This window comes from Stomoxys calcitrans, chromosome 4 (genome assembly GCF_963082655.1).
Source record: "Stomoxys calcitrans chromosome 4, idStoCalc2.1, whole genome shotgun sequence".
Taxonomy (NCBI): domain Eukaryota; kingdom Metazoa; phylum Arthropoda; class Insecta; order Diptera; family Muscidae; genus Stomoxys; species Stomoxys calcitrans.
The window spans coordinates 24,481,821-24,734,549 of NC_081555.1; the positions used below are offsets into that span (position 1 = coordinate 24,481,821).

General features: G+C 37.5%; 9 protein-coding genes across 12 annotated transcripts in view; 3 read left to right on the forward strand and 6 right to left on the reverse strand.

The window, feature by feature from the left end:
• Nucleotides 1–93,605: 93,605 nt before the first annotated feature.
• On the reverse strand, nucleotides 93,606–106,358 carry LOC106086548 (high mobility group protein 20A). Its single transcript, XM_059367509.1, has 5 exons — nucleotides 106,274–106,358; nucleotides 105,798–106,193; nucleotides 105,357–105,720; nucleotides 105,122–105,281; nucleotides 93,606–94,852 (listed from the first exon to the last, which is right to left on the reverse strand). The coding sequence occupies exons 2-5, from the start codon at nucleotides 106,017–106,019 to the stop codon at nucleotides 94,027–94,029; spliced, it is 1,572 nt and encodes a 523-aa protein (XP_059223492.1). The 5' UTR covers nucleotides 106,020–106,193; nucleotides 106,274–106,358; the 3' UTR covers nucleotides 93,606–94,026.
• On the reverse strand, nucleotides 98,560–99,997 carry LOC106086549 (uncharacterized). Its single transcript, XM_013251274.2, has 2 exons — nucleotides 99,389–99,997; nucleotides 98,560–99,315 (listed from the first exon to the last, which is right to left on the reverse strand). The coding sequence occupies exons 1-2, from the start codon at nucleotides 99,555–99,557 to the stop codon at nucleotides 98,600–98,602; spliced, it is 885 nt and encodes a 294-aa protein (XP_013106728.1). The 5' UTR covers nucleotides 99,558–99,997; the 3' UTR covers nucleotides 98,560–98,599.
• Nucleotides 106,359–112,556: 6,198 nt separating the features above from the next.
• LOC106086550 (protein aubergine) lies at nucleotides 112,557–120,901 on the forward strand. Its single transcript, XM_013251277.2, has 10 exons — nucleotides 112,557–112,606; nucleotides 112,837–113,117; nucleotides 113,810–114,062; nucleotides 115,584–116,080; nucleotides 116,139–116,331; nucleotides 116,400–116,527; nucleotides 116,596–116,750; nucleotides 117,002–117,391; nucleotides 117,455–117,565; nucleotides 119,721–120,901. The coding sequence occupies exons 2-10, from the start codon at nucleotides 113,019–113,021 to the stop codon at nucleotides 120,619–120,621; spliced, it is 2,727 nt and encodes a 908-aa protein (XP_013106731.2). The 5' UTR covers nucleotides 112,557–112,606; nucleotides 112,837–113,018; the 3' UTR covers nucleotides 120,622–120,901.
• Nucleotides 120,902–123,735: 2,834 nt separating this feature from the next.
• Nucleotides 123,736–163,684, forward strand: LOC106086547 (multivesicular body subunit 12A). The gene is made up of 6 exons (XM_013251272.2): nucleotides 123,736–123,976; nucleotides 143,066–143,464; nucleotides 146,434–146,592; nucleotides 158,950–159,144; nucleotides 159,214–159,598; nucleotides 159,667–163,684. The coding sequence occupies exons 2-6, from the start codon at nucleotides 143,271–143,273 to the stop codon at nucleotides 159,790–159,792; spliced, it is 1,059 nt and encodes a 352-aa protein (XP_013106726.2). The 5' UTR covers nucleotides 123,736–123,976; nucleotides 143,066–143,270; the 3' UTR covers nucleotides 159,793–163,684.
• A 2,912-nt stretch (nucleotides 163,685–166,596) lies between these two features.
• LOC106086543 (transmembrane protein 177) lies at nucleotides 166,597–167,707 on the reverse strand. Its single transcript, XM_013251269.2, has one exon. The coding sequence runs from the start codon at nucleotides 167,594–167,596 to the stop codon at nucleotides 166,685–166,687; it is 912 nt and encodes a 303-aa protein (XP_013106723.2). The 5' UTR covers nucleotides 167,597–167,707; the 3' UTR covers nucleotides 166,597–166,684.
• Nucleotides 167,708–176,651: 8,944 nt separating this feature from the next.
• Nucleotides 176,652–179,320, reverse strand: LOC106086544 (uncharacterized protein CG3556-like). The gene is made up of 4 exons (XM_013251270.2): nucleotides 179,043–179,320; nucleotides 178,894–178,971; nucleotides 177,096–177,178; nucleotides 176,652–176,853 (listed from the first exon to the last, which is right to left on the reverse strand). Exons 1-4 carry the CDS (start codon nucleotides 179,276–179,278, stop codon nucleotides 176,771–176,773), a joined length of 480 nt encoding a protein of 159 aa, XP_013106724.2. The 5' UTR covers nucleotides 179,279–179,320; the 3' UTR covers nucleotides 176,652–176,770.
• Nucleotides 179,321–182,295: 2,975 nt separating this feature from the next.
• Nucleotides 182,296–218,818, forward strand: LOC106086545 (filaggrin). 4 transcript variants are annotated; one of them, XM_059368320.1, is made up of 7 exons: nucleotides 182,296–182,926; nucleotides 188,565–189,519; nucleotides 194,260–194,434; nucleotides 194,656–201,545; nucleotides 201,621–201,725; nucleotides 205,741–206,287; nucleotides 217,116–218,818. In XM_059368320.1, the coding sequence occupies exons 2-7, from the start codon at nucleotides 189,430–189,432 to the stop codon at nucleotides 217,127–217,129; spliced, it is 7,821 nt and encodes a 2,606-aa protein (XP_059224303.1). In that variant the 5' UTR covers nucleotides 182,296–182,926; nucleotides 188,565–189,429; the 3' UTR covers nucleotides 217,130–218,818. The 4 variants fall into 4 exon arrangements, with proteins under 4 accessions (XP_059224303.1, XP_013106725.2, XP_059224301.1 ...); XM_013251271.2 differs by having other exon boundaries at nucleotides 217,210–218,818; XM_059368318.1 differs by lacking the exon at nucleotides 182,296–182,926 and adding an exon at nucleotides 183,584–184,281 and having other exon boundaries at nucleotides 217,210–218,818.
• An 18,184-nt stretch (nucleotides 218,819–237,002) lies between these two features.
• LOC106082907 (uncharacterized) lies at nucleotides 237,003–237,683 on the reverse strand. Its single transcript, XM_013245661.2, has 3 exons — nucleotides 237,601–237,683; nucleotides 237,428–237,516; nucleotides 237,003–237,359 (listed from the first exon to the last, which is right to left on the reverse strand). The coding sequence occupies exons 2-3, from the start codon at nucleotides 237,494–237,496 to the stop codon at nucleotides 237,288–237,290; spliced, it is 141 nt and encodes a 46-aa protein (XP_013101115.1). The 5' UTR covers nucleotides 237,497–237,516; nucleotides 237,601–237,683; the 3' UTR covers nucleotides 237,003–237,287.
• A 7,060-nt stretch (nucleotides 237,684–244,743) lies between these two features.
• Nucleotides 244,744–252,729, reverse strand: part of LOC106082926 (homeobox protein Hmx) — a 71,800-nt gene continuing 63,814 nt past the window's right edge. Inside the window, exon 3 of the mRNA XM_013245686.2 lies at nucleotides 244,744–248,859. Within this exon, the coding sequence (XP_013101140.2) occupies nucleotides 247,981–248,859 (879 nt within the window). The 3' untranslated portion in view covers nucleotides 244,744–247,980. The remainder of the gene's footprint in view (nucleotides 248,860–252,729) is intronic.

The following is a 252,729-nucleotide window of genomic DNA, read 5'->3' on the forward strand; positions in this document are numbered from 1 at the left end:
ATAAAAGACACTAAGTAAATGTTGAATGAACTTTGGCAAAACCTTTGCAAAAACTGATGAGAAAGAAAGCGTTGTTTGGTTTATAATCCAAGAAAGTGTTTACAACAGAGTCATAACATATATCCAACTCTTATTTGGGAGTTTTGTTACAATGTTCATAAATCTAGATGTCCGATGATTTTTAAAGTGGAAGCAGTCACACGCCTTGATCCAGGAGTCTTAATAGAAATCTTAATAAATCTTTGATTGTGTTTAACTTCAGCATATATAACAACTTTTGGGCTTTAATCTTCCCTGTCACAATAAAAACACATACTAAATAAATGTCTTGATTCAAAATATCGAAAGACAAATAAAAATGGGAATATGGTAAAGAAATAAATCACAGCTATCAGATAAATTTTAAATCTAAATTTTGTTTGTCTCTAAGGAAAACATTTAAAATAAATGTTATGGGAATTGATACCAAATGGCAATAATATCAGGTCATATAACTTTTTTCCAGTATCCGTTTAACCCTTCCCACCTTATATCCGTTCGTTTTTCTATATCTTTTTTCTAACATTTCACTAATTATGCTCTTCTTCTTCTAATATTCCATATTCACAGTATGAATATTTCATCCACACATGTCATAGCATGTGGTCTCTTAATTAGATGGGATTCTGTCTATTTCCAGACACTAAATCCCCAATCTCTTTCACTCAAAAAAAAAAAGAAAGAATTTCAACTAGAAGTCCCCTTCAAGCAAAAGCAAGCATTGTGAGTAGGAACTCTAATTGGTAAGATTTTGATTTTTCTTTTCCCAATAAAAACGACGAAGACCACAAAACAAAATCAGCTACAAAATCAAACTACAAATCAACTTAAAATCAGCTACAAATTGAAATTCTTCAAAACTTGAAATGGAAAGAATCGAAGAAGTTCAATCGTTTGGTTTTGAAGACAAAAGCAAACGCAAATATATCTCCTTCAATTTCCTTTTAAGAATATTGTCACGGTTATCATTTAGTGTTGGCATGGACACGTTGTCTTACTTTTGGGGGGACTTCTTCACTTAACACACCAAACTTTCAAAGAACCGTGGACTAGTGTTTGAAAAATTTTTTTTCTTATTTTGTTCTTGTTTGTAGAACTTTGTTTTTGGTATCTAAAATATACAAATAAACATGGTGGAGCATGGATATTAGGGTGTACCAAAGGATTTTTTTAAGAAAATCTTTTATTAGTTTTTTATTGCCATCTTATTTTGTAAATTGTACAAATTTTGAGACTACTATAAATATTTGAAAAAAAAAACTCTCTGAATTGAAAAAACTTGCCATAAAAATAAAATTTTGCATGAAATAAAATTTTGACAAAACTTTGTAAAAAAAAAATTTACCGAAAACTTTTTCATTGCTTTATTTTTATAGAAAATTTTGTCAACATTTTTTTTACAAATTTTTCTCATTAACAAATTTTTATGGAAATTTTTGTTAAAATTTAATTATCATAGAAAATTTTGCCAAAATTTAATAATCATAGAAAATTTTATCACAATTTTATATATTTATTTTATTATCACAGAAAATTTTATCACAATTTTATATTTGTCTAATTTTTTTTATAGAAATTTTTTATTTCTGATTAAAATTTATCTTAACTTCATTTTAACAAATTTTTTTTTAAAATTTTAGTTTTTTAAAAAATTTTGTAAAATTTTAATTTTATAAAAAATTTAGTATAAATTTTATTATTGTAGAAAAATTTGGTAAAAAATTTATTTTTATAGAAAAACTAGCCGAACTGGGCCTACTCCGCTGCGCCTTCTTTAACTCTCTAATACCTCTTAAGGGTGTGGACACTTCTGGATATCGAATTCTTGCCATTGTAGCCTAGTTGAAGCGGTGTTTATCCCCTCTTAATGTTGGCGACATTTGCGAGGTACATTTAAAAAAAATTTAAAAATGGCACCTCAGACATTTCGACTCAAATATGGATATCAAACCCCATATTGCCATGGCCGGTAAATATGAATCGATTGGAGGTTATTTTGGGGCTGGGGCGGCCACCGCACTTTACACTGAAAATAGATATCAAATTCGTTCTTTATTCCTTATGGATATGAAGTTCAAGTTAGGGGGTGCTTAAGGGCGTACCTCAAAACACTTGGCTCCAAAATTGGATATCAAATTCGTTTTCTACTCTCAAATACCTTTCATTTGAGTCCCATATTGTCATAATGGGTCAAATAACCCATTTGACGTATCTTTAGGGTTGCTCCCTTGAGATATCAAAAAAACTATAGCCTCTTGCTCCTTCAACACTCGTAATCTCCTTCAACACTCGTAATATTGTCATTATCGTCCAAAATGGCTATTTGAGGGAGTTTTGGAGTCGGGGCGACGCCCTAGATATCTGGACTCAATTTTTAATATGAAGTTAGTACTCTACTCTCCAATACCTTTCAATTGAGCCACATACTGTCCCGATCGGTCTATGTTTATTTTTGGTGGTGCTTTTGGGGTAAGGGGGAGGGTCCGCCTTCATTCCGATATCAACAAATTCTATAGCCTAATCCTCCTTCCAGACCACATTCGTAATCTACTCTCTAATGCCTTTCATTGAGTCCCATATTATGCCGTAAGGGTAAGGGGGAGGGTCCGCCCCCATTCCGATATCAAAAAATTGTATATTCTATTATTCTTTCCTGGCCAAACTACACAATCTGTGGACATTTCAAAGAAATCGGTTAAGCTGTTTTCGAGTGTATTCGGAACAAACACACTTTGAGTTCTGTATAATAGTTTTTTTTTTAACTTTATTTTCTGTATAATAGATTTTTTAAAAATTTTATTTTTATAGAAAATTTTATCAAAATTTTACTTTAATAGAAAATTTTGTCAGCATTTTGTTTTGTATAAAAAATTTTGTCAGAATTTTATTTCTACAGAAAATTTTTTCAAAATTTAATTTTTATAGAAAATTTTTATTTTTAAAGAAAATTGTTTGAAATTTTTTTTATAAAAAATTTTGTAAAAATTTTATTCTTATAGAAATTTTGTTAACATATTATTTATTTGTAAATTCAAAAACAATCTTAGTTTTTAGCGAGTTTAGTCAAAATTTAATTTTTATAGAAAATTTTGTCAAAATGTTTTTTTAAGGAAAGTTTTGTGAAAATGTTAGTTTTAAAGAAAATTTTGTCAAAATTTTATTTTTATAGAAAATTTTGTCAAAATTTTATTTTTATAGAAAATATTGTCAAAATTTCATTTTTATAGAAAATTTTGTCTAAATTTTATTTTTATAGAAAATTTTGTCAAAATTTTATTTTTATAGAAAATTTTGTCAAAATTTTATTTTTATAGAAAATTTTGGCAAAATTTTATTTTTTTAGAAAATTTTGTCCAAATTTTATTTTTATAGAAAATTTTGTCAAAATTTTATTTTTATAGAAAATTTTGTCAAAATTTTATTTGTATAGAAAATTTTGTCAAAATTTTATTTGTATAGAAAATTTTGTCAAAATTTTATTTTTATAGAAAATTTTGTCAAAATTTTATTTTTATAGAAAATTTTGTCAAAATTTTATTTTTATAGAAATTTTTGTCAAAATTTTATTTTTATAGAAAATTTTGTCAAAATTTTATTTTTATAGAAAATTTTGTCAAAATTTTATTTTTATAGAAAATTTTGTCAAAACTTTAGTTTTATAGAAAATTTTGTCAAAATTTTATTTTATAGAAAATTTTGTCAAAATTTTATTTTTATAGAAAATTTTGTCAAAATTTTCTTTTTATAGAAAATTTTGTCAAAATTTTATTTTTATAGAAAATTTTGTCCAAATTTTATTTTTATAGAAAATTTTGTCCAAATTTTATTTTTATAGAAAATTTTGTCAAAATTTTATTTTTATAGAAAATTTTGTCCAAATTTTATTTTTATAGAAAATTTTGTCCAAATTTTATTTTTATAGAAAATTTTGTCAAAATTTTATTTTTATAGAAAATTTTGTCCAAATTTTATTTTTATAGAAAATTTTGTCCAAATTTTATTTTTATAGAAAATTTTGTCAAAATTTTATTTTTATAAATTTTATCAAAATTTTATTTTTATAGAAAACTTTTTCAAAACTTTATTTTTATAGAAAATTTTGTCAAAATTTTATTTTTATAGAAAATTTTGTCAAAATTTTATTTTTATAGAAAATTTTGTCAAAATTTTATTTTTATAGAAAATTTTGTCAAAATTTTATTTTTATAGAAAATTTTGTCAAAATTTTATTTTTATAGAAAATTTTGTCAAAATTTTATTTTTATAGAAAATTTTGTCAAAATTTTATTTTTATAGAAAATTTTGTCAAAATTTTATTTTTATAGAAAATTTTGTCAAAATTTTATTTTTATAGAAAATTTTGTCAAAATTTTATTTTTATAGAAAATTTTGTCAAAATTTTATTTTTATAGAAAATTTTGTCAAAATTTTATTTTTATAGAAAATTTTGTCAAAATTTTCTTTTTATAGAAAATTTTGTCAAAATTTTCTTTTTATAGAAAATTCTGTCATTTTTTTGTAAGGGGAGGGTTCTTTAATCAACATTCCAAACTTAATGAACAGCACATAACAGTTCTCCGAACATATCGAATTGGCAATTTCACATCCATATCAAATCGTTTATCCATACCTAATTTCTCAGTAAATGCAATCAAAATGAATAATGCAACTCGCTTTCCTATCATTGAATCTATTTCCTCCCCAATCAACCCTAAATATTCGATTTCCCAAAAGTCAAAAAGATAATATTTTTGTATTTTCCTTGCGTTATTGTCAACATACGTTACTTGTAGCCTACTCTTAACATGATTCTCCACCCTTATGTTCATTAATGTATATTAGTTTTCGTTTTTGCTTGCTCGTCCAACTTTATTTTGCAACCCAAATATTCACTTCCTTTGAAATTGAAACCGTGCCGATGATGTCCTCCCCCCCCCCCCCCCCCCCCCCCCCTCTGTCTCTCACATTCTAATGCTTAACATACGTAACACAGTAGTTTCTAATAAACAAATCACATTTGTCCCCTTCTATTGTTGCCTTTTAATGTTGGAACTGGGTAGAGAACCACGAAAACAAATCCCGAAAACCAGGTCATAATTCATTATGACGTCATTGACATCATAAATGGTTTTGACACAATTAAGAGGATATTTATAACAAAGACATAAATGCACCATAGTGAAAAATGTTCAAATGGCATATTGGTTGTGCGGTATCTCTGTAGTGGGGAGTATGAAATATTTAGCTAAGGGGGATGTCGTTATCATTTGTTAAAGTAAAAGGAAAAAAAGCATTTTGTACGTACATTCATAAGGATCCATTAAGTAGTCAATTTATACAAAAACTTACCTGAAAAGAAAAGAGAACATTTATATTAAAACGATTTTTAGGTCAAGGGTTCTAAAGCTACATGTTCCTTTGGGAAATGGTACTAAACCTACACTTTCCTTGGGGAAAGGAAACTAAAACTTATCTTTCCTTAGGTAAAGGGAACTAAAACTTGAATTTTTTAAGGGAAAGGATACTAAAACTGCACTTTACCTGGAGAAGGATACTAAACTACCCTTTCCTTTAGAAAAGCGTACTTATAGTGGGCATTCCTTTGAGAAAGGGTACTAAACCTACTACTTCCCTTGGGAAAGGGTAACAAAAGTACACTTATCTTAGGGAAAAGGTACTAAAATTATACTTTTCTTAGGGAAAGGGCATTAAATAGTCAATTCCCTTAGGGAAAGGGTACTAAAACTACCCTTTCCTCGGGGGAAAAGTACAAAATCATTCGTTTTCTCAGAGAAATGGTACCAAAGCTACACTTTCCTTTGGAAAAGGGTACTAAGACTACTCTTTCCTTTGGAAGAGGGTACTAAAATTATCCTTCTCTTTGGGAAAGCTTACTGACACTGCCCTATCCTTAGAGAAAGGGCACAAAAACTACTCTTTCCTTAGCGAAACAGTACTAAAACTAGCCTTTCCTTAGGGAAAAGATACTAAATCATCCATTTCCTCGGGAAATGGGTACTAAATCAACCATTTCCTTACGGATGCAAATGCAAAAGGCAAATTTGCCCATGAACATTCCATTAAGGAGCGGGGGCAAACTTATCACATATCAATGAGTGTTGCCGGATTCAAGTTTAAGTTCTGTGATAATGGGCCTCTTTTTTATAGCCGAGTCCGAACGGCCTCTTCGTGGAAGATGTTTTTACATGACTGCCATACCAAACGGTACAGTACCTCCCAAATGTCGCCAGCATTAGGAGCTGGCGACATTTCCTTAGGGAAAGCGCATTAAAACTATCCTTTCTTTAGGGAAATGGTACTTAATGGTACCTTTGCTTAGGGAGAATGTGCTAAAAATACCCTTTCCTTAGGGAAAGGGTACTTTAACTACCCCTTCTTTAGGGAAAGGGACTGAAACTACCATTTCCTTACAGAAAGGGTATTAAAACTACCTTTTGTTTAGGGAAAGGGTTCAGAAACTACCCTTTTCTTAGGAGAAGAGTAATTTTCTCAGGGAAAGGATACTAAAACTACCCTTCCATTAAAGAAAGGAAACTAAAACTGTATTGTGCTTTGGGAAAATTGCCCTTTGCCTTGAGACAGGGTACTAAAGCTACTCTTTGCCTTGGGAAAGGGTACTAAAACTGATCTTTGCCTGAGAATGAGTACTAAAACTACTCTTTGCCTTGGGAAAGAGTACTAAAACCAATCTTTGGCTTGGGAAAAGGTACTAAAACTGCACTTTGCTTTGGGAAAAGGTACTTAAACTACCTTTTCTTAGAGAAAGGGTTCTAAAGCCACCCTTCCTTAGGGAAAGGCTACTAAAACTACGATTTTTTAGGAAAAGGGTACTTTTGTCAGGGAAAGGGTACTAAAAGTACCCTATCCTGAGAGAAAGGAAACTAAAAATGGTCTACGCTTTGGAAAAAACAACCCTAGGCCTTGGAAAAGGGTGCTAAAACAACTTTTTGCCTTGGGAAAGTTTAGTAAAACAACACTTTGCCCTGAGAATGAGAAGTAAAACTACTTTTTGTCGCGGAAAAGGATACTAAAACTACATTTAGTCTGGGATAACTAACCTTTCCCTAGGGCAGGGTTAAAAAAACGACCCTTTATCAAAATCGTAATCTATTAAAAAATTCTAAGAAGTTTTGACAAAAAATCCATGGGTTTTAAATCAAAGTGGAGCTTCCGGCAAAATCGGAAGTTTGTGGGCATGGGAAATTATAACAGGGTGTGTTTGGTTGACCGTCTAAGTTTTATTGTAGACCGATGGATTTTCTTGGGTACAACTTCTTAAAATTTGTCGTAGATTACTATTTTGTTTTGACCTTAGGCACTTAAGCGTGTTCATTAGGGCGAGCCGTTTGATTCCCTACTCTTTCCTTTTTATACCCTCCACCACAGAATGGGGGCGTATCTATTTCGTCATTCCGTTTGTAACACCTCGAAATACTCGTTTAAGACCTCATAACGTACATATATATTTTTGATCGTCATGACATATTAAGTCAATCTAGCCATGTCTGTCTGTCGAAAGCACGCTCACCTTCGAACGAGTCAAGCTAGGCGCATGAAATTTTGTACAAATGTTTATTATTAGTGTAGATCGGTTGAGATTACAAATGGGACAAATCGGTCCATGTTTTGATATAGCTGCCATAGTAAGCGATCTTGGGTCTTGACTCCCTGAGCTTCTTGAGGGCGCAATTCGTATCCAAATTGGCTGCAATTATAACTTCCAACAACTGTGCTAAGTATGGTCTAAATCAGTCCATAACCTGATGTAGCTGCCATATAAACTGATCTTGGGTCTTGACTTCTTGAGCTTCTAGAGGGCGCAATTCTAATCCGATTTGGCTGAAATTTGGTACATATTGTTTCAGTATGACTTCCAACAACTGCGCAAAGTATGATCTAAATCTGTCTATAACCTGATAAAGCCGCCATATAAACCGATCTCCCGATTAGACTTATTGAGCTTTTAGAGGGCGCTATTCTTATCCGATTTGGCTTGCGTTAGGTGTTTTTTATGTCTTCCAACGACTGTGCCAATTATGGTCTTAATCAGTCTATAACCTAATATAGCTGCCATATATTCTTGAGCTTCTTGAGGGCGCAATTATTACTGAATTTGCTTGACATTTTCGAGATTATGTGTTTCTATGATTTTACGGCATGACAAGTACGGTCTATATCGGTCAATAGCATGATATAGCTCATATATATTTGGAAAAGTAATTCAATCAGCTTGGCAAATGCGATCCGTGGAGAAGGGAAAAAATATTCGGCCCGGCCGAACTTAGCACGCTTTTACTTGTGCTGCTTATATGGCTTCATAACCCTTTTTTTTTTGGTTTGATCTGGGGACTCATATTTTTTCTTTACTTTTCTCGCTTTCTTTATCGCTGGGGCCAAAAGAAGGCCAGACTGGCATCCTAGTGTACTCTATGTCATGATGGGCTAACCATTCAACCTTACCAATGTAAAATTAAAACTGGCGCCCAACGTGGTGAACCAGCAACTTCTGATATTTAGTGATAAAATTGATGAGAAATCCGCAATTTCGAAATTTTTTTAGACCTTAGAAGTTGTTCCTTCCTGCTGAGCCTAAACGTTCAATGTACCAGTACTCCAACAAATCTAACTGGCGCCCAACGTGGTGCATACTCGATTTTGTCGAATTATTTGTCAATAAAAGGTGATAGGCTCTTTTATTCTCCGTTTTGTACGTTAACTAACCATTCAAACCAACCTATGTAAAATTAAAACTGGCGCCCAACGTGATGTACCAGCAACATTTGATATTTAATAAAAATTTGATGAGATAATCCGCAATTTTGAAATTTTTTAGCCCTAAGAAGTTTCTCATTCTTGCTGAGCCTTAACTTTCAATGTACCAGTACTCCAAAAAATCTAACTGGCGCCCAACATGGTGCATACTCCAGTTTGGCGAATTATTTTTCATTAAAAGGTGATAGGCTTTTTTATTCTCATTTTAGTCCTTTTTTACATTGTATATGCAAATTGGCGCCTAATTAGGGATACTCATTATCAAAAGCTCAACGGTTTTACCCCATTAAAACTTTCTCTTTCTTGTCTAGCCTTAACCAACGTTGTCGATAGTTTTTCAGAAAAATTAAAACTGGCGCCCAACCTGGTGGAAATTTTACTTTAATTATTAAAAGGTACTGTTCTTTCTTTTTTTACATTTTATATAATACTTCATACAAATTTGGCGCCTAATGAGTGGTAATAATGGTTCCGAGTATTTGAAAAATCTTGGACATAATATCCATAGTTTTTAATCAAATTTTCTATGGAAAATGGAAACATTTTCATTACAAATAAATATGGACAAAATTTTATTTAATTTTTTTTTTGTCTTTACCCTAAAACCCTTTTAGAAGTTTAATTTCGTTTTAACCAAAAAGCTTTTCTCCTTTCGAGCCAACATAAATCTTAACTAAAAGCGAAATAAGTTTAACTTTTACTAATTAATTATAATTCCAGTATTTCTAAACATTCCATACAACAACAACAATATCTAACTAGTACATTCTATTATAAAATATGCAATTGTGAAAGAAGAAACCGGTATGTAAAACCACAAAATGTTGAAAAACCAGAGACATTGTGGCAACTAACTGGTGTTACCACCGCAAGCAAAACATCAAAGGGCAGGCAGTCGTAGTATGGGGTGTTAGGTGTATTTAAAAACAAAAAGAAAAAACGATGACAACAAGTTGAAGGGAAAATATATGTCAAGTTGTCTTAATGGATGTGGGGGCAGGGAAGACCTATATATTCACCATAAATACTTTGGTGTTTAAATTATATGTCAGCATGGCGGAAAACCCCTGGGGGATTTTCAATACGGTCGTAAAAGCAAAAGTCACCGAAAGCTAGAAGTGGGAGGGTGTTATAAGGTAACAATTACATAAAAAATGGATTAAAATTGAGTGACAACTAGAAAATGGGCTTGAAAAAGGCATTTAAAAAAATAAAGATTTTTTTAAACGATATAAGAAATTTTATGATATTGCCTTAACATTCTCTTTATTTGCAATTTAGGCTTAACCCACACACACAATTTTTGAAATAAATCCCCAGTTTGAGGGGAAAGGCACAAAAAACTAGGCTAGTTGGCCTCAAGTTGTCAAACTCTCATGCTTTGAAAAAAGGTTATGAAATTTCATTTCAATTGTTACATGTCGTAGCTAACATGATTTTTTTAAATTTTATTTCATTAAGTTTTTTAATGTTTTTTTGATTTATGACCATTAAAAATTGGTGTGAGATTTCTTATTTTTTTTTTTACATTTTCTAAATTGCCAGCCATCTTTAGTAAGTCAGTCATCAACAGTAAGTCACGTTATTTGTATGTTAATTTTTTGTTTTGTTATTTTACATTTCAAGCATTAGCCCTAGCTTTCAATTCATTTTAATCGAGTAGAGAGAAAAATTAAGACAATAATAAAACAAAAATATCAGATAAGCCAACAAGTGAAGCCATGATTTTACTTTGGGTGGGAGTTTATTAAAAAGTCGAAGACGAGAAGTGTCTTGAAGTGGGGTCTTTATTGAATCATTAAATCTCTGACATGAATATTTTTCCGCCATGCTTTTGAGAAAGACTCTGAACTGAACTCTTTTGTTTGGCCACTTTAAGTTATAATGAGAAAAAACACACGACTCTTGTTGTTATGAATAAATTAAAGCCTTAATGTAAATGTGAGTGATTATGAAAAACGTCATGTTGCCGTCGACTCTGGTACAACATTGGTGAGTAATTTTTATTAAATTACTAAGAAAATGGTAATTTTTATTACATCATTTAGCTAAATATATGAAGATAGGAGTTTTAATAATGGTGGCAAATTGCAAAGCTTCTGTCTCCAATGACTAAAGCGGAGGCTTACAATACAACAACATTTTATATTTTTTTTAAAAGATATGCTAAGTGGTAATTATCCTCTCGAGGAGCAACCACATTTCATGGCAAGAAAAGCTCCTTATAAAACTCCTCGCTAAGAATAGTCAAAACATTGAATAAAATCACATTCTGTACATGCATACATACACAAGAGCTGCTAGTGTCTCACGTTGGGCGCCAATTCCAAAAATGAAGAAAAGAAAACGAAAGATAGTAGCCAACATATTGGGCGCCAGCAACAAATATTTCGGGCATAACAGCTTTTAAAAATCCAAAGAGTTAAACCCAAAAACAATAGTCTCTTACGTTGGGCGCCAATTACAAAAATTATCAGTTTCGAGATAAAAAACTATGATTTTCTTATAAAAAAGGAGAATAATACGAAAAATGTTTCAGATATTTCACTTTAACATTGGTTAAGAATTAGTTAAAATTATTAGCCCCCGCGTTGGGCGCCAATTAGAAATATTTTCCGGATAGAAACTGTCCTATATAAGCCACTGGGAGGAATAAAAAAGAAGGTTTACCAAATTTAAATAAACAACTTATAAATCGTGAAAAAAAAACAGTTAAAATAGTAAAGGTTTAGGTAGCCACCACATTGGGCGCCAGGGAAAATCGAATTTATATTTACAACTATTCTTAAATGACCGAAAATAAAAGGAAACTAAAGGAACAAAATATACACCGATATATTTCCATTTTGAAGGCCATCAAAGCATTAAAATATCAATAACACAAAAACAATATCTCTTATGTTGGGTGCCAATTACAAAAATTATAATTTACGAGGTAAAAAATTTTTATTGATGTTTTTTATAAAAAAGAAGAATAAAAAGAGAGATTTTTCAGAAAAGTATATTCATTTTGACAATGGCTAGGTTAGGTTAGGTTTAAGTGGCAGTCTGCCATCAGTCACACTTAGACGTTTTCGTCCATAGTGATACAACAGAAACAGAAGAAGGAAGCTGCCTTCTAGTTCCTACCGTTGAACCATCCAGATCGCTTTAGAAAGCCCAACAACTTGCCAATGTTCACATCCGCTAAATCAGACAGGTTCTCAAAGAAATGAGAACCTAAAGTGAAACTACTTTTAACCGCTAGTGCGGGACAGACGCACAGAAGGTGTGTCTCTTCTTCGATGTCCTCACAGCATCTGCAAAAGTCGTTGCTGGCAATATACAGTCTGTCAGCATGTTTTCCGATTAGACAGTGACCTGTCATGACGGACACAAGAGAGCAAAGCAGTAGACCTCTTCAAGTCTAGATTAGGCCACATAGTTTTGGAATGCTCACAGCCCCCTCTTTGTGACCATCTATCATTCGTTGTCCATCGGGCCTGGTCCTGAAAACTTAGCTCATATGTCGCTAGAGGCATGACCACAGATTCCAGGGTCCCTGGATTGTGTAGGGTAGTTCCTAGTCTCGCAAGCTCGTCTGCTTTAGAATCTGTGGCCCGACACCCAGAACAGCTAAATTGAATTGAAAATGGCTAAGAATCGGTTAAAACTATAAGCCCCCGTATTGGCGCAATTAAGAAATATATTACGGATAGAAACTATATTATAAAAGCCACAAGGAAGAAAATATTGCAATTTTTAAGCCCATCAAAGCATTAAAATATCAAAAACACAAAACCAAAAGTATTTTATGTTGGGCGCCAATTGCAAAAATTCATAGTTTTCGATAAAAAAAATATAATTTTTTTATTGAAAATGGAGATCACTTTAACAATGGATAAGAATCTTGTAAAATGATTAGCGTTTAACAATGGATAAGAATCTGGTAAAATGATTAGCGTTGGGCGCAAGTATGAAATATGGATAGAAACTATCCTACATGAGCCACTAGGAAAAATTGCACAAGATTTACCAGATTAAAATACTCACCTTATCGCCTTAAGATAATGCAGCCAAATATCAGATTGCAATAACAAAGCATTAGAATAATCACCAACACAAATTTATTGCAATTGTTTCAGAAAGAAAACGACTTTTTCAGATTTCACTTTTCAAAGCAGTGGTAATCCCTCACGATGGGTGTTACGTGTGCCTTACGCAGCAGGAAATTAGCTATGCTTCGGCCAGCTCGAACCGGTCTCTCTGGGAAGGTCCCAACCCGCTATTTCCGCCCGAGGCCCGTATCAATAAAAAAAAATGTAACTTAGCAACGTTATCAGCTTCAAACAAAAAACCCCAGGTTCGCCTAAGTGGGAGGAAGATGTTGCCCTCCAGCCGCCCTGCCCTACCGTGGTCATGAAGGTGTCCCTTCTTTCTATACATGACCCCACAAAAAAAAACTCACTCACACTTACCTGCCTTACTCACATCAAAACCCCCCTCAGATTCAAATTAGCACATCATTCTCTTTTCATCTTATACCTTCATATTACAAAAAGCACATTTTTATTAATATAAATGAAATCGAACCAGTTAGATTTTTTCAAAAAAAAAAAACGAGCCAAATTGACAAAAAAAAAAAAACTTAAACATGTAAGACGAAAATTTAAATAAACATTTAATATTTGAGTAAAAAAAAACAAAGGGAGAATTTGCAAATATTATAGATAGCAAACAACTTATAAAATTTAATGTACCGCTCTTCCTTGCCCCTACCTAACTAACTGAGCTCAATTAATGGTATTAGAAGCCTAAAGGAAGTTCCACACAATTCGGTGGTCAAGTAAAACGATAAGAAACCCTTTGCAAATTCCCTAACAAACCTCATAAAGAATACGCAAACTAAAAGAAACAAATTTTAAGAAAGGCAATTAGTTAGGTAAAAAAAAAAATAATAAAAAAAAATAAAACATACTACAAGACATAAATAAATAATAAAAATTGACTAAGTAAATAAATAAATTAAAATACTAGATTTAGCATAATCTCATTATTCTATTTATTATAATTCGGTGGGCCCAAAACAGCCTTAGCGCTGGAGATAATTTCCGCCAGGCAGATAATATTATCTTCTTATTGTTGTCTGTGCTAGTTGTAGAATTTCTGAAGTCTTTATCTGAACAAAGATGCACAATGATTTGTTGATTGCTTTTAGGAGCTAATTAAGGATTTGCCAATCCTGGTAAGACGTTACATTGGCATGAAAATAAACCAACACTAGGTTCCATTCATAGATGGAGCATAACCTCAATCGGAACCGGGTGACACGTTAGAACGACACTTGTCCCACGGTTGGAGGATTTATCATCGCTCCGGTATGATCTCCTTTTTGCACGACTCGATGGTTTACAAAAAAGAAGTAGACGGCATACCTTTATGTGTCCTTGACTATGGCTACCTTGACTTTAAATCCTGGATGTCGATGTCGCTGGCTCAAATAAACGTAACACAAAATCAGGCAAACACTTTTCCAAGCCAGTCTCCAAAGGAAATAAAAAGCCCCCTTACGTCTAGGAGGGTTTTCCTTTTTTTGCCTTTTTAATGTAGACGAAATAATAAAAAGAATTGTAATAATAACGTCCAATCTAGCCGGACACACAAACAAATATATCTTCAGCCAACCCGTTCAAAAATTGAAATTAACCTTGGCCACTACTTTACGTTAGATGCGCACAACTTAAGCCAAACTTCTTTTTTTTCTGTTTTCCACAAACACCCCCTTTTATAGGCTTTTTCTCTACTTCAATTTCCAACGAGGCCATCTTTACTTTGGGAAGACATAGTTATTACATTCTGTCCCTTTCCATCTTCCCCATTTTTCTTTTAATCGTCAAGTTTTTCTCTTAACTCTGGCCTCATTTAAATTATCCACATACGTTTCATGAATGAACGGCTCTATCTACTTTACTACGGCAACAACAATTTCGTACGGTGTATTCTTCATGAGAAAGAGTTGGCAACGCCGCTCCCTGCCAGACGTCACTTCAGGAGCAGCTGATTTCAATTCTCGCCACACACATCAGCCCAATAGCAGCAAATTATCAGAAATGGGCCAATTAATAAATTACACACTTCCCGGGGCAAATCTGGCATAAATGAATGTATCACAAGATGCTGCTGCTGACCTCATCCCTATTTTCTTGCCTTTGGGCTCAAAATTTGTGATGAAGCCCACGGCTACACCATGTGGTACCTTCATCCATGCCAGCAAATGGAATTAATTTGGGTTCGGGAGAGCTGCGGTACAACCCAACCGCAAGGGGAAAGCCTCTCCCGCTAAAACCTGAAAAAAGGAAATACGGCAGAAGACATAGATGCCTGCCAGCCAACATCAGCAATCGGCCACCAAACCACACACACAATTGGCCGCAACGATACATAACCACAACTGGGGCACGGCAGACCGCCGGATAACCTAATAATGTGGCTACCGTCTCGCGGGTATCAGGAGCTCCCTCCAACCCCTCAAGCAAGTTCTCCCGCCGGGGGTTGGCGATCACGTGGTTGTGGAGGCCTCCACGTAGGACCTGTGGCCTCACTCGCTGGAAGTACCACGCAGAAATTTTTCTCGTGTCCGTCCGACAGTGCGATTAAGTGGGGCACGCAACAAAACATCAGGTCTTTCAAGAAATCGCCGAAAGAACTGATGTGCGGGCAAATATGACGTCAAAAATCTGGATGTGTGTACCAACGTGGGGAACTCCCACACCCTGAGTCAAGAGCCGGGCATATGGAATCCGCATTAGGGAAGTATAAGTCGTGTATAGCTTATTCTGGACGATTTACTTTGTGCATTTCCGCTATCTTTCTAGGGGCTATCATACCATAGACGTATCGCAGAGCGGTCAAAAAAAAAACACAAATGAACATGCGGGTGAAACACGTCTATGATACTAAGTCAATACATATTCTGTGTTGCAAAACACCATCGACATCACTGTGTACAAACACAAGAAGATATCTCATTGCTGGACCATGGTCCCAGCAATATCCGTAAATGAGTAAGTGGGCCCGCTTATTGCAAAGTATCATAATGTCACCTGGGAGGTTCAAGCCCCCCAGAGTAGCCTACAAATCAGAGCCAATGTCGCGATCACAATAATCAAAGTCGTTAGCCACTTAGGTCTATATCACAGTCGAGAAATTAAAATATTGCACTACAGATTAAAGTTTGATTAAATATTAGGACGAATACACAACATTTAACTATAATTACCACCAATAATTTGTCTTATCCTGATATTGCACAATTAAAAAAAGTATAAATATCAGGACAAATACAAACATGTAGATAAGATAATTACAAAGAAAAAAAAATCAGTACTAACCTAATATTGCACAGTCTTATCTCAAATTGAAATCTGCAATGCCTTATACCTGAATGTCTTTCACATGATATATCCCTATGGGCCTGCCTTGTAAGTCTTCGAGTTCGTACATGTTGTTTCCGATTGGCTTTACTATACGGCATTTCAAAAACTTCCTGCAAAACTTCGCATTCCGGTCCTTCGCAAAATCGGACAGTACTGTATTCCGTCGATAAACTTCCTGACCCGGAAGGAATCTAACGACACGGGCTCGCCTGTTGTACCGCGCGGAACTTCGTTCGTATGCCTCGTGCATCTTCCTCTTGACTTTCTCGCGGATCAATTCGAGTTTTTCAGCGTTTTGAAGACCCTGAATTTCGTGATCGGACATGGACTTAAGTTTCCTAGCCAATTTATAATCCAGTCCACTGGAAAACATGTGGTAGCCAAATAAACAAAAAAACGGGGTAACTCCAGTCGACGAATGAACGGAGGTGCGAAGGGCGCATTCAATCTCAGACAAATAGAGATCCCAATCTCTATGGTCCTCATCCAAATAGGATCTTATCGCTGCCAAAACGGATTGATTAACCCTTTCAGAAGCGTTCGATTGGGGAGAGTATACCGCGGTCCGCATGTGGCTAATCTTATAAGTGTCCATAAGATCCTGGAAACTCTTCGATGTAAACTGAGCCCCATTATCGCTGTGGATCACTTCAGGCACCCCAAATTTATGAAAGACCTCCTGAATCAGGAACTGCACTACGTTACTCGTAGTGGCCTCCCGCATTGCCTTCAAAAACGTAAATTTGGTGAAGTGATCCACAACAATGAAGATATAGGCATTCCCGCTTTTCGACCGCGGATACTTTCCCAAGAAGTCAATATACAACTTCTGAAAGGGCCGGTCGGTGACAACCTCTTCTCCCATCTCAGGTCTTAGGGTCTTATTGCACGGCTTCACCTCTCTACAGACTTGACAGCTTGAGACATATTGCCGTATCTGGCTTGTCATCTTCGGCCAGTAGAAGAAACGCTTAACCCTCTCGGTGGTCTTGGTCACACCGCCATGACCCATAGTAAGAGAGTCATGGGCCTTTTTGATCACCTCCTGGGTAACCCCAGATGGAATCCACAACTTCCAGCTGTACTCATCCTCGAGGTCATGGTCGAATCCGGTCCTTTTGAAAACCAAACCGTCTTGGACCTTGAGGTCTGGCAGGGAGCGGCGTTGCCAACTCTTTCTCATGAAGAATACACCGTACGAAATTGTTGTTGCCGTAGTAAAGTAGATAGAGCCGTTCATTCATGAAACGTATGTGGATAATTTAAATGAGGCCAGAGTTAAGAGAAAAACTTGACGATTAAAAGAAAAATGGGGAAGATGGAAAGGGACAGAATGTAATAACTATGTCTTCCCAAAGTAAAGATGGCCTCGTTGGAAATTGAAGTAGAGAAAAAGCCTATAAAAGGGGGTGTTTGTGGAAAACAGAAAAAAAAGAAGTTTGGCTTAAGTTGTGCGCATCTAACGTAAAGTAGTGGCCAAGGTTAATTTCAATTTTTGAACGGGTTGGCTGAAGATATATTTGTTTGTGTGTCCGGCTAGATTGGACGTTATTATTACAATTCTTTTTATTATTTCGTCTACATTAAAAAGGCAAAAAAAGGAAAACCCTCCTAGACGTAAGGGGGCTTTTTATTTCCTTTGGAGACTGGCTTGGAAAAGTGTTTGCCTGATTTTGTGTTACGTTTATTTGAGCCAGCGACATCGACATCCAGGATTTAAAGTCAAGGTAGCCATAGTCAAGGACACATAAAGGTATGCCGTCTACTTCTTTTTTGTAAACCATCGAGTCGTGCAAAAAGGAGATCATACCGGAGCGATGATAAATCCTCCAACCGTGGGACAAGTGTCGTTCTAACGTGTCACCCGGTTCCGATTGAGGTTATGCTCCATCTATGAATGGAACCTAGTGTTGGTTTATTTTCATGCCAATGTAACGTCTTACCAGGATTGGCAAATCCTTAATTAGCTCCTAAAAGCAATCAACAAATCATTGTGCATCTTTGTTCAGATAAAGACTTCAGAAATTCTACAACTAGCACAGACAACAATAAGAAGATAATATTATCTGCCTGGCGGAAATTATCTCCAGCGCTAAGGCTGTTTTGGGCCCACCGAATTATAATAAATAGAATAATGAGATTATGCTAAATCTAGTATTTTAATTTATTTATTTACTTAGTCAATTTTTATTATTTATTTATGTCTTGTAGTATGTTTTATTTTTTTTTATTATTTTTTTTTTTACCTAACTAATTGCCTTTCTTAAAATTTGTTTCTTTTAGTTTGCGTATTCTTTATGAGGTTTGTTAGGGAATTTGCAAAGGGTTTCTTATCGTTTTACTTGACCACCGAATTGTGTGGAACTTCCTTTAGGCTTCTAATACCATTAATTGAGCTCAGTTAGTTAGGTAGGGGCAAGGAAGAGCGGTACATTAAATTTTATAAGTTGTTTGCTATCTATAATATTTGCAAATTCTCCCTTTGTTTTTTTTACTCAAATATTAAATGTTTATTTAAATTTTCGTCTTACATGTTTAAGTTTTTTTTTTTTTGTCAATTTGGCTCGTTTTTTTTTTTTGAAAAAATCTAACTGGTTCGATTTCATTTATATTAATAAAAATGTGCTTTTTGTAATATGAAGGTATAAGATGAAAAGAGAATGATGTGCTAATTTGAATCTGAGGGGGGTTTTGATGTGAGTAAGGCAGGTAAGTGTGAGTGAGTTTTTTTTTGTGGGGTCATGTATAGAAAGAAGGGACACCTTCATGACCACGGTAGGGCAGGGCGGCTGGAGGGCAACATCTTCCTCCCACTTAGGCGAACCTGGGGTTTTTTGTTTGAAGCTGATAACGTTGCTAAGTTACATTTTTTTTTATTGATACGGGCCTCGGGCGGAAATAGCGGGTTGGGACCTTCCCAGAGAGACCGGTTCGAGCTGGCCGAAGCATAGCTAATTTCCTGCTGCGTAAGGCACACGTAACAATATGGCGCCCAATATGAAAAGCTTCCGGCCTCTTTTGTGCCGTGATAGTAAGAAGTGTATGTCATCGAAACACACGCAATAGACAACTAATTTAGTAGAAAAATAGCCCAAAATGGATTTTGAATTTGAAGACTTTGTAATTGAGAATCTTTTTAGCCCTTCTTGGAGACATTCAGGAGAAAGTGATGGGAAGATTCGAGATTATGTAGTTATTGAAGGATAATGACATTACCAGTTCTTAACAGGAAGGTGCCGTGACATACGAAATCCGTAGGATTAAAGTATTAGCACGTATCGTACTGTGTTTGTTGTATATGGTAGAATCAGCTATACATAGATGGGGTCCTGATTCTTATGGTCCTAATAGCCGCCTTGGAGAAATGCCAGGGGATCGTTGTATTAGGGAGAAAGTATCTGAAGCTGAAGGAGGTGACTTTCATTGTTCTTCAGTGTCCCCAAAATTCATTTGTTCGTAGAATAGAAAGTTGAGTGAACCAGGTTCGGAAAGTGCTCTTAGGAGAGTCAGAAATAATAAAAAAAAAAAAAAAAAAACCGCTCACACACAAACTCACAAAAAAACCCCTAATAAGTATATGGTATAGAAACTTGAAATTGAGCATATTGGTGTTGAAGTGTCCAATATTGAGGTGTTCGAGACGTTAAGCATTCTGAGAATTGTAGATCCAGGTGATGAGTATATTGACAAGATCACGATCTAAGAAGAGAAGCAGACCAGGGAATTTTGATTTGAACAGATCCATAGTTGCCGAAGAGAAGAGGTTGAGAACCGATTCTGCCAGCTCCGAGATGCAAGGGGAGATCGATCAGAACTCTGGGCAAATCACAGATTTGTCCCAAACTATAAGCTCAGGATCGAATAACCCCAATACGAGGTTCCTACCGAATGGTTCGGGGACAGGCCAAGATGATCAAAGGGGGCCATCAACGATGGTCCCAGGTGAGATATGGAGACAGCATAGGGCTCTGGAAAATAATGTCCAATTGGTGCAGAATGAAATGGGGGACCTTAGGAGAACTATAGGTCAGTTATCAGACGCCATTAGGAATTTGACTGATCTTACCTTGAGTCAAACGAGGACAACGTCCATATCCGATGCGAGTTCCTCAGGAAACAGCCAAGGGAGTGCGGGAACAGGTTCACACCCAGACAACAACAATTCCGGTCGAGGTAATGCAAGGACAAATGATATATTTGACCGTGGCAGAGATAATAATCGAGTTAGGATCGATAAACTAGGCCTGAAATTCGATGGTAGCTCCCAGAATCTAGGGGTGGAGGAATTCGTATACCGACTAGAATATTATCAGCAACAATATAGTATTCCATGGGAGGAGATTCTTCGAGACTTCCCACTTATTGTATCGGGGCCAGCTGAGTCTTGGTTCTGGTTATCGCAGAAGACAAATAAATACCGCGATTGGCCTCAGTTGAAGCACTGTTTGTTGGGCCAATACCAATCATCAAGGTCAAACTTCGAGATTCTTACTGACTTGGTTCAAAGAAAGCAACAGCCAAATGAGACAATAGACATGTTCTTTCAGAATATGGGTCAAATTAGAGCCAAGTTGGTACAACCAATCTCCGAGTATGACATGATAAAAATCATGAAGAAGAACATTAAAGATGGCATTGGTAGGATTGTTTACCCGATCCAAGTCTCCTCAGTAGAGCAGTTAAGATTAGAATGCAATGAGGCGGAAAGAAACTTTCCCAGACGTGAAATCAGGAATATGCCACCACCATCTAGGCCAATGAGAGCAGTAAGCGAGGTATATGTTGAATGTCCGTCCGATGGCGAATACGAAATCGCGGACTATGAAGAAGTATCAGCGATCCAATATAATCGCCAATCCAAACCACCTCTGAAGTGCTGGAACTGCCAAAAGTTAGGACATGGTTTTCGCGAATGCGATTCTACAACTAGAGCTCTGTTTTGTTACAGATGCGGAAAGCCCGGCACAACATCACCTAAATGTCCGTCCTGTTTACAGGGAAACCTGAACAAGGGCGTGGACAATGTGGGGGGCACACGTCCTTCTCAGAACCCCTCCACGTCCGACAAATAATGGGGACAAATACCTTAAGAAAATCTAAGCAAGATATTATAAACAACTTTTTGAAAACGAAAGGAATTGAAGGTGAATATAATCCCGCATTTAGGCACTATTTGCCACTAGAGGTCCGTCAAGAAAATTATAACCGAATTAGATCTAGAATTCTCGAAACAAAAAAGAGCCCACGGGAGGTAAGGTGTTTTCTGGGGACCGCCGGCTGGTACAGGAGGTTTATAAAGGACTTCGCCACAATCGCAGCGCCATTGACCGACACATTGAAGAAGGCGAAGCGCTTTGAGATGACGGGGCCGGCAATAAAGGCCTTTGAGGATTTGAAGAAGGCCCTCACCTCTGCTCCTGTACTACGCCACCCAGATTTCTCAAAGAGGTTCTTTATTCAATGCGATGCCTCCGAGTATGGTATAGGCGCGGTACTATACCAAATGAATGGTGATAATGAGAACCCCATAGCTTTCTACTCCCAGAAGCTCAATGCATGTCAACGCAACTATAGAAAAAAAAAAATATTGTTACGTGTGCCTTACGCAGCAGGAAATTAGCTATGCTTCGGCCAGCTCGAACCGGTCTCTCTGGGAAGGTCCCAACCCGCTATTTCCGCCCGAGGCCCGTATCAATAAAAAAAAATGTAACTTAGCAACGTTATCAGCTTCAAACAAAAAACCCCAGGTTCGCCTAAGTGGGAGGAAGATGTTGCCCTCCAGCCGCCCTGCCCTACCGTGGTCATGAAGGTGTCCCTTCTTTCTATACATGACCCCACAAAAAAAAACTCACTCACACTTACCTGCCTTACTCACATCAAAACCCCCCTCAGATTCAAATTAGCACATCATTCTCTTTTCATCTTATACCTTCATATTACAAAAAGCACATTTTTATTAATATAAATGAAATCGAACCAGTTAGATTTTTTCAAAAAAAAAAAACGAGCCAAATTGACAAAAAAAAAAAAACTTAAACATGTAAGACGAAAATTTAAATAAACATTTAATATTTGAGTAAAAAAAAACAAAGGGAGAATTTGCAAATATTATAGATAGCAAACAACTTATAAAATTTAATGTACCGCTCTTCCTTGCCCCTACCTAACTAACTGAGCTCAATTAATGGTATTAGAAGCCTAAAGGAAGTTCCACACAATTCGGTGGTCAAGTAAAACGATAAGAAACCCTTTGCAAATTCCCTAACAAACCTCATAAAGAATACGCAAACTAAAAGAAACAAATTTTAAGAAAGGCAATTAGTTAGGTAAAAAAAAAAATAATAAAAAAAAATAAAACATACTACAAGACATAAATAAATAATAAAAATTGACTAAGTAAATAAATAAATTAAAATACTAGATTTAGCATAATCTCATTATTCTATTTATTATAATTCGGTGGGCCCAAAACAGCCTTAGCGCTGGAGATAATTTCCGCCAGGCAGATAATATTATCTTCTTATTGTTGTCTGTGCTAGTTGTAGAATTTCTGAAGTCTTTATCTGAACAAAGATGCACAATGATTTGTTGATTGCTTTTAGGAGCTAATTAAGGATTTGCCAATCCTGGTAAGACGTTACATTGGCATGAAAATAAACCAACACTAGGTTCCATTCATAGATGGAGCATAACCTCAATCGGAACCGGGTGACACGTTAGAACGACACTTGTCCCACGGTTGGAGGATTTATCATCGCTCCGGTATGATCTCCTTTTTGCACGACTCGATGGTTTACAAAAAAGAAGTAGACGGCATACCTTTATGTGTCCTTGACTATGGCTACCTTGACTTTAAATCCTGGATGTCGATGTCGCTGGCTCAAATAAACGTAACACAAAATCAGGCAAACACTTTTCCAAGCCAGTCTCCAAAGGAAATAAAAAGCCCCCTTACGTCTAGGAGGGTTTTCCTTTTTTTGCCTTTTTAATGTAGACGAAATAATAAAAAGAATTGTAATAATAACGTCCAATCTAGCCGGACACACAAACAAATATATCTTCAGCCAACCCGTTCAAAAATTGAAATTAACCTTGGCCACTACTTTACGTTAGATGCGCACAACTTAAGCCAAACTTCTTTTTTTTCTGTTTTCCACAAACACCCCCTTTTATAGGCTTTTTCTCTACTTCAATTTCCAACGAGGCCATCTTTACTTTGGGAAGACATAGTTATTACATTCTGTCCCTTTCCATCTTCCCCATTTTTCTTTTAATCGTCAAGTTTTTCTCTTAACTCTGGCCTCATTTAAATTATCCACATACGTTTCATGAATGAACGGCTCTATCTACTTTACTACGGCAACAACAATTTCGTACGGTGTATTCTTCATGAGAAAGAGTTGGCAACGCCGCTCCCTGCCAGACGTCACTTCAGGAGCAGCTGATTTCAATTCTCGCCACACACATCAGCCCAATAGCAGCAAATTATCAGAAATGGGCCAATTAATAAATTACACACTTCCCGGGGCAAATCTGGCATAAATGAATGTATCACAAGATGCTGCTGCTGACCTCATCCCTATTTTCTTGCCTTTGGGCTCAAAATTTGTGATGAAGCCCACGGCTACACCATGTGGTACCTTCATCCATGCCAGCAAATGGAATTAATTTGGGTTCGGGAGAGCTGCGGTACAACCCAACCGCAAGGGGAAAGCCTCTCCCGCTAAAACCTGAAAAAAGGAAATACGGCAGAAGACATAGATGCCTGCCAGCCAACATCAGCAATCGGCCACCAAACCACACACACAATTGGCCGCAACGATACATAACCACAACTGGGGCACGGCAGACCGCCGGATAACCTAATAATGTGGCTACCGTCTCGCGGGTATCAGGAGCTCCCTCCAACCCCTCAAGCAAGTTCTCCCGCCGGGGGTTGGCGATCACGTGGTTGTGGAGGCCTCCACGTAGGACCTGTGGCCTCACTCGCTGGAAGTACCACGCAGAAATTTTTCTCGTGTCCGTCCGACAGTGCGATTAAGTGGGGCACGCAACATGGGCGCTAATAATAAAAGTTATTATTACAGCAATCAAAAAAGAAAAAGTCATGCAGTATAAATAGAAAATCGTTTAGATCACCGATAATAGCATAAATCGCATCGTATAGAATGGCCATCATGTTGGGCGCCAATTTCCAATTATTGCGAGATTAACATTTTCGGGTTAAACATACAAGAAGCAATTGAAGGACTTTTAGCAGTGGTTACCTCATCAATGATAGGAGGCCACCGTAGCGCAGTGTTTAGCATGTCCTCTTATGACGCTGAACGCTTGGGTTCGAATCCTGACGAGAACATCCGAAAAAAATTTCAGCAGTGGTTATCCCCTCCTAATAATGGCGACATTTATGAGGTACTATGCCATGTAAAAGCTTCTCCCCAAAGTAGTTTCACACTGTGGCACGCCTCTCGCTCTTGGCTATAAAAAGGAGGCCCCTTATCATTGAGCTTGGAACTTTAATCGGACAGCACTCATTGATATGTGAGAAGTTTGCCCCTTTGTTTGTTTGTTTCTTAATGGAATGTTCATGAGCAAATTTGCGATTTTACCTCACCAATGATAAAGATTCCAATAAAGAGAGGTAGCCAACACGTTGGGCGCCAGTTGCAAATTCGTAAAATCAAACAGATTTTGATGTGTTAAAATACCCGAACATAAATACAAAACAACCGCCAGTTCTACGCGTTATATGCCAAATGCAAAATTTACTATTAGAGCCAAAAAAGGAAGGAAGAAGACAACCTTAGAAAGGAGAGAAGTCTAGTCTAGATTACGTAGAAGCAGATTACGATTACAGCATTGGTATGGTAGAAAATCAATAGAAAAAGCATTGGGCGATAGTTATAAAATCGTAAATCCAAAAAATTTAATTGTTCTTAATTATCCGAAAATAAAAACAAAAGAGCATGCTAAGTTCGGCCGGGCTGAATCTTAGGAGCCTACCATCATAGATTCTGCTAAAAATGTATACAAACACATTTAGTTCAAGGACATAATTATATTTTACATACCGACTTCTGCCAAACCAACAAAAAATAAAGCTTCTAAGAACCGAACAACGATTATCAAGAGATCGGTTGTACGGTCCAAATCAGTCTATCAGATTATAGACTGATATGGACCGTATTTGGCACAGTTATTGGTAGTCGTAACAGAACACCAAATGCAAAATTTCAGCCAAATTGGACAAAAATTGCGGCTTGTAAGAACTCAAGAAGTCAACTCGGAAGATCGGTTTATGTGGTAGCTATATCATGTTAGAGACGAATTTGGACAGTCCCTGGCACGTTTGTTGAAAGTCATAACAAAACGCTACGACAGGGGCTCAAGAAGTCAAATCGGGAGATAGATTTATATGGGAGCTATATCAGGTTATGAACCAATTTAGACCGTACTTGGCACAGTTGTTGGAAGTCATAACAAAACATAACACATACAGCCAAATCGGACAAAAAATGCCGCTTGTAAGGGCTCAAGAAGTCAAATCGGGAGATCAATTTATATGGGAGCTATATACGGTTATAGAGCGATGTTGACCATACTTGGCACAGTTATTGGAAGTCATAACAGAATACTACGTGCATCAGCCAAATCTGACAACAATTGGGGTTCCAGGGACTCAAGAATTCAAATCGGGAGATCGGTTTATATGGGAGCTAACCTAACCTAACCTTACATAAATATTAAGTATCTGTGCAAAATGTCAAGCAAAATGTCATCTGTGCTTTACGCCTTCGACCGCTATCGTGATTTCGACAGACAGACGGACGGACGGACAAGTCTAGATCGAATCAGGACGTCGAGACGATCAGGAATATATATACTTTATGGGATTTTAGACGAATATTTCGAGGTTTTACAAACGGTGTTATTAAATAAAAGAAACCAAAAAATTGTTTTTGTAGAACTGGGATATTCACTTTAGCAATGATTATAATTTAAGTCAAACAAAGCAAGGTAGCCAAATGTTTCTTAAATTTCCAAACAACGCAAGAAAATGTGATTCTGTTATAAAAAAATATTTTGCTTATTATAAAAATTCGTCTCAGCAACTATTCCGAACCCAAAAAAAGTCTTGGTATTACAAAAACAACCTCATTTAAGTCATATTCGCTCACCTTCTCCACCATTCTAACCAAATTCATTTCCCAACATAACCTTTACCTCTTTTTTTCTTCAAAATGACTCATTTGCCTTGTCCAAGACTTAGATGTTAACTAAAAACACTCTCTATCACAAACAAATGTCAATGTACAAGTCAGCTAGTTATCAACCTAAAGTTTTTCCCATGAAGTTATGGACTTGTCAAAACAAATGACATTCGAGACAAAAATACCATGTTTTAGTTAACTAAAATAAAAGTCATATTTCACGGCACAAAAAAAAAACAAGCAAAAAGTAACCTGACACCTTACCACATAAAGAACTGTAAATTTTCGTCTTTGAAATTTATTAAACCAAAATCAAGAGCACATCGAATAACCCAGTAATGAACTAAATCACCCATGCGCCAATTAACAACCAACTGAGACATTTATACAAATCGATAATTTATTAAGCAGAGTTTTTTTGAGGTTTTAGCCAAAATTAATGCTAACAGCGGCAGCGTCATTAGGATTCCCACTTCAGTGTAAATTGAGACGAATTAAGCCCCTATGTGAAAATATGATGGCACCATTGGTTACAAAATTATCGGACCATTATTTCTTTGACGAGTAATTAGAAGGTCTCTGCTGACATCAAGATAGAGTGAGGAAAAGAGGTATGAGAGGGTACAACAACTGTAACACCAATGGTACCACACGCCAACTATGTGCCATCAGATGGACGGTCCATTTAACTAAATTTGCATAATGTCAAATGTCAAGAGAACAAAATTATGAGTTTGTTAGAATTTATCTGAAGCAGAAAACCATGAAATGATGCAACTACGGGCGCTTTTGAAGGTTTAGGGGGCCTTGATGGAGCAAACAGACAAACAAAAAAGGTTTCATAGAAAGAAAAAAACAAAAAATATATCCATTGAAAAATATGTTCTCGCAGGGCAAAAATGGCGTCCAATGTTATGTTAAAACTTATAGTAAAGATGAAGATGGGCAGCTAATGTTGGGCTTTAATTCAAGCATTAATTTTTCCCTTTCCCCACACTTACGTTGGGCGCCAATTACAAAAATTGTGAATTTTCAAACTACTTATTAACTTAATTTTGTGAATTATCCTTGGTAAAACAAAAAAGTTTAAAAATTTTAAGTACCCCTTACGTTGGGCGCTATTCACAAAATTCTATATTTCAGTGGTTAAAGCCTATTTCAAAATTTTTTTAACGGGAAGCCTGTTTTGACTTTAGTGAGGCAAAGTATATATTTTTAAAACAAATTTTAACAACCTTTTGATTCCTTTAAGTATCAAATCGATATATCAGTTTATAAGACTTGTTTCAGAAATTTTCTAGAAATGTTATACCACTTTTCACATGAGCGCCATTAACTATATATATATAAAAAAAATAGTTTATAGGCTTTTTTATGTATTGGTTACAAAAGTTTCATCACTTTCTCGAACCACTTAAGTTGGGCACCATTTGTAAAAATTGCTATGTAAAACTTTTACGTTGGGCGCCAGTAACATCAATCGTTATATCAGTTGATAGGACTGGTTTCTATTTACTTGAGCGACATCAATTATATATGGATAAAACAAGTTTGAATGCTCTCTTTATACCCTCCACCATAGGGTGGGGGTATACTAATTTCGTCATTCTGTTTGTAAAACCTCGAAATATTCCTCTGATACCCCATAAAGTATATATATTCTTGATCGTCATGTCATGTTAAGTCGATCTAGCCATGTCCGTCCGTCTGTCTGTCGAAAGTACGCTAACTTCGAAGGAGTAAAGCTAGACGCTTGGAATTTCGCACGAATACTGCTTCAATTCTTATCCGATTTGGCTTAAATTTTGCATGAGTTGTTGAATGTTTTGTTATGATTCCCAACAACTGTTTTAAGTTTGGTTCAAATTGGTCCATAACCTAATATAGCTGTCGTATAAACCGATCTGGGATCTTGACTTCTTCTGCCTTTATAGGGCGCAATTCTAATCCGACTTGGCTCAAATTTTGCATGAGGTGTTTTGTTATAAGTTCCAAGAACTGTGCTAAGTACGGTTCAAATCAGTCCATAACTTAATATAGCTGCGATATAAACCGATCTTGAATCTTGACTTTTTGAGCCCCTAGAGAGCGAAATTATTATCCGGATTGGCTGAAATTTTATACACTTATAAATATGTGTCAATTATAGTCTGAATCGGTCTATAGCCTGATACAGCTCCCATATAAACCGATCTCCCTATTTTACTTCTTGAGCCCATTATGGGCGCAATTTTAATTCGAATAGCTGCAATATCATAGCAAGTCTTTTCTTTTATCATATGTTTGCCTACAAAGGGATACCGGGAAAATATCTCGACAAATGCGATCCATGGTGAAGGGAATATAAAATTCGTCCCGGCCGCTTTTACTTCGTCCCGGCCGCTTTTACTTGTTTATATTAATAAAATAAGTTGTAGCACTTTTTTTGTAGCACTTTTGTGTATTACATATCATCAAAACAGTTTTAAACATTTTGCGAATCTCTTTCGTTGGGCGCCAGTTTAAGATATCATTGTTTCAGTTGAATTCCGCATTGTCTTAAAATTTTAAACAACTTTATACTTTAGAGCTGTCAATTATCCATGGATAAAGACAGATTTAACAGTTTAGCGAACCACTTACGTTGGGCGCCAGTTACAAAAATTGTTATATTATTTATCGGTGACCGGTCATAATGCCTAACGGACATATTCGAGGATTGTGACCTCCTTGCAGGCGGCCATAACGCCTAATAACAAAGATGACAGAAAGCCCAAAAAAATTAGGCGTTGTGAATTTTTATAAAAATATTAGAAATTGGTATTATTATTTTAAATACAAAAAAGGGTCTTTATGACCTTTTTTGTATTTGGCGGTCAGAACGCCAATGGGCGGCCATAATGCCCAAACTAATATTGGGCGTTAAAACAGCATCTGGGTAGGTCCTAAACCCCAAAAATGTTTTAGGGCTTAATGTTCCCTGGACATTATGACCGGTCACTTGATTTAACCGCATTTCTGAATTTTCTATTAGTTTTAAAGCACTTTTTACCATAGTGATTTGAATTGTATATGGTCGAAACAAGTTTTGACATCTTTGCGATCCCTTTACGTTGGGCGCCAGTTGCAAAAATCCCTATATCGGTGTAAAGCACTAGTCTCTCCATTTGTCTGGAAAAGTCATATCAATTGCCACTTTAGCCACGTCTATTTTATATGCTTAAAACAAGTTTTTTTCAAACCCCTTCGGTAGGGCGCCAGTTATAAACACTTTTTTTAATACTCGAAGTTTTGAAATTTTCTGTGAATTTTGAACCAGTTTATACCTTAGTGATAGAAATTATCTACGGTTAAAACAAAGTTCAAAAAGTTTACGCACCCTTTATATTGGGCGCCATTTAAAGAAATCACTTTTTAAGAGTATAACCTAACTTCGCCCCTATAAACAACTATACAACTTTTAATATATTGCTTTAACATCATTTAAAAATACTTAAAAAGGCCCCTCCTTGTTTTAAGTCTCTAAAATATTAATAACATGACATAATTTCTAGGCAAGCATATACAACATTTTTTAAACATCCTCCTACCACTGCATAAAATGTCACCAAATGACCTTGACACAAGCACAAAAGTAAAAAAAAAACTACAAATACTAACTAAGAGTCGAACAACACCCCCAAATGGGTGATGGTTGAAGGTGGGAAAATGGTAGATTTTTCTATTTGTGGGTCATTCGTTCGTTGTTTGGTCATGAATCAACCAAACAGCACAAAATGCAATTTTTGTATGAAATATGAAATATACAAATGACTTGTCATAAGACCTAGACATGCTCTAAATGTTAATACCAACATTTCTTTGAAGTTGTGGCGTTGTTTTTCCCTTTTCTTTGTGCTCTAATAGGAAATTTGCACGCGATTTAAAGGCTACACAGAAGTCAGTCAACACGAAAACAAAGGACAATGCCAATTTGAGGCAAAGGCGAAGGAAGCTAGAGAGAGAGAGAGAGAGAGAGAAGGGGAGCCAGAGAACATTGTTAAATAAGCAACCTGCGAACAAGTCCATAAACTACCATTGACGTCAATGTATTAATAATGGCTTTAATTCCATTAGAAATGGGAGTATATACAGAGAAATTATAACTCATATTGAAATTTGCCAAATAAAAAGAAGATGACAAAGTAGAAAAGGTCAACGATATTTAGAAAATCGTTTTAGGTGTTAACCACTTAATGGTATAACAAATTACTGACGAAAATTATATCGTACCCTAAGGTATAATGAATTAAATACCGATGGCAATGCGATTTTATCATTTACTTCACATTACGCCAATTTATAATTCAAATTAATGGCAAAAACTGAAAAAGGCGTTTAGGCATTTATTATAAGTACTAATATTTGTAATTTGTACTAATGGTAATAGGCACTATTTTGCTTGAAATATGGTTAGAATTAGTGATATAATGAACATTTTATAGCTCGAAATATATTGAATGGAATTGGCGCCCAACGTATAGAAGTCTAAGATTAAAATCTTCAAAACAAAATTCTTTAATACAAGATCTAGTTGATTTTTTAAATTTTTCAAATAAATAAATATGATTCCCAGTACACACTTTTCCTTTGTTGTCAAACCCGAAAAAAAAATAATTTAATTTTCAAATGTTTCATCTGTTAACGTCGTCATTTTTAGAATGTCATTATTTGTTCTTCCCTATTCGGGTCTGTCATTTCGTTGATGTCGAAAAAAACTATAATTGAACCTTGACCGGATCTAGACATCCCTTGAATTGACTTTATGAATTGGCGCCCAACGTGTGACAATTAATGTCCATACCTAAAAAAAAACCCTTGCGTAGTAGGGCGCCAGTTACAAAACCTACTTTCAGTGGACAACCCTACTTTCTGACTGATTGTTTTAAGTTCTCAACCATTTTTACGTCAATGCTGTCAATTATCGTAACTAAAAGGTTTACCAATTTTGAAAAGCTTTTTTTCTAGTTTTCTTTAGCAATATTTATTATCTACATTTACAACAGTTTTTTTCAAACTTTTTCCACGCCATTACGTTGGGCGCCAGTTACAGATATCATTGATAAAATGGATATCCCAAATTTCTTTTTTAATTTCAAAGCATTTTTTGCCTTGGATGTATGAACTTTCTGTCATGTGACTATGTTTGTGTCATGTTACTATGTACGTTGGGCGCCAGTTACTAAAATCGTTGCTTCAGTCGATATCCCAAGTATCTAATTTTTCAACATTTTGCCCCATTGAGCCAATTTTATATGGTTAAAAAAATTTAATAATTTTGCAAACCCGTTATGTTGGGCGCCAGTTACAAATATCACTATTTTAGTAGATAACCCAATTTTGGGAATTGTCCTTAAATTTCAAAAAATTTTGTAATTTAGTAAGGTGTATTATCTACATTTACAACAAAGTTTCAAAATATCTCCAGCTCATTACGTTGGGCGCCAGTTATAGAAATCTTCGATTCAATAGATAACCCAAGTTTCACATACGGTTGCAAAAGGCCTTAGTTTCTGACTTTTCTTAAAATTTTAAGCTATTTTTTACCTTAGAGATGTGCATTTTCTATAGTCTAAACAGGTTTAATAACTTTGCGACTCATTTACGTTGGGCGCCAGCAACGAACATTTTTGTTTAATTGGCTAATTCAAGTTTATGAATTTTCTTGAAATTTCAACCATTTTAAAATGTTATTTATTTATTATATTTTTAAGACAAATGTTTGAACAAATCAGCAAACTCTATCGTTGGACGCCAGTTGCAAAAAATGCTAGTTTAATGCATAACCCAATTTTCCTATTTCTTTTTGTATTGTAAAACCGAGTTTTACTTAAGTAATGTTAATTGTATATGGTTCAAGTAAGATTCGATAATGTTTCGAGCACCTTACGTTGGGCGCCAGTTACGAAAACAACGCTTTAATATATTTGAACAATGTTTCGAGCACGAAATTTTACGACTCGATTACGCTGGGCGCCAGTAGCAAAATTTTCTGTTTTAGTGGATAAACAAAGTTTCTGAGTTTTCTCAAACCACTTTTAACTTCTGTAATATAAAATTTCAATGAAAAGATATTAAAAATTTTCTATAACAATGACTCGTATTCAGTTGTTTCATCTGTTGACGCCGCACAGTGGGCCAAATGGCAAAAAAATTGGAAATAAGTCTACAACTTTTTATCTGTTGATTTTAGCCATACAAAATGTTCTAGACATTTGTAGAGGAGGACATAGGCTTTCAGAAAAGTGCTGTTGTTGGTCCATATCTTTAATACAGGGTGAGCTACAGGGTGTCAAAGTTGACCACTTTTGACTTCTCCAAGCTTCTGGGGGCCATAACTTTTGATCTACTCAACCGATTTACATGATTTAGGACTCTAGAGAAAGAGCTTGACAAGATCTAAAAAACTTATGCATAAAGTACCATGCCATCGTGTACTGTTAAGGAGTTATGAATTGTTTAATTTTAAAATATGAAAATTTGGCCTTGGTTTTTTTCAGTGTTTTTTAAATAACTCCGTCAATTTTAAAGCTATAGACTTCATACTTCACACAAATTATGCCAGCATATGTGTGCATAAAATACAAAAGGAATCACGTGAATATCTTTGGCGGTTTAAAAATGGCATCGTTTTCAATATGAAAAATATTTTTTTTGTCAAAAAATTGCAAAATTTTTCAAAAAAGATACTCCCATTTCCTTTAAGTTTTCGCAAACTTTGGCCATCAAAGCATTATCATTTCTTTCCATTTTCACAAAGTCGAGGTATTAAGAAAAGTTTTAAGTGCTAATTTGGCTAATTTCGATATCAAACAACACCGTTATCTTAAGACCAAAATGGCCAATTTTTTTACTAAACTTCAAAAGTTTCTCACTGGAAAAAAAGTTCCACGGGGATTTTTTCGCTTTTTTTGAACTTAAATGAAAGCTTAAAATGTTCCCAACATTTTAAGGTATGTCTCGCCATATCCTAGCCATAAATGAGATCGTAGCGATCAAAATACTGAAAAAAGTCAATTTTCAAGTAGTGCTATATTCATTGCTAAAAAACAAGTATTACGTCACATTTTATTGCAAAGATGTTAAATAAACTTTTATTTGGTAACACTTCTTCTACAAAACACAAAAAGAATCATGGAAATATCTCTATTCTATTCCATTTTATGGAACCGGCAATAAAAAAGTCAATTTTTCAAAAAAGTCGAATTTCCCAAATTTTGTTTTTGTTGTCCTAATTGCACATGACACACTATAGCCATATTTACGCAACATACCTTATCGTAAAGGAAATTTTCATACCTTTCCAACGATGTATAAAACATTTCTCAACTCGGATTCTATCTACTCTAAAATTCATTTACACTTCATTAAACTCTATATAAAAATGTCTATTTGTGAAATGGAACCTTATATGGGGCCTACACTAAAACATTGATAGATTTGCCCAGGGTTTACAATACAAATGTGTTAGAATAAAAAAAGGTCTCCTGCCAAAGTTTAAAAAAATTGGAATAAAAATATGTGTTTTAGAGCGAAAACACTTCGCATCGGCGTGCGTTTATATGTATATTAGCTACTCCCAAAATAAAAAAGCATTTTAGTTTTGTATTATTTGATTTTATTCTCTACCAAATAATCTAAGGTATCAAAATTTAAAAGCTCTTTAATTTGAATGGCATCGGGATCGTCCTTATCTATATCGTCACATATTTTTGGTAGCCATTTAGTTCTGATGCTGTATAGTACCGGATCAGACGATAACAATAAATATTGAAGTAAATCATAATTTTGGTTAAATTTGGTGCTCTTTCGGGTATTGAAAAGCCGGAACTGTTTAACATCTCTATTACGGGATTCCTGAGCTTCTTCTGTAAGTTCTCCTAACGGAAGTATGTTGTATTCCACAATTTCCTTGCCATGATGTAAGACTTTATGTACTGTCGGTGTTAAAGCTTTCCACGAATATAAATCAGATAAAATGTTTTTTGTGTCATTACTATAAGCTTCAAATTTGGTTGAATTTATCATCTTTTTGCTATTGATTACAGCCAAAATCACTTTGAATCGTCTTAGCAAGTGTTCATCAAGACCGGTTATTTTAGATGTCGATACGGGGTCCTCAAAAAACCGCCTTGCCGAGTTGCCATCATTTGTGCTTCCGTATCCGTAAAGAGAACTTACAGAAGAAGCTCAGGAATCCCGTAATAGAGATGTTAAACAGTTCCGGCTTTTCAATACCCGAAAGAGCACCAAATTTAACCAAAATTATGATTTACTTCAATATTTATTGTTATCGTCTGATCCGGTACTATACAGCATCAGAACTAAATGGCTACCAAAAATATGTGACGATATAGATAAGGACGATCCCGATGCCATTCAAATTAAAGAGCTTTTAAATTTTGATACCTTAGATTATTTGGTAGAGAATAAAATCAAATAATACAAAACTAAAATGCTTTTTTATTTTGGGAGTAGCTAATATACATATAAACGCACGCCGATGCGAAGTGTTTTCGCTCTAAAACACATATTTTTATTCCAATTTTTTTAAACTTTGGCAGGAGACCTTTTTTTATTCTAACACATTTGTATTGTAAACCCTGGGCAAATCTATCAATGTTTTAGTGTAGGCCCCATATAAGGTTCCATTTCACAAATAGACATTTTTATATAGAGTTTAATGAAGTGTAAATGAATTTTAGAGTAGATAGAATCCGAGTTGAGAAATGTTTTATACATCGTTGGAAAGGTATGAAAATTTCCTTTACGATAAGGTATGTTGCGTAAATATGGCTATAGTGTGTCATGTGCAATTAGGACAACAAAAACAAAATTTGGGAAATTCGACTTTTTTGAAAAATTGACTTTTTTATTGCCGGTTCCATAAAATGGAATAGAATAGAGATATTTCCATGATTCTTTTTGTGTTTTGTAGAAGAAGTGTTACCAAATAAAAGTTTATTTAACATCTTTGCAATAAAATGTGACGTAATACTTGTTTTTTAGCAATGAATATAGCACTACTTGAAAATTGACTTTTTTCAGTATTTTGATCGCTACGATCTCATTTATGGCTAGGATATGGCGAGACATACCTTAAAATGTTGGGAACATTTTAAGCTTTCATTTAAGTTCAAAAAAAGCGAAAAAATCCCCGTGGAACTTTTTTTCCAGTGAGAAACTTTTGAAGTTTAGTAAAAAAATTGGCCATTTTGGTCTTAAGATAACGGTGTTGTTTGATATCGAAATTAGCCAAATTAGCACTTAAAACTTTTCTTAATACCTCGACTTTGTGAAAATGGAAAGAAATGATAATGCTTTGATGGCCAAAGTTTGCGAAAACTTAAAGGAAATGGGAGTATCTTTTTTGAAAAATTTTGCAATTTTTTGACAAAAAAAATATTTTTCATATTGAAAACGATGCCATTTTTAAACCGCCAAAGATATTCACGTGATTCCTTTTGTATTTTATGCACACATATGCTGGCATAATTTGTGTGAAGTATGAAGTTTATAGCTTTAAAATTGACGGAGTTATTTAAAAAACACTGAAAAAAACCAAGGCCAAATTTTCATATTTTAAAATTAAACAATTCATAACTCCTTAACAGTACACGATGGCATGGTACTTTATGCATAAGTTTTTTAGATCTTGTCAAGCTCTTTCTCTAGAGTCCTAAATCATGTAAATCGGTTGAGTAGATCAAAAGTTATGGCCCCCAGAAGCTTGGAGAAGTCAAAAGTGGTCAACTTTGACACCCTGTAGCTCACCCTGTATTAAAGATATGGACCAACAACAGCACTTTTCTGAAAGCCTATGTCCTCCTCTACAAATGTCTAGAACATTTTGTATGGCTAAAATCAACAGATAAAAAGTTGTAGACTTATTTCCAATTTTTTTGCCATTTGGCCCACTGTGCGCCGCCACTTTGAAATGACATTATTTGTCCTTCGCTATCAGGGTCTGTCATTTCGTTGAAGAAAACAACAGTTATGAAAACTTGTCACCATCCTATCAAGGAATGACTTAATGAATTGGCGCCCAACGTGTGAGTATTAAAGTTCAGGCTCCTGCCATGGGAAATTTTGTAACTTTCAATAAAAAATTCTCTCTCTTCTTTCTTGGTTCAACTTTTTTACATATATTTGATTGATTTGCCCCAATTAAAAAAAAACCTGAATTCCTCTATTATTATATTAATATATAACCCAATTAATTTGTTAACCAAGTCACTGTAATTTAAAAACATAAAAACAAGTCAAAAACAACTTGGTAAACACTTCTTCTTCTTTTTTTCCTGTTGGCAAAACAAAAACATAATTAATACCAACTCAACTCAGAAGTTCAAAAACTTTCGCAAAACCTCTACAAAAAAAAAGATGAGACACAAACAAGCGGCCAGACATAGCCAAGAAACCAGATTGTCTTAAGGTTAAACATAACATGCCAATTTTTTGCGCAATTTTAAAGTTTTACTTTTATTAAAAAGCTGATTTCAGCCATAGCTCAACTGATTTGCATGGCAAACACAAAACGCTGAAGAAAACAAAAAAAAACCAAGACAGAGTTGCATGCTTTTCCTGTGTTTAAATTTTTGATAAATCAAAGGGAAAAAGACAAACAAACCCAGAAAAACGTTGTTTTTGCAAACTTTTTTGTTTTTGTAAAAGACGGACAACAAGAGGAAAGGTAACCCACCAAAAAAATATCTGCCAAGTGGAAATGAAGTAAACAAAAGACTGAGTAAGCCAACAATTCAACCACTCCAATAGCTACAACGTCCACCAAGTATTGTCGAAACATTTCAATAACAAAAACCCAACCCAATAACCGGCAAATTTTAAAATTTTATGACTAATTTAACATAGATTTTTTTCATAAGTTTTTACTCTTTCTTTCTTTGCTTTTCTTTAAGGATTGTTGTGTTTTGTGCTATTTTTTTGGTGGTATAAACATATGGCGGGATTTCTTAAATGGGTTTTGCTTTTGATTGTTTTGCTTTTTTTGTTTTGCTTTTGATAAAAAATTTATGAATAGTGTCTTATATTCAAGCAATAGTTATGAGACATAAAGTTTATGACAGTACATTAGAATTTTAAGTACATAATTTAGTTGAATGTATTTTTCTAGTGTATGAGGCAAGGCTGGACTTTAATGGCCCAAAACAAGTTGAATGCTTATGCAAAATTTTAATGTTTACCAATTTTATGTATGGAGCACGAAGCTGTTAAGAATTTTATTTGTTTTGTTTCTTTGTCATTATGAGAACCAAATTTGTAAAAAAAAAGCAGATAACAAGAGATATAGTTGGTAAGTTAAGACAAGAACTTAAAGTCCACTTAGAATCTCTTTGGGAATGGGTATCTCTTCTAGGCTAGCAATCTCTTTATACTTTCCAATTTCAAAGTTTTACCACAGCTATGTTTATTTAGCCACAACAAACAAATGTTCGGCATGCAAGTGCTTAAACTATACATTTTTACATTGTCTTCACGTTGGGCGCCAGTTAACAAATATTTACTCTGAAGTCAACAATGTCTTGCATAATAAAATCTTTCAGCCTATGTAAGAATATGCTGATACTCATTTCAATTGGGAATTAAAAAAAATTCAATGTCGTTTGTAAAAAAAAACGGTATATTTTGTATTTGTATCTTTTGTTTCATCTGTTGACGCTATCATTATTCACGTTTATAATTTCGCAGAAGTTTAACAAATAAGCTCCTATACTCTTTTTATGCTTTCCTTAAATACAATGATGAGTTTTTGCGAAATGAAAAAAACACGTGGGCAATAGTTTATTTTATTATCTTGTGGTTTCATCTGTTGACGCCGTTATTTGAAATTATAATCCCTAGACGATTCCTTTCAGAATTTTCCATTTACCAAAAAAAATCATTGATATTCATTGAGAGCATAAATAATTTGGTGAGGGTTGGTTGAAAAAGAAGCTAACAGTTTATGGTTCTGTTGTTTCATCTGTTGACGCTATCAATATGCAGTGTCATAATATCACAGAAGTTTAAACAAATAAGCTCTTTTCATGCTATAAATATCATGATGCTTGTTGCGCTAAGTAAAAAAAAAACAAGTGGATAATATTTTAGTTTAATATTCTGTGGTTTCATCTGTTGACGCCGTCTTTTTAAAGTGTCATCTGTAGGCGCAGCCTTATAGAATTTTCTTTCACAAAAAAAATTACTCATATTAATTGAGAGCACAAATAATTTGGTCAGTTTTGGTTAAAAACAAGGTAACAGGTATTTTGTTGTTTCATCTGTTGACGCCGATATTTTAAAGTGTCACATTTCCGAGAGGTTTAAGCAAACAAACTACTATATTTCCGGCAGTATAAGTTTGAAAACTCAATTTTGACGCCATCATTTGGAAGTGTAACATTCAGATATTCCCTTTCAGAATTTTCGTTAGGCAAGAGAAATTGGCTCGTACTCATTAGGAGTATAAATAATATGGCACAGTTTGGCTAAAAATGTTGGTAACTGTTTATTATTTTGTATTACTATGTGATGTTTATAACCATATTTTTGACACAAGGGTACCCATGGAACATGTGAAACATTTTGGGCGCCCAACGCGGAGTTTTTTAATGAAAAAATCAAGGATTATCCCTTTTTATATCTATTGTTGTAGTAATTAGTTGGCCTATTGGTTATCAAAGGGTCTCCCGGGTCAACACAAAGGGCGACTACATTTTCGGACCGTATTGCGCTGATGAAACACCAAAACACCAGACAGAAGGAGACCGGACTACGTCCGTCTTTAATAGCAACATTGGAAACACCGAGATCCTCGGTGTCCACCGTGGGGGCGACACTGTCACAGATAAGGCTGATGAGCCGTGCAGATAGCCTCGGCAGGAGTTCATATTGAGGATGAGGTTCCCCGAAGGCCAAGCACTAGCAAAGTCCAAAAAGGCTCTAAGAAGTATGAGTCAGGCCAAGGTACATAGAGGTACAGCAGCAAGGGCGTCCAAAACGGAATCTCTGAACTAGAGAATTGGAAGACAGATGAGTCGGAAAGAGGAGCTAGCAGGGTAAATTTTATTCATTCTTCATTTCAAAAATTTTATTCATTTGCAAGTCATCCAGACCCTAATAAGTATATGTAATCTTGATCAGCGTAAAAATCTAAGACGATCTAGCCATGTCCTTCCGCCTTTCTGTTGAAATCACGCTACTGTCTTTAAAAATAGAGATATTGAGCTGAAACTTTGCACATACATATATATCGGACTATATCTTCATATAGCCCCCATATAGACCGATCCGCCGACTTAGGGTCTTAGGCCTATTATAGCCACATTTATTATCCAATTTTGCTGAAGTTTGGGACAGTGAGTTATGTAAGGCCCTTCGACATCTTTCTTTAATTTGGCCCAGATCGGTCTAGATTTGGATATAAAGGGTGATTTTCTGAGGTTAGGATTTTCATGCATTAGTATTTGACAGATCACGTGGGATTTCAGACATGGTGTCAAAGAGAAAGATGCTCAGTATGCTTTGACATTTCATCATGAATAGACTTACTAACGAGCAACGCTTGCAAATCATTGAATTTTATTACCAAAATCAGTGTTCGGTTCGAAATGTGTTCATTCACCGTAACGTTGCGTCCAACAGCATCTTTGAAAAAATACGGTCCAATGATTCCACCAGCGTACAAACCACACCAAACAGTGCATTTTTCGGGATGCATGGGCAGTTCTTGAACGGCTTCTGGTTGCTCTTCACTCCAAATGCGGCAATTTTGCTTATTTACGTAGCCATTCAACCAGAAATGAGCCTCATCGCTGAACAAAATTTGTCAAAATTTGAACACATTTCGAACCGAACACTGATTTTGGTAATAAAATTCAATGATTTGCAAGCGTTGCTCGTTAGTAAGTCTATTCATGATGAAATGTCAAAGCATACTGAGCATCTTTCTCTTTGACACCATGTCCGAAATCCCACGTGATCTGTCAAATACTAATGCATGAAAATCCTAACCTCAAAAAAATCACCCTTTAGCTGCCATATAGACCGATCTCTCCATTTAAGGTCTTCCGCCCATAAAAGAAGCATTTATTGTCCCATTTTGCCAAAATTTGGGACAGTAAGTTGTGTTATACCCTTCGACATTCTTCTTCAATTTGACCCAGATCGGTTCAGATTTGGATAAAGCTACCATATAGACCGATCTCTCGATGTAAGGCTTTGGGCCCATAAAAGGCGCATTTATTGTCCGTTATCGCCGAAATTTGGGACAGTGAGTTAAATTAAGCCCCTCGACATACTTCTGCAATATGCCACAGATCGGTCCAAATTTGGATATAGCTGCCACAAAGACCGATCTCTCGATTTAAGGTTTTGATCCCATAAAAGGCGTATTTATTGCCCGATGTCGCCGAAATTTGGGACAGAGAGTTGTGTAAGGACCTTCGACATCCTTCTTCAATTTGGCCCAGATCGGTCTAGATTTGGATATAGCTGCCATATAGACCGGTCTCTGGATTTAAGGCTTTGGTCCCATAAAAGGCGCATTTATTGTTCGATGTCGCCGAAATTTAGGACAGTGAGTTTAGTTAAGCCCCTCGACATATTTCTGCAATTTGGCCTGGATCGATCAAGATTTGCATATAGCTGCCATATAGACCGATCTCTCGATTTAAGGTTTTGAGCCCATAAAAGCCGCACTTATTGTCCGATTTTGCCAAAATTTGGGACAGTGAGTTGTGTTGAACCCTTCGACATTTTTCTTCAATTTGGCTCAGATCGGTCCAGATTTGTATATCGCTGCCATATAGACCGTTCTCTCGGTTTAAGGTTTTGGGGCCATAAAAGGCGCATTTATTTTCCGATTTCGCCGAAATTTGGGACAGTGAGTTGTGTTAGATTCTTCGACACTTTTCTTTAATTTGGCTCAGATCGGTATATATTTGGATATAGCTGACATATAGACCCATCTCTCGATTTAAGGTTTTAGGGCCATAAAAGGCGCATTTATTGTCCGATGTCGCCGAAATTTGGGACAGTGAGTTTTGTTAGGACCTTCGACATCCTTCTTCAATTTGGCTCAGATCGGTCCAGATTTGTATATAGCTGCCATATAGACCGTTCTCTCGATTTAAGGTTTTGGGGCCATAAAAGGCGCAATTATAATCCAATTCCACTAAAATTTGGTTCAGATCGGTTTATTTTTAGATATAGCTACTAAAAAGATCAAGATTATACACAATTGAACTTGTATTAATTAGTATTTGGTCCAAATCAGAACATATTTCGATATAGCTGCTATGGGGCATAAGGTATGCAGTTTTCACCGGATTTTGACGAAAGGTGGTTTACATATATACCCGACGTGGTGGGTATCCAAAGTTCGGCCCGGCCGAACTTAATGCCTTTTTACTTGTTTTGTATTTAATTTGGAATAAAAATGGGCTTAAAATTTCTTACCACCTTTCTTGCGTTCACAGTTTTTCCCTCTTTCACTTGATTGTGTTGTGGAATTTTGTCTTCTCCATTGTCACCATCACAATTTCACACCATAAATCAACTAATTTGTCATAGTTTAAATAAATAATTGTCATATGTACAATGTTAACCTCAAAATACTTGGGGAACATCTGCCTTTTGCAAAAGGAATTTCAACTATAAGAAATGATGATCATAGTAATTTCAACACATAGTTTTCCCAGCTTCAAAACCCTAAGACAACATCTAAGTCATGCTGAGGGAATGGATAATGACTGGCAGTGAAATAACTTCCTGTTCCGTTCAGCATCAAAGGGGAAATGATGCAGCACTTTAAAAACTTTATGTACAACTAACGGAATGTTCAATGACAAACTATGACAAGAACAGATGACAGCATGTCTTTTTTTTTTTGATTTGGTTGACCAAAAATGGTTAATAAACAAAATCTTTGGTATTTATTTTTAGCAAAATCAAATTGAAAAAAATTATGTTGTGATTTAAGTTTGTCCATTCAATAAACAAAATCAAGTTTATGCTATTGGTATGCTAATGAAGCCGGCGTGATGCGGCTTTTAACTGATTGATCTTGGGCTACGGTGCTTACAGTTGCTGCCGCTGTTGTTTATGAAATACTCCTTCACCTTAGGATCGTAAAAGAAATCTGGGTGTTGTTTTGAAAATTTGCCAAAAGTAGCTGGCGATGAGAGTTCGAAACCATAGCAGCAGCAGCAACTACCGCCATCAGCACTATCACCAATTGTGAAGTTTAAACAGGTTGTAAACTAGGTTGGAGCTTCTGCCTGTTTAAAGCAGATCAGCGACGTCATCTCAATGACTGACTGACTGAATGACTGCCTGCCAAGCTAAGCGCAACCACACCTAAATAAACATACCGCAGCAGCATCAGCTCCACAACAAATGTGAACTCTTCTTTTCTTTGAATTTCTTTTGTTTTCCCTCCCCAACAAAGATTGTGGTCCATGTTGTATCTGCCCCAACCGTAGAGCAGTAGGCAGGCATAGACTGAAGTGTGTCTGCATGTGTATAGTTTGCAGCAAACAAGTGGCCCACCAGCCTCATGCAGCTGTTCCACTTTTGTACTTTTAACCATTGCCCCATAGACAGTGGGTGAAATAATCTCTTTATAATAAGGGAAACAAATCAATTGGTAATACCTTATTACAAAGCGTGCGAGTACTTGCAGAGGAGTTAGGCAGTTGGGCAATCATTTACCTCAAAGAGGTTAACAATTTTATGATTGATTCAATTTTGTAATCAAATGATTTAGTTATTCATGCTTTCAGCAATAAACGCACAAATAATTAAGGGTTCAAAAACATGATATATGCAGTCACATTAGCCATGTAGCCGCACAATATGATCAGCTTTTATGTTCCACCACAAGACCTCAATGCATAATGGCCAAGAGTTTAGTGGCCATGCTTATTGGGTCAAAAGCCTTTTCAAATTTTAAGGGCATTAAAACCTAATACAAATGTGGATTCAAAAAAAATACGAGAAATAATGAAGTTCCTTGTTGAATTTTAGGTGGGCAAACCTTTATTTCAACGAAATGCGACACTTCTACGACCCCATAAAGTCTATATAGTCTTGTCATCATAAAATTTTAATTGATCTAGTGACGACCGTCTGTCCGTCTGCCTGTCGTTCCGTCCGTCCCCCTCCGTTCCTTCCTCCTGTCCGTCCCACCTTCTGTCCGTCCCTCCCTCTGTTTATCTCTCCCTCTGTCCGTCCCTCCCTCTGTCCTTCCCTCCCTCTGTCCGTACATTAGAATTCTGCGCTCTAGGTTTAGTTGCCAGAAGACATAGAAGAAACAGCCGTTCATAATCCCACCAAATCGGATAAGAATTATGCCCACTAGCCGTAAAATCAGGAGTTTGGAAATATATGTTCATCCAAAATACTACGTATTCTAGCCGAAATCGCAGATCAATGATACAAAACATGGTCGACAAACTCCAACTCTCATTACCATAAATCCGAAAAAGTTCGCCTCCCTCTGTGCCCAGCTCGATATCAAAGACCACACGTTGCAATGATGCCTCTCAATCCAAGGTCAACCGTAGGTCTGTAAAAGTCGGTCCCCGGCACGGTATAACTATAAGCACCACACGGCCTGGAACTTTGAGCTCCAATCTGTTTGGTGTTCTTCGTTATCATGAGAAGCTGGGAGCTACCGGGCGCGTCCACTGGTTGCGGATAGTGAAATACTTCATACTGAGAAGATATAACTGCAGCCGCGGAAAATCTGGGATATCGAGTAGAGTCTCAGTAAGACGCCGGGTGGCACCGGCTCATGCTTAAATACTGAGTGCCTATGATGCTCGATACGACATGGCGACATATTGGCGCCTTTAAATAGCCAATGGCCATCATGTTCCCGCTGCGATCGGTCGTATAGAAGGGAGCGAGCATGCTCACTTATAAGAGCTTGATGAGGTTCGTCACCGAAAGCCGGAGCGAAAGCCGGAGCGAAAGCCGGAGCGAAAGCCGGAGCGAAAGCCGGAGCGAAAGCCGGAGCGAAAGCCGGAGCGAAAGCCGGAGCGAAAGCCGGAGCGAAAGCCGGAGCGAAAGCCGGAGCGAAAGCCGGAGCGAAAGCCGGAGCGAAAGCCGGAGCGAAAGCCGGAGCGAAAGCCGGAGCGAAAGCCGGAGCGAAAGCCGGAGCGAAAGCCGGAGCGAAAGCCGGAGCGAAAGCCGGAGCGAAAGCCGGAGCGAAAGCCGGAGCGAAAGCCGGAGCGAAAGCCGGAGCGAAAGCCGGAGCGAAAGCCGGAGCGAAAGCCGGAGCGAAAGCCGGAGCGAAAGCCGGAGCGAAAGCCGGAGCGAAAGCCGGAGCGAAAGCCGGAGCGAAAGCCGGAGCGAAAGCCGGAGCGAAAGCCGGAGCGAAAGCCGGAGCGAAAGCCGGAGCGAAAGCCGGAGCGAAAGCCGGAGCGAAAGCCGGAGCGAAAGCCGGAGCGAAAGCCGGAGCGAAAGCCGGAGCGAAAGCCGGAGCGAAAGCCGGAGCGAAAGCCGGAGCGAAAGCCGAAGCGAAAGCCGGAGCGAAGGCCGGAGCGAAAGCCGGAGCGAAAGCCGGAGCGGAGTAGCCTTGTTTTTGTCAGAGTGGAAGCGGAAATTTAAAACCTGGAACGGAAGCCAGAGTGGGAGACGGAACGAAAGCCGGATCGAAATTCCAAGTGTTTTTGCCTTATTTTTTAAGCCGGAGCGGCCCTGTTTTTGCAAAAGTGGTGTCGCAATTTTTTTACAGCAAAGGGCGGAACGATTTGTAAAAATTCGCGCTGTAAAAAATTCGATTTGTAAAAATACGCTTACGTTTGCTCCGAATTTTTGCATGGTAGATTGTGTCTATCCAACCGAAAGCCGGAGTGGAAGCCCAAGCTAGAACCAGAGTGGAAACCCAATTTTGCCTCGCTTTTACCAGAATAGGAGGGTAAATTGTTCACACCCCAGAGCAACTCGGGTTGTAAAAAGCCGCTTCACGCAGATAGGTTCTCTGCATCGCAGATAGGTTCTATCTTACCGAAAGTCGAAGCAGAAGCCACAGTGATAACCAGACGCTCTGTTTTTGCCATAGTGAGAGCGGAATTTTACAACCCGCCCTGGTCCGCTACGAATCCTACCGAATGCCGGAGCGGAGCGGCCCTGTTTTTGTCATAGTGGGAGCAAAATGTTTACAAACCGTAACGGAGCGATTTGTAAAAACCTGATTCATCTTCCAGCTCTACACCGCTCTTGGCGATAAATCGATAGCGTATATCTAATCAAAAAGCTCCCACAGGGAGAGTTCACTGTTTGAGTAGCCAGATCGCCTTATACCCTGCCAACCCTTTAAGAGTCTTCCCCATGTTTCGAAAATGCTGCTGATTGACCACGTATATAATGATTGTTAGGTTGGACAGCCGCGAAGGCCGAAGTAAGAGCCGGAATCGAACGGCCCTTTTTTTGCGGTGTAAGAGACGATATTTTACAACCCCGAATGAAAAAAGAGCCGATGCGAAAACTGGAGCGAAGGCCAGAGGGAAAGTCAAAGCGAAAGCCGGATTGAAAGCCGGAGCGGAAGTCATGTCGGAACAGAAACCGAAGGCCAGATTGGGAGACGAAGCGGAATCCGAAGTGGGAGCGGGAGAGAAGCGGACTGTTATGTCAGAGTGCAAGCGGAATTTTTATAACCCAGAGCGGAAGCTAGAGTGGGGCCTGAACGGTGCGGCTTTTACAACCCGTAGAGGAATTTTTACATCTCGGAGTGGAACGGAGCCAGAGCGAAGCGTCTCTGTTTTTAGGAGCGCAATTTTAACAACTCGAAGAGGAACAGATTGTAAAAACTTGATACACCTCCCCGCTCTGCTCCGCTTTAGTCGATAGACAGATAGCGTCTATCCTATCAAGTAGGCCGCAGCGGAGCACAAGCCAGAAACAGAGTGGCCGATGAAGCGAAAGTCGAAGCTGAATTTTTGCACCCAGAGTGAAAGGTAGAATGAGACCCGGAACATTGCGGCTTCTACAACCCGTAGCGGAATTTTTCCAACCTGAAGCGGAACGTAGCCAAAGCGGCCCTGCTTTTGCCTGATATTGCTCCCATATAAACCTATCTCCAGATTTAACATCTTGAGCCCCTGTGAGCCACAATTGTAATCCAATTTGACTGGAATTCTGCACCTAGTATTCTGCTATGTCGCCTTCTCGCTAAGTTTGGTTTAAATCAATCATGGTGTTGTAGTCTGGTGGACGGCGCTTCAAAAGATTACATACTGTTCAAAACTCAATCAGACCCAAAGGATGGCTTGCTTTCTCTTTGGCCATACGGCACCTACGGACACTGTGTTATCCCTGATACAATGTCCAATGTGTTATCCCTTTTACAATGTGTGGATTACACCCTACCCGATCCGCTTTTTGATAAAAAGTACTGTACCACTAGTCCTGATTTTGGATTGGAACTACGATATCCCTGGAATAGAAGTTTTATAGACTTCTATACGGATGGTTCCATAGTAGACCACCAGGTGTGCTTTGGGGTGTACTCTAAAGAAGAATTGGTCATACCCGACCATTGCAGTGTGTTTCAAGGGGAGATCCTTGCAATTAAGGTAGTGGTGGAATGACTTAGATGTAATGTGATTAGGACGGCCAGGCAGCCATTAAATTCCTGGAGAATGTATTTCTGAACACAAAAACCGCCCTCGACTGTCGCAACGAGATGGTTGAACAGTTCAAAATTCACCTGTTCTGGGTGCCGGGCCACAGAGATAACCCAGGGAATTGTAAAACGGACGAGCTTGCGAGTCTATCAACTACCTTACACATTCCATGGATACTGGAATCTGTGGGTATGCATCTAGTGACTTGTAAGCTAAGTTTTCAGGACCAGGCCCAAAGGACAACGAATGATAGATGGTCACAAAGAGGGGGCTGTGAGCATTCCAAAACTATGTAACCTAATCTAGATTTGAAGAGGTCTACCACATTGCTGTCACTGGTTAGAACAGACGTCTCAGTCATTGTGTCTGTCATGACAGGTCACGGAAAACATGTTGACAGACTGAAGGTTGCCAGAAATTTGGTACGTAAAGTACACGTATGGCCTTCATCTAAGTTTAAGTGAGTTACTAAGATTCGGCACTGGCGATCTTAGCACATTTTTATACCCTTTAACATACTAATTTCGTCATTCCGTTTGTAACACCTCGAAATATGCGTCTAAGACCCCATAAAGTATATATGTTCTAGATCGTCATGACATTTTAAGTCGATCAAGCCATGTCCGACCGTCTGTCTGTCGAAAGCACGTTAACTTTCGAAGGAGTACAGCTAGCCGCTTGAAATTTTGCATAAATATATCTTATTAGTGTACGTCGGTTGGGATTGTAAATGAGCCTAATCGGTCTATGTTTTGGTATAGCTGCCATATAAACCGATCTTGGGTCTTGACTTCTTAAGCATCTAGAGTGCGCAATTTTTATACGATTTGGCCGAAAATTTGCACGTGGTATTTTGGTTTTCACTTCCAACAACTGCGCTCAGTATGGTTCAAAGCGGTTCACAACCTGAATTAGCTGCCATATAAAACGATATCGGGTCTTGACTTCTTGAGCATATAGAGGGCGCAATTATTATCCGATTTGGCTGAAAATTTGCATGTGGTATTTTGGTATCACTTCCAACAACTGCGCTTAGTATGGTTCAAAGCGGTCCATATCTTGATTTAGCTGCCATATAAAACGATCTCGGGTCTTGACTTCTTGAGCATATAGAGGGCGCAATTCTTATCCGACTTGGCTAAAAATTTGCACGTGGTGATTTAGTATCACCACCAACCACTGCGCTAAGTATGGCTTAAATCGGTTCATAACCTGATATAGCTGCCATATATACCGATCTTGGATCTTGACTTCTTGAGCCAACAGAGGGCGCAATTCTTATTCGATTTGGCTGAAATTTTGCATGAAGTGGTTTGATATGACATCTACCAACTGCGCTAAGCATGGTTTAAATCGGTTCATAACCTAATATGGCTGCCATATAAACCGATCTTGGATCTTAACTTCTTGAGCCACTAGAGGACGCAATACTTATCCGATTTTGCTGAAATTTTGTACAACGGCTTTTCCCATGACCTTCAACATACATGTCCAATATGGTCTTCATTGATCTATGGCCTGATACAGCTCACATATAAACTGATCTCCCGATTATGCATCTTGAGCCCCTACAAGGCACAATTCTTATCCGAATGGACTAAAATATTATCCAATGACTTCTACCATGGTGTTCAACATTCAATTCACTTATGGTTCGAATGTGCCAAACAGTTCTAATCCATTATTCTTTGTTTGCCTTAAAAAGAGATACCGCGCAAAGAACTCGACAAATGCGAACCATGGTGGAGGGTATATAAGATACGGCCCGGCCGAACATAGCACGCTCTTACTTGTTTCTTGTTCATGTCATTCTTCTTGTAGACAATATTGGTTTTTTTTTAACGAATTTTCTTTCTAATAATCTTTTCCCCCAATGTGCCTTATATCGCGGCACATGCGTGCGCTTTTCTTTTATTTCTTTTTCTTGTCAAAGTGTCACTTTTCCTTTGTCTTACGTTCTAACACAAGAAAATGACAGGCCATAAAATAGAAGATGAAGCCAAAGAAACGAAATAAACCAAAGAAAGATCGTTGACTGAGACTGAGCGTAGACTTCATAAATCGTTATGGAAGAGCAAGGCATTCATTTTACCACAATAGACTTATGCTGTATGCAGTAGACAGTAGTAGTTTATCTAGCTCAATATCTTGTCAGGTAGGTGGTGGTGGTGGCGGTGTAGCCGGTATTATGGAAAGATCAGCCAGCAACAGGTAGGTGGTGATGGTGGCGGTGGAGGTATAGGTCACTAACAATTTCATTGTTAACCAAGAAGCAATTGTCCATTCCAAATTCATTCAAGTCTGACCACCATATATAAATTAAAAAAAATTGAATTGTGTTGACTGCAATGAAATTTAAAACTCATGAAGATAGTCAAAGAAAGCCTTCAGCCATGGGTTTCTTCTTTTTTTCACAATTTTTCTATAAGACTTTTGAAAAACGTGTTCCCTGCCACTCATTTACAAGTTTTATGTCTTCATTCATGTTTATGGCGGGCAGGCACATTCGTTCTTTCATTCATACCAAATGGTAAGGCATTCCGGACATTTGTCTGTCGGCCTCTCCGCCTAGGCCATCTAGGCATATGTAAAGAAAAGTTAACGGAAGTTAGAGTATGTGGAAATCTTGGAGATTTGCCTTTTCCCGTCTTTTTGTGTTTGTAAAGTTGTCTATCACTCTATGGTGATAGTTTGGTAACACGCTGATTTTATCGATTTTTAATGGGCCTTTCTAAATTTCAATTAATTTTCTTTGCTTTTTTCTTCTGTTATGCCATAGGCGATGATGTTATCTACAAGGGAAGCATAGAATTTTCAATGTTATGGGAATGGGGAATTTTTTAAAACAAAAACTATTTCTTTTTTTCTTTAGTCCATAATACAAGTAAGTCAAAGACCTTTCTTTTGCTTTGAAGGAAAGGAAAACTTTTGATATCTGACCTTTACAAGTTTAATTCAGATATGCCATTACCAGCCCACGCTCACCTTAGCTAAAAACACATGGCTAAAATTTTAATATCCCCCTCAAGTCTTCATGGGAATGTCATGTCTTTCTAATAGGAAAGTTTTTATGGCGCCTTGAACATTTTATTGCATTTCTAACAATTTTGTTCTATTTTATTTACCATTAATCCCACGCATTGAAAGTGAAGATATTGTGTTTGGCATTTTCCTTTTGGTAAGAGATACATATTAGTTTTAGTGTCACAAAGCCTTAGTATGTTAATTTAATGTACCGACTAAACACTTAAACACTACAACATCATAAAAGAGTCATTCATAGAGTTCTACACACTTTGGCAAACTTTTGGACGAGAAAATAGTTCATATAGAAGGTAAAACGAGCCGAGCAATGGCAAATTCATCATTGATGAACTAAAGAGAAAATTATTCATGATGCAGTTTAAGTGCAGTAGTGTGATATTTGTCTGGAAAATAACCATCGGCTATTGTTGGCGAACTGAAATATTTCAAAGTGAACAAAATGTTTGTGTAACGCATTATTCGTTATACATAGCAGATATATCCAAACATGATCCGATCTAGGCCAAATTAGCCCAAAAATGTCAAAATATCCAATATATCTCGGTGTTTTAAATTTCAGCAAATTCCATAGTAACATAATAATAAAAACTTCTCAAAGGCTATCAAGTGAAGATAACATAAGATTCGGCACGGTTGAACCACAGTCACAAGTTTCGACAAAAAACTAAAAAAAAGGTTCATCCCTAACTAACCAATATCTTCAATGAATCTTTAATTCGTTTACAACCACAACATAGCTAATCTCAATTTTTACCGCATGCCAAGACCTTCGAAGGCACACACCCACCAAGGCTATTTAAAATTTGAACTAGTTCCCATATATAAACAATTCCAACTGGTTTTTTTTTTAATGGCATACAAACCAATTTAAATCTTTAAAACCAAAAACCAACAAGAAAAATTGTAACAATTTTCAAACATTTGAGGTTTTGTTGTTATTTTACATTTTGATATGTTCTTCTTAATTTAAGCCGTTTCCAATATATACAAAAAAAAAGTTTTAATTAAAAACTTTGATATACGGCAAGCTGACGCACATGCACGCATTTCATACAGTTTAAACACCGCACTGCAAACCATTCAGACCGTTCAATTGTCGCACATCCACATCCACTACTCCATAAGTACTACTTGGAGTAAATGGCACAAATGACATTTTGTGGTTTTGACCATATATGGCCGATTTGATGGCGATTAAATGATGTGGTCAGATGGATGTCATTTCAAATGAATTGAAAGCAAAGCCAAACCACAAAAAAAAACCAAACGTGAACATGATTTAATGAAAATGCAGATATCAAGCTAGCTGACAATAATTGGCTGGGAGTGTATGCTGTGCAAGAGCATTTGTAGGACAATTTGTTTTGGTGGGCTTAAAGGATAATTGAGCTTATTTCTATAATTGCCTCTCATTAGGATACAATGAAACTAATTATAAATGAAGATAAAGTTGTTTAAATGCCTAGGAAGCTAAAATTAAGTCACTTTAGATAATAATCATTTTATGGAAAAATTGGATAGAGTAGGGTATAGGACATATTTCGTTAGTTTATCAGATTGGAATTTGGAAATCTATGTTGCTTTCAAGTTTGGAATAATTTCCAGCAGCAAAAATGATGAAGACGAAAATTGTACATACCCTCCTATTGTCAGAGTATCAGCAAAACTTACCTAAAAAGAGAGAAAAAAATAAATCATTAAATAAATGGCAACAAAAATAATGTTTTAAAAAATTTGAAAACAATAAAAAAAATTAATTAAAACAAAAATTTTGCCAAATTATATATTTTAAGAATTTTGACAGTTAAAAAATTTTAATTTAATTAGTACAAAAAATTTTGACAAAATTTAATTTTTATGGGAAATTTTGTCAAAATTTTATGTTTTTGTCAAACCTTTTTTATAGAACATTTTGTCAAAAATTTTTTTCATAGAAAATTTCGTAAATTTTTTTATCGAAAATTTTGCCAATTTTTTTTTTCAAAATGTTGCTTTTATAGAAAATTTTGTCAAAATTTTATTTTTATAGAAAATTTTGTCAAAATTTTATTTTTATAGAAAATTTTGTGAAAATTTTATTTTTATTGAATTTTTTGTCAAAATTTTATTTTTATTGAATTTTTTGTCAAAATTTTATTTTTATAGAAAATTTTGTCAAAATTTTTTCAAAATTTTATTTTTATAGAAAATTTTGTCAAAATTTTATTTTTTATAAAAATTGTCAAAATTTTACTTTTATAGAAAATTTTGTCAAAATTTTATTTTTATAGAAAATTTTGTCAAAATTTTATTTTTATAGAAAATTTTGTCAAAATTTTATTTTTATAGAAAATTTTGTCAAAATTTTATTTTTATAGAAAATTTTGTCAAAATTTTATTTTTATAGAAAATTTTGTCAAAATTTTATTTTTATCGAAAATTTTGACAAAACTTTATTTTTATAGAAAATTTTTTAAAATTTCATTTTTATAGAAAATTTTGTCAAAATTTTATTTTTATAGAAAATTTTGTCAAAATTTTATTTTTATAGAAAATTTAGTCAAAATTTTATTTTTATAGAAAATTTTGTCAAAATTTTAATTTTATAGAAAATTTTGTCAAAATTTTTTTTTATAGAAAATTTTGTCAAAATTTTATTTTTATAGAAAATTTTGTCAAAATTTTATTTTTATAGAAAATTTTGTCAAAATTTTATTTTTATAGAAAATTTTGTCAAAATTTTATTTTTATAGAAAATTTTGTCAAAATTTTATTTTTATAGAAAATTTTGTCAAAATTTTATTTTTATAGAAAATTTTGTCAAAATTTTATTTTTATAGAAATTTATTTTTTTTTTTAAATTTTATTTTTCGACATTTAAAGAGCTTTTAGTGAAATACCATGCTACGAAAATAGTATTGGTATGTATTTAGCTTGGCTAACTGTTAAACAATTTAAATGCCTTTATCTGAATGCCATATGATCTTTACTGATTAATGAATTCGCTCAAAGGGTTTAGGGTCATTTGAGTTTGAGTATTAGATATACCCCATTCTTTAAAGACTTCTATATGGATACTGGGAAGGACCCCATGGTGGAAGTTGGTGGTTTAAGGGGTGGCGTGGACCCTCAGAAACATGGTCCCGAAAATGGGTACGAATTTCGTGCTCTACTCCCAAATACCTTTCATTTGAGCTCCATATTTCCATGGTTGGAAATTTTTCTCCAATTATGTTCAATTTAGGGGTGTTTTCTGGGGTGAGGAGGTCCATTGGTTTAAGGAAAGTTTATGGAATGAAGCTTCCCCCAAACACTTGGCCCCAAAATTGGTTATCAATTCTTTTTCTAATCTCAAATACCTTTGATTTGACCCACATATTGTCATGGTCGGTAAATTTGTACTCTTGGGGGTGTTTTGGAGAAGAGTCTGTGCCCCAAATACCTGGCCCCCATTTGATGGATTGGATTTCGGGCTCTAATCCCCAATTTCGTGCTCTGAACCCCACAATGACGTGGTCGGTTAATATGTCCAACTTAAGGGTGTTTTGGGACAAAACACAAACGCTTAGCCCCGAAAAACATCAGCATCGTGCTCTACTCTCAAATATCATTGGCCTTATAATAGGATATCAAATTCTTTTTCTAATCTCTAATTGCCGGGCTTGGGTATAAACACCACCCTTGCCTCCTGCCAGGCTTTCGGAGTATTTGAATGTGCTATGCACGCTGTGAAAATTTTGGCTGTCTGGAGCCTCGTCTGCCCAAAATTTTCACAGCGTGCATAGAACTTTCATATACTCCGAAAGCCTGGCAGGTGGCAAGGGTGGTGTTTATACACAAGCCCGGCAAGGCAAGTTATGCGACACCAAAGGCCTACAGACCCATAAGCCTTACGTCCTTTCTACTCAAAACCATGGCACGTATTGTGGACACCATGATAAAGAGTATGACATCCAGCGAACTGCTCAGATACAAACAGCATGGGCCAAATTAACGCACCACGTTTCCTCAATAAGACGTTTCGATATCTGACAAAGTCAAATACTTAGGTGTGATCTTGGGCGGGAAACTAAATTAGAAGTGTCACATTCAAGAGCATACTGAGAAGGCTCACAGATGTTGGGCATTATGTAAACAGGCCGTAGACTCGAAATGGGGCCTGAATCCGAGGATAGTCCACTGGCTCTACAGGAGCGTGATGAGACAAATACTTACTTACGCCTCAGTAGTTCAGTGGACTGCTATGGAGAAAAAGTGCAAGATAAGGGCCATACAACAGGTTCAGAGAACATGTTGTCTTGGCATAGGCGGAGCCATGAGGACCACGCCCACTAGCGCACTGGAGACTATTCTAGATATCCGACCCATTGACATACAGATTAAGTGTGAGGCAGCCACTGTGGCTATGAGACTTAAGGCGATGGGAGATCGCGGTTAATCGAGGCGTCAATAGGAAACCTGGGAGGAAGGGAAGTGGTTTCCGATCGGATACCTGAGATGAACCTTGAACCTTGCCCACTAGCGCACTGGAGACTATTCTAGATATCCGACCCATTGACATACAGATTAAGTGTGGGGCAGCCACTGTGGCTATGAGACTTAAGGCGATGGGAGATCGCGGTTAATCGAGGCGTCAATAGGAAACCTGGGAGGAAGGGAAGTGGTTTCCGATCGGATACCTGAGATGAACCTTGAGGTCGAATCCCAGGCACTGCTGTCATCGGCATAGTCTTGGATTGACGGAACCCTAGTATTGCCATCTGGAAGATCATTTTACACGGATGGATCAAAGCTAGATGACAAAGTAGGCCTTGGTGGTCTACATTTAGAACCCAGGGACTGAGATCTGTTTTAGACTGCTAACGCGAGGATGTCGAGTGTGAACTTCTTTACCGACAGTAAAATTGCCATAAGGGCAATAACTACCAGGACGGTAAGGTCACGAACAGTCTTGCAGTGTAGGAAGGAGATTAACGCCTTCTCAGAGGATGGCAAAATCCGCATGGTTTGGGTGCCAGGCCATAACGGAGTAAGGAGAAATGAAAGGGCAGAAGATTTGGCGGTGAAGGCCAGAGGACTGCCGTCAATAAACTTGGTTAAAGCGAAGCCTTTCGGGTCGACGCAGTCCGAGTTAAGGGAGTGGGCGACAAATGCGCATGCAACATTGTGGAACAGCAAAATGGTCGGTAGGACGTCGAAAATCCTATGGGGCGAGGCTTTTACTGAAAGGAGGCAAGAAGGAGATCAGCAAAGCTTTTGGTATGATAACGGGACACATAGGACTACGAGCTCACTTATGTAAAATTGGTGCGACAAGTGATAGCATGTGTAGGGAATGCGGGGAAGATAATGAGACGTTGGAGCATTTCCTTTATCATTGCCTGCCTTTAGCGTCTAACAGATACCGGCACTTAGGTGGAGGCACAATACCAGACATGAAACAACTTGGGTGATATGGAAAACACTTAACTTAAAATTTTCTTTTTAGAGGTTACTTTATAGATTTTAGAGCGCACAACAAGCCGCTTACTGGCTTAGGTGTATGTCCATAGTGGCATGGGGCGGATTAATATATGCACCCCCTTTTCAATCTAACCTAACCTAGCCTACTCTACTTTTAAATGTCCGTTCGGGTGGGTTTTGGGATGGGGCGTACCCCCAGGTTATTTGACATCAAAATTTTATACAAATTTTGTGTTTTTGGGGTACCATAAGGTGGCATACAAAATTTTTGCTTAAATCGGTGCACCCATCTCCGAGATCTGACGTTTTTTCCATTTTTTTAAGCAAATATCTTTCAACCTTTCTTCCTTGATGTAATTCCTTTCCTGTTTTGTCACCCTATTACAACTTCTCACAGTGACAAGTGTTCACTTTTTTCTTTTTCCTGCCAGCTACCGTTTTGTAATTTTTCCTTAAGTCATCATAATTTCCATTAATTAACCTCATTTCTGTACAAACTTCCTTCCTTTCCTTTGTTTCAATGGGTTTTTCCAGGGCTTTTGACTTCTTGGCTTGAAAGTAACCAACAGAAAAAACAAAAAAACATTGCGTGTCACCTAGACATAATTATTTCTCAATAAGTACCATATCCAATGAAGGTGATGATGACGGTGAGGATTTCCAAAATATGGGCTACCAACACGACATTTCCACCCGTTGCAATGAGTCGCCGCTTTGATTGTTCGAAAACAAACTGTGAAACCAAAAATCAACTTCATTCAAACTCAATCAAGCGTAAATTTTTTGGACTGGAAAAGAAAATGTTGAACAATGGGTTGAGACAAAAAAAATTTGCCTCATCCCAAAAAAAAAAACGCGAGACAGGTAAAAATATGGGCTACGTTTTATATTCGGAGTTGGAACGCACAGTGAGATGATACAAAAGCCTTCATTAATGAACGTTTAGAGATAACATGCTCTATGAGATTTGGTATGCATAGTCATCCCAGATCCACCAAATTTAAAGTTCATTAGAAAATTTCTATTCATTCATAAACGCCAGACTTTTTCATATTTTTACTACTTCATCCCACTGTGTCTTGCTGCTCCCTTTTTGTTTTGAAGTGGCATAATTCTTTTACCTGTCTCACGTTTTTTGTTTCGGGATGTGTGTTTTTGTTTATCTGATTTCCATTAGCCAGCCAGCCTTTGGTTAATTGTTTGCTCGAAGTGTTTTTGGAAAGTGTGCTGCAATGTTTGTGTCACGGCTGGATTTCTTGGCAAAAGTTTCGAAGCAAATATTTACCCATATGTCTTTGGGTAATAAACTCCTCCACAGCATTATGAGCAAAAACCACCACCATCAGCACCTGTGTAAAGGTTAGTAGGGATAGGCCAGACAATATTTGGTGGTAAGGTTTACTTCCTTAAGGTTGTAGTTTTCCCTTTTTGCTTGGTGATAATTAAAGGCCACTTAATAAGCAATTAACTTTAAGGGTGATTTTAACTTTCCATCGATTTGTGGCGGTATTAATTTTCAAACAAATCAATACGTCGCAATGTCCCTTTATCTAATGGTATAAATCTTTGTTATAGGTAGCTGAAGGTCTTTTGTGACTTTTACCGCCAGAGTGTTTTGACAAATACTGAGAAATATTTTTTATCTTTGAGCTTGGACGGACCCCATACCCTGATTTTCAGAAACGCGTGGTGCGATTTAAGCGAAATTTTGTGTGCTCGCTTTTAGTAACCTAAAAACAAAAATTTGGTATCCAATTTTCGGATGGGGTACCTATGGGGACCGCCCCAGCCCTAAATATTTAGACCAATGAGACTGAAATGGAAGATATTTAGAATAAAAAACCGTATCTGATATCTAATTGTCGGACCAAGTGTGAAGCGGGGGGCGAACCCTCCCCTTTATCCGAATTTTCAGAAACGCCAGATCTCGAAGATGCGTGGTGCGAAATTTTGTGTCCACTCTTATAGTAAACTAAGAACAAAAATTTGGTATCCAAATTTCGGATGGGATACCAATTGCCGGACAAACCCCCAAAACACCCCTAAATCGTACATATTTATCGACCATGGCAATATGGGACTCAAATGAAAGGTATTTGCGAGTATAATACGAATCCGATATTAAATGTGGGACCAAGTGTTTGTGGGGCAGCCTCTCCCCAAAAACACTCCCAAGAGGACAAATTTACGACCATACCAATATGGGTCTGAAATGAAAGTTCTTTGGTAGTAAAGCACGAATCTGATATAAATATTCGAGAAAAGTGCCTATGGGGCCACCTCACCCCCATTACACCACCCAAATAGGACGTATTTGCCGACCATTGCAATATGGGGCTCAAATAAGAAGTATTTTATAGTATAACGAGAATCTGAGATTTATTTTCAGGGCCAAGTCAATGAGTGGCCGCCCCATCCACCAAAACACCCTCCAAACCGGACATGTTTGCCGACTATGGAAATATGGGGCTCAAACGAAAAATATTTGGGAGTAGACCATGAATGTGATTTCAACATTCGGGACCAACTGTCTAAGGGACGTTCCACCCCCGTAACAACCCCCAAATAGGACGCATTTGCTCACCATGACAATTTGGTTCTTAAAGAGAGTGGAGCTTGATATTGATAGTTTTTAGGGCCAATACCCAAAACCGGACATATTTGTTGACTTTTGCGATAAGGGGTTTAGATGAAAGATATTTGAGATTAAAAAAGGAATATGATATCCAATTTTGAGGCCAATGGCAATATGGGGTTCAAATAAATTATATTTGAAAGTAGAGCATGATGCTGATTTATTTTCAAGGCTAAGAGTACAAATTTACCGACCATGGCCATATGTGTCTCAAATATAAGGTACTGGAGATTAGAAAACGAATTTGATAACCAATTTTTCGGCCAAGTGCTTGGAGGCGCCTCATCCCATAAACTTTTCTTAAACCTATGGCAATGTGAGTTTCAAATAAATGGTATTTGGGAGTAGAGCACGAGCTAAGTGCCTGAGGGACCACCTCACTCCCGAAAATACCCCCCAAATTGGACATCATGAGAATATCGGGCTCAAAAAAAGCCTTTTAAGAGTAGAGCACATCTAACATCCAAACTAAAACACGGCGAGCGAATTCATACACCTATAAAGATCACATAGGATTCAGATAACGGCATTTATATTATTCTACTGTTAGTCAAGCGTAGCATGGTATTCACTTAAAACTCTTGAATTGTCAAAAATAAATATTCAAAGGATAATTTTGTTCCATATAAAGTAAATGAAGGCCCAGCGGGCCCGGTTCAGCTAGTGTTGATATAAGGATTCAAGAATCTGGGTCACGTCCAGCCGTTCTGCCGTTGAGCAGGACATGTATATCGCGACAATAATGGCGAACGAGTATATATTATACTCAAATGAATGTATGTATCAGAGTGCAATCCTCCTCTCCCCATCCTACCCAAAAAAGAGGAATTATTAATAATATATGAAGGCCGATCCGGATAGAATAGGACAGCAATAAAAGGTATTTGGTAGTAGAGTACACTTTTTACCCTCAAGTTGGAATAGACACAAGAGGACCTACGGATCTTTAAAAAGGTTTTTTTTCCAAATGTTAGATGTGAAATATGATTTTGGAAGTAGATAACCAAAACAAAAAAAAAAAAACAAGTAAAAAGGCGTTAAGTTCGGCCGGGCCGAACTTTGGATACCCACCACCTCAGGTATATATGTAAACCACCTTTCATCAAAATTCGGTGAAAATTTCATACCTCATACCGATCTGAAGTCACTGTGTCAAATTTCAGTGAAATCGGATTATAAATGCGCCTTTTATGGGGCCAAGACTTTTAATCGAGATATCGGTCTACATGGCAGCTATATCCAAATCTGGACCGATTTGGACCAAGTTGCATAAACATGTCGAAGAGCCTAACACTAAGCACTGTCCCAAATTTCGGCGAAATCGGGCAATAAATGCCTCTTTTATGGGCCCTAAACCTTAAATCCAGAGATCGGTCTATATGGCAGCTATATTCAAATCTGGACCGATCTGGGCAAAATTGAAGAAGGACGTCGAAGAGCCTAACCAAACTCACTGTCTCAAATTTCAGCGACATCGGACAATAAATGCGTCTTTTATGGCCCCAAAACCTAAAACCTAGATATCGGTCTATATGGCAGCTATATCCAAATCTGGACCGATCTGTGCGATATTGCAGAAGTATGTCGAGGGGCTTAATTTAACTCACTGTTCCAAATTTCGGGGACATCGGGCAATAAATGAGCATTTTATGGGCCCAAAACCATAAATCAAGAAATCGGTCTATATGGCAGCTATATCCAAATTTGAACCGATCTGGACCAAATTGAAGAAATATGTCAAAGGGCCTAATACATCTCACTGTCCCAAATTTCAGCAAAATCTGATAATGAATGTGGCTATTATGGGCCTTACACCATAAATCGGAGGATCGATCTATATGGCAGCTATATCCAAATCTGGACCGATCTGAGCCAAATTAACGAAGGATGTCGATGGGCCTTACACAATTCACTGCCCCGAATTTCATCAAAATCGGATAATAAATGTGGCTTTTGTGGGCCTAAGACCCTAAACCGGAGGATCGGTCTATATGGCAGCTATATCCAAATCTGAACCGATCTGGACCAAATTAAAGAACATATCAAAGGGCCTAAGACAACTCACTGTCCCAAATTTCAGCGAAATCGGACCATAAATGTGGCTTTTATGGGCCTTAAACCCTAAATCGGAGGATCGGTCTATATGGCAGCTATATCCAAATCTGTACCGATCTGAGCCAAATTGACAAAGGATGTCGAAGGGCCTAACACAACTCACTGTCCCAAATTTCAACAAAATCGGATAATAAATGTGGCTTTTATGGGCCTAAGACCCTAAATCGGCGGATCGGTCTATATGGGGGCTATATCAAGATATAGTCCGATATAGCCCATCTTCGAACTTAACCTGCTTATGGACAAAAAAAGAATCTGTGCAAAATTTCAGCTCAATATCTCTATTTTTAAAGACTGTAGCGTGATTTCAACAGACAGACGGACAGACGGACGGACATGGCTAGATCGTCTTAGATTTTTACGCTGATCAAGAATATATATACTTTATAGGGTCGGAAATGGATATTTCGATGTGTTGCAAACGGAATGACAAAATGAGTATACCCCCATCCTTCGGTGGTGGGTATAAAAATAATTAGTGTGGATCTGAACAAGACCCGTTGCCCTTGACTGCCACCTTCAATATGCTTGACATTATAGGGCCAAACAAAATCGTGCTCTAGCACATCGTGGTCTATTATTGCAGGATCCGCCCTCTAAACTCCCTTCAAACCGGCCATGTTTGCCTACTATGGCAATAAATAATAGGCATTTGATAGTAGAAAACGAATTTAATATCCAATTTAGAGGCCAAGTGTTTGGCGGTCGTCTCACCCCATAAACTTCCCCTAAACCAATAGCTATTGGGGCTCAAATAAAGAGAATTTAAAAGTAGAGCATGATGCTGATATTTTTTCAGAGTTAAGTGCGTGGGTGGTCGCCCCACCCTAGATACCCCTTTAAGTTGACATATTTATGGCTTATGACAATAAGGGGCTCAAATCTGATATCTGTTTTATGGCCAAGTTTTTCAGGGACGCCTCGCCTAAACTCCACACATATATACCGACTATAGCAATATGTAGCCCAAATGTGATTTTTCGGAATAGAGTATGAATCTGATATCTACTTTCCATTTTCGGGGCAAAGGGTTTGGCTACTCCAATCCACCTCTAAAACCAAGAGAATGAAGTAGATCTAACATCTAAACTATAATGGGCGGACTCTCCCCTTACCTTATTTTCAATTTTAAATATAGTTTGTTTATAATAACTCAAAAACAAAAAATTGGTATCCTTCTTTAGGGTGAGATACCTAGGGGGGACGCGCCACCTCCAAAGCCATCTACATGGAAATACAAACAAATACAGACAGTATGGCGCTCAAATTAAAGGAATTTAGAACTAGAAAACGAATCTGATATATGACAGTCCTCCTCAGCCCCAAATATACCCCCATACCGGACTTAATTACCGACCATAGCAATATAAGGCTCAAATGAAAGGTATATGGGAGTAGAGAACCAATATGACATCCACATTGGGGCGAAATATCTGAAGGGCCCGCCAGAGAGAACTTTCCTGACCTTGCCAGTACAGGGTTCAGATAAAATAAGAGAGTGAGAGAAGGCGTAGCGGAGCGGGCCCTACCCAGCTAGTTGTTCATAAAAATAAAATTTTGCATAAAAATAAAATTTGGAACAAATTTTCCATAGAAAAAAAAAGGAAGTTAAAACTTGTGATTAAAAATTAAATTTGTAAAAAAAAACTTCTAAGGAAAATTTTTTTTCAAGATGTCGACATTTTTTATTTTTGTTAAAATAGAATTTTGAAAAAATTTTTAAGAAAATAAAAATTTAGCAAATTTTTCTATAGAATCAAGTTTTTAAAAAATTATCTTAAAAATTTCGAAAAAAAAATTAAAAAATATTTCTTCTATAAATAAAATAGCTTTATTATTTATTATTTTTTGCCATTTCTTCAAAGTTTTCTATATAGGCCTAGTCTTAGCATATTTCTCTTATCTAACCACATTGAGGCGTTTACTTTTTGTTATGCCACATTAAAGCGATTAAATTGTTTGTTGTGAATCACCTGCAATCTCTGCAAGTGTGAGACAGTGTACTATATTATATATTGTGTTTTGTTTCTTACAACTATTTTTGCGCTAATATTTACTTTTATTATTTATTTTTTTCTTTATTGGCGGTGTTTTTATTCATTTTTGTTTTTTATCGTTGGCGTGTCTCTATGTTTACTTTTGGCAAATAAAACCTTTTTGCCATTGTTTGGCTAGACATTTGTTATTGCCGGTGGATCCATTGCCTTGGCGTTGGAGTATTACCTTCGTTTTGTTATTTTCTATCACAATGTCATTGTTATCACAGGAAGGTATAAAAAAAAGCAATGAAATGGCCGTTAAAATTGGCTTAGGTTTGAACATTACAAAGGAGCGTCTCAGCTTAAAATGTCACAAGATGCAACAAATACTCGATTTCTCCCGTTTGAAAAAATAAAAAACAGCAACAACAAAAGGCAATTGAATAATTACGAAATTAATATCCGGAAAATGAAGTGTGAAATTTTTTTAACGTAACATTTCACTTGATTGCACTAGTCAACAAAAATTTCAATTTATTTTACCCTTCACTAAAGGATTTTTGAGAACCGATTTTCATGAAATTTTCACAGATGGTAGAGTTTGGGCCCCCGGTGAAAATAGGGTACAACATTTTTTTATATCCGGACTCTCCCCCATACCCCAATTTTCAAAAATGTGAGATCTCGGAGATGCGTGCAACGATTTAAGCGAAATTTTGCCAACTTATGGTGGCATACAAAATTGAAATAAAATTTTTGGGTCAAAAAACCTGGGGAAATCCCGTCCAAAAACCCACCCGGACGAACATGTTTACCGATTGGGACAATATGGGTATCAAATAAAAGGTATTTAAGTGTAGACTACGAACTTGGTATACAAATTTCGCCCAAAGTGTTTGGGCATCCCTCAACAGGACTCTTTCACCGCTTTGGGCAAATGAAAAGTATTTAAAAGTAGAGTACAAATCTGACGAAAAAAAATGCATTCCTTGGTATCTAAGGGGCCTCCCCAATGTCACTGTGTCAAATTTCAGCGAAATCGGCCTATAAATTCGTCTTTTTTGGGGCCAAAACTTTAAATTGAGAGATTGATCTATATGGCACCTATATCCAAATCTGGACCGACCAGGGCCAAATTAAAGAGGGATGTCGAAGGGCCTAACACAACTCACTGTCCCAAACTTCGGCGAAATCGGATTATGCGTCTTTTATGGGGCCAAAACCTTAATCAAGAGATCTATCTATATGGCAGCTACATTCAAATCTGGACCGATTGGGGCCTGATTGAAGAAGAATGTCTAGGCCTAGGCCTAACACAACTCACTGTCCCAAATTTCAGATCGGATAATAAATGTGCGTTTTATATGCCTAAGACCTTAAATCAGCGGAACGGTCTATCAATATATAGTCCCATATAGCTCATCTTCGAACTTAACCTGCCTTTTATGGGCCTAAGACCTTAAATCAGCGGAACGGTATCAATATATAGTCCCATATAGCTCATCTTCGAACTTAACCTGCCTATGGGCAAAAGAAGAATCTGTGCAAATTTTAAGCTCAATATCTATATTTTTGAAGACTGTAGCGTGGTTTCAATTGACGTACGGACGGACATGGCTAGATCGTCTTAGATGTTTACGATGATCAAGAATATATGTTCTTTATAGACTTTTCAATGAGGACTTGACAAATTTGAATTTAATTTGTAAACACACTCTAACACTAATCATCGAACCGTCAGTAAACTTAACATTACACAACAATGAACAACGTCTGCAAATTCTAAGAATTTACTACCGAAATTCGAAGTCGGTAATCGCTACTTTAAGAGCGTAATCATTTTCAGTGCGAAGTTCATTTTAGGCTTAATGGGCTCGTTAGTAAGCAAAATATCCGTTATTGGTCAAATGGAAATCTACATGTGCTTCGCAAATCAACAGTTGATTCAGAAAAAATAATTGTTTGGTGCGGTTTGCATGCCGGTGGCATCATTGGGCTATACTTCTTCATCGACGATACCAATTATCACGTTAACGAAAATGGGCAATGCAACCGCAACTTGCTCACTGATTATTTTTGGCCTGAACTAGAAGATATGGACCTGAACGACATGTGGTTTCAATAGGAGGATGCCACAAGCCGCACAGCACATGGATTAATCGATTTATTCAACAGCAAGTTTTGTAAGCGTGTTATCTCAAGAAATCGGGAGATGTAAAATTTTTTTTCAATTCTAGATTTTTTTTTCCTTTTTTATTTTTTTAATTTTTTAAAATTTCTGTAAAATTTTCATCACAATTCGTAATTTTGTTTTTTCTTGGAAATTTTAGGCCGTGAAGCGTGTAACTTTTAGTATAAAAGACCTCTCTATTTAAATTTTTGTATTATTCGGAGAATTTTGTACCCTTTCCAATGGTGTACTCAGATTTGCAAATGGTTATGAAATAGTGCTACAAAGCCAAAAATGCCGAACTGAACTGAAATTTCCGAAAAAAATTGTTGTAACTCGTATTATACTTAAATCGAATTTCTATAAGATTTTTGTAAGGTTATACAGAAAGTTTGGCACAATAAGTCTTAAAATATGACAGAGTTCAAAAGAAGGCAACACTGGTTAGCAACAAAACTTTTCACTTGCAACAATATTCAATATTGACACTATTATCATAATAGCTACAGTAAGTCATTTTTCATCAAACAGAAAGCCAAACAAGTGGCAGCAGTGAAAATGTTTCAATGCTGTCACACTCTATTTGGGTGTTAACAACTGATGTTATTATAGGAATTATCCATCAGCTACTGTTGATTATCTTCTAAAGACAATCTATTGAATTTGACACTTAAGCCCTTGGTAGAAGAAAAGAAGAAAAAGAGAGAGAGAAGATCTTTTCATTCAACTCATATATTATTTCCCAATCAAATGCATTTCAATACCAATGTTGGGGTTAAAGTTCCAACCACTTATTGATAAATCAACAAATAGGGTTTTATTAGTGTTCCTTAAACAAACAAACTATGCATGGAGAGTTTATTTTACATTTCTTCTTTAAAAAAAAAAAACAATAAACTGAAAATCTTCTTGTCATTGCACCGCATGCTGTTGCTGTGTTGTCTTTCTTTTGCCTACGGCTGACACACTTGAAAAATGTTAATTGATATGCTTTTTAATCATTAAATAAATATTGATAGAAGTTTTTCTTTACACTTGATACTGATATATTTGTTTTGTGCCTACCTCCCTCCCTTCAACGAATTTATAAGACAAAGAGTTCAATTCAATTTTCAGGGTAGCAGAAAAAGTCAAGAAACATAAAATGTAAGTGTTTGAACACACAAATACAACTGACCTGACCTAAAAATAATGAAGTCTAATCATCAAATGACGTTGACAATCTTTTTTATTGATTAGTGAAGGCTAATAAAATAATAGGTCATTTCATAGCAAGGGAACTTGTTTTTGGTAATAGAAAGTCAAGATAATTGACACAATTTTTCTTATAACCCCCTCTAAATGGATAATTCCAAAATACATACATAACCATGTTCAAAGCTTTAAAATGAAAATTTTCTTCATATTTAGTGAGCATCTGTATTCCGTTATATTGCTCTCTTTCTCCCTCTCTCTCTCTCTCTTAATATGACAACAATTCCCTTCATACAACAACTACAACATGCTTAATGTCATTACGAATTTCATAAACCCCGTTTGCACTACAGCGTGTGTGTGTGTGTGTATATGTGTCAAAAAAATGCATGTTGTCTTGATGTTGTTGTACTCATTTTATAGCTTGACCATTGTGGTTTTCTGCTAAATTAAAAATCTTAGTTTTTATCATTTTTTTTTTTTTGATTTTCCATCCATACCACAAAACAAAAACTTATAAAACCACAACATAACAAAAGTCCTTCACTTCCATAAATGGTCTGGTAATGTATTTAGGCATATTGACATAAGTACATACATATATCTAAACATTTATACATCTGCATGTATGTTTATATATAAAAAATTTCCTTTATAGATATGTCTAGAGCACTACTATCCCGCCAGGAAATCAAATATGGCTATTTTTGGCTTATGGCTGTGTGAACGTGAGTGTGTTGATTCTGCTCAATTTATTTACAAATTGATTGATGTCCAATTTAATTAAAAAGGAATAAATTGTAGCAATGGAAAGAGAGCAGGCATTATTGAATTCTGATGTTGATTTAAGAGTATGTATAATATATACTATATACGAGTATTATGTATGCCTTCTAGTGATTTCACAAGAAAATAGTTAATCAAAAGAATTCGAAATCAAAGGCTTGCAACGAGTTTTTAATATACAACTACGCAGAGGTAGAGACAAGTCTTCGGTGAGACTTTAAGGTAGAGATGGGGAACTATCGGCACTATCGATGGTTGGGAATTAACGCTACTATCGAAGGTTGGGCACTATCGCTACTATCGATAACCGCCAACACATGTTCGATTGTGAAAATCGATACTATCGTCGATAGTTTGGTATTCACGTCACCAAATTTAATTTGCGCGTTAATTTGTGGCTCTTGCTAAAAATATATTTGTGAAAAAATGGATTAAAAAAAAGTGAGACTACACTAAAAAGAAATGGATCGCTTTTTTCAAAGCGGTTTCTTTCAAAGTAGTTATGAAGTATTTTGACTATGTGTTGAATTTAAGGTAAACGTCGAGCTTCGAAAGGCAGGCATGCGATTGCAGCACCACGGGTTCGGAGAAAGATTTGTCGACCGAGAAGCGAACATAAAAAAGAAAAGTAAAATCTCCCAAGCATGGAAATACTTTAAAAGGTAAGATGACAAAACCTTTTCAAAGTGCATTAACTGCGGAAAAGAGTACAAAACCAGCGCAAATACTTCAAACTTGCACGATCATCTGAGGAGATACCACTCTGGCTTAGAACTGCATGCAAATGCACGCAATTCTCATCTGATTTGGCTGAGATTTTGCATCAAGTGTTTTGTTACGATTTCCAATAACTGTGCTTAGTATATTTCAAATCGGTCGATAACCTGATATAGCTGCCATATAAACCGATCTGAGATCTTGACTTCTTAAGCCTCTAGTGGCCGCAATTCTTATACGATGTTGCTGAAATATTGTACAACGGCTTCACCCATTACCTTTAACATACTTGTCCAATATAGTTTTAATCGATCTATAGCCAGATACAGCTCCCACATAAACCGATCTCCCGATTATGCTTTTTGAGCCCCCACAAGGCGCAATTCTTATCCGAATGGACTGAAATATTACCCAATGACTTATACTATGGTCTTCAACATTCAATTCACTTATGGTCCGAATCGGACTATAACTTGATATAACTCCAATAGCATAACAATTCTTAACCATTATTCCTAGTTTACAAAGAATGAGATGTCGCATCAAGAACTCGACAAATGCGATCCATGGTGGAGGGTATATAAGATTCGGCCCGACCGAACTTGTTTCTTCTTGATATTTTAATAATTTTTTGGTCTTTTTAATAGATAATAAATCATCTTTAATAGTCCTATTTTTATTGACATTTTTACAGTAGTTTGGCAGCAGCTATTACCGAACAAGTCATCAAGTTAATTATTATTAAACATACAAATGTGGTTTATGGTAAGTACTAAATTCTCATAATGATGTCTATTAGCAAATGTCAAAAAAGTCTCGGTATACCCTAGACAAGCATCAATTTTGAAGTTCTTGTGGCGGTGGTTATGTTTATAGATATCATACTTGAAGCTAAGCCTATAGAATAGGCAAACGCAAATGGTTTATGGACACAGATGGCCAGTTTTACCAAAATAAACATGTGAGTATTTTCTTCAAATAAAAGTATGTTAATGTTAGCTGAACTCTGCCTTAAAGAAGTAGATTTGCCTTAAAATGGAACACCAGATAACTTTTAAGTAGGTAATGTTACAACATTTTGTTCTTTGACTACATAATACCTTAACCTATAGTCAACCTTATCGTTGTCATCATCATTAACAACTACCGGGTATGTCACACTACTTTTTTATATTACCACAAAACGAACTTGCTTTGCTTATATATTCTCAATTAAGAAAACAACTCGCCTAAAAATCTGAGAAGATTTTTTACTCGTCTTCTTTTTTTTACTATTCGCTTAATATATCATGGCTTTAATTATATTTACATTGCGATAAACTTGAGAGTCATCAAACGTCATCGCTGTCACTCAGTTGGTCGACAACGACAGTTGCTGGCTGAAGATTGTTTGCTGGTTTTTATGATGTTACACTTGGTAGTGTCAAAGATTGTAAGAACACCGATGAATTGAGTAAAAAGCAACTAAACAGAAAATATCCCCAAGTGTAAGATTCTCTTGAACAGATAGCAAAATCTTGCTACATAAGCTGTGCCTAGGCATACATACTTAAGTACATAAAGGTTAGCCAAGTGCCTGAATAACTGTTTATATAAGATTTTATTATTTGGTCTTTTCACTACAAAATTTAAAAGCAGGTTGTGTTGCATATGACCCATTTTGAACATGTATGCCCTATATTTCTTAAGAAAGTTCAACACAAAAAGGTCAAAAATGAAATGCAACTAAAACAGATTGGGAAAAGGGGCTACAGATACAACTACTAGTTTTTGGGTTATGCATAGGTGTATGGGTGTTTGATGATAGACGTATCTAACAGATGATAATGTTGATTTTTCTTCTGTTGATTCACTATTATTGAACACTATTATTAAATAGAATTTCTACCAATTTTTCTATAGAAAAAACATTTTCCCAAAAATTTCGTCAGAAATAAAATTTTGAAAAAAATTTCTTAGAAATAAAATTTTGAAAAATTCCCTAAAACTAAAATTCGAAAATTTGATACAAATAAAATTTTATGAAATTTTCTTTAGGGAACATCGTTCACTAAATTTTCTTTAGAAAAACTCTTTTGCGGAATTTTCTTTAGAAAAAATCTTAAAAAAAACTTTATAAAACAAATTTGGGAAAAGAAATTCTATAACTGTTATACAATTACTGTAATTCATAACACAAAAAATAAAGTTTCAATATATAAGCTAACGAAAGTTATACGAAAAGTGTTATACTGTTATATATAAATATATTTTGTGGGTATCCAAAGTTCGGCCACCACCACCACCTCGGGTAAATAGGTAAATCACCTTTTGCAATAATCCGTGGAAAAACCCATAGCAGCTATATCGAAATATGGTCCGATTTGTACCAAATTCGGCACGGACATTGAGTGGTCTAATAAATACAAGTCATTGATCAATATTATAGAACAAAATATTGATCTTTTTGACTGATATAACCAAATATAGACCGGGCATATAGGACACGGATGTCGAAAAGCCTAACATAAGTCACTGTGTCAAATTTCAGCGAAATCGGATAATATTGGGTTGCCCAAAAAGTAATTGCGGATTTTTTAAAAGAAAGTAAATGCATATTTAATAAAACTTAGAATGAACTTTAATCAAATATACTTTTTTACACTTTTTTTCTAAAGCAAGCCAAAAGTAACAGCTGATAACTGACAGAAGAAAGAATGCAATTACAGAGTCACAAGCTGTGAAAAAATTTGTCAACGCCGACTATATGAAAAATCCGCAATTACTTTTTGGGCAACCCAATAAATGCGCCTTTTATGGGGCCAATACAGTAAACCGTGAGATCGGTCTATATGACAGCTATATCCAAATCTGGACCGATCTAGGCCAAATTAAACAGTAAAAGCGTGCTAAGTTTGGCCGGGCCGAATCTCGGGAACCCACCACCATGAATTCGGTTAAAATATGGAAGCTATATCTGGTTATTGCCCGATTTGGACCGTACTTGGCACAGTGGTTGAGAGTCATAACAGAACACTATATGCAAAATTTTACCCAAATCGGATAAAAATCGCGGGTTGTAAGAGCTCAAGAAGTCAAATCGGGAGATCGGTTTATATGGGAGCTATATCATGTTCTTCACCGATTTGAACCGTACTTGCCACAGTTGTTGGAAGTCATAACAGAACACTATGTGCCAAATTTCAGCCAAATTTGACAAATTTGCAGCTTCCAGGGGCTCAATAAGTTAAATCGGGAGATCGGTTTACATGGGAGCTATATTAAAATCTGAACCGATATGACCCATTTGCAACCTCCAAAGACCTACATCAATATTAATTATCTGGGCAAAATTTCAAGAGGTTAGCTTTACGCGTTGTGACTTCCAGGGGCACAAAAAGTCAAATCGGGAGATCGGTTTGTATGGGAGCTATATCATGTTCTTGACCGATTTGAACCGTACTCGCCACAGATGTTGGAAGTCATAACAGAACACTGTGTGCAAAATTTCGGCAAAATCGGACAGAAATTGTGACTTTCAGTGGCTCAAAAAGTCAAGTCGGGAGATCGATTTATATGCGAGCTATATCAGGTTCTTAACCGATTTAAATCGTTCTTGGCACAGTTAATGGAAGTCATAATTCAACACTATGTGCCAAATTTCAGCCAAATCTGACAAAAATTGCGGCTTCCAGGGGCTTAGAAGTTAAATCATGAGATCGGTTTATATGGGAGCTACATCCAAATCTGAACCGATATGGCCCATTTGCAATCCCCATCGACCTACATCAATATTAAGTATCTGTGCAAAATTTCAAGCAGCTAGCTTTACGCGTTCGACCACTATTGTGATTTCGACAGACGGACGGACGGCCGGACATGGCTAGTTCGACTCAGAATGGCGAGACGATCAAGAAAGTGTATACTTTATGGGGTTCTAGATCAATATTTCGAGGTGTTACAAACGGAATGATAAGATTAGTATACCCCCATCCTGTAATGGTGGGTATAAAATGGATGCCGAACTGTCGGGGAAGGGATGGACCCCCGAAACTTGGTTCTACATTTGGATATCAGATTCGTATATTACTCTCAAATATCTTTCATTTGAGTCCATGTTGCCGTGGTCGGTAAATGTGTTCGATTTAGGGGTGTTTTAGGGTGGTCCCCCTAATCCTTGGTCCGACGATTATATATCAGATATGTTTTTTTATCCTAAATACTTTTCATTTGGTTCCCATTTTATCGTGATTGGTCTAAATATATATTTGGTAGGTTTTGGGGGTGGTGCGGCTCCGCTAGGTACCCCATCCCAAATTAAGATACCAAATTTTTATTTTTAGGTTGCTGTAAAAAGTACACAACATTTCGCTTAAATCGGCCATCCATCACCGATATCTGGCGTTGCTGAAAATATGGGGTAAGGGGGAGGTTTCTTATTCGAAATGCTTCACCAAAATCAGAGCATCGAAGTGGGGTCTTTTAATTTTAAATGAAAGTTGTTAGGCATTTGGTCTCAATAACACGGTTGACGGGATTGTTGTATTGTCTGGTTTGGGTGTGAAAAAGCTGAGCAAAAAAAGCAGTACCACCTGTACCACAGTGGTGGTGTAGGGTATAAAAAGGATAACACCTATTTTGTAATAGTTCTGAAAACTAAAAGAGCAGTAAAAGTCATTTGAATACCCATCTGCCCGTTCACGCTGAAGGGGAGACCAAAACTTTGATGGAAAATCAAATGATGTCAGAAATGGGAAAAGTAGAGCAGAGGGTCGAGAAGCTTGTAAATCCTTTTCATGTTCGACTAAATGATCTAAGAGAGTTACTTCTCTTTGCTCTCTCTCCCTCTCTCCCTCACTGTTTTTTTTCAACTCAAGTGCTTTGTCAAGTAAAATCGTGATAAGTTCGGCCGGGCCGAATCTTTTATACCCTCCACCATAGAGCGCAGTTGTCGAGTTCTCTTCCCGGTATCTCATTTTAGGCTAACAAAGGATAAAAGAAAATAATTGCTATGCTATTGGAGCTTTATCAAGCTATGCTCCGATTTGGACCATCATTGAATTGAATGTTGGAGACCATAGTAGAAGTCAGAAGTCAGCGCCCTTTAGGTGCTCAAGAAGTAAAATAGAGAGATCGGTTTATATGGGAGCCGTATCAGGCTATATACCGATTCATATCCATATTTGACGCGTATGTTGAAGGTCATGGAAGAAACCGTTGTGCGAAAATTCAGCCAAATGTGATAACAAATGCGCCCTCTAGGGGCTCAAGTAGTCAAGATCCCGATCTCAGACCGATTTCAACCATACTTGGCATAGTTGTTGAAAGTCATAATAAAACACGTCATGCTAAATTTCAGCCAAATCGGAAAAAAATTGCTCCCCTCTAGACGCTGTAGAAGTCTAGGTCCGAGATCAGTTTATGTGACAGCTATATCAGGTTATGGACCGATTTACACCATATTTAGCGGAAGTCATAACAAAACACGTCATGCAAAATTTCAGCCAAGAAGTAAAAATCCAAGATCAGTTTAAATGGCAGCTATATCAAAACATATCCCAATATGGCCCATTTACAATTCCAACCGACCTACACAAATAAAAAGTATTTGTGCAAAATTTCAAGCGCTTATCTTTACTCCTTTGAAAGTTAGCGTGCTTTGGACCGACAGACGGACGGACGGACAGACGGACATGACTAGATCAACTTAAAATGTCATGACTATCAAGAATATACATACTTTATGGGGTCTTAGACGAATATTTCACGGAGTTACAAACAGAATGACGAAATTAGTATACCCCCATCCTATGGTGGAGAGTATAAAAAGACAAAATTAAAGATTTATTATTTACTTTTCCTTTCTTTCAATTTCTTTTGGTCATTTGATATACCAAAAACCTAATTCATTTCCAAACCATATTTAGATTAATCATAGTAAAATAACAAAATATTCATTAAATTTACAAGTATATATAAGGGATGGACTGTCTATTCTATGTACATATTATCAAAGAAACCCTATTTTCAGCCAAGTCATAGAGGCAACATTTCTAAATCCCAACATAAGAATCAAAAGACCGTTAAGTTGATTAACATAAGCTTTGAAATTTTATGCACGTCTTGTAATAAACTCAATTCGAAAACGTTCATAATTTGTTGTATGTAGTATTTTTGTCCGTCCCCCAGACCGTTCGTCTCTAAGTGCAAGAAAAAACAAACCACACAACAAAATAAATGAACGTACTCAACTTAAGTCCATATGTAAGGTTGGTTGCATATACCCATAGGTAGTTAGGAAGAACTGAATGTAATCATGTTTTCCCTAAGAATCGAAGAAAAAAATTTAATTTCTACTATAGAAACAGATAGATGGACACGCACAATCTAATAAGAACCAGCCCAAGGCATAGTCATGCCCATAGTCATACAGAAGTAACATACTTTTCTTTTTAGGTACGTATGTTCATACGAGTATGTCTAGGCATAGAAATGTTCTGCTGATGTATGGATAAAATCCTCAGAAATACTTTGGGTACAAGTACTACGAGCACTCGTAGTACATTTTCTTCAACGTCATCATTGATAATCTTGAAAAGCAACAAGAATTGGAGTACAAATCTTGATGGGGTGCTCCAATGTATTCATCATCCACACCCACATGAGTTTTTAGGATATCATGACTTACGGAAATCTATTCCACATACATAATTAAATTTGTTACAAGTTTAAATTGGAAATGTGGCTAAGATTGCTTTTGTACATATATGGGAGTCAATTTGGTTAGGGGTTTTAACTGCTTTTGGGTTAATTTTACTGAAACTATCAGACAATGTATACTTTGAGTATTAATTGAAAAGGGAAGGGCATGAAAGGTATCATGTATCATATTAAAAGATGCATAAATGCAGAAAATTTGGATCCAGATTTCTTCAAAAAAATTTTAATATAGACCATCTTTGTTTAAAATATCTATTCAACTTAAATTAATACTAAAAATCTCTTGCAAAGGAGAGTGGTCTTAGTACCCATTCCTTTGGGAAAGGGTGGTTTTAGTACCCTTTCCTTTGGGAAAGGGTGGTTTTAGTACCCATTCCTTTGGAAAAGAATGATTTTAGAACGCTTTCCTTTGGGAAAGGGTAGAGTGGTTTTAGTACCCTTTCCTTTGGAAATGGTGGTCTTGAACACTTTCCTTTGCGAAAGGGTAGTTTTTGTTCCCTTTCCTTTGGGAAAGGGTGGTTTTAGTATCCATTCCTTTGGGAAAGGGTGGTTTTAGTAGCCTTTTCTTTGGGAAAGGTTAGAAAATGGTGATTTTAGTACCCATTCCTTTGGGAAAAAGTGATTTTAGTACCCTTTCCTTTGGAAATGGTGGTCTTGAACACTTTCCTTTGCGAAAGGGTAGTTTTTGTTCCCTTTCCTTTGGGAAAGGGTGGTTTTAGTACCCTTTCCTTTGGGAAAGGGTGGTTTTAGTACCCTTTCCTTTGGGAAAGGGTGGTTATAGTACCCTTTCCAATGGGAAAGGGTAGTTTTATTACACTTTTCTTTGGGAAAGGTGGTTTTAGTAGCCTTTCCTTTGGGAAAGGTTGTTTAAGTACCCTTTCCAATGGGAAAGGGTAGTTTTATTACACTTTTCTTTGGGAAAGGTGGTTTTAGTAGCCTTTCCTTTGGGAAAGGTGGTTTTAGTAGCCTTTCCTTTGGGAAAGGTTGTTTTAGTACCCTTTCCAATGGGAAAGGGTAGTTTTATTACACTTTTCTTTGGGAAAGAATGGTTTTAGTACCCCTTCCTTTAAAAAAGGATGGTTTTAGTACCCTTTCCTTTAGGAAAGGATGGTTTTTAGTACCCTTAGCTTTGGGAAAGAGTGGTATTAATATTCTATCCTTTGGAAAAGGGTGGTTTTAGTGTCATTATCTTTGGGAAATGGTGGTTTTAGTACCCTTTCCTTTGCGAAAGGGTGGTTTTAGTACCATTTCCTTTGTTAAAGGGTGGTTTTAGTACCCTTTCCTTTGGGAAAGGGTGGTTCCCTTTTCTTGAGGAAAGGTATTTTTAGTTCCTTTCCTTTGGGAAAGGGTGGTTTTAATACCCATTTCTTTGGGAAAGGGTGGTTTTAGTACCCTTTCCTTTGGGAAAGGATGGTTTTAGTACCCACTCCTTTGGGAAAGAGTGGTTTTAATATTCTTTCCTTTGGAAAAGGGTGGTTTTAGTACGCATTCCCTTGGAAAAGGGTGGTTCCCTTTTCTTGAGAAAAGGTAGTTTTAGTTCCTTTCCTTTGGGAAAGGGTGGTTTTAGTACCCATTTATTTGGGAAATGGTGGTTTTAGTACCCTTTCCTTTGGGAAAGGATGGTTTTAAAGGGTGATTTTTTTGAGGTTAGGATTTTCATGCATTAGTATTTGACAGATCACGTGGGATTTCAGACATGGTGTCAAAGAGAAAGATGCTCAGTATGCTTTGACATTTCATCATGAATAGACTTACTAACGAGCAACGCTTGCAAATCATTGAATTTTATTACCAAAATCAGTGTTCGGTTCGAAATGTGTTCAAATTTTGACAAATTTTGTTCAGCGATGAGGCTCATTTCTGGTTGAATGGCTACGTAAATAAGCAAAATTGCCGCATTTGGAGTGAAGAGCAACCAGAAGCCGTTCAAGAACTGCCCATGCATCCCGAAAAATGCACTGTTTGGTGTGGTTTGTACGCTGGTGGAATCATTGGACCGTATTTTTTCAAAGATGCTGTTGGACGCAACGTTACGGTGAATGAACACATTTCGAACCGAACACTGATTTTGGTAATAAAATTCAATGATTTGCAAGCGTTGCTCGTTAGTAAGTCTATTCATGATGAAATGTCAAAGCATACTGAGCATCTTTCTCTTTGACACCATGTCTGAAATCCCACGTGATCTGTCAAATACTAATGCATGAAAATCCTAACCTCAAAAAGATCACCCTTTAGAACCCACTCCTTTGGGAAAGGGTGATTTTAGTACTCTTTCCTTTGGGAAAGAGTGGTTTTAATATTCTTTCCTTTGGAAAAGGGTGGTTTTAGTGCCATTATCTTTGGAAAATGGTGGTTTTAGTACCCTTTCCTTTGCGAAAAGGTGGTTTTAGTACCATTTCCTTTGTTAAAGGGTGGTTTTAGTACCCTTTCCTTTGGGAAAGGGTGGTTTTAGTACCCTTTCGTTTGGGTGGTTTTAGTACTCATTCCTTTGGGAAAGGGTGATTTTAGTACCCTTTTAGAGTGGTTTTAGTACCCTTTCCTTTGGAAATGGTGGTCTTAGAACACTTTCCTTTGCGAAAGTGTGGTTCTAGTACTCTTTTCTTTGGGAAGGGGTAGTTTTATTGTAGTTCCCTTTCCTTTGGGAAAGGGTGGTTTTAGTGTTCATTCCTTTGGGAAGGGTGGTTGTAGTACCCATTCCATTGAGAAAGAGTGGATTTAGTACCATTTTCTTGAAGAAAGGTAGTTTTAGTTCCCTTTCCTTTGGGAAAGGATGGTTTTAGTACCCATTTCTTTGGGAAAGGGTGGTTTTAGTACCCTTTCCTTTGGGAAAGGATGGTTTTAGTAACCATTCCTTTGGGAAAGGGTGATTTTAGTACCCTTTCCTTTGGGAAAGAGTGATTTTAATATTCTTTCCTTTGGAAAAGGATGGTTTTAGTGCCATTATCTTTGGGAAATGTTGGTTTTAGTACCCTTTCCTTTGGGAAATGTTGGTTTTAGTACCCTTTCCTTTGGGAAAGTGTGGTTTTACTACCCTTTCCTTTGGGAAAGGGTGGTTTTAGTACCCTTTCCTTTGGGAAAGGATGGTTTTAGTAACCATTCCTTTGGGAAAGGGTGATTTTAGTACCCTTTCCTTTGGGAAAGAGTGGTTTTAATATTCTTTCCTTTGGAAAAGGATGGTTTTAGTGCCATTGTCTTTGGGAAATGGTGGTTTTATTACCCTTTCCTTTGGGAAAGTGTGGTTTTAGTACCCTTTCCTTTGGGAAAGGGTGGTTTTAGTACCCTTTCGTTTGGGTGGTTTTAGTACTTATTAGAAATAAAAGCGCAGGTAGCGGTAGCGCTTGTAATGATTGTGGCTTTTGATGTTATTGCCGTACCATGAGGCTCCTTGTTCGCTCGCAGTTTCTTCTTAGTTGATCTGATTTTATCGTCTTATAGATGACTTTCCTTGGAGAGTCACTGATGTTCTGTTACGACTTCCAACAACTGTGCCAAGTACGGTCCAAATCGGTCTTTAACCTGATGTAGCTCCCATATAAACCGATCTTTCGATAATCCTTATTCAGTTCTTAGAAGCTTTTATTTTTGCCTGGTTTAACAGAAATTTGGTAAATTTTAAGCAGAATCCATGGTGGTGGGTTTCAAAGATTCGGCCTGACTAAGTTCGGCCAGGCCTTTTACCTCTACTTCTTTTGCTTGTTTCTGTTACTTCTTTTACTTGCTCCTGTTATCAAGTCATGCACTTTTTTTCAATTATGCAGGTTATGGTTCCATTCAAAGTTGACATCATAAACTCTAACAACTAAAATAACACCCACTTTCTCGCAAGTAAACAAAATCCAAAAAACAAACAACTTGTTCTAAATTTTAATTTACTTTTAAGTCTAAACCTTTCCAAGTTTCAAAATAATCAAAGCAAGAAGATCCGGTCTTGTTTAGGAAATTATTATAAGCAAAATTCAATAAAAAAAAAAAATATTAAACAACGTTTGAGAACCGGTTTGCTGGAGAGCAAACTCACATGATGACATCAAGCTAATGCAGTAAATAAACTAAGAAAAAAAAAAAACAAATTAAATTGAAATTCTACACCATTTATCTATATGGCTAATGGCAAATCGTTAGTAGCCAGCTTTTGTTTGTAATCAAAGGGCCTTAAAGTCTCAATTTGTTGATATTAACACCTTTTTTGATTATCCAACAAAGCCTTGTAGCCACTTGTTTAGCTTAAGCTCTTGCTTGACACAAAAGCTTAACAAGAACTTAACCTTAACATAAAATATAAGTGGCTGCCTTTCGTTTCCTCTTTGTAATTTAGAATGGGGTAAGTCACAAACGATTGCTGGTCTGTTACAAAAGGTATCGAGTGTAAGGATAACAGCACAAGTGGCTCTTCGATGGCAATTGAAGTGATATTTTTTTCCACGGTAAGTCTCTTTTGCAAATTGTCCCTGATAGTAGAATAGAGGACTAAAGGTATTCTGGGGGGTAAAACAACAAGTCTTAAATACTCACCACAAACATCCAACCAACCCTCAACCCTACTTGGGTAGGTAATGGAAGAAACTCGATTGAAATAAGTACGCCGGCCCATTTTTATGCTCCTACGCTTTTGTTGATACACTCTATGATAAAATTAAAAATATATTCCAAAGGATGTCTGGCTAAAAAAAACCAGATGTTGGCTGAAAGTAGAGCTGCTACCGCTGCTGATTATTTTTATCTCACTTGTGTAGTAATTTTAGAGAAATTCACCTCTGTCAACAAGAGCATGCACTTTGTTAATCCTTTACTCTCTCTCTCTCTCTCGTTTTTTTTGAATGCAACACACACACATACACCTCACAATTTTGCTCTCCTATACTCTTTCTCTAATTATGGTTCATTGCGTATATGTTCTTCATCTCTTTTGCTTGTGTGTTTTTTTGTGTGGGGGATGCTGTCATGCGTTCATAACGAAGCTACTGCAACAAACCACAGCTGTTTTAGGCTTTAGAGTTGTATTTCTATGGTATGGTAAGCAAGTGAGTGGAAAGATACCATGGGTAGGTAGGTTATATTTGGGCTGTTAGTGGGTGGTTGTTTTCAGGCAGGTGGTTGCTGTTCTAGCACGGCCTGTTGTTTTTGTTTTGTTTTTGTTGTGTTGTTGCTATGAGCTTCTCTGTTTTTCTATTTTTTTCTTTTGTTTCTCCTTTCACTCTGCCATGATGATGATGTTGCTTTTGTTTTTTTTTATACATCCATCCATCCACCAACAAGGGGTGAAAATTCTTGAGATTTAAGATTTCCTCAATTTTTATTTCGAGACAATTCTATTTATAAGCCTTTCGTGTATTTTCGTTAGCGTAGTAGACCAAGTAGACCAGGAAACGTGTTTGTGGTTTTCCTCCAGCACATTTCCAGTTGGATTTAGCTATTTGTATATTTGTTTTTGGTGTAAATAGAATTTTTGCTCTTGTTGACACATGGGTAGATAGGTAAGCAGCCTAAAACGAGAAAAAGGATAGGCAAATATAATTATACGGTTATTATTTCAGATTAAAAAAGAAAAGGTCAAAAATACAAAGGAAAGCATTGAATAAATGAAAAAAAGCTGCACAAAAAATAAGAAAATAACAGGAGAGGCTTAAACCTACACAGGAAAAATGTTTGTCCTAATTTTAAAGACTTTATATTAATAACTCGAGAGGCTTTAACCTACAGGTAATTAAATTTATAACACGATAGGCTTAAGCCTACACCAAAGATTAGCAAACTTAATTTAAAGTGTTTTAAGAGATGTGCTCAGCCCTCAATCTCGAGTAGGATTGTCCGACCTATGCTATCCATGATAGCACGCATTTTCGCCTTCAGGACAGTTTTATGGTCAGCCAGCCAAAAATAGAACTCGGCCTCTTGATCGTCATTCTAACGCATAACATTGTTCCATCATTGTAGCTTGAACTAGCCGATGGCAATACCAGAATTCCGTTAGCTGAAGACAGTGCCATTAGCAAATATGTCACGCATTTGAACCCTCAAGTTCCATGTCAGGAATCTGATCAAAAATCTCTACCAATCTAGCTAGATTACCTATAGTCGCCGCTCTTCCATCGCCTTAGATCTAATACCCACTGCGATCATCTATGAGTCAAACATCTAGTAGTTGTGGTTACTCCCAATGCCATGACGAATTCTCATAACCTGTTCCAATGTCCTGACCTCTTCTTATTCATCGAAATTGGTCTCATTCATATTGGTCTCATCACTATCTTCAGTGTCAGGCCACGTTTTGAAAGTACGACACGGCCTATATAGTACCCAACATATGTGAGCCTTCTTAGTACGTTCCTAGACACTTCCAGTTCAGTTTCCTAACCAAGATAACTCCCAAGTATTTGATAGGATATCGAACTATTCTACTGAGGAAACGTTGCTCCTCGAACCGGAAAAGCTTCGTGTTCCTCATAAACAAACAGATTTAAGTCTTCTTTTGACTAACGTTAGACCCCTAGGGCTAGCCCAGTTGTATGCTATCGGCTAGACCGTTTCGGCTTTTCTGCATAGCTGAGTCGGACTACTGCCTTTAAGAACAATTACATCGTCCGCGTAGAAGACAGGTTAAAATCCCTCTTAAGTTAGGATACTTGGCAACCTATGGCATGCCCTACAAAATCTTTCCCATATCCATAGAAGGGACTCAAATGTATTCACCTATTCCTTAGCATTTGAGTTTTCCAACCCTAAGAAGCCCATCCTCCTGCTATTGGTCTAAGGATTGCATCAGTGTGCCTCGCCTTTTACCATAAAGGATTCCTCTTTCGTATGCACAGCCACTGGACATCTTCGGAGTCAAACCCCATTTCGTGCCCAACATCCGTGAACATTCTCTGTACTCCTCTGAAAATTACACTCTCAGTTCAGTTTCCTAACCAAGGTCACTCTCAAGTATTTGACGTGTCGGTTATCGAAATCGTTCGGCTGAAGCAACGTTGCACCTCGAATTAGCCAAACTTTGTTTGGCTTGTTAACTAGTAGATTTAAGCAGACTTTGGATTAACACTCAGACTTCTATGCCCAGCCCAGTCGTATATAATCAAAACCATTTCGCTCTCAAGGATCAGTAGAAAACCGATCCCATAAGAGTGGGGAAATATGTTCCTCTGTGGCATGCCCTGTGCCACTCTTTCCTTTATTCTTGTGTTTATCCACCAGTTCATTAGCATGGAGCTTAAACATTATCCAGGCGGTCTCCACCGATCGCCCTTTACGTAGGCATATTTTTGACTAGAAAGGACGTAAGACTTGAATTTTCACAATCATTTTCAACTCAAATGAACAGCCTTCATTCCATTAATCCATCTAATCTGTTGTTTTCCCACTACTACTGCTAAATTTCCCATGAACATTCCATGAAGGAACAGGGGATACTTCTGTCATATCAATGAGAGATCAATGATAAGGTGCCTTCTTTTTTATGCCGAGTCCGAACTGCGTGCCATTTGGTAGAAAAGTTTTAACATACCTCACAAATTTAGTAAGGGGATAACCACCGCTGAAAATTTTTGGTGTTCACGGCGGGGTTTCAACCCAGGCACCTCTGCGCCACGATGGCCTCCATTTCCCCACTATAAAATCTAATTCGAAGTGAATCAAAGTCTTTTGTTCAGTGAAACAGTCTTAATGGCTTTGTCTGTGAAATGTTTTGAGCAAGGAAATAAACCTTTAAACGATCACCTTTAAGGTTACTTTTTCTATATTATTGTTCAATTTTCATGAAAAACAATCCCACAATAAGTATTGTCTATTATTGCCAAATTGATGATTAAATAATTTTCAAAATATAAAACAAAAATAAAGCCATGTGTTTGATCATTCATTCCCTTTGGCACATAGGCAACCTTATCGTTCGCCTTGCATATGCAGCGCCAAAGCTTTTGTTTATTATATTTAACATATTGTATTGTTTCTAATTTAAATTTGTATTGTATTTTTACCAGCTACAATAGCTACAAAGAATTTTCAACAGAATAATCCACTTCAATGGAATTTCAATCTTTGTGAAAATTTATTTGTTTATTTGGAAAAATTTAATAACCTGATACGCTTTGCAAGCAAACATTGGCCACTGGTTTTATTATAACCCCATGAAAAAAAGGGGTGGGGCAAGCAAAGGGTATGGCAACTCTGACAAAGACTAAGGTGGTTGTGTGTGGTGGTGGTGGAGACTTGCACTCAAACAGCTGTTTTACTTCTCTTGAGTAAATTTCAATGAAAACAAAAACAAACAATCAACAACAACACAAGTTGTTGTGTTGAGAATGCTTTTATAAAGATTTGAATTAATTCTGAGTGTGTGTGTGTGGGGTTAGTGCGATCGTTAGATAAATGATTAGTTTGAAGTTTATCTTGGGCATCCAAATAGCCAATAGCTTTTTTGTTTTCTTTTTTTTGTTTTTCTTAGCTAAAAGTCACGTTTCGTTAATTTAATATCAGCAACTTTTTGTGGTTTTCGGTTAACATATTAATTCAAAGCGTCTGTAGCGTCATCATCAGGAAAGCATAAGACATTAAAAATTCAGAATTAAAAAAAAAAACTGCATAAAACGATAATTTTGATTAAACTTATCAAGAATTGCGGAACCAGCAAAACCGAATAAATTATTAAGTGCCAGCATTATACTCAAATTTCATATTTGTGGGGTAAAAATTTCAGTTTCTTTTCATATTCGCGAAATATTCAAAACAAGTAAAGATCGGCCGGGCCGAATCTTATACACCTTCCACTATGGATAGCATTTGTAGAGATCTTTGCGCGGTGAGTTTGGTTCGACCAAACTTCACTCTTCAAAATATCAACAACATTGGAAAATAAACGGGTCTTATCGATCTATATATACGACCGTTTTATCCAAATATGATCCGATCTGCATCATATTCGGGGAGGATATGTAGGGGTTTAACATAGCTCACTGCACTTCATTTCAGCTAAATTTATGGGTGAAAGACCTTCAACCGGGAGATAGGTATTTATGGGGGCTATATCGAAAAAGGTCGGATCCAAGCCGTACTCGGCAAGGACACCTAACACAGCTAACTATGCTGTGTTCAGTGAAATCGGCCGAAAATGCTGCTTTTATGGGTCTATGACTTAAATCGGGACAAAGAACTTAACTTAAATTATTGTCTAAATTTCATTATAATCAGGTAATTAGTTCGCCTTTTATGGGCTTAGACTTTAAATAAGAAAATCGCAATATTGCAATATTGAGATATAATCCGATTTGGACCGCATTGATGTTGGGGATCTCAACACACATTGTGCCAAATTTGAGCCAAATCGCGTAATAAATACAACTTTTACGGGCCATAAACCCAAAATAGGGAGATCGACCTATAACGCGGCTATATAAGGCTATGTATATTTCGATATCAATATCCTGTGCAAAATTTCAGCTCAATATCTTAATTTTTAAAGACTGTAGCGTGGTTTCAGCAGACAGATGGACTTCGTCCTAGATATTTCCGACAACCAAGATATCCATTAGAGATCAACCAAGAAAAAACATTTTTTTGCCTTTCGATCCCAACAAGCAAAGTACGCAATTTTATGACTATCAGTTAACCATAACCCGTCGGCTTCCAAATTGGACGTAGTGACTTCTAGGGAATCCAGTTGAGTATTTTCGGTCCTAGCTCAAAATTGCAAAGGAAACTTTCATGTGGCACTTATTATAAAAATACATATTGAACCCTACATCGCTACTGTGGCTGTGATGGTGAAAAACATATTAAAACCCCATATCCATCTGTCGATGTGTCCTTTCTAAATCGTTTGTCCGTCTGTCGTTTTTTTGTAATCAAGGTTGAGATCGCATTTTTCATCAAATCAATTTTCATACATCACTTTTACAGCCCAAAGACAAATGCTATACATTTTTGGTAAGAATCGGTTCAGATTTAGATATAGCTCCCATGCATATACGAGTATATCACTTGATTTTCAATTATAAGTACTATTGTAAACCGATTTGCGCGAAATGTGGTATGAAATGTTTTATCAAAAACGGTACACATAATCCGTGCGGCGCCCACGGACACTGCGTTATTCTTGATACAATGCCCGATTTCCCAGCCATTTTGGATTACACACTGCCTGAGACGCTTATTGATAAAAAGTACTGTACCACTATTCCTGATAGAATCCATTGGAATTATAATACCCCTGGATGACACGGATGGTTCCAAACTAGACGACCAGGTAGGCTTGGGGTGTAATCTCAAGAACTTTGAGTGGTAATATCGAGAAGATTACCAATGCAGTGTGTATCAAGCGGAGATCTTTACGATTAAAGAAGTGGTGGTATGGCTAAGGATACACATCTTACATGCATCAACCAGAACGCACTTGAAGAAAGCTACTCTGGTTTGCCGAGGGAGTAAGTTTATTCAGGTGCAATAGGTGAAGGTCGCCTTCCAAGGGCTACATTCGCCATGTAGCTTTTCACCACATCTGCCACAGTGTATGCATTAATGTTGTCTAGACCCGCTCGAATGCCACTCTGTAATGCCAAACATAAAGTAGCTTCTTTTTCTAATAAAATTTTTTTTATTTCCCCCCCTCTCCTCCTCGTACAACAAGTGCAGATCACGGTACAGATCAAGAATCGCGTACAGATCAGTTATGGCATTCAGTGCTCACCCTCGATATCAACACCGCCACAATACTCTGTACCTTCGCCATCACCCTCTCCAGGACCCGATGACACACCAAGCACCCATAGGTGCATATCGGCAGAACCACAGTTGTGTACATCCAATGGACCCTGGTCTAAGTTCCCAGCTTCTGCCCATACAGTTGCGATATGAATAGAGAGCATTAAGCCCTGGTTGGACTCTAAACTCGCCAAACTTCCTTTTTCTTTTGCACCACACTAGCTGTGTTTTTCTGGGGTTAATGCCAAGCGCTAGAAAGCTTCCTCAGCGCACCTGGAAAGAAATTCGGGATAGTAGAGAGAAAGCGACTGCCAAACCATACGACGATGACATCAGCATAGGCAATCAACTTCACCCTTTCCTCCTCGAAGTACTTGAGAATCTCATTGAAAAGCAAGAGTTGCAAGAGAGGTCACAATCATCCTTATCGAACCCTCTGCCGGTGAAGCAGTGATTATTCTGCCCTTCAGCATAACATGAATCTAGTTAACTTTATGTTATCAAAACCCCTTCAAAGTGAAGTCGCCTGTCTCCAAGTTCCCCTCTATGTAACCCACCACGTTGTTGTTATTGCCACATTTTCATGCGATGGTAGCGCTCTACGTAAAGCTAATTTAGATGAACAACCTCGTTTCTGTCCATAGAAACGATCACTGCGGGAACGTCATAGACATTAGTTATTTAAAAGCGCCAATAACTCGTCTTGTAATATCGAGCCGCCCGACCAGACGTTTTACTCTTTGCTAAAATGGCTCGTTAGCAATGTCTTTCTTTATAGAAAGCCGGCGAAAGTTAAAGAACCACGAGGTCTTTCCTATGTCACAGCTTTGGTTAAATCCGTAGCAGTACATTCGATGAATACATTTTTGGTTTTTAGGGATATCTTTTTGGAGATATCACCATTAATGACGGGAGGTAAAGACAACACCACTCCATTGGCGTCATAGATCACGGGATAGGCCCATGAGCCGGGCCAAAAAAAAAACATTTACCCGGTAGCTGTTCATCGTATCTGTTTGTTTATTCTAATCTTCATTAAAACAAATAAGTTGCCTTGTATTTAAAAAAAAATCAATATTGGGGAAAATTTTTTCTTGTTTTGATTGACATATGATAACAATGATGTCAACATATAACTGTCATACTATCAAAACAACGCTTTAAACGCCAAATAAAAAAAGTTTAATTACAATTAAACAAATTAGCAACATTGTTGGAAACATTGTGAGATATCACAAAATTTAATTGATGTTTAGCAACATTTTCCGCACAATCGAAGTCAGTACTAGGCTTTACACGCCAAGTAAAACAAATAAAAAAGCATTAAGTTCGGCCGGGCCTAACTTTGGATACCCACCACATCGGGTATATATGTAAACTCCATTTCGTCACAATCCGGGGAAAATTGGATTACTTATGCACCCAAAATTCTGCATGGACATTGAGTGGTCCAATAAATATAAGTCAATGTTGAATTTTGTATTTCAAATTTCAACAAAATCGGGTATTAAATAAACCCTTAATAAGCTTCAGACACTTAACCGGCATATCGGTCTATATGGCAGCTATATCTAAATATAGTCCGATCCGAACCATATTTTGGACGGATGCCGGGAGACCAAGAACTACCCACTGTTTTAAATTTCAGCAAAATCTGTTAAAAAATAAAGCTTTTATGGGCTTCAGACCCTTAAACGAGAGATCGGTTTTTATAGCAGCTGTATCTAGATATAGCCCGATCTGAAGCATATTTAGGTCAGATGTCGGGAGCTTTAAATTAACCCACTGTTTAAAATTTCGGCGAAGTCGGGTAATAAATAAAGCTTTTATGGGCTTCAAACCCTTTATCCGCAGATCGGTATATATGGCAGCTATATCTAATTAAAGTCCGGTCTGAATAATATTTGGGTCAGATGTCGGGAAGCCTTAAGCTACTCACTGTTTCAAATTGCAGCAAAATCGAATAAAAAGTACAGCATTTAAAGCATCAAAATGACGTATCTGTGCCAAATTTCAGCTCAATATCTCAATTTTTGAAGGCTGTAAACTGATTACAACAGACGGACGAAATTTTCAAAAACAAAAAGTGTTAGTCGAATATCTTGAACACTATAAAATACTACACTATAAAAAATTTTTAAAATCAGACAATAAATGCGCTTTTGGCAGCCCGAACAAAATTGTTTAGGGTCGAGGTGACAAACTTTGAAGGGCCACCAATGGCCCCAGGTCCTTATGCGGCCCCTCAGTTATATCCACTTAAAATTTCTTAAGGATATCTTTATACGTTCGAAAATGGCAGACTTATTTTCGTTATTTTGTTTCTATACCACTGTGCGTCATCAGATTGCGCGAACACTTTTACACCACTTTTTTTCAAAATTTGCTCACGAGCATTCCTTTAAGCAGTCGGAGACAAACTTCTCACATATCAATACGTGCTGCCCCATTCAATTTTAAACCCAATGCTCAAAAACTTTTCCTCAAGTCCCAATGCAGTTGGGACTTGGCTATAAAAATAGGTACCTTATCATTGAGCACACGACTTTCTTCCAGCGACAATAAAATATTGCTCATGGCTATATATCAATGTAATAGAGACACCACACCTTGTGTTCCTCTAGAAATCCATCTGTGTCGATCTATAGATCCAAGCCTTTTATTTAACTCTAGGTAGAATCATCCTAAAAAGTTATATTTTTGGCTATTTTTCTACCAACCTTGATATATTAAAATTTTTAAATTTAACGTCCAAGAAAAGTTCACTCCATTCTTTAAGTTTAAAATCATTCATTACAAGAAATGTAAATTAATTAATTTTAAATCATTTTTGCTTCTCAAATTATGCTTAATTCCCCCTAAACTATATTTCTTTCAGACCTTACTTCCCCTAGTTAAAGATGCAACTTATTAAAAATTGCATGTAGAGACGAAGATGCATTAAAATCGAAAATTCAAGGTTGCATATTTTTTGCCAATATATACAAAAAACGCAACACATCGGTTAATATTATATTTTATATGACTTGTTTTTCAACACCAAAGCAAAAGTCACTACATACAAGAGTAACACAGGGGCAATGCGTTCGTCTCATGAAGAATTTATTGATTTTCTGTTCTCATGAGATAAAAAGTTTTTAGAGAGGGGAGGTGGAGAGTGAAAGAGAGAGAGAGAGTGAGAGCACCAAAAATGAAACAAAGGTGACAACTGCTGTAACTTGTCTTATCGCAAATCACTTCTTCACACACACAAACACTCAAACATAAATATCCAACACGAGTTTGGAACATCACCAAAAGGTGGGGGAGGTCGCGGCAGAAGCATATAAAAAAAATAGAATGCCAAAAACAAACTCAAAGCTATCAAGCAATCTATGTTGCAATGCTTACATACAGCTGCTGTCTTTACTGAATCTCTCTCAAAAAGGGTGGGGGTGGAGAAACCAAAGTTCTAAGGGTGCCAAAATAATAAGCATTAACTAATGAACAACAATGACGACTAATTCTTAACTCCCATAAAAGAGAAAGTAATAGTAAAATTTGTATAGAATTATCCAACATTATGTTTGCACCTACCAACAAGACACAGCAACACTTAATCGATGAGAATATCGCTAGAAGGGGGTTTTCACAGTATTCCTTTGGTTTTGTTGTGTATTAAACAACCGCCACTTGTCACTTGAGCATAAACACACACATACATACATGCACCACACACATTGCGGGTAAATAACGGAAAATAGCCACTTTGTTAAAATGTAACTTTGCTGATGAGGCGCGCACTCACAAATATTTTCGTTAAAGGTAAGAAGCTTTGGATACTTTAACAGTAAGGCAACAACAACAATGACAGCATTGACAATAGCGTTGACATGATTTCAAGATTCAGAATTTGTGATAAATAAAAGTTGTTGTATTCCACAGAGATATTGACTTGGTTAGGGGGTTACATTCATTCACACGTGTATTATATGTGTATGATAGGGTGAGCAGGCGCGCACAGAATAGTTGTTTATATGTATGTGTGTAGTTTCTGATTTATCTTTATACACCTGTATAAATTTTATAAATTTCATAAATAATTTACACTTTACATGAACACAAACACGCACACAATCTCACAGCAAGTGTGGATACTTTTGTTTTGCACAAATTTTTGTGATTTCATAGATTTGCACGAAAACACTTGACCAGATTCGTTTGGAGAAACTTTTGTGACACTTTATTCTTTGGCCAAATTGCAATTTACTTTTTGTTTATATATTCGCAATATTTTGTTTTATTCTGCATTCATGGCATAGCACACTTGTTTTCTTTATTCTTTTTTAACCATTTATATCTTTAGCAAAAGATTTTTCGATTTTTCACTGCATATGTGTGTTTCAATCACAACAACTCTCAATGCACGCACGAACAATTCCAAATATTTAATATGATGTTGTTGTTACGGTAGGCAAATACGCAAACACATTTCTTTGGGGAGAAGTTTTTGATCATTGAGCTTAAAATCCTCCCTTACAATAAATAAACGTAACACTTAAGGGACAATCTAATAACGCGACGGTACGACATAACATAACTCGGGAGTTTTTCCGTTTCCGTTTCTTTGGAGCCGTTCGGGCCGGTAGCTAAATATAAACTAAGTGTGTTCATGGAATCAACCATGGCACCTTGGTTGTCGGTTGCGGTGTTTGTGCTCAGTGCTCTCCCCCCAAATCCCAAAATGAGCACAATAATTTTGTGCTCTCACTTCAAACCAGAGATGGAAAATATTAATTTTAAAATTGTACCGAAAAAGGAGCTTTTTGGACCGAAAGAGTATTTTTATCTTGTGCAGAGATTCCAAAGATCTGAATTTTGGTTTGCCTGATGAGCGAGGATCATTTCTTTGTGATGTCACTTCTCTTTCGAGACAAGCTTATGATCGAAAATTTCTTTGAATGGAAAATGAAAGCCATTACACAATCGCAAATATTTCTCTGGAAAACTTCTGCCTTATGGCTGGTACTATATTCGTTTTTCACAATTGGAGAAATATATTTTTCGCGATTACTTTTTTAAAACACAACAAAAATCTTAATGATAACAAAATCAAAATCTATTATCTAAATAAGGTAATCACGAAAAAATTTCGTTAAAAACGCACATAATAGGGGTGTTTTACTTACCCCTTAAGCGGATTTTCTTGTTTAGTTTGTATGGAGAAAAATGCTATGCCCGTGTATCTAAGCGGCTAATTTTATCGCCTCAATGGCAAGTACTGCCAAAAATTAAAAAAAAAAATTGTATGTCGGCAGATCGCTTGACTTAGCCTTATTCAGTGAATCTGGGCACATTGGCGAGACTGGTAAATACAGCTAGTATCAACCATTACAGATTACACAGAAAAACATTGGTGATGGCAGTAGCGAAAGATTGTCCGAATTGATCGAAAAATTCGTAGCGTTTGAAAAGGTCGGTCGCGAGGGTACTCCTCGGATGGAAAAAGTACTATATTACTGATTTTTCCATCCCTGACACACATAATATGCTCACTTACTTGAATGCGCCCATACCCATACTACCACATACGGCCCGTACAAAAGTATAATGGGGGATTGGTTTATTTACGAATGGTTGAGAATGAAGGAATGGCTATTCAGTTTGTGGTGAAAATACAATCAGGTGGTGAGTGTGAACCGAGTTGTTTAAAATAAACTTCTGTAAATAGGACTGTTCATAGCTTAACTGTTAGCTTTTAATACGAACTTTTTTTAAAGTTATTGGAAAACTAAAATCCAAAATTGCAACAGCAACTAAAGCGCGACTCACAGTTCAAGTGAAATGTTAGGTAGTTGTTAGATGGTAACACGGAACGATGCATCAGTTTGGCTAATTTATCCAACTTGTTCTGCTATTAAATTTCACATTTCTTGGAAAATAAACTATATTTTTCTTAAGACAAATTCACTTCGTAATGCCGAAAGATATTTAAATTTAATTTTGTACTAAATAAGAGCGAAAATAAAAGCATAAATCCGAATATTCTAATTGCACTGCGTGCCGGTCTAAAAGAAAAACGAAACTAAGCAGAAAAGTTGTGGTAAATCGAAAAATGGTGAGTTGTGAATTTTTTTGTCGATAACACCTCATGTTTTTCGATAACTATTCAAAACTAATTGAGAAAGATCAGCAGAGCATTGACACACTAAAATCGAGCAGAATCTTGGGAACCTGCCACTTTGGATTGATTCTTCTAAAAATGTATACAAATGAACTTAAGTTTCTTAAATCACCAAAAAGTTGAAGCTTGTTGGGGTCGTAGGTCGTTAACTTATCGGGAGATCGATTTATATGGGAGCCATATCAGGTTAAAGAACACGGATGTTCAAAGTCTTAACAAAACGCTACGTGCAAAATTTTATCCAAATGGAATCAATAGGTTTAACCAAATATGAATCAATTCGGCCCATGAGCAAAAATTCAAGCAGACGTCACTGTTTGTTCGACCGCTATCGTAATTTCCATAGTATATACAATTTAAAGGGTCGCAAATCGATATAATGAAGAGTTACAAACGTAATGACTAGATAAGTATACCCCGCATTATGGTGGCTATAATAATTGAATTGTTATTCATCTTGTACAAATAAATAGCTTTTAGAACATAACTTTTTATTCAATGATAAATAACTGTGGTGAATATGCCTTTTTTGTATCGATAACACATGTTGCTCTTCGATAACTCTATAAATTTAAATGGAGGCGCCAAAAAAAGGCAATGCAAAATAAATCGGCCGTTTCAATTTTTTATAACTTTCAAATACGAAATGCTTTTCACAAAATATATTTTTAAACATCATCATCATTGGAGCTTATTATTTCGGTTTCCCAGCAGTTACAACCAAAGCCTTTAGCCTTCCAACTTTTAACCTTTAATAATTCACAAAGTTAATTATCACCATGAGAGTTCATCATTACACATATGCATGTATTTGGCATACTCCCAGCATTGAAGCAGCACGTGACGTCATTATTGTCCTCGGAATTAAACCTCAGTTCAAATACCTCCCACTCTTGCCAACTTCCCAATCAAACATATGAACGCATAACAAATGCCAAAGTGCCATCGCATGCTGTTGTGTCTTCAGTGCAAGCAGCATTAATCTCATTTCTCATCCCCTAACTACTCGACAGAGATTTATCCATTGCCAAAATATTGTAGTTGTTGTATGTATGTATATATGTATATGGTGCATTTTGGCATGCATAGAATCCAGACAACCTTCAGCAAACCTTGCCAAGTGTGAAACTTTACAAAACTAAATAAAAAACAAAGGAAAGAGGCTGCACTATGCAGACAAACTTTTTTGCATGCACTTTATGCCGGCACCCTAACAACCACCCCTTATGGTATCGGTTCTACTTCCCACCCCTTATAAGAGTATTACCCTGCAGTCTGTGTTAACTCATAATCATCTTTGTAATTTATGTGAAGTCTTGTCTACAGCAATCCCACGGTATTTATTTTTGGATAAGGTTGACATACAATGTAGTGAAGGACTATGGGAAATTAGTCTAGTTTAAAATCAACAACAAATGGAAGCAATAAAGAAAATGTGATGTACCTACTTTTCTGAACCGGCTGGTTTCTAGATCTAAATAGCTCCAGAAATCTGGTTGCCTCAATCGGAACTGTCCATAGTGATTCTGGAATCAGACTAGCCTATCTGTCCGCGCATGTAAATAAATGATTGATATAACGAATCATATCGTCCAGCCTCGAGCGATACAAGTTTAGTTGCTACACCATTCGGATCTTAATTGCGACAGAGAAGCTCTGGGACCTAATAACGGCATTCGATTCGATTTTTAATTCTAAGCACGAGAGTAGATATCGGTTTATTAACTATTTAAACCAACGATTTGCGGAATGTTTAGTTTCTTACTTGGTGGTCTCGGTGACAGTATCGCTTGGAAGAAGATAAATATTCTATGAAATCTGGCCATCATACAGTTTTTGTCAATAGACGCTGGACTTTGGATACTTTTTTTAGAAGCCATTGTTCTAAAGTCACTATTGCACCACTTTCAGCTACTCAGTAATTTCCCATATTCTTTTGGAAGCTTCTAAAGTTCCAAAAATTTATTCTTGATATTAATGTTGGCTAGAAAACTAAAAATCATTTGTGTTGCAGTTCTTTACGCACCTCATGCGTGTTTATAGTGAATAATATATATAGCTGAACATTTGGTGGCAGATATCTTCAGATTTCTTGCAGTTCGTTGAGGTAGACGTACAACCTATCGCAGAGGGAGTGGATTGGAGGATAGGCAGAGGTTAAACAGTGCCGGAGATATCACCCCACCTTGGGGAACTCCCTGTTTCACTCTACGGTGCTTCGACTTCTTATCCCTGAATTCCACAAAATGACTGGCGACCACACAGATAATTCGTCACCCAGGCCACACATAATTCGTCACGCGTTGGCGATGTTCTCAAATAATTTAGTATGGCTGACCTTGTCGATAGCCTTCGATAGGTCCAGTGCCACGAGGACTGAGACTGAGATCCTGCTCATGGTATTAAAAGCGGGTAGAGGGACGTAAGAGAGAGCAGAGGTTAAACATGATTGAGAAGGGTGAAAATACCCTGGAGGTCTGCTTTTTTAACTCTACGGGGCTTGGACTTCGCGGTGATGGAGTATGGTGTCGGTGTAGTTGTCGAGACCAAAGATCAATAGAAATCTTCGCCCTGATTTATGTATGTATAAACTTCTCCAAAGCCTTTAGCATAAAGAAAAACAGGGACGAAAATCTTTTGCTTTCGTGTGGTACGGTTTGCCTGCTTTTAGAATGAAAATATCCTTTATATCCCCTCATCTCCAGATATATGATTGGTACAAAGACCCAGATATCCTGTCTATCGCACACAGCTTGTAGTTCGATCGGTGATACATTATCCGGACCTGGTGCTTGAAAGCAGTGCGTTTAAGAAAGAAAAGTGTTTTATCTTCGGGTTTTTACAAGGTTTTATTAGGAACTTAAAATAAAACGACCCTTCACTAAAAAGGTGGCTTCAAAAAAAGCAATATACACAACATAATTTGAAATATTTAATACAAGAAGAAAAAAACTTCACCAATTTTAGCTTAAAATTGCAAAAGCAAACGGTAAACACATGGCAGCAATATACCAATTAATATAACCCCATATAAGATTTCAGTCTCAATGAGTTTCAGTTCTTCATATAACCAAATTTAATATGACTCCAGAAAGTGAACTGCAAACGATATCAATTTTGTACATATTAAGGGCTTAGACCTACTAAAACTAAATGTAAATACTTTTCGAAAAGTACCTCTATCTCTCCTAAGTAAACTAAATATTGAAGGGTGTATATCTTCTATACGCTTATGAAGAATTTGCAATGTGCTTACATATGTAGGGCAGCTAAAAAATTACAATTGTATTTGTAAATCTAATTTGCGTATGATATCCTTGGCCTTATTCAATGTAGCTGGCCCATGAGAATTCGAGGTGGACATTTTATACAAGTCCTGCATATATTTGTCAATATTTTCCACAGTGGCACCATTTGGGGCCGAGGGCAGCGGCAGTGCACCCAAAGCTTGTGCCAATTTTTTCTTTAGTTTCTCCAAATACACTTCCAACAGTCTATTTTTCTCTTGCAGATCATTATTTTCCGATTGCATTTTTTCCACACCACATTTCATATTTTCGACATGTTTTTCCAAGACGAAATTCTGTTGCTCCAAATCGGATTTGGATTTACGTAGCGAGCGTAATTCCATATCGTACATTTTGTTGTGTTCCAAAAATTCTGTTGTAAATATGGGTATTTCGCCAGGCGCTGGTGTAACGTGGGAGTAGGAGGAACCAGTAGCAGCTGCTGCCGCTGAGGTTGATGGTCCACTTGCTGCATTGCCACTGGACGTTGAAGATGTTGTGGCATTGGAATATGGTGGAGTGGGTGTACGTTTGCGTTTATTGGGCTTTTCTGCAGTTTGTTGTGGTAGTTTCTCCGAATTTTGACTTGAATTCGAAGAGGAGTTTTGAGATTCTTTTACCACTGGCTTTTCTTTTAGCGCATCCTTAGCCGCCTTTGTTGTGTCATTGGCAACCTTTTCTGGCTTGGGTATTGATTTGGCAGTGTTTGTGGCATTTGTATTATTGTTTTCGTTTTTACGCGTTTTATTTTTGGCCAATTCACTGGCCAATATATCTGGGCGAGATTTTAGGAATGTATGAAGTTCTTTAACGTAGCTGAAAAAAGAAAGACGAAAGTTCTTTTTATTGTTTTTAATTATTGTTATACAATAAATAATGGGAGAACTTGGTTACATTGTGTTCACCCCAGAAGAGAACAAGAAAACAAGTTAAGGCGAGATAGCCTTGCAACATTTTGGCTAAATCGGTCAATAACTACGCCCTACAGAAGTTCAAGAAGTGAAATGGGGCCATAGATTTATATGAGATAAACTTGGAACAAAATCAGTACAGATGTTGGAGCTATATCTAAACATGGACAGATTTGGTCCATTTACAATTCCAACTGACTTACACTAATAAGAGGTATTAAGGTAAAGAGGTGTTATGGCACGAACCACGTTTCAGCAGGAGGCCACCGTAGCGCAGAGATTAGCATGTCCACCTATGCCGCTGAACGGTGGGTTCGAATCCTGGCAGGAACATCAGAATTTTTTTCAGTGGTAGCTATGGTATGTAAAAATTTCTCCTGCTGTGAACAACACACAGACTGGAACATTGAGGTCCGATCTGGGTGGTGTTCATGGCTGTCACGAGAAGATTAGCTGCGGGCCACCAAGCGCGTCCACAGGTTGCGGATAGTGGAATGCTCCATACGGAGTAGCTGCAACGGCAATCGCGGACAATCAGCGGTAGCGAGCGGAGAGTCGCAGCCACCCTGTTCCCGCGGCCACCGGTCCTTTGGACTGGAACAAACTTGCTCACCTACAGGAACTTGACGAGGATCGCCACCTCCATATGCAAATGTGGCTACAACAACAACAACTCGATATCGCTGATTGTCCGCAACTGTTATTGCAGCAACTGTATATACCTCAACCTGCGGACGCATCCGGTAGCTCCCAGTTGAGCTTCTCGTTATGAGGATAAACACCACACAAATCGGAGCTCGCAGTTCCAACCCATATGGTGCTCATAGTCACCCCTTGCCGGACCTTTCCATGCTTTAAGAGCTGGATAACTCTGCCCGCTTTCCAGATGCCGGGAACAAAGAGAGTGCTCATAGACAGGATGAGGATCTTTGTCAGGACTCAACTGCCGGTACACCCAATTTCTACAGCATCAGTCATCGTCAATGCCGATTCCAATTGTTTCTTCATCAGCTTGAAGCAACTGATGCGACAAATGACTCGCCTCCCTGCCTTTTTACATCATCTTTTCGGTTCATTCACTTTTACGTCGCCAAAAGTGACGGAGAACTTGTCATCCCTCTTCGAAAGTGTCTTAACTTTATACCACAACTTGCCAAAGCCGGCGCCTTTATTACATTACTTCTAGTGCTCTATCCACGTATGTTCGTTGATCACCCCACTGACTTCCAGGTTCAGTTTGCCTATTCTGGGATCAATAGGGTCGGGGCAACGATTCCCAGCAGGCTCCTTTTGCGACTACCATTGGCTACACCGGGAAGTTGGTGCGCACTTGACATTGGCTTACAAAAGCGGCGATGGGTGTATAAATGAAGCCGTCCCAACCTGCTTTCTTCTGCTTGATATACGTACGGCGTTCAAAGGTTATGAAATCGGATGGTCGTTCAATGGTGAGAATTATGGCATGGTGGTGAGATCCCAATGAAATGGTGACTTGCCAGGAGACCTAATTTACTAGACCAAGTGATGCAATAAAAATGTCTAGCATTTACCTGAAATTCTGGTGGGACATTCTCATTCACGACGCAAAACGTGGAGCTGCCAATTTTCTAAAGTCATAAAGTCATGCCCATTTGGTCATTAACTAGGAGAGAATGGTATAAAACTTTAAGCGCATAAAAGTCCCCTTGTACCAAGCGAGTATTACCAGGCTACAGGCTTCTAAAGTTGGGCCCATAATCCAAGTGACAACATCTGACCGGCGGTATGTACTCATGTGTAGCTCTATCTCGGCAGTGTCGGACCGAACCTTAACCATACCCTCCAACGCTGCATATATAGGGGACATGCCCTGCGCAGGCGAGATTGGTCTGTACTGCACGGAATGGTGTATAAAAAATCAGTCCCACGCCCACATTCCGTGTGCGATATCTACTGCAACGTTGCATTGTAACCGTAACAACTGTGAAAAGTACAGGTGTTATTCTATGCTATGTTTACTCTATCGCTACGATCATAATATTCTTCCAACTCATAAGGATCACTATCTCATCAATCTTGCCTCGAAGACCATTGTTATTAAATTGCAAGAACGATGCATTTTCAAGCCTTGGCGCAGCAATATTTGTCATGTGGTGCTGCTGCTGCGTATATTGCATCGCGGCAGAAGTCCAAATAGTCGCATAGTCCGGCAACGAAGAACTTGAACTGTTAACAACATTTGCACAGCACCTTGCACAAAACTCAGTAGGACTGTACTGCCGTAATGATGTTATCCAAGATCACGAACGGAAATGCACCGCTTCACCGGTTACACTTCACAGACTCCTACGGATGATGGATGTGGTTCTGGCAAACTGTACATAACCTAGGTCCGGAGTTCTCTTCAATCCCGGCACGGACCTGTAGCGTGCGAACCAGGCTCTCTGGGATGTTCCTCTCCCATAACAAAAAAAAGGACAAAACACGTATACAGAGGCGGTAGCCCCCAATCCGGTTGCCATGTAAACCTTCTTAATTACTACTAGTTCACTCTGGATCCAGTCTACCTACAATATTTCGCACGTCCTACTATTTCGCTCATACTGTTAGATCTTCTTGGTCATAAGCGTAGTAAGGCCTCTGGGGCACGGGGTTAAAAATTTCATTGTTTTTGACAAAATTTACCAATTCAATTGCTGTTCAAAGCGTTTAAGCCTCCTCTGGAAAGCTGGGCTGGGTTCGCTGATCAAATCAAAAATTAGGGGGTACACTAAACTCGTCAGTTTGTTTGTAACACATCGCTTGTGATCCCAGTTATCGCCTTGACATCAGTTATTTCGAAATCATCCTAGTGTCCACCTGCACAGTTACTTCTTATTGATGGAAGTCATTGTGGGCTTGATATCCTGCCATAATTCCAACTCAAACTTAGAGGAAGTACAAGTTAGGTTAGGTTAAAAAGAGGGTGCAGATTAGTACGCCCTATGCCACTATGGACATACACCTAAGCCAGTAATCGACTTGTTGTGCGTTCTAAAAACAACAAAGTAACCACTAAAATGAAAATTTTACGTTAGGAATTCCGTGCTACTTACAATATCCTTAATTGTTTTCAATACCACTACCCTAAGTTGGTTCATGTCTGGAATTGTGTCTCCCCCTAAGTGCCGGTATCTGTTAGACGCGAAAGCCGGGGAAGTACAAGTACTTTCCTTTAATTTGAAATAACACATTTGCCTGTTTTTATACTAAAAATTAAAATTCAAGTTGCCACAACAAAAAGAGTTTGGCAATGTTGATGTGTCCTGCTGTTCTAAGCATTGATGATTAGTTTGTGTCGGATTGCTCGCTTACTGCGCGTGGGAGGGCTAGAGGACTTATTGAGCCCTGTTTCAGAAGAAAAGCCTGCTCTACACCGTACTCAATAGTCGTTGGGTCACAGATCACCCTAATCAATTTGACAAAAGTGTTGATAAAGATACATGGCGTATCAGAAATTGCGTCACTCTTGCTAAACTTTTATAAAGTCTGTGCTATGCTATTCATTGAATAGAAAGCATCTTGATCTTGAGCCGGAATGATTGAAAAATCACCTATAACCTATGTTTTCCTACCAAAAAATTAGATCTTCAGTTTCTTTTTTCTTTATAGAATTTATTACAAAACCGCGTCTCTATATCTCTTGTTTTATTGACACATAGTCATAAGTGGTTACATTTTCTGCAGGGGGTAAATTGTCGTGTTTTCTCTTTATATCCTGCAACAATTGCAGTGTCCTAATTCGAAATTCAAGTTTTTCATCATTATTCAAAAGTTTTATGGTGGGAAGCATAGACTCAAAGAATGACAAATCTTCATCTATTGCCTTGGCTTTGTGATCTTCCATAAATTTACTTAGTTTCTCTTCCAAAGATAAAGGCAAAGGTGCCAATGAGGATGAAGACAACATCGATGTCGATGGCGAGGTGTTTGTATTAATGGTTGCACCAGAGGGTCTCATCTGCTTAACATAATTTGCCGGCCTTGGTATTTTAGGTGGTAGGCTATAGGAACAGGTTGTTGTATTGACATCTTCCGTTTCAATTTTAGGAAAATCTGGGATGGTCTCTAAGGCAAAAACTTGTGTTTGTACCAACTCCATGGGATCTATAAAATCAGTAATGGCACTTGGTGGTGGTGAAGTGGGAGGTGGCGAGGTGGGCGGTGTTGCTGCCGCTGCCTCCTTCATCAAACTTTTGTTGAGAAATCTCAATTGCTTGGCATGCACATAGGAACGTAATGGCTTGCCGTCGAAAGTTCCACCATTTCGTGAAGAAGTTTCCGACATTTTCTTTTTGTAGCGTACATAATTGTCTCTTATCGATCTCCATTTCATGGATATATCATGCACTATAAATATATGGATGGGAAACAAAAAATGAGACATTGCAATTCAATCACACCAGTGCAAATAGATACTTACGCACAAGTTTCTGTTCAGCCTCAGTCATGTTTCTAAAGGTAGGCTCTATGCTGGCCGCTACATCCATCCAGGCATCCATTTTCATGTTTTTGTTTTTGTAACATTCTTCGGTTGAGTCCCATATGACGGGTCTTTTTTTCACTTCACTTATAATCTGTTCAGATTCCATTATACCCAAGCAATGGTTAGGAATTTATTTTGCCAAACACAAATGGTTTAAATGATTCCCAACAACAATTGAAATAATAATTCTTTATTTATGGTGGAAAAGAAAGAGTTTTACACAGAGGGCAGCATCATCACCACACAACACTACAACCCCAAACTAATTATTGCCACACATACAAAGGCCGCTTACTCATTACACACATACACCCACATGAGCCACACAACGCACGCTAATAAAACGTGCGTTCATGTGAAGTTCATACGATACATACAACTACAACAATAAAAATACTCCACCATTTTATGCAAGAGCCGGTTGATTGCTAGTGATGGTGGCTGGAAATAGGTGTGAGAAGTACAAAGCTAGTTCTGTAGTTCTGCAGCCAACACAAGTTAACGCACGTTAAAACAACGTATGAGTATGTTGTTATAGTTTGTTGCTGACAGATGTTTGAAGCTTTCCCTCTACTAAGGCGACATACGTTACGCTTTCATTCAGCGGCATTCATTTGGTGCCAATGTACGTCACATAGGTATGGCATTGCAAATGTAAACAAGCAGACAACAATGCGCGTTCTGTTACAAAGGAACAAATCATATGACATCGCTGTGCAAGCTAAACATATGGTGGCATATTGCAAGCAAAACATTCCAAGACAGTATCAAAAATCAGTAACGTATTATAGTTTTTGAAATGTTATTAATTTTATAATTTATTGATTTTGGCTTTAAGGAGTTTATTTCTCTTGGCATTGGCGGCAACAACTTCGAGCTATAAAAACATGTATAAAGTTTGGTCGGACTGCATATAGCATAAACCTTGGATTGGGTAGACCAAGTTCTTATATATCATAAAAAATTAAGCCCTCCACAAACCGCCTTTAAGCCTTAAGATGCGGACTACGGAGGATATAGACATATTGGTGAATGAATGAATGACTCGCTTGTGTCAGCATGCCCTAGTGCCAAAGCAAGTGGCAAACAGCGGCCGCCATGGTGGACCCCAGAGCTGGTTGGTCTAATGAAGGACTGCAGAAAACGCTTCAACAGAGCAAAAGCCGTAAGAGCACCACACGATTAAGTCACTATAAGGCTGAGCTAAGAAAATATAGGGGCGAGCTTGGAAAGGCTCAGAACAAATCCTGGGTAGAATTCTGCAGCTCCGTGGAGGATACATCTGAGGCCTCTAGGCTAAGGAAGATTCTGTCCCCGAGACCTATTGCGGTGGGGTATATTCAGAAGTCAGAGAATGTATGGACAATGTCTAGTGAGAAAACACTAGAACTACTCGTTGATACACATTTCCCGGGAAATTCTCTAACGGACAACGTGGCACCAGAAGAGGTTGTCAGAAAAACCCTACCACACGAAGGCGAAAGATTTTCGTCCTATTAGTATATCATCCTTTATGCTGAAGACTCTTGAGAGGTTGATAGAAACATATCTTTGGGTAAATACCCCAGGAGATCGCCTGTCGCGGCAGCTGCATATAGTAAAGGCAAATTCACTGAAACAGCCTTTCACGACCTAGTCGGCTACATAGAGGGTTCCAACGGTGTCAAGGAATATACAATGGTAGCATTTCTTGACATTGAAGGTGCTTTCAATAATGTAAAACCTACGTCAATCATGAAGGAGTTGGAGTTTCTGGGCATAAACTCTAAAGTAAGAAAGTTTACTAATAACTTACTTACTAAAAGACGCATTACGGCAGGCTTGAGATCTGTGGATCTAAAAAGATGGGTCAGCAGAGGATACAAGTTGCCTACAGTTGAACCTGTCTCCTTGGGTGGAGAGAATGTTCCATTTACAGATAGCGCAAAATACCTGGGTGTTTTGCTGGGCAGGAAATTGAACTTCAAATCCAAAATTTTGGAAAGGGCAAGAACGGCCACTCTTGCCCTATACACCTGCAAGAGAGCCATTGACAAAAGTTGAAGATTTAGACCGCGTGTCATGCATGGGTATATACTGCAGTTGTCAGACCTATAATGCTACAGGGTGTTGTGGTCTGGGGGACGGCGCTTCAAAAATCCACCTGCTGCTCAATACTTAACCGGATCCAAAGGATGGCTTGTTTGTGCATCACAGCCGCACTGAGTACGACACCATCTGATGCACTGAATTTAATGCTACATCTTATGCCTCTGGACATTGTGGCTTAAGTGAGCTTTCTTATTGGTCATGTGGCGGCTACGCAAACTGTGTTATCCTTGACACAATATCCGATGTTCCAAGCAACCTACCTGAGCCGCTTTTTGATAAAAATTAGGTTACCCGACCACTGCAGTGTGTATCCAGCACAGATCCTTGCAATTAAGGAAGTGGTGGAATGGCTAAGATATAATGTCATTACGACGATTGGCATAAATATCTTCTTAGACAGCCAGGCAGCCATCCCTGGAGAACGTATTTCTGAACACAAAAACCGCCCTCGACTGTCGCACATTTCTCAACGATATGGCTGAACAGTTCAAAATTCACCTGTTCTGGGTGCCGGGCCACAGAGATATCCCAGGGAATTCTAAAGCAGAAGAGCTTGCGGGACTAGGAACTACCTTATACATTCCAGGTATACTGGAATCTGTGGGTATGACTCTAGCGACATGTACGCTTAGTTTTCAGGACCAGGCCCGAAGGGCAACGAATGATAGATGGTCACAAGGAGGAGGCTGTGAGAATTTCAAAACTATGGGGCCTAATCTAGACTTAAAGAGGTCTACTGCTTTGCTGTCATTGGCTGGAACAGACGTCTCAGTCATTGTGTTCGTCATGACAGGTCACTGTCTAATCGGAAAACATGTTGATAAACTGAAGGTTGCCTGTAACAACTTTTGCCGAATCTGGGAGGACGTCGAGGAAGAAGAGATTATAGAATATCTGGTGTGTCTGTGTCCCACTCTGGAAGCCAGAAGGAGTTCCTCTTTAGGTTCTCATTTCTTTGAGAACTTGTCTGATTTAGCGAATGTGAACATTCGCAAGTTGTTAGGCTTTTTAAAGCGATCTGGATGGTTCAACGGTAAGAACTAGAAGGCAATTTCCTTCTCCTGTTCCTGTGTGAGTCATTACGAAAAATTTATTCCTCTAGCAAAACGTAGAATAGATGCCGATGCGACTCGATCTTCTGCGCTTTTCTTCCAATCTCTAACACCCAGTATCGAGATGTTGCTCTCCACTTGGTCACTCCATCAGAGTGACCAAGCTCGTTCCGGTTATTTAATGGCGCCAATAGCTTGCCTTTTCATATCGATCATTAAAGGCACTCAGTATTTGGGCAAGAGCCGGTGCCGCTCGGCCTCTCACTGAGACCCTCCGCTCGATACCTCCGCTTATCCGCGACTGCCATTGCAGCTACTCCATATGGAACATTCCACTATACGCAACCTGTGGACGCACTCGGTAGCTCGCAGCTAAGCTTTTCGTGACAACAATGAAAACCACACAGATTGGTGTTCATTGCACCAGTATCTGTGGTGCTCACAGCTATCCCGTGCGGGCGGGGTTTTGGTCTTCCCCTTTTGCGTTTTTGTTTTATGGTCGCCATCAAAAGATTTTGCTAGAGCTTCTTCATCCGTCTTATAACATGACCTAGCCAACACAAATGTAACGCAATCCCATGGCAGCCGGTTGTACATACAGGATTGGCCCCATGGAGTCTTTCATCGGCAACATACTGCTGGAACAACAACAACGCAAATGTTGTATTTTGATGCGTTTAACTATGCTATCCTTGTCATACAGCTCATATTCTTCATTAACGCAGACTGGCCCATATATTTTACAAAGGATTTTTTTCTTAAATACTCCAAGTACCGCATTATCTGCTTTCACAAGTACACATGCTTCGGAGTCATACAGTAGCACGGGTAGTATCAGTGTCTTGTATAGCGTATTTTTCCTCCGTTTTATTTCAGAACTGGCTTCATTTTTTTCGGTTACGGCGGTGCCGAGGTAGATAAAGTTACTGACTATTTCAAAGTTGTAGTTCCCAACTTTCTCCAATTTCTTTATCAGCTCGGCTTTGTAGGAGTTGATATCATTCTCTTTGTCTTTGTCTCGTTGACACTCTTTTGATACTTTAAAAGACTGCAGTTGATTTTTCCGGCGACCGACCCATAATATCGTTGTCGCTGGCATGGGCCTGTAGCATATATTAATCGGAATCGGACTACCACTCCATAAATCTCAGCATTGATGAACGCTGGACGTATATCAATCAGAAGAAAATAGATTGAGACGGCTTCAGATAGTACACCAATATCTGGTACGGTGAGCTGCCGCCTCCCTGAAATCTACGTATTACTGGGAAGGAATTCCGATACATCATTAATGCGGTAGACGCGCGCTTAATACCAGCCGTTTGAACACCCCCAACCCCGAAGAAGGACAGTACCTCTGTCACTTTTTACGATGTAGCAGTGAGTCATCCGAAGAGATGTGCCCGTTTATTCAACAGTCAATTTATGGAGCATCCCGAGAGTGACAAGACAAGTAGGCGAACCATTCGACGTATCCGTGGTCTCCTAGCCGACGAAAAACCTTCACAATTTGTCGTGGACAGAGTTACAAATGTGATCCGCAGCGTCAAGTCGACTAAGGCGAAGCGCCATGACGCAATCTGTATACTAATAAAGGGTGATTTTTTTGAGGTTAGGATTTTCATGCATTAGTATTTGACAGATCACGTGGGATTTCAGACATGGTGTCAAAGAGAAAGATGCTCAGTATGCTTTGACATTTCATCATGAATAGACTTACTAACGAGCAACGTATTTTTTCAAAGATGCTGTTGGACGCAACGTTACGGTGAATGAACACATTTCGAACCGAACACTGATTTTGGTAATAAAATTCAATGATTTGCAAGCGTTGCTCGTTAGTAAGTCTATTCATGATGAAATGTCAAAGCATACTGAGCATCTTTCTCTTTGACACCATGTCTGAAATCCCACGTGATCTGTCAAATACTAATGCATGAAAATCCTAACCTCAAAAAAATCACCCTTTATTAAAGAATCTTGATGTACCCATGAGTCGAGTACCTGACAAAGGACCTCAACCTGTCTCTCGACACCCTTACAGTTCCCGATGTCTAGAAAATTGTGATCCGGCCTGCAAAGGTATAGTGGTATAACTTCCATTCAATGCGAAATATCATTCAAGACGAAAGCGCCCTCGATCACGTATGCGGTAATTCGTCCCCAGATTGACACCGCATAGGACATCATGTAAATAAATAGGAGGCCCTTATCATTGAGATAAAACATAAATCGGACTGCACTTATTGATACGGGATAATTATCGCGATGGTTACCCAAAGGTATTTGCATGGGCATCATATGCAATTTGCAAGTCTTTTAAATCTCATACAAGAACCAACAATGAGAAGAAGAATGCAATACCATTTGTCTAATTGATCGCCTTCTGGACTAATTAGAGCTTCATTGTGTCATGTTGATTCCAAATGTGAAATTCCCATTTTTCCCGCTTTACATTTGAAACTTCATTAGACGAGTTTAATATGTTGTAGATAATTCAATATTTTTCCAATGTGGATAAACTTACCGTTGTTTATCAACTTCTGCTGCCTTAAGATATTCCCCTTTGACATCGCTGGAAAGTCCCTGCCATTCTTCTGCAATCACTTTAGTAACTTCTATGGAGTTTTTAGTGGGGTGATCCTTGCGCACCGACTCCCTACGATCATTCATATATCGAATATAGCCTACAGAGTGCATAAAACATTTTGCATAATATCAGATCTACATTCCATACAACATTTAAAACATATAAAACATACCAGTAAGGGGCATTTTAGGTGCACCCTCTGCATTAATTTTACGACGTTTTAGTTTAGGATAACGTTCCTCTGGATTGCCTGCAGCACTAGATGCTCCCACACTCTTGCGTTTTTGTACCTTACCAGGTTTTGTGCTTAAATCCTCCTCGGCATCGGATAACGTAATAATTGATTCACCATTATCATTTGTCTGCCCACTCATCATACCCTTTTCAGATTGTTTTGCGTTGGGTACATCATCTTTCTCAGTGCTCTTTTCGATTTGTTCAGATTTTTGTGATAAATCGTTTGGCTCAATATCGTCCTTTTCCAAATCCTCTACCTCATCATCTTCTTCTTCATTGATATCCATAACCAGTTGGCCCTAAAACCAAAAAGTTCACCGTTTGAGTTGAATAATCGTTAGTATGGCAAAACAAATTCGATTATATTTGAAGTTACCTGTGAATTATCCTTTTCCTCTTCATCATCATAATCTTCATCATCATCTGCTTCATCAACTTCTATGTGCTTAGGTGTTGTTTCTGCTGGAATTTTTGGCTCTTGTTGTTTAGGTGCCACAGTCTCATCTGGCATTTTCATTTCGTTATCTTTTGGAAGCTGTTGTATAGCATTAACTTCAGCTCTTATCTGTTCAATTGATTCCTCCTGTGGACCTTCCATTCTTTGTTATTTTATAAAAAAAAAATAGTTCGCCTATCTCACGTTGCAAATTTTCTTAGAAGCCGGCTGTTAAATACCAACGTATATCGTACAACGCACTCAAGGTTAACTAAAGAAGGCTTGGTCACTTGCCCAGCTGATGAAATTGTCCAATTCCAGAGTTGAATCCAAGAACTTCCACTAGAACTTCCATGGTACAATTAAGAGGTACGGTCATTAGCACAACAACAAAAGTCTACCCCCAACGATACTACCTTGAGTGGCAAATGCCGTGACTTGAAATGTCAAAGTGGTTCTAAAGATAAACTTTGTTTTACAACTTATCTCTTTTACAAATGTGTTTTCATCATAATAGCACTGTTTTTTGCATATTGGGCCAAAAAGAAAATCCCCTCAAGATTTTAGAAAAAAATCACTGCTGTGTTATCAAGCCTTTGACATTTAAATTTACAAGAAAATCAAAACATAAATAAAAAAACTGTTCTCAGCTGTTCGCATGACCTCACCTTATGAGCATGTCTGCGTCGATCAGCTTGTAGACGAAATGGCGGACTGCACCATATGATTTTTGGTTGTTATACTAATGAGACCACCTTTAATTGTTTCGCCATGTACATTTGTAATTACATTTTTATTGATGCAGCCACATGTCACTACTACTATAGCGTAAACAGCTGAGTACAATTTTTTTCGCGAAGTGCACAATCTTTCAAGGAGTTTTGGTTGGGTTCCTGTATTATTGTTAAGAACTATAACACACAAAAACAACAAAAAATGGTGCGAACTAGTAACATACCTAAAATTAGAGTTGCAGTAATCATTGATTTTAACAGATAGTGCACACAATATTTTGTTGTTAGGTAACTACTAATACCTGTAAATGAATATATATAGTGATATCACTTCTATGGAATGTGATCCCATTTTCTTCGTCATAAATTTTTACAAAGCCTTCATTCGCACCGAAAATGCCTATTAAATTATTGCGAAATTAGACGGACTCTATTCATTGCCAAAACACAAACAAAAGTCAAACAACAACGCACAACAAAGACAACATCATTGAAGTTGATTGATCTCATGGCAGCCGGATTGACCCTATGGAGTTCTTCATCAGCAAGGCTGCCGCCTCATTGTATAACACACTGCTACAACAACATCATCATCATTAAAACTGAGTTGATTGGTGCCCATTTCGTGAGCATTTAATTGCATTGGGAATTAATTGAAGCGAAACTTGTATTGGCGCAGCGACATGTAACTACTATTAAACTCAATCCCATGGCAGCCGGTTTTACAGACGATACGATGTAACCACTGATTCGATTTTGACACGTCACAATAACCGTCCTACTAATTGGCCTAAGAAAAATTGGGTCATAAAAATAATAATTTCATTTGGGTCAATTTCAATTTCATTTTATTATGATATTCATATTCATATGTATGCATTGTATTTTCAAGCATGTAGCCTATAACATAAGATATATTTATTTAAAGGTTCTAGAAATTGCAATAAAATTCAATATTTTATTGCACTATCTGTCGAAATCAGTGATTAGTGCAACTCTGATTTTGAGTATATTACTAGTTCGCGCCATTTTTCGTTGTTTGTTGTGTTATGGTTCTTAACTATAATACACACACGCAACCAAAACTCGTTGACAGATAGTGCACTTAGCGAGAAAAAATTGTACTCAGCTGTTTATGGTACACTACCTGGTAATTATATCATGCTATAACATTCCCATCGTATATAAACAAGAGACAATCATAGTTCTTAATATTTTGAAAGTAATCGATAATCATATACCCATGTAATCGGAATATAAGGAAAACTACTTGAGTCACTTGCGACATTGAAATCCCAGAGCTGAGGGAAAGATTGAAAAAGCATAAGCAGACGGATGACAACCCATTTGGAATACTTAGTGTCCTCACACAAGTGGATTTTGCATCAACTTCAACTGCAGCAACGCAAGACAACCAGGCCAATAATGGTAAAACAAACGCCAACAACAACAACAACGGTGAGACAAAACCAAAATGGTGCCCACCAATTTTTATTTATAATGTCAACATCAAAGCATTGGTTGATTCTTTGAGGGAGACAATACCTAAATTTTCTTTTAAAGTAAAGAATATGAATAAGAACAAAAGCAAGATTTTTTTTTCTGATCCGTCTGTCCATTCTCCAATGATGGCTCTCCTACGTGAGAAGGGCATCCACTCATACTCCTTTACTCCGAAGGAACTGAAACAACCTTCCTTTATATTGCGTGGGCTTACTTCTAGCACGGAAATAGAAGAAATAAAGTCTGAGTTAGATGAATTGGTTCCGAATACTGTGGCCAATGTGACAATCTACAAAACACAAAGGAATAAGGAAACTGGTCTTTTCTTAGTCTCATTATTACCTGGGAAACAGCTATCCAATGTTTCTAATATAAGGGGCATACAAAGCCAAATTGTATCTTGGGAGAAACCAAGAAGAAAGGATTCTGAGATCCAATGTCGCAGGTGCCAACGGTGGGGCCACATTTCAAAAAATTGCAACTCTGCATACAATTGTGTGAAATGTGACAAAAAGCACGGCCCAGGCGAATGCCAACGAACAAAGGAGGATTCGTCGGATCCCTTCTGCAATAATTGCGGTGAGGCGGGCCATCCAGCGAATTGGCGGGGTTGCCCAACCTATAGGAAATATGTTGCTGCACGTCAGCAGAGATTGTCTAAGGCCATTGAGGAGAATTCTCGAGCAAAATCCAACGTCAGTAGGGCGGTCAATATGTCCATGGTGACTCCAGGCCACACATTCTCTAACTTGTTTCAGACTCGTCCGTCACAGCAAGGTGCAACTCAACAAAAACCGCCAATAATTGACCAATTTTTGAAATTGGCATCTCTCTTCTTGCATCCCGATGAATTGACCCTGGAACAGGAGGTCAACATATTCCTCTCCGAATACGCCAATATGTCAAAGTCTGAGGCCAAAGCTGAATTTTTGCGCCTTCTAAACAAAGTTAGAATTAGTTATGGACCATAGATTCATAAAATTACTAACCTTCAATGTAAGATCTCTTGTTGATACTAGTCGTCAAATAGATCTTAAAGACATTCTCCACCGTAACAAAATTGACATTGGCTTCATCCAAGAATGTCATCTGAAAAGGAATAAGAGGGCAAGAATAGATGGTTACAATTTCATTTATGACAGTTCCCCAATTGGAGTTGCCATTGTTATGAAAAATACAATTCAATATAACCGGATCTTTTTGGATGACATTGGATTAAATCTTTCCCTGGCCCAGATAGAGTTTATGAATGATGGCGCTCGAAAGAGATATTTAATTGGATCGATTTATGTCCAGTGCAATTATCCTCCGCATAAATTTGAAGCAGATCTGGCCAAACTTTTGCAGCTTTGTGGCAATTTTGATGGATTCATCCTAGGAGGTGATCTGAATTCAAGGAGCCCGGTTTGGGGCGATAGTATGGAAAATATGAACGGAAAATCTTTGCGTGGATGGTTAGATGACAATAGCCTCGAAGTGGACCGGTTATGCGATGCAGAGCCGTCATATCCAAACGGCCCTTCATTTTTGGACCACTTTTTGATGAGTCCGCACCTCTTGAACAGAACGCTGCCAAATTTTGAGATCTCGACATTACCAACCTTTTCCGATCACTTCCCAATAAAGTTGTCACTCAGAATAGATCATCCAGAGCTCATCTTGAGGACCCCCCGGACATACATCTCCTATAAGGACACCAACTGGCCAAATTTCATTCAGGATATGGACTCGGCATCCCGCCGAATTATGCCGATCTCTAGCTTTAATCTAGAGGACAATGAAATAGATGAAATGATAGATCAGTTTAAAACATCTTTCAATTGCATACACAACGCTCACACTAGGCAAATCTTAACGCAGGGTGATAAATTTCCACTTTCGGAGAAAACCAAAAAACTTTATAAGATCAAGCATAGCTGGCAGAAGGAATTGAAGAAAATCTTTCATCGAACGGGGAACCGCTTAAGCAGTGAGTATAATGTGCTGTCCAAACAGATTCAGCTGCTAAAGACCATTATTAAAGAATCGGTGAACATGGAACAAGCTGATTACTTTAACAAAAGATTGCAAGATATAAAACCAGGTCCTTCCGCTTTCAAAAAAGTATATCAAATTACGGGAAAATCTAAATCTCCGTTCTGCCAACAAATCGTCCGCAACAACAGTATACTCACCAATAGTACTGACATCGCAAACGAGTTCCATGCCTTTTACTCAGACACCTTCCGTACAAGATTACCCCTTCATCCAGTTGAGGATCTGCAATCAAAGGTCTCCAATTGTTTAAACGCGGTTCCCCGACATATCTATAATTTCGATTACGAGATCAACGCAGCCCGAAATCAGGATAATTTGCACTTCACAACTCCAGAAAGAGTCAAAGATATTGTTCAACGCATGAACAATAAGAAATCGAGTGGCCTAGATGGAATATCAAATTTTGTATTAAAGAGATTACCAGAATCAACTTTAAATCTTCTCACCTTCATCTTCAATAATTGCATAAACAATGGCTACTTCCCGTCCGATTGGAAAGTAGCAAAAATTCTCCCAATCAAAAAGAAAACTGAGTGTGCTACTCCGTCCGATTTCCGCCCAATTTCTCTCCTGTCCAACATTGGGAAAATATTTGAGCACATCCTGAAAGAGAAAATTGAAAACGATTACATAATTGAACCTTTACCTGACTTCCAGTTTGGATTCAGAAAGACACATTCCACCCAACACGCATTATTGAAATTTCATAGCGACATCACCATCAATCTTCGAGATCAATCCTGCACGGTAGCCATATCCCTTGATATAGAGAAGGCTTTCGACTCTGTTATACATACTGGCATTTTGTATAAGCTAATAGAGTTAGAGACTGATCCGTACCTTGTTAAGATTTTACACAGCTTTTTTTCAAATCGAAGATTTTGTGTAGATGTACAGGGGACACTGTCGAACTTCGGGTCCGTTGGCAGTGGCGTACCCCAAGGCAGTGTCCTAGCACCACATCTTTTCAACATATTTTTGCACGATTTTCCCCATACATCGCAAGACTCGCAGGCCATTCTTTACGCAGATGATTGCCTTATATATGCTCACGATAAATCCCCAGAGATCGCCATGGAGAAAGCAGCAGTACACCTTAGACGCATCGATGAATACTATAAGACATGGGGTATTAAGATAAACGAAGCGAAATCACGAGCAGTTTGTGTAAGGAATGCATCAGGCAAATGCCCAAATTATGTGGTACCTCAGAGTAAGAGACTGGAACTTACCCTTAATGGAGTCAGCATACCCGTCGAATCCAAAGTCAAATATCTCGGCGTCACATTTGACAAGCTGCTTAAATTCAACCCACACGCCAGAGGATCACTGCAAAAGTCAAAAAAAATATTAGGTTCATTTTCCTATTTATTTAATAGCAAATACTTACCACAATCCACTAAGTTACTGCTTTACAAAGTGGCCATTAGACCCGTGCTGATATACGGCTTTCCAATCTGGTTCACTATCTCTCCGACAGTGGCCAAAGAAATGGAAATCCTAGAGAGGAAAGTGTTAAGGAAATGTATAAATAAGCACTACCAAAGCCGCACAAAAAAATATTCCAACTCTTACATCTACGATATTTCAGACATCGAACCATTGTGTTCTTATGGTTTCAAGCTTCTAGAAATATTCGTCAAAAAAATGGCCACGCACGAAAATGACCTGATAAGAGACATTTATGAATTAGAAGAACGTTCATCATGGGTTGATTCAGCTTACCTTTCACCAGTTGCCATAATCAATGAAACTTTCGACAATGAATCAGCCCCTTCCATGTTGCCAGAATTTTTCCGCAAGACGACACCTGGATCACATCGTGGATGAGAAATAAAAAAAAAAATATAATATAATATTAGTTTTATAACGCAATTTTTTACATAAATTTGCTTTTAATTGTTCTTTATGTATTTCTAAATACTTACCATGAGCACAGCTCAACTCGTTTTCTAATACTCTTCTTTGATGATTGAGTCGAAACATATAAACATATGTCATATACATTATATTTTTATACATACATACATTCGTACAAACTGTGATATTTACATTTTCATTCATAACTGGTTATGCCAATTCGCTCTGTTAGCTATAGTAATTGCAGAACATTTTGTTATTTCGTTGTAGTTGTTGTCTAGTTATAAGTTATTTATTATACAGACTCTCTTTGCTCTGTAAGCAACAGTAAAGGCCGAGAGCAAGCCTTTTGTTTTCATTTCATTTTGTTATGTTATTCATATTCATAAGTATACTCTATACTTTCAAGCGCGTAGCAATTATCTATACTAATCGTGTAATAGAACGAGACAACAATAGTTCTAAATATTATTAAGAAATCGAAAACCACATTCACATGTAATCGAAAAAGAAGAAGACTCAAATAAATATATACATACATACATACATACATTGAGTCACTTGCGTCATAAATTAATAACAAATAAAGTTTTTCTCGAGTTTGTGATACTGCACGTAGGATAAGTATTAAACCCCGTTTACACTGCTCTTTAATTCCGGATTTAATGGCTCGGCTGTCGAGAGTCTTAAATTCGGATTTAATGAGCAGTGTTTACGGGGTTTTAGCTGGCAGTGTTAATTTCTATGTCTAATAATTGCTAACGCAAAATTTCTAATTTGGCAACCACATTTGCGAAATCCTAATGGTAACCCTTATGGCGTCCCTGCTTTGTTTCATTCATCAGGTGTTTGGGGTATTTATAACAACAACTAGTTGGCGTCTGTATCAATAACGGTATTAAGTTGGCGAACAATTTGAGAATTCAGAATTTCCACAATTATTTCCCATTCCGGACTTTTGTTCACTATTCGTTTTATTGCTACTTGGTAAAGTGTTCAGGAGGAGGTGTATACTGACTCCTAAAAAATGGATAAACCATCATCTGGAAATGTTGGTCGCTCCCGTGGACGAGCAAGTTCTAGCCACGGCCAAGGCGATGCAGCACGCGGAAGACGGCATCATACGGTAAGTTGAGTAAAGTTTTTTGAATCTTGTACTTTAAATAGGATTATGCTTGGTATGTATTTCTCATCTTAAGCGGACTTAGGACCCTAAATGGCGTAAAACTTCTCATTCTTTTGGCATTGAAAATTTCAGAGATTCGCATAAGCCTCGTGGTGAAGTAAGACTTGGCGGGTGCTGTACACCACATACATGCACAATATGGATTCAAGTGGGTTTGACTCCTATGTCAACCACAAACTGACTTCAATTTTTAGTTGATCAAGCATAAATCTTAGCTTGCGTTGTTGTGTCAGGCTTGTATTGATAAGTTACACTTGGTATTTTCTTTTTCATATGAATTTGTCTTGTGGATGTATTGTTATTGTAGTCACATACATGAATGTAGTAGTAGCGATTCTTGGCAAGCTGCTTTCTGGAAGCAAGCTAGTTGCGGTGGAAACACCACCCAATCTCTGGGGGGAATGCTGTTTTAAAGTTTTGTAAGTGATTTCGTTAAGCACTTGTAATTTTTAATGCCTTTGTGTTTTTGCCTTTAACAAATGTTCATAAAAACTCGCTCATCACATTGGTTAAAAGTTTATTTTGGTACTCTAAAGTCTACACAATCACCCAAAAACAAACCAAATCACTAAAAATAAATTATTTTATTTCTGAGTTTTTTTTAAAATGTCTCAAATTGTCCTTTTTTATAGGCTCAAGGAGGACCGGGAGGGCCTAGTGGACCGGGAGGGCCTAGTGGACCGGGAGGACCCGGAGGAAGTGCCAGCGCGGGAACTGCACCACCATCTATGGGCGGCCAACGTCCTATGGGCATGGCTCGAGGAAGTTCAATTATGAAGGCACCAGCACCTACATCACATCCACAACAACGCCCTCCAGCTCCTACAGCCTTAGGTCGTGCTACAACTCACCGCGATGTTCCAGTAGCAGAGGCAGCAGGCGGTGGTAAGTTCGGTTTAGACTTATAAAAGTATTAGACTGATGGGGGTTGTAGTCTGTTGTATTGCGAAATAAAAATTTATGGAAAATTTTGTCTGGATTATGTTTTGTCTTTAGAGAAAATTTCTGGCTAATTTGGCTTTAGAAAAAATTACTCGGAAATTTGGTCTATAGAAAAATTTCTGGGAATTTTGTCTTTAGAAAAAATTTTTCGGAAATTTCATTTTTAGAGAAAATTTCTGGAAATTTTTTTCTTTTGAGAAAATTTCTGGGAAATTTTGTCTTAAGAGATAATTTCTGAGAATTTTGTATTTCTGGGAAATTTTGTCTGTAGGAAAAAATTACTCGGGAATTTTGTCTTTAGAGAAAATTTTCTGGGAAATTTTGTCTGTAGAAAAAATTTCTGGGAAATTTTGTCTTTAGAGAAAATTTCTGGGAAATTTTGTATTTAGAGAAAATTTCAGGGAAATTTTGTCTTTAGAGAAAATTTCTGGGAAATTTTGTCTTTAGAGAAAATTTCTGGGAAATTTTGTCTTTAGAGAAAATTTCTGGGAAATTTTGTCTTTAGAGAAAATTTCTGGGAAATTTTGTCTTTAGAGAAAATTTCTGGGAAATTTTGTCTTTAGAGAAAATTTCTGGGAAATTTTGTCTTTAGAGAAAATTTCTGGGAAATTTTGTCTTTAGAGAAAATTTCTGGGAAATTTTGTCTTTAGAGAAAATTTCTAGGAAATTTTGTCTTCAGAAAAAAATCCTAGGAAATTTTGGTCTTTAAACAAAATTTCTGGGAAATTTTGTCTAAGAAATTTTCTTGGAAATTTTTTATTTTAGAGAAAATTTTGGGTAAATTTATTGTTGTCTTTAGAGAGAATTTCTGAGAAATCTGGTTTTTAGAGAACATTTTCAGAAAAAAATTTTTGAAAAACTTTTGGGTAATTTTCTCTTTAGAGAAAGATTCTGGGAAATCTTGTCTAAAGAAAATATCAGAATTTTTGTCTTCAGAGCAAATTTCTGGAAAATTTTGTCTTTTGAGAAAATTTCCGGGAAATTTTGTCGATAAGAAAATTTCTTGGAAATTTTTTACTTTGGAAAAAATTTCTGAGAAATTTGGTTTTTAAAGAAAATTTTCTGAAAAAATTTCTGCAAAACTTTTGGATATTTTTGTCTTTAGAGAAAGATTCTGGAAAATCGTGTCCAAAGAAAATATATGAGAGATTTTGTCTAAAGAGAAAATTTCTGGAAAATTTTGCCTTAAGAGCAAATTTCTGGAAAATTTTGTCTTAGAGTAAATTTTTGTAAAATTTTACCTTTAGAGAAAATTTTAGGGAAATTTTGATTTTAGGGAAAATTTTCTGAGTAATTTTGTCTTTAGAAAAATATTTTAGGAAATTCTGTCTTAAGAAAAGTTTTGGGGAATCATTTCTTTAGAGACAATTACTGGGAAATTTTGTCTTTAGAAAATAATTGTGAAATTATTTAATCCACACTTTTTTCTTACTAATTTTTGGATAATTATTTTTAATTTCTAAGCTGTTGTTAAAGAAGACAATCGCGGCGCTGTAAGAGGAAAACGTGTTATTCCCGATCTGGTTCATTCTCGACCTCAAGACCTTGTCACGAAATGTGGAAAGATTGGAGCTAAAGTTCCAGTTCAAGCCAATTACTTTAGAATCTTAAAAAAACCACATTGGTCTATTCACCAGTATCGTGTCGATTTCAGACCCGATGTAGATCTGATTCGCCTTCGTCGTGCCTATCTGGGACAACATAAAGCAATTTTAGGTGGGTTCATATTCGACGGCACCGTTTTATTCTCCACCAATCATTTCACCGACCAATCTGAACAAAAGGAATTATTAACAAAGAATCGCGAAGGCGAAACTATTCAGATCATTTTGAAACATGTTGGCATTGTCGATGTCACCGATGCACAACAGATCCAAGTACTGAATTTGATTCTACGTCGTTCCATGGAAGGTTTAAAACTTCAATTGGTTGGTAGGAATTTTTTCGATCCTCGTGCAAAAGTAAGCAATATGAAATTTCTTAATTTGAATCTAAACCAAAATATGTGCTTTCTTTTAGGTCAATGTAGACAGTTTCCAAATGGAAATATGGCCCGGCTATCAGACCTCTATTCGGCAACACGAACAGGATATTCTTTTGTGCGCTGAAATAACTCATAAAGTGATGCGCACACAGACTGTTTACAATATTTTGACCCAATGTTTGCGTGACAGTGGCGACTATCAAGCTGATTTTAAACGTCAGGTCGTTGGTATGTAGAAAATATCAACATGATGATTGACGAGCTTCATGAAATACCAATCACTTTTACTTTTTCAGGTAGCATTGTTTTAACCGACTACAATAACAAAACATATCGCGTGGACGATGTGGACTTTCAATCGTCGCCATCTTCAAAGTTCTCAACTAGAGATGGGGAGATTTCATATGTGCAGTATTATAAACAGGTATTCTTAGTAGGAATTTTATATTAGAAGCTTTCATAGCTAATGCAATTCTTTTTATAAATTCTCAGCGATACAATCTTCCAATACGTGACGAGAGACAACCATTGCTAATTTCACGCCCCACTGAAAAAAACATTCGTGGTGGCCAAGATGAATTTATTATGTTAGTTCCTGAACTTTGTCGTGCCACTGGCTTAACAGATGCTATGCGCAGTAACTTCAAGTATGTAAAATTGTTCTTCAAACAAAACTTCAATGGAAATTTGCCATAAAATGTTCTTTAAATTTAAAAAATCCATTCAAATCTTGCTGGACATTTTCCATACAAATTTCTTTAATGACAAAATTTCATGAAATTTTTTCTAAAAACAAAATTTCTATAAAATTTTCTCCCAAAATAAAACGTTCATAAAATGTTTTCTTAAGTAAACAATTTCAATTAAACCTTTCTTTTAATGTGTATCTATTTTTTAGACTAATGCGTGCCATGGGTGAACACACTCGCTTAAATCCTAATCGGCGAATTGAACGTTTGCGTGCTTTCAACACTCGCCTTCAAAATTCCACAGAAAGTATGGATGTCCTGGCCCTTTGGAATATGCAACTTGATAGACACCTTGTAGAAATACCCGGACGTATATTACCTAGTGAGAAAATAGTTTTTGGAAATCAAGCTACCGTTGTCTGCGATGCGAATGCAGATTGGTCGCGTGATATGAGAAATAAAACCATGTTTTCACATGTTGATATAAAACGCTGGTATGTCATTGTTCCCAAACGCAGTTTGCGTGAAGTTCAAGAATTTGTCAAATGTTGCATACGTGCTGCAGCTTCTATGAGGATGCATATTTCTGAACCCAGATAGTAAGTGGGCTTATATAAAAAATATTTAGAGGGGGAATAATTTGATTGTTTTTGGTTTTGCAGTGAAGAAATGCCTGACGATCGAAATGGCTCTTACGCAACGGCCATAGACAGGACTACAGCTCAAGATCCTCAAATATTAATGCTTGTATTACCAAATAGCAATGAAGAGAAGTGAGTAAACCAAATCTTAAATAATTGAGTTTGGCTTTTGTATTTATTACCCTTCCATAAACAATGCAGTCATTTGCTTTCGTAGCATTTGAATACAGATTTCTGCGAGTAAAATGGTATATATTGCGCTGGTGGGTTTATTTTTTTTAAATCGTACTATAAGAAAATTATCCGAAGAAACCAAGTATCTAAATTAAAAATTAAAACAAAATAAAAACTAAATAAATAAAAAAATAAAAACTAAATAAATAAAAAAATAAAAACTAAATAAATAAAAAAATAAAAACCAAATAAATAAATAAATATAAAAGTAAATAAAAAATTCAAAGTAAAAAAATAAATTAAATAAGAAAAAAAATTAAATAAAATAAATTAAAAAAAAAAAAATATATATATATATATATATATATATATTTTTTTTTTTTTTTTTTAATTTATTTTATTTAATTTTTTTTTCTTATTTAATTTATTTTTTTACTTTGATTTTTTTATTTACTTTTATATATATTTATTTATTTAGTTTTTATTTTCTTATTTATTTAGTTTTTATTTTTTTATTTATTTAGTTTTTATTTTTTTATTTATTTAGTTTTTATTTTTTTATTTATTTAGTTTTTATTTTTTTATTTATTTAGTTTTTATTTTTTTATTTATTTAGTTTTTATTTTTTTATTTATTTAGTTTTTATTTTTTTATTTATTTAGTTTTTATTATTTTTATTTATTTAGTTTTTATTTTTTTATTTTGTTTTTATTATTTATTTATTTTTTAATTTATTTTTAATTTCCTTTTTATTTTATTTATTTATTTTTTATTTTTTTGTTTATTGTTTTATATATATATTTTTTATATTTATTTCTTATTCTTTTTTATTTATTTTGTATTTTATTATTTTTTTTTTGTTTATTTTTTTTTAATTTTTTTTATTTTTTTTTATTAACTATTTTTTTTTTTAAATTGATTTTTTCTTTTTTTGTTATTTTTTTATGTATTTCTTATTTATTTTCTTCCTTTTTTTATTTTTTTATTTTCTTCCTTTTTTATTTTTTTATTTTCTTCCTTTTTTTATTTTTTTATTTTCTTCCTTTTTTATTTATTCTTGTTTTTCTTTTTTTACTTTTTTTTATTTTTTTTATTTTTTTTATTTTTTTTTATTTATTTATTTTTATTTGTTTTTGATTTATTTTTTACCTATTTTAATGTTTATCATAATTTTTTTTATAGTTTTTTTTTTAAATATTGTTTATTTATATCTTTATTATTATTTTATTTATTTTTTCTTATCTATTTTATTTTATTTATATTTTCTTATCTCTTTTTTTTTTATTTAGGTCGGTTGGGATTACAAATGGGACAAATCTCGGTCCATGTTTTGATATAGCTGCCATATAAACCGATCTTACGTCTTGATTTATTGAGCTTCTAGAGGGCGCAATTCTCATCCAATTTGGCTGTAATTTTGCTCGTGGCGTTTTGGTACCACTCCCAACAATAGTGCTAAGTGTGGTTCAAATCGGTTAATAACCTGATATAGCTGCCATATAAACCGATCTCCGGATTAGACTTCTTGAGCTCTAGAGGGTGCAATTGTGCACATTTGTTTTGGTACAACTGTGCCTAGTATGGTCTAAATCGGTTGATAACGTGATATAGCTGTCTTATAAACCCATCTCCGAATTTGACTTTTTGAACATCTGGAGGTCACAATTTTTACTCGATTTGACTGAAATTTTGGAGGTGTTGTTTTCTATGATTTCTAACAGCCATAACAAGTACGGTCCATATGGGTCAAAAACTTGTTATTTTTCATATTATATTGAGAAAGTCATTCAAAGCACTTGACAAATGCGATCCATGGTGGAGGTTATATAAGATTCGGCCCGGCCAAATTAAGCACGCTTTTACTTTTTTTTTTTTGCTTTATTTGTATATTTTTTTATACATTTTTGTTTATTTCTTTTATATATTTATTTTTCTATGTATTTATTATTTATTTATTTTCCATATATTTATATATGTATTTTATTAACTTTATCTAATTTTTGTACATTTTTAATTCATTTCTTTTTACTCTTTTTTTCTTTTGTTTTTTTTTTATATTGTCATTGTCATTGTCATTGTTAATGTTTTAATTTTATTTTTCGTCCATTTTTAGATATTCATGCATAAAAAAGAAGTGCTGTGTGGATAGGCCTGTGCCTTCGCAGGTCGTTACATTGCGTGTTATTGCACCGCGTGGTGATAAGGCATCGGGTTTGATGTCAATAGCTACAAAAGTTATAATCCAAATGAATGCTAAACTAATGGGCGCACCTTGGATGATTGATTTGCCTTTAAGCGGACTAATGACGGTGGGGTTTGATGTCTGTCACTCGGCCAAGGAGCGCAATAAGTCATACGGTGCCCTTGTGGCAACAATGGATATAAAACAATCCACAAAATACTTTTCCGCTGTAACACAACATTTGAAAGGACAGGAACTCTCGAATGAAATAACCATGAATATGACATGTGCCCTGAAATCATATCGTGCTGTACATGGTACTTTACCTGCACGTATACTCTTCTATCGCGACGGCGTTGGTGATGGACAATTGCATCAAGTGGTCAAAACCGAGGTGCAATTCCTTAAGAAAAAACTAGATGAGATTTATCGATCTGCTGGCGTTGAAAACGGTTGCCGTTTGGCCTTTATTGTTGTATCGAAGCGAATCAATACACGTTATTTTGTAAACGGCCGAAATCCAGATCCCGGTACTGTGGTCGACGATATAATCACACTGCCAGAACGTTATGATTTCTTCCTGGTCTCGCAATCTGTTCGTCAAGGAACTGTTTCACCAACAAGCTACAACGTCATACACGATACCATGGGTATGTCTGCCGACAGAATCCAGATACTGACATACAAGATGACCCATTTATATTATAATTGGTCAGGAACACTACGCGTTCCTGCCGTTTGTCAGTATGCTCACAAATTAGCCTTCCTAGTTGCTGAAAGTATTCACCGCTGCCCAAGTAATGTCTTGGAAAACCAATTATATTTCCTTTAAATAGCATAGCATTTTTTTATACAAACCAATGAATTTTAAAAGACAATAACCCTAAAAAAACGATGAACGTGTTACCTTAAGGACAAATTAAAGCTTTATTTCCTATTATTATTATTACTTGACACTGAAATATGTACATTTATTTTTTTAACCGCATGTAATAATTGAAATATCCCACATTAAGCCGATATCAGGCAATAGTTGATACATTTAAGTACCAAAAATTTTTATTACATGTATACTTAAATATTTTTTGTTATAGTTTACAAAAAGTGAAATATTAAAACATGAACTATTTTTTGAAGAATAATATCGTTTTTTTTTATAGAAGAAATCGAAGGTGGCACCTTTAAAACAATATCAAATATATTAGTATGTAGGTTGAAAATTTTTTCGAATATAAATAGATCAAACAAGTTTTTCAGGATATCCTGCAATATTTTAAGGAAATTTTTTTAACACTCTTTTAAGTTTTTTATGCCCTCCACCATAGGATGGAGGTTCACTAATTTCTTCATTTTATTTATAACATCTCGAAATATGCGTTTAAGATCCCATAAAGTATATATATTCGGGATCGTCATGACATTTTAAGTCGATCTAGCCATGTTCATCCGTCTGTCTATCAAAAGCACGCTAACTTTCGAAGGAATAAGGCTAAGCGCTTGAAATTTTACACAAATACCGTAGGTCGGTTGGGATTGTAAATAGGCCAAATCGGTCCTTTTTTTATATAACTGACATATCATGGGTCTTGACTTCTTGAGCCACTTTACTTAACTTATTTGGCAGACAGAACATTTGTTCAACTAGCCGAACGTAGAATAGCGTATCAAGCGCTTTGATCTCATTCTAATATCTCTGATACCAAGTTTCGAGGTGTCTCCCATCACTTGATCTTTCCATCGTGTTTTGGTCCCTGTTTGCGTGTACCACCGTGTTTGCCTTCAAAAGACTTCTTTGCTGGACCTTCTTCATCCTTTTTGACAACATGACCTAGCCAACGCAGCCGTTCTATACGTGTAACTATGCTATTGTCGTCATACAGCTAGTGGTTCATACGTCGCCTATATTCTCCATAGACGCAAACTGGTCCATATATTTTACGAAGAATCTTTCTCTCAAATACTCCAAGCACTGCCTCATCTGCTTTCACAAATACCCATGACTCAGAACCATATAACAACACGGGTAGTATCAGTCTTGTATAATGTAATCTTTGTCTGTCGAGAGGTGGTCTTATTTCTAAACTGCTTACTTAGTCGAAAGTAGCATCTGTTTGCCAGTTTGCCTCAAAACTGGTGTCATTCGTTTCGGTTAAGGTGGTGTCGTGGTAAATAAAGTTGCTGACTATCTTAAAGTTGTGGTTCCCAACTTTCTCCATTTTCTTTATCTTCTCGGTTGTACAAGGCGTTTTGGGAGTTGAAACCATCCATTTCGTCTTATCTCCATTTACTGCAGACCCATTTTCACTGACTCTCTTCCAATTCTTTCAAAGGCTGCAGTTACTACTTCCGGTGACCGCCCTATGATGTCGATGTCGTCGGCATGGGCGAGTAGCATATGTTCTCGTGTGATTAGTGCGCCATATCTATTCACATCTGCATCTCGTATAATCTTCTCCTCCACGGATCGATTGTACATCTAACACGCTAGATGAATGTCTTCCATCTATCACAACGTGATCAATTTGGTTCCTCGTGTTTTGATCGAGTAACAGCCATGTGAATATTGTTATGTTGAAATCTGGTGGTTAGTAGCGCCGTGTTTTTTGCCGCAGCGAAATCTATCAACCCATTACTGGATCTTATCTCGAGGAGGCTAAACTTTCCGAGTGTTGGACCAAAGATGTCTCATTCTCTTATATTCTCCCTCTAGGCGCTCGTAGAAAATATCCTTGGTCTGCTCGTCTTTGTCTTCCATCGGAGCATGCGCCCAAATAAGGGTGGTGTTGAAGAGTTTGACTTTTATGCGGATTGTGGCTAGCGTCTCATCCACCGGAGTAATGCTGGAGACAAGGTGTTTCAGTCTCCGACTAACCACAAATCCACAGCCAAATTCATGCTTCGTGTTATGGTAGCTATAGTATAGTTCGCCACCGTTTGGTGTTGTAGTGAACAGCTGTTAACACCCGGCCGGGTTTGACGGTATTAAGATGTCAGATTTTCGTTTGCATTCTTTTTTTGTTATCTTCTTTTTCGAATATTACCCGCTTATACACGCACACAAATTTGTTTGCGTGTGTTAGCAAAACGACGATCCGCTTGATGGCGGATTGCACCAAACAGCCAAAATACAATGTACAATTGGATAAAGTCAGAAGCTTTTCCTTTAAATAATATCCTGCTGCATTAAACTTAGTAGTTAGTCGTAGTCAAAAACGTCACTATTGAAAAATAAAAACTGCATAAATCGTAGTGGAAACGGGTTTTGGAGATTATCTTAAATCAAGTGGATTTGGGCTCTAGTGGAAACATGGTTTAAGTAGACCATTCCACCGCCCAGAGGAAACCCTTTTAATACCAATAAAATTAACAATTTTGTCGAAAATAACATGTTTGAAAATTAGGGTGAGGGCCCAAAACTTTATTGAGAGGTGCTACGCCCACCTCGGAGACATTTTACACTTATGTCCAGATTCGTCTGGGCACATTCCAACATCGTAGAGTTCCTAGGTCTGGAAAGCCGCGCGGCGGAAAGCCTTTTTACATTGCTATAAAAAATTGTTCGTTCGTCCCATTTTCAGCAGGCAAAAACTGCTGTTTTAGCAAATAGTTTTGCTGTTTGAATAACACATTTGGTTGTGTGTATGCTTTATAAGGTTCCAGATAAATATTTCGTGATGTTACAAACTGTAGCGACTAGAATAGTCCACCCATATGCTATGGTGGTGACTATAAAAAATGACTGAAAACATCCAAAATCTTTTAAAAATTCTTTGTAGGGGTCAAAAAAGTACTGAGAAAAGATTATAGTACTGACTTTTCCATCCCCGATTATAATAATAAAAAATAATCGAGTTTCGTTTTAGATAAAAAAGTATCGAAAATCCATTCCAATTTCACCACACTAATTTAATCGACAGCTGTTATACTTTGAATCCCATCTCAAATTATATTTTGCCTTTGGACTGTGAGGTTGTCTGCGGTCCGCGTTTTTCGTAAACGATAATCCGATAACTCTCTCGCGATAACAATTGTAATAAAAAATAGCAAATTAATAAATTAAATGATAGAATAACAACTTACAACTTAAACGGAAGCGCGGATAATTGTGGTGAATCGTTCTCAGCCCTCGGAAAATAAATTAACTTCATTAAATATTGATTATTTGGTCAATAGAGAAACAAATTGTGGTCAGTAAAATTGCTTGATGAGATAGTAGAAAATATTTAGAATTTTCTTCAAAATAAAGAAATAAAAAAACATGAGAATGTGAGATGAAAATCCTTTATTAACTAAATAATAAATAAAAATTAGAAATTTTAAATTATTCGAAATATACGGTGTATATTTGAAAAATTATCAATGTTTTAATAATAAAGGCCCGGTAATAGCAAATATATAGAAGTGTAAATTGACAGTGTGTGGTTTTGTTATTTATTTATACTACTGTATTCATCCTTTTATTTATATTGTGGTGCTGGCTTGTGCCAATTGTGCGTGCAGTGTTTCATGAGTCTATTTTCGATCTGTTCTAATAAATCTTTGCGATTACACAATAAAACATTCTATTTTTATTGTTCGTTATATTCTTTAATGTAATTAATAACACGCAATGTTGTGGCCATTGTTAGATGGATTTTTTGTTGCTTTGTTGTATGTATGTATGTACACATGTATTTGAAATGTGCCTTAAAATCGTTGTGTTCGTAGGGGAGCTGCACACAAAAAAGAAATAACCAAAAAAAAAAAAAAATAACAACAAAAAACTTGTTTTCATGCTGCTCTCCAATCTCAAGTGTGCTTTGTTTGTGTTGCCTGCCCCAACCATTTTTTTGGATAGAAAGAATGGACACCAAAACAAAAAATAAATATATAATAACAACCAAAGGGAATAACAAAGAGCGTAGTATAATCAAGAGAGAGTTTCTGCTTTGTCTTCCCCGTACCGTAAAATAACTCGCGTTAAAGACCCAACATTTTTATTGTACTCCAATTGGATTCACATTGAGGGTTGCAACATTTTCGGGTTATTCTGTTTTGATTTGAGCATTCGTTCGAACATTTTTTCGTATTTTGCTTTGTTTCTTTGCAACCGAAAGTTGCAATAAAGGAAAAACGAAATATCGTAAGCAATTCAAATATGTTGTGTCTTAAAATTTTGTCACTCGTCATCACGTATTGCCCTCTAACGCCAACTCTTATCTTTCTCACCCTCTTTGGGGAATAACAGCATAATGCAACAATGCACCAACACATATACTTCTCACTATATTCAACAAACCACACGCACTCATACATACAACATAGGTGTACTTGTGTGCATAAAAAACAAACATGAAGGAAATGCAAGCAGAGCAGGGAGAACGCAAAATATCCCAAAAGCAAAGTAAAGCCACCCAACCAAGTGGGGATATGACTAAAGAAACAATCTCATATCGTTTTCATGTTGCAATAATAGATAAACATGTATGTACATATTTTGTGAAGGTATCACCGCAAAGTCAGAAAACCCAAATACAGACAGCGAAAGTGAAATGTCACAAATGTTGGGGAAGGTGGTATGAAAGTAAAACAGAACGTTGGGTATGTGTGAGCTTGGGTATTTATAGAGCCGATTAACTATATTTGGCTCCATATCCATACATTAGTTAACGCTGAGTGCAGCGGACGTGTTTTTATTTCGCTCCTCAAAGAAAAATATATATATATATATATATATTCGTATCTCGGAATAGGTACTACCTATTACGAAAAAAAATTTTAAGCCTTTTGGAGTAGGCTAGAAATGGACTCCAAAGACTCAACATCTGGTGGTGGTGGCTTCAGACCGTAGCGTGTTGTCCTCCCCTCCTATAGGTGTGGGTGCCTTAGCACCTTTGGTCGAGAGTAATGCTTCAAGCGCACAAATAGTCGTCAGACTAATTAATGAGTCACCCGGACCTGATGAAATATTTCCGGCTATACTACAGAAAGAGGCAGACCATCTCGCGCCTCATCTGGCCAAAATTTTCACAGCGTGCCTAGGACTTGCATGTACTCTGAAAGCCTGGCAGGAGGCAAGGGTGGTGTTTATACCCAAGCCCGGCAAGGCAAGTAATGCGACACCAAAGGCCTACAGACCTTACGTCCTTTCTACTCAACACCATGGAACGTATTGCGGACACCATGATAAAGAGCACGATATCCAGCGAACTGCTCAAATACAAACAGCATACCTATGTCAAGGGAAGGTCGATGGAGACTGCCCTGCACGAGGTTGTGCATAAAATAGAAGAATCCTTCGATACCAAAACGTTCATTAACATCGAGGGGGCTTTTAACAATGTGCGGCCCGACACAGTGATCCAATCCTTAGACCAGTACCGGGTGGACCCGGTCCTTAGAGACTGAATAAACCATACGCTAAGTAACAGGTGGATAAATTGTAAAAAGTGGCACAGGGAACGCCAAAGGGGGCGATACTCCTATGGGTGACCACCATAAGGAGGGATTTGGGAGACAATGTTATAGTACTTCTAAGGGGTAAGGATGCAAACGAGCTATGCAGAGGGGCCGAAAGTGTCTTGCATATGGCATATGACTGGGCTAGACCAAGAAGTCTCAATGTTAACCCAGAGAAGACTGAAATATGCCTGTTCACGAGGAAGACGCAGGTGGGCCAATTTAACGCGCCACGTTTCCTCAATAAGACGATTTCGATATCTGATAAGGTCAAATACTTAGGTCTGATCTTGGACAGGAAACTAAATTGGAAGTGTCAAATTCAGGAGCGTACTGAGAAGGCTCACAGATGTTGGGCTCGAAATGGCGCCTGAATTCGAGGATAGTCCACTGGCGTGGAGCGTGATTAGACCAATACTTACTTACGCCTCAGTAGTTTGGTGAACTGCTATGGAGAAAAAGTGCAACATAAGGACTATACAACGGGTTCAGAGAACATGTTGTCTTGACATAGGCGGAGCGATGAGGACCACGCCTACCACGGGCACTGGAGACTATTCTAGTTATCCGACCCATTGACATACAGATTAAGTGTGAGGCCGCCTCTGCGACTATGAGCCTTAAGGCTATGGGAGAATGGATTGAGGATGGGAGCAGCTCATACCATTGCGGTATTATCGAGGCGACGCTAGGAAACCTGGAAAGAAGTGAAGAGGTTTCCGATCGGAACCCTAGTATTGCCATCTGGAAGAAAATGTTACACGGATGGATCAATGCTATAGGACAGCGTGGTCCTGGGGGTTTACATTGAGAACCCAGATACTGACATCTGTTTTAGACTGCCTGACCATAATACGGTCCTGCAGGCGGAGATCCGGGCGATCACGGAAAGCGTGAAGTGGTGTGGTGCTAACGCGAGGACCTCGAGTGTGAACATCTTTACCGACAGTAAAATTGCAATAACAACTAGGACGGTAAGGTCACTAACAGTCTTGGAGTGTAAGAATGGTATTAACGACTTCTTTGAGGATGGCAAAATCCGCATCGTTTGGTTGGCGGGCCATAACGGAGTAAGGGGAAGTGAAAAAGCAGACGATTTGGTGGTGAAGGCCAGAAGACTGCCGTCAACAAACTTGGTTAACCCGAAGCCTTTCGGGTCGACGCAGTCCGAGTTAAGGGAGTGGGCGACGAAAGCGCATGCAAAATTGTGGAACAGCGAAAAGGTCGTTAGGACGGCGAAAATCCTATGGGGAATCCAGACCGCGAGAAGAGGAGGCTATTATTGAAAGGAAGTAAGAAGGAGGCCAGTATAACTATTGGTATCATAACAGGACACATAGGACTACGAGCTCACTTATGTAAAATTGGTGCGGCAAGTGATAGCATGTGTAGGGCATGCGGGGAAGATGATGAGAAGTTGGAGCATTTCTTTTGTCATTGCCCGGCTTTTGGGTCTAACAAATACCGGCACTTAGGTGGAGACACAATACAAGACATGAACCAACTTAGGGTAGTGGTATTGAAAACAATTAAGGATTTTGTAAGTAACACGGAATTCCTAACTTAAAATTTTCTTTTGAGAGGTTATTTATAGTTTTTAGAGAGCACAACAAGCCGATTACTGCCTTAGGTGTACGTCCATAGTGGCGTGGGGCGGATTAATATCTGCACCCTCTTTTCAACCTAACCCAAAATACACTACAAAAATTGGAATATTTTAAAGAAAAATTTGGCATTGATTAATTCATTGTAAGTCATATAGAATTATTTGTTTACTTATTTATTTCTTAATAGTAATACATAAGCCTCCTCGGCCAAAAAAACATATTACAACGATATATACTCCTAAATAAACTTTAAAACAATTAAATACTTCACAGTTACATAAAGATGTAAGATTCTTAGCCTAATTCATTTTAATTGGCTCCCCAGCCATAACAAGATTATGCAAAAATTTAAACTGTTGGATTTTTTAACAAGTCCCATGTTAGCAATACAAAAAGATTTAAGCAACAACACTAAGTTTGATCTGTAGAATAGAAGTTAATAAGTTTTAAGTGAAAAACATTATTCGAGTGTGAAAAGATTCTTAACTCGCCGGGCAATACATTCCAACACCTGATCACACGAATACAAAATGATCTTTCGAAAACAAACCTAATTATACGGGGCAAGTTTATCTGAGTACTCCTACTCGAGCGAGAAAAGTTGAAGTATCTACGCAGTGCTACCGGTGTTCCATTTTTAAAATTTTGTAAAATAATAAAATATTTCGTAAATCATTAAAATGGTCAAAAGAAGTTCCCAAAAAGGTTTTGACATACCCTGAAATGTGGTCACGAACACGTACATTATATACAAACCCAGCTACAGCATTCATCACCCGTTTCAGTTTTAGAAGATTATAGTCAAACGTTCCTGACGTTATTTCCAAGCCATATAAAAGTTGAGGCTTTAACAGAGCGTGAGCAAGTCTGACTTTCACCCCCGAAGGGAAATAAATACCTGCCGAATACCACTGATGCAAAATGCCATAAACACGTGAATGGAGAGAGTCAATATGACAACCGAAATGAAGGTCTTCATCAATCACTATCCCCAAACATTTAATCCTATCAACAAAATTAACTCAAGAATTCCCCACAAAATATCAAATCCAGGCTGCGTCTGGGATCCAAACTGTAATGCCTTAGTTTTTGAAAGGTTGATATAAAGCGAGTTAAGATTAGACCATAACAAGATTCGTCCTAGAGAAGCATTAATATTCATCTCCAAAATATTGCTAAAACCACGATCCACACTAAAAAGAAGATATATATCGTTTGCAAAAAGAAATATTTCACACAAGTTAGGTCCAAGGAATTCTGAAAAATCATTAATGTAGAGTATAAAAAGTAGAGGTCCTAAGACCGATCCCTGCGGTACACCAGAAGAGAGGGGAATAATGCTAGATCGAGCTTCATTAACATCAACAAATAGTGATCTACCGCACATATACGACATAACAAGCCTGCAAGCAGATCTAGAAAAGTTAAAGTTATCCCTTAATTTCTCAACCTTAGTACCAAAGCAAATAGAATTAAGTCAAGAGACAAAACGACACAATTTTCCCATTATTCAAGCCATTCCGTATTAACTTAGTAAGATGAAGCAGCATAGATGTCGTGCTGTGACCTGATCGAAACCAATATTGGGGATCAACAATTTTATTAAATATAGTTTTTAACTAAATATTTCATTCAGAATGAATTGAATGAATTGCTTTACTATATTACAATTTACCTTAGTATGCCTTTGTAATATAGAACTCTTTGTCAAATATGTAATACTATTTTACAGCTGAGTTCAATAGACGAATTTAATTTAAAATTTTTTTCGCTGAACATTTTTTATTATACCTTGTTACCAAGAAGCCTTCTGACAGCGACCTCCTTTAGGGCAAACATAAAAAATAAGATTAAACATCGCTTGCTTTTGTAAGGTCTCCCTTTCCTTTCTTTTTTGAGCAGATTTGATTTCATTCATCACAAAGGGAAAGAAACAAAGCCTGACTTCTTTTTCAACAGTTCAAAGTCTGGATGGTTTTTGTTGCAAGGCATGCACATATCTACTCGCTTATACATAAGTGTAATGTCGATGAAGCAGGGAGATGGAATTTCCCCTTTGGTGCTGAAACATGCGTAAAAGTTCTGAGCAAACATTCGTTGTGATTTAGGTACGTTTTGAGTGAATGATGAAACTACATTTTTGAGGTCATCATAGCAATTGACTTTTTCTTTTATTCCGTTGGGTTAAACTGAAAACAACAAAACAAATATTTAATGACGAGCCTGTCTCAGTCATAGAGTTTTAAACCAGTGGCTGTTCATGTGTTTGTCGTCGTCACGAGTCTTTATCATTGTTATAATGGAATAAAGAGTCTTAATAGATAACGAACAGACCAGTAGCGCATCAAACAAGCATAAACTTCTGGCACAAAGGCTCGCTCAGTAGCATTGGCATCACACCTCCCTCTCTATGCTCCTACTTCAATAAATGCATTTATTCACAGCTTCCTTACTACAGAGTACCCATTGTTCATTCATTTATAAGTAAGGCAGCCACCCACCAACACAAACTAAACATAAAGCGTTCCTTTGTTGAACTGAACGTATGAGAGCATAGCGTTTTAAGGCTTGCCACATGCCGCCCCTTCTCCCTACGCTGCATAAAAGTTATTAACTTAAACGCAAACATCCAACTGCTTGCTCCCTCTCTATCATAGATGATATCAAAGTTGCAAACAAATGTTTGTCAAAGATACAGCTTTATAAACAAAGACACAAAGGAAATGCTGCATTAAATTACAAAATGTGTCCCCCGTAGGTATCTTTATCGCCCTCTCTCTCTTTCTCTCTCTCTTTCTTATCTCTTTTTGTTTAGGGATTAAGATAAACACTGTACCTACCTACACTTTTGTAAATCTAGCAGAAAATCATCACATCTTTGATATGAATAAAGTGGCAACAGCTGATGGCTTTGTGTACATAGTTTCGTATTTGGCTTATGTTTGACATAACCATTTATAGGTCATTGTACGTCAACTGTAGTTCTATGTTTTAAGGCCGGTACTCTGTTTGCATTTCGCGATGCAAATCAATGTATGTTGTATACCCTCCACCATAGGATGGGGGTATACTTATTTCGTCATTCTGTTTGTAACTCCTCGAAATATTCGTCTCAGACCCCATAAAGTATATATATTCTTGATCGTCATGATATATTATTTCAATCTAGCCATGTCCGTCCGTCTGTCTGTCGAAAGCACGCTAACTTTCGAAGAAGTAAAGCTAGCTGCATGAAAATGTGGTTGTAATTTTGCATGAGGTGTTCTTTTATGATTTTCAACAACTGGGCTAAGTTTGGTCATCGGTCCATAACCTGATATAGCTGTAATTTAAACCGATCTGGGGTCTTGACTTCTTTAGCCTCTAAGGGCCCAATTCCTATCCTATTTGGCTGAAATTGTGCACGACGTGTTTCGTCATGACTTCCAACAACTGTGTTAAGTATCGTTTAAATAGGGGCATAACCTGATATAGCTGCCATATGAAGGAAAGGTATTCGAGAGTAGATTACGTATCTGGCATGCATCAGTTTGCAGTATAGGGAGTTACACCACCTGCACCTATTATGACTAAATGTGACCTCCATTGTTTGTTTGTTCCGTAGAATCAAAAACGGCTGAACCTATTTTCTTATAATTTTCACAGATTGTGTAGGTTGGTTTGAAAGGAACCATAGGCTAAATAATTGTTTGATATCGGACTGGGGCGGACCTTTATATCCCAAAAACACCGCCCAAAATTAATCGTATAAAAATTTGGTTTCAAGTGCCGCTCGTTTAAACAGATACTTTCGAAGTTCATGTCAATATGGGACTAAAATGAAAAGTAATCGACTGTAGATTGCAAATATGTCTTAAAAAATTAAGTCCAAGTAATAGGAGGTCGCCCCACCCCCAAATAAGCACATTAGCCGACCATGGCTGTATGGGACTCAAACGAAAATATTTGGAGGTAAACTACGAATATGACATTAAAATTTGTGTTCAAGTCTAGGTTTCGTTTTCCTCCTAAAACACGTCAAATAAGTAAATTGACACATTATGGGACAAATGGGATCAAATGAAAGGTATTTACCGACCTTGGATATAAGTGACTTATATAAAAGCTATTTGGGAGTAGAGTACGAAATTAATACTTATGTTCGGTACAAAGACCCTGGGGTCCTCCCCACCCTAAAACAGAACTTATTTATCGATAATATAGAACTCAAAAGAAAAGCAGTTGGGAGTAGAGTAAAAATTTTCCCAGGAACCGAAAAATTTTCCCAGGAACTAAGGGACCTTTTTTATTGCTGAGTCCGAACTTCGTGCCGCAGTGCGACACCTCTTTGGGGAGAAATTTTTACATGATCATGCATGACATCGTACCTCGCAAATGTCGCCAGCACTTAGAGAGGTATAACCACCGCTTTAAATTTTTTCCGATGTTCTCGCCAGGATTCCAACGCAGGCGTTCAGCGTCATAGGCGGACTACAGTGGAACGAATTCGATATCCACATTCATGGCGATGTGTACCAACCCTAAAAGATATAAGAGAGTTAAAGAAGGCGCAGCGGAGCGCCTTCTAAAAAAGTCTAGCCGCACAAGATGTTTATAAATACTTACTACACTCAGAAAAATTAGTCTGTTGATATCAGCAAACACCAAGGCGCCCCGGTAGTCGAGTTGTTAGCGTCCTTGGATTACGAGTGCAGGGTCGTGGGTTCGATTACCACCAAAAGCCTTGGTCTGTCGCTACTGTGGTATCACAATGGACTTAAAATTGTCTAAGTGAGTCTGTAAAGAACTGCCACTCTTACCTAACCTAACTTATCAGCAAACACACTGATGGAAAAATTATGGTATTTCGCCAATACCGCCTGGTATTATTTTGTTCGCGTCATTGGCAAAGATTTTTAATACCATTTGGTATCAATTCAATACCATGAAAAGGAGACTATTAAGAACTGACGGCGGTGTTGTTGAGCTTTATACTTAAAATATTGACGCCATTATAAAATATTTGTTAAACAAATAAATAAATTATTTTAATACAATTTGAGTGTGTAAAAATTAGATTAAAATTATTTTCAATGGTTTTTTTTTGTTCATTAGGTTGTGGAATAATCAAAAACGGTTTGGTACCAAAACCAATATAGGTCTGTAGCTAAAAGCAATAACAGATTGGTATTAAAGCCATTACCAGTTCGGTAATAAGACTAGTACCAATCGGTACTAATCATTTTATGTTTCATCTATACCATCGAGTATTGTTTTTGTATGATACGGTGTTGCTGCACTATCAATACCGTGTGGTACTGAAATGAGCACGTTTGGTATCAAGTTTTCTCTGGGTGTACCTGCCAAATGTTTTGCGTGCACTTTCCTCTAGGTGGTTAATGCGACTCATAATCTAGCATGTGCAACTACAAGATATTAAGACGGCAGTTCCTTATAACTGAGGAGAACTGATAGAATAATGATGGTCTTTCCCAATATCGGCTGGTATTATTTTATTCGCGTTATTGTAAATATACCATTTGCTATCAATTTAATACCAGACGAAGGAGGCCATTACGAATTGAGGGCGTCAAATTTGTATTCTCGTCACCGCGGCAAAAGGGTTGTTTAGCTTTGTACTTAAAATCTCGTTTACACTGCTCATTAATCCGGATTTAAGACCCTCGTCAGCTGATTTTATAAAGAGAAAACAGATGATTGAGCCATTAAATCCGGATTGAAAGAACAGTGTAAACGAGTTTAAAAGTTGACAGCATTACAAAATATTTATTTAAATTTTTCTTTCAATGTAGTGAGTACCTACAAGAAGCAATTCTTATCCATTATCCTATTTTTGTCTCCGCGCATAAAGAAATACCCTGAAAGAACTTGGCAAATACGACCCATGGTGGAGGGTATGTACGATTCGACCCGTCCGAAATTGGCATGTTTTTATTTGTATACACTTAATCGAGCGAATCAGTCAACAATCCGAAACTTTACCTTAGCAAAATAAAGTGAAAGACCGGCCAAAGAATATCCATTCATTTTTGTTCTTGTTCTTATTGTTGTTGTTGTAGCAGTTTATTGTGTACTATCTTTCGTCTGCTTGATTCTGTTGAGTGTCAAGACCCAGGAACTCCGCGACTAAGATGGGGTGCGTCCACAGGGATCTGGGTCTGAGTCGAGTGGGTCTGGCCGGGCAGTTAAACAGGTGACGTGTATCGTGCGGTCCCTGGTTACAGTCGGGACATACATCTTGCACGTCGGCATCAATCCTAGCTCTGTGGGAATTGAGGCGGCTGCATCTGCCGGAACGTAATTGAGCCAGAATCACTCTGGTTTGCCGGGGGAGGTCGATTTCTTCGGGTGCAATGGGTGGCGGTCGTACTCCAAGGACTACATTCACCCGGTAGCCAGTTAACGCGTCTGCTACCGTGTCTGCATGAATGTTGTTCAGACCCGCTTGATATGCCGCTTGATCTAGAGGTTCTCTCTTGTAGCGCTGGACCTCACGCTCTAGATCATGTAGATCTACCTTAAGGCTTCTGGGCGGTGGGTATCTATCCACAAGATGATGATTTGGATGATTTCTGCGATAACAGCCCAAAAGGTATTGCTTAGACAGCATGTAGTTATGTCTTCGCACTGGTAGGATCTTTGTCTCCTGGTGGAGGTGGTCCACATGAGAACTAAGGAGGCAGCCCGTCGCAGTTCGGAGGGCGGCGTTCTGACAGATCTGAATATTATTCCACTGCGTGTCACAAAGCTGACGCGACCACACTGGCGCTGCATAACTTACCACAGACCGGCCAATTGCTTTGTACGTGGTCAACAAGGTTTCTTTGTCTGCACCCCAAGTGCTGCCAGCGAGTGACTTGAGGACCTTGTTTCTACTTTTGACTTTATTGCAGATTGCTGTGGCATGTGGGGAGAAAGTGTAGGAGCTGTCAAATGTGACGCCAAGTATTTTGGGACACTTGATGGTCGGAATCAATTCTCCATCGACCATCACAGTCAGCTCAGAATTCACCTCACGCGTATTTGTAGTGAACAGTGTGGCTGAAGATTTGGTGGCGGATATCTTCAGATTTCTTGCAGCGAAATATGAGGCAAGCTCGTTGAGGTAGACGTTCAACCTATCGCAGATGTCATCAATGGGTGGGGGGCCTGATGCCAAGATCGTACAGTCGTCCGCATATGATACGATCTCTATGCCGTCTGGAGGAGGTGGGATGGAGGAAAGGTAGAGGTTAAACAGAGCCGGAGATATCACCCCGCCTTGGGGAACTCCCTGTTTCACTCTACGGTGTTTTGACTTCTTATCCCTAAATTCCACAAATGACTGGCGGCCTCACAGATAATTCGCGACCCAACGTTTAAGGCCTGGCTGGAGGGACGTGTTGGCGATGTCCTCAAATAATTTGGCATGGCTGACCGTGTCGAATGCCTTCGATAGGTCCAATGCCACGAGGACCGTCCTATCACATGGCCTGGGTTGATTGAAGCCACGGCAAATGTGTGTGGTGATGGCATGCAAAGCTGTTGTTGTGCTGTGCAGTCTCCGAAATCCGTGTTAATGCTCGGCGAATGGAAATTCTCCTACGAGGCTCGGGAGGAGTAATGCCTCAAGCGTCTTAGCCACTGGTGAGAGAAGGGAGATCGGTCTGTACGACTCCCCCAAACTCGGGTCTTTACCAGGCTTCAGTAGCGGGATCACTCTGCCCATTTTCCAGACATCGGGAACTATAAGAGTGTTCAATGACAGGTTAAGGACAGTGGTAAGGTACTCAACTCCAGGTAAATCCAGATTCTTCAGCATCAATGTAGAGATTCCGTCGGGGCCCAACGCCTTGGAAGATTTGGCGCCACGGATGACATTCGTAACTTCGCCCACGGTAAATTGTGATGGCTGTTCATCGGCTCGGAGACCACGAATACGGCGAATGGCTCTCCTCCTTGCCCTGTCTCTCTCGGGATGCACGATAAACTGACGGTTGAACAACCTGGCGCATCTCTTCGGATCAGTCACGGTTAACTCGCCAAAAGTGACTGAGGTCCTGTCGTCCCGTCTACCGGGGTTCGAGAGAGACTTAACAGTGGCCCACAATTTGCCTGCACCGGTGCCTAAGTTACATTGCTCCAAGTGTTCCAGCCACAAATTCCGCTTATGTTCGTTGACTACCCTGTTTATTTCCAGATTCAGCTCGCTGATTCTGGGGTTAGCGGGGTCCATAGCACGAATCCCATCACGCTCGTCTGCGAGTACCACTGCTTGCGCCGGGAAATTGGGTCGCACTTGCGGTATTCGACCGGCTGGAATAAAGCGAGCGGCTGCTGCGTTGATGATGTCTCGGAATTTCCTCTCGGCCACAAGCACATCAGATGGGGGTGGCAGTTCATTGAAGCGGCGATTGGTATACTCTCTGAAGCCAGTCCAATTGGCCTTCTTATAGTTGATGAACGTTCGGCGCTCAGAGGTTATGAAGTCGGGTGGTCGGTCGATGGTGAGGATTATGGGGAGGTGGTCTGACCCCAAAGAGATGACGGCTTGCCAGGATACGTCACTCAGGAGATCAGGGGATGCGATTGAGATGTCTGGCGAGCTGCTGCACCTCCTCGTAATCCTAGTGGGGGCATCCTCATTCACCGTGCAAAACGTGGAGCTATCTATCTGCTCTGCCAAAGCTATGCCACGCTGGTCGTTGCCTAGGGGAGAATGCCATGACGAGTGATGTGCATTGAAATCCCCCAGAACCAGACGACTATGGCCAGATAGCAACCCACTTATGTCGGGGCTGTAGGCCTGGCCATTAATCGGGACACAGCTGCCAACCGGCGGTATATACACGTTGTATATCTCTATCTCGGCAGTACCAGACTTGACTGCTACCCCCATACATTCCATGTATGGGTCACTAGCGTCAAGCGCAGGCGAGATAGGTCTATACTGCACGGAATGGTGTATAACGAAGGCCAATCCCCCACCTCCATTCCTTGAGCGATCCTTACGTAGCACATTGTAGCCGTGACAACTGTGCAAGCTGCAGGTGTTAGTCAGCTTTGTCTCCTGGATCGCTGCGACCGATATGCTCTTCCGACTCATAAAATCCACAATCTCATCAATCTTGCCTCGCAGTCCATTGCAGTTTAACTGCAGGAACGATACATTTCCCGAGACTGGCCTGGCAATAGTAGGGCTAGGGTGCTGTCTTTGCATAAATTGCCGTACGGGAGAGGTCGGGGGGGTCACATAGTCCGACGACGAGGACGCCGAAGGCGACGACGGCGACGCTTGTGACCCACTGCTGGCTGAGTTCGCACAGCACCTAGCGACATAGCCAGTATGACTATACTCCCGTAGCGAAGTTAGGCCAGAGCAAGAACGGAAATGTACCCACTCCAAGCACCTGTTACACCTCACCGACACTGACCGATGATGAAGGCGGTTCTGGCAAACGGAACAGAACCAGGGTCCGGGGTTCTTTTCAATCCCGGCACGGACCAAAAGCATACGGAGAAGGCACTCCGGGATGTGCCTCTCCCATGACGAAAAAAGACGAACACGTACACTGAGGCGGCAGCCCTTGCCGATGAAGATTCCATCGGGTCAATCCGGTACGTACAACCGGCTGCCATGGGATTGTTGTTCTTATTGAGTGGTGATTGCCAAGATTTCTCCAGTTGTTACGAATGGTTGACTTAGTGGTGGTGGTAGTGGCGGTGGACTTGGTTATTTCTGTTGTTGATGCACTTGTTTGTCTCGTCGAAAAGTCTGCTTTTTTTCATTTCTCATACAAATATTTTTTTTGCATAGACTTTCTTTGTGGTCTGGTGTATTTGTTGGAATTTTTGTGCATATTCGTTTCTTTGTTATTTTTTTTTTGTGACCGTTGACTGCGTCTTTTGTTGTCTTCATTTTGCCATAACGACAACTCGGCAAATATCCTCATCATCGCCAAAACGGTCATTGTTTGCAGCATCATCATCATCATCGTCATCTTCATCATGAGTAGTAAAAACTGCCAAAGTGCAGTAACGCAGCGACATAAATAAATGTTCGCATTAGGGTTACGCACGTTCAAAAGACTTGAAACGTAATTGTCTAGCAAGTATTTTGTGTTGCTTTCATGTAAATGTAGGAGGGCTGGCCAAACAATTAATTTGAGGTAATTGTTTGAGTTCATAAAGTCAACCAGTTCTACTTTGGTTGCAAATTTGCCCGTGAACATTCCATTAAGGAACAGGGGCAAACTTGTCACATATCAGCGAGTGCTGTTCGATTCAAGTTTAAGCTCAATGATAAGGGCGCTCCTTATATAATCCGAGTCCGAAAGTGGTGCCGCAGTGCGACACCTCTTCGGTGAGAAGTTTTCAATAAACTTGGTTTTCCCGTATCCTTTTGGGTCGACACAGTCCGAAACGGTCGGTAGGACGACGAAAATCCTTTGGAGAGATCCGAATTATGAGAAGACGAAGCTATTACTGAATGCGAGTAAGAAGGAGGTCAGTATAGCTTTCGGTATCATAATGAGACATATAGGACTGCGAGCTCACTTATACAAAATCGGTGCGGCAAGGGATAGCATGTGTAGGGCATGCGGAGTAGATGATGAGACGGTGGAGCATTTCCTATGTCATTGCCCGGCTTTCGCGGCTTAAAGACACCGCTACTTAGGTGGGGACACAATAGCAGCCATGAACCAACTTAGGGACTTGGTATGGAAAACAATCAAGGATTTTGTAAGCAACACGGAATTCCTTTACTTTTTGGTTACTCTTTGGTATTTAGAACACACAACAAGTCGATTACTGGCATAGGTGTATGTCCATAGTGGCATGGGGTGTATTAATATTCGCACCCTCTTCTCAACCTAACATAACTCTGAAGTGTCAACCTCTGGCTGATGAGAAGAGAGGTGAGGCTGATTGTGGGTGATAAATATGAATTTAAAAATTTTCCAAGAACTGAGTATTGCTTCTATACTTTTTATTTGCTTTCCAACAAATAGTTCGTGCAAAAAGTCTCTCTCATTTCTCACTATCATTAAAGTTTAAAATAAGAAAGCTTTAATGGATTTTCAATGGTATCTTAATGGTTCTCATAATTTCAAATTTCAACGACCTCGCCAACATCACCCTTCACCCTCCATTACAATTTTACCAATAAATCTTCACATAAACGTTTATGAACTGCAGCCACCACATGTGCGGCTTTTGCATTGGGAAACTTAAACAAAAAAACTAAAAACTGTTCATTTCCCTTATGTTCGCTACATTAAACGATGCATGGGTGAGGTATGTAGAAAGGGGCTGGGCCCGATGGCTGGTGTTGCCAACAATTTACCAAAAATTGTAAAAAGGGTAAAAAAGTTAAATTCTGCATAAAAAAGAGTAAAAAGTCACTAACTTGGATATTTGGAAAATTAAGGAAAAGGTGTATAATTTTAATAAAATATTTTACGATTATGTAATTTTAATAAAATATTCGATATGATGCATAATCATCGACTGTCTTTGATCGTTCAGATGTTGATTTGGTTAAACCATAAGAACGCCTAGGTTCAAATCCCGAGTAGAGCCTCAGAAAATGTTTTCAATGGTGGTGTTCCTCTCATAACTGCTGGTCACATTTGTGGTGTTATCAGCCATTTAAGTCTTTGCTGCAGAAATATGTGGTTATACAGCACGCCGTTTGGACTTGGCAAGAAGTGATCCCTGATCATTGGCCTATAACTTTAATCGGACCTTATCCATTGATATGAGAAAAGTTTCTCCTTTTCTTATAGCAATAGGGGGAACGTTTCGCAAAATTGTCGGACGCAAAAAGCGTCCACTTAGTGCTTTTATCGTTTGGCACAAAATGGTGCTTTTTCGAGTTTTTGGGGTCCTAAAAAGCACTAACTCTAGTGCGAAAAGCACTTAGTTGGCATCCCTGGGTGTTGTCTATGGTCTTAAGAGGCTGACATAAAAAGAAACTAAAAGATTTTCTATCGTCGGCTGAATGGCTGGCCTCTTTTTTTCATTAAGTGCTCTTGGAATTTCTGCACAAGTAGAAAATTGCATCATGGCCCTTCGCCGTCTCTCTTTTTATACTCCTCTTGTAGGTGGTGTATATGTGTGTGTATGGGAGAGATATTGGAGAACACTGTAACATGAGGCGGTGAATCATATTCGACCACACATATTTCCGTATGAACTTTTACTTTTTTGTTTGATTAAGAGCTAATGAAATCAAATCGCATTACAAAGAAATGGTTAAAATTACCTACGATTGCATTCGTTTGTTTACTTAACTTCAAGAGTATAATGGGATTCGTGGACTCTTAAGAGCTTCGTGTGCATATACGATCAGATACTAGAGATGTATACAATGCATTTGTGTTGTTGCAGAAAAATGTATTTTTTGTTCTACGTTCTATGCTTGTTAACTTGTAGAAGTCTTTTTGTTTTGTTGTTTTTTCTTTATTGTAGTTTCTCTTGCAAGTTTTCAATTAACCATCAATGTTCATATTACTTCAGGCCATTTATTGGTCATAGATATTGTAAAAGGGTAAAATAAAAATATATTTGCTATTTTGCAAATTCCTTATGAAGGTTACATGGGGCTACATTTTTAATAGTTATGTCTCTATTTAGGAGAATAACAAAATGTGGCTACTATTAGTAAAGCAATACATATTCTGAAACCAAAAGCTATAATTTTTATAAATTAACCAATCAATCAGCAATTGAATCCATTGACGTTGCATTAAAAGACATTCTATTGGAATTTTATAACTTATTGAAAGCTCCATATGTGCATACATATAGTGGTGGAAAAAATAATAGGGACAACAGTTATTAAGAATAATATTGCTTCTGTATAAGGCTAAACCTGCATATTCGTAGACATGTTGGGATTTGATAGGTGAACTTAAATTTGATATTAAATCTCATATAATTCACGGATACTCGTTATGATAATTTTTTTGGTAAATTTGTTTGGAAAAAATAATAGTAACACTTATCAAAACGTTGTAATTACTTATGTATGAATTCTATTATTTTTATACCCTCCATTTTCGTCATTCTATTTGTAACTCCTCGAAATATTCCTCTGAGGCCTTATAAAGTATGTATATTGTTGATCGTCGTGTCATTTTAAGTCGATCTAGCCATGTCCGTCCGTCCGTCTGACGAAAGCACGCCATCTTTCGAAGGAGTAAAGCTAGCCACTTGAATTTTTGCCCGAATACTTCTTATTAATGTAGGTCGATTGGGGTTGTAAATGGTCCATATCGGCCCATGTTTTGATATAGCTGCCCTACAATCCGATCTTGACTTCTTGACTTGTTTCGAGTGTGATTCAATTCGGACAATAGCCTGATATAGCTGTCATATAAACCGATCTGGTGTCTTGACTTCTTCAGCCTCTACAGGGCGCAATTCTTATCCGATATGGCTGAAATTTTCCATGAGGTGTTTTGTTATGACCTCACACAACTGTGCTAAGTATGGTTGATAACTCGATATAGCTGCCATATAAACCGATTTTGAATCTTGACTTCTTGAGGTACTAGAGACCGCAATTCTTTTCTGATTTGGCTGAAATTTTGCAAGAATTGTTTTGTTATGACTTCCAACAACTGTGCCAAATATGGTTTTAATTGGTCCATAACCGGATACAGCTGCCACATAAGCCGGTCTGGGTTCTTGACTTCTTGACGCAATTACCATCCGATTTGGCTGAAATTTTGTACAACGACTTGAACTTCAACATATGTGCCAATTATGGTCTGAATCGGTCTATAGCCTGATACAGCTCCCATATAAACCGATCTCACTATTTTACTTCTTGAGTCCCTTAAGGGCGGAATTTTTTTTCGAATTGACTGAAATTATACACAACGACTTCTACTATGGTCTCCAACATTCAATTCAATTATGGTCCGAATCGGCCGATATCTTGATATTCTCCAGTATTATCTTTAATCCTTTGTTTGCCTAAAAAGGCATATGGCCGAACTTAGCATGCTTTTACTTGTTGTAACTTTAAATGTCTATCCGTCTGTTGTAATCACTCTACAGACTTCAAAAATTGAGATATTGAGCTGGAATTTGGCACAGATATGCCTTTTTGATGCACGCTGGTTAAGTTCTTGAACGGGCCAAATCGGACCATATTTGGATGCAGCTTCTATATAGACCGATCTGCCGACAAAGGGTCTAATGCCCATAAATGCTTGAGTAGTTTAAGGTCTCCCGACATTTGGCCAAATATGGTTCAGATAGGACTATATTTAGATATAGCTTCCCTTTAGACCGATCTAACGATAAAGGGCCTGAAGCCCATAAAAGCTTTATTTAATACCCGGTTTCGCTGAAATTTTAAACAGTGAGTTATCTTAAGCCTCCCGACACCTGACCTAAATATGGTTTAGATCGGACTATATTTCGATATAGCTGGCATATAGACCGATCTCCCGATAAAGGATCTGAAGGTTCGATTTATCCAATTTCGCTGCTTTTTGAAATAGTGAGCATTTTTAATGCCTTTTTACTTGTTACTATTCCTTTATTTCCCATAGTGATTCCCATATTTTTCCGCGGGCCGGTTACTCGCTCACCGCCCCTACCGCATGGGGTTTGTAGGATTGCAGCTACTGCGCATAAAAACGAAGCTTTCCACCATCCGCTACCTGTGGACGCGCCCGGTAGCTTTCAGCTAAGCTTGCCGTGACAACCAAGGACACCACACAGGTCGGAGCTCAAAGTTCCAGCCTGTGTGGTGCTTATTGTTATCCCGTGTCGGCCGGAGGCCTATTATCTTTACCCATACTTAAAATGTCTCATTTCCCACTGGGGTGTTATCTGTCGTAAAACTTATCAATGTTGAATAGATAATTCCCTACACATGTTATTAGATGTTTGCTATTATCATAACTTCCAATAATTTCACTTTTTTCCCTCACTGCATCAAGGGCTAAAAAACATCTCAAATAAATAAGTGTTGACAAAAAACGTGAGTTTTTGAATGACTAGCAAGCAAGTAAATCTTTTGTTTATACAAAAAAAAAAATGTTTTGCTGTTCAAATAAAAACGACGTAAAGTGATTATTTAATAAAAATGTTTTGCCATATTTGTCGGGGTGAAAACCCAACAATCCGCATATTCATTAAAGTGAGGTTGTTTTTGTAGGTTCTCGTGATTTTGTGATTATGACTAATATTTAAATTTAAAAACTTAATTTTTTCTGCAATTTTTTATAGCCTCTACAACACATAGGTGCTTCACTGGCTAAATTTGTTGCCGTTGGAAAAAGAGCAAGCCAGCCGAAAAAAAGACTGCCTTGAACGAACGGAAATATAGGTGAAAGTCACTGATAACTCACACATTTGCTGCTGCTCGGCAACGCAGCACTCACTCTTCAAGCTGGCCACCAAAACAGATGCTTTATTCGTATTCAGCAAAGATATGAATAAAGCGGGCAAACACATACAGTCCGGGGCCAGCAATGGCCCCATAATAGCACCAAATTCACCACTGCTGCATACGACGACGACGGCAATGGGCTCAATGGCCCAAAAAAATGTGATTACATCTATAATGAGCTTTCTGCCAGATAATCGGCCAATAACATCGCTGCACATTGTTGAGGATTATGAAAAGTAAGTACACACACATGTGTATTATTTAAATATTTGCTTTGCTTTTTTTTAAGAAATTGCGCAATACCTAGTGAGTTTAACAAAAACGGAAGGGGATTCTCCTCGTTTTGAATTTTTTTTAGTAACATTCGTTTTAAAATTAAAAAAAAAGTTTATAGTAATCTGAAGATTTTTATGGATATCAGATTATGAAACGATTTTGACCAGAATTTTCAGGAATTTATCAGAACAAAACATTTTATAGACTTTTTGATAGACAAGCCAAACCCAGAAAAGATTTCAAAACGCCCAGACCCAGAGATTTTTCCAATTTTTGACACCCAGTTTCTCTACGTCCTTCTTCGGTTAATTTTCCGATTAAAGTTTAGGTCTTCTCCCTTCTGCTTAAAACGACAGCTTTATATTTAAATGACATTTTAGCTGGGGCTCTTTCATTCATTCTTATAACATGACCTAGCCAAAGTAATTGGATTTTGTTACGCTTAACTATGTCAACATTGCCATACAGATTTATACGGCGCCGATATTCCAAGATGGGCCCATAAGTTATAAAAAAAATTTTTCTCACGGACATGCCAAGTACTGGCGGTACGGTGGTGGAGATGTTATGTAAGGTTTTAGTGGCAGTCTGCTTTCAGACTCATTTAAACATTTTAGTACATTGCAATACTAGAGAAACAGGAGAAGGTTAGGTTTATGTGACAGTCTACCATCGCTTAGACGTTTTCGTCCATTGTGATACCACAGGAACTGAAGAAGAAAGATGCCTTCGATTTCCTACCGTTGAACCTACCAGATCGCTTTAAAAAGCCCAATAACTTGCGAATGTTCACATCCGCTAAATCAGACAGGTTCTCAAAGAAATGAAAACCTAAAGTGGAACTCCTTCTGACTGCTAGTGCGGGACAAACACAGAAGGTGTTCTATAGTCTCTTCTTCTTCGATGTCCTTACAGCTTCTGTAAATATCGTTGCATGTTTTTCAATTAGACAGTGACCTGTCATGACGGACACAATGACTGAGACGTCTGTTCAAGCCAATGACAGCAAACCATTAGACCTCTTCAAGTCTAGATTAGGTCCCATAGTTTTGGAGTGCTCACAGCCCCCTCTTTGTGACCATCTATCATTCGTTGTGCTTCGGACCTCGTCCTGAAAACTTAGCTTACATGTCGCTAGAGGCATACCCACAGATTCCAATATCCCTGTAATGTGTAGCTCGCTTACTTTACAATTCCCTGGGATATATCTGTGACCGGCACCCAGAACAGGTGATTTTTTTTCCTTCCTAATGCTGTCGGCATTTGTGAGGTACTATGCCATATAAAACTTCTCTCTAAAGAGGTGTCGCATTGCGGCTCGTCGTTCGGAATCGGCTCTAAAAAGGAGGCCCCTTATCATTGAGCTTAAACTTGAATCGGACTGCACTCATATGTGAGAAGTTTGCCCCTGTTCCCTAGTGGAATGTTCATGGGCAAAATTTGCATTTACTTTTTAGGTAGGGTGTAATCCACTCTGCCTGGAACATCGGATATTGTATCAAGGATAACACAGTGTCCATAGCGGTCACATGACCAATGAGAAAGCTCCCTTAACCTCACTGCAGTGGTCGCTGCAATTTGGGTAGCCACAATGTCCAGAGGCATAAGATGTAGCATTAAATTCAGTGCATCAGATGGTGTCGTCCTCAGTGCGGCTGTGATGCACAAACAAGCCATCTTTTGGATCCGGTTAAGTATTGAGCAGTAGGAGGACTTTGGAAGCGCCGTCCACCAGACCACATCACCACATAGCATTATAGGTCTAACAACTGCAGCATATACCCAATGCTGCAGTTGGGTATATGCTGCAACCCCCAACTTTTGCCAATGGCTCTCTATGGAAAGGGCAAGAGTTACCTTCCTTGCCCTTTCCAAAATGTTGGATTTAAACTTCAATTTCCTATTCAGCAAAACACACAGGTATTTTGCGCTTTCTGTAAATGGAACATTCTCTGCACCCAAGGAGACAGGTTCCACAACTTGTATCTCCTGGTGAAAAGAGCTAATTCTGTCTTGCACGAATTTATACCTAGACCACTTTCGGTAGCCCACTTTGCTGTTACACGTAGAGCTTCCTGAATTATATCTCTTAGAGTGCTGGGAAACTTTCCCCTAACCGCAATTGCCACGTCATCAGCAATACAATAATATATTGTTAATGGACATATTCCAAAGTAGAGGAGACAGTAAACCTCCTTGAGGTGTTCCTGTACTGACCCATCTTTTTAGATCCACAGATCCCAAGCCTGCTAATGCCTCTTTTAGTAAGAAAGTTATAAATAAACTTTCTTACAGTAGAGTTGATGCCTAGAAACTCCAACTCCTTCATTATTGACGTCGGTTTTACATTATTGAAAGCAACTTCAATGTCAAGAAATGAAACAGGAGAAGGAAGATGTCTTCTAGTAACTACCGTTTAAGCAGCCAGTACGCTTTAAAAAACCTAATAACTTGAGAATGTTCACTTTCGCCAACTCAGACAAGTCCTCAAAGGAATAAAAACAGCACAGCCGTAGACATCTTTGAGTTTAGATTGGGCTACACGACCTTTCATTTGATGACCATCTACCATCTGTTGCCGTTTGGGGCATATATCAAAGTATTAGCTTACATGTCGCTAGAAGCATACCAACAGATTTGAGTTCCCAGGAATGTGTAAGATGTAGTTGTCTTGCTCTACTATTATTGAGTGTAGATTCTTTACAGCAATATTTATTCATCATCTTTTCCAACAAAATTTCTAAAAAAATTTAAAACAAAAAATAAAAAATACCTAAAGTAATCAAAAGAAATAACAGACAAACATAAAAAATAGCATAAAATTTTTTCAGCAATTTTTTGTACTTAAAACAGCAGATTTTGTTACTTGTTTATATTTGTATTGTAATGTATTTAAAATAATCCCCATCCTTCCTTTGTTTTCTTTCAGGTGTCCAAAAAACTTCCAATCCATCCACCGTACTTATGATCAAGACTCGGATGCAGATTTATGGCGTGAAAGTAATTATCTTTTTGGTCGCCAGACCACACGATACATATGCATCTCCAAGACTGAGGGACTGCCAGAATATGTTGTTGAAACGCTGAAGTAAGTATTGAAAGTCTCTTGCTTCATCTTTATCATTCTATTATTAATTCCTAAAGATTTGTGAGTTTTATGTGAAAGGGCCATATAACTGCACAATAGAGACAATGTGCTCGTTTAAAGTTTTCTTAACTGACTCCTACCATGTGGGGTTTTCATCATCTGTTACGTGTATTCAGAAAGCTACTACTACCTTCCCAACAATGACTTATCCAAAACTATCACATGCCACCACCACCATTGTTCACGTCTTTGCTTTGGTGAACTTAATTAAGGTCAATCAACTTTTGATGCCGGTTTGAGGTGTATTTCCCAGTTGGGCTGTTGTGGGTTGGTACTTTGGATTTTTTTCTATTGTTTTTCTTTTAAAGAGAAAAACATTTGGTGTGCTTTTGTTGGGTGTAAATCGTCTATGGCTACCAAAAGAACCATGCATTCTTAGCGTTTGGTTAGATTTTAATTAGTGATTATTTGATGTAACCTAAGAACCTTTAGTAGTACATAGCTATTGACTCATATCGCTGTGATGTAAGAATGTTGAATGAAAAATTAAGAACTTTGTTGAGTGTGGTAATCGGATAACCGACTACCATGGCAAATAGTTGCACATTTCTTAGATAGTTTGTGGCAGTAACATATTTCTACTTCAAATTTCTACGAGAATTTAAGTAACAAAAACCTAAATACACTTTAATGAGTATTTGCATATTTGCATATATGTACCTGCACATTGTCTTTCAATCCAGCAAACCTGAATATAAATCCATTACATAAACAATATGGCTCGTTCTCAATCGAAAGTGAATAATGAAAAACCTGTTTCATCCCAACAAATGGTTCCAGATGACAGCTAAAACGCGTTTTTAATGTGTGCCAGCTTTATTGCACGTTTCTTTTATCGCCTGCCAAGTTGACCTTATGCGAATCTACTTAATAGTTCTCCTCTATGTAAATAATGACTATAACAGAACAAATATCATATTATTTTGTACTTTTCTTTTGTTGAGCTTTTTTTTTGTTTATTTCTACATTCTATTTCTCTATAAACAGACACAACCGCGGCACATTATCAATAAAAAAAAACTCTTGTGAGTATTTAAGACTATTTGCCACTTAATTTGAATTATAAACATGTATGTATATACAGTGTACACCCTACCATTTTAGGAGTGGAGATTTTAGTTTGATAAGCTTTTGAGTCAAACGAATATTTTTTTAAAAAAATGAACAAAAAAAAAAACAAAATGGTGATGAAACATTTCTACCAAAATTATGTTTTTACATATTAGTTTGCTTTTAATATATATTTTTATTGCAATTTCTTCTCGACATTTCGCGTGAGAAAATTTTGGAACTGTTCAGAACTGAACAGTTCAATATTCATCTGTTCTGTGTGCCATGCCACAGACATATTCCGGGGAATTGTAGAGCTGACGAGCTTGCGAGACTAGGAACTACCTTACAATTTCCAGAGGAACTGGAATCTGTAGGTATGCTTGTGGCTACTTCTAAGCTAATCTTTTGGATGAGGCCAGAAAGGCAACAGCTAATAGATGGGCTCAAATCAAATCAAATTTCAATTCAATTTCAAATTTCATTAAAATCGGATGAAAAATGCTCCTTTTATTGGCTCAATACTCTATATCGGGAGATCGGTCTATTTGGCAGCCTATATCCAAATATGGTCTGATCTGGACGATATTCTACAAAAAGGTTTAGAGGTGTACCGGAACTAGCAGTGCCAAATCGAAATATCGAAATAGGATGAAAAATGCTCCTTTTTAGGCTCATTACACAATATCGGGAAATCGGTATATATGGCAGTTATATCGAAATATGGTCCGATCTGTATCACATTTGACAGAAATGGGAATGGGTCTACCAGAACACTCTGTGTCAAATTTCATCTAATTCCGGTAATAAATGGATCTTTTATGGCCTCAATACCCTATATCGGGAGATCGGTCTGTCTATATGGCAGCTATATCCAAATATTGTCCGGTCTACCAAAACTCACTGTACCAAATTTCATAGCAATAGAAAGAAAAATTACCAATTTATTGCCTCAGACAAGGAGATCGGTGTATATAGCGGCTATATTTAACTAAAATCCGACTTTATGAGGTCAGAAGGTCAGGTTTATATACAAAGAATAAGAAATCATCAAAAATTGTTGGGTATTTGCCCGGTAGAAATTTGCTTTGAATTTCTGGATATCCTAATTCGATTCCCCATACGAACCGTCTTTGCGAAAAAATAATTCTCTCGGTAGTGCGATCCAGCCAGCTGATCGATCAGCTGGCCAATCGATTATAAACCGGTACACGCTTCTAGAAAATCTTGTATTTTTGGCAAACAACCTCAAATCAGGAATTGGAAGACTGATTTTCGAAGAACACACACCGTGGAAAAATCGATAGTACAGTGCTACACAAACCACATTTCTACTATGTTCAAGGGAAACAATAGAATTGGATACCCTACCATCTCCAAACAACAGCAACGCCCGACTCTGGACACGGTCAAGCAACTCCAGGCATAATTTTAGAGTTCCAGTCTATATATGCGAGTTATATTCCATCTTCGGCCTGATGTACGTAGTGTAGATATTAATAAGATCAGATAGACTGAAATATTTCTTACACCGCTTAGAAAGTCCATGCACTTGAATGCTTCCTTCGAAACTTCGAATACATACATGTTTTGACCAACGGATATCACATTGAATTTTCATGCCCAGAACATCAACAGCCTTTGACTGCTTGAAATCTAAAGTGTCAGTGAATCGTTTGGTAGACAACAAACAAGCACTACGCCTTGCGTGCATTAAAATCTACTCTGTTCATTCGACCTCACTCAGAAGTGGCCAGCAAATTCTGGCAGAGTGTAACGTCCACAATCCACCTTCTGTCTCCAATCTCTCGAAGACTCGACCTATGGTCGAATGAAAATTAATGACAAAGGTTGCTGTTATCCGCGAACGATTAGATTAGTAAATTCAAAGTCAAACCCAGTAGATCGTCAATAAAAAATAGAAAAAGTCAATAAAAAAAAAAAAAAAAACTCTGAAGTATCAGATATTTCTGCACACTTTAATTGCGCTTACTTTTTAAATGTACGACTGTGCTACTGCTTCTAGATATGTTAACTGTTAATTTTTATATATAATGCTAAATACTTCCTACTTTTGACGTTGTTGCTTTCAATATAGGACTTTTTTGGTATATTTTTTGTATTCTACTAATAATTTTTGGCTGGGGAGCCCATAGGAATACGATTTGTAATCTGATAAAAGATATAGATTAAGAATAGTTTTATACGCTTATTGCTACTTAGGTGTATAAGTTATGTTTGTAATACAAGTATTTTGGCCTAATTGGCTTAGTATTGCAATGAATGAATAAATAAATAAAATAAAAAAATAAAAGAGAGGGAGAAAGGGCAGAGCCTTGTGGTACACCTGCGGTCAATCTATATTCGTCAGATGAGAACCCATCTACAACAACTCTTATAGTGCGATCTCTGAGAAAACTCGATATAAATCGAGCGAAGAAGGTTTGAAAGGAGTGCATTGTGTCAGACCCTATCTAATGTCTTGGAGATATCCAGAGCCATGACCTTACTCTCGTCGAATCGGTGATTAGAGCGACTGCAACGTTCAGACAGGAATGCCATCAGGTCACCTGTGGAGCGATTTCTGTGGAACCCATATTATCGGTTGCTAAAAAGACCATTGGACTCTAAGTATCTCCTAAGATGGTAATTGACTATGCTTTCCATAACGTGGGAAAGTGCGAAGCATAACGATATGCTTCGCGCTTTCGGTAAATCGCAGGGTCGTTTGCCTCAACCTTCTTGGGAAAAGTTGCACGTTCGCAATCTTCCAACGCGCCGAGAAAACACCCGCACGGTAAGCAAGGTTGAAAAGATTGCGTAAAGGATGAGCTAGAATCGAAGAACACTAGCACAAAACAAGTGACGATATGCCATGAACCCTTTTGACTCTACAATATTCGAAATATATCTGAGGCATGGAACTATTGGGTTTCCCAAAAAGTAATTGCGGATTTTTCATATAGTCGGCGTTGACAAATTTTTTCACAGCTTGTGACTCTGTAATTGCATTCTTTCTTCTGTCAGTTATCAGCTGTTACTTTAAGCTTGCTTTAGAAAAAAAGTGTAAAAAAAGTAGATTTGATTAAAGTTCATTCTAAGTTTTATTAAAAATGCATTTACTTTCTTTTTTTAAAAATCCGCAACTACTTTTTGGGCAACCCAATAGATATGTCTTCAATAACGGAGAGTGGCACAAACGACCAAAAGCCTTTACTTGGAGAAGTAAGAACTTTGGCACGAAGACGCTGGTTGAAAAGAGGGTGCGGATATTAATCCTCCCCATGCCATTAATCGGCTTGTTGTGCGCTCCAAATATTAAAAAATTAACCTCGAAAAAGAAGATATAAGTCAGGAATTCCGTGCGACTTACAAAATCCCCAATTGTTTTCCATATCACGCCTCTAAGTTGGTTCACCTCTGGAAAGCCGGCCAATGACATAGGAAATGCTCCATCGTTTCATAATTTTCCCCACTTGCCCTACACATGCTATAACTTACCGCACCGATTTTGCATAAGTGATCTCGTAGTCCTATGTGTTCTGCTATGATACCGAAAGGTAAACTGACTTACTGCTTACTTCCTTTCAGCAATAGCCTCGTCTTCTCACAATCTGGATTTCCTTGGATTTTCCTGGATTTTCGTCGTTCTACCGCCAGTTTCGCTGTTCCACAATGTTGAATTTGCGTTCGTAACCCATGCCCTTAACTCGGACTGCTTCGACCCAAAAGTCTTCGGATTAACCAAGTTTATTGACGGCAGTCTTCTGGCCTTCACTGCCTATTCGTCTACTTTTCATTCCCCCTTGATCCGCTATGGCTCGGCACCCTCTGGCCTTCACTGCCAATTCGTCTGATTCTTCATTCCCCCTTCATTTCTCCGCTATGGCCCGGCACCCAAACGATGCGGATCGTGCCATTCTCAGAGAAGGCGTTAGGCTCCCAGTCTACATTTGTCTTCTACCTTTGATCAATCAGTGTAGCATACACTTCCAGATAGCAATATCAAGTTCCTTCAATCCTCGCACTCGACTACGAGTGTCATCTTAGGTATCCGATCGGAAACCTCTTCCATTCCTTCCAGGTTTCCTATCGTTGCCTTGATTATACCTCGCCGTCAAGATATGTGATACCGCAGATATGTATTGTTCTTTTTTTTACAGACATGTGTTCCCACATGCATCTTCGATGAAATTAGAGCTCGCTGTAATCGAAAGAATTGCACATTTATTCCAAAATCCAGTTTTCATATTAACTTCTCCGCACGTATCTATCACACGATGTGTACAACTTTCAGAGACCCGGCACCGGATAGCCGTGAGCACCACACAGGCTGGAACATTGAGGTCCGATCTGTGTGGTGTTTATGCTGTTACGAAAAGCTCAGCTGCGAGCTATCGGGCGTGTCCACAGGATGCGGATAGTGGAATGCTCCGTATGGAGTAGCTGCAACGGCAGTCACGGACACTCAGTGGTTTCAGCCAGAGAGTCTCAGCGAGAGGCCGGGCGGCATAGGCTCTTGCACAAATACTGGGAGCCCTGATGCTCGATATGACAAGGCGGGTTATTGGCGCCTTTAAATAACCAATGGCCACCCTGTTCCCGCTGCGATGGGTCCTTTGGACCGGAACGAGTTTGCTCATCTAAAGAAGCATGACGAGAGTCGCCAGCTCTACATCCAAATATGGTTACAACAACTTTCAGAGAGTTATGTTCGAAAATACATAAGACAATACATACAGCGTGATAGAATGGCCACCCTGTTCCCGCTGCGATCGGTTCTTTGGAATGGAACGAGTTTGCTCATCTAAAGAAGCATGACGAGAATCGCCATCTCTACATGCAAATGTGATTCAAACTTTCAGAGAGTTATGTTCGAAAATACATAATATAGCGTGATAGAAGTTTTATAGCCGAGCGCGAACATTGTACCGCAGAGCGAAATCCTTTACAAGGAATGGACATGCTTGATATTCACAGTAGTGCCAATAATTTACCAGAAAAAAGTTAAAAAAGAGTACATCTTTGTAAAAAGAGTACAGATTTGTTTGCTCTTTTTACTCTATCTTCGATTTTTAGAAAAAACTATAATTGCGAAGCGAATGTTTTCACCGCTAAATACACTAAGTTAACATCCCGGTTATTAATTTCTCATTTCTTTAAAATATATAAATGATGGCTTTGTGATGTTTTTGTTAGTCATTTTTGAATGAGTTTTCACACAAATAACTATATTGAGTCGATAAGCCCTTAAGCCCACAAAAATATAAATGATTTTTCACCAAGTCTTTATTTGGGTAGTTTGATTGATTGATATTTTGTTTAGAAAATAGAAGAATGAGTAATATTATATTTAACATGGAACAATGCTAAAAATAACCAGTAAGCACACCTCAAGTAATGCCAGGCCAAATTTTATATCTTATATCCATCCATTTAAATTCTTTCGGGGATTCTACTGTTGTCTGATTTGAAGTGACTTTATGGCAACTCATCTCTCAGTTTCTAATTATCCACCTCCATCAACATCATTAACACTATCATATAAATCGATCTACCGATACTTCTTGAGCATCTTTATAGGCCAATTCTTATCCTATCTGACTGGCTGGAATTGTGCAAATCATATCGTTTTATGATTTTTAAAATCCTTCCTTCAAAATAATGATGTCGTCCTGAAATTTAAGTGGCTGTATAAGTCATAACGGACAAAACCTTGCGATTCGTATTTCGAACCGGATTTCTTCTTTTTATTTATTTATTGGTTCCTACACAACAAGATAAATCTTATATATAAAAATCAATTTGTGTTTGTTTGTTTCGTAAAGACTCAAAAACGGCTGAACCGATTACCTTGAAAAGTTCACAGTTTGTGTAGGCTGATCTGGAAGAAAACATAGGCTATATAATTTTTTGATATCGGGAGGGGGGCGGACCCTTCCCCTTACCTCAAAAGTACTACCCAAAAATCAAAGTGGACCGATCGGTACAATATGGGATTCAAATGAAAGGTACTCAAGAGTAAAGAACGAATTTCATAATAAAAGTTGGGTCCTAGTACCTGGGGGCCGCCCCAGCCCCAAAGACATTAAAATAGGTCTATTTGGCGATCATGACAATATGAGACTCAAATGAAAGGTATTGAGGGAGTAGATTACGAATACGATCAGGAAGTAGGAATAGGCTTTAAAATTTAATTATAACAGAAGGAGGCGGACCCTCTAACGTTACCCCAAAGGGTAACGATAAGTACAATATGGGTATTAAATGAAAAGTATGCGGGAGTACATAACGAATCTGGCATACAAGTTTATGTCGAAGTATAGAGGGTCACTCCACCCCAAACAAAAACGACCCAAAATGGGCACATTAGCCAATCACGGATATATGGGACTCGGTTTGTTTGTTCCGTATAGACTGAAAAACGGCAGAACCGATTTTCTCGAAATTTTCGCATATTGTGTAGGTTGGCCTGGATGGAAACATAGGCTATATAATTTTTCGGTATCGGAAGGGGGACGGACCCTCCCCCTTATGCCAAAAACACAACCCAAAATCAAAGTGGACCGATCGGGACAATATTGGTATCAAATAAAAGTTATTGGAGAGTAAAATACGAATATGGTATACAAATTTGAGTCTAAGATTCCATAAGGCAGCTCCAACCCCAAAACTCCCCCAAACGGACATAATGGACGTTCATGTCAATATGGGCCTCAAATGAAAGGTATTTGGAAGTAGATTTCGAATCTGGCATACAAAATCAGATCGAAGTATAGGGGGTCACGCCATTAGGCCCAAAAACCTCAAAAACGCCATTAGACCTATTGGGTTGTCCAAAAAGTAATTGCGGATTTTTTAAAAGAAAGTAAATGCATTTTTAATAAAACTTAGAATGAACTTTAATCAAATATACTTTTTTTACACTTTTTTCTAAAGTAAGCTAAAAGTAACAGCTGATAACTGACAGAAGAAAGAATGCAATTACAGAGTCACAAGCTGTGAAAAAATTTGTCAACGCCGACTATATGAAAAATCCGCAATTACTTTTTGGGCAACCCAATTTTATGACTATATGAAACTTGGCTGAACCGATTTTATTGAAATTGTTATAGATTGTGTACGTTTGTCTGAGAGGAAACATGGGCTATATAATTTTTAGATATCGAGTGGAGTCGGACGCTCCCCTCTATCCCGAAAACGCCACCCATATCCTTTAGTGGTCCGATGGGCACACTAAGGATATCAAATGAAAGGTATTGGAGACCAGAAAACGAATGGTATTAAAATTTGGGTCCAAGTACCCAGCGGGGCATCCCAACCCCAAATCTCCTCTAAACAGATATATTCGAAATTCATGTCAATATGGGACTCAAATGAAAACTATTAGGCAGTAGATTACAAATATGGCATAAAACATTAGGTCTAAGAGAATTTGATATCTAATTTCAGTGCAAAGTGCCGGTGGTTGCCCCAACACCAAAACACCCTCCAAACGGTTCATATTTACCGGCCATGGCAATATGGGGCTCAAATTAAAGGGATTTAGACGTGCAGCACGAATTTGATATACATATTTGAGTCGAGGTGTCATTCCTCCCCTTATGAGTACATTACCCTAAGGAAGAACATTATACCAAGAACCGAGAAGAAGCTAATTCTCACACATCAATGAGTGCTTTCTGATTCAAGTTGAAACTCAATGATAAGGGACCTTTTTTTATAGCCGAGTCCGAATGGCGTCCGCAGTGCGACACCTCTTTGGGGAAAATTATTTAAATGACCATGCATGGTATTGTACCTCGCAAATGTCGCCAACATTAAGAGGTGATAAACACCGCTCTGTCCGATGTTATCGCCTGGATTCGAACGTGTTCAGCGTCATAGGCTACGAAGGCACGAATACGATATTCGCATTCCCCTCTCCAAAAAGATATTAGAGAGTTAAAGAAGGCGGAGCGGGCCCGGTTCGGCTAGTATCTTATAAATCAAAGTGTAAGATATTAAACTTAGAGACATATCCATCTTAAACTAGTACAAGTAATAAATGAAAAAATAATACAATTGAAAATTTAGATACAAATACTGAAAAAAATTATTAATGGAAAAAGAAGAACATAGCCAAAATTAATAATTGCGAGTATCAAATTTAAACAATTGAATTATTTTAAATAATAATAATAATTGTAAAGGAAAAAAATTAAAATTATATATCAGATTCCATGTTTTGAAAAAAAAAAAAATATTAACTTATATCTAAACGAAGATACTTTGTTAATGCCTTGTAGGGAAAAGTATTCCAAAGAATTGCAAAATTGCCAATACGATACTAGGATCTGCCTTCTCTGGGGTATGATTCTTTTCCTCTTTCAGACCAAGCAAATGTGAGTCCATCAAAAAGATATCTTAGGTTCTTTCTATAAATAATGTTTTGGAAAAATACCAGAACTCTTACATTCAAAAGACAGTTGAAACTCCCAGGTATTTCATTTCGAAAAATACTTTTTTGAAACTTAACTTACACTGGTTATGGAGACAGAGTATTGCTGAATTGAGTGAAAACTCCATTGAGACCGGCGTTCCGTCTTCTAATGTCTATCACAAGCTTGGTTTTAGTAAGTTCATATAGCAAGAAGACGTCTCGAGAACGCACGAACGCGATCTATAGTGGAGGGTCTTTAAGATTCGGCCAAATACTTCTGTTTTTATTTTCAATTTCTTTTTTTTTATTATAATACCTTACACATTTAAAGGTTTTCATGCCAAGTAGGTTATCATTAAATCGGTGATGCATCTACCACAATGAAGGAAAAAACAAGTCTCAATAAAATTTAATGTTACTATCTCTCCAGTGAGGAAATCTATATATGCCTATAGTAAACACCACGAAAGAAAGAAAAAGCAATTAGTTTCTAATCGTTTGTTAATATCTCTAAATAAACTTTGGTGGTTTGGCCATCTACCGCAGTGGTATTAGATCGATTTTATGATTACCTAAAGATCTAAATTTGTATGGAAAATGTGTTTGTATAAAGTAGTCGCAAAACAATGTCGTCAAACTATGACGTTTGCAAACGATTGACTTTTGAATGGTTGAACCAGATACACTCAGACAACTATGATTAAGGGGTTACTCATGATCATTGTTGTGGTCGTCGCCGCAGGCGTATGCAAATCAATGCGGGTATTTCCGTATTTCCCAATTTTATTTGTAGACAGACATCGGCTTTAAGAGACTCGCCAGACTTCATGCTCATCATCAACCTCCGCAAATAAACAAATTGTTGTAATTTGAGCTTTCGTTTAAGAAGGGCATCATACCATAAAAGATAACAAATTTTTTAATTGGATTTTATTTTTGTGGTAGGTACTTTACTATGATTATGGCGTTTTATCAAAATTAATTGATGATATAAGTGTGAGTGTAATAACCTTCTTTAAATTTGTCATTGGTCTAAGAAAGAAATTGAGAACAATACGAAACACGAAGCAAATGCCACATCATCAGTTTAAAGATCTAAAAAGTGATCTTTAAATGATTGAAAGGTGTCAGTTAGTGTACAGTGATGATCAAAACTGAATATACAATACAATTTTATTTTTCGAAAATACACCTTACGGCACGGAGTACGTGTCTGATCAAAAAACAACCATTATTTTCGAATTTCGTGAGAGATAGGGGGTATATACATTTTGTCATTCCGTTTGTAACACATCGAAATATCAATTTCCCACCCTACAAAGTATATATATTTCGGATCGTCGTATTATTCTAAGACAATTAAGCGATGTCCGTGTGTCAACAGATGGACCGTGTGTGTCCGTCCGCCTGTTGTTATCACTCTACAGCCTTCAAAAATTGAGATATTGAGCTGAAATTTGCCACATATACGTCTTTTTGCTGCACGCAGGTTAAGTTCTTGAACGGGCCAAATCGGACCATATTTGGATACAGCTGCTATATAGACCGATCTGCCGATATAGGGTCTCAAGCCCATGAAAGCATTATTTACTACCCGATTTGGCTGAAATAGTGAATTGTTTTAAGCCTCCCGATATCCGACCTAAATATTGTTCAGATCGGACTATATTCAGATATAGCTGCCATATAGACCGATCTGCCCATAAAGGTCTGAAGCCCATAATAGGTTTATTTATTAGCCAGTTTCGCTGAAATTTGAAACAGTGAGTTGTTTTAAGCCTCCCGACATTCGAACTAAGTATGGTTCATGTCGGACTATATTTAGATATAGCTGCCATATAGACCGATATGTCTATTTAGGGTCTGAAACTCATAAAAGATTCATTTATGACCCGACTTCGCTGAAATTTGAAATAGTGAGTGAGTTTTAAGTCGTCATTCGATTCGAATATGGTTCAGATCGGACTATATTTAGATATAGACCATAAAAGCGTTATTTATTAACCGATTTCGCTGAAATTTAAAACAGTGAGTTGTTTTAAGCTTCCCGACATCCGAACTAAGTATGGTTTAGATCGGACTATATTTAGATATAGCTGCCATATAGACCGATCTGCCGACAAAGGGTCTAAAAAACATAAAAGCTTTATTTTTATCCGATTTCGCTGAAATTTGAAACAGGGTGTTTTATTAAGCCTAAGGACCAGGTCCACTCGGTACTGGTCTAAGGATTGGATCAATGTGTCGGTCCGCACATTGTTAAACGACCCCTCCATGTCAATACAAACTGCCAATGTGTACGTCTTGGCATCGAGGGATTCATCTATTTTACGCACAATCTCGTGCAGGGCAATCTCCACCAACCTTCCCTTGACATAGACATGATGTTTTTATTTGAGCAGTTCGCTGGATGTCCTTCTGGATGATTAACCTTCGATTTACCTCATTATTCCAAGATTCCCATGTCTCCGTGAGTCCCGTCGTATCCTGAGGAAAATGCGTTTTCTTCAAAAGCCTCAACATGTCCTCCGTTGTCTCTACTCTTACTCCCATGTCGTTTACTACCGTTTAAGTTTGGACATGGGTTTGTGAGAGAAATCTTGACGGCGTTATTAACGCTATCAACCTGGTCGCAAAAACAGCTTCCATGATGCATGTTTTGCCGCTCTGTTTATCTTATTGTATTCCTTGAGTGGGGTGTTATACACATCCCAATATACTTCCGCTTTTTTATGACGTGCTCTGTTAAAAAGTCAGCGGACGTCTTTCTTTCATATCTTTTTCCTAGACAACTAAACCAAAAATAATTTTTTCTTTCTTTTCAGGGTTATTGCCGAAAAGATTGCACCACCCAAAGAATTTTCGCTATTATCACGTACGGCTGATACAGATCAAAAAGCCTGGCGTAAACGACAAATTGCCTATAAACTCTCGAAGAGAGGTACCGTCACACATGCTGTAACCGACATTATATTGTGTTCAAAATTAAAAATTGCTCCCGAAGGCTTTAAATTGGCAGGGTAAGTAGAAAGAAAAGTCCGGGCCAAAGAATCTTTTTGAAAATATACGATGGTTGTTGGTTTTTGTAGTGAAATAAATGGAATTTTAATATGTTACAAAACCGGTGCCATACCAGCACGTTTGCCGCCTCCAGTACCCGGTTTGGGGGCACCACAAAATAATCAAACTAGTGCTGGCAGCAGTGAAGTGGAGAAGGCTTTAAATCGTTTGAACTTAAATAATGGCATACGAAATCCCAAACAGCCCTTGCCGCCAGTGCCAAATGCCGAGGAGCATGACTATGAAGAAATTGTACAATCGTATCAAGTTAATTCCCCGCTAAGACCCGCCCCCAGACCACCCACAGCTAGTACTTCTTCGGGTCATAGCATTGGAACTTTGGGTACTTACACCGATGTTGAGGGTGTACCATTTGTGATTAATCCCATGTTGAAATCATCCAAACAAAATGAAGTAAGTCTGGAAATTTTTAAGTTTTGTTTAAAACTACAATTATTGAGAATGTCTAATTTTAATTTTAGCTATCAACACTGCCACAGCTCAGCGATTTTGTGATTAAAAAAGAACTCGACTATGATTTTCAGCTGGAGAGACAGACCTTGTGTGCCATGAAATCATCGGCTTCCAAAAATCCTTTTTTTAAATAATAAGGCCCAGCCCTAATTTTTAGTAGATAAGAGAAAAAATCTATAGAAATAGAAGATAGAAACTCATGTTTAGAGTTTAAAATAGTTGTAGAATATTGACATACATATGTATTTAAAATATCAAAAAACATACATATATACTATATAAATACACAAAGATATATATCCATGTATACCCATATTATGTGTAGACAACTGCAAATGTTTCTAAATCCATTGTAAATTCCTTAATTTTTAAATTAAGCCTTTAATTTATATTCTCAATATTTGCAAATTTATATTGTTTTGAACTAACTTACACTCTTTTGTGATATTGTTCTTTATTTTGTTTGATTTTTGCCTATTTTGCAAGAAAATCTCAAATTATAACGGCCTTCACAAAACTTAATGTAGATTTCAAATAGGTTTATTTGACAGATTTCCTTTATTAAACTGTCAAATAGAGCTATTTCTAATATATATTAAAATTTGTCGATAAAGCCTAGTACTGACTTCCAGTTTTCGTCCGAACAACTGTCAAAACGCCCTATAATAAGGCTTTTGCGAAACGACTAAGACATTTTCCAAATAAGCAGTACTAAGTTCTTTTTAGGGAATGATTTCAACATGTTGCTAGCAACATTGTCAAATTTCGTAGGTATACATGTATATTAAATGCTACGAACTTAATGCATTTTGCTTGCTTATAATTAATTACACTTACATCTCCCGCGAATCTTCCTTTGGTGGCCCTATCTTGCAAGAACGTTGATATCGAAGATCAGTTTAAAGAAATTGCGGCAGCATTTGTAATGTTTATGACTTGTTGTGCTGCCAAACATGCTGCTGCTGCTATTTCTGAATCTATCTTTTTATGCTAATGTTCTTTAATACAAGTTAGTCGCCTAGTACTTAAAAACTTCCAATATTGCGTAAGTTTTAGTTTTTGGTTTGGTTGACAGTCATATGGTAACAATGATGTCAACCTACAACTGTTCACTATCAAAACAACGCTTTACACAAAAAAAGTCAAACAAATTAGTAACACTGTTGGAAACATTATTAAATTTCACAATATTTAATTGATGTTTAGCACAATTTTCCTCACAATCGGAGTCAGTACAAGGCTTAAGGCTGTATATCTATTTATAGCTCTTGTGGGGTTTTTAAACAACATACATACCCAAGTTTTGTATTTGATAAACCAAAACAGTTATTTTTTGTTAGCAACATTTCATAATTCTCTAAAATTTTTAATTTAATTAATGTACATACATATATTTTAAGTTTATTATCCATATTTCTCATGTATCATTAAGCGTGTATACATGCTGCTACAGCCATCTTGAGATTGTGTAGAACCTCACATTTACATAGATAAGAGAATACAGTCAAGTTTGGAAAACGACAGCCTTAGTGAAAAATTTCTGGAAGGCTCATGAAATCTAGATTTTCTCTAGACATTTAAGGGAAAGTTTCATGTAATAAATTTTTTTCACTTAAAGAATGTGGAATCACCAAGAAAATCTTTAAACTTCTTTGCATTTTCAATAAGCGTTTTAGAAATCTTTAGGTAGAAGTAAAACCTAGTCAAAATTTTATATTAGGTTAGAGACGGAAAACCAGACTGCCAGGGACGGTACACTGAATGTTTACGATACTCAAATTTGGTTATCTGGTGTGGCTTCGAGCTCTGGATCAGGATTACCGTTGAGAAATTTTTAAAAAGGCAGAAAAAGGGAATTTTTTTTAAAAAAGTATCACAAAAAACAAGAGGATCACAAACAATTTTACCCCCTCAACACCATTTTCCAAAATGCAAATTAAGCAAATTTTTTTGCATAATTATGTTTATGGAATAACATGAAACTAGTACACCACTTTGGGGGAAAGCCCTCACCCACAAAACCACAAAATTGACATGTAGCACTATTCGGGCAATGTCGGTGTCAAATGAAGGATAATAGAGTTGAGTATGAATAGAAAGCTATTATATAAAAATGAAAGTGTTACGCTTTGTTTGTTTGTTCCGAATAGGCCGAAAAACAGCTGAACCGTTTTTCATGAAAATTTCACAGTTGGCAGAGTTTAGCCCACTACTGAAAAAAGATACTTCATTTTGTGATATCCGCGAGGGAGGCGAACCCACCCAGTAGTTTAGGTTAGGTTAGGTTGAAAAGAGGGTGCAGATATTAATCCGCCCCATCCCACTATGGACATACACCTAAGCCAGTAATCGGCTTGTTGTGCGTTCTAAAAACTATAAAGTAACCTCTAAGAAGAAAATTCTAAGTTAGGAATTCCGCGCTACTTACAAAATTCTTAGTTGTTTTCAACACTTAATGTCTGGTATTGTGTCTCCACCTAAGTGCCGGTATCTGTTAGACACGAAAGCAGGACAATGGCAAAGGAAATGCTCCACCGTCTCATCATCTTTCCCGCATGCCCTACACATGCTATCACTTGCCGCAGCGATTTTACGAAAGTGAGCTCTTAGTCTTATGTGTCCCGTTATGATACCAATAGCTATACTGACCTCCTTCTTACTTCCTTTCAGTAATAGCCTCACCTTCTCACGATCTGGATCCCCCCATAGGATTTTCGCCATCCTACCGACGGTTTCGCTGTTCCACAATGTTGCATGCGCATTCGTCGCCCACTCTCTTAACTCGGACTGTGTCGACCCGAAAGGCTTCGGGTTAACCAAACTTATACTGTCGTCTTGTCTTTACCGCCAAATCGTCTGCCCCTTCATTTCCCCTTACTCCGTTATGGCTCGGCACCGAAACGATGCGGATATTGACAATCTGCTTCAACAAAGCTATGCCCCGCTGGTCGTTACCTGAGAGATAATGCCATGAATTGTGAGGCACACTAAAGTCTCCTTCTTATGTCGGGCTTGTTAGCCGGGCGAAGTGTCCCAACCCTAAATGATATTAGAGAGTTAAAGAAGGTGCAGCGGAGCGGGCCAGGTTCGGCTAGTATTTAATATAATTGACTTATACAGAAAATTTTTACAAAATGTATAGGAAATTTCCAATATTTTGTACCTATAAAAATTTTGTTTTTTTTTTGTTTCTATAGAAAATGTAAAAAAAATTATTTCTTAGGAATTTTCGTTATCACTTTGGATACTATAAAATTTTTGTTTTTATTCTTATTATAAAATTTAATTGTACAGAAAATTTTTCAAAATGTTATGTCTATTTTTATTTATTTATATATATTTTTTGCATTGTTTTATATTATTTGGATAATCCTTTGAACTTGCATTATTTTGTAGCTTTTGTTGAAACTAGCAAATAAATTTATTTAATATCCCCCACTGCCTCTTCCCCCCTAAACATTCTTAAGTGCAAATAATAACCTTTTCTATAACCCGTGCCTTTCCCATACCTTTTTTCTTTTAAAGAGCGTGTATAGAAAGTCTTTTCTTCCACAATAGTTATTTATTTGTTTGTAATTCGTCAAGAAAAAAAGAAAAACAATTCAAGCAATTTAATTACAACAAATACATTATGAAAATTAAAAATACAAAAAGTCAAATAACAAAGTATGTGATCGATCCAATAAATTGTCATAAACGTTTTATTCTTAAAATACGTAGAATTATTGCAAAAAACGAGTTGAAATTAAATATCTTTATAAAGTAGAACATAGAACACACAGACACACAATATGCTAACATTTATGTATTCAAATTTGGTCAAATATCAGTAGAAATTAAGAGAAACCAAATCGTGGTATTTATTAGGGTATCGATCGAAAGAATTATATTAAGGTATTAGAAGTTGAGTTTCAGATTCTCATCAAAATGTAATTTATTTTTAACTTAAAGCAATGATATCTACAAAAAGAGCAGTACTATTACTACTCATTTATTAAAATTTAAATAAAAATAATATAAAAATCATTTTTTTTATTTAACTCCCTTATCAAGCGTTGTAGTTTCTATCAAAAATTTCTAAAAAAAAGTCAAAAATTTCTTAAAATAAAGAATTTTTACAAAATTTTCTATAGAAACAAATTAAACAAAAAAAGCTTTCTATAGAAATAAAATTTATAGAAAAAATGTTTGGCAAATTTTTCTATTGAAAATCTTTTTTATAATTTGTTAATATTTTAGATCTTAGCAAAATTTTATGTAATGAACCGATTTGAACCATACTTTGCACATTTTTTGAAAGTCATAACGAAACACGTCGTGCAAAATTTCAGCGAAATCGGATAGGATTTGCGCTCTCTAAAGGCTCAAGAAGTCAAGACTCCAGATCGGTTTATATGACAGCTATATCACGTTAAGCATCGATTTCATCCGTGCTTGGCACAGTTGTTGGAAATTATAACAAAACACCTTATGCAAAATTTCTGCCAATCGGATAAGGCTTGCGTCCTCTAGTGGCTCAAGAAGTCCAGACCCCAGATCGGTTTATATAACAGCTACATCAGGTTATGCAATGATTTCACCCGTTCTTGGCACAGCTGTTGAAAATGATAAGAAAACACCTCGTGCAAAATTTGAGCCAAATCGGATAAGAATTGCGTCCTCTAGCGGCTCAAGAAGTCTAAATTCAAGATCGGTTTATATGGCATCTATATCAGGTTATGGACCGATTTGAACCATACTTTGCATAGTTGTTAAAAATTATTACGAAACACGTCGTGCAAAATTCCAGCCAAACCGGATAGGAATTGCGATCTCCAAAGGCTCAAGAAATCAAGACCCCAGATCGGTTTATATGACAGCTATATCAGGTTATAAACGGATTTCAACCATACTTAGCACAGTTGTTGAAAATAATAAAAAACACATCATGCAAAATTTAAGCCACATCGGATTAAAATTGCACCCTGTAGTGACTCAAGAAGTCAAGATCCAAGATCGGTTTATATGGCAGCTATATCAAAACATGGACCAATATGGACCATTTACAATCCGAACCGACCTACACTTATAAGAAGTATTTGTGCAAAATTTCAAGCGGCTAGCTTTACTCCTACGAAAGTTAGCGTGCTTTCGGACGGACGGACATGGCTAGCTCGACATAAAATGTCATGACGATCAAGAATATATATACTTTATGAGATCTGCGGCGAATATTTCGAGGAGTTACAAACAGAATGACGAAATTAGTATACCCCCATCCTATGGTGGAGGGTATAAAATTGTTTTGACTAAATTTGTTATATGCCTTCTCTTTGTAGAGTTACAAACCTGAGGGCTTACTCCTTACCCTTATTTTGCTTTGTCGAAGAACCGGATGAAGTTAACCCTGGCAAAGCAGAGTTGCTCTGGCTTAACTACGTTTCGGCTGCCGTTTCTGGGATTGATGGTAAATTGCTAGTTTTGCTCCCCGCATGTACCAGAGGATCACGCAAAACCATTCCATTTTTTTATCAATCCAGCCAATCAGACGCAAGCAACAACCAGATCTCTCACGATTAACGGTATTGCAGAAGTTAAGTTTGGACAAATCTTAGAAATTGTCAAAGATTGCGACTTGATTACCCCTAAATAGAGCTGGCAATCTATCGATAATCACAACACTCGATGTTTTCGATAGTTTTAATAATAAATATCGATACTATCGTTCATTTCCCTTCACCTATATTTCAAACGAAATTGAGAAGTAAAAATCAGAAGACCGATTTATATAGAACCAAATAGAACCAAGGTTGATCAATCCCATGGCAGCCGGTTGTACGCACCGGATTAACCCGATGAGGTCCTTCATCGGCAGCATTTGACGTTCTAGTGGAATTTGTATACAACTCTGGAGTTGGAAAATTCCATTAGCTGGGCAAGTGAGCCAACCTTCTTAATTCAACCATGAGGTGTTCGAATTTCTGCTGAAAAAAAAACTTCAGCAAAAGATTGCAAGTTCTCAATTGCCAGACTCTCAAAATTTCGCTTGCTCTCATACACTTTCCCGCCCTCTTCTGCTGGCAAATAAATTACGCGAACGACTTCCAGTAACAATTTGTGAAAAGTTGCACAAATTTTTGAGTACACGAACACACTTATTAAAATAAGCAAAGGATCAAATGCGTTTTTAGCTCAAAATCGATTACCAAGATCAAAATCGATAACCAAGTTATTGTAGAAACCTTAGTAATCGGCATGCAACGGGCACACAGTTTAAACACATCGAAGGATCGAATGAGTTTTTCAGAGATTTTTTAAAGAGAATGCACCGCAACGACCTTACTCCAAAAGGGATATTGTCTAGAATACCTACACCCACGTGCAAGTTTGTGGCTACAACAACAAGAGGCCATAACTTGAATTATTTTACATTAAAATAATTGCTCGGTTCGGACCATGGAATATTGGGAGTCATCATACAAAATTTTAGATAAGGCAGGTAAGAATTGCATCCATCCTAGAGGAACTCAATAAATGAAATTTATATGAAATCTATACATAAATATTTATCAATTTGGATCGTAACCTCATATTGCAACCTCATTGCTTTCACCATAGTGAAAGCAATGGTTTAACAGTTTTTTTGTGAAATCTATCATACGGGTCACCTCATTTCATATTAGCCTGCGAAACGAGACCAAGGTCATAACCGATTATTTATTTTCTGAATTTTTAAACCCTCTTAGAGCCCATTCAATAACATTACAATAAGTTCTATGTGGCTACAACAACAAATAACTAAACTAATCCAACCTGATATGACCAAGATTTATATAACCCTCACCACCACTGTTTGGCTAAACACCAGAATGACAATGTATATTGAATTGACTCGATGGAGTTCTTGATCGGCAAGGGCTGCCGCCTCAATGAATAAGACACAACTACAACAATAACAATTTGTACATAATCAACAATTTTGTAATTTTATTAATTTCAATTTAAAAATGCTTCTTAAAACTAGAACAGCAATACCTCACTCACTGCTCAATTAGCCGACTCTTCCAATTTACTTTCAAAATATGATTTCCGTATGGTCAGAGGCAACGATTCTTGTCGAAGGAAATAGTTTACATTTCCCTTTACCGTAAAAGTATCGTCATTCAATAGCTTTCTTAGAGCCATATTTTTCTTTAATTGCTTGTCATAGTAGCTTATTCCGGCTTGTACAAACCTTGAGCCTTTATCCGACAAGTTTTTGTCTATATCGGCATCCAGACTCACTTGACTATAATCTTTTAAGAAACACCATGATCCGAACCCAAACAAACCCAAAATCGAATACATTACCAGTCTTAGACTGAAAGGTCTGGCTAGAAGACCTAAACTGGAATTTAGATAACTGCCCACAGTATAGACGGTTAGGAAGGATAGAGAAGGATATATCGAATTCATCAACACATATTGTGTTTTAGCCTGCAGCAATGCTTTACATAATCCAAAAATTTGCTCATCCTCGGTTAACACAAGGGATTCTTTTAGATATTTGCCGCTTTCGGAATTCCAATCAATATCTTGATCACGAAAACGTATTTCATTATGTTTGATGTCCTCTACACTTTCGTATTCATAATTTGCGGGAATACCAATAAAAGCTCCAAAACGAGATTTGGTAGTTCCCAGCAATGAAACGTCAAATCCAAATACGGTAAAAGGTTTTGCAAAATGAACCTCATATTGTTCAAGCTCGCAGAACTCCTTGGCCTTTTCAAAGCGTTCCAAAACTTTTTTCGATAGAGTTACCGGCTGTCCGTGTTTATAGCATTGCAGGAAATTTTTATAATACTCCAATCCAAATGTATTCGGTACATAGTTGACAAGGAATAAACCTATGGTTGTAGCGCCTGCAGCAGCAAAGGCCTTTTTGCTGCCAGCGGCTCCAATGTATTTTGCACGCATATTTTATATCGTTAAAGTTTGTGAAAATATTAAATTTTAAGGTATTAACGTAACTTCTATCTCTCCGTCACTTCCCTCATCAGCTGGTAACCTCACCATCAGCTGAAATTTGTTGTGGCCGTATTGCCTTGGGCGTATTTACATGTTGGGCGTGTTATTTTATGGCATGTGTCGCTTTATATGCTGTTTACATATGATGATATTTTTTAGATTTTAACGGCCTTATACAAAAACTTAACGAAGCTTTAAAATAGGTTTATTTGACATTTCTATAAAAAAATTGTCAAATAAACTTTTTTGAAACCTACATTAGGTTTTGTGAATAAGGCCGCAACAGAATGAGAGCGTTGAGCTTTGTTTTGGAGTGTCGAAAATGCAACTCTGCAAACATATGACATATGTGTCTATCGTATCGCGATTTCCGATTCGCCAAGAATCTTCATCAGCGGCATTTGTCAAATGGATCGTGGTGCTTTACATACCAACCCAACTAGAGTAGGTTGTAAAGCACACATCTGAATTCGAATAGGGTTCTTAGAGATGACTTGATTCACAAGCAACAAACAAACACAATTTTGCCGAAATCACATGACAGCCGGTTGTACGTACCGGATTGAATCGTTGGAATCCTTCAACGGCAAGAGTTGCCACCTCGGTGCACAAAACACTGCTACAACAATAACAACAACAATTTTGCCGAACTTATTTGTTCTCTGCACTCATGACATAATTACCAGGTAGCGTATCGCAAACAGTTGAGTATAATTTTTTCTCGCGAAGTCAATATAATAATCACTGATTTTAACAGATAGTGCACACAATATTTTGTTGTTGGGCAACTGCCACTACCTGTAAATAAATATATTTTTTCTGCACTGAGATCAGTCATAGGCGGATGCAGCTAGTGATGTTTTGTGTGTAGGTAGTGATACCTACACCACATGCGACGTGCCTTTTGGTTAGTTTGTCTGTTTGCGCTTACATTTTTGTTCAGCTATAGACCATTCCGTTCAATGTGTTTGTTTTTTGCTATTGGCATTTTTGGATACGTTGGAATTGAATAAAAACTTAGTTTCCAATAAATTGATTGTGATAGTGCCAGAAATACTCTGGTATCATTGAACGGTAGCGATTCTCATTCACAGTAACGTACCGGTCTTGATCATCACGGAAGAAGTATGGCCCAATGACGCAGCCGGCCAATAAACCGTTCTAAAACCCCGTTTACACTGTTCTTTAAATCCGGATTTAAAGCTCTCGTCAGCTGATTTTATAAAGGGAACACAGATGATCGAGTCATTAAATCCGGATTTAAAGAGCAGTGTAAACGGTGTTTAAACTGAAATTTTTTCGGGATACAATGAGTATTGGATCGAAAATTTCAATGGTTTGGCTGTTATATGCCAAAATATCAAAAAAAAAAACGTGACAAAAGTCTGAGAAAAAACTGCAAGTCAAAATCTGGAGGCTCGATTTTCACAGTAGACTTATGGTCAATGGACTTTCTGCTCAGTACTCATTAAGATTCTTGTCGTTCCATACTATTCGCCTCACCCTAATGTACATGCTTTGAATAATTTCGCACGAACGGACTGTCCTAATGTTATTTTTGTAACCTTAATTCGCCGGTTATTGGCACAGCAGATGTTGGTCCGTCTCCAAACTCGTCTCCATTTCCACAGAACCGCAGAGGTCTTCCTTGTCTCGAGCACCACGCTATGTCAACTACCGCGATGTCAGGCCGCCTGTCAGGATTTCCACTAACAGCCCAAGCTTACGCTTGCAGAACAATTGGCGTCTCCTTTACTGAGAACCTCGGCCAAAGGGACTTCGCTACTTCACGCGTTCGCTGTAATGGGAATCCACCATCTCAACAGGCAACACTGGGGAAACGTAGTACCTGCAGAATCCGTCCCCGATCCAAAACCTGGCAAGTTCGTCGTACCTCGTTACCCGCCAACCCTTGATGGCCCGGGACCCAGCACAATCATCCGAACGACAGCACCGCCTCATTGTCCATATATGTATGTAGCGAAAGTTTGACCGGCCACCTGACCCAGCATCACATCGTAGGCTCTGAGTATAAAAAAATATCAGCCTGAAAAACAGTGCACCCAATCCTGCAAATAAGCCTAAAGCTTCGCGGGACTTATCTGCACACAAGAGAATTTATCATATTTTTGATATAGATAACGTCCGCAAAGTTGGTACTATTTCCATTTTCACCGGTATCGAGTATTTGAACACCTTTTTACGCACACAAATCGTAGAATAATTATTATTAATTTTACAACAACGCTAAACAACAATTTTACCGCGGTGACAGAATACAAATATGATGCTGTTAATTTTTTATAGCCTACTTCGTCTGGTATTAAATTGATACCAAATGGTATTGGTAAAGTTCCGTCATTTCTCTATCAGTGTATTTGTTAAACCTTGAACAGTTTACTTTCAAGCTTTTGCGCAAACCCTTACATACGATTTTTCCACTATTACAACCGCCAAAAATCACCATTTCGTTTCCAACTACCAATAACTACCATATGAACGGATCTCTAATTAAGACATTCAAAGAGATCTTAATTATTGAAAAGAAAGTACTTTTTATTTATGTCCAAGTTCCTTGACTTCCATTAATTTATTGCGCATCATTCGACGTTTTTATACCCACCACCGAAGGATGTGAGTGTATTCATTTTGTCATTCCGTTTGCAACACATCGAAATATAAATTTCAAATCCTATAAAGTATACATATATATTCTTGATCGTCGTAAAAATCTAAGACGATCTATGTCCCATAATTTCCATCCTTTAAAATAGAGATATTCAGTGGAAACTTTGCATAGATTCTTTTTTTGTCCAAAGGCAGGTTAAGTTCGAAGATGGGCTATATCGGACTATATCTTGATATAGCCCCCATATAGACCGATCAGCCGATTTACGGTTTTAGGCCCATAAAAGTCCCATTTATTATCCGATTTGGTGAAATTTAGGACATTGAGTTGTGTTAGGCCCTTTGACATCCTTCTTCAATTTCGCGCCGATCGGTCCAGATTTGCCATATAAACCGATCTCTCGATTTAAGGGCTTGGGCCCATAAAAAGCGCATTAAATGTCCGATGTGACCGAAATTTGGGACAGTGAGTTGTGTTAGGGCCTTCGACATATTTCTTCAATTTGGCCTCAGATTTGAATACAGCAGCCATATAGACCGATCTCTCGATTTAAGATCTGGGGCCCATAAAAGGCGCATTTGTTGTCCGATTTCGCTGAAATTTGGGACAGTTGGTTGTGTTAGGCTTTTCGACATATTTCCGCAATTTGGCTCAGATCGGTCCAGATTTGGATGTAGCTGCGATATAGACTGATCTCTCGATTTAAGATTTTGGGCCCATTAAAGAAGCATTTAATGTCCCATGTCGCCGAAACTTGGGACAGTGATTTGTCCCAATCCTTCTTCAATTTGGCAAAGATCGGTCCAGATTTGTATATAGCAGCCATATAGACCGATCTCTCGATTTAAAGTCTTGGCCCCATAAAAGGTGCATTTATAATCCGATTTCGCTGAAATGTGACACAGTGACTTATGTTAGGCTTTTCGACATCATTGTTGTTTATGCTTCAGATCGGTCTATATTTGGATAAAGCTACTAAAAAGAACAATATTTTGTTCTTTTTAGTCGAATTCGGACCAAATCGGACCACATTTCGATATAGCTACTATGGGGGCATAAATTATGTACTTTTTTTATCGGATTATAACGAAAGGTGGTTTACATATATACCCGAGGTGGAGGCTATCAAAAGTTCGGCCCGGCTGAACTTATTTCTAATAGCAATTTTCGAATCTTATCCTATAACTTTTCTTCCAAGTCATTCCCAGTCTCAAGTTTTTTTTATTTATTACTCCTTTTAAATCTGTTTCCTAACTTTTTGTTTCAATACGAATATTACATCTTGCAATATTGTACTGTTGGATTTATATTAAGTAAGTTATCAAAGCAATACTAGACACGCAATTGTATATGAAAAATTGCGTGCAATTTTTTTTTATTTTCTTTTCTAATTGTTCTCACGTTTCAAAAACAACTTGAATGTGGTCTGTTTAATCACATATTATTATCTTGCTGTAATGTGTACTATATTTGCAACATATTATTAAGAAGTAATTTGTTTACATATGGGTTATTGCTATACTGAAAAAAAAATCTCCAAAAAATTTTTCAATTACAAATTTTGTTGAAAATAAAATCGTTCAATTAAAAAATTAATTGATTCAATAATTTTTTAATTGAATATGTTTTTTTTTTAATTACAGTGGTGGTGGAAATTTTCTATTAAAAATTAATTAATTCAATCATTTTCTTGGTAGAATCTTAAAAAAAATGTTCAAATATGGTGCTTAAGTAAAGTTTATTAAAGGCAAAATGCCCTATAATATAACGAGAAGGAGGTTTCAAAGAACCATACATCCCTTATTTCGACAAATTTAAAGCAATACCATGGCAATCGGCTTTACGTGAAGGATTAACCCAATGTAGTCCTTCATTGGACAAGGGCTGCCGCTTCAGTGCACAATACACTGTTACGACAGCAACAACAAATATATCGGGCACTTTTAAATTTCGGATGTCGGACCTTTGCCCAAACAACGCACTTCAAGTTCATGTTCCAGGAGGTAAACATCCGTGTACCAAATATAAAAATATATTGAAATTTTCAAAAATTTTAATTATTTTTTGATTGGATCTATAAAAAATTAATTGAAAGTTTCAATCATATTTTTAATTGATCCAATTAAAAAATTAATTGAAAGTTGCATTAATTTTTTTTTAATAAAATATGCAATTTTTATACCCATCACCGAAGGATGGGGGTAAATTCATTTTATCATTTCGTTTGCAACACATCGGAATATCCATTTCCGACCCTATAAAGTATATATTTATTCTTGATCAGCGTAAAGATCCGTATGTCCGTCTGTCTATTGAAATCACGCTACAGTCTTTTAAAATAGAGATATTGAGCTGAAACTTTGCACAAATTCTTTTTTGTCCATAAGCAGGTTAAGTTCGAAGATGGGCTATATCGAACTATATCTTCATACAGCCCCCGTATAGACTGTTTCGCCAAATTAGGGTTTTAGGCCTATAAAAGCCACATTTATTATCCGATTTTACTGAAATTTGGGACAGTGAGTTGTGTTGGGCCAGTCCACATTCTCCTTCAATTTGGTCCAGATCGGTCCAGATTTGGATATAGCTGCCATATAGACCGATCCCTCGTTTTAGAGTCTTGGGCCCATAAAAGGCGAATTTATTGTCATGGTCGGCTAATTTTTACTCTTTGTGGGGAAAGGGAGGTGTCCCAAATACATGGTTCCACGATTCGTATTCCACTCCCAAAAACCTGTTTTTGAGCACCATATTGCGATGGTCAGTAAATAATTGTGTTTTGGGGAAGGGGTAGAGCCCCAGATAATTGGTATCAATTTCGTGCTACCTTTTATTTAAGCTCATAGCCCTGAAAACGTATCAGGTTAGGTTGAAAAAAGGGGTGCCTATATTAATCTGCGCCATGCTACTATGGAAATACACCGAATGTGGATATCAGATTGGTGCTCTACTCCCAAAGACCTTTCATTTAAGCCCCGTATTGCTATGGTCGGAAAATTCGTCCTCTTTAGGGGTGTTTTGGTGGAGGGATAGTTTAGGTTAGGGTGCAGATATTAATCTGCCCATGCCACTATGGACATACACCTAAGCCAGTAATCGGCTTGTTGTGCGCTCTAAAAACAATAAAGTAACCTCTAAAAAAAATTTAAGTTAGGAATTCAGTTCTAAAGGGTGATTTTTTTGAGGTTAGGATTTTCATGCATTAGTATTTGACAGATCACGTGGGATTTCAGACATGGTGTCAAAGAGAAAGACTTACTAACGAGCAACGCTTGCAAATCATTGAATTTTATTACCAAAATCAGTGTTCGGTTCGAAATTTTGACAAATTTTGTTCAGCGATGAGGCTCATTTCTGGTTGAATGGCTACGTAAATAAGCAAAATTGCCGCATTTGGAGTGAAGAGCAACCAGAAGCCGTTCAAGAACTGCCCATGCATCCCGAAAAATGCACTGTTTGGTGTGGTTTGTACGCTGGTGGAATCATTGGACCGTATTTTTTCAAAGATGCTGTTGGACGCAACGTTACGGTGAATGAACACATTTCGAACCGAACACTGATTTTGGTAATAAAATTCAATGATTTGCAAGCGTTGCTCGTTAGTAAGTCTATTCATGATGAAATGTCAAAGTATACTGAGCATCTTTCTCTTTGACACCATGTCTGAAATCCCACGTGATCTGTCAAATACTAATGCATGAAAATCCTAACCTCAAAAAAATCACCCTCTACTTATAAAATTCTTAATTGCTTTCAATGCCACTCCCCTAAGTTGATTTATGTCTGATATTGTGTCTCCACCTAAGTACCGGTATCTGTTGGACGCAATGACAAAGGAAATGCTCCAACGTCTCATCATCTTCCCCGCATGCCCTACACATGCTTTCACTTGCCGCACCGATTTTACATAAGTGAGCTCGTGGTCCTATGTGTCCCGTTATGATACCAATAGCTATACTGACCTCCTTCTTGCTTCCTTTCAGTAACAGCCTCGTCTTCTCACGATCTGGATCCCCCCATAGGATTTTCGACGTCCTACCGACCGTTTCGCTGTTCCACAATGCTGCATGTGCATTCGTCGCCCACTCCCTTAACTTGGACTGCGTCGACCCGAAAGGCTTCGGGTTAACAAAGTTTATTGACGGCATTCCTCTGGCCTTCACCACCAAATCATCTGTCCTTTCATTTCCCCTTACTCCATTATGGCCCGGCAACCAAACGATGCTGATTTTCCCATCCTCAGAGAAGGCGTTAATCTCCTTCTTACACGGCAAGACTGTTCGTGACCTTACTGTCCTGGTTGTTATTGCCCTTATGGCAATTTTACTTTTACACTGTGTCCTCTAGCTTTGATCCATCCGTGTAACATGATCTTCCAGATGGCAATATTAGGTGCCGATGGCAGTGGTGCCTCGCGCTCTACTTCAAGGTTCATCTCTGGTATCCGATCGGAAACCTCTTCCCTACCTTCCAGGTTTCCTATCGTCGCCTCGATTATACCGCGATGGTATGAGCTGCTCCCATCCTCAATCCATTCTCCCATCGCCTTAAGTCTCATGGCCGTAGTGGGTAGGATTCAGGCCCCGTCTACATAGTGCCCCACATCTGTGAGCCTTCTCAGTACGCTCCTGAATGTGACACTTCCAATTCAGTTTCCTGTCCAAGATCACTCCTAAGTATTTGACCTTATCAGATATCGAAATCGTATTGTTGACGAAACGTGGTGCGTTAAATTCGCCCACCTTCGACTTCCACGTGAACATTTGAGACCTCTGGGTCATTTATGGTGGTCACCCGTAGGAGTGGCGATAAAATCATACTCTTTATCATGGTGTCCACAATACTTTCCATGGTTTTGAGTAGAAAGGCTTATGGGTCTGTAGGCCTTTGGTGACGCATAACTTGCCTAGCCGGGCTTAGGTATAAACACCACCCTTGCCTCCTGCCAGGCTTTTGGAGTATATGAAAGTCCTAGGATATACTAATAAGGTGAGGTCATGCAAACAGCTGAGTACAATTTTTATACCCTACACCACTACTGTGGTACAGGGTATTATAACTTACTGCATTTGTTTGTTGACCAATCGATAAGTATACCGATCGACTCAGAATCACTTTCTGTTTCGATTTTGCTAGGTACGTCTGTCTGTCTGTCCATGCAAATTTGTGTACAAACTATAGGTCGCAATTTTCATCCGATCGTCTTCAAATGTAGTATGGACATGTTTTTCGGCCTAGAGACGAAGCCTTTTGAAATTGGGAAAAATAGGTTCAGATTTGGATATAGCCTCCATATATATGTTCGTCCGATTTGCAGTAATAGTGCAATAAAATTGTCATTTATTAACCGATTCTTTCGAAATTTGGCAGGAAGGATTTTCTTATGATTCTCGATGTTACTGGTGAATTTCATGGAAGTCGGTTTAGATGTGGAGCTCCCATATATATGTTCGTCCGATTTGCAGTAATACAGCAATAAAATGGTCATTTGTAAACCGATTCTCTCGCAATTTGACAGGAAGTATTTTTTATGTCTCTCGATATTAATGGTGAATATCATAGAAATCGGTTCTGATCTGGATATACCTCCCATATATATATTTTCGTCCGATTTGCAGTAATACAGCAATAAAATGGTCATTTGTAACCGATTTTCTCGAAATTTGGCAGGAAAAAGAAAATCCTCTTATGACTCTCGATATTATTTCAGAATAAGATGTAGCCCCCCTTTTGTGTTTATAGGGTAGGTGTATGGTATTGTAAAGTCGGCACATTCCGACTATTGCCTTTCCTTATTGGTTTTATTTTTGTTTTGATTTTGCAGTAAATCTAAATGTGAAAGGCTGGACATTTACTTGTAGTGGCAGTTGCCCAACAACAAAATATTGAGTGCACTATCTGTCAAAATCAATGATTAGTGTAACTTTGATTTTGTGTATGTAACTATTTAGCGTTGTTTGTGTGTGTTGTGGTTCTTGACTATAATACACACACACAGTTGACAGATAGTGATTGTACCCATGACATAATTACCATAATTCTCGCGATGTGCACTATCTGTCAACGTGTTTAGGTTGTGTGTATTATAGTTAGACTATAACACACACAAACATCGAAAAATGGCGCGAACTAGTTACATACACAAAATAAGAGTTACACTCATCGCTGGTTATGACAGATAGTGCACTTAATATTTTGTTGTTGGGCAACTGGCACTACCTGTAAATGAATATATCTTGGGGTACCATGACTTATATATATATATAGTCTAATAACACCTTAAGCGACGCCTTTTTGTAGGCAAATTTTACATGGCTGAATAGTTTACAAACATCGCCATCGCTTTGTCTTAAATAAATAAAAAACGCATATTGCTCTGTTCTCAATACAATTTATTACCAAATATTTTGCAAATTTATATAAGAGAATATCATATAGAAATACTATTTGGAACAATTGGCAAAATGGTAGACTTTTTGTCATCAATAGCTTCCTTAATGAGCTCCTTTGGATAAATCAACGTCCCTATACCAAAACAGGTAGTGGGCGCCGTTTTTAACAATCAAAAAGTCAACACCTAAATATGAATTAAAGGCAAGTGGTAGAATTTTCATATATTATGATATATAACAATTGGAACGTTTGTATGTAAATCTAAATTTATACTATATCGGTTTGAACAATAATTCTTTAAAAGAAAGCAGAAAAAACTGATATTTTAAAAATTATTTTGAAGCAGGTCTTTTCCATTTGTTATAGGCTTTTATATATGTGTATGTGTGTTTTTAGTAAAAAATCACTTTCATTTTCATAACTTACCCACTGGGGACATCAGTTCTTCTCCAGGTTTTTGGTTTGGATCCGGATGGTCTGGCAAGCAGTATATCAGCCAGTACACATTCCTGAAAATAATTGGGAAATTACTTTACGAGATGAAGGTGCTGAATGCCTATAACTTTGCTAAATGCTAGAAGTTACAAAATAAAATAAAAAAATACTCCTAAATGATGGTCTGTAAGATCGGTATGAAAAGAGGATAATAGAATGTTAGTGGGCTGATTTACAAATTATAAGAATGTTCCATTTACAGAAAGCGCAAAATACCTGGGTGTTTTGCTGGACGGAAAATTGAACTTCAAATCCAACATTTTGGAAAGGGTAAGAAGGCTACTCTTGCCCTGTACACCTGCAAGAGAACCATTGGCAAAAGTTGGGTATTTAGACTGCGTGTCATGCATTGGGTATATACTGCAGTTGTCAGACCTATAACGCTATATGGTGTTGTGTTTTGGTGGACGGCGCTTCAAAAATCCACCTACTGCTCAATACTTAACCGGCCCAAAGGATGGTTTGTTTGTGCATCACAGCCGCACTGAGGACGACACCATCTGATGCACTGAATTTAATGCTACATCTTATGCCTCTGGACATTGTGGCTACCCAAATTGCAGCGATCACTGCCGTTAGGTTAAGGGAGATTTCTCATTGGCCATGTGGCTGCTACGGACACTGTGTTATGCTTGATACAATATGCGATGTTCCAGGCAGTGTGGATTACACCCTACCTAGATAGAACCGATTGGAACTACGATATCCCTGGTAACAGAAGTTACATAGACTTCTATACGAATGGTTCCAAACTAAACGACCAGTTGGGCTATCGGATGTACTCTAAAGATCTAGAACTGGTCATATCGAAAAGTTTACTCGACCACTGCAGTTTGTATCAAGCAGAGATCCTTGCAATTAGGGAAGTAGTGGAATGGCTAAAATAAATATCTTCTCAGAAAGCCATTAAATCCCTGGAGAACGTATTTCTGAACACAAAAACCGCCCTCGACTGTCGCAGATCTCTCAACGAGATGGCTTAACAGTTCAAAATGCACCTGTTCTGGGTGCCGGGCCATAGAGATATCCCAGGGAGTTATAAAGTGGACGAGTTTGCGAGACTAGAAACTACCCTATACATTCCAGGGATACTGGAATCTGTGGGTATGCCTCTAGCGACATATACGCTTAGATTTCAGGACCAGGTCCGAAGGACAAAGAATGATATATGGCCATAAAGAGGGGCGTGTGAGCATTCCAAAATTATTTGGCCTAAACTAGACTTGAAGTGGTCTACCGCTTTGGTGTCATTGGCTAGAAGAGACGTCTCAGTCATCTGCCTTCTTCTGTTCCTGTGGTATCACAATGAACGAAAACGTCTGAGTGAGTCTAACCTAACCTAACCTTACCTTTCTCATGTTTATCTCAAGGAATAGAAAATGGAAACAGGCTCGATAAAACTCTGCTACAGATGCCAATATAAACTATTTTTTGCATTTTCAAATTATAGCTGTTACTATGTTCGTTTTCACCGTGGAAAACCACATTACCATTACCACAAGTAATGAGGGAATGTTCAACCGAATCAAATCACAAGTTGTTTTGTTTCAAAATCTATTATCTATAAGAAGCAATCGCCGAAAAATATGGAGGAAAGCGAATTCAGTACCAGATTTTACTTAATCAGTTGCTTGCAATAATTAATTATCTCTAAAGTTTTTTTATACTTATGCTTATTATTACTTATTTTGTTGTATTCAAGTTTTGTTTTAAAAATTGAGCCACTTACTTCTTAACGTCTTCTTTTATGCCGGAAATGCTTGTTATATAATGTCCAAGCGGAGTGTCCTTAGCTTCAAATGCAAACCTTTTCCACAAAGCAAGAAAGTTTATTTGAACGTAAAGAAGGAATCACATGCAAATGCAAAACATGCTTACCTGGAATCCAGCTCAGCTGCCTGGATCATTGCGTCGTAAAAATTTGTATTAACCGGCGAATTCAAGAGAATCGTTAACTCTTCGGTTACATTGGAGCCAATCCATATTGTGTAGGCATAGGCAACACTTTCAGAATTCTTCGCCTCGTTCGTTGGATGGGCATTATTAATCAAATGCGTAATAAGAAGACCCAGCAATAACAAACGTCCGCATGATAGAACTCTACTTTGACTCATGATGATGATGATTGAACAAATGAATGAACATTCATAGACATATCCCATTCAACATCTGTGTTAATAAGAATCAACGAGACTGTTGTTGGTTGTGCAATTGTATTGTTTTTTTTTTCTTCAACTTATCAGTAGGGGGATCCCAAGTCTCTTGTGTGACCAATATGAGATCAATACACATTTGGAGCTTGTTTACACAATAGTACCCCTCCAATCAGCCAATTTAATTTTATATATTTCAACAAATAAAGGTAAACATTTATATTATATTCGACATTCCATTTCTAGAGGCTATTTTTTATTCATGCAAAAATATATCCAGATAAGGTTTATGTATATGGTGGTCTGCAATAAGACTCAGACATTTACGTCCATTGGGATACCACAGGAACAAGAGAAAGAAAATACCTTCTTTCCTTGAACCATTTAGATCGGTTCAAAATGCACAGCAACTTGCGAATGTTCATATCCGATTATTCGAATTTCTTTGTGTGTGTTAGCAAAACCTCAATCAGCTTGATGACCAGATGGCGGATTGCGCCATATGATTTGTGGTAGTTGTACAAATGAGACCACCTTTAATTGTTTCGCCATGTAATATTTCTGCCTGAGCACAAACAAGCCAAGCTGTCATAGTGCAAGAACTTAAAGATATGGTCATGCGAACAGCTGCATTTTGTTGATATGTTTTTTCTCAAAGTTCTTTTGTATTTTTGGCAGGCATTTACCACAGGGATAACTACCAAACCAATAGTTGTCCAACTTATTTATAAGTTGTTTATTTGTTAATAAAATAATCATTTGGTTTCAAATCAAAAAATTTTTTCAAAAAATGGATGGATGGGGTGGAGCTGCCGCTCCTCAGGTACTTGGGAGTTATTTTCGACCTTGAACTTACCTGGACAAAAAATGTCTACAAAAAGAATTAGAAGGGGGCTGAATGAGCTCTTCACATGTCCCAACTTGATAGGCTGAGGAAGGTGCACAGAATATTTACTGCCGATATTCGTCAAATTCTCATCTATGGATATCTGGTATGGATTAAGACTCCGCATAACTTCGCCTTCCGCAAAATGATCGAGAAGGTATAAGGTATCGCGGCAGTACTGATATATAAGGAAGATGTGCCTAAGAGAGGCGCTGATTACTAATCTTGATTAGTATGTATGTTAGGTTTCTGGCAACAAAGATCTCCATAAGACCGAGGGAGTAAGGTACATAGCGCTTTTTCTGTTCTGCTGGGACTTGGAGATGCAACTTGACGACATGCTATATGCGACACGACTGATTATGTACAAGTGGATTTCATGCTTGTTGGCGGTGGACGTCATTTTCCCGAAAAGGTATCTTCGCCCTTCCCGGGACCCTCTGTATGAGTTCATATTTGGTGGGGGCATTGGAGTAGAAGCTTTACTCTCGGCTTTCCCCTTTTTTTAGGGAGAAGTTTTTACATGACTTCAATGCTTGACATAGTATCTCACAAATGCCGCCAGCAATAGTAGCGGATGAGAAAACCACAGATGAAAAAAATGTTCTGATCTTCTTCTGCTCTACGATGGCCTCCGCTAAACACGATTAGTGGTTTGTTATCGATAACTATTCAGTACTTTGCACTGGAATTTTATTCAGTACATCTGTATTGTACTGTATAGAACTAAAATAAAACATGATATGTGTCACCCTGCAATAGGTATACTAGGTTATTGGCTTTGGACTGTCGTCGCAGATATTCAATAAGATTCTCTACTCAACAAACCAACATTCAATCATTGTTTAATTTGTTTTTTTACGAGACCAAAATTAATATTTTGTTTTATTTATTAACTCCAATGCATTCACAGGGATTACCTGCACCATATAGTGCATCATGATGTGATATCAAATCCCTGTGAATGCTAACCAAATTAGAATAGTATCCACAAGCAAACCGGTTTAAAATATGAAACTTTTCTTTTATAATTTTTCATTTGCAGATTTTGTACAAATATTCTTAGTATACTATGATATAGATTTTTACAAATAAATTAATATTGTTTTAAATTTCTTGGTAATTTTTTGAGTTTCTTGTGCTAGTTGCCATTGCCAAATATATACATCATATGTTGAATATTAAAAAGGAGATTTTATTGGAAAAAAGGTCAAAATTATTTTATTTTTCCTAAAATTACTTAAGAAAACACAAAATAAAAATAAAAAACTTATAAAACATAAAAATATTGTAATAATTGACAAATATTTACAATTTTCAAAAAAAAAAAACAGATTTAGATATAAGTAATATATTGGGTTGCCCAAAAAGTAATTGCGGATTTTTTAAAAGAAAGTAAATGCTTTTTTAATAAAGCTTAGAATGAACTTTAATCAAATATACATTTTTTACACTTTTTTCTAAAGCAAGCTAAAAGTAACAGCTGATAACTGACAGAAGAAAGAATGCAATTACAGAGTCACAGGCTGTGAAAAAATTTGTCAACGCCGACTATATGAAAAATCCGCAATTACTTTTTGGGCAACCAAATATTTTTATATAGAAAATTTTGTTGAAATTGTTTTTCTATTGTAAATTTGCCCATAACATTCCATTAAGGTACAGAGGCAAACTTCTCACATTGCAATGAGTGCTGTCCGATTCAAGTTTAAGCTCAATCATAAGTACCTCCTTTTAACAGCCGAGTCCGAACGGCGCGACGCAGTGCGACATCTTTTTGAGGGAAGTTTTTACATGGCTGCCATACCATTTTCTCAAATGGCATAGTTCCTCACTAATGTCGCCAACATTAGAAACACCGCTGAAAACGTTTTCTAATGTTCACGCCAGGATTTGAACCCAGGAGTTCAGCGACGCGATAACCGCTGCGCTACGGTTACACTGCTCATTAAATCTCAAACTTTCATTTCGAATGACTATCAAGGCACGCGGCAGAAATCTAATCACCCCAAAAAAAATCGTAAATCCCAGTTTTGGGAGAAATTCCCAATACTGGTAACACTTAATGCAATTGCTCTGATTTAAAGTAAAAAGTGTTTTCTGTCCTGTTCGTGACGGTGAAAATATTAAAATAATAATAAAAATAATTTAGTTTTACAAATCGTTTCGTTTTTACGTTTAATGAATAAAAATCGAATCAATATATAACGTGTCTACAAAATAATCAAGAAATAAATCGAGCTAATCGGGCAAACAAATTAAATAAAAAATAAATTGCATTCCAATTCCAAGCCAAGCAGAAGAAGAAGAATCAGCAAAAAAAAAGCAAATTGGATTGTTAAGAACGCACACATTCACCTGAAGAAAAAGAGAAAAAACGAATGTGTTAGGGGGTTAGGGTTTGTGGTGTGAGAGAAAAAGATAACTAGAGACTTTTGGATGGTGGGAGAGAGCGACGAGAGTGAACATTGTGTGGTAGAGAACAAAGTTGAATTGCGAAAAAAGAAAAATAAATCTGATAATTTTCTGGTAAATTAATATAATTTCCAGCATCAGAAAATTGCAAAGTGAAGTAGTTTAAGAAATCAACACAACTTACATAGTGTAGTGTGTGGTTAAAGATTTGAAATCTTGGATTACGACGACTGGCCAAGTTAATCCATTATAAGAGCAACGAACCTAAAGAAGTTTAAAGAGGAATCGAAAGGATTGTATGTGAGAAGGTAAGTAAGAAAGACATGTGGGGAGATGCACATTCGTTTGTTGAAACTTGAAATCATTATGTAAAACAGCATAAACGGTCCACCTTTATAACTTTGCCAAAAGGCAGTTGGACATTATGTGATAAAACTCCATTCATTGCAACGCGCCGCCGGTGTTTTTTGCATTTGTTTTATGCACTGCAATGAGTTACTCTCAGGGTTGCCATATCAATAAGGGGGGATGATAAGTTATAGGTGTTAATCACATTTTGTCTATTGTATAGCCGCAGGTTATCGTTAACTCTTAAGGCGCTTAAATTCCTTAGTGACTTATGTATTATTAATTGTTTGTTTTATACAATATCGATGATTTTCATTTCTCTAGTTTCCCCCATTGTTTTTCATTTTCTTGTTAAGTTTCCCCATCATCCATCATCACGTATACAATTGACAATTCGATGGACCTGTATAGTCTTATTACTCCCACTCATATTGTAATTCGCTTTGTTATTATGGGACGCCATGTAAGAGTGAAAGAGAAAGAGATATAGTAGCTGCCAGTCTCAAACTGACGAGTAATAACATACACACGCACCTTGTATGCCCACATTGGAGAACGAATATCCGAACGAATTTTACCGACAAACAACGAATGAGTCTTTTATTTTCGTATGTGTGCGTGTGTTAACAAACCCGAAAAAGGCGAGTGTGCAGCAAAAAGTCGTGTTGGTTAAATTATTATAGAAATAAAGTAAAGCTGAAAATAAATAATATTAATTAAATATTATCATAATCCTTTGAAAGAAACCTGTTTATATAGTTGGTCATAACGTGTGCGTGTGTAAAATCAGTAATTTCAACGAGAAAATTGTTTGAAAAAAGTTGACACAGGAGAATTTGTGTGTTGCAAAGAAGAAATTTTTGCGCAAGAATAAAAAAGTTAAATCGTTGCTTCAAGGCATTCACAATCCGGGTTTTTACTGTGGGGAAAGTAAGAAAAGCCATCATTAAATATAAACTACAAGTTCAATAAAAATTAACTATTGAATAAAAATAACAATTATTTTTCTGCAAAAACTTCTAAGTGGAAAAACAAAGTTCGACATTCTTTTTTTTGTTCCACAAAATTTTGTTCGTTCATCTTTTCAACGAGTAGAATGAACCAGGAGGAAACCCCTAACAAATAAATAAAAAAGATACCAAAGATATACCGATATAGCAGCAACACCAGCCAGCAGCATCCCTGCAACACCCTGAACTATATTACTAGATCCCCACATCAAAAAGGCTTACTTAACATTAAGCGGGGGGAAAAGGAAAAACTCGCCCTTTTCTTCAACTGCTGACGACTAAAAGGGGCTAGCCCTTACAAAGGGGTAAATGTTGAAAACAATTTGACTCATTTTGAATTCCAGACTTGTATCATATCACTTAGATTGAAAGACGCCACCGTCTTCCCAACATTTTTTTCAAATTTCATTTCGAATTTCATTCATCATTCCCCACTTTATTTCGTGTTCTTTGCTTCTTCTTCCTTTAAGTCTTTTGTTTTAGTTTTTGTTTTCATTCATTAGTTTGCAGTTTGTATACATGTTTCAATAGTAGTTGTCTCTTTTTTTCTCATGTATTTAGAACTCATTGTGTACTGTTATCTGCTGTGTGCAAAACATATGAAGCAACGAATGGCCAGAGCTGCCAATGCGCTCTTTATTGCTTGAATTAACTTTCAAATAAGGATAGTAGTATGGAAATGAGCCGCCAACAACACTAGAACAATAAAATAGAATTCTAAATCTTTGTTTGTAAAGGCGATAGCAACAACACCTCTAATTAGAATGGAATATATTAAATTTAATCATAAACATCAATAATAGCCAATAATAACTGTCAATAGTTCAATAGAAAAATACGCATCGGCCTCTTTGAAAATTTGTCTATAGATTTCCCATTGAGGAATGGCAGGGTAACATTTTTTATATCAAAGCGTTTTGGATTAAGTAAGGGGGTATTCGATTAGTAAAGGGATATCGGGCTATTAAAGTAAAGGAATAAAAATCTAAAGTCTATATCGGTTTGGCTTTGGTTAACGTGTCGCTTTGAAATCAGACTAAGACAGTTCTGTGCATTTTGATACCAAAACCTCTCTTAGGAATCAAACAAACTACCCAGCGCTGGTTGTTGTTGTTGTGGCAGCAGTGAGTTGTTCACTGAGGCGGCAGCCCTTGCCGAATAAGGACTCCATCGGGTCAATCCGGTACCTACAACCTGCTGCCATGGATTTTACCCCGCAATGGTAATCCTAGCTCGCTACCAACTCAGCTACCGAAGCCATTATCGGTTCGTTGTAAGACCTGGTAAATTTGTAATAGAGCAAATATTCCCATAATTTCAATTCGTTGAAACATGAAATTCAATGAGAGACAGATCGTAGTTTGTCATTTTATTGGGTTGTTGTAATATCGCTTTAAACTGCATTGTTATATTAAATAACATATCTACAAGGGTAAGGGTATTGAGATCGCGGCTAATATGCGCCTTATCCGATGGCAAATCATTCTGAACGAGTAATCTGCTTGAGTCCCTAAATATCTAGAATCTTAGAGGTATAGTGATTGAGGCAGATGTATCTGCCACAACGTCTCTGTTTTGTCAGGGGAGGTTAGCTTTTTCAGGTACTATGTGTCTCCAAGAACCGCATTAACTCGGTAGCTGTTCATTGTTTTAGTCTTCAAATCTTCGTGGTCAGTATATGCTGTTTAAGAAATATATAATCGCATCGCAAGGCAAGTGGTGCACATACAAACTGTGGACCACAGATTGTCGCATTTTCTCGAGCATCTTGGTAGGCTTGCATCTTTTCTTACGTGTGTCGGTCAGTTGGCGATGCGATGGTAAACTATACCATTGAATGTCCGGCCGGCTTGTTGTCTTATATGTAGTCAATAGCACCGCCATTGCTGCCGGCAAGGGATGTGTCTACTACCGACTTGTTACAAATTGCAGAAGCATGAGCGCAAGACTTGTAGTGGTTAGTCCGGTACGTACACCGACTGCCAACTTGCGTGCAAAACGGTCCTAGTGCAATGCATTTGACGAAATCAATGCTGGTATTCAGCACTTGGAGCACGCGTGAAGCACTACTAGGAAGTAGTATAGTAGTATCACACGGCTCTTAGCTACTGTGGAGAGAAGAGAAATCAGTTTGTACGATTTTCGGGAATTATAAGAGTATGCAGAGATACGTTGAGGACCTTGATCGTCAGGTACGAAACTCCCGGTATAACTAAATTCTACCTCACCGGGAGTTCGATTGCCGTACTTTATTTTAATCTCATCCAGCGCAAGTAAGTTGTTCAGGACTGAGTATCAGTACAACGCAGTACTGGATACTATGGATATCATGCATTAAGAGATAAAACTGCCGATAAATCGTGATTTGCACTATATGGCAAACAATGGATGATATAATTCGTGATATGCCTTGTCACTAGTAAGGAGTGTATAATGTCAGGCTTATAATCTGGGACAAAAATATGTATCATTTTATATGCACTTTGTATAGCTCAATCTCTGCAGTTGCAGACTTGACCGCTACCCGTTAAATTCTGGACCGAGTTCTATAAAAATGAATAGCAATACCAAGAATCATAAATGAATTCTTTGTGCCAATTTTCGTGTGAATCGGTTAACAAAATACCAAATTATTGCAATACTACCAAATCGGACGAGCATATATATGGGAGCTATATCCATCTAAATCTGAACCGATTTGTATAAAATTCACCACTAATGTCAAGACATAAGAGAATCCCTTGTGCAAAATTGAGAATCGGTTTTCAAATGACGATATAATTGCAATTTTAGTCCTAATCCAAATCTGTATATTATATTTGGATATATGGAGCTATATCCAAATCTGTACCGATTTTTCGCAATTTCAATAGGCTTCGTCTCTAAGCCAAAGAAAATGCTTGGTCCAACATTGAAGACGATCGAATCAGAAAATGATTCTGAATCGATCGGTACACTTATCAATGCGTCTGTGAGCACCACACAAGCTGGAACATTGAGGTCCGATCTGTGTGGTGTTCATTGCTGTCACGATAATCTTAGCTGCGAGTTACCGGGCGCGTCCACAGGTTGCGGATAGTGGAATGCTCCATCCGGAGTAGCTGTAACTGCAGTCAGCGGTATCCAGCGGAGAGTCTTAGTGAGAGGTCGGGTGGCACCGGCTCTTGCACAAATACTGAGTGCTTATGATGCTCGATATGACAGGGCGAGTTATTGACGCCTTTATATAAGCAATGGCCACTCTGTTCCCGCGGCGATCGGTCCTTTTGACCGGAAGGAGCTTGCTCACCTACAGGAACTTGACGAGGATCGCCACCTCCATACGAAAATGTGGTTACAACAACAACCATGTACCTCAGATTTTGTTGTTAAAGCCACATATTCATGAGGAGGTGGCGATCCTCGGCAAGCTCCTGTAGGTGAACAAGCTGATTTCGGTTCAAAGGACCGATCGCCGCAGGAACACGGTGTCCATTCAATCTGTCAGTCTTTCTGTCCGTCTGTCGCAAACACGGTATCATTTTTACTATAAAATCTTTCGAATCCTTCGCCCCTATAAGCAGATTGCTCTGGGTCTAACACCTCAACCACAAGCGGCCAAGATTTAAATGATTATCTTGGCCGCTTGTGGTCCCCAAAAAAGTCGTTTATGCGATTTAATGTTTTGAGACCATGCAAATGCAAATTTTGCCCATGAACATTCCATTAAGGAACAGGGGCAAACTTCTCACATATCAATGAGTGCTGTCCGATTCAAGTTTTAAACTCAACCTTTTTATAGTCCGAACGTCGTGCCGCAGTGTTAGACCTCTTTGGGGAGGGGATAACCAACGCTGAAAATTTTTTTATGATGGTCTCGCCAGGATTCGAACCCTGGCCTTTAGCGTCATGGGCGGACATGCTAACCTCGAGACCATAGAAGAGACCATAGAAGCCCAAATTTGTATACGATTTGCTGAAATTAAGTATTTGAAGACGTCAAATCGGCAGATTATGATGCTGGCGAAATTTCTAAGGCACTTTGCCGTGTAAAAACTTCTCCCTTAAGAGTTGTCGCTCTGGGGCAAGCCATTCGGAATCGGCTAAGAAAAAGAGGACACTTTTCATTAAACTTAATTTGAATCGGACAACACTCATTGTTATGTGAGAAGTATGCCTCTGGGCAAATTAGCATTTTGCAAATCTGGAGATGGGTTTATATAGCATTTACGTCAGGTTATAGACCGATTTTGCCCATACTTGGCAAGGTTGTTGGAAGTTATATCACCCAACCTATGATGTAGCGTGCAAAAATTGTTTAAAATTTTTTTGCAAAATTGGTTGGGACGATGCATAGTAGACTTAAAATAAGAAATATATGTTCGTTTTGCAATTACGAGATTATGCAAATAGCGTTGTGCTCATTTATTGTGTGTAAGCCAATTCACCCCACATTTGATTATTTTTTAATTTAAGTTTTTGTTTCCATTGCCAGACATTAGAAAATATGAAAATGTTCATTTGTCTAATAGAATGGTACATTAAATTTAATTTACATATATTATATGATTAATTTATTTCTTCTTCTCTCTTTTTCTACTTAATGCAGGATAAACAGAAGACTGAGGTTTAGTTAATAAACTTACATTAACGGAATAACTACAACAAAAAAATCCTAAGAAAAAAAATCAAACTATTATTTACATTTAATTATCTCAAAACCGCAATTACAAAAAAGGAGTACAACCCACACACACACACACAACATTGTCGTTCAACAGACTAAAGAGAACAATAAAAGAATAAATAGAAAAAAGGAACGGAACACACTCGAAACTCTTCTCAAAAAGTATTTACGAAAAGAAAACCAAAACTGCAACAAAACAACAACCTGCCAAACATTTTATTCATTTGGAAAAACAATACGATACGCAAAGCTTTTTTGTTTTCCCCCCTCATCAAAACATAGGAATTCAACAACACAAAGAAAATCCTATAGTTTTGTTTTTTTCGATAAACAATTCATAAATTCGCCACATTGTAAACAGCGCAGGCTAGCGCTTTGAATTTAAATTCTACATAAAACGATTGTGGATTTTCATAATTGTTGGTTGTTAGATAATAGAGACCAGCAAAGTATTTAAGAGACACAGAGAAAGAGAGGGCGAGTAGGAAGAGGAGCAATTGTAGTAAGTCTTGTCATTTTACAAAGAAGAAAGCATCCAGCCCCCTACAGCTGCTGCTGCTTGCATATTATAAAGTGTTGAAAAACAAAACGAAAAAAACTCCTAAACTCTGCCCAGAGAGAGAGAGAGACAGGCAAAACAAATCGCAACAAAGAAAGACGAGTTTTGTTACTCGAAAACACCAAAAGCCATAAATAGAGCATCAGCCCCCAAAACATCCATCAGAGGAAGAGTGAGGTGCTTGGTGCACGAGGGGCAAGCTAACGCTAATGAGGATCTATTGGCAGCATGAGTACACTGGGGGGAAGTAGGGGAGAGCGAAATGCCAAGCCCAAGTTCTCAGCACTCGATATAAATCGAATGTACAAAAATAGTCGTGTAAGTTGTTAAGTCCTATTATACTAAACCATTGCCATGCTTAATTTTAAACAGGTATTTTACGATATTCAAAAATGCTACTTGATCATAAAAATACTAAGAAAACCTAATGTGTAATGAAAACCTAAAAAAAAAAATTACAAAAAAACAAATGTTTTGGTTTACAATAAAGTATATGGGCAGATAGATCAAAGTTAGAGGACAGAGTGGGCCTGTGGGTCTACATAGAGAACCTAGGGACTGATATCTGTTTTCGACTGCCTGACCATAATACGGCCCGTCACGGGATAACCCTAAGCACCACACGGGCTGGGCCTTAAAACTCCGATCTGTGTGGTGTTCATCGTCATCTCGAGAAGCCTAAAAAGAATTACCAATAAAAACAAACCTTTTGATTTTTAATAAAGTTTAAGGGCAGATGGATCAAAATAAGAGGACAGAGTGGGCCGGTGGGTCTACATGGAGAACCCAGGGACTGACCATAATACGGCCCGTCACAGAATAACTATAAGCACCACACGGGCTGGCCCTTAAAACTCCGATCTGTGTGGTGTTCATCGTCATCACGAAAAGCCTAGCTGGGAGCTAGCGGGCGCGTCCACAGGTTGCGGATATTGGAATACTTCATACGGAGTGACAGTAAATACTGTCGCGACAATCAACGGTATCGAGTGGAGAGTCTTAGTGAGAAGATGGGTGGCACCCGCTCTTGCTTAAATACTGAGTGCCTATGATATTCGATATGACAAGGCGAGTTATTGGCGCCTTTAAATAGCCATAGCTATCACATTCCCGCTTCTATCTTGTGAACTGAAAGGAGCTTGCTCATCTATTAGAGTTTTACTAGGATCGTCACTTCCAAATTCAAATGTGGCTACATAAACACGATCCTGCAGGCGGAGCATCATCATGTATTTCGAAGACTCCATAGCACAACAACTGCTTTGCGTGACATCACCGCACACATTTACCATGGCTTCAATCAGCACAGGCCATGTGATAGGACGGTCCTCCTGGCACTGGGCCTATCGAAAGCATTCGACATTGGTCAGCCATGCCAAATTATTTGGCATCGCCAACACGTTCCTCCAGCCAGGCCTGAAACGCTGGGTCGCGAATTATCAGTGTGGTCGCCAGACATTTGTGGATTTTAGGGATAAGAAGTTGAAGCACCGTAGAGTGAAACAAGGTGTTCCCCAAGGCGGGGTGATATCTCCAGTCATTGATGACATCTGCGATAGGTTGAACGTCTACCTCATTCTCTTACACATTCTTCTCACATGCCACAGCAATTTGCGATAATGTCAAAAGTAGAAACAAGGTCCTTAAGTCACATGCCAGCGGCACTTGGGGTGCTGAAAAAGAAACCTTGATGAGTGACCCAGTACAAAACAATTGTTCGGTCTGTGGTAAGTTATGCAGCGCCAGTGTGGTCTCGTAAGCTCTGTGACACGCAGTGGAATAATATTCAGATCTGTCAGAATGCCACCCTTCGAACTGATAAGGGCTGTCTCCTCAGTTTGGTGCTGTTATCACAGATACCATCCAAACCATCATCTTGTGAATAAGTATCCACAGCCCAGAAGGCTTAAGGTAGATCTACGTGATCTAGAACGTGAGGTGAAGAGAAAGAACCTCTGGATCAAACGGGTCTAGACAACATTCATGCAGACACGGTAGCAGATGCGGTAAATAGCTACCGGATGAATTCACTATTTAAAACAGCACTGTTACTTTTTAGATTGGAGCGGTGCTCTCTTCTCATGCAAAAATAACATACTAGTGATAGCAAAAATGAGAAATCGTGAGTAAATTGGCAATTTTGACAAACATAATGAAATACCAATGTTAAATGAAAACTGGCAAGTCATAAGGCAGGAACATGTAGAGTGATCGAAACTGCCTAGCCAGACCAGCCATTTTAGTCGCAGAGTTCCTGAATCTAGACACTCAACAGAATCAAGCAGACGAAAGAGAACACAACAAACTGCTACAACAACAACAAAACCCGGATTGATATCCGCACTCTCTTTTAAAGCTAACCTAAGTTTATGGGCCAATATGAAGACTGCAAGAAGAACAGATCAGAAGAGGTCGAAGATGTCTGGGGTATTTGATTTTAGGTACTTCAAAATCAAATAATGGTCAACAAATCTTGGGTTTGAAAGAGCTAGGGCCCAGAAAACATATTAGGACAAAACAAGTAAGAAAAAGCAAAATTCGTGTGGAGCCAGCTATATTATACCCTAGCGATTTAATATACTATTATTGAGCAAATGCAAGATCTTATTAAATGGAAGGCAAATATGGTAGCTATATTCAACCTATATCGAACCTAAATAGTGACAATCTCAATAAAAAAACCACTAATCTTTAATAATAATTACTTTATGTGATTTTGTGCACAGTCATCCTTCATCAAAACGACTACGATGAATGACTTTTCAGGGTTAATAAGGTTTTTGTTGTAGTTGTAACCACATTTTTATGTACCCTGTAGGTGAGCAAGCTCGTTCCGGTCCAATGGATCGATCGCCGCTGGAGCAGAGGAGCCAATAACTCGCCTTTTCATCAAGCATCATAGGCACTTAATATATGTAGTATTTGTGCAAGAGCCGGTGCTACCCGACCTTTCACTGAGACTCCGCTCGATACCTCTGATTGTTCGCGACTGCCGTTGCAGCTACTCCATATGCAGCATTCCACTTTCCGCAACCTGTGGACGCGCCCGGTAGCTCACAGCTAAGCTACTCGTGACAGCAAAGCACACCACACAGATCGGACCTCAAAGTTACAGCTTGTGTGGCTCACACAGCTATCCCGTGCCGGGAGGGTTAATAACAACATGAATATTATCGCCTTCTCTTACAGTTGTTGTAATTCATTCACAATGGTTAACAGCAGTGTTCAGTGTGGCGAAAGCTGCTGTTTTTAATAATAAGTCGCTTAAACAGTCTGGTTGGGGGTAAAACGTTGAATGTGAAAAATTTGTGGCGGACAAAAAAATACCACCTGTACCTTAATTGCAGGAATATATAGACTGCAACGAATCAAAAAGAGATCTAAGCCGATCAATATACTTAACAATCGTTATGGGTCCTCCTTATCATATAATGACTAACCGAACAATTGCAATGGCACATATGAGTTGCATAATGCTTGCTGGTCTAGTTCTTCACCAGGCTTCTCTTAGTAGGCATATGTTTACACTAGGCATCAGGTTCCACATTCTTCTTTCCCACCTATGATAATGGAGTTGATGCGTTCTTGCCTGCCTTCTTTGTCTTCACTATTAGTGAAAGTTTGGAAACCCAGGTTGCTTTCAGAGATGGTGTGAGCTTTGTAGGCTTGAATTTTCTACGTCCAGAGAGATGGTTTCATGTCGTAAGATAGACCTCCAGTTGAACTTAAAAAGCTTCTTTTCCTTAGTGGAAGTCGTTTTCAATTCTAGCGGAATATGTAAAGGTTTTTTTTTCTTGTAATTTTTTGTGTTTAGTTATCAGGGTACCTTCATTTGCCAATATTGCCTTATGAGCTCGATGTCTTCAGATCTCGATCGTTTGATAGCGACCTATTCGGTTTCCGAACTGTTTAAATAGTGGACTCGTCGAAGTTGTGTAATATCCTTTTACCCAGGTGACTTATATTTTAGTTTTTAACTAATTGTGATGATAATTGCGAGAGGAGCTTGAGAAAATCTAGAGAGTTTGGAAATTGTAATATGAATATAATCTCCGTATGTTCTGCCTATATATAAATTTTTTTCGCCCTATCGTCATAGAGTTGAAAGTGAGATGCCTGGTATCTCAATGAAATTGGTCAAAACTAGTCTATTCTGTTTGTCGCGCTAAATAGATACAAAGGAAAAGACTTTACACATTTAATAGAAATAGGATTCTGGGGTCATGCATCTATTAAACTGCAGGCTGAGAGTACTACCAAAAAGCGATCGAAGACAAATGTTCACAAATTTGAACATTTCAAGTTATTATATTTTTGAGCCTGTTGTTTGTTTAAACATTGGCGACAAGAAGGCACTCTTCCTTCCCGTGGTAAAGGGTGATTTTTTTGAGGTTAGGATTTTCATGCATTAGTATTTGACAGATCACGTGGGATTTCAGACATGGTGTCAAAGAGAAAGATGCTCAGTATGCTTTGACATTTCATCATGAATAGACTTACTAACGAGCAACGCTTGCAAATCATTGAATTTTATTACCAAAATCAGTGTTCAATTGGTCTGATTTACACTACCACTATAACCTAATCCAACTTAGTCCCAATAAAAAACATAATAAAAGAAGGTATTTATTGGGTTGACCAAAAAGTAATTGCGGATTTTTTAAAAGAAAGTAAATGCATTTTTAATAAAACTTAGAATAAACTTTAATCAAATATACTTTTTTTACACTTTTTCTAAAGCAAGCTAAAAGTAGCAGCTGATAACTGACAGAAGAAAGAATGCAATTAGAGAGTCACAAGCTGTGAAAAAATTTGTCAACGCGGACTATATGAAAAATCCGCAACTACTTTTTGGGCAACCGAATAATTTTTAGGGTTTTATGATCAATGAGCATTTTAAATTCCGAAAGTGTGTTGTCGCCATTAAATAAACTTTGTCAATTTTTCAAACATCAATTAATTATGCAATTAGTGTATGATTTTAATTGTTTATTAATTTTAATAATTGTTGTTTTATTTTTGTGTATATGTCATGGATATTGAATTGGGCTTTTATAGGGTGAAACGACAGAACCTTCAGCACAAAAAAACCAAGTGCCACGTAAACATGGAATGCAAAGTTTGGGCAAAGTGCCGTCCGCTCGGCGACCACCAGCTAATCTACCATCCTTGAAAGCTGAAACAACAAGTTCGCCAACTATTGCTAATAATAACTCAACAACTGGTCAAGAAGGTAAGCAGCCTTATTCATTACAAACTGTAATAGTTTAAGAGAAGCGAATCATATTACAACTCCATCTTCCAATTCATCCATTCAAGAGAATTCAAAAGGGAAGAAAAGTGTTTAGATCGTTTGTTATTTAAAAAAAAATTATATAAATTATTTTCTGTGTACACATCAAACATGCAAGTTATCGCTTAAATGTTTTTCCATTCCGCCCTTTGTTATACCAGGAGGCGTACAAACACCAACGTCTGGTCCTACCAACCCATTAAAGAATACCACAACAACCAAAAGCGGCAGCAATACCAACAATAACATAACAGCAAATAACAGTAATAGCCACAGCAGCAATAACAGTAGCAGCAGCAATCCTCTTAGCAGTAACAATAACAGCAACAACAACAGCAGTGTTAGCGGCGTAGGAGGAAACAACAGTAGCACTGTAATTGGCGGTGTTGGTATCAAATTAGTAAATAACTCAACATCCCTTGGTAAGAGTGGTGGCGGCGGAAGCGGAGGCGGCGGCGGAGGTAACCAATCTCATCACCACCACAATCAACAAAAACCAATAACATGGTCTGCTGTGACGACAGGAAACGACAACCAACGAGGTGGCAAACCGACAGCCACAGTACCACCACTCTACCAGAGTCCACAGTTTCAGCACGAATTTCCGACATTAGATGGCACAGTTGGCGGCGCCGGAAACGGTGGCAATGTCAATGCGAATCGCAGAGGTGGCAACGGCGGAGAACGAGATCGAGATCGAGGCGAGAAGGATCACCATCATCATTCACAGCATCATCATCAACAACAGCAGCAGCAACATCATCACCATCAACAGCAGCACCATCATCACTCGAATTCGAATCATCAGAATTATCGTCACCATCACCAGCGTGGTGGTGGAGAGTATCACCATGGCGAACGAGGAGATGGTGGCGGCGGTCGTCATCATCACCAACAACGCAACGATGCATACAATTACAGAGATGGCAACGAAGGAGACGGCGCCAGTCGTGGACTTGGTGGTGGCAATGGGGAAATGTCTCGCGATATGAACGAAGTGAGTTTAAGGCCTCAAACAAATGCCGCCGCTTGGTTGGAACAGCAGGAAAAGAATGCCAAGGGTGCGGCAGCAGAAAGCCAATCGAACCATCAGGGCCAGGGCCCCCAGACTGGAGCTGGTAGCAATTCAAGCGCTGCAGTCCCACTACCAATTTTGTCATTAATGCCGTCTTTTATGCAGCGCGGTGTCCCTCTGCCATCCGGTGGAGGTGGTGGTTCAAGTGGTAGTGGTGGCGGCAGTGGCAGTGGCGGCGGCGTAACATCCAACTCCAGTGGACGCTCACAAACTCCACCCAATTATCAAAACGGTCTTACTAAAGATTCTTCTTCGTCATCTATAAATGTAAGGCCTCAACCTCGCGGAAATGCACAAGATTATCATCGTTCGAATTCATCAACGGGAAATAGTTTCCGCCAAGCAACCTCTCTTCCCAAACGACCACCTTTACTAAATACTCCTCCCCCGGCTAACGGCAACAACAATGGCCATCGCAAAGAAAAGGAATACATCGTTGAACCCGAAGTGGCGCAGATGCAAAGACCAATTATCCGCGAGGAGGATTTGGAACGGCTAAATGCTATCGCTAACGACGACAGCTGGACTAAGCAAGAAGAAATCGATTACAAACTCACCTTCTCGGACGATGAAACTCCCGAAGAGACACCAACACAGGAGCGCGAGAGACCAGTATTCAACAAAAATAACAGCGGTAATCACAATGATCAACGCAAGAACTCGAACGCGAGTGGCACATCGTCTACAACCGGAGCTGGAAATTGGCAAAGAAAGGACCGTGATAGCTCTGAAAGAGAAAAATCATCGGGTGGAGCAGAGCATATTGAAGATACGCGCCATCAAAACGGCCACCGTTCTGTTGGCGGAACGGGAAGCATTACTTTGGATGCGAGCGTTTATGAAAGAGTTAAATTACGCAAGGAAGAAGAAGAGCGCCGTGATATGGAAAGAAAATTGGCAGCTGCAAGGAAAAAGCAAGAACTCGAGATGAAAATCAATAGCAAAAAATCGGGTGGTGACGGCGGGTTTGAACAATCACAAGGTAACAGTCTGCAAGGAGTTTCTACATCGTCTACAACAGGATCAGTCGATGATAATAACCAACAGACAAGAAGAAGCGGGGGCGGAGGAGGTTATGAGCGCTCGAATACTACCGAAAGAGATCGTGGAAGTGTTGGCAGCGGCAGTCGCGATGGCGGGCGTGTAGGATATGAATCACGTGACATGAGAGCGACAGGAGAGTATTCTCGAATGGGAAATAGCGGCAGTGGCAACCATAGCGCCATTACGTCATCAACAAATGCAGTCATTAGCAATTCTGCCACAGTATCAAGTGCTCCAGCCGGTTCCAAGACAGTTTTCTCGGCCCATTTTCAATCGAATTTGCCTCCCCGTTTCCTGCGTCAGCAACAAATGGGAGGTGGCTCCAGTGGGCCAGCAACTGTTAATGTGAGTGTGGGTAGTAGCAGCGGTGTTGCTGCACCAGTTAGCCGCTCATTGTCAAATACCGCCGGTTCTGGATTAGAAAAATCGTCATCTTCTTCCTCGAATTATGAAAATTCTCGTTACATGCAAAAAGGTTCAGGTCCTCAACGAAGTGGTGGGGGAGGAGGTTCACGCGGAGAGTATCGCGACAGTTACATGAGGAGTGGTGGTAGTGGCGGATATAGGTCACGTAATGATAGCGACAGAGATGACGACAGGTACCACGGACGAGGTGGTGGAGGTGGAAACAGAGATGATTATAGTCGCGGCATGACAACCGGCCCCAATCAACTGTCTCGCAGCATCTCTGACACTTCCCAACGCAAGACGAGCGTTTCTTCGAACGACGAATCCATTAAACTAAGCTATGGGGGAGATTCAACGAACTTTGGTAGCGGTGTGGTATCTTCCTGGGCGGAAGAAACTGAAATTGAACTTAAGAGGCAGAGAGACGAGAGTTTCTCTTCATCGCATAGTCATGAGTCTATACCGATTAAAATTTTACAAAGGCCACATACACAAAAAAGTGTCTCGGAGGAGGAAGGGCCATGTCCCCAATCAATCCATCATCAGAAACAGCACAGAATTAGCGAGAGCAGTGACCAGCAATCTTCGGGTTCGTTTGCTCCAACACAAATCCTCCGACGTTCGGAATCTATAGAACACAATAAAATGGCTTCATCATCTTCATTGGGCCATTCGGCAGATATACAAAATACAAAATTAAATGAAGGTAAAAAAGAGGAGGAATTGGAAGAAGATTTTAATGCTACAGATCCCTCAGTGGCGGACTCACAAAAACATAACGAGTCTCTCAACTCGCTTTCACCTTCCACGACAGCTACCGGCAATGAGTCCGATTCTCATAAACAACAAGAATCAGAGCAGCGCGGAGGATCAGTCTCAGCACCCCAACCGCAAAGGGAAAAACGTCCCAGTCCCCGAAGTGGAGGCAGTAGTTCTGGTGGAGGGGGTGGTCGCGATCGAGATCGTGATCGCGATATGCGTGTTTCACACAGTCGTAGCTTTGGCGCCAGCGGTAGTTCCTATCGTGGCAGTCGCGACGGCGGTTGGAATCAACGCGGAAACAATTCTAGGGGTGGTCGTTATCAAAACTCTGATGATCACTACATGGACCACGAGGACGACGATATGATGGATGATGGAAGTTATAACAGTAGCAGGCGTTCTGAACGCAGTCCTAAAGTACCCCGAAAGGACGGTGGTGGACGTGGAATGGGAAGCGATCGAATCGATCGTGGAGACCGTGGTCAAGGCAGTGGTCGTGGTGGCAATTCAGATCGCGATGATCGCGGCTTTGCACCCCGAGGAGAGCCTTCGCGACGTGGACGAGGTGGTGGTGGCAATGTAGGCGACAGAAGCATAACATCATCTACCTATAGACGCAGTGATGGTCGTTCTTCAACAAGCGGACAGCGCCAATATGGTCGTCAGAGTTACCAAGACGATCACAAGGATATGAAACGCACTTCTGAATCTTCGGAAACAAACATTTCGGATTTGGATAAAACGAAGCAAAATCAAATGGCACTGAGTGCTGGTTTGTCCAAAGTGAAAGATAAAGAGATTGAACGCTCTACTACTCAATCGTCCACTTCAACATCCTCCTCTAACCAAGCGAATAAGCAAACTGTCCCATCCCAACAACAGCAACAATTGAAAAAGCCCAATGAAGGCGAAAAGAAAACCTCTTTATCAACCACACCATCGAAGCAGCAGCAACAGCAGCCACATACACGGAAAGAAAGTGTTTCCAGTACGAAAACGGATGACGAAGTCGTCAGAACAAGCAATACGAACCTGGAACGCGAAAAGAAATCGGCTTCCAAGGAGAAAGACATTCCTAGCTCCGTGGCTGGTGCGGCTAATTCAAATTCAGCGTCAACAAGAAGCACAAATACTGCAGCTGGAAGTTCTGCAACTGTAAGCGCTGGAACGCAACCTAAGAAGCAGCAAGACCTATCAATGACAACACTGCCAACAGCTGTTACACAGCAAGGATCCACCGGTACTACGGTTAATAAACCACCAGTCCAACCGGCCGGATTGACACAACAGCACCAACAATCGACCATAAACAAAACTCCATCTTCATTGGGAGTTCTTAAACCAACAGGATCTTCAGCGAGCATTGCCTCCTCAATCGGCTCGAACACATCTTCACAACAAAAGTCTGCACAGGATGTGCAGAAGACCACAGGCAAATCGGATACTCAAACCATCAATGTTAGTCCCAATGTGTCTGGGGGTCAAAAATTAGACAGCGATAAAAACAAACTGGTATCCCTGGGTTCACTTAGCAGCGGAGTAGACGGAAAATCAAACACAGCTGCTCTGTTGATAGATGGCGCTCCGGTCAACACCATTATATTCGAAAATACCCATTACAAACAGCAGGTACAGGCCGCCCAAATGAAACGTTCCTCTGAATCTTTAGTGGTCCCATCGTCCGTGGTTTCGGGTGTGAACGTTTCTGTATCCGGTGTTGATACTCTTACAAATGCTCTGTCGCAAATGACGTTTGGTGGAAGTAATGCAAAGCAATCGGTTGATCCAACGACTAATCAAACGGAATATGAGAAAGAAATGAAACTTGGATTTTCATTTGGGGATGCGACGGAATCTTATACAACAGCAACTAAAGGTATGGCCCCAAGTGCAGGAGATGCCGATGTTGTGGTGGTGAAACAAAGTAACGCCACCAATCAGCTTCAGCAGCAGCAGCATCATCAACAACAACAGCAGCAGCAACAGCAACAGCAGCAACAACAGCAACAGCAGCAACAACAGCAATTGCAACAACTGCAACAGCAACAACAGCCTGCCCCAGGCAATGTGCAACAACAACAACAACAAACGCCCCAACACCAACAACAGCAACAACAACAATCTCAACAAGCTCAAAATGTGAACACTACTAATGATCTGAATATTAAAATTGCCAGTGTTAAAAAAGTCTGGGATATGGCAGCAGATGCTCCAACTACAGTACAACAATTGCATCTCCAGCAACAACAACAGCAGCAAATAGAACCCGTCGATACCAGTGGTCACATGACGGCAGCATCATTTGTGGCTGCTGTTGCAGCCTCACAGCAACAACAGCATATGCCACATTATGCCGTAACTGCTGTGCACATGCAGCAACATCATGCTCTGTCATCGCCCGGAGCCGGAGTACCCTCTGCCTTTGGTGCCCATGCGTCGCCTTTCGATGCGGCACAGCTGGAACAGCAATTTGGTCCTGCTGCCGCGGGCATTGTAGTTGGAGCCAATGATGATAACTCTGTGGTGGGTTATTCAAGTCCCCAACAACAACAGGTGGCTGCTGTGCAACAACAACAGCAGCAGCAACAGCAGGCATTAAAGCATAATTCGGATGTGGTAAAGCAACAGCAGCAGCAAGTATCAGCGGCGGCGAAGCAGATGCAACAACACCATACCTCGTCAATGGGTATGTCACCACCGCCAAACATGCAGCAGCAGCAACAACAGCATCAACAGCAGCAACAACAGCAGCAGCAACAGCAGCAACAATCGGCAGCTCAACAGCAAATGCATGCACCACAGCCTTTCTACCAAGCGTCGCCGCAGTTCCCAGGTATCCCGAGTCCACCAGCGGCAACAGTAGTCTTTAATTCATCGCAGATGCCTCCACCGCCCTCACAAGGTGGTCTCTATGCACCATTCCATTCGATCGACCATTCAAACCGATCACAATTTTCAGCTGCCGCCGCTCATAGTTTTCCCGGACACTATGGCGCTGCCGCAGCTGCTGCTGGTCCCTTCAATCCCTATCCCATGCAAACACCACCGAATATGGGCACAGGTCCAACACCGGAAATGTATTCCAACCTAACTTCACAATTCCGTATGGGTGGTGGACCTTCGCCGTTCGGTAATCCAAATTCCCAACAACTGAACAATCCCAATGCAGCGGCAGTAGCTATCATCTCCTCGAATTCCAATTCAATGATGTCGACAGTAGGTTCGGTTAAACCTCCGCCCACATCTCAACAATTAGGCACAATAGGATCCAAGGGTGCCGGCGGTGGGGGACCATTTGCTACGGCCCAACAATATATGAACTTATATACGGCCGGTCCACCGCAACATCAGGGTGGTCCGCCAGGACCACCTCCCGGCCATCAGCTACAATCGAATAGTTACTATTCGAATCCAGCAGGTGGACCCAGTGGTCCAGCGACGTTTTACGGAGGTCCACCGCCACAAGGCGCTGGTGCGGGAGCTCAAAGTTATGGCCTAGCAGCAGCTGCTGCCGCCGCCGCAAGTCTATACGGGCATACAGGTCATCAAGGCGGCCCACCAGGCTCCAATGGTCCACCTGGACCTCCACAGGGCCCTCCCGGTCCTCAATCACAACACACAATGAGCAATTTCAACACACAATTTATGAATTCACAGCTGCTGACGGCGACGGCAATCAATCAGTTTCGTGGCGGACATACACCGCAGCAGGCGGCGGCTTATATAAAATCAAGCCAGCAGCAAGCCCATATGCAAGATTCGGTAAGTTAAGAAAGTTTTTTTCTGAAACAACTGGAGAAAACCTTATGTTTGGTAATCTTTTGCATTATGATATAGATTGGCCGCCAACTGAAGAGTCCCTTGGGAGCAGATGGTAGTCTGAATTTGGTGAAACACGCTCAATCGCAACCCAGTCCGCCACATCTGAAGAATTATGGAAGCGTAAGTACTAAAACATTTTCAAACTAAAATTTTTATAACATTTCCCTACCAAATGTGACGTTATCATTTAACCCTCCGGGGGGTAAGATGGCCCCTGGGGATCTTTTTCATTGATGTCTAAAAATTAAAAAAAAATTGCGTTTTCATATAAAATTTTATACCTTGTACTTCGGCAACGGCAACGGATGACGCAACCGTCGGAGGGTTAAATTTTGACATTATGTAAATTCAAATCGGTTACTGAATTAAAAATGGTGATGAATAAACTCGAAAGAGGTAACAATCTTGATACGATGTAAAGTATTAATTCCTCAACTAACTGCGGTGGGCTAATGTCTTTGCCAGGCTGCCTTCAGTCAATCCAACGACGATGATGACAAGGCCAGCGCAACCTTAGGGCGTCTCGTTTTAGGCAGTAGGACATCGGGTTATTATTTCCAGTACTATGTCCAAACTGACCTGATGGAAGTGGTATCTATACTCTACCATACAAGTATCTACCTATGGTCAACGTTTTATGTGACCGCGTGCTTATCGACTTTCTAAGGTTTATTATAACAAATATAAGGACGGAGTCTCGATGGCACCTAGGAGCCCCACCGAGTGTTATACAATTTCGCCAAGTTCTTTCTGCAGTACAATGGGAATATGGTGCCTTGGACATCTTTTCGTGGACACTCATTAAGCAAAGTTGGAAAAAATAGAACAAAATACGTATTCCATCTGTCCGTTTGTGACAAACGGAGGATTACGAGGAAAAAAAATCCGCTCATTTGTATCTCATATTGAGTGAAACTTAAAGAAGCTGAACACGGGATTTAAGCTCACCCAGGTTACGTACGTTAAATAAAGGGTGATTTTTTTGAGGTTAGGATTTTCATGCATTAGTATTTGACAGATCACGTGGGATTTCAGACATGGTGTCAAAGAGAAAGATGCTCAGTATGCTTTGACATTTCATCATGAATAGACTTACTAACGAGCAACGCTTGCAAATCATTGAATTTTATTACCAAAATCAGTGTTCGGTTCGAAATGTGTTCATTCACCGTTCAGCGATGAGGCTCATTTCTGGTTGAATGGCTACGTAAATAAGCAAAATTGCCGCATTTGGAGTGAAGAGCAACCAGAAGCCGTTCAAGAACTGCCCATGCATCCCGAAAAATGCACTGTTTGGTGTGGTTTGTACGCTGGTGGAATCATTGGACCGTATTGTTTCAAAGATGCTGTTGGACGCAACGTTACGGTGAATGAACACATTTCGAACCGAACACTGATTTTGGTAATAAAATTCAATGATTTGCAAGCGTTGCTCGTTAGTAAGTCTATTCATGATGAAATGTCAAAGCATACTGAGCATCTTTCTCTTTGACACCATGTCTGAAATCCCACGTGATCTGTCAAATACTAATGCATGAAAATCCTAACCTCAAAAAAATCACCCTTTATTAAAGTGTCAAGAGAAGGCTATTTGCTAAATAAGCTAATTGAAGGCCAAGAAATTAACGGATTCAAAGGGCTTGTTTGGCGGTAAGAATAAGAACGACCTTACCCAGTGGGACGGATTTCATTAAGCCAAACTGGAGTATGAGTTTTTGGATACCAAGATACATATTACCTACATCTCTCTATCTTCTTCGAAAAATATTTTTGGCGGTTGTACTCTAATAGTTATTACGTGGTTGATGCTGATACTGCCCAGAAGATATTACTTAGAAAACATGGAGGTGATTCAAAGAAGTGATATTCAGTCCAAGTTCGTTTTTAAAACGCGAACCTGTTTGACAAAACGGGAAAAGCATCCGGTTGTTGCTATTTAAAGCAATTTTTGCTACACTCAAAATGCAAATATGCCTTTTTCTTTCTCCGGGGAAATCGTTCTGCTTTGTTGACTTTAAAACCCACAGTAGTGCAGAGGTTAGCATATACGTCTATAAATGGGTTAGAATGCGGGCGAGAACAAGAAAACTTTTCAGCGATTATCCCCACACTAATGCTGGCTCACAGCGTTAGCGTTGGAAATGTTCAAATAGTGGCACAAAAAGTGTCATTTGTAAAAAAAAGTGATTTTTTTTTTTTTTTTGAAAAGTGACACAAAAATTTGGGACCACCGTAGCGCAGAGGTTAGCATGTCCGCCTATGACGCTGAACGCCTGGGTTCAAATCCTGACGAGACCATCAGAAAAAATGTTCGGCGGTGGCTTTCCCCTCCTTCGCACTGCGGCAGGCCGTTCGGACTCGGCTATAAGAAGGAGGCCCCTTATCATTGAGCTTAAACTTGAATCGGACTGCACTCATTGACATGTGAGAAATTTGCCTCTGTTCCTTAGTGGAACGTTCATGGGCAAAATTTGCAAAAAAATGCATTTGACACAAAAAGTGACACATTTTTTTTTGTTTTTATTAAATAAACAAACAGACTAGGAGCAACAAAAACATACAATAAACATTCTGCTTTTTAAATAAATAACAAAAAAGTTCTTTAAGTTGATTCAAAATTTGGCACAAAAATTTTCGTAAAAAAAAAACAAAAATAAGACGTGTATAATAACAAGCAAAAAGGCATACTCGGGTATATATGTAAGCCCCCTTTCGTCACAATCCGGTGAAAATTGAATAACTAATGCACGCAAATTCGGCACGGACATTGAGTGGTCTAATAAATATAACTGTTGAATTTTGTATTTATATTTTACTGTTGAATTTGTATTCAAAATTTCAACAAAGTCGGGTAATAAATAAAGCTTTTATGAGCTTCAGACCCTTAATCGGCACATCGGTCTAAATGACAGCTATATCTAAATACAGTCCGATCTTTACCATATTTGGGTCGGATGGCGAGGGCCTAAAGCTGCTTACTGTTTCAAATCGGTCTATATGGCAGCAATATCTAAATATAGTCCGATCTGAACCATATTTAGTTCAGATATCGGGAGGCTTAAATTAACACATTGTTTCAAATTTCAGCGAAATCGGGTAATAAATAAAGCTTTTATGGGCTTCAGACCCTTTATCGGCAGAGCAGTCTATATGACAGCTATATCTAAATATAGTACGATCTGAACTATATTTGGGGAGGCCTAAAACTTCCCACTGTTCCAAATTTCAGCGAAATCGGATAAAAAATAAAGCATTTATGGACATTGGACTCCTTATCGGAAAATGGGTCTATATAGCAACTATATCCAAATATGGTCCGATTAAGAACTTAACAAGCATGTATTTAAAAGAAGTATCTGTGCCTAATTTCAGCTCAATATCTCAATTTTTGAAGGCTGTAGAGTGATTTCAACAGACGGACGGACAGACATTGTTAAATCGTCTTAAAATTTTACGACGATCCGAAATATACATACTTTGCAGGTCGAAAATTGATATTTCGATGTGTTGCAAACGGAATGAATATACCCGCTATCCTCCGGTGGTGGGTAAAAAACAATTTAGTTTTATTCAAATTTGAAGGGACGAACGGACTTCGCAAATTCTATCTACTATCTACAGAACAGGTATTTTATAGGATTTAGAATAAAAGTTTAGACGAGTTGCGGTGGTGGGTACTTAAATACTTAAGTGATATATTTCACAAACATAAACAAATTTTTTTGTTTTGTCCAGTTACTTTCGTTTAACTCAAAAAATTTAAAATTTTCGAAAAATTTAACATTTATATGCGATTTGTTGAACGACAAACAATAGATAAACGCTACGTAGTTGTATTTTTGAACAAGTGGCACAAATAGATGGAAAAGTGGCGCAAAAATGTTAAAGGTATGGTATTTAGTATCAAAATAAAAAAGTGGCATCGTCCAAAGAAAGTATCAAATTTGATATAAAAGTGGCGCAACGGTAACGCTGCTGGCAACGTTGGTGAGGTTTGAAACTTTTCAGCAAAAAGGAGGCCCCCATTTTAACATTGAGCTGAACGTGGTAGGAAATTTTATTAAATAAATTTCTTAGGATTCAAATACATTATTTTTAAAAGTTTTATTTTTATTATTTCTCTTTGTTCTTTTAGTGGGATCAAGTAATGCAACAACAGGCAGCCGTTCAGCAACAATCTCAACAAGCCGTTCAACAGAGAATAGCAAGCGGTGGACCCGGAGCTAACAATCAAAATATGAATCCTAATAATCGTGGCGGCGGTGCGGGAGGTGGACCTCCGCCCGGCGCACAAGGTTCACAGCAAGGCCGTTATCCTACACCGATACAGAGACCCACAAATTATCCGCAACATCCACAAGGACCACAGAGTCAACAACAACAAGTACAGCAACAACAAGTACAACAACAGCAACAACAAACGCAAAGAGGTCAACAGCCTCAAAATCTACGACAAGGAGGAGGCGGTAACAATGGTGGTGGTGGTCCGCAAGGTGGCCCTGGTGGTCCCCAAGGCGGCGCCAATGTAGGTGGTGCTCCTGGAAACGGAGGTGGCCCTGGTGGTCCCGGTGGCAATAATCAAGGGGGTGGCAGCAACAATAATCCACAAGCAGCTGGCCAGCCTCAACAAATGAATAAACCCTATTATGCGAACAATGCGCCCAATGCTGGCCCTAATCGAGGTAATTAAAAATTACTTAGATTCTCTACAACTATCTCATCTACAGACAACTCCCCCTCCCCATGCACACACATGCCACACTTATGCACTTACCCACGCACACATACACAACAATTCCCATCTCTAACATTGTTGACATCTAGTACATTCGGACATACGCTAGCAAAACACAAAACACACCCAACCACCTATCAAATCCAAAACCACTCCACTCCACTCCTCTCCTATAAAACATGCAACACATGCTTATGTTTAATTTTGAATTGTTCATTTATTCAATGTTTTACAAACAAAAGAACTAAAAACAAAACAAAAACAAATACAACCACAACAAATTAAATAAAACTAAAACATTAATTAATTTACTTAATCATAATGCAATAATTGCTCATATTTACTTTTTTTTTTTTAATTTATATTTAAAATATTTTGAAAAAGAATCTACTCTTTAAAATTAGGAAGAATAAAAAGAAAACAAGTTAATCTTATTTGCTAAAGAAATATAAAATATATATAATTATTAACTAAACCAACAAAACAATACAAAAAATGCTACAAGATACAATTTGAATAATAAATTTATATTTATATGCGAAAAGCACAAAACAAACCTCATTTTCTTTTTATTTAACTTACATTTTTCTTTATTAGTCATTATTTTGTTTGCCTCCTTCATCTTCTTTTTTTAAAACATACAATTCTATGCACTTTGTCATAGTCAAGCCATGTAATTAGAAATCTTCGTAGAAGCAGTAGTACGAGAGACTTGTAAAGATATGCAAATTGCAAATTTTGCCCATGAACATTCCACTAAGGAACAGGGGCAAACTTCTCACATATCAATTAGTGCAGTCCAATTCAAGTTTAAGCTCATTGATAAGGGGTCTCCTTTTTATAGCCGAGTCCGAACAGCGTGCCGCAGCGCGACTCTTTGGAGAGAAGTTTTATGGCATGGCATATAACCTCACTAAAGTTGCCAGCATTAGGAGCAGAAAACCACCGCTGAAATTTTTTTTAATGGTCTCGCCAGGATTCGAACCCAGGCGTTCAACGTCATAGGCGGACATGCTAACCTCTGCGGTGGCCTTTTTTTACTTTTGTTTCTGCAAATTGTAAGAATTTGCAGATAAAACATATGTTGTAATTTTTCGAACTGTGACTTCGATAAAATAATTTTGTGTGAATTGGCGGTCGCCAAAATATTTATTTGGTGAAACGAATGTGAAAAGTAAAAAATGTTTTTGGCGAAACCGAGGTCACACCGGATAAGGAGTTTTAAATTTTTCATCAATGTGAAGAAATAATCTCTGCTGTGTATTTATTTTGTAGGTCGATTATGGATTGCAACCCATCTCCAGTTGAGTTGCCAACGGGCGAATTTGTTATAGAAATGTCAATTTCTGCATTGAATTGCATACTTTTTTTATACCCTCCACCATAGGATGGGGAGTATACTAATTTCGTCATTCTGTTTGTAACTACTCGAAATATTCGTCTGAGACCCCATAAAGTATATATATATTCTGATCGTCGCGACATTTGATGTCGATCTAGCCATGTCCGTCCGTCCGTCCGTCTGTCTGTCGAAAGCACGCTAACTTCTGAAGGAGTAAAGCTAGCCGCTTGAAATTTTGCACAAATAGTTCTTATTAGTGTAGGTCGGTTGGTATTGTAAATGGGCCATAACTGTTCATGTTTTGATATAGCAGCCATATAAACCGATCTTGGGTCTTGATTTCTTGAGCCTCTAGAGTGCGCAATTCTTATCCGATTGGAATGAAACGTGTTTTGCACGACGTGTTTTGTTATGATATCCAACAATTGTGCCAAGTATGGTTTAAATCGGTCCATAACCTGATATAGCTGCCATATAAACCGATCTTGGGTCTTGACTTCTTGAGCCTCTAGAGTGAGCAATTCTTAACCGATTGGAATGAAATTTTGCACGACGTGTTTTGTTATGATATCCAACAATTGTGCAAAGTATGGTTTAAATCGGTCCATAACCTGATAAAGCTGCCATATAAACAGATCTTGGGTCTTGACTTCTTGAGCCTCTAGAGTGCGCAATTCTTATCCGATTGGAATGAAATTTTGCACGACGTGTTTTGTTATGATATCCAACAACTGTGCCAAGTATGGTTCAAATCAGTCCATAACCTGATATAGCTGTCATATAAACCGATCTTGGGTCTTGACTTCTTGAGCCTCTAGAGAGCGCAATTCTTATCCGATTTGACTGAAATTTTGTGCGACGTGTTTTGTTATGATATCCAATAACTGTGTCAAGTATGGTTCAAATGGGTTTATAACCTGATATAGCTGCCATATAAACCGATCTTGGGTCTTGACCTCTTGAGCCTCTAGAGTGCCCAATTCTTATCCGATTTGAATGAATTTTTGCACGAATTATTTTGTTATGATATCCAACAACTGTGCCAAGTATGATCTAAATCGGTCCATAACCTGATAAAGCTGCCATATAAACAGATCTTGGGTCTTGACTTCTTGAGCCTCTAGAGTGCGCAATTCTTATCCGATTGGAATGAAATTTTGTACGACGGATCCTCTTATGACCATAAGTATGCGTGTTTATTATGGTCTGAATCGGTCTATAGCCCGATACAGCTTCCATATAAATCGATCTCTCTATTTTACATTTTGAGCCCCCAAAAGGCGCAATTCTTATTCGAATTGGCTGACATTTTACACAGGTCTCCAACATATAATTTAATTGTGGTCCAAACCTGACCATATCTTGACATCGCTCTAATGGCAGAGCAAATCTTTTCTTATATCCTGTTTTGCATAAGAAGAGATGCCGGGAAAAGAACTAGACAAATGGGATCCATGGTGGAGGGTATATAAGATTCGGCACGCTTTTACTTGTTTACAATTTATTTAGTAGTTGAACGTTCAAAACACTGATATCGAATGAAGCTGACAAAACTTTTCAATTCAAAACCAAATTTTTATTTCATGATTTTGTCTCCTGGCAACGTAACTATAGTTGAGTTGCCATCCATAATCGATCCCATAATTTTGAAATAAGAAACCTGGCGATCAACGCGATAGCTTTTTTGCACCATGGTCCTTTTATACCCACCACCGAAGAATGGGGGTATTTTCATTTTGTCATTCCGTTTGCAACACATCAAAATATACATTTCCGGCCCTATAAAGTATATATATTCTTGATCAGCGTAACAATCGAAGACGATCTAGCCATGTCTGTCTGTTGAAATCACGCTACAGTCTTTAAAAATACAGATATTGAGCTGAAACTTTGCACAGATTCATTTTTGTCCATAAACAGGTTAAGTTCGAAGATGGGCTATGTCGGACTATATCTTGACTAAGGGTCTTAGGCCCATAAATGTCACATTTATTATCCGATTTTGCTGAAATTTAGGACAGTGAGCGGTGTTAGCCCAGTCGACATCCTTCTTAAATTTTGCCTAGATCGGTTCAGATTTGGATATAGCTGCCATATAGACCGATCTCTCGATTTAAAGTCTTGGCCCCATAAAAGGGGAATTTATAATCTGATTTCGCTGAAATTTGACACAGTGACTTATGTTAGGCTTTTCGACATCCGTGTTGTATATGGTTCAGATCGGTCTATATTTGGATATGGCTACCAAAAAGACCAATATTTTGTTCTACAAAATTGAACAATGACTTATACCTAATAGACCACTCAATATCCGTGTCAAATTTGGTCCGAATATATTATGCTATGGGGGCATAAATTATGCATATTTCACCGGATTATGACGAAAGGAGGTTTACATATATACCCGTGGTGGTGGGTATCCGAAGTTCGGCCCGGCCGAACTTGACGCCTTTTTACTTGTTTAATAATATTTTGCATTTACCGGAAGGACAACACAGTATTATATCTATTATCCCCAATGTCTGTGTCAACGATACCGCAGGATTTTAAGAATCAATATATCTTGCGAATGTTCACATAATAACCTCAGGTGGAACGGGTACACATTAAATGTTCTGTAGTTTACGCGTCCACAAATTGCGGAAAGTGGAATGTAGAGTAGAGTAGCTGCAATTGCAGTCGCGGACAGTCAGCGGTATCGAGCGGAGAGACGAAGATCGCTACCTCCACATATAGACATGTGGCTCCAACAACAACATTTTCAGGCACAATTTATCGTGGTTAAAAAACAATATCATATCATCTAAAATGTGTTATATCCATTTTTACACTCTCCACCATCGGATGGGGGGATACTAATTTCGTCATTTCGTTTGTAAGACCTCGAAATATGCATATAAGACCCCATAAAGTATATATATTCTTGATCGTCATGACATTTTAAGTCGATCTAGCCATGTATGTCCATTTGTCGAAAACACGCTAACTTTCGAAGGAGTAAAGCTAGGCGCTTGAAAATTAGCACAAGTACTTCTTATTAGTGTAGGTCGGTTGGGATTGTAAATGGGTTAAATCGGTGCTTGTTTTGATATAGCTACCATATAAACCGACCTTGGGTCTTGACTTCTTGAGCTTCTAGAGGGCGCAATTCTTATCCGATTTGGCTGAAATTTTGCATGATGTGTTTTGGTATGACTCTCAACAATGGTGCCATGTATAGCCTAAATCAGTCCACAACCTGATTTTATGGGCTTCAGACCCTTCGTCGGGAGATCGGTCTTTATGCCAGCTATATCCAAATTTGGTCCGATCTGGCCCGTACAATAACTTAACCAGCGTGCTTCAAAAAGACGTAGCTGTGGCAAATTTCAGCTCAATATCTCAATTTTTGAAGGCTGTAGAGTGATTACAACAGACACACGGACATCGTTAAATCGTCTTAGAATTTTACCACGATCCGAACTATATATTCTTTGTAGGGTCGGAAATTGATATTTCGATGTGTTGCAAACGGAAAGACTAAATGAATATACCCCTTTCCTACGGTTGGTATAATTAGGAGCCAAGTGTCGAGGGCGAGCCCAACCCCAAACTGGCATAAACACTGATCAATAAAATATGGAAATAAAATGGAAGGTTTAGGGTGTAGGGCGTGTCACCTAAGGTTGGCCACTAATTTTAAATATGGATGGGGGTATATTAATATAGTCATTCCGTTTGTAACACCTCGAAATATTCGTCTAAGGCCCCATAAAGTATATATATTCTTGATCGTCTCGACGTTCTGAGTAGATCAAGCCATGTCCGTCCGCCCGACTGTCAAAATCACGAAGACGGTCGAACGCGTAAAGCTAGCCGGTTGATATAGGTCGTTGGGATTGCAAATGGGCCTTATCGGTTCAGATTTAGATATAGCTACCATATAAACCGATCTCCCAATTTGATTTCTTGAGCTCCTGAAAGCCGCAATTTTTGTACGATTTAGCTGTAGTGTTGGATGATGTCTTCCAACAACTGTGCCTAGTACGGTCTAAATCGATCTATAAACAATCTCCCGAGTTGACTTCTTGAGCGTTTACAAGCCGCAATTTTTGTCCACTTTGGCTGTGTTCTGTTATGACTTCCAACAACTGTGCCTAGTACGGTCAAAATCGGTGTATAACCTGATATAGCTCTCATATGAACTGATAGTTCGATTTGACTTCTTGAACCCTTACACGACGCAAGTCCCATGTAAACCGGTCTCTCGATCATCCTTTTTCGGTTCCTAGAAGCTTTCATTTTTGCTGGTTTGACAAAGTTTGGTATGTAGAATAAAATTATGCCCTTCAACTAAATTTATTTTGTATAAATTTTTAGCAGAATCTATTGTGGTGGGTTCCCAAGGTTCGGCCCGGCCGAACTTAGCACGCTTTTACTTGTTTTTATTTTATTTTTAATATTTATATATTTTTAGTATTTATATATTTTTAGTATTTATTATTTTTTATTATTATTATTTTTTAATTCTTTTTTTATTTTTCTATTCTTGTACTTTTTTATTTGTTTTTTTTTTCTTATAGTTTTATAGTTTGTTTTATTTATTATCTGCTTTTTTATTATTATTTTTCGTTATTTTCCACTCCAAATTACTTCTTGTTTTGATTAAGCCAATCCTTATGTCCATGTATTCTTACAATCGATGTTAATGTTGCATTTGTTATCGAAGGCGAAAATCGATTGATTAGGCACAAAATTAACGATTAGAAATCGTCAAAATGTTTCACTAACACATATTTTGAGTTGTAAAATCTGTTACAGTGGGTAAGTACATACATATATGTGTAGTCAAAATTCTGAACAAAAAGTTATGTTCACTTTTAAGGGGTTAAATGGCGTGTTTAACTGGCCACATCAAATTTTGTTAACTTTGCTGGATAACTTCTATAAGGGGACAATCTAGCGAGAAAATCTCCGCCGAAATAACCTTGCAACCGTAGAGGAGCTTGTAAGACCGTGAGCAGCCCATTCATGCTTATGTTCAGAACTGCGCCAACAGGGTCACGCTTAGGCTTAGGGAGCTCGGCATGCTGAATAATGATGATTGCGGACACAGTTCGAATCGGGGTGTTATGGATGCGGAGGGTAGACTGAGGAGGATCTCCGACTACCCGGCACCAGTGCCGACTGGAGTGAGGGCATTCCTGATTCGATTTCCTGAGAGGGTCGGATGGAGGGCGACCTCGATCTACACAGATGGCTCCAAGATGGAGTCAGGGACTAGATTGGGGGTTTACTATGGTCCACTCAATATCAGTATGTCTCTGAGATTGCCGGACGAGTGTACGGTCTTTCAGGCAGAGGTCTGTGCCATTGAAGTGCCCGCAAGAGAAATTCTGGTAAGGGACTTACCGCTCTTGAAACTAAGAATTTATGTGGACAGTATGGCGGCCCTTAAGGCCTTAGGGTCGAGGATGGTGAGGTCGAGATAAGAGGCGGATTATTTGGAGTCCCTGCCTGGATAGGCTCCGGGCCCACGATGTGACGCTGACATGGGATCTTGGGCATGAGGGGATTCCAGGGGATTCTTGCAAAATCAACAATTCTGCTTATTTACGTACCCATTGCGCGTGATGTACTTTCTCAACAGAGCGCGCATATTGATAATAAAATTCAATAATTTGCAAGCGTTGTTCGTTTGTAAGACGATTCATGGTTAAGTTATAGGCCAAACTGAAGATGTTTGACAGTGAAACCAAACACGAAACGTGCGTGAGCTGTTTAAATCAGTGTTGCAAAAAAGATAATAGCTAAAAACTCGTCCTTTTTAAATATATCGCTCAATTTTCACTCATAAAGCCACTGAAATCCCATTTATTCACCGATCTTGCCAAAGTCCTCTGGCCTTCACCGCCAAATCGTCTGCCCTTTCATTTCCCCTTACTCCGTTATGGCCCGGCACCCAAGCGATGCAGATTTTGCCATCCTCAGAGAATGCGTTAATCTCCTTCTTACACTGCAAGTTTGTTCGTGACCTTACCGTCCTGGTTGTTATTGCGCTTATCGCAATTTTACTGTCGGTAAAGATGTTCAAACTCGACGTCCTCACGTTAGCTCCACATCAGCTCACGCATTCCGTGATCGCCCGGATCTCCGCCTGCAGGACCGTATTATGGTCAGGCAGACTAAAACAGATCTCAGTCCCTGGGTTCTCAATGTAGACCCCCAGGCCCACATTGTCCTCTAGCTTTGATCCATCCGTGTAACATGATCTTCCAGATGGCAATACTAGGATTTCGTCAATCCTACACTGTGCCGATGCAGTGCCTCGCATTCAACTTCAAGGTTCATCCCGGAAACCTCTTCCCTTCCTTCCATGTTTCCTATAGTCGCCTCGATTATACCGAGATGGTATGAGCTGCTCCCATCCCCAATTCATTCTCCCATCGTCTTAAGTCTCATAGCCGCAGTGGCTGCCTCACACTTAATCTGTATGTCAATGGGTCGGATATCATTTTTAAAGACAAACTTTTTGTAAATTTTTTCTAAAGACAACGTATTACTTAAAAATTTTTAAAGGCAAAATTTTTATAAATAAAAATCTCAATAAATTTTTTTTAAAGACTAAATTTTTGTAATTTTTTTTAAGGAAAAAATTTCAGCGGATATCGCTCTAAAGACAAACTTACCTCGAGATTATTTTTTAAAGACAAAATTTGAACCCATTTCGCTGACTCTCGATTCCGTTGTCCGATTTTGATGAAATTTTATATATTTATAATTTTGGGACTTTATTGATTTTTTTTAGATATATTGAATTTTAAAAATTTTTTAAACAAACTATTTTTATTTCCTAACCCCCTACAACAAAAAAATTATGTTCCTAATATTTTGTGACCATTTAGCGAAAAAAACTGGATTTAATGATGTTGTCATAAAATCGCTCCTGCTGTCAAAAGAAGTAGGATGGATTATTGTCATAAATTTATTTTTTTAATATAGAAACCATCAAATACAAGAGAAAAATTATTATAACTCATTCCAGTCGTCCACTTTACTTTAATCCAAATTTCATTACGATACCTTTTCGACAAGCCAATTTTCCTCCAAAATATGACGGGAAAAATTATTCAGTCGTCCACTTTACTTTAATCGAAATTTCATTACGATACCTCTTTCCTAACTCGAGCTAGATTTTTTCTAAGGCAGCTCTATTCTTGGGCATTTGTCTTGGTTAATAGGTTAATGCAATTTTTTCAAAGACCGAGTAGCAATGTAATTTTTTTAAAAGATAAAATTTTTGTGATTGTTTTAAACGAAAAGTTAATAAAAATTGTTTATAAAAATTGTTTCGAAAGACATACATTTAACAAAAATGTTAAGTTCTCATTATACCCTACACCACTATTGTGGTACAGGGTATTATAACTTAGTGCATTTGTTTTTAACACCCAAAAGGAAGAGAGATAGACCCATTGATTGATTGATTCGATTTAGCTATGTCCGTCTGTCTGTCTATCCGTATGTCCATGTTAATTTGTGTACAAACTGCAGATCGCAATTTTCAACCGATCGTCTTAAAATTTGGTATGGACATGTTTTTCGGCCTAGAGATGAAGCCTATTGGAAAAAATTGGTTCAGATTTGGATATAGCTCCCATGTATATGTTCGTCCGATTTGCAGTAATAATGCAATAAAATGGTCATTTGTAAACCGATTCATTTTGATTTTTAGTCTGAAAAACTTTTCTGAAGAATAATTAGTAATATTTAATTATAAATGAATTACATCAGCAATGAAATAAAACATTTTAAGGACTCGAAAACACAATTTTAAAACTCCGAAATGATCACCCAGAATAATTTCCATTTTAAAATAATTATTTAAAATAAAACCATTTCGTTTTTTTTTCTTGGAATTCCATAATTCACAATACAGTATTTAAGGCAACTGATACGGAGCATATAGTGATTAAGGGATGAAAATTCTAGCAGAAATTTGTTAGTTCTGTTGGCATCGACCGTAGATATGAGCACAGTGAAATATTATTTGAAACGTTTTAAAATTTACTTTTTGAATTTTTGATTTTCTTCCAAGATTTTTTTTTTGAAAAGATTTTGCGAATAATGATTTTTTTAATGAATGAATTTGAAGAGTCAAATTGCATGTTTACAAATAGGTGGGTAATAAGCAGGTGTTTCACGGTGAAATAACCATGTTTTTCTCGATTACTTTTTTGAAAAACTACAAAAATATCACTGATAACATAACACTTTTATTAAAATTTTATCATAAATAATAATAAGGAATTGCCTTATGAATGAAATCATGTATTGAAGTAATGGTAAAAAATATTGATTTTCACTGTGAAACACGAACTTAATACCCACCTTAAGTGAGGAAAAGTGTTAAAAGAATATTAGACAGCAGACTTTTATCTATGAGGGCTAGTTCTATATTAGACTCACGTCAGCCGACAGGTTAGGTTACATCAATTAGTTGGCAAAGAAAGAAAAAAGTTTACAACTGCAATAACGTAGAAACACTACAGGACTTATAACGACATGATGTAAATTATTAGCGTACACGACAATAGTTGGATGTAATTTTTATCCGACATCTTTTCCATCGTGAGCGGATTTTTGATCGATTTTAATTAAGTTCGAAGAATAAATTAGCGACATCATTCAAGCAGAACGAAGTTGGTTCTTCGTAAAAAGAGCTCATAACTTATTTTTATGACTATTTAACAATAATAGTTGTTTAATGTTTTCAGTTTAATTGCGTAGAATTGTAAGGAACTAAAAGTCATTTAAAACCGATAGACCGACGCAAACAGTAACCTGAGCGCAAATGAAAAAATTTCATCGAAATACTGAAGCTGATTTGCCGAAACTTTCACTATAAAACTGAGATATTCCCAAAGACAACCAAACTTGGAAGGCTTTGAAAGGTTAGGATCAGCCTATAGGTCTAACTTTATGACCAAATGTCACCGCCGATGGGTCAGTTCCTGCAAATAATACAGACCTCAATTTTTTTGGGGTATCTTTAACAATTTCGGAGTAAGAGAAGAATTGTGGCAATTTTCAATTTTGAAAAAATGGGGTGGCCCCCCTTCCCCCCTACGTTCCTCAGATTTCGGGTAATTTGCAATAATGTTGCCATTGGTCAACCCTATTTATTACAGTTTGAGCATATTTGCTCGAAATTTTCATACAGATTGTTTAATAACCCATCTGAAAACATCTTCCATCCAGGTCCATCAAAATTGGTTCCGACTTTTTTTTAATCTAAAATTGAAACCAACCTGCCATCATTATTTAACAAAAAATCAAATATTCTATTTTAGCCATTAAATTCATATATCACTTAAATTTCGCTATAAAATGCACCTCTAACTAGAATTTTATAACTATAAACTTTAAAACTAAATTCTTTTTATATTTGCAGCTAATCACAATTAAATACAAGAAAAGAAGCAAAAATTATGAATAAACAAGAAGAACATAAGTAAGTTTATCGCTTTTCTTTGTTTTCATTTTAGCAAAAATCCCCCAAAATTGCAAATTAATAGAAAATAATTCATAAAAAAAATGGAATAATGCAAAATGAAACGATAAAACACAAAACATTATTTTCTATTTAAAAATAAAATATTAAAGAAACACGCAACTTAAGCAAAAAACCATTCAAATATTTAAAAAAAAGTAAATCATTTATAACATAAATTAAAAAAAAATGGAAAATTAACAAGAGAAAGCAACAAAAGGAGATACATTCTTTTGAAGACCATGAAAATTGGATGTCTAGCAAGCAAGCAAGCAACCAAAAACTAACCCAACAAACAACCAACTATGCCCAATCTCTAATGGATTATCTATAACGAGCAAGGACTTCTCGTCCAGTCCTATAAAAAAGGAACCCCCAGTAAAAACCAAGGACAAAACACACACACACACGTTTGTAACCGGCGAACAGGATAGAAACACTTAATGAAACCAACCAACAACAACAAAAAAAAAAACGAAAAATGATTTAAAATTATTTCTTAAATCACATTACTTTATTATAAAACAAAAATTACAAAAACAAAAAGAGTTTATACAACAATGACATGAAATGAAAAACAAAAACAAAAACAACAAACAAACAAGCATAGCTAAGATTATGTGTTAATTCTTTTGCAAGAAACAATTACAACTCTTTAAATAAAACCTTAAACTGAAAATCAAATAAAATGAAATGACTAAGCGACTAACAAATGGTACGCTCGCCCCGCTCACACTTTTTGCAATAAAAAGCTAAAAGATTATGAGTTTAAAGAAAACCCGAAAAACTGACACCCACCAGTGTTGAGGTGTTGAGAATATTTAATTAAATCACATTGCATAACAAACAACAAAATATACATACAGCATACATAAATACATACTTATAATTTTTATTTTATTTTTTTTCCATTTGTATTTTGTTTTAATAATTTTTTATTAATTATAATTTTATATTACTATATATGAATTTCAAAACATAAGAAAATAAACAAGAGAAGAACCCAAATCTCTATTCTATTTATGATTATTATTACTATCATTATTATTAAAAACAAAAACAAAAAAAAAAAACAAATTATAAAAACGATTAACAGCAAATAAACCACATCATATAACGGAAAACAAAACAAAAAACACAGAAATGAACATTATAGAAATTATAAATTATTAAACTTACAAATATATATATTTTTAATTTTAGCATACATTTTTTGTCATTATTATCATTATTTTTTAAATAGTTTATTATTATTACTATTATAAAAAAAAACAAACAAACAAATGCAAAAAACACATTTAAAACAAAAATATTTTTTATTAAAACAAAAAAAAAACGCAAAACATATAAACAAATGAAAAGAACACAACCATTAAAAGTAGAAGGTCGAAAACCTAACTGGAAGTGAGAGAATCATATTATTATTAACAACAACAACAACAACCAACAGCAACCACAAGATAAATATCTATTCGAAATTACATTATGAAATTGCATACAACAACCAAACTCCTTTCTGTAACATGATGTTAAAAAAAACCATATGATGAAATTATTGCAAACATTTTCCAAATAAAAGTATAAAGAAAACCAAAACGACACAAGCCAAGTGTATTATTTTAATGGGGTTGCTGGTAAGAAACGAGAAAATGAAACCTTCATTTTTATAAACAAAATAAATAATAACTTAAAAAAAAAATAAAACCAGTAAGGAAAGACAAAAGTCTGGCGGGCCGACTATATAATACCCTACACCTACCCTACAATTATAAATTCGGGCAATATGTAAATATATATGTATATGAGAGCTATATCTAAATCTGAACCGACTATTAAACAGATCATTTGAAAATTGTTGTTACTATGGCCATATAATTGCAAATCTGGTACAAATAAGTATGGGTGCTACATCCAAATCTGAACCGATCTTGACAAAATCTCGCACACATGTTTAGATCAGTAACAAAACAATCCGTGCCAAATTTTGTGCAGATCGGTTACAAATTGTGTTTATTACAGCCTTATAAGTGTAAACGGGCGATACATATATGTTCAAATCTGAATTGATGAAATCTAGCAGATATGTTAAGATCAGTAGCAAAACAATACGTGCCAAATTTTGTGCAGATCGGTTGAACATTTTAGCTTCTACGGCCATTGAAGTGCAAATCGGGCGATACATATATATGGGAGCTATATCTAAATCTGAACCGATTTGGATGAAAATCTGCAGATATGTTAAGATCAGTAGCAAAACAATACGTGCCAAATTTTGTGCAGATCGGTTGAACATTTTAGCTTCTACGGCCATTGAAGTGCAAATCGGGCGATACATATATATGGGAGCTATATCTAAATCTGAACCGATTTGGATGAAAATCTGCAGATATGTTAAGATCAGTAGCAAAACAATCCGTGCCAAATTTTGTGCAGATCGGTTGAAAATTTTAGCTACTAGGGCCATTTAAGGCAAATCGGACGATAAATATATATGGGAGCTATATGCAAATCTCAACCGATTTTGATGAAATCTAGCAGTTATTTTAAGATCAGTAGCAAAATAATCCGCATCAAATTTTGTGCAGATCGGATGAACATTTTAGCTACTACGGCCATTTAAGTGCAAATCGGGCGATACATATATATTGGAGCTATATGGAAATCTGAACCGATTTTGATTAAATCTAGCAGATATGTTGAAATAAGTAACAAAACAATCCATGCCAAGTTTTGTGCACATCGGTTGAAATGTGCTTGTTACTAGGGCCGTTTGAGTGCATATCGGGCGATACATATATATTGTAGTTATTTCTAAATCTGAACCGATTTCTAACAAAATCAATAGCGTTCGTCCTTGGGTCAAAAAGTGAGATGTGATTGGACAACAAATACAACCTGCACTTTGATTACAAGAATACATGGACTCACAGACGGACATGGCTAAATCGAATCAGAAAGTGATTCTGAGTCCATCGGTATACTTATCAATGGGTCTAGCTCTTCTCCTTCTTAGCGTTGCAAACAAATGCACAAATCTATAATACCCTGTACCACAGTGGTGGTGTAGGGAATAAAAATACAAAAATAAAAGTCTGTATACAATGAGAATCTAGCCAGTTGGTTTGTAAAGGCTGATTTTTTATGTTTTTCGGGTTGACAGAACAGGTTTATTTTTCAAGTTTTTTGCCTGTTAGGGCATTACACATTAAACATTAAATATTACAATTTTTGCTTGTTTCTCTTTCGAGACGAGCTCAATGATCGGAGATTGCAAATGGAAAAGGAAAGCCAAGGATAGCAACACACCCCAACCACTTTGGGACGCGTTTCGTCTTTGGTTAGAAGACTTTTCAATTTTTTCATATTACAACTTCCAACAGATGCACAAAATCATATGTAGTACGGAAGAAGTGTGATTGCCACAGAAAAAAGGTCTGTCATTACTCAAAAAACACACGCCAACAAAACAAAATATATTGGGAAAAAGTACAGCTAATAGACAGGGTTGCCGAGCGTTGTTAATGTGGTAATTGTATCATAGATGCCTTTTTGCAATTAATACGATTCAAATACAACATACCAGCGCACGGCCCTTGAAGCCATCACACCTAATATGGTTGCAAAGTGTTTGGTGTGTGTTGCTATCTTTGGCTTTCCTTTTCCATTTGCAATCTCCGATCATTGAGCTCGTCTCGAAAGAGAAACAAATAAAGAACTGGTTTAAGTTTTCCTCTAAGCCAGCGATATCTAGCCCTTTACGGTGGCATTGATGGCAAGGCACAGGAAATCACATACCCTTATTTCAGGCGAACATTAGCAGGGGTAAACACTTCATTGCTTTGGTTTACTTTTAAAAACAATTATATATTTTGATTAAATGCTTGAAAATAATAAACAAGTCTTTAATTTTTATACCCACCACCGTAGGATAGGGGGTATACTCATTTAGTCATTCCGTTTGCAACACATCGAAATATCAATTCCCGGACCTACAAAGTATATACAATATATTTCGCGTGTCTGTCCGTTTATCCGTCCGTCTGTTGTAATCACTCTACAGCCTTCAAAAAATGAGATCGCATAATTGATATCGAAAAAATACAAAAACAATCTATGATTGTCAATTGTCCTTAGATTTTCGAACTTCGAAATTCTTAAAACACCACAAAAAATCCATTTATTTTGAGCCTAAAATTGTCAAGGTCATTTTTAAGTTCGAAAACGCAGTAGCTCCTTCATTTTTTCCAATTTCGAAAATTTGAAAACATTCCGCAGTTTGAAATTCGAAGATAAATTGTAAAATAAACAAAGTTTCTTAAAATTTAACATTTGTTTTTTTTGCTTTTTTTAGCAAAGCGGGTAACCTTTCCAAAATTTGAAATTTTTGATGCGAAAAAATTTTTTGAGTTGAGTATGCAGCATTGAAGTGTATGGCGAAAAATGGGGATTTTCGCAAACCCTGTGTTGTTAGTTCAAAAATTGAGGTATAAATCGCATAATTGATATCGAAAAAATACAAAAACAATCTATGAGAGTTCGAAATTGTTGTAACTTCCTTAGATTTTCGAACTTCGAAATTCTTAAAACACCATTGGATTCGTGAATAAAAGCTCTTTCCGTAATGGTGCTGGTTAAAGCAAAACTTTAAAGTTTTCTACGAAAAACTCGCAAAAATCCATTTATTTTGGGCCTAAAATTGTCAAGGTCATTTTTAAGTTCGAAAACGCAGTAACTCCTCCATTTTTTCGAATTTCGAAAATTTGAAAACATTCCGCAGTTTGAAATTCGAAGATGAATTGAAAAATAAACAAAGTTCCTTAAAATTTAACATTGTTTTTTTTTTGCTTTTTTTAGCAAAGGGGGTAACCTTTCCAAAATTTTAAATTTTTTATGCGAAAAAATTTTTTGAGTTGAGTATGCAGCATTGAAGTGTATGGCGAAAAATGGGGTTTTGCGCAAACCCTGTATTGTTAGCTCAAAAATTGAGCTATAAATCGCAAAAGTGATATCGAAAAAATACAAAAACAATCTATGAGAGTTCGAAGTTGTTGTAACTTCCTTAGATTTTCGAACTTCGAAATTCTTAAAACACCATTGGATTCGTGAATAAAAGCTCTTTCCGTAATGGTGCTGGTTGAAGCAAAACTTCAAAGTTTTCTACGAAAAACTCGTAAAAATCCATTTATTTTGGGCCTAAAATGTTCAAGGTCATTTTTAAGTTCGAAAACGCAGTAACTCCTTCATTTTTTCGAATTTCGATCATTTTCCAGCATTCCGCAGTTCGAAATTCGAAAACGATTCGAACAATAAACAAAATTACGTGAAATTTCACATTTTATTTTTTTTGCATTTTTTTAGCAAAGGCTACCCCCTTATGAAATCGAGGGGTATACAGTATTGTAGATTATTGCAAAAAAATCGGATTAGTGCAAGTCCCATGTTTTTTCTTCAAAAAACAAGCTCAAAATCGTATAATTAATATTGGAAAAATGGTAAAAAAAATCGAGGTGAGTTTGAAATTGCTGTAACATTGTTAGTTTTGCGAATTTCAAAATTCTGAGGACACCGTCGGATTCGTCAGGAAAATCCCTTTCTGTAATGGTGCTGGACGAAGCAATACTCTTTCCTATTTCCTTGAAAACTTTAGAGTATTGCTTCAAAATCGCATAATTAATATCCAAAAAATTCAAAAAAACCAACGTGAGTTTGCAATTGCTGTAACTTCCTTAGTTTTGCAAACTTCACAATTTTTCAGACACCGTTGGATTCGTGGGGAAAATCTCTTTCCGTAGTGGTGCTGGATGAAGGAATAGTGTAAAGTTTTCTATGAAAAACATCGCAAAAATCAAATCTATTTTAGCGTAAAAATTCAAGGTCATTTTTAAGGTCAATAACGCTGTAACTCCTTCATTTTTTCGAATTTCGATCATTTTCCAGCATTCCAGCATTCCGCAGTTCGAAATTCGAAAACGATTCGAACAATAAACAAAATTTAGTGAAATTTCACATTTTATTTTTTTTGCATTTTTTTAGCAAAGGCTACCCCCTTATGAAATTTTTCAATTTTTGATGCGAAAAAATTTTTCGAGTTGAGTATACAGTATTGTAGATTATTGCAAAAAAATCGGATTAGTGCAAGTCCCATGTTTTTCCTTCAAAAAACAAGCTCAAAATCGTATAATTAATATTGGAAAAATGGTAAAAAAATCGAGGTGAGTTTGAAATTGCTGTAACATTGTTAGTTTTGCGAATTTCAAAATTCTGAGGACACCGTCGGATTCGTCAGGAAAATCCCTTTCTGTAATGGTGCTGGACGAAGCAATACTCTTTCCTATTTCCTTGAAAACTTTAGAGTATTGCTTCAAAATCGCATAATTAATATCCAAAAAATTCAAAAAAAACCAACGTGAGTTTGCAATTGCTGTAACTTCCTTAGTTTTGCAAACTTCACAATTTTTCAGACACCGTTGGATTCGTGGGGAAAATCTCTTTCCGTAGTGGTGCTGGATGAAGGAATAGTGTAAAGTTTTCTATGAAAAACATCGCAAAAATCAAATCTATTTTAGCGTAAAAATTCAAGGTCATTTTTAAGGTCAATAACGCTGTAACTCCTTCATTTTTTCGAATTTCGATCATTTTCCAGCATTCCAGCATTCCGCAGTTCGAAATTCGAAAACGATTCGAACAATAAACAAAATTACGTGAAATTTCACATTTTATTTTTTTTGCATTTTTTTAGCAAAGGCTACCCCCTTATGAAATTTTTCAATTTTTGATGCGAAAAAATTTTTCGAGTTGAGTATACAGTATTGTAGATTATTGCAAAAAAATCGGATTAGTGCAAGTCCCATGTTTTTCCTTCAAAAAACAAGCTCAAAATCGTATAATTAATATTGGAAAAATGGTAAAAAAATCGAGGTGAGTTTGAAATTGCTGTAACATTGTTAGTTTTGCGAATTTCAAAATTCTGAGGACACCGTCGGATTCGTCAGGAAAATCCCTTTCTGTAATGGTGCTGGACGAAGCAATACTCTTTCCTATTTCCTTGAAAACTTTAGAGTATTGCTTCAAAATCGCATAATTAATATCCAAAAAATTCAAAAAAACCAACGTGAGTTTGCAATTGCTGTAACTTCCTTAGTTTTGCAAACTTCACAATTTTTCAGACACCGTTGGATTCGTGGGGAAAATCTCTTTCCGTAGTGGTGCTGGATGAAGGAATAGTGTAAAGTTTTCTATGAAAAACATCGCAAAAATCAAATCTATTTTAGCGTAAAAATTCAAGGTCATTTTTAAGGTCAATAACGCTGTAACTCCTTCATTTTTTCGAATTTCGATCATTTTCCAGCATTCCGCAGTTCGAAATTCGAAAACGATTCGAACAATAAACAAAAGTACGTGAAATTTCACATTTTATTTTTTTTTGCATTTTTTTAGCAAAGGCAACCCCCTTATGAAATTTTTCAATTTTTGATGCGAAAAAATTTTTCGAGTTGAGTATACAGTATTGTAGATTATTGCAAACAAATCGGATTAGTGCAAGTCCCATGTTTTTCCTTCAAAAAACAAGCTCAAAATCGTATAATTAATGTTGGAAAAATGGTAAAAAAATCGAGGTGAGTTTGAAATTGCTGTAACATTGTTAGTTTTGCGAATTTCAAAATTCTGAGGACACCGTCGGATTCGTCAGGAAAATCCCTTTCTGTAATGGTGCTGGACGAAGCAATACTCTTTCCTATTTCCTTGAAAACTTTAGAGTATTGCTTCAAAATCGCATAATTAATATCCAAAAAATTCAAAAAAACCAACGTGAGTTTGCAATTGCTGTAACTTCCTTAGTTTTGCAAACTTCACAATTTTTCAGACACCGTTGGATTCGTGGGGAAAATCTCTTTCCGTAGTGGTGCTGGATGAAGGAATAGTGTAAAGTTTTCTATGAAAAACATCGCAAAAATCAAATCTATTTTAGCGTAAAAATTCAAGGTCATTTTTAAGGTCAATAACGCTGTAACTCCTTCATTTTTTCGAATTTCGATCATTTTCCAGCATTCCGCAGTTCGAAATTCGAAAACGATTCGAACAATAAACAAAATTACGTGAAATTTCACATATTATTTTTTTTTGCATTTTTTTAGCAAAGGCTACCCCCTTATGAAATTTTTCAATTTTTGATGCGAAAAAATTTTTCGAGTTGAGTATACAGTATTGTAGATTATTGCAAAAAAATCGGATTAGTGCAAGTCCCATGTTTTTCCTTCAAAAAACAAGCTCAAAATCGTATAATTAATATTGGAAAAATGGTAAAAAAATCGAGGTGAGTTTGAAATTGCTGTAACATTGTTAGTTTTGCGAATTTCAAAATTCTGAGGACACCGTCGGATTCGTCAGGAAAATCCCTTTCTGTAATGGTGCTGGACGAAGCAATACTCTTTCCTATTTCCTTGAAAACTTTAGAGTATTGCTTCAAAATCGCATAATTAATATCCAAAAAATTCAAAAAAACCAACGTGAGTTTGCAATTGCTGTAACTTCCTTAGTTTTGCAAACTTCACAATTTTTCAGACACCGTTGGATTCGTGGGGAAAATCTCTTTCCGTAGTGGTGCTGGATGAAGGAATAGTGTAAAGTTTTCTATGAAAAACATCGCAAAAATCAAATCTATTTTAGCGTAAAAATTCAAGGTAATTTTTAAGGTCAATAACGCTGTAACTCCTTCAGTTTTTCGAATTTCGATCATTTTCCAGCATTCCGCAGTTCGAAATTCGAAAACGATTCGAACAATAAACAAAAGTACGTGAAATTTCACATTTTATTTTTTTTGCATTTTTTTAGCAAATTTCAATTTTTGATGCGAAAAATTTTAAATTTTTGATGCGAAAAAATTTTTCGAGTTGAGTATACAGTATTGTAGATTATTGCAAAAAAAATCGGATTAGTGCAAGTCCCATGTTTTTCCTTCAAAAAACAAGCTCAAAATCGTATAATTAATATTGGAAAAATGGTAAAAAAATCGAGGTGAGTTTGAAATTGCTGTAACATTGTTAGTTTTGCGAATTTCAAAATTCTGAGGACACCGTCGGATTCGTCAGGAAAATCCCTTTCTGTAATGGTGCCGGACGAAGCAATACTCTTTTCTATTTCCTTGAAAACTTTAGAGTATTGCTTCAAAATCGCATAATTAATATCCAAAAAATTCAAAAAAACCAACGTGAGTTTGCAATTGCTGTAACTTCCTTAGTTTTGCAAACTTCACAATTTTGCAGACACCGTTGGATTCGTGGGGAAAATCTCTTTCCGTAGTGGTGCTGGATGAAGGAATAGTGTAAAGTTTTCTATGAAAAACATCGCAAAAATCAAATCTATTTTAGCGTAAAAATTCAAGGTCATTTTTAAGGTCAATAACGCTGTAACTCCTTCATTTTTTCGAATTTCGATCATTTTCCAGCATTCCGCAGTTCGAAATTCGAAAACGATTCGAACAATAAACAAAAGTACGTGAAATTTCACATTTTATTTTTTTTTGCATTTTTTTAGCAAAGGCAACCCCCTTATGAAATTTTTCAATTTTTGATGCGAAAAAATTTTTCGAGTTGAGTATACAGTATTGTAGATTATTGCAAACAAATCGGATTAGTGCAAGTCCCATGTTTTTCCTTCAAAAAACAAGCTCAAAATCGTATAATTAATGTTGGAAAAATGGTAAAAAAATCGAGGTGAGTTTGAAATTGCTGTAACATTGTTAGTTTTGCGAATTTCAAAATTCTGAGGACACCGTCGGATTCGTCAGGAAAATCCCTTTCTGTAATGGTGCTGGACGAAGCAATACTCTTTCCTATTTCCTTGAAAACTTTAGAGTATTGCTTCAAAATCGCATAATTAATATCCAAAAAATTCAAAAAAACCAACGTGAGTTTGCAATTGCTGTAACTTCCTTAGTTTTGCAAACTTCACAATTTTTCAGACACCGTTGGATTCGTGGGGAAAATCTCTTTCCGTAGTGGTGCTGGATGAAGGAATAGTGTAAAGTTTTCTATGAAAAACATCGCAAAAATCAAATCTATTTTAGCGTAAAAATTCAAGGTCATTTTTAAGGTCAATAACGCTGTAACTCCTTCATTTTTTCGAATTTCGATCATTTTCCAGCATTCCGCAGTTCGAAATTCGAAAACGATTCGAACAATAAACAAAATTACGTGAAATTTCACATATTATTTTTTTTTGCATTTTTTTATGAAATTTTTCAATTTTTGATGCGAAAAAATTTTTCGAGTTGAGTATACAGTATTGTAGATTATTGCAAAAAAATCGGATTAGTGCAAGTCCCATGTTTTTCCTTCAAAAAACAAGCTCAAAATCGTATAATTAATATTGGAAAAATGGTAAAAAAATCGAGGTGAGTTTGAAATTGCTGTAACATTGTTAGTTTTGCGAATTTCAAAATTCTGAGGACACCGTCGGACACCCCCTTATGAAATTTTTCAATTTTTGATGCGAAAAAATTTTTCGAGTTGAGTATACAGTATTGTAGATTATTGCAAAAAAATCGGATTAGTGCAAGTCCCATGTTTTTCCTTCAAAAAACAAGCTCAAAATCGTATAATTAATATTGGAAAAATGGTAAAAAAATCGAGGTGAGTTTGAAATTGCTGTAACATTGTTAGTTTTGCGAATTTCAAAATTCTGAGGACACCGTCGGATTCGTCAGGAAAATCCCTTTCTGTAATGGTGCTACTCTTTCCTATTTCCTTGAAAACTTTAGAGTATTGCTTCAAAATCGCATAATTAATATCCAAAAAATTCAAAAAAACCAACGTGAGTTTGCAATTGCTGTAACTTCCTTAGTTTTGCAAACTTCACAATTTTTCAGACACCGTTGGATTCGTGGGGAAAATCTCTTTCCGTAGTGGTGCTGGATGAAGGAATAGTGTAAAGTTTTCTATGAAAAACATCGCAAAAATCAAATCTATTTTAGCGTAAAAATTCAAGGTCATTTTTAAGGTCAATAGCGCTGTAACTCCTTCATTTTTTCGAATTTCGATCATTTTCCAGCATTCCGCAGTTCGAAATTCGAAAACGATTCGAACAATAAACAAAATTACGTGAAATTTCACATTTTATTTTTTTTTGCATTTTTTTAGCAAAGGCTACCCCCTAATGAAATTTTTCAATTTTTGATGCGAAAAAATTTTTCGAGTTGAGTATACAGTATTGTAGATTATTGCAAAAAAATCGGATTGGCGCAAGTCCCATGTTTTTCCTTCAAAAAACAAGCTCAAAATCGTATAATTAATATTGGAAAAATGGTAAAAAAATCGAGGTGAGTTTGAAATTGCTGTAACATTGTTAGTTTTGCGAATTTCAAAATTCTGAGGACACCGTCGGATTCGTCAGGAAAATCCCTTTCTGTAATGGTGCTGGACGAAGCAATACTCTTTCCTATTTCCTTGAAAACTTTAGAGTATTGCTTCAAAATCGCATAATTAATATCCAAAAAATTCAAAAAAATCAACGTGAGTTTGCAATTGCTGTAACTTCCTTAGTTTTGCAAACTTCACAATTTTTCAGACACCGTTGGATTCGTGGGGAAAATCTCTTTCCGTAGTGGTGCTGGATGAAGGAATAGTGTAAAGTTTTCTATGAAAAACATCGCAAAAATCAAATCTATTTTAGCGTAAAAATTCAAGGTCATTTTTAAGGTCAATAACGCTGTAACTCCTTCATTTTTTCGAATTTCGATCATTTTCCAGCATTCCGCAGTTCGAAATTCGAAAACGATTCGAACAATAAACAAAAGTACGTGAAATTTCACATTTTATTTTTTTTGCATTTTTTTAGCAAAGGCTACCCCCTTATGAAAATTTTCAATTTTTGATGCGAAAAAATTTTTCGAGTTGAGTATACAGTATTGTAGATTATTGCAAAAAAATCGGATTAGTGCAAGTCCCATGTTTTTCCTTCAAAAAACAAGCTCAAAATCGTATAATTAATATTGGAAAAATGGTAAAAAAATCGAGGTGAGTTTGAAATTGCTGTAACATTGTTAGTTTTGCGAATTTCAAAATTCTGAGGACACCGTCGGATTCGTCAGGAAAATCCCTTTCTGTAATGGTGCTGGACGAAGCAATAATCTTTCCTATTTCCTTGAAAACTTTAGAGTATTGCTTCAAAATCGCATAATTAATATCCAAAAAATTCCAAAAAAACCAACGTGAGTTTGCAATTGCTGTAACTTCCTTAGTTTTGCAAACTTCACAATTTTTCAGACACCGTTGGATTCGTGGGGAAAATCTCTTTCCGTAGTTGTGCTGGATGAAGGAATAGTGTAAAGTTTTCTATGAAAAACATCGCAAAAATCAAATCTATTTTAGCGTAAAAATTCAAGGTCATTTTTAAGGTCAATAACTCTGTAACTCCTTCATTTTTTCGAATTTCGATCATTTTCCAGCATTCCGCAGTTCGAAATACGAAAACGATTCGAACAATAAACAAAATTACGTGAAATTTCACATTTTATTTTTTTTTGCATTTTTCAATGAAAATTTTCAATTTTTGATGCGAAAAAATTTTTCGAGTTGAGTATACAGTATTGTAGATTATTGCAAAAAAATCGGATTAGTGCAAGTCCCATGTTTTTCCTTCAAAAAACAAGCTCAAAATCGTATAATTAATATTGGAAAAATGGTAAAAAAATCGAGGTGAGTTTGAAATTGCTGTAACATTGTTAGTTTTGCGAATTTCAAAATTCTGAGGACACCGTCGGATTCGTCAGGAAAATCCCTTTCTGTAATGGTGCTGGACGAAGCAATACTCTTTCCTATTTCCTTGAAAACTTTAGAGTATTGCTTCAAAATCGCATAATTAATATCCAAAAAATTCAAAAAAACCAACGTGAGTTTGCAATTGCTGTAACTTCCTTAGTTTTGCAAACTTCACAATTTTTCAGACACCGTTGGATTCGTGGGGAAAATCTCTTTCCGTAGTGGTGCTGGATGAAGGAATAGTGTAAAGTTTTCTATGAAAAACATCGCAAAAATCAAATCTATTTTAGCGTAAAAATTCAAGGTCATTTTTAAGGTCAATAACGCTGTAACTCCTTCATTTTTTCGAATTTCGATCATTTTCCAGCATTCCGCAGTTCGAAATTCGAAAACGATTCGAACAATAAACAAAAGTACGTGAAATTTCACATTTTATTTTTTTTGCATTTTTTTAGCAAAGGCTACCCCCTTATGAAAATTTTCAATTTTTGATGCGAAAAAATTTTTCGAGTTGAGTATACAGTATTGTAGATTATTGCAAAAAAATCGGATTAGTGCAAGTCCCATGTTTTTCCTTCAAAAAACAAGCTCAAAATCGTATAATTAATATTCGAAAAATGGTAAAAAAATCGAGGTGAGTTTGAAATTGCTGTAACATTGTTAGTTTTGCGAATTTCAAAATTCTGAGGACACCGTCGGATTCGTCAGGAAAATCCCTTTCTGTAATGGTGCAGGACGAAGCAATACTCTTTCCTATTTCCTTGAAAACTTTAGAGTATTGCTTCAAAATCGCATAATTAATATCCAAAAAATTCCAAAAAACCAACGTGAGTTTGCAATTGCTGTAACTTCCTTAGTTTTGCAAACTTCACAATTTTTCAGACACCGTTGGATTCGTGGGGAAAATCTCTTTCCGTAGTGGTGCTGGATGAAGGAATAGTGTAAAGTTTTCTATGAAAAACATCGCAAAAATCAAATCTATTTTAGCGTAAAAATTCAAGGTCATTTTTAAGGTCAATAACGCTGTAACTCCTTCATTTTTTCGAATTTCGATCATTTTCCAGCATTCCGCAGTTCGAAATTCGAAAACGATTCGAACAATAAACAAAAGTACGTGAAATTTCACATTTTATTTTTTTTGCATTTTTTTAGCAAAGGCTACCCCCTTATGAAAATTTTCAATTTTTGATGCGAAAAAATTTTTCGAGTTGAGTATACAGTATTGTAGTTTATTGCAAACAAATCGGATTAGTGCAAGTCCCATGTTTTTCCTTCAAAAAACAAGCTCAAAATCGTATAATTAATATTGGAAAAATGGTAAAAAAATCGAGGTGAGTTTGAAATTGCTGTAACATTGTTAGTTTTGCGAATTTCAAAATTCTGAGGACACCGTCGGATTCGTCAGGAAAATCCCTTTCTGTAATGGTGCTGGACGAAGCAATACTCTTTCCTATTTCCTTGAAAACTTTAGAGTATTGCTTCAAAATCGCATAATTAATATCCAAAAAATTCCAAAAAACCAACGTGAGTTTGAAATTGCTGTAACTTCCTTAGTTTTGCAAACTTCACAATTTTTCAGACACCGTTGGATTCGTGGGGAAAATCTCTTTCCGTAGTGGTGCTGGATGAAGGAATAGTGTAAAGTTTTCTATGAAAAACATCGCAAAAATCAAATCTATTTTAGCGTAAAAATTCAAGGTCATTTTTAAGGTCAATAACGCTGTAACTCCTTAATTTTTTCGAATTTCGATCATTTTCCAGCATTCCGCAGTTCGAAATTCGAAAACGATTCGAACAATAAACAAAAGTACGTGAAATTTCACATTTTATTTTTTTTTGCATTTTTTTAGCAAAAATTTCAATTTTTGATGCGAAAAAATTTTTCGAGTTGAGTATACAGTATTGTAGATTATTGCAAAAAAATCGGATTAGTGCAAGTCCCATGTTTTTCCTTCAAAAAACAAGCTCAAAATCGTATAATTAATATTCGAAAAATGGTAAAAAAATCGAGGTGAGTTTGAAATTGCTGTAACATTGTTAGTTTTGCGAATTTCAAAATTCTGAGGACACCGTCGGATTCGTCAGGAAAATCCCTTTCTGTAATGGTGCTGGACGAAGCAATACTCTTTCCTATTTCCTTGAAAACTTTAGAGTATTGCTTCAAAATCGCATAATTAATATCCAAAAAATTCCAAAAAACCAACGTGAGTTTGCAATTGCTGTAACTTCCTTATTCGTTGGATTCGTGGGGAAAATCTCTTTCCGTAGTGGTGCTGGATGAAGGAATAGTGTAAAGTTTTCTATGAAAAACATCGCAAAAATCAAATCTATTTTAGCGTAAAAATTCAAGGTCATTTTTAAGGTCAATAACGCTGTAACTCCTTCATTTTTTCGAATTTCGATCATTTTCCAGCATTCCGCAGTTCGAAATTCGAAAACGATTCGAACAATAAACAAAAGTACGTGAAATTTCACATTTTATTTTTTTTGCATTCGAGTTGAGTATACAGTATTGTAGATTATTGCAAAAAAATCGGATTAGTGCAAGTCCCATGTTTTTCCTTCAAAAAACAAGCTCAAAATCGTATAATTAATATTGGAAAAATGGTAAAAAAATCGAGGTGAGTTTGAAATTGCTGTAACATTGTTAGTTTTGCGAATTTCAAAATTCTGAGGACACCGTCGGATTCGTCAGGAAAATCCCTTTCTGTAATGGTGCTGGACGAAGCAATACTCTTTCCTATTTCCTTGAAAACTTTAGAGTATTGCTTCGAAATCGCATAATTAATATCCAAAAAATTCGAAAAAACCAACGTGAGTTTGCAATTGCTGTAACTTCCTTATTCGTTGGATTCGTGGGGAAAATCTCTTTCCGTAGTGGTGCTGGATGAAGGAATAGTGTAAAGTTTTCTATGAAAAACATCGCAAAAATCAAATCTATTTTAGCGTAAAAATTCAAGGTCATTTTTAAGGTCAATAACGCTGTAACTCCTTCATTTTTTCGAATTTCGATCATTTTCCAGCATTCCGCAGTTCGAAATTCGAAAACGATTCGAACAATAAACTAAATTACGTGAAATTTCACATTTTATTTTTTTTTGCATTTTTTTAGCAAAGGCTACCCCCTTATGAAATTTTTCAATATTTGATGCGAAAAAATTTTTCGAGTTGAGTATACAGTATTGTAGATTATTGCAAAAAAATCGGATTAGTGCAAGTCCCATGTTTTTCCTTCAAAAAACAAGCTCAAAATCGTATAATTAATATTCGAAAAATGGTAAAAAAATCGAGGTGGGTTTGAAATTGCTGTAACATTGTTAGTTTTGCGAATTTCAAAATTCTGAGGACACCGTCGGATTCGTCAGGAAAATCCCTTTCTGTAATGGTGCTGGACGAAGCAATACTCTTTCCTATTTCCTTGAAAACTTTAGAGTATTGCTTCTAAATCGCATAATTAATATCCAAAAAATTCGAAAAAACCAACGTGAGTTTGCAATTGCTGTAACTTCCTTATTCGTTGGATTCGTGGGGAAAATCTCTTTCCGTAGTGGTGCTGGATGAAGGAATAGTGTAAAGTTTTCTATGAAAAACATCGCAAAAATCAAATCTATTTTAGCGTAAAAATTCAAGGTCATTTTTAAGGTCAATAACGCTGTAACTCCTTCATTTTTTCGAATTTCGATCATTTTCCAGCATTACGCAGTTCGAAATTCGAAAACGATTCGAACAATAAACAAAATTACGTGAAATTTCACATTTAATTTTTTTGCATTTTTTTAGCAATGAAATTTTTCAATTTTTGATGCGAAAAAATTTTTCGAGTTGAGTATACAGTATTGTAGGTTATTGCAAAAAAATCCGATTAGTGCAAGTCCCATGTTTTTATACCCTCCACCATAAGATGGGGGGTATACTAATTTCGTCATTCTGTTTGTAACTACTCGAAATATTCGTCTGAGACCCCATAAAGTATATATATTCTTGATCGTCGTGAAATTTTGTGTCGATCTAGACATGTCCGTCCGTCCGTCTGTCTGTCGAAAGCACGCTAACCTCCGAAGGAGTAAAGCTAGCCGCTTGAAATTTTGCACAAATACTTCTTATTAGTGTAGGTCGGTTGGTATTGTAAATGGGGCATATCGGTCCATGTTTTGATATAGCTGCCATATAAACCGGTCGAACTTAGCACGCTTTTACTTTTTTTTGCCTAAGAAGAGATGCCGGGAAAAGAACTCGACAAATGCGATCCATGGTGGAGGGTATATAAGATTCGGACCGGCCGAACTTAGCACGCTTTTACTTGTTTTTGCTTTTTTAACAAATTTAGAAAAATTTGAAATTTTTGATGCGAAAAAATTTTTTGAGTTGAGTATGCAGCATTGAAGTGTCTGGCGAAAAATTGGGTTTTGCGCAAACCCTGTGTTGTTAGGTCAAAAATTGAGCTATAAATCGCAAAAGTGATATCGAAAAAATACAAAAACAATCTATGAGAGTTCGAAATTGCTGTAACTTCCTTAGATTTTCGAACTTCGGAATTCTAAAAACACCATTGGATTCGTGAATAAAAGCTCTTTCCGTAATGGTGCTGGTTGAAGCAATACTTCAAAGTTTTCTACGAAAAACTCGTAAAAATCCATTTATTTTGGGCCTAAAATTGTCAAGGTCATTTTTAAGTTCGAAAACGCAGTAACTCCTTTATTTTTTCGAATTTCGAAAATTTGAAAACATTTAGCAGTTTGAAATTCGAAGATATATTGTAAAATAAACAAAGTTCCTTAAAATTTAACATTTGTTTTTTTTTTTGCAAATTTTAAAAAATTCAAAAATTTTAAAATCTAAATCACATAATTGATATTGAAAAAATGCAAACAAAAATCTTTGTCGGTTCAAAATAGCTGTAACTGCCTTAGATTTTCAAACTTCAAAACTCTGAAAACTTCATTTTATAGGGTAATTTTTTAAAGCTTCAGAAAAGTTTTTCAATAAAGACACATAAAATTCAGTAAAATGCATGAAATCTTTATTTGAATCGATAGTATGGTCCATATAATTTAATGTTTGAATATTATTTAATACAAATGTTGACCGCTACTGCGCCTCAAATGGTCCATCCGCTTAGTTCAATTTTGGCACACTCTATCCAACATTTAGGCCCGTATATTACGCATAAATGCTTCAATGTTGTCTTCCAATACGTCAATTAACATTGCCCCACCAAAATTAGTCTAAAGGCGTTAAATCTTACGATCTAGATGGCCAATTGATTGATCCAGAACGTGAAATAAAATGTTCGGCGAACTCGCCTCTCAATAAGTCCATTGTTTCGCGTGCTGTGTGATATGTGGCACCCCCTTGTTGAACCCACATGTCATGCAAATCAAGCTCTTGCATTTTGTGCAAAATAAGTTGGATATCATCTCACGATAGCGCTGCCCATCCACCATTACGATTCGCATCGTCTTAGAAGAAGCACGGACCAATGATGCCACCAGCCCATAAACCGCACCAAAGCGTGACTTCGGCTAAAAAAGTGTGATACTAGCTAAAAAATTGCCCTTTATTTCAGAAGGAATGCTCTGTTCATTATTATTTATTAAATATATACTAACCATTGTTTAATACAAGAATAGTACGCGTATTCTGACCTGCCCCGGCAAACCAGAGTAGTTCTGGCTCAATTACAATCCGGCAGATGCAGCCGCCTCTACTACAGAGCAAGGATTAATGCCAACGTGCGCAACTCCCCAGCCAGACCCACTTGACTCAGAGCCAATCCCTCCGAACGCACAACACTTTAGTCCCCGTGCTCCTGGATCTGGATATTCGAATCCTGCCGAAAACATCAGAAAACTTTTTCAGCGGTGATTATCCTTCTACTGCTGGCAACATTCGTGAGGTAGTATACCACGTAAAAACTTCTCCCCGAGGAGGTATCGCATCGGACTCGGCTATAAAAAGGAGGCCGCTTAACATTGAGCTAAAAACGTGAATCGGACAACATTCATTGATATGTTTGCCTGTTCCTTATAGGACAAATTTGCATTTGCAATGGCTAGGTTTATAATTCCAGTTGTGGGTTCTGCCCTGGCACTTAAACATAGTTAACATAGTGATCAAGTAATGCCTCCACCAGCACCACTGTGATGCTGGTGAAGGCAATACTTCATAGTTTCATTGGAAAAATCGAAGACGCTGCAACTCCTTCATTTTTTCGAATTTCGAAAAGCCATAAGCATCGAAGAGGAATCACGAAAAAAATATATTTCCTAAAATCTTTATTTTTGATTTTTCAATCAAAGAGGGTAATTTTTGGAAATTTTAAATTTTTCCTCAAAGTTGTTTGAGTCGAATATACACAAGCGAATTTTATAGCAATAAAAATGAGGTTTTGCAAAGCATGCATGATGCATGCATGAACGGAATAAGCCCCAATCATGTCACCGATTGCATGAACACGGGCGTTACGGCTTTATTCGATTAATTCCCAAGACAATTTTAAAAGAATAGGTAAATGAATTTCGCCTCCTTTGACAACCGCAGAGTGACACTTGCCAACATTCTCAAATTTGCTAAAAAGCTTTTTATTGAAATCAACTTGAACAACTGTATTTAGATGTTGTTGTTGTTAAAGCAGTGTGTTATACACTGAGCCGGCAGCCCTTACCGACGAAGGACTTCATCGGGTCAATCCGGTATGTACAACCGACTGACATGTGATATATTGACATTTTATCTCACCAACAAGTGAAAGTGGCAAAAAGATTTGCCAGATCAATGCTTTAAGCACGCACCACCACCATGGGTGTTCATCGAAATAGTGCAATCCCATGGCAGCCGGTTGTACATATCAAATTTATCCGATGAAGTCTTTCATCGGCAAGGTCTGCCGCCGAAATAGTAGATTTCGCTTAGATGATTATTTTGTGAGGACATTGCGGGCAGTTGTGATATTCCAGCCGCCCAACTCGAGACGAGGGTAAGTAAATGTTGTCTGGATTTCCTCAAACATTAAGGAGTTATAAGCATCACATACGTTGTGTTTCCAACTATTTTATTTCGATTAGAACAAGTAGTTCACTTAATTACACATAGAAATTCTCCATTGTTCACAGAACTTTAATAATAATAAGAAAATTTGAATTTTTATCCATGAAACACTCGCAAGCAATCTTTATAAAGTTTTACGAAATACAACAACAATAAGACAACTTAATGCAGGCGTTATAGAAGCAGCCTCACACCTCGAAAAGCGAAGTCCCCATTGCAAAAACGAGTGATATCAAAGATGCATTCAGGGAATAACAAAGGGGAGAATCTACTTCTTCTTGGGCTTCATCATGTTATAGGCGATAATTAGACCAATTACGGCATAAGTAGCTTTACCGACCTGCAAGTAAATATATACAACATCCCTTAATATTTGATTGAATAACAGTTCAGTTCTTCAAGACTTACATTAGCACGTCCGGCAGTGGTGTTGCCATTAAAGATTTTGCCCAAACCGGTTAATTTTTCTTCTGCCATTGTTGTTGTTTAAAGACCACCTTTAATGTAATGGTGTACAGAAGGTGGTTACAAGGTTATAATTAATAAATAAATTAATAAAGTTACAGTACCACCAAACTTACTTTTTCCTTTGTGAACAAAAATTGTCTAATGTCAAATAAAATCGAGGTTATGTCTATTATGTAAAACTGACGGTTGTCAAAATGACTTAGTATCGATAAATCGACTACGATAATAAATAATCGATTTATGGCGCCAACTCTGAATTTGATTATCAAAAGCAGAGGTCGCTCTTTCCGTTTAAGGTGTATAGTAATAAATGTGCCAACTATCCAGATCCATGAACCTTTCGACTAAGGTGGAGTGCGGGCAGAGATATTTGGGCCTTTTGTTTGGATTCCCTTGTTATATTTTTTCTCGCATATTCTCTGCTCATATACGTACACGCATGCTCGCACGCACTCAAAATTCTTCGTGTGTGTTGGCTAAACGTCGATCAGCTTGATGACAAGATGGCAGATTGTACCATATGATTTGTGGTTATTGTACAAATGAGACACCCTTTAATTGTTTCAACAATTTACATGTTATCAGCTGTTATTATATCGATAACTACAGAGTGCATCTGATTGTCACCCTATAACGCCAAGGTATGGGTAAACTTGCATTTTGAATAATAATCATTAGCAAATTAATGGTTAATTTTGATGGAAATGGTATAAAATATTTTGTTTAAGTTTCTATCAAGGCGACCGTAAACGGCAAATACACTGACTACATACAACACCCATTTGTAATAATCTGTATTGGTGATCACAACGCAATAAATATAAAAGACAATTTTTTAAATAATCCCATGGCAGCCGGATTGACCCGATGAAGTCCTTCATCAGCAGGGGCTGCCGCCTCAATGTACAACACACTGTTGCAACCACAACAATTCTTTAAAAATCGTATATATTTATTTTCACATTTGAAAACTACAAATGTTTAACCGTTTATTTAATTCCTCACATGCAGAGGTCGCTCTTGCAAATATACATTATGTAGTGGTGACTGTTATGTAGTTACGTCTTACTTAAAACAACTGGAATAAATTTTCTTAGCATGATTTTAGGCGTTGAATTTTTATGCATAATGTGTTTTCTTGGTGATTAAAAATAAGAAGTAGATTGAACAATTTACAATTTATCTGGGTCGATAAATTTTATCACATCGTTAAACCCCGTTTACACTGCTCATAAAATCGTCAGCTGATTTTATAAAGGGAAAACAGATGATCGAGCCATTAGATCCGGATTTAAAAAACAGTAAATGGGGTTTCAGGGATATAATTTAATGTAAAAACTAGAAGCTTTCATGTTTTTTATATTTAGTGAAAATATTCTTCCTGTAGGTGTTTCAGAAGTAGACTCAGACGACTGATATTTACGCAGAAAAAAATTAAAAACTACACTCAAAATAGTAATTCGTTTCACATAATAGACACTTTCGCCAAGTAAACTTCTTTTCTGCAAAACGTTGAAAACGATAAAAGTACATGTTTTTATGCGATAAATGACAAATATAGTTTTTTTTACACTGACAATAGCTTTCATTCTTGATACATAAAATGTTATACGGAGTTTCAACCAGTTGTCTTTACTTCTAAATTAACTTAACTCATGGTTACATTCTTTTTATACCCTCCCCCATAGGATGGGGATATACTCATTTCGTCATTCTGTTTGTAACTACTCGAAATATTCGTCTAAGGCTACTTATATTCTTACATTCTTGATCGTCATGATATTTTAAGTCGATCTAGCCATGTCCGTCCGTCTGTCTGTTTTTTTGCACAAATACTACTTATTAGTGTAGGTCGGTTGGGATTGTAAATGGGCCATATCGGTCCATGTTTTGATTCCAACACCTGATTATAAGGCGTATGCATCAACTTGGAACTGATTGGAACTTCAGCATACTATGTCCCGTACACAAGAAAGGCAACAAGACGGAATGTACCAACTGCAGATGAATAAGACTCCTCCCCATCGAATACTGTATGAAAGTCAACCTAAAACTTGAAGTCAATGAGAAAATTGTTCCCTATCAATGACGCTTTAGATCTGGTAAATTCACCCTGGACCAGATATTCAAACTCCTCTAAATCCTGGAAAAGAGGGACAAAACAACACCTACCATCTCTTTGTTGGCTACAAAGCCGCTTTCGATACCCCTTACGTTCAAAGGTATTTTAAGCCATGTCTGAGTTTGGTATCCTTGCAAAATTACTTAGACTCTGCAGGATGACGCGTTCCTCAGTAGAAATAGGTAAGAGTCTCTCGGAACCATTTGATATCAAACGAGGTTTTAGACAAGGAGACAGCCTATCGTGTCATCTCTTTAATATCCTTAGATTATACGAGATGCAGATGTGAATAGATAGGGCACACTAATCACATGCGAACACATACAACTCGCCTATGCCGACGACATGGACGTCATAGGTGGGTCACCGGAAGTAGTAACTTCAGCCTTTTAAAGATTCGAAAGAGAGTCAGAGAAAAATGGGTTTCGCAGTTAATGGAGAAAAGACGAAATGGATGGTTTCAACTCCCAAAACGCTTTGTACAATCGAGTAGATAAAGAAAATGGAGAAAGTTGGGAACCACAACTTTGACATAGTCAGCAACTTTATCTACCATGGCATCACCGTAACCGTAATGAGTGACACCGGTTTTGAGATACAGCTATGAATAATACTGGCAAACAGATGTTACTTTGGATTAATTAAGCAGTTGAGGAACAAGGCCACCTCTCGAGAGACGAAGATTACACTGATACTACCCGCGTTGTTATATGGTTTTGAGGCATGGGTACTTGTGAAAGCAGATGAGGCAGTGCTTGGAGTATTTGAGAGAAAGATTCTTCGCAAAAAATTTGGACCAGTTTGCGTTAATGAAGAATATAGGCGACGTATGAACTACGAGCTGTATAGCTCGTTACACGCATCCAAATACAACGGCTACGTTGGCTAAATCGTGCAGTCAGAATGGATGAAGAAGCTCCAAACACAGTGGTACACGCAAACCGGGAAGATCAAAAGCCCGATGGAAAGATCAAGTGGTGGGAGACATCTCGAAACTTGGTGTTAGAGATTTTAGAATGAGCGCAGAAAATCGAGGCGCTTGGAATGCTATTCTACCTTCGGCTAGTGGAACAAGTGTTCTGTCATAGCCAATTTAAATAAAGTAAAGTGTTGATTTTGTTATGACTTCCATTAACTGTGCCAAGTACGGTCCAAATTGGTATAGCTCCCATATAAAATAAACTCTCGATCATCCTTGTTCGGTTTCTAGAAGCTTTAATTTGTGCTGGTTTGACAGTAGTTAGGTATGTATTGTAGTATATAATTATGCCCTTCTGCTAAATTTATTTTGTATACATTTTTAGCAGAATCCATGGTGGTGGGTTCCCAAGATTCGGCCCGGCCGCTTTTTACATGTTATTCTTATAATCGAGTTGCAACCAATGATTTAAAGGGTGATTTTTTTGAGGTTAGGATTTTCATGCATTAGTATTTGACAGATCACGTGGGATTTCAGACATGGTGTCAAAGAGAAAGATGCTCAGTATGCTTTGACATTTCATCATGAATAGACTTACTAACGAGCAACGCTTGCAAATCATTGAATTTTATTACCAAAATCAGTGTTCGGTTCGAAATGTGTTCATTCACCGTAACGTTGCGTCCAACAGCATCTTTGAAAAAATACGGTCCAATGATTCCACCAGCGTACAAACCACACCAAACAGTGCATTTTTCGGGATGCATGGGCAGTTCTTGAACGGCTTCTGGTTGCTCTTCACTCCAAATGCGGCAATTTTGCTTATTTACGTAGCCATTCAACCAGAAATGAGCCTCATCGCTGAACAAAATTTGTCAAAATTTGAACACATTTCGAACCGAACACTGATTTTGGTAATAAAATTCAATGATTTGCAAGCGTTGCTCGTTAGTAAGTCTATTCATGATGAAATGTCAAAGCATACTGAGCATCTTTCTCTTTGACACCATGTCTGAAATCCCACGTGATCTGTCAAATACTAATGCATGAAAATCCTAACCTCAAAAAAATCACCCTTTATTTCTCTAAATGCATTTAGCCCCAGTTATAAATCTTATCGCTTGAGTTTATTCCTTAACACAAAAAAATATCTAATATTGGCTGTTAAGCATCATTCAACAACAAAATTTTATTTTTACGGTATATGAATCAGAAGTTAGCATGTACGCCTATGACGCTGAACGCCTGGGTTCGAATCCTGGCCACCACCATTTCAGCGGTGGTTTTCCCCTTCTAATGCTGGCAACATTTGAGAGGTACTATGCCATGTAAAACTTCTCTCCAAAGAGGTGTTGCACTGCGGCACGCGTTCGGACTCGGCTATAAAAAGTAGGCCACTTATCATTGAGCTTAAATTTGAATCGGACTGCACTCATTGATATGTGAGAAGTTTGCCCCTGTTCCTTAGTGGAATATTCATGGGCAAAATTTGCAAATTGCCATGAATCGTATTTTATTGTAAAAACGACAATTTTGTATTGCCAGAGAAATAAATAAAGGATCTTTTCAAAGCCATTATTTTAATTTGAACATTTAATTTCTCTTTTTTCCTAAATTTGGTTGAAAATTTAGTACCATAAAATAAAAAAACCATTTTGCGTTTTTTTTATAATTGCCATATATTTGTATATATATTTTTTGATCATTATTCATTCTGTTTTTTCATCGTTTTTTACTAGATTGTTGTTTTCTTTTACATATGATATAGATATAGAATTATGTGCTAATGTTTTTGTTTTTTTTATTTTTATACTTATAATATTTAAATATGTATACTATATTACACAATTAATACATACATATGTATTATTTCTAAATAATATATAAACACTTACTAGCTAAACGAGATTCCTAGTTATTTAAAGCTAAGTCATACAAAGTACATAGTTTTAATCCAATTGTTGTTTTCTCAAAAATTTCTTTAGTTTTTGTTATGCAATATTGGTAATAATCCACATTCTCTTACATACGAAGAGATGTACGTACATAAATACACTAAAGTTTTGTCGGAGTGTGTATGCATAACTATGTGTGGGTGGGTGTAGGCGTGTATTCGGGGGGTATGTGTTTAAACAAATTTGTTAATGACAGAGAGCACGAGTTTGTATTTAAATTCAATTAATATCATTTGATTTTTTGTTATTGTTGGAAAATTATCATATACACCACGCAATTAATTAGTAAGTATTTATATACATGTGTATGATGGCATGATGGAAAGGAAAAACAACATTTTTAATTGAAAGAGATTAAATGCACTGCTTTAATTGTTGCTGTTGTGGTGTTGTCAAAGAGTGTTGGTGGGATTGGTTTTTTTTTGTGGGTGTTGTTGGCGGTCATCTTGTGACATTGAATGTTGTTTGTACAAATTGTTGTTGTTGTTGTTGTTGTTGTTGTTGTTGTTGTTGTTGTTGCTGTTGTCAGAAATTAATTAATTAACAAACTAAAATCACAATGAGCTGATTAAAATGTGTACTTATAATTGATGCAAATATATGTTCGCAGTACTTGTATGTTTGTGGGAGAGTGTGTTTAACTATACTAAATATTTTTTGTGCTGGGGTTTTTCTTTTGTTGAACTAAAGTAAATTTTATGTTGTTTTTTACATAAACAAAAAGTCTATATACAAGGTATTTAAAGGTTTTTTTTCCTTATTTTGTGAGATTTTTATTAACGTGTCCCCTTTTCTTGGAAGAAAAATATTTCGTTGTTTTCTTTTGTAGGAGAGTTTTAAATATTTGTGGTGCTTTTTTTGAGTTTTAAACATTCGATTTGTGCCTTTTTTGATTTTTGAATATTTTTTGTTAACCGTTTTCGTTAAATTTTCCTTTTTGAAAGAAGTCCTAAGAAGTTGTGAAAACTCGTTTCATTACATTCTGTCAAACTGCTACTTTATCTTCAGTATTCACTAATATAAGGTTAGGTCACTTGCGCAAACATAAAGTGGATAGGCCCCATGAATGTCATCAAATAAGAGAAAACGCATGACACAATTACCAGGTAGTGTACAGCAAACAGCTGAGTGTAATATATTTTTCGCGAAGTGCACTATCTGTCAATGTGTGTTTTGGTTGTGTGTGTGTGTATTATAGTTAAGAACCATAACACACAAACAACGAAAAATGGCGCGAACTAGGAACATACACAAAGTCAGAGTTGCACTAATCACTGATTTTGATATATAGTGCAAATTACCTGTAAATTAATATATCTTGAGAAAACGTAAACGAAGAGTGAATGTAAAAAGAGAACAAGTTGATATCCTCAATGCGAGGTACAGCCAAAAACAGCCAATGCGAGGTACAGGTAAGGCCTGGTTATGCTCTCGTAAATGTAGAAGAACGTGTCAGCTGTTTTGTTCTGCCTTATGAAAACACATGCAAACGATTGCCGAACGTCTGTCGAACGTAACCGGAAAGTAGAATTCAGTAAAACAAAATTTTACGTTCCGTTTTCGTGTTAGCAGATAAAATATTTGAAGTTTGAATAAATTTCAAAACTTAAAATGTGTATTTAGAAAACTAATAGTTCTATTCTATGATTTCTATGTATAAATTAACAATTTATTGTTGATAAAAGAAGAAATTATAATCGGGTATGATCTTGTTTTCGTTTCGCAATTTGAGAACTGAGGTGGCCCTTATGAAAGATTTCACTAAAAAAAACTGTGAAACCATTTCACTAAAAATTTTTTGGTAAAAGCAAGGTGAATTCCTCCTTATACTGAAAATACACCTTAAAATCACAAAACAACTGTTGAATTACCACTTTTGGATTTTTTATTTTTATTTGTGTCACTAGCTTTTGGGTTAAAAAAATCGCTTCAGTGTGCGCTAAATTGAGATTAAAAAAAAAAAAACAAGCGAAAACGTGCTAAGTTCGGCCTGGCCGAATCTTATATACTCTCCACCATGGATCCGATTTGTCGAGTTCTTTTCCCGGCATCTCTTCTTAGGCACAAAAGGATATAAGAAAAGATTTGCTCTGCTATTAGAGCGATATCAAAATATGGTCCGGTTTGGACCACAATTAAATAATATGTTGGAGACCTGCGTAAAATGTCAGCCAATTCGAATAAGAATTGCGCCCTTTGGGGCTCAAGAAGTAAAATAGAGAGATCGATTTATATGGGAGCTGTATCGGGATATAGACCCATTCAGACCATAAAAAACACGTATGTTGAGGGTCATGAGAGGATCCGTCGTACAAAATTTCAGACAAATCGGATAATAATTGCGACCTCTATAGGCTCAAGAAGTCAAGATCCCAGATCGGTTTATATGGCAGATATATCAGGTTATGAACCTATTTGAACCTTATTTGACACAGTTGTTGAAAGTAAGAATAAAATACGTCATGCAAAATTTCAGCCAAATCCGATAGAAATTGCGCCCTCTAGACTCTTAAGAAGTCAAGTTCCCAGATTTGTTTATATGACAGCTATATCAGGTTATGAACCGATTTAAACATTACTGGGCACAGTTGTTGGATATCATAACAAAATACTTCGTGCAAAAATTCATTCAAATGGGATAAGAATTGCGCCCTCTAGAGGCTCAAGAAGTCAAGACCCAAGATCGGTTTATATGACAGCTATATCAGATTATGCACCGATTTGAACCATACTTGACACAGTTGTTGGATATCATAACAAAACACGTCGTGCAAGATTTCATTCCAATCGGATAAGAATTGCGCACTATAGAGGGTCAAGAAGTCAAGACCCAAGATCGGGTTATATGGCAGCTATATCAAAACATGGACCGATATGGCCCATTTACAATACCAACCGACCTACACAAATAAGAAGTATTTGTGCAAAATGTCAAGCGGCTAGCTTTACTCCTTCGGAAGTTAGCGTGCTTTCGATAGACAGACGGACGGACGGACATGGCTAGAACGACATAAAATGTTTCGACGATCAAGAATATATATACTTTATGGGGTTTCAGACGAATATTTCGAGTCGTTACAAACAGAATGACGAAATTAGTATACTCCCCATCCTATGGTGGAGGGTATAAAAACATCTACAATTTGGCCTCAACAAGACAGCCAACGGGAAAGCCGCAGCAATTTTGAAATTTCCCAAAATTTTCAAACAAATTACGAGTCCAAGGTTTCCTTCTTCTTTCAATCTTTTGTTTACCTTTGTTTCTGCAAATTGAATGAATTTGCAGACAAAACATGTTTTAATTTATCGAACTGTGAGTTGCGGCCACCTAGTATTTATTTTTTGAAACGAATGTGAATAGGGAAAACTATTTTTGGCGAAACCAAGATCACACCGTAATATTTTCGTATACGGGAAACGAAATTAGCGCTATGTCGTGAGCGCAGAGTCTATTCAAAGATTTCAAACACTCCGCCACGCACTTCGATCTCACTGTCCTCGAACCCAATGCCTTGAGGCCTGCCATACTGTTCACATAAATACTGAGTTTAGAAGACGGAAAATCCCTTCCTAAAATATCTTTTGCGGCTGTCGTTATGGCACAGAACTTTGCCTGAAGGAGCGTACACTCATCCTTCACCGAAATACCGAATTCGTTTCCTGACTCCATATTGGAGCCATATGGGCTGTAATTTATATTTCCGAGTGAAAAGGGCCAGCTCTATCATCCTTAATTTTGTTGTAGCCGATCTCGACAGTGGCATTTCTAAGATGTCGCTGATCTTTGACAGAAATTTGTGTCGTATCAGTTTCAGGAAGTCGTTCGCATAAGCGATAATTCTCACGCCATCCCTGAACATACAATCTCCGAAGTTCGTGTTGATAGGCCTGCTACGTAGCATACAATCCGACGTGGCAGTGACTACCGATCATATTTCCACGTTGTTAAGTATTCCTTCATTATTTAGGAAGACCGCTATAGCCTATTCCTTCAGTTGGAAAGACGTCTCGACTTCTCATACCAATACTTCGTGTAGGACAGTCTCCTCCGTCCTGCCCTTCAGGTATGCATGAAATTCTTCGGTGCCAGCCCCACTTCAACTTCATAAATTGTTTTATCAAATGCTTCGTTTTGTCATAAACATAATTGCCTCTCCACATTTACGATACATTTATTCTATATTTACAGTACATTTACGAGAGCCTAACCAGACCTTTAATCTTATTCAGTGAATGCTGCTTTATCTCAAACGAATGCTTTCTTCTGCTTTGTATATCACAGGGTACACTCAAGAAGTATAATCACTTGGTAAAGAATAAAAATCTATACCCAACCAAAGGCGGATTTAAAAAGGTGATCTCACGCGAACAGCTGTTAACAGCCGGCCAGGTTTGACGGTATTAAGATGCCAGATTTTTGTTTGCATTCTCTTTGTTGTTATCTTCTTTCTTGCAAACGTACGCATACGTATTCACACAAAATTCTTTATGTGTGTTGGCTAAACGTCGTTCCGCTTGATGACAAGATGGCGGATTGTACCATGTGATTTGTGGTTGTTGTTCAAATGAGATCCCCTTTAATTGTTTTGCTATGTACTCAACCCAAGATAAATCGATAGAGGTAAGTGCAGTTGTCCAACAACAACAAATCGAGTGCACTATCTGTCAAAATTAATGTTTTTTGCAACTCTGATTTTTAGGAGGCCACCATAGCAAAGAGGTTAGCATGTCCGCCTATGACGCTGAACGCCTGGGTAGGAATCCTGGCTAGACCATCGGAAAAAATTTTCAGCGGTGGTTTTCCCCACTCACTTTTTCAACCTTACTGAAATATGGTTGGCTTCGGAGCTGTAGATCTGCACAGATGGACTAGCAAAGTGACATCTCATGGAGCTGCAGAGTCTGTAATTCTTTGGAAAAAAGTCATCGGGGATATCGAAAAGGTAATCTGATAATGGTGAGATGTATCAAGCTACGATTTTTGCAATTAAAAAAGTAGCGAAGTGAAAACCATTGCCATTCGCATTAAATCGACCCATAAATCTTTAAGTGTAAATGTCCCTTTATAAATGCAAATATAGTGCATAATGAACATAGCTTCCAAGGATACACTTATAAGAGGTAGCGGAAAGCAATAACAGGAATTGTGACAATTCTTAAAAAGTAATCAGTAACACCTACTACAGGATACTAAGTCGAATTAAATGAAATTATTCCCAAAACACAGGCATACGGATTTGGAAGCCGGTGTCCCGCTGTAAATTACAAAATACAGCTGTTGTTGATGCAGCAGTCTCCCAAAACTCTTTTAGATTTTACACTTTATCTTTCTTCCATCTCCATCCTCACATTGTTTTGGAAACGAAATTTCAAAAACCATAAATTCCGGGGTTCCAGCCCCATTTCACTTTTTCAAGAATTTCCAAAAAAAAAATCTCTCAAGAAACTTTTAGAAAGTAACACCTACGGTTTACAAGAGAACATCTATAAATAAATTTCATCTATTTTCCACCTCCTCACGTTTGATCATTTTTAAATCCTTTAATTGATCCTCTTCGGGATCATCACATATGTCTATCTCCTCCTTATCACAATCGTCATCTTCATCGGGGTCCACATCGGGATCGGCTATGAGATCATCTTCATCGTAGGTTTTCTGTTGTTGCTGCTGTTGGTGTGAAAGTTCTCTTTGCTGTTGTTGTTGTTGTTGTTGCTGCTGCTGTTGTTGTTCCCGCTGATATTCTTCTTGACGCCTTCGATGCAATTCTGCCGCCTCGGCCATCATTAATTGATGCTGATGCTGTTGTTGTTGCTGCTGCTGTTGTTGTTGATGTTGCTGATGCTGTTGATGCAATTGTTGCAGATGGTGCAAATGCTGCTGTTGATTATAGGGATGATGTTGCATGGCTGCTGTATGGTGGGCATTGGTCATAATATCGTGTGGCAGTTGTCCCACCCCACTTCCCGAACCATGTCCTGTTTGTCCTTTATGTTTGCCATGATGATGATGATGTGGATGGTGATGATGATGCGGATTGCTGTTATCGAATAGCAGTCGTGATATTGAAAAGGAGGATATGGGCGAGTTGTGCGTGCTGCCTGCTGAGTAAGAGGTATTTGTGTCATCAGAGGTGGGTGTTTCACGGTCACTGTCATCAGACTTGAGAACTTCGGCTGCTTCCAGGGATTTCTTGTGCATTCCCAATAGCCAAGGGGCCACGGACTCATCTTCTTTGGCTGATTTAATAATAGTTTCGGGTAGAGGCAGTGAATGTCGTACCATGGCTCCATAGAGACCATATTCGGCCATTTTGGTGCTGTGGCCCCAACATTTCTCAGTTTTACGCCATTTAGCTCTTCGGTTTTGGAACCAGACCTGAAAATGAAACAAAAAAAAAAATATATTAACAAGGGTTTTAGAAAACGCAGTATAGAAGTGCAGATTTTAAAGTTTCTCAATTTTTCATCCAATCTGAGGCTTTGATCCTTTCGAGGATTCATTCAATAAGGTTAGCCAAGCGATCAGCTGACATATTTTTTTTTTTACTTTCTCTCTTTGCTCTCTTTTCTCATTCATTCTTTGTTTACGTTTTATGCCATTTTGATAACATTTTCAATTGTCAGATTTGACAACTTTAATGATGTTCATGGGGCCTATCCACTTTATGTTTTCGCAAGTGACCTAACCTTCTATAAGTGAACCTTGGATCCTTTCCTCAATTTTTAAAATTCTTTTGTTATATTTCATGGAACTTTTTTATATATTCTTATGTGAATAAAATTATTTTTTTTTTCTTTCCCAAACCCCCTTTTTCAGGACCTTACCTAATATTAGAATTTTTATAGCACACCTTAAGGGGTTAACTGAATGCATTGCATACTTTTCGCATGCAAAAGTAAAAAGCCTTTACTACAATGATATGTATAAAAAATTCCCCTTTTTATGATGGGATGATGAAAATTTAATGGTATGAGATTTATCAGGGGAGGTCTTGGCAACATCCTCTGCCAACCTAAGCTAGGGAAGTGTTTCTTTTACTAATTATTAAATCATTTTTTTTTATTGATTTGTATATATGAACCCCAGCTATAGCTGGTGCACATTTCTCAACAGTGGGTGGCAAAAAATGGTGCCTTAACATTAAGAAAAATAAAAAATCAGCAGAATCGAAGAGAACATCCACCAAATTATTGCCATAGAAAAAAAAATACAAGAGGCAACTCAATGGCATGTGCAGATGAGGCTGTGTTCCACAGAAAAAATCCTTAGTAATATATCTACGATATGCATGAAACTAAGTTAAGGGAGAATAAAGGGGTGGGTGGCAGTGGAGATGTCTTTATTGAATTCCTTGGAATCAGGGACTTCTGAACGGGTGCACCGTCTTTCAGGCGGAGGCCTTCACGATCCTGAAGTCACTGAAGACGATGTTGTTATAGGAGCGCCTGCTCGATCAGACTGTCGGGATATACGTGGACAGTCAAGCGTCCCTGAAGGCTTTGGCATTGGGTCGGGTGAAGTCATAACTGGTTAGAAAATGCAAAAAGCTTCTTCCAACCATGGTAAAAGCTGTCGGGCTCGGTTGGTTTCCAGGCCTTCAAGGTGTGGTGGGGAACGAAACAGCAGACGAGCTGGCCAGTATCGGATCACTGATTTTTCCACATCTTGCTATGGAATCAGTGAGACCTCCACTGTGTGAACTTCTTGGTAGGGTGGAAGCCTTTTACGATGACTGCGCGAATAAGGAGTGGGCTGGTGCTGTACGTTGTAGGGTGTCATGAACTACCGTGAATTCAAGAAAGTGCTGCTGGGCACAATGCCGCGTACTCGAGCCTAAATGTCATCTCAGGCATCCGATCAGACCCCTGTATCATTCCATCCAGGACTCCTATCGGCGCCACCGATTATTCCGCGATGCAATGAATTGCTTCTATCCTCTATCCACTCTCCCATCGCCTTAAGTCTCATAGTCTTAGTGGCTTGGGCGCCTCGGTAGCCGAGTTGATAGCGTCCTTCGATTACCAGTGCAGGGTTCGATTCCCGCCAGAAGCCTTGGTCTGTCGCTACTTAAGAGACTCACAATGGACTTAAAATTGTCCAAGTGAGTCTGTAAAGGACTTCCACTCTTACCTTACCTCACCTTTCCCGCCAGAAGCCTTGGTCTGTCGCTACTGTGGTATCACAATGGACTTAAAATTATCTAAGTGATTCTGTAAAGGACGGTCACTCTTACCTAGCCTAGTCGTCGGTTCGATTCCCGCCAGAAGCCTTGGTCTGTCGCTACCGTGGTATCACAATGGACTTTTAAAATTGTCTAAGTGATTCAGTAAAGGACTGCCACTCTTACCAAACCTCACCTTTCCCGCCAGAAGCCTTGGTCTGTCGCTACTGTGGTATCACAATGGACTTAAAATTGTCTAAGTGATTCAGTAAAGGACTGCCACTCTTACCAAACCCCACCTTTCCCGCCAGAAGCCTTGGTCTGTCGCTACTGTGGTATCACAATGGACTTAAAATTGTCTAAGTGATTCAGTAAAGGACTGCCACTCTTACCAAACCTCACCTTTCCCGCCAGAAGCCTTGGTCTGTCGCTACCGTGGTATCACTATGGACTTTTAAAATTGTCTAAGTGAGTCTGTAAAGAACTGCCACTAATATCTAACCTTACCTAGCCTCAGTGGCTGCCTCATCTGTAACTCTATGGGTCGGGCTTTCGGAACTGTCTCCAATAGCCTAGCAGGCAGGATTCTTATCGCCCATCCAATGTCAAATGTTCTCTGAACCTGTTGTAATGTTCTTGTTCTACCTCGAAATCGACCAAACTGCAGAGGTGGAAAAAAAGGCCACCGTAGCGCAGAGGTTAGCATGTCTGCTGAACGCCTGGGTTCGAATCCTTGCGAGAACACCAGAAAATACTCTCGGCGGTTGTTGCAAATGCAAATTTGCAAATTTTGCCCATGAACATTCCACTAAGGAACAAGGGCAAACTTCTCACATATCAATGAGTGCTGTCCGATTCAAGTTTAAGCTCAATGATAAGGGGCCTCCTTTTTATAGCCGAGTCCGAACGGCGAGCCGCAGTGCGACACCTCTTTATAGAGAAGTTTTACATGGCATAGTACCTCACAAATGTCGCCAGCATTAGGAGGGGAAAACCACCGGTGAAAATTTTTTTCTGATGGTCTCGCCAGGATTCGAACCCAGGCGTTCAGCGTCATAGGCGGACATGCTTACCTCTGCGCTACGGTGGCCTCCTCCTCCTCCTCCTCGGCGGTTGTTATCCCCTCCTAATGCTGGGGTTTGTTGTGAGATACTTTGTCAGGTAAAAACTAAACTTCTCCCCAAAGAGACGTCGCACTGCGGCACGCCGTTCGGACTCGGCTATAAAAAGGAGGCCCCTTATCATTGGGCTTGGAGGCCACCGTGGCGCAGGGGTTACCATGTCCGCCTGTGACGTGAACATCAGAAAAAATGTTCAGCGGCGGTTACCCCTTACTGATGCTGGCTACATTTGTGAGAGAATCCTGCCATGTTAAAACTTCTTTACTTAGTGGTCTTCGCTATGCGGCACGCCGTTTGGACTCGGCATAAAAAAGGAGGCCCCTTATCATTGAGCTTAAACTTTAATCGGACTGCATTCGTTAATATGAGAGAAGTATCCTTAGCGGAATGTTTATGGGAAATTTAATTAGTATCATTGGGCTTACAGCTTGAATCGGACAACTGTCATTGATATATGAGACATTTGCTCCTGTTCCTTAATGGAACAGGGGCATTTTCTCTGCATTTTGCAGAGGCGTAAGTAAGTATTGGTCTTATTAGGCTTAGAGCCAGTAAACTATCCTTGGATTGAGGCCCCATATAGCCCCAACAACCCCCATAGTGCCCAACATCTGTAAGCTTTTTCAGTAAGATCCTGGATGTGATATTTCCAGTTCAGTTTCCCATTCCACATTACTCTCAAATATTTGACCTTGTTGGATATCGAAAACGTTCTGTTGAGGAAGTGGGGCACCTGGTCAAGATTTTAATATTTTTCAAGTCGTATTCTTATATGTGGGCTATTTTTGCTTGCTCTGTCCCAATTTTCTTCAATAATCACATGGGTCAAGGGTATTTCTTTGAATGAATAAAGTTCGCAATGCATTTTCATTTAGCCAGACGACGAACAGGCGGCATTTATACAACTCTCAGGGTTACCCTCGCATCTATTAAGAACCCCCAGCCTTGGGTTTGGTGTTGCCC

Excerpts from the sequence above, each read along its gene's own strand:
- LOC106086550 (XM_013251277.2), top strand. The coding sequence starts at position 113,019 with ATGGATAAACCATCATCTGGAAATGTTGGTCGCTCCCGTGGACGAGCA. Across the intron at positions 116,081-116,138 it reads TTTTCGATCCTCGTGCAAAA|GTCAATGTAGACAGTTTCCA; the intron begins GTAAGCAATATG and ends GCTTTCTTTTAG. Across the intron at positions 116,751-117,001 it reads GCTATGCGCAGTAACTTCAA|ACTAATGCGTGCCATGGGTG; the intron begins GTATGTAAAATT and ends TCTATTTTTTAG.
- LOC106086548 (XM_059367509.1), bottom strand. The coding sequence starts at position 106,019 with ATGGAAGGTCCACAGGAGGAATCAATTGAACAGATAAGAGCTGAAGTT. Across the intron at positions 105,721-105,797 it reads AGGAAAAGGATAATTCACAG|GGCCAACTGGTTATGGATAT; the intron begins GTAACTTCAAAT and ends TTTTGGTTTTAG. Across the intron at positions 105,282-105,356 it reads ACCTAAAATGCCCCTTACTG|GCTATATTCGATATATGAAT; the intron begins GTATGTTTTATA and ends TGCACTCTGTAG.
- LOC106086547 (XM_013251272.2), top strand. The coding sequence starts at position 143,271 with ATGAATAAAGCGGGCAAACACATACAGTCCGGGGCCAGCAATGGCCCC. Across the intron at positions 143,465-146,433 it reads ATTGTTGAGGATTATGAAAA|GTGTCCAAAAAACTTCCAAT; the intron begins GTAAGTACACAC and ends GTTTTCTTTCAG. Across the intron at positions 146,593-158,949 it reads TATGTTGTTGAAACGCTGAA|GGTTATTGCCGAAAAGATTG; the intron begins GTAAGTATTGAA and ends CTTTCTTTTCAG.
- LOC106086544 (XM_013251270.2), bottom strand. The coding sequence starts at position 179,278 with ATGAGTCAAAGTAGAGTTCTATCATGCGGACGTTTGTTATTGCTGGGT. Across the intron at positions 178,972-179,042 it reads GCAGCTGAGCTGGATTCCAG|GTTTGCATTTGAAGCTAAGG; the intron begins GTAAGCATGTTT and ends TTTGTGGAAAAG. Across the intron at positions 176,854-177,095 it reads AGAACTGATGTCCCCAGTGG|GTGTTGACTTTTTGATTGTT; the intron begins GTAAGTTATGAA and ends ATTCATATTTAG.
- LOC106082907 (XM_013245661.2), bottom strand. The coding sequence starts at position 237,496 with ATGGCAGAAGAAAAATTAACCGGTTTGGGCAAAATCTTTAATGGCAAC. Across the intron at positions 237,360-237,427 it reads CCACTGCCGGACGTGCTAAT|GTCGGTAAAGCTACTTATGC; the intron begins GTAAGTCTTGAA and ends ATTTACTTGCAG.
- LOC106086545 (XM_013251271.2), top strand. The coding sequence starts at position 189,430 with ATGAGTACACTGGGGGGAAGTAGGGGAGAGCGAAATGCCAAGCCCAAG. Across the intron at positions 189,520-194,259 it reads GAATGTACAAAAATAGTCGT|GGTGAAACGACAGAACCTTC; the intron begins GTAAGTTGTTAA and ends GGGCTTTTATAG. Across the intron at positions 206,288-217,209 it reads CAATGCTGGCCCTAATCGAG|CAAAAATCCCCCAAAATTGC; the intron begins GTAATTAAAAAT and ends TTTTCATTTTAG.
- LOC106086543 (XM_013251269.2), bottom strand. The coding sequence starts at position 167,596 with ATGCGTGCAAAATACATTGGAGCCGCTGGCAGCAAAAAGGCCTTTGCT.
- LOC106086549 (XM_013251274.2), bottom strand. The coding sequence starts at position 99,557 with ATGGAATCTGAACAGATTATAAGTGAAGTGAAAAAAAGACCCGTCATA. Across the intron at positions 99,316-99,388 it reads GGCTGAACAGAAACTTGTGC|TGCATGATATATCCATGAAA; the intron begins GTAAGTATCTAT and ends ATATATTTATAG.